Consider the following 286744-nt stretch of genomic DNA (forward strand, 5'->3'; position numbering starts at 1 on the left):
AGATAATTCTCTGTGGGTTCCTCATTACAATACATACATATATACACTGACATATATATATATAATTTGACCCATTGCACATACACTAATTGTAGCCACTTTTAAAGTAATAAACTCAGATGAGCATGAAAGACTGTAAAATGAAATATCATAATGATTTTTCAATACAAAAGTGATCATGGTGACCTTTTTTTTTTTATTAGACCGAGTGCTTAGGCAGGAGATACTGTATGCCCATACTACCTCCCCTCCACACACCATCGTATCATTGGGTCTGGATGAGATAGGTTTCTGGCTTTACCCACTATCATCAGATGAAGAAGTTATTATTTCACCAGCTGGTGCCTGTCTCACAGCCACAAAAAGCTCACCACAACTGATAACTGATACCATCACTTAATCATTACTGGACAAAGGCTATGACCATAGTCTATTAATTAATGGTATTTATAAAGCCCCACTAAGAGCTTTTAGAGATACCTTATCCTCACACGTCTGGGGAATTGACTAAGATAAAATACGCACTAAGTGAAGGAAAGAAGGTGTGAGAAAGACAACCAGAGATTGAGATTAGGGGAAGATGAGAGAATGAACCACCAGGAGGAAACTAAACTATGAAAGCTGTTCATTGTAGTGCTAGTTATATTCCCACTGGATGAGTGGTGCCAGATTTTCCCAGAGCAGATTCCAATCAGTTTTGACTTGAGCATGCCTGGACTTATGGCCCTCTAATGTCAGATTTCATCAAAAGTCTCCTGCAACATATGTGAACAGTATTAGAGAGAGAGGGGTAAATCACTTCTTCCTCATTAATAGAACTAACCTGATGTGTAATATCCGCTCAGGGACCCCGGACCTGGAGTTAGAGGACATCGTTCAGCTGCTGCTTTAAAATCGGCACTAGCATGAACGTGCCTGCCTGTACAGTATGAATCATTTACAGCTCTGTTCCAACAGCTTGCTAACATTGCTGCTGTGCTCTCGGACTCCCCCAAGCAACCCTGAACCAGCAGTTCAGGAATACACAGTGATTATGACCCCTGAGGTCCATGCAGAGAAGCAATGATATGTAGTTAAGGCTGCATTGTACACTATTCACCCCATAGGCTTTTGTTGGGTCAAGGCTCACTGCACTCTTCCTCTCCCTTTGGTGTTTGGGATCCGGTTTAGGCAAGTCTTGTATAAATGTGTGATCCCAGGAAATGGACAGAAATCTTGTTTGAAAGAGGACTAGCAGAAAATCTTAATGTTTTAAATTAAATGTACATACAGTATATATTAATTAAAAACAAACAGGCTACTTGTGTCATACAAAATCTAAAAAATAATTTTAAAATAAGCCCTCTGCTTGTCTTAGCGATATTTTCTTCCCTCATATTACTTATAATATTTTTGTGTTTGTGATGAACTGCATTCTGTGTGTGTACACAGCACCGACATGAAATATATAACACAGATGCAACATCTCTTTGTTAAAGTCATGGCTTCTTTTTCATTCAGACACAGGTGAATCCTACCTAAATAGTTCTTATGGTTTTATTCAGACAGTACAGGATCATTATGTGGTGCACTGCTTGTTTGACGTGCTGGAGTTTGTTGCTGCAAGATGTCAGTCAAGATGGTGGGAGGAATTTTAAATAGATGTTATTGCTATTTGAGAACTGCAGTGAAATACAGAAGGATATAACGTTATTATGATCCAACAACAGAAGTGCTATATATAGGTAAAGGCTACAATGGCTACCTATACTGTGCAGAGTAGAAAACTGGAAATTAGAGAAGCCACAGTGCCAAGTGTTCTACTTCAGAAAGTATTGTGGAAATGTAACCTGGTATGATCTGGTAACTTTAGCGACATGAGACAGACATGCTAAATTACTTTCACATTAAATATGTAATGGTCCACCCCACAAAAAATGAACTGTTTCAGTTTTCGAGTGACATTTATGGAAGTCGTGAACACAGAGAAGGTTTTTGGATCTGACAGGATGAAGAGGATTGCATTTAAAACATTAATGGCTTTCTGTAATACAGATGGAAGTACAATGTGAGTCTGAGGCAGCAGGGTCACTGATGATTTATGCAATCAGCTTCATTAATAGTGCAGTGGCTCTACACATGGAGATACAAACCTGAAATTAGTCCAGTATATCAGGTGAGCTCAAAACCACTCGCACCAATCCACAAACGCCCACATAGATCTGCTTCTATCCCAAGCCACCGCAGAGATACATATGTGTCTCACAAGTGAGGTTAAATTAAACACATGTGTACTTGCACTGTTGCACATTGCCCCCATGCTGTGGCTTTACACTGAATAAACTGGGTTAATCAAATGATTGTGAAGCCCTTCACAACAACCGTTTGAGGATCTTTTGCTGCAGCATGGCGCCCTCTGTTAAAACAATGTCACCCCACTGCTGGCTTTGTTTAAATAATGTTTCTTTGAAGTGAATGCATTGAATACATAGATAGAGAAGATGTGTGTGACATATAAGCACAAAGAAGTCCAAAAAGTATATTATATGTATATACAGTACCACTGAAATGTTTGCAGATACTTTCTCATTCAATTCAATGGTAAAGGGTGTCCAAACTTTTCACTGGTAGTGTATCTATCTATCTATCTATCTATCTATCTATCTATCTATCTATCTATCTATCTATCTATCTATCTATCTATCTATCTATCTATCTATCTATCTATCTATCTATCTATCTATATCTATCTATCTATATTGACAAATTAATGTGTTGAAATAATTTGTCTCATTTAGTCACAGCTCAGGGATAGCCATTGGAGTAGCACATCATTGTATAAACCTTTAGTGGGTCATCTACCCTTAGAAAGAGAGAGGGAGAGAGGGAGGGTTAAAGTCTTGTCCAAACCTTGCAGGGGATCAGATTTGCAAGCAGCAGTGTGGAGCACACAAAGGAAAAAGAGAACGTGAGGCTGTTGAAGAGCTGCTAAATGTGTTGGTGATTATCGAGTCAGTTGTCAAAACGTTGTCATTAATAAACAAACATGCTTAGAGGAATTGCTGTTATCTGCGAGTGTTATATTCCAGGATTTTATAGCTTAGGTTTTTTTTTTTTTTTTTTGCATACATCAAAGTCACTGGGTGAACCTACTGACTTTAAAGGGGCTCTAAAGTTCACAGGTTAAGCTACTTGATTTTTGCCCTCTTCTTTTTCCCTTCTCCTTTTTTCACCCTCCTCCAGTGTAACTTGGTAAGACAGCCGCGGATCATCTGTGAGCCTATTAATTAGTCCAATCACTGGCAAACAGGCCTGTGTTATCACTGCAGCATGACAGTCTTTCAGAGCTGAAATTAAACCATGCACACTACTGTTTCAGTGCCAAAGGGAGTAGAGATTTAGCTCCACTGGCACTGTGCATGGATAAATCACCACCACTAAGCAGCCTGTAGCAGTGCCATGGCAAAAAAAAAAAAGAAGAGGGCAAATAAAATGTGCTGCTGTTTATGACAAAAAGACCATTATATATGATGACAAACTAGATGATGAGCACTTTGGTTCAAAGAGAAACTGTTCTGCTGCTTCAAAAGAAAGGGATGTCTGTCAGAATGTGAGTGGAAAGACAAAAGAAAAAAAGAACAGACTGAATAATGTGAGTAACAGAGAAGACAGGAGATGCCAAAAAGAGCTTCGGCGAACCAAGGTCTGCTTTTATTGAAGGGGAAAGATGAATGGCAATAGATGTGAGAATTAAGTGACACAGAGAATGAAAGAGGCACTGATTGGAAGTGTGTGCGTTGATGGGTAGGTGTGCATGTGTGTGTGTGTGTGTGTGTGTGTCTGTGTGTAACAGGCATTTTAGTGTATATGTGTATATGTGTCTATGTGTAGGAGCACAAATGTTTCTGGCCCAGACTTTCATTTGTGGGAGTATCGTGAAACTGTGTTTCCCAGCTTCAGCCCTGTTTACTCCCCTTAAAATGCAGATGTTGGTAATAAATCCTGCTTTTGCTCATTTATTTGGGGGGACTGCACCTTGCTTTATTAAACCCATCTATCACTCTGGGCTCCTGAATCAATGGGATGCAGAGGAAAGCAGTGTCAGCACAGAGGCATGCAGGGAGAATACCAGCGGCCCATATAAGTGAGAGGAGAGAAGAGCATTGAAGCAGGGATAGATCAAAGCAAATCTGTCCCACATTGTGAATGCATAGCGACAAAGGTCAGTGTCATATTCACATCAATATAAAAAAACTTTATGCCATGCATTTTGGAGTAGAGTAGAAGAAAAGTGAAGTGCTGCACATTCCTAAGAGTAAACTCTTTGATGCAATGTTTAAATAAAGACCTAAATGCAGTCATGTCATTAATTACAAACAATCTGCACTCAGCATTTAGGTATGCAATGTTATCCCGAGTATGGCTCATAGAAGGGAACCACGGGTGAAATGCTTCAAACCAAGCCCATCTGGAGATGCCTCCCTGGGATTCACTCTCCTGTGGTACAGAGGGCCACATCAACCTCTTTTCCCCAGCTGCCACATCCTCCACCCAGCCTGCCAGGCGTTTGTTAAATAAGTCAGCCTCAGCCTGCGGACCTGAGTGAAAAGAATATGGAAGAGATCGGCTCAGCAGAGGGAGATGAAAGAATGAGGAGAGAAGAAAGTTGGAGAGCAGAGTGGGAGGAGATAATGGTTGAGAGGAAAAATACAAGTCTGCAGTAAAACGCAAGAGAGAGTTTCTATGCAAACGGACATCAAAGGCTCAAGATTGGTTTGTCATTTTTAGTGTTGCTGCTAATCGGTTAGCTCAGTGAACCAGCTTCCTTCTTCAGATGGAGCGAACACTACCTGAGAGTTTAAAGATTTTAGAAAGGCATCCCACCATCATTCATCCTGAAGTGGCTGTGAACTGTCAGACACTATAGTCTGTCAGTGACTTATGTGTCTGTCCACCTGAGTCTGCATGTTTATTCATCCGCAGCAAGTCGGCACACACAACAGAGCTGTACTGTAGGCTTGAACTCGAGTCACGCTTTACTTGCTGAAATCACGTGACCTCAGTGTTGTCAAAAGAACACCAAGACTCTACAGGCAGACAAGGAGCCCTGTCTCTGTGCAGCTGTAGGCACAATGGTGCCAGAGCTGGCATCAGCGTGGTCATGGTGACAGTGGTAAAATGCTGATGTTAAGCAGATGACTGTTTTACCATGTTCGCAATATTAGTTTAGCCGCTAGGCATGCTAACATTTGCTAATGTGCACTAAACACAACTGAGACAGATGGGGACGTAATTAGTTTGGCAGGTATTTGGTAATAAACCAAAGTGTCGGACAAATTAAAAATCTGGCCTGATGATGGCACTAGATGAAAATTCAAGGGATCACCAAAGTCATTAAAGTTCATCCTAAGGGAAGCATAAATGTCTTGAAATTTTCTGGCAATCACTTCAATAACTGAAATATTTCAGTATGGGTCAAAGTGTGGCCCAACAGACTGTCTAATGAACATTTCCACTGAGCTAAACACAGCTTGGTGCATTTATTCCACTACCGTATTTAATGGTCTATGCAGTTATGGCACAGAAATTACACAATGCCACTGAATGTCACAAATTGATCCATCAATATTGATAATAGTGAATTAGTGAAAGTGAACTTTTCCTATCCAGTCAAGTACAAGATAGCTATTAGGACTACCAGCAGCCGTTCACATCCATGTGCTCCGATTAGGACCAGTTTGGAAAAGTAAATAAAATCACCTGCCCGAACAAACTTGCAGTTTACGTGAAAATTCATTTTATCCCAATATATACAATACTTAGTCCAGTACATTTCAGATCTGACAGCTGCAGTCACAAAGTACTTTGCAAATAGAACCGAAATTTGACTGCTACATTTGCTTTTGATTTTGCTGATATAACATTGCTTTTGTTTAGGTAGCATATTGAATAAAGGACTTGCATATTTGTACTTGAGCAGTTTGTCATTGTGGTATTACTAATTTAAATAAAAGGTCTGAATGCTTCGTCTGTGGCTACACCCAAGTCTGTCTGTGGCTGTTAATAAAAGGCAGCAACTGTGGATAAACAGGCTAGTGTATCCTCATCTGTCAGAGCTAACAGGCAGACTCTGAGGCATGTTGCAACAGCCACGCACGCCGGGGTTGTCTCGGAGGGATTGTCTGTGTTTATTGAAGGGTCAACACCCACATGAGTTGAGCTCACTGGAAGGTCAATGCACACATCACTCCCGTGACTCTCATATAACCATCAATCACTGTCCTAATTCAAGTGTATTGCTGGCAAGTCAGGCAGTTACAACAGCCTAATTGCAGGTAATGTCAGTGAAAGCCCAAAGTCAAACAGAGGCATGCAACAAAACGAATACTGTGTGTGGGCTGAAAGGACACATAGCAGCTTACAACATGTTTCCTCATGACTTTGTACAAGCATTTGGTAAATATTCAAACAAACAACCTTCTGTTATCTTATACTTCCACATTAAACGCTTATTAAGTTGTGTTCTGACACATTCAAGAATGGCCCCATGAGTGATCTAGTCAAGTGCCTCAAACAAACATTTTGAGAACAGTGACAAAAACTCCAATTTCAGAATTTCAAGCACTTCTGTTGCGTGGGATAGTCTTAAAGGTGCCATGATGCTCATGCATAAATCATGCAATCATCATCAATGCATATTCAGAAAGGCTGTATTGCTCTGCTTCTCTATGGGAGATTACGGGGAGCCTGGACTGTGACAAAACCTAGCTGATTGTAATGAGCTTTTTTGTGGCTTCCTGCGCTGACAAAACAAGCCTAAATTAATCATGATACCACCCTCCTACTGCGGCAAGGAAGCCCAAAGCTTCCATCAGCACTCCCTGTTGTAAATTGGACCCTGAGACAGAAATTTCTATGATGCAAAGTGAATTAGGCAAAACGCTTTAATTTAAGTCATTCATAGCAAATGGGTGAAAGAATATGTTTTCAATAATTGGCTTGCCTTTATGAAATATGAATGAAATTGCTGAAGTTTGTTTTTTGCACCATCTGCAGTGAAAGGAGTAAGATAAGTGAGAGGGGCGAGGGATAAACAGCAGTAGAAACACACACTAAAAACTACAGCTGGCGTCACAGGAAGCAAAATGTGTGTGTGCATGCGCCGAAATATGCAGGCAGAGATATGTTATTTTTAGATTTTTGGCACATCTTTATTGGCCTGATTCAGCTTTTCATCTCTTTCTGACAGTTTAAGCTCCATCCATTACTTCCGAATAAATGTTGGATTTTAAGTTAATAACTCCGTAATTAATATTCTACCAAGTAAATCTCACTTCTCGAGTAGAACTTGTCATTAGTTTAACTTTGTACCTTTGAATACATAATGCTTTGGGTACTGTTTAAAATTTTGTGACCAAAATAAAAACAGTTTCTTGTAGAGATTATCAGCTCTGACTGGTAAGGCTATTTTAGATACCTGTAACATCTGATGGGCTGAAAACCCAGTCTCTAGCTCCCTTTCCAATGCTTCAAACCTGCTGTATTATTATACTGCAACTATGATAAGAAAAAGTGTAATCTCAGACACATTATTGTGTTAGGCATTGAATACTGACTCTCTGTATAATACACCGAAGGTACTTGACAGCTGTTTTTATGTAACCTGTCATACCATAAAATGTATCACTGGGTTAGGCTATTGCATAGACTATTTAGCAGCTAACATACAGCTTTATGTGGGATTAACATGGTTTAATTCTATTCTAAAGGAAAGAGGAAAGGCTGGGTTTTTCTGACCACTTCATGCGTGGAGACACCTAAAGCGGACCTGCTGTGCACAGAGTATGACTGGGCATAGGGTTTTACCTGATGTTCATTTCAACAGTAACTAACACAAGTTTTGTCCAGCTGTGTGACAGCAGAATGTCATTGTAAATAAGTACTGACGCTGCTAAGAAAAGAATTGACACGGAAACACAACCAAAAACCCTTGACAGCGTTTTAATTGCACTATTAAATCATTCCATAATTGTACTGCAGGCAGTGAGAACTGTCAATCCAAAACTCAAAGGCTGACAGCTGCTTTAAATTCGTAAAATGTGTTATTTCGGTCAGTATCATTATCAGATACGTAATGCTTAACCTTATCAACTTATCCCCTAGATGAAAGTGTTCTCCTGGTCAAGGATGGTGACACTGTGCGGGTTGTGATTTGATAGGAAGCCGAGGACACGTCTCGTCAGACTCTTTTAGTCACACTGAGAAGAGACGCTCACATCCTCTATGTCTAACTGATACTTGCCTCATGATTTCATTACCTGGAGTGCCAGAGGGCCCATGGGACAGGAGCCATCCACACAGGAAGCCAAGAAGCAAGTGAAGGCAAGGATGAGATGAAGTCAGGTGCTTGGTACATGGGTGGAACATGAATATATCAAAAAGACTTGAATGTCTCTTTCCCAGGCAAACAGATTGTCTGGGTTGGGTAGATTTCATTCCAGCCATATGCCTCAAGGACATGCTGGGTCTTCTCATTTTAAGACTTGTCTTCCCTTTTTTGCATGTTCAACATTTTATGATAATAGAGAAAGTGGGTCAAACTAGCACTCTCATATTCCAGTCACATAATTTCAATAGAGGGAGAACTTTTGAGCATTTGCATTGTACTCTAGGGTGCTGGAAAGAAGAGAGCAAGTTTTAATTCAGTGACTGAACTTGGTCACTGCTGTTTTCCAGCGGGATATGGAAGGAGTTAGTGTCTGACCACTTACACAACTGTGGTATGGGAATAGAAAAACAGAAAATAGTTCTAAGAATTACTTCTGCCCCAAGACCCCTTGCTTCAAAGACAAGTTATGAAAACCAGAATCTCACAATTGCAACAAAAATTTGTGCTATGCTCAAAATAGAGCAAAAATAAGAGAAATACACATCTGTAGGGTTCAATATGAGAACAGGGATGCCCAGAAGTAATTTGCCTAGAATGACCTAGCACATGAATAATGTACAAAGGCCATAAAATAGCAAAGAAAGAACTTTAATGGTTTTACCTCACTTTATGCAAACTATCCCAAGAGATGTGACATTACAAAAAATCATGGAAACAGCAGCTTCCAGAGCAATATCAGCCATAATAAACTTGCTGACTGCAGTAAATACGAGTTCCATCTCAGTGCAGTTTAACTGGTACTGAAAGGCACTGAATTGAAGACTATACAGGTTGAAGTGACTTTGTCAAGAAACTCTGTACTTATCTTTATCAATGTAGAATCAGCCTTTAAAGAAGGCTCTAACAAAGATTTCCCAGGTACAGGGGGAGGCAAAGGGGAGTGAGTGGGTTTGTGAAAGGTTTGAATATGAATGAGAATGAGAGGTGGGAGTGGGGGGTGAAGGAGGGAGTCAGTGAAAGCATGGGCACTAGGACCATTTTAAATAAATGAAGACTATAGGCAGCTATTTGGACACCACCCAGACACCTGGAGCTGTTATCAGGTGGCGGTGAGTGGGGCTTTCAGAGCACTGTGAATGGGACTGTGCAGCTCAGCGTTACCAGGCATTTCAAGGCTTTTTTCTTCTGATGATGGTGGCGTTTTAAAAGAGGTCAAGCTGACAGGGCAGCAGCAGAGACCCCCATGCCCCGCTCAACTTCACAGAAAATTGACTGGACTGACTAACTACCAGGGAAGCTCCTGAAGCCAGATTACACATAGCACAGAAAAGCATGATCAGCCAGTCATACATCTGCAAATATGCATACTAAGTATACAATTAACAATTGTGTAAATGCCTACAGTACATAGATGTGCACATTCTCATTCATTTCAATGGGAAATTGATTTGACAGGTTGTGTACAAAGACAGATAGTGACACACTTTCTCTGCTGTCTTTTTGAGTTGAGAAAAATGATTCTTTATGGACTAAGCAAATAACACATCAAAACATTTAATATGGGAATAAAAAATATTGCTATAGCGTAAAGGTAAAATAACACTTTTAAATGCGTAGAGTTGCACTGTTGCATTACCAGTGGTAAAAGAAACATTTAAGAAATATTTAAGTAGCATCACACTATGAAAAATACACAATTACAGCAGTGTTCATAGTAAAATGTCCCCTCTCAATGTTACATTGATAGATATTATAATGTATATAACTATTATGTAGGATTATTATCACTGATAAAATGTAAGCAGTATTTTAATGTTGCAGCAGGTCAAGTTCAAGGCTAATGTAAATTACTTATTTTTCTACTGATTGGTTATCTACTAATATTTAAAAAATTAAATATAAAATTTTCTGTGAAAGTACCTCCAAAGTAAATATTTCCCTTTGGAATGTAGTGGTGTGCAATAATAAAGTATCTTAAGGTGGAGTACTTTAAATTGAAGTTATTAAGTGCAGTACTGGAGTAAAGGCAGTCTATTCACTGCAGATAATTGGGCTTGACTTTTCCTGGCCACTAAGAACAGAAAAATTGCCATATATATGCATGGAAATATGAATTAGTAATTGCACCAACAATGATTCCAGCTTAAAAAAGGACAGAACACGATGAAAGCCTGACACTCAATTATCTTTAACTGTGTTTTAGCTGAGTAGAAGAAGGAGGGACTGAAGAAGAAGGAAGGATTTTTTCCTACAGCATCAGTCCTTGGTTGTGCCAGTCACTGCTGATCTAGCCTTTTTGTTTCCTAGCTGATTCCTGTGCTGTTCCCTCTGAAATGCTAATATAGCAACTTAGCGCGCCAGCGTCAGCCTTTCCCTGCCTCAAATCTTTATATCGCCTGGAAGAGATCACACTCTCTCTCTCCTTGTTCTGTCCCTCTGTCGCCTCTTCTAGCATAAAAGCTGAGTTTGGTTCCGGCATATTAAAAATATCTACAAACTTATGAGAAGGTCAGTTGTCATGTAAATTTTGCATCCTCTGAGACAAAAAACACATCAGCCACATTGTATTAAACACTATTCCTTGTCATAATTCGCCAATGCAGTGACCTTTCTTTGGACCATGCCGAAAAGAACCAGTTTCAGACACATTTATCCCCTTTGCATATGTATGAAAGCTATAATTTTAGCTGTTTCTCAAAACTTACACTAACAGGTCTTGTAGTGCACCTGAATCCCAGAGTGCTCGTGCTTTCAGTCTCAACACACGGTGCCAAAATCTTCCTGGTGCACATGCACACAGCTTTTTGAATTTTCTTGACATGCAAATCTAAATGCTCATTCATCCATGGAGAATAAATGTGATGACAATTAAAAAGGCCTCTGTGTATCAGTCAAAACCAATGAATGAGGAGTACAACGTGGATATAATCAAAGCACATGATGGTGCCACTGCTGTATCTTAACCTCAGATCTGACTTGCCGAGGAACTCTCAAAATTACACTTCACATTATGATTACAGTGTGCTATGTGTGCACTCTATTTGATCTGCTCTTTGGTTGACTGAGTCTTTTCCCAGTATCTATTCTAATAAGCAGCAGAGCTAATCGAGAGCACAGACCAACACAGCTTCCCCCTGGGAGCAGCCAGCCAGTACTGCTGACTGTGGCGCTGACAGCCAGAGAGCATTAAGCACAGGGGTAGTGCCGCCCAGTGCAGGCACGCAGTGAACCATGACGGTGTCATTTCTTTTAATAGGGTTTCTTTCTTTCTTTTTCTCACTTTTTATTTCTCTCATAGTCTGTTTCCTCTCTCTCTTTTTCTCCTTTTGCCATAGTTTAATTCTCCTATATTGTACTGCCAACTGTGAACCCTTCTCAGCCTCCTAAATGTCCTCATCCCTACCTTTCACTACTTTTCTTTGTTTAATCCCAGCCCATGTCTGCCTATTTAAAATGCAAGAAGTGTGGATGCAGTTGTTGCTGAGAACCCCAACGGCTTGTGGCTAACTCTAATTGGTTTGCTTAACCTTCAGAGCACAATGAGCAGACAGTAATGAAGGCTCATGATTCATGGCCAGGTAATAAAGCTGAAGAGGGCCGTTTACCCAACAGCACACACACACACACACACACACACACACACACTAACACATACCTTAAGACGCTCTCAATAACACACAGCTACACATGTGATTTAACATAACATTGGGAGTGTGTTGTCAGAAAGGCTTATGGTCCCTAATAAAGCCCTAAGCTATTCTGCTGAGAGACTATTGAAAAGCATTCCTTCTTGGCAAGCGATTTCCATCAAAAACGTGCAACCAACATGGCAGCCAGGTGTGGGTAATTTAACCGCTGGATGCCAGGAGGGAAAATTATCAAGGTATGTGACAGCTGATGACATAATGTAAAAGCTTTCAGGTCAGCAGCTCTGCTTGTGACAAACCAAAGCTGTGCAGGATGCTCACAGGTTGTGGAAAACACACTGTATTCAAACATACAGTAATTTTAACTTGCCACAGCCTAAAGCCAAGCTAGATTTTATTTAGGGTGTTCTGGTTAAGGCCCTTCGGAGGGGACAGCAACTAGAACTTGCATCCTGATAAAACACTATATATGAGAGCAAAGGGAAACTTGTTAGCACCACAGGGCAATGCTTCCCAGAAAGCTGAATTAGCTTGTGTGTGTATGTCAGGGTGTGTGTATGTGTGTCTACGTGTTTGTGTTGTGCATGTTTGATGAGGTTTTTTAATGAACTGGCGGACTCCTGGTGGATATTGCTGTGTCAGGGTATCGCCTGCCTTTTAAGTGCTTCTGAATAAGTTATGATATTTGGAGAGATAATGAGATGGAGTGAAGGAGATAGAGGGTGTGAATGAGCTGAGATCATCAGCAGAAAAGTATTAACATAAAGTGACAGTTTGGAGGCTTGAAACACTTTTCAAGGTCAAACTGAGATGGTGCAAATCTAAAACAAATAGGCATCTTCATTTAATGTGGAAATATCTTGATGACAGCATTAAAAAAAGAATAGCATATAACAAAAAAAGTGTTAATTCAAGCCTGGTTGTTGCAAGGGTTCTACAGAAAGTAAGCCACCTGCAAATGTGCTTTTTGAGCATTTTCTCCAGTACCTGCATTATGATGAAATGCAATGCAAATCAAATCATTCCCAACTAATGGCATTCCCATTAGTTAATTAGCCGTTAGCAAATGTTATCATATTTTCGTGCTAAACAAATATAGTGAACATCTTATACTTTATTTGCTAAACCATCAAATTATCTTTGTCATTGCTGAAGCTGCTGTGACAGAGATGTAAGTCCGGCTGTAGACTTTTAATATTGTACATGCAGTAAGGGAAGGAACAGAAGCAATCAAACATCTCAACAGATTTAAAACCAGTTCCCATTTCTTTTGTTCATTAATCAAATAAGTATCACTTAAGAGAATCCTTGCAAATATATCCTAGTCTATGGGTACACGCACTCACAGGAAATCTTCCCCACCAACAACAAGTAACAATAAACTTTGGAGATGAAAGAAAAACCCTCAACAGGAGCTTTGACCAGCTGGGCTTCTCCATGTTTGGATCGTTTCCATTATTTGCCCCTCTGGTATCCTTAGGTATAAACCGTCACAGGTGGGCCAGGTTTGTAGATCTGAACCCTACGTGTAGTTTACTGACACCACATGTCTGGGTATTAGAGTATCCATTTTTCATGCAGTTGTCTTTTGTTGCCTTTTAAAATCACCAAAGTGTGAAACTTTCTGGTGCAACAGCATTAATGTGTAGCAGGAAAGTAGCAGGAAATTCACGCTTTAACATGAATTAGTTCAGTTCGGGTGATTGAACCTGTGCCGCTTTTGCGTGGAAAATTCGATATGTTGCTCTCATGGTGTGCTGCAAACAACTTCTTAGTAGGCTAGGTTGTTTTCTTTCTCTTTGGTGAACACAGCAGCAATTACTTTTGGTGGTTGGCCTCTTCACACCTCCCATTCACAATTTTTCAGCTTGTCTATTCAGCTGTTGGAAGGAAGGGGAGGTTGTATTGTTTAACTGCAGCCATTTCCCAGTAAGAACTTTGGAGTCATTCATCTTGTAGAGTACAGGTGAACTCACCCCATGAGACGAAAAAATATGAACACTGACCTGAGCAAACATATTTTTCTTCACAGCATTGACTATGCCAGGAAGCACGGGTCTAACGTAAGCATAAGAGTAAGATTGAGGGAGACAAAGGAAAAAAGATGTCTGACAGAGTGCAAGGTTGGTGGTATATGAAATAGACTGAGGTCACTGGGTCCTGGGTAGGAAATGGAAAACCCTGGTACATGACAGTGTTAGATTACCATGACATGATATGACTTTGGATTGAAGTGAAGTTGAAACAAGAGGATGACTGTGCAAAATATCCTTCCTCTTCTAAACAAGGAGAAAATATAAGCAAGTAAGGCATAAAAGACAGAGTGAAATAAGCAGAGATAGTAGCACAGAGAAGGAGGCTGAAGGGTAGATTACCTCTGGGTTCACCTCAGGTGTGCCTCTTGATTATGCTGTTGGTCTGGCTTAGAGGTTTTGATATGGGTAGTGCCTGTTTATTGAAGCTGGCAGAGGTTGTGCTCTCAGAGGTGGCAGCCTCACATGAGCCTCAGCAACAAACAGTGTGGAAAACAACCAAGGAACACAGAGGCCGTAAACCATCATCCTGGCACATATAAAGCCTCATATAAGCATGCAGCTCTCTCATATTTCATCTCTTTATTGGAGTCAGCTTCATAGTACATGCAAGATATACAAGTGCCTACAAGAAGACAGTCTAAACTATCTCTCCATCACTGTACCTGCTGTGGGTTACCAAGCAATTTGATGCCTAAAAACCCTATAATGTAACATTCCTGCGATAGATGCTGCTGGCAACAAAGCATGAAAAATCTGATTGGGACAGGGACTCTGGTATTTTGATTCAGATCTTATGAATTCTTTCTGGTGACATACTTTTTACTACAATTTTATGAATTTAAACAGGCTAGAAGAAGCCAGTGGCAACTAGAGAAACTCTATTCTATAAATAACGTAATAATGAATATAGAGATTAATTTTATTTTTCTGTTTACATAGCTGTTAGCCAGAGTCTGTGTCTTACATACTAATATGGTCCATATACTGATTAATATTCATGTTTATAATGAATATTTTATATTAACAACGGATCACATGTTCATATGTGAAGGATTCCTCATAGTGATGAATCCAAACATAATTAACTCAATTGCTTCAGTAAGTTACTGCTTAGGACATAAATCTCTGTGCATACCAGTTGCAGTTGGGTGAGGTTTACCCCCTTTGGGTCCACTACTGGTAGTGACAGAAATTCCTCTCGGGTTTCTGTAGCTCTCTATTGTGTGTCATGTCAGGTTGCTGTGCGTCTAACAGGTCCTCTGCTTTTCATTAATAAATACAATTACGGAATCATGTCCCCACTGATTGTGCTGCAGTGTAACAGACAAGGTTACTCACAGAGGAGCACTGCTGAGCTTGAGGCAAGGCAAACACTGCAGCCTATAGAGCAAAACATCACTGTTTAATAAATTGCCTTAAACATTGAAAACTTGGCACAGGAAAACCTGCTTTTAAGGGCAGAAACTTAAATGAAATTGTGCACAAAGTTTAATAGGACAAATGTAAAACTTTTTGCAACTTCCCTTATGTTATATTTGGTGCCATGTAGCAGTAATTTTAAAATATAGTATTACTAATTTTATTTGAGTAAAAGATCTGTGTACTGTACTTCTCTCTCATCCCATTTTTCTGCCTGTATTATCACTATTCATTAACATGACCAAAAAAACTTCATAATAACAAAAACAGTTATTAAATTACTTTAATTTTTTAAATGGTTGTTTATGGATTCCCCTGACCATGACTGCCTGGAGAGAACACACAACTTTTGGCATGCAAAAGGCCAGTAAACTGCACCAGCTCTGTGTTGAATAAAGAAAAATCAATCAGGTTTGCCCAAAGTTTGTTTTCTACTGAGTTAGGAAATAAAAAGAAACAAAGTGAGGTGGAAAATAGCACAGTACAAAAGGACAGGCAGAGAGAGGAAGCGAGCTCTCCGATCTTGATAAGTAATCTAAAGACAGACACCCACAATGAAAGTGAATTAATCATTGTTCAGGGAAATGGGAGACATGGTCCAATTTACAGGAGATTTATAGGTGGGAAATCAAATGCCACAGCATATCAATTAGACAAGGTTACACCTCCGCAATCCAATGTGCAGAAACAATGACTCCTGAGAATGTAATGTATGGACTGAAGAGTTATAAAACAATTTACTGTAATATGTAATGGTATTTTTCTATTAGCCATGAATCACTTTAGCACATATGTAATTCCTTATAAAGGCAATTGAAAGTTGATTGATTGTACAAAGGAGAAATGTACAGATAGCACCTCTTTGGTTGAGACCAAGTAGTCATCATCTGCTGACAGGTTGTTGAAGCCAAAAGCCTCAGTCCTCCACGCAGCACCTATGGTAAAATATAAGAGTGCCTATTTCTCCTGCAAAACTCTATCATCTGGCAGCAAAAGCCTCTAAATCTTGTTATAAGCTCAGAGAGGATAGAGTGGCACACCATTTATAAATGCTGCATTGAAGCCCAGAGGATACTATAGGAATTATTTCTGCTCTTTTCTATGCAAAAAAAAACAGTTAAAAAAATGGCTTTAATTGTCAGTTGTCCTATATTGTCTATCAGTGTAATTCTGAGTTTGACCTTTACCTCAGGGCCGTCTAACCTTGTCTTCCCAGAAAAACAAACAATGACAAATTATTTAAAATGCAATTTGGTAGAGAAAGTAGCCTAAAGCATTTCTCATATATATGTTAACCATTTAAAATTGGTGGATACATATGCCTAACTATTCCATTCTTAAATTATCTGCCTCCCAAAGTCACTGCGTCTGCTGCTTGGATGAAAAGCATGGCAAACATGCTTAAGCTGAGCCCTCAGTCACAGGCCTTATGAGGGTTACTTTGAATGTCTTTCTCTCTTCAATTTCACTATCTCATACTCTTAACAATGGAGAACTGACTTCCTGAAAGACAATGAGGAAGGTTACTTTATTTGAGACCAGTAGTCCACAGGGAAGCAATGTAAAGCAGTACTTAGATCATTTAAAATGCAAGACGTGTTTAAAGATTGTTATTCAAACAATATAAAACAGTTTTATGTATTGCATTCAAGTTCATCAGGCAATGGTAGGCAGTGTTATTGATTTATGGCTTGCCAATACTGCCCTACAGTGGCAGCTGAGTAGAATCACTTTTTCCTACAGATGAATCAGAGGAATGAAACAAATTGTGCTGAGGAGAAATAGGTTGTAATGCAGTGACAGTAAGAAAAGAACCAACCCTAAGGAATACCGTGACTACAGTACAGTAATCCCCCCCATAACCTTCTGCTAAACACATTTTATAGTGTTTATATACCATCTCCAAGAGCTATTCTGTAATTTCCTTTCATAATACAAAGGGAAAATCAGCAAATACTCACTGTCCCAAAGAAATTATGATCGATGTTTTGAGGCACTTTCCTTGAAACAAATCTATGCTAGTGATACATCAAGACCCTAAGTTTCAGCCCTGTTCAGTGCACTGCTTTCATCATCTTAAGGCTCAAGGATGGACTGATCCAGAAGCTACCACTGGTTTCTTGCTTCAGAGATCAAAGTTGCTGCATCTGACAAGAACAAAACTAAGGTCCACTTTGAATGTTGAAAATGCAGAAACCACACTGCCAGATTCAGTCTCACTAAAGCATTGTTCTCAGCTGGCTTTTTCATAACATAAATGTCAAAGTATTCCCCAAGTACAGCTGAGTGACACGTGTTTAGAGTATTTGATGGTGTTGTACACAGAGTAGTTCTTAACTCATTGACATTGACTCTCTTCCAGGCCTGCTATCATACCATTCAGCCTGACAAGGTCCAGATGTAATTAAATATAATTGTATAATGTGAAGTCTGTATAAGAATCTAATTTGCAATATTTTTCCCCTCTTTGATGATATAATCAACCACTTGTTCTTCTTTACTAACAACACTGGGCGATATTTACCAGGGTTTTGGATCAAGTCTTCATACAGGACCACCACTCCATAGGCCATCGCCCATGTACCACCCACATTACAAAACAAAATGACAAACAAGTACCCAATGAAAAATAACATGTCCACAGCATAAAGCAGACAATACATGCATAAACAAAATACATCAGCGACCACCTCTTCCTATTCACATTCACGACAGAAATCAAAAGGTCATAAAATGTGTTTTTCTGCCTCAAAGTGCTGCGAAATAACCACTTAGCGACAAACAGAAATAAAGATAGGACTATTCTCTCACCATCCTCACAAGTAATCTCAGAAGTCTCCATCAGGTGTCACTATACCACAGCGTCTGGTACACCCCCTCCCCCCACCACCACCCCCCAATACACACACGACCTAATTTCCATCACTTCAGGGGACATTACATTGACTTACATTCATTGTGTGGAGGCTTACCCTAAACTTAATGCCACAACATACCTAACCCTAACAATTATCCCAAAATTACTATAACCTTGAATTAGTCATCACTCTAAAATTTGATGATTTCCTCTTGGGGACCAGTATATGGTGGTGCCATGTCCCCACAAGTAAGTGTGTGGTCATATTTGGGTCCCCACAATGTCAGTAATACCTTGTATACAGAGAGAGAGAGAGAGAGAGAGAGACATGTTCCTCTAACTCGACATTACATTCACTTACATTCATTTCCTGAAAACTAAACTTAACCTTAATCATAACCACTACTTGCCCTACTCTAACCCCAATCCTAACCCTCACCCTAATCCAGGTCGTCTATTTAAAATTCAGTGATTTACAAGGTGGGGACCTGGATTTGGTCCCTACGAGCAAGCCCAGTCCCCACATGTCACTGTGTAAACAGGTTTCAGTCCCCACAACGGAGGAAAAACATGTACACGCACACACACAGCCTGTGGCCCGGATTGTCTGGGGTCTAGTTGTCCCGGACCAATCAGAGAACAGGTAGGCGGGCCCCCGTTGTTACTACAGATACTCGGAGAAGTTTGCACCGACCTGCTGCTGCTGCACCTATGAGTCTCCACGTTAATGAATAGCCGCGGCCCGCGCGAGACAAACGAGCTGATTATGCGGAGATAAAGAGCGTCTGGCTCGCGCTCCGTCCGATAATGGCATGCGACGGTTCACACGCGGACGATTTCCCGGACAAAGTGATGCCCAGAGCGGCTCCCTGCACGTGTAACAAGAAGTGCAGGAGTCGGAGCAGCAGTGTTGTCTTCCTGGGATTATTCCTGCTGTCGCTGTCTCTGCACGCTGTCACCCTCGTCTGCTACTTGGACCTGAAGTCCGAAGTCAGAAGGGAGATTATCCACCAGAAGCGGGACTCCATGATGACACTTTCGGGGAGTGACCTGGCTGACCCGGCGGCGGTGGTCTCGCCCCAAGGACACCCGCGACTGGACTCCGGTAGCAGCCGCGGCGGAGAGGGTCCTGAGGTAAAAACATCCAGCTAAGAGAAACCGTAAAAACAAAACAAAACAAAAAAAAAACGTTTTGTAAAGGAGCCACAGCCGCTTCTTCAACACGGCATTGTTTTCATTCCTCTCACGGAGGCTGTTCGTGTTCATTCACCTCCGCTCAGTCCTCCTCACGGTGTCAGGTTTTGTGTATGTGCTCTGTTATGGCATGTTTCTGGGCAACTTATTTTACAGTAGCCTGTCACGAAGTTTGCCAGCTCAGTTTCCATACAAATATGTTTTGAATTAGCGCTCCCGTGTGCGTGATTCAGCCTCTTGGACAAAGATGCACAAGGGCATAAGTCTGTCACCTGGCCAAAGTCTCATGTTGAGGTAAACAGGTCCACCTAGGCTTATCAAGACAGTCTTGAAGTAATGGTTCAACTTTTGCCATCCAGATACAAGAAACTGACAAACTCCCAGTTAACTCATTCATCTCTGCTTCTTTGATCAAACCGCATTTTACCCAAATTGCCTTGTTTCCAGAGCTCTACCTAAACGGACTGACTGATGCTCCAAACTTAGGCAGCCTGCCCAGCTGAATTCACGGAGACGGGTCAGTCAGTGTGATGGAGCAGGTGGACTGAAAATTAACTGGATCACCAGCAGGTGCAAAGCCCAAGGGCTGATGTAAATTCATCAGGACTTAGATGGGGCAGTTGGTACTTGGAGCCGAGCCAGCCTCGTCTCACATGTGTTTTCTTTTCTGGCAGCAGGGGCTGATTGAATGTTCATTGTGTTGTCTGTGGCTTTGGCAACAGCACCCCACCACCACCACCACAGCACCCTCTAATTTTACTAGTACAAAAGGGACCAAGTCTAGGTCTCAGCTTTACATTTCTTCCTCACTTAGCTCATATGTAACTGGTTGTGTAACCTTTTTGCAGAGAAAATGATCCTCCATGTGGGGCATTGGCTGGACATGTAGTTGGGAAGAACCGTCAACTTGATAGTCACTCAGAGGAATTAGGTTATTCAGGATAGAGTCATTTATTTATCTGTAGGAAAGATTAGAGATACATAGCCTGTATTGTGGTTTACTGTGTAACATTTTCCTTTCACAAGTGGGAAACGCACCCTCTCCATTTAGTCCTCAGTGTGGCCTCTGCTAAGCTTATTTTAGAGAGTAGTGGTTTCCCTGGTTAGAGCCCAGTGAGATGGGCTCGGTATTCAAGCCAGATGGTGATGCTTCATGAGGTGAAAGACTGTTGCCCAGCTGTAAATATTTAACAGTGCTGTGATGCTGTCCTTGCCAGATGTCTGCATTAAACAACTCTGATTACACATCCCACAGTTTACATAGTTGGAGAAACAGGAGCATGTGGCATTGGACGCAGAGGCCGCACTTGTTAGTTTTTCGGGCATTGGCTTTGAAGAATTTCTTTTGGAGAGCTAAAAATTGTGTACTGGATTTTTCACACAACTGTCAGCAAATGCAGCATCAGTGAAATTTGACATGATGGGCAGGTATACAGACAAGTGTAACAGAACATGAAACGCCTACCTTGAAAGCTAAAGAAAAGCAAACACAATCAGGTACAGGAACAAACAAATATAGGACTTACATAGACACAACTGATGTAACAGACATAAGGCGTTTAGTTTCTGTCATATAATACCAGTCAGTATATCAATATTAAACTTTATTTATAGAGCACTTTATTTAAGACAGTCCTAGGTGCATTGCAGCAGAACATGAATCATGTACACAAACCACTGTAGCAGTTTGTAAGGCTTATTTGGCTTTGTGGTTCGACCTTATTTTGAAAAAAACAAGTGGTGTAGTTTCTCATTACGTAAAAACAGCTTTGCACATCAAAGTCGGTGCGTGTCAGCAAGCTGTTAACTGGCCTGGTCAGTGTCGATCATAAATCAACTTTGGTAAACAGTGTGCCCCATGGAAATTCAGACATTTTTGGCAAAATTATTGTTTAGTGGCTTCTCAGGCCAAACAGAATGGAAAGAGTGAGATCATGATGTTAAGGATGATGAAGTTCCTTTTAACTGTAAAAACACAGTAAAATTTCTTATGTTTTAAGTTGTGAATATATTCGTAGTGTTTGTGGAAAGGGGGAAATGTGAATTGTGGTGAATTGCGCTAAATTTCGGTTAAATTTATGCATCTGTTTATTATGGAAATAAAACACTGTTTTTATTCTGGAGGCCAAATTAGTTTTATTCTAGTGATATTTTAATATTTGATACAGTTTTAGGGTTTATTACAATTTAATAAATTTCTTCCCATTTTTGTCTTATACTACTTCAGCTGCATGTTATTTGTTTTATTACTTTCTACTGAAGTGGACCTATTTTGTACTGAAAATCTGCAGAATTTATAGTAACACACCTGATCTGAAGGGAGTTTTCTTATCAGTTTTCCAAATATCTCAACAGAGGAGGAACCCCTTGTAATTCTGCAAGGTAAAGGTAAAAGTAAAAACATTAAATTCTATTAAATCAGGTGTATCTGTCAGACGAATGTCAAAACTTCATCAGATACAAGTACAAAAATAGAAACAATATAATTTTACAGTTTCAATTGGTACTTGAAAGGGTAATCGACCCACTTCAATAGGCAAATAGACAATAAAACCATCAGGAAAAATTGAAACTCTTTTGGTGAGAACTTGATAACATTTCTGACATGTAGTTAAATGTTATGTACCACTTAAGATCTCACACTTCCATTTAGCTGCTTCTTAATGAGAGCAGAAGATCTGGTCATTTATGATGTGGGCCTGGGAAGTGAACAGCCTTCGCCTCAACAGTCACAGTTGTTATGCCCTTGAGCAAGGCAGTAAATCCCAGCTGCCCAGCAGATCTGCACAGTTCTCAACAGTAAAAAGCCCCTCCCAGCTGCATGTTGCTCTAGAGAGTGAGGTACGAGTGTGATGCAGGGCATTAGTGAATATGTGTCGCACAGTCAGCCCCACAATCATTCACATAATAAAATTCAATCCACAGAGTTGTGTTAGCTCAGATAGCGTTTTATTCTTCAGTCTAACATTTTCCTTATAACCATTATATGAAATAATTTTCTTCTCTGATGTATGCCTTTTAAGTTTCACAAAGAACAGATGCTGAAACATCTGGAGTCTAGTTAACGGCTATTAAAAAAGTCAGTTTGATGGGACACAAAGTGCTCAGCAGCATACATGCTTTGGGGCGCTGGGGTGGGCTGTCACCCACATCTACTTTAATTATGACCAGTGCATGATTAGTTAAAACACCAGTATCATATGTACAGATAGATGTGTATCAGGGTTTAATCACTATGGACACAACTGTCATAAAGGCACAAGGCAGAGGAGGTAAAACATCAGAAATATGAGGCTGCAAATTCTTCCATATAAGCTTAAATTGTCTTGACAGACAGATGGCGTAGACGCCCAGTAAAGATTAAGTCCAGAGTCACAAACATCTACCAAAATAATAAATTCTCATGGCATTCACAGCATTCAGCTTGACATCGCTTTGCCAGCAAGTGTTGCAACAATCTGAAATGTGATTGGCTGCTGACAGGCAACATTTCCCTTAAATTGAGCTCCACAGTTTTTTGTTTTTTTTTGTTTTGTTTTTTTTTTTTCGATTTCAGTCTATGGACACTGCTATTAAATTACCCATGTTTTAAAGCACATGGCCTTTCCAGAGAACAGTGTCTGATATTGGCGGAGGTAAGGACACTCCTTTTTAGTGCTTTTTATGAAGAAAACATGCTGTCATTGTTCTGTCCAGGAGTGTGAATCACAGGAGTATTATGAGCCTTCAGCTCTTAAACAGTATGCATGCCATTAAAGTCAGTAATCCCTGTTAACATTGATGGGCACCCAGTCTGTATCTGGCACGCTCAGCCACCAGCCCTCAGTTTCACCTCCTCAACTTTGTAACCTCATGTTCTCGACTGCAATTTAGTGACTAATTTTCACAGTTGGTCCAGGGTTTAGAGGCATTGCTGCAGACACCAATGTCTCTGTGGTAATCATGTGTTGAAAATCTGATCTAGAAACAGTACCAACAACATGATGGCTTAAAATTATTCAAGGTGTACCATTTTATTCTCATAATCAGAGAATTTTCGTAGTATAGATCTAGAAATGGGTATGAATGCAAGTTGTAATAATAAGTGTTAATAGAGCAAAAAGAATTTGTGCGATCAGAAAATAACACATCCCTGGGGTGATTGAATTTTAGTCATATCCTCACAGAGCAACAGGGAATCACGTCCTCTGAGTGCAACAGCACCCCCCACGCTTTGAAGATTTGAAAGCCCTCTAATTAATAGCATTTTTCCCTTGTGCTGAAAAAGAATGGTTTACTCAATAGTTGGCACTTGGCATACATACCAACACGTTGTCATCCTGATTTACTGTAACTCTGCATGCCTTTGAAGGGTATGAAGGCTGTAAATGTTGTAATGAAGTGCAATGAAGCAAACAAAGACACAAAACCATTTCTCACAGTCATATAATGAAATTACTAAAAATCACTTTGTTGCCTTCATCTAATAAAAGAGCAGCCACACCCGTTTGGTAGTAGCATATAAGATTGCTTGTTTGTTTTTTTGTGCTCTTCTGGAGCTTAAGCTTAGGCCAGAAATTGGCTATTGAATCGTGTTTGGCTGTCAGAACAGACGAAAGTGTAATGCCATATGTTTGAACATACACCCAGAATCCTTTGAGAAGTAAAAACCCCCTATATGCCAACAGCTGGAGAGGAGATGTGAAGGCACCTGTGCACCAAATGAACAGCAAACGTCGCTGCTTGCGGGAACATCTGGAGGTCTGTGTGTTGATAAACCATTCCAATGCATACTCCCTCCATCAGCCTGGAATTCCCGTGCTTATAAGGTCAGACATGGCTGGCAGCTGGTCAGGGGCATAGACTTTAACTACTTTAAACTTGCCCAACACAGCCAGCAGGGGTGTTTGACATGATCCAGCTCATCCCTCACCACGGGGGGTTTCCACATCTGAGATGAGGTATAGAAGAAATTCGAAACATAACTTTTCTCGTCTGTCTTCTTATGGTCTTTCAGTGGCTCTGTCTGAAAACCACATAGAGAGGCAATGGGAGTTCACGCCGCTTTCAGGAGGAGATTTCTCTCCTTTGGGATTTAACAACTATGTTTACTTGAGCATCACAGATGGAAACATGAAATATGTCATCTCATTCCCAACTGGGGTAGGCCCCCATGGAAAAAGAGAGGTCAAAGTGTCTGTCAGTAAGCTTGTCCGATTCATTCATAGCAGAAAGGCTAAATGATACATCATTATTTATTATCTTTTGATCCGTACTGAGGTGTTGCACACGTCACTGCTTCAGACATGTCAGTCATACAAACTCCAAGCAGATGTCCAGCACAGTACAAGTTGCCTGGTCGTCTGTCCTCAGCCATTTGCAGTCTTTTGTGTCTCGTACGCTTAATGTCATTTATGCTGACAATCCAGAGTGTGACCGATAGTTTGACAAAAGGCAGGCTTTGGGTGGTCTTATTGTCTTTCAAGTGCCGGGTTTCATTATCTATCGGGTTCTGGGAGTCCTCCAAAGATATGATCACAACCTGGCTGTTCTAACAGAAAGTGACTTTAAGCAATCAGCATTTTTAAACTTTGAATCCCAAGCACGAAATATTTTGCTAGTAGAGCCCGTAATGTCTTGAGCGTGTGACAGTCAGGTCAGTACATCCTGCAGAGTTCATGTGAATGTAGGTCGACCAGAACCAGTCACTGAAGAACACAGACATGCGGTTTGTCCCGCCACTCACTCGCCCATGGGAACACCCCACCGCTGTAGCATAGCTTTTCCTGTTTTTAGGGGTGAGCTCAGACCATCCTTTTCTTTAACTCTGTTTTTGGCTTATTCATGCTGCCTCTGAATAGGGCTGGGACCAGGTGCCATGTGAATGGGTATTGCTCTCATATTAACCGCAATTCATGTCCTCCTTTTGTATAAAAAGGTGAATTTTAGAGCAGTCGTGTCCAGGTGACTGTCTCAAACGGCAGAAACACAGACAAAAGTGAATTGAGTTACAGGATAGGTTACAGCCCCAATGGGACAGACAATGACTTGGCCACGAATGAATATGCTGGCTGACAGTGTCTCACATCTTTTCAAATGCCTGAAGTTGTCTCTGTGCAAACATTATACCCCAAGAACAGAAAGTCCACTTGTAACATGGGTTTCGCTCTCAAAATCTTATATCATTCATTCTTTTTGTTTGCTTCAAGGAATTAATATAAGGCGGTCTTGGCTGGTATTAATATTCTGAGGAGTCTCAGTGTTCAAAGTGCATATTCTGTCTTCAATTTTCTGCTATATGAATTTTCTATACTCATTAATAATTTCTATTGCTTTACCAGGAGAAGTTATTGCACAGAAATAGCGACTTCCATGCCACGGAGGATAGCAGGGGCATAACTCAGCGAGCGAAAAGGAGTCCAGGCAAGCAGCCAGAAACAGGTACAGGCCATTTCTTGGATTTATCATCATGTAACTCCTGTGTCTCTTATCCTCAAATCTCAACACTTTAGCTTTATTGTCTCCCCTTTCATATTTGTTTTAGATGCAAAGCCCACATTCAGTGTGTTTAGTTACAAGAAAAAAACACGTTTTGCTCTCTGGTGCACCTGCATCAGTCTATTTTTAGGATATGTCCTTGGCAATGGTCTGGTCAACTGTTGAGTAATGGTTTTTGTAATCCATGTTTATTTGGAGGGGCTTCAGTAATGGTGTGAATAACAGACCTATGGTGGACTCAAGACTCTTAAATTTTGCAAACAGTTTGTTAATGGTTTCTCACTTTTTTGTGGAATTGATTTTTTTTTTTTTTTATTGCTCTGTGCTTACTTAACAAAGCAACTCCACCACATAATGTTGCAGAGTTTATAGAGCAAGAGATTAAATGGAATGGGATTGATTATTACTTGGATAGCAAACAAGGACAACAAGGGGTTTGGGAGGGTTTCACCAATTTGAAACAGACAGCGAAGCCCGCATTGATTTCCCCCGTCTCAAAATAATATCAGGTCCCTGAAATATCTTTTGTATCTGTCAACTAAGCAGATCTAGACTTTGGAATCCAGCCGTGTTTTTGGTCAGCCCTGAACCTTCAGAAAATAAAACAAAAAGGAAAAAATTGCTTTGTAGAGTATGCAGTCATTTAAGAGAACCACGTGGGAATTTCTGAAAAGGTTATCATCTGAGACTTCAGTGGATTCATTAATTACACTGAATTGATTTATCATAATCAATAGCGCCACAGAAAACCATGTGGCCAATATGTCTGAATTTGCTTTTGTAGTTTTTGTTTAGAATGTGAGCTATGCAAATAAAAAAGCAAAGCCTTTGAAGTTTCATGTCTGAGTGCAACAAGTGCAGCATGATCACAAGGCATTCCAATGTCTGTGGCGTGACACTGAATACTTGGGGGGAAGTTTAGTGATTGTGTTTAAATTAGAAGAAAAAACTCACCTTTGAGACTTTCTACATAAATCAGTAAAGTCCCGAGCCTCTAAACACTAATCATTCCCAGCTCTCTCCTCTGCACTGAGTGCACAGACAAAGGCTTTTGTAATCTCAGCCTCAGATGTGTGTTTTTGTGCATTTGTGTGTGTCCTGTATTTTCACGTGCGCATGTGTGTGTTCTCAGCACTCCTAACGGGCACCAGATTTCAGATAGGGCTGCTCATTAAGAGAAATCTATGCGGATGCATCCAGTCATTTAGCCAGAGGAGAAACACTGGCCATATGTTTGAAGGGGACTCAAACTGTGAGGGTTTAAGGTTAAATGGCCTTTGTAGTTGTAATGACATGGTAAACACAAGGGTAGCGAGACGGCTTTTTGAAAAGGATTCTTCAACTGCGCACACATACACACACACACACACCCAGATGCGCACTAAGTGCATTTTGTCTTTTGAGCACCAATATAGATGCCCCACCAACATTCATGCACACATACTCATACTGTACACATGGTTGTAAAGGGGAGACACACGCACACACACACGCACACGTGCACCCACACTTTCATCTGCATTCTCCATCTGGGCTTAATTCAAAGAAAAGGATTTTGGCAGGATAAAGTATCTCTCTAATGATCTTCTCCAGTTCCACTGCCTGTGAATGCTTAAGGCACTTGTTCATACAGAGGAGGTGAAACCACACTTACAAATTACTACACTAGAAGATACCACAGACTGACATACCTCCAGTGTTCAGTGTGCAGCAACTGAATCTGTTATTTTAGCCTATTTATGATATCTGCATGGAATGAGCTGGATACATGTGATGTTATCTGAGATGATAATTGTTCAGAAGACCATTTCAAGCTTAATCACAATGTTTTTGTTTCTTGCAGAATTGTCTGGAAAGGAAAAAAGGAAAGAGAAGAAAAAAGGTAATTGAAAATCCAACCTAAATTTCAGTTGTCTTCAACTATTAGTCAGAGAAAACTGGTTAGACAATTGGTAAGATGGCTACCTACTGCCTGCTCTCTAAAGTTATAGTTGGCATGTCATCCAAATTTCAGTAACCGCATTGGCTTAAAATAAGGGACTTTTGATTCTGTCCATCAGGAACAAATTCTGACATCATTCGTGCCTCTTGCCTCTCTTCATATCAGATGAAAAATAAAACATTAGCCTTCTCAGTTTTTTTTTCCCTTGCCAATCATTTTGCTTTCTCTTATTACAGGGAAGAAAAGGTCTGTGCCAGGCCCCCCTGGTCCTCCTGGTCCCCCGGGCCCACAGGGGCCACCGGGCATCCCTGGAATCCCTGGCATTCCAGGAAGCAATGCTGTGGGGCCTGCTGGACCACCTGGCCCTCCTGGGCCACAGGGACCTCCGGGCATTCAAGGTCCAGCAGGTATTAAACCTAAAATAGAAATGACACAGAAACATGATGAGAAAGTCGAGACTCTAGCCAGAGAACTTGAAAAAGCCCAAGAGTCAAGAGATTTGTTTTTAGATTACAGTATTTTCCTGCATGTAGACACGTTCCCACACTAGAAGGGGGCTCAAGTTGTCAAAATCGATGAGCTCATTGCCTGCATGGTGAGAGAGTCTGATGTAGGATTTCAAACATTGTGTGCAATAGCAGTGATCTATCTTCAAACTATGTCACTTTGTTATGTTTTAATCATTATCTTCTCTTTGTTCCTTAGCCATGTTGAAGGCCAGAATTTTATCATGTCTCTCTTATTGTTGCAGGGGTTCTCGATAAGACGAAAACAAAGGAATTCCAGGTAGAGTATGTCACTTCTTGAAATTGAATTTGATGCCACACAAAACTCCTGACGAAACAGCTGTTCTCCTGTTTTATTGTGTATTCAGATCAGTCACCAGAGATCTTTGTTTTTCAGCCTGCTGTGGTTCATTTGCAAGGGCAGGAAACAACGATCCAAGTGAGAGAAGGTGGGTTTTCTGTCTGTGCTCACTACAGTGTTTGACACAAAACAGTAAACATGCTTAATCCTTGTCAATGTCCTTTGTCAAAGACTTGGGTTTGCACATGCCTGATGAACCTCAGAATTACAGCAGAATAAATATAAACAAAAACTGTTGACATTTGGTTGTTAAAATGTTTAGAGCAGCAGAGCGAGTGAGCATGCCAGAATTTGTCATATTTCCTAAAGATAGTGTTTCCTTTATGTGGTCAACTCATGGAAAGAAAAAAAAATCACCTACAGGACCTAAGATTTTATGGTTTAAAGGGCTGAGTGTTGTGAGTAATATTTACTGTTTGATTATACAAGATTATGGTAAACCTAGTCTAATCCTATAACTATTAAAGGATTAGTATACAGTTATAGGCTTATATTACAAATCATACCCACGTTAACAGGAGCAGAAGCCTTACATGCTAGCAGATTCAGGCTATCCTCATTCTGTGTAAGCAGGTTTATATTTTCTGTACCGAGCTGTGTTTGTAGTTAACCCCTGCTGAATTATAGCTGATTATGTTGACTGTTTGCCTCTTGTTTGTTTGTTGTGACATGTTTAGACCTGTCTGAAGGCATCCTTAGGAACTGGAAGATGGTGTCCATCCATCACCGTGTGTTTAAAATGCACTCTCGCTCTGGAGAGCTGGAGGTGCTGCTGGATGGTGTCTACTTCATATATAGTCAGGTAGAAGTGAGTACGGTCCTTGACGTAACTCTTAAAATTTACAGTTCACAGTGAAAAAACTGGCAGTTGTTCTGTGGTTAAGTTTAAAAACCTGCTTGCTTTGCTAATCCATATATTTTTGAGCTGTATTATCAGACGTATTCCTTTTTCGCTCTGCCTGTGGCTAAATGTGAAGATCTATAATTCAACCTTTTGTTGGCCACTCTGATATTCCAGCTGTTTCAACTTTAAATAAGCTCTTAAATACTTTGTGGACTTGTTTTGACTACCCCTCTCAGTCTTCTGTGAATTTTATGTCTCCCCTCTCCACCAGGTGTACTACCTCAACTTCACTGACATTGCCAGCTATGAGGTGATGGTGGACTCCAACCCGTTCCTACGCTGCACCTGCAGCATCGAGACGGGCCAGCGCAAATTCAACACCTGCTACACGGCTGGAGTGAGTCTACTGCGCGCCGGTCAGAGGATTTCCATACGCATAGTCTATGAGGACACACTCATCAGTATGACCAACCACACCACCTTCCTGGGAAGTGTCAGACTTGGAGAGGCTCCATCTGCTGGACAGAACTGATAACTACAAAACCACAGGCAATCTACAGAAATAAAAAAAAAGTTGTTCTTCGGTGGTCGAATCATTCCAGAGGCATACTGTCGACTCAACTCGTCCGATGTAGGATTTATGAATTCATTAGAACTGTGTTTAGATGCAAATTCTAACCTGAGTCCAGCCCAAGTTTAGAGGACACTAAAATCCTTTAGGTAAATAAAGTTGAAGAAGCCCCTGTGTGACTTTTGCTCACTTTCACATATCTGCATTAGAAAGGAAAATATGGACTGTTACACTTCCCCTCATATTGATTCTGTGCAGAGAGATGAGCCTTGATGATTCAAATGTCCTCACAAAACAAAACTTTCTATTTATAGTCACTACTTTGTCAACCCAGAGAGCATCTCGCTTTATAACAAGGAAGGATGCTGCGCTGACAAATACTTAATATTTACATACTTTTAAGTGCTGTTGGATGATAATCTTGTATCTCCAAAAACAAACCAGCTGTTTGAAATGTTTTATTTGCAGTTTGTATACTTGGCCTTTTTAATTAATTTAATTGTATTAACAGTTGTAAGTCAATGGATTACAAAGGGGTTTGAAGCTCCTTGTGCCCCTGAGTTATAAAAACGATTACAAGACCATATAAGTGCTCAAAGCAAGTGTAAAGGTATCTATGCAAAGCTGAAAAAATCTATTAAAACTGGAGTTATAAGGTATTCACAGAGCAACAGCACTATATATTTTGCACACATTTGCACTACAGCATCTTTGCAGAATATCAGTGATATGTTTTGTTACAGTGCTGTTGTTTAGTTATGGTATGAATGAATCCATGTGGGAAAATGATAGTTTATACATCTCTGTACATACTGTATATAAAATGGGATATACTTTTGTAAATAGAGTTGATTGATGGATTAAAATGTTTCATTTTCTGTCTAAACGCATTGTCTTTTCTCTTCGTGCACCTGGTGGTATTGATTTAAAAGGTTAAAATTTCTCCTTCATATTGAACTCCATTGGCAGGAGTACTGACGAGAACAAATGATGCTCTTTGAGTGAGGCCTTTGTCTTTATTAAAAAGAAGCAAGTTTCACAATACCACTGTAAATTTTACCATAATATTCATACAATCTAAATGAGTTCCATCTTGTGAGGCAGAAAGAAGAAAGTTCCTCATTCAGAAACTAATTTTGAAACTAAACGTTTAGGTTTCCGGGGTTAACTGATGTGTGACCTCACCCATTTGAGTAACTTGAGGACATTCAGTCTGTCAAGCCTCAGTATGCTTTACAGTGTTTTATCACTAACGGCATTTATGTTTTGTCTTAGTCTTTTCCTGGTGCACAGAGCCAGTGTTTTAGAAAATGATTTTCGCCAACTCAAAGGGGACATTATTCTTCAATTAAATCAACCACGTTCTGAGGGAGTCAATGGGAAAATGGCCAAGATGTCTAAGACAAGGGAGGTATGTCACTGATTATGTAGGATGGAGTAATCTTGGACATTGTACTACTTAGATTTATGCCATTAGTGAGTGTTCAGATAACACTACAATAATAAATTTTCTCTTGATGCTTTGTTTTCTCTTAGGACATAAAGCAAAGTACTTTCCAAAAAGCTCAGAGTTCACTGAAAATGTCTTCTAGGAAGGTAAAACGGGAACAAGGTAGCTGCAGAGGTGAGTTGGAGCCGAGAACTGACGATCTCTGCATTAGCTGAGGTCTAGTGTGTTAGTGAGACCATAAACAGTATATGCTAAGTAAATAAAATTAAAGTATTATGTTTATTTCCCCTCTGGCCAGCTCCAGCATCATTCCTCCAGTTAACTGCTAACACTAACAAACAGCCAGACATAAGAGGTAAAACTAAATTCAAGTCTTTGGCTTTAGCATTGCACCGTCTGCCATTATTTTGAATAAGTGTATCTTGCCTGTTCCCATAGGGGATATAACAGTGATCCCTTGGACTGTTTCTGCGCAGCAAGGAAATGCAATTTCACAAAAGGAAAACAGAATTGTTGTCCAAGAAGATGGTTATTACTTGGTGTTTGGACAAGTATTGTGTCATTGTAACTCAAGCATAACTAAGTTGATATTACATTTGATTTGTTCCAACATTTCAGCTAATGTTCTGCTTAATTCACAGGTTTTGTTCAAAAACTCAAGCATGGTTATGGGTCATGTTATTCGAAGCTGGGGCTCCACTAAGGCAGGAACAAGCTCAACAGAGCTCTTGCGCTGCCTGCAAGAGATGTCTGGTGCAACTCCTGCCAGTACATGCTACACTGCAGGTCAGTGAGGCACTACTGCTGGCCTGCATCGTGGCCTCTTAAAAGAACACTTTAAGATCTTGATACGCTAATTTGCTTTCTTGCCAAATGTTAGATGAGAAAATTGGTACCACTCCCTCTGGCTGCACAGAAAAAATTAAGCTACAGCCAGCAGTGACTTAGCTTTGCAAAGCACAAAGACTAGAAACAGGAAGCCAGCCTGGCTGTATTCAAAGCTAACAAAGACCACCTACCAGCACCTTTACAAACATGTTATTTGATTAATATCTACAAACAAGGACTAAAACAATATATAGTTGTTTGCGGGGTTATGTGCTATTTTTTTTTTTTTTTTTTTGGCCTGAAGCAGTGACTTGCATCGACAAGATGTGCAGATAACCCTACATGTAAATGAAACAGCAAATTCATTTTAACACTTACGACGCATCTGATTCTATACAAGAAAGTGAATAAGTATCATTTGCTAAATGTAAAAATGATTCTTCCTTTTTGTCCCTCCAGCTGACTTCCAGAGACTCATAAAGTCTGTGCCAAGAAGCACCAAAGCACTAAAAATAGAATTTATGTCAATTTTTTCTTCAGTTTGACACCCATCTTGTATCTTTTATGATGCCTGCTATTTGGACACCGTGCATTTTGTTACAGGCACATTGCAGCTGCATCAGGGCGATGAGCTTGAACTGGTGATCCCATACAGGCCCCAGGCCCGGATTTCTATGGATGAAGACTCAACCTTTTTTGGTGTCATACAGCTAAACTGAAACGAGGAAGTATGAAGACAATAACTGTGCAGCTAATTGTTGCAGGAAGTGGAAAACTGACACCTAGCTGTGTGAGCGGATGCTGATAAAATATCTAGTGACAGCAGCAGGAAACCTGTTATTAATCTCGGGAAAATACACAATACACACAACTACTTTTAAAATCTTATAGCTTTAATGCAGCAAAATGTAACTTTCAGGTAATCCACCTGGGCCTGCCCTATAACAATGTTTATGTGTGCTACCACCTCCTTTCATCAGTCTATTTTTACATGTCTCTTTACCCTGCTGGGGGCTTCCCTCCAGCTCCACTGCTGTTTATTTGTTCCTCTCATCTATTTTAGAATGGTTTCCGTTTTCCTAAGACTATGTCAGGAACAAACACAGGTATATATTTATATATCGCTCAGGAGGTGTTCTCCTCGTTGACATATTTGCTCAATACTGCATGTAACTGCTTGATGATAGCATGTTAACCTGAAAGTTGTAATAAATGGGTGCAAATAATAATAATAATAAATAAAGATAATGTATTTGTACTTCATTTTGAAGGGGGTTATCTAGGTAATGTGTTACATTAAATACAATAATAAAGTTTCAATCTTTATTTAAAACCCAATTTTTAAGCAAAGGTTTTTCTTTTTTTTTACAGCTTAATAGCAAGTGATACATCAGTCATGAAGTCATTAATGTATAAATATAGTGTCCACAGTGTCTATCTGGTGCCCACAACTGTTTTCCTGCTACCCCCACCTCCCTGACTTTTTTCTTTTTTTGAAGCATTGCTATAAGAGCATCTTTGTAAGTGTCTATATGAGCTCTAACAGCAGTACTGATGCTGGACACTTTATGAGAAGCAGAAGCCACAGCTGAGGCACAATGGTCAAAGATATGTTCTCTAAACTCCTGCTATTCTGTTTATTCAACCACAGCCTGTTTATAACTGGACTGATATATGATGCTGCACAGGTAGGAGAAAATGTTAATAAGTGTAACATTTACGTGTTCTGTTTTTTTTTCCCCGTATTGCTTTTTATTGCTAAGGTTATTTGACTTTGTTTTCTGTGCTTCTCTCTTTGACTATGATTAATGTTCCTTTCATTTAAAGAAACAGTCCTGGAATAACCAGAGCCTCTATTCTGTCCCTGTGGATTTGGATGTAAGACTTCGAAGACTAGACCTGTCCAATAACTTCATCAGACAGTTGCACACACTTGTTTTGCCATACTTGGAGCAGCTGGACCTGAGTGCCAACCAGCTGGATCTCATCTCTGAGGGGGCTTTTAAAAACCTGGCTCAACTTAAAGAGTTGAATTTATCCAGAAATGCGCTGAACAACAACCTTGACAGTAACAGCAAAGCCCTCCAATCTATCAGTAGACTGCAGAGTCTGGACATATCAGTGAACAGTTTGAATGGTGAGGCAGTGGAGCTATACCTTCGAAACAAATCTTCTCTTGATCAACTTAAGATGACTGGTAATGCTTTAACAAGACTTTCACACAGCTTGTTCAAGGAAAGTAAAGGTTTGAGGGACATTACTATTGAAGATAATACGATATCAGTGATAGAGGAGGGGACATTTGAACCACTGAGCCAACTAGAGATGCTTAACTTAGCAAAAAATAACCTTGTACAAATCTGTGATTTTAAATTACATCATCTTAAGTATTTGAACCTCAGTAGAAATTCACTAGAGTACTTTTTTACACATGAAGATGACCAGTTGTACAGGTTGGAAATTCTTGATTTGAGTTTCAACAAACTTCTGTATTTTCCAATTGTTCCAAAGATGAGCAGTCTGAGGTATCTTCACTTACAGAATAACATGATTGGTACCTTAAATTCAGAAGCTACAATGGTATCAGAGGCCAATTCACTTTATAATGAAATAATAAAGGAGAAAATAGCTAGAAAAAATAACCTACACTCAAACTGGAGGCTGATGCCACTGATTTATATTGACCTCAGTTATAACCATTTCACGTCTTTCCCACTGGAGACATTAAGCCTCCTCTCATCATTAGAAACACTGAATTTCAGTTACAACTGTCTGCAGAACATCGTCTGGAATATTAGAAATCATAGTGATTCAAGTTACAGTCGGCAGATTTTTTTCCCCTCTTTAAAGCACCTTGACCTGCAAAGCAATGGACTACTATATATTTCCCCACTCTTTCTCAATGCACTGACACAAATAGAAGCATTAAATCTACAAGACAATTCACTGCAACTTTGCGCGTCCATGGAGCATTTGAGAAGCTCTCAATCAACACAGCAAATAAGTCTTAATACATCCTGTATTGCCTTTGGGCGGTTAAGGACTCTTAAACACCTAAATCTTAAAGAAAACAAAATAAAAATGCTTAACCCAAACACATTTCAGGGAACCTCCTTGGTTTCCCTCAATCTTGCAAGAAATTCAGATATGGTAATGCATGAGGGCGCACTAGACAGCGTGCAAACCACTATTCAGTCCTTGATTATCAGTGAAATAAACATGACCAGCTCTGATCTGTCTTTACCCTGTATGCCAGTGTTAACTGAGCTGAAGGCAGCAAACAATCGTCTGGATATTATACCCAGCAGTTTAAGCTGCTCTCCCCTCAGAGAAATCGACATAAGAAATAATGTTTTAATGACTTTAAATCATTCTTTGATTCACGCCTTATCTGGAAACCTCGATCGTATATATATTAGTGGAAATCATTTTAACTGCTGTGACAGTAAATGGGTGACAGTCCTGAAGGAATTACAGATTGAAATGCCTGATATGAGTGACACTGAATGCTTTACAAGTATTAGCAACATGGTAATGACAGAGTATTTGAAAAACCCTTTGTTGTATTGTTCGTTACATAAAAAAGCACAGGAAGTTCACTTTGGACAAATGTTCATCATTGTTTTATTTGCATTTGTAATATTAACAGCTTTCATCCTATTTACCAGAAAGCTGTGTTGCACACAAAGATCCTTTATAGTGTGATATATAGAATCACTGGTTTGTCTAGTATATAGCTGTATATACACACGTGGGTGACATAAAGCAAACAAACCAAGCACAGTCAGTGAGGAGCAGGAGAGCAAGCTACAGCAACTCAAGCATAATTCCTGTGAGTTTCATTGTGCATGACCCATTTACAGAAGTAGGACTTAATGGTTGCTTAGGCTTTAAAAACCCTCAGACTTTTAATTAGTAAAAGGCAGCACAGACTTCACCATCTGACACATGAGTCTATTCTTAATTCAAGATTCAAGATAATTCAATATCTTAAAATCAAGAAGGAGCTCCTCAAAAATTCAGTACAATAAGAAACCTACGTGTTACTGTATTTATATGTATACATTTTAAACAAACATAGCTTGTTTGATAGTGTCTATATATAAGATCCATTTTAATATGTATCACTATCTGGATCTGATTGTGTTTTGTAATGTATAATTTATATGGTTCTGACCCTGGGAGATATTGTTGTATTGTGGTAAATGTGGCAAAAGTTTTTCTGTATACAATAAACATGCTATACCAAATAACCTGAATTATGTTGTTCATTGTAGAAAAGTTATTTCTAAACCTATAAATCAAACCACTGAGGTTTGGAAGGAGAGAATTTCTCTTCTGGTGAATTTCTCTTTTTAGATGAGCAATTTAAAATCATAAAACACTGACTGGAGAGACACTGTCTTTCAGTCTCACTTAATAAGTGTGACCAAATTTGTAGCACCTATTCATTAAAACGTGGGTAAAACAAACAAAACCTGAATAAGCTTTTAGATTTCATCCCACACTAATGACCCACAAACAGTGAAGTGAGGAGACTGTCTGGTGAAACATGCCTCATGACATGTTGCAGCATAAAACTGTATCTGAAATGAAACGATATCAAAAATCCTGAAGATTTTATTACAGTCTGAGCAAGTAGCTTTGGGTGCACCAGAGAGAAACTGCAGCTGCAGGATATCCTGTTGAGCAACTCTCTTATTGTCTGTGTGGTTATTGACTCATCTTTCTCTTTTAAACTGATGCAAAATACTATTTTGCAATTATTGTGCTCATTACTAGGTTGTCCAGTGTGTAGATCCAGGACTGTAATGCCAGCATTAGTGTCAAAAACAGCCAGGATGCCTATCAATCTGGCTCTTGAGCAATATAACTGTAGGAAATGTCTTTGTTGCCCCACCCACAACTACACTAGATCAAGTAGCAGCTTGACATGTTGAAGCAAAGAGCACTCGAAGAAAAGAACACTGTGTGTATAGTATTAGGTGTAAAACCATAGGAATGCAAGTAGCAAATTGTATTCATTCTTCTAGTTGGCAGTCAATGGTAGCTGACATTCAGACTTTAGCAGCAGCTTGTTCGTTAGCACACGAGGGCAGGACTGAAGTCTTGCAACAGTGTCAGGCTCCCTGTCTAGAGTAACTCTGTTTCCAGTAAAACCCATCCTTTCAGGATTGCTATCTTTGCCCAGTTAAACCACAGACTATGCAAATCTCTCTATGTCATTTTATCTCATAGCGGCGAATATGTTCTTCAAATGTTGTACATGTCACTGGCATTGCCATTAACGCTGCACACGTCTTGTTTACTATTACATCCTCTCTGTCATCTATTTTATCTTTTCTGCTTAGTATCCAGCTGTTTGTACGGCTCTAATTTTCTGTTTTCACTCCTTCTTATATTTTAAAATAGGCTGACCAGGAATTATACATTTCAGCAACAATCAATGGCAATGGTATAATATAGAAATCCTCCTAACTATATTATTTACAGCATGTTTATTAATATGTTTGGTTTTTTGTCTCTATTTTTTCTCCTTTCTCTCTTGATATTCTTAAGGGACACATGCAACTTCTTTGACTTATTTACTACACACTTGGCTACAGCTTCTGCAAAATATTACAAGAAACCAGAACCCTGCAGCAGGTTGGCATATTTTCTCAAAGCATAACTACTGAGGGGTCAAACAAATCAAAATGATGTTAGTAAAGTTGTTTTTAGTCCACTGTGCTGGAAGGTGAGCGGCGGTAAGGCTGCTGTGAAACCTTTTGAAATGTGGACTACTGTGGCAGAAAAGTGGGAAAAAAGAGCACAGAGACAGATTTAACAAAAACGCGCCACTTCAGCCATTAGTGATCCAACACGGCCGTGCTGTCTGTCGGCGGTCGGTGCCTGGAGAAAGAGCAGGGCGGTTTTTACTGACAACCCTCCTGGAAGGAGAAACCAGCGAGGCCGAGAGGAGGAAGAAAAACACCCACTGCACTGTGGTGGACTCCCCGGGCCTGGAAACGTGAAGCAGCGAGCGGACACCGAGCTCCCGGTACCGGCTGAGGTAGCTAACATTAGCCCGGACAGGCGCAGTCAGAGCCCGGGCTCCGTGTCAACATGAGCTCGCTGGTCCACCGCCAGCCGCACTCGTCCCCAATCACACAGAAAGTGCAGCTAACTTACAAACTGTTTTTGCTGGAAAATGCCCGGAATATACTTGAAGAGGAACTGCGAAGGTTCACCAACAAGGTAAAGTTTAACACTCACACCTTTAGATTTCAGGTTAGTATTGTATTTAAATTAGCTAGCATTAGCTCAGCTCACAGGCCACGTGGTCAAAATATGATAGTTGGCTGAAATAGCTAAATTTAATTGAAATAAATCCAATTTTGTTTAAAATTGGATGTAATTTTGGCGACCAGTCTGTATTTTTCTTATTGATTGATTGAATTCCAGCTAAGTGACAATTATTCAGTCCATAAAATCTGATGAAATAACATTTTAAGAAGCTGTTTCTGAGACCCCAAAAGGATATTTTAAATAGTTGAATTGAATTGATAGTTGAATAAATTTCAAAGTTGCAAACTTTAATGTACGTTTGGCACATTTGCAGGTAAAATATCAAATTTTTGATATTTGATAGCCCTATTTGTATTTTGTAACACAAATCCATTTGCTTTTCTTTTTCTCTAAGGCCCATGAAGAAGTCCAGGGTTTCTTGAATTCCTCTTTTCCCACCACTGTTTTCAGTGATCTTGCTATGGCTTTGGATATGAAATGTCAAGCTGTTCACAAGCTCACGGCTTTATTAAAGGATGTCACCACTGGTATGTCAAGAATTAATCATACAGTTAATTCTTCCATCATTCATACAGTTTTAGCTGCTAAGCTGACATTGCAGATATCCGAGTGTAATACAGTTTACTAATCTTATTGATGTAGTATAAATGCCTTACCCGGCAGCAACATCACACAGGTAGCTGAGTTTGTGATTTTGGAAAAGATTGTCATTGCAACTTCTTTAAACAAAACACTCTTCCTTGCTCGTTTACAGAGCCACAGGTTTGTGTGCAGTCTAGTGTCAGTAACGAAGAGCGGCGATACCAACTGCAGCCACTCAGAGACAAACAAACGCTGATGAGAGATGCTTTCAAGTTTGGGCCGATGTTACAGAACATGCTCATGGCGAGTTCCATAGGCAAAGCGGTCCAGGTGCTTGCAGGCACAATGTCCGTTCAGCAGTTAAAACATTTCCTCATCTCCCCGCCTGCAGTGGCCCAGGAGGATGATGCGATTTGCAGCATGTCATCCAGCTACAACTGTGCAGTTCAGACTAGGAGCTTGTCATGTCATTTAAAGGCTGAAGAAAAAGAACAACCTGTTATTTTTGAGAAGAAACGCCAGCCAGATGATGTGATTCTGGCACCTACCATTATTCAGTGTCCTGAGATTAATGCTTCGAGGCCACTACTACCTCCCATACAGGATATACTCCCAGAGATCAGTAATTCTAAACCCATGAAAATAACACCACTAATTAGCTGGGGATGGGAGGATGATATCCAAGTGCAACACCCAAAACAAACATCCTCTGAGCTGCTGCACTTCCTCAAAGTCAGTGCTAAAAAGATGAGTGCTCTGGAGGTCACGCCCATGGAGTGGAGTCCAAGTAAAGACAGACACACAGGTTCTCCACAGTCATCGTCACCTACAGTCAAAGCAGAAAGCTCTCATTTCAGTCACAATGTGAGAGATGATCTGATCAAGGAACTATCTCAGAAAACACTGTGTGCAGACGGGGAAAATGAAGGCCAAGTCTTCAGAGTAAAGCAAGTGGAACCAAGTGGCTCTGTGATATACACTTATGTGATTGCGACAAAGACTGAATTGTGGGATGTTGTAGACATCGTAACACAGGTAGGACAGGAGGATTCTGGTGATAGACCCTTGGAGGAAAAAGAGGATTGTAGAAACATAACAGCTCAGGTGGGCAATATCCCCTGCACAGAACCAGAAAAAGAGAACAATTCTACTGGCGTAAAAACACCAGCTATCAACAAGATAGCTATTCCTGATTTCCACATCCGGAGGTTTGAAGAGATTGAGGTTGTGGTGTCTCATGTTGTCAGCCCAAGCTACTTCTACATACAGCACACCGACTCCATCACAAAGCTGCAGGGCCTTGTCACAGAGTAAGTTGTTCGGCATAGAGCCTAATCTCTTGTCTGCTTTTTCTCAGCTCCTCTCAACTCTCACTGATTCCCTGATTACATTTACAGGACTTTAAGAGCCGTTTATTCCTTTTGTTCACTGCTCTCTTTGCAGAATTGTTTTTTTTTTTTAAACTTTTATACCAATGCACATGTTTCTGGTTGTAATTATTTTTTTCTCTCATTCGCAGCAGCTGGAAAGCCAGTAGTTCATATGCCTTGCAGAACTGCATTCCAGACATTGGAACCCAAGTAATGGGTTGGTTCCCGATGCAAAAACAATGGTGCAGGGCTCAAGTGACGAAAATATGTGGAGTAAGTAGAGGTGGGTGCAGTTTTGTGTAGTGGAATGGCTTTGCCAATGCATACCTCTAGATGGTAGCAGTGTCACTTTGCTTGCCTTGTAGCCACTTGGGAGATTCGTGCTGTATTTTTTGCCTAACTATTTTCTCTGTGTTTTGGATGTAAGATAATGATGTTGGGTGTGAGTCATCCATCAAGGTGGAGGTGAAGAGGTTGGATTACGGTGACACTGCCATCCTGTCACTGTTGAACACAAAGCAGCTGACCTCAGACATGGCTGCCCTGTCACTTCAAGCTCTCCAGGTCTCACTGGCAAATGTAAGTGATTACCTGCTGATATTGTGAAACTGAGCTGTAAACTAACACCTAAACCTGTCACTGATGAACGTGTTCAGATTTTCAGTGACAGGTGAACAGAATCTTTCTCAAGATTTGCATACATGGAAATGGTTAATATACTGGGCTCTGGTGAGTGTAGACCCAATTATTGGCATTTATCCACACGATTAGTCACAGCCTTATCTATAGCTCGGTGATAAAGGAAATGAGTTATCTCAGGTCATGCTATTTTGTGACTTGTTTCCTTCTCCCCAGGTGACGCCTGTGAACGGAAGTGATTGGTCTGAGGAGGCAATAGGCTGGTTCAAAGCAATGGTAGACAGCAGGACGTTTTATGCCCGACTTTACCCGCAGGGGCCCAAAGTTACAGTTGAGCTGTTCTTGGAAAAGGGAAAGCTTGGCGCTATGAGGTACTTAAGTGTGAATAACATTAATTGTGAATTGCACTGTTAGTATTAACAGACTCGTAAATGGCAAAATCAGATGAAGTCATCAAGATTTATTAACACATCTAATGTTGGTTCTTGCAACAACGTGCCCTTTTATTTTACTGGCAATCATAGTTTCAAGGGTGGGTGTGTTTGTGTGGTTTCGAGGCCAGTAACTGTACAATATGTCAACGGGACAGTTATAATGTTACATCCATTTCAGGAGGGGTCCATCACTGTCATTGCGACTGGCACAAAATGGACATGCAAAACATAAACTGATGAATGTCGGTCTCACAAAAGGAAGTAAGTAACGTTAGTTTGGACATCTATTGTAGATGGCAGTATAACTTGTGTGTTACTATAGTAGTACTCTTCATTGTCATTCACAATCTCGTGTTTTGCTTTTTAGGCACTGCTCAGCTTAAAATGAAAAAACACGACTGACTGGGAGAAATATCTCATCTCATATTATAGTCAAAGTAAGATGTAACTTTTTTTTGTTGAGATGACTTTGTTCCACAGCCCTCTAAGTGTTCTGGTCAAGCTTAAATACAAACTGAAGTCAGCAGACTATCTTAAGCATTAAGACATGTAATTGTTCCTATTTAGAGCTTGAAATTTATCATTTACAATATCTGTGAATATAGTAAGGGTTTTTTAGTAAAGGCGATGTTTTGACAAAGACAGTTTCAATACATTTAAATGTAAATAAAAGAAACTTAGCACACATGTAACAGCTCTTGTGTGTAGTTTTTACCTCTTGTATTAAAGTTTACACAGAAACATTGACAATACAAAGCTCTGTCAACTGAGTATGAGCGTACATTTGATTTCTACAAGTTATTGAAATTCAGGAGTCATTTGTGTTGTGGCATTTTCCATATGTAAGTTCCTAGTTTTAGAGCCCTGCAAATTGAACAGTCAACTTAAAAAGTGTTTTCCTTTCTTACCCCAATAGACATAGCTTTGTTGAAAGCAGGGAAGTGTGTTGTAGTTCCTGATTTTCTTTCCAGCCATTATTACTTATATTATTAGAACCTTGTTGACTTAATATTGAGTTCTTGTTCAAATGCAGATCTATTATATTTCTGTATCTGTATTTCTGTTTTTGTAATAAAGATGTTATCTACAACTACATGCCCCCCCCCCCCCCCCCCCCCATATGTCTTTATGTAATAGTGTAGCAAATCTTCTATAGAGAATGTAAATGAGGTTTAGTTCATTCAAAGACTTATTAGGCCACCCAAACACTCCCACTACATGTCATAGGTGACGCAGAAATGCTCATGGCACAGTGAACTGCTGTGGGTCATCAGATAGTATGTGACAAAAGACTACATTGTGTTTTCACTAGCATCCAGTTACTGTTACTGTAAATTGTTTCTACTGCTGTAGGAAGGAATTTGACCAGAACAAGCTTGAAATTTAATTTGATACTGCACCAAAGAAATGTTATTTCAAATCATCAAATTATCTGAATATATGGATCACAGAGGCACATAAAAAGAGTTTCCATCTATCGTTGTTCACCAGCAGATTTCCTAACATGCTGTATGAGCTCATGCCTCAGCATATAACTGATGTCCACAGCACAACAGTGAGGTGACCTTTAACCTAAATGTAGTTGTCATTGTTTGCATTTAATTAGATATGTAATGCAACAATATTTTTAAATTTTTGTTTCTTACGCAAAACTAATCATTGGTCAAAAGTAGTGTAGGTCAAGATAATTAGTTTTCCTGTAAGAACAGAATCAGATACAAAGCAGTGATTTATGACATTAACTCAGCTAAACTCATTTCAATGTCATGTTTATATTTACAGTCTACTGTCTATATTGGGAACATTGCTTGACGAAGTACTGTTGCATAGCTAATCTACAGTGTTGCAGTACTTGAATTTGTGATGTTATAAAAAATATAACGAACAAATGATGTCTGACAGCAAAATTTATAGTATCCGATCTTTTTATTTACACTCGTGTTCATTTTCCCCTTATATTGGTTTTTGCTCATGTATTTTCTGGGATTAATCTGAGAACCTGTGAGCAACTGTGCTGCCCATGACAGTGGCTCAGGTCAAAAGCTTCCTTCACTTCCCTGCCCTGCCAAGCACAATAAATAATGTGGCAGGCTGAGGTCTTTTGTGTCCACACAGATTCCTTCTTTTGCCCGGGGTAGGCGGAAGTCGAGGCGTTTGATCTGAATTCTAAAGAGTCTTGTTGCAACCCAATAAAGGCTGCTATTGTATGTAAATAGTTTATATAAGAGCATATGACTGCTACGGTGCAGGGCAGCGGCTAGTGGCGGAGGAATGATTAGCATTTTCCAAACGCATGGTGTTCTCAGTCCAGCCTTTTGGCTTGCCAAAAGCAATATTTTAATCAATTTCTTCCTGTTTTGTACACATTTCTGTGTACCACCACAGCTGAAGGTAAAATACATGTTCTATCCTTTCAGTTCTGTTTTCTACTAACATCCAGTGTGCAATGAAGTTAGATTTGATGTGACTGAGGGCTGACGCGCCCCAGTGCCTTGACTCATCAAATACTTGGCATTATGTTATTTATTATTGCCTTGTATTTAAATATATTTAAATGAATCAGTGTGATCACAAGTTTTTTTTAGGCAAATCCAGTCAAGTCTTGCATTTCTTCCAAACAATGAGTTCTGTCAAATGCCTTAAAAAATTCTCATAATGAGATGGATGACTTGCTGGTTCCATGGAGACATTTGCTGGCAGTCTGTCAGTCTGTCTGCAACTGGGCTGTAGGTCAATTTGGGAGTAGTGTTAATACAGGGTGAGCGCGTCACGTGGCTCTGCGAATGTTTCTCAATTGGTTTCGTTCTCTTGCGTCTTGTGACGGTCTATGGTGGTAGGCCATCGCCCTTGCTTTTATACGGCCAGCGGGCTACTTGGCAATTCTTGTCTGTTGTCCCTTACTCTGCCAAATCCAGCTTGATGTTCAGGCCACACCTCAAGATGGTCATCTTTGGACCCGGCACTGCTTACGCCGCTTGCCCTGCCGGCTGAGCCTGGTAAACCTCAGTTAGACTTTTTACTGTGTGTTTTCGGTGACAACAACAGTGATAACACTTAAGTTATTTAAATTCTAAGTAATTTTCTCAGATATGACTTTATGCCAAAAGGTTCATATTTTTTAGCTAATGTGGTTTCTAAGGGACATTTTAAAATTTGTTTTTTAAATAAACCACTTATTTTATATTCTATGTCATTATACATTAATAAATAAATGGTTGCCATCACGTTTGAGATGTAGCATTGTATATAATTATGCAACTTTGAGTATTTTCCTTGTTTTGCAGACCTGGAGTCGAAAATGAACTGGGGCACCTTTTATGCCGTGATTAGCGGCGTAAACAGGCACTCTACAGGCATTGGACGTATTTGGCTCTCAGTCATCTTCATTTTCCGTATCCTAGTCTTGGTGGTTGCTGCTGAGAGTGTTTGGGGGGATGAGAAATCTGGCTTCACCTGCAACACCCAGCAGCCTGGGTGTAATAGCGTTTGTTACGACCAGTTCTTCCCCATCTCGCACATCCGCCTGTGGGCGCTCCAGCTAATCCTGGTCTCCACCCCCGCCCTGCTAGTGGCCATGCATGTGGCCCACCGACGCCATATCGACAAGAAGATCATGAAGCGAACGGGTCGTGGCAGCCCCAAGGAGCTAGAACACATTAAAAACCAGAAGTTCCAGATCACCGGAGCTCTGTGGTGGACATACATGATCAGTGTCATCTTCAGAATCATCCTCGAGGTCGCTTTTCTCTACATCTTCTACCTAATCTATCCTGACTTTAAGATGGTGCGTTTGGTGAAGTGTGACTCATACCCTTGCCCCAACACAGTGGACTGTTTTGTCTCCAGACCAACAGAGAAGACCATATTCACTGTGTTTATGCTGGCAGTGTCCGGTGTGTGTGTGCTGCTCAACCTGGCTGAGGTGGTGTACCTCATAGGCAGGGCCTGCAAACGGTGTTTACGAGGATCCAAAGATGAATCCAAACTACCTTGGATAAGTCAAAGATTGTCTACTTACAGGCAAAATGAAATCAATCAGCTGATAGCAGACCATTCTCTCAAGTCTAAGTTCACTGTGACCAAAAAGAGTCCTGAGAAGGGTGACAGGTGTTCTGCTTTCTGAGACTCTGTCTTTACTTTTTTGTTTGCACTAATCAACATTTATCACACAAAGCTCTGGATTAATGTCACATATATTGTATATTTGATTATTGTCAGCACAGACAGTTAGACCTTTATTTATGTCATTCAGTCAATCCTTTATTGAACTTTGTTAATTTTTTTTTCTTTTCAGTTTTATTGACGCAAGTATTAGTTGTTGTTGGAACTTGTCTAATCTACTTGGAGCCAGTAGTTAAAGTTAAAGGACAACGCCAATGTTTTTGCATGTTTAGCTCGTTTATTACAAACAAAATCGACATCACTGTTGATCGTTTGCCAAAGCTCACCTTCATCTCTCTCTTTACCTACAAAGAATCTTTCATCCATTTCAGTACAGTATAAGAAGCAAGTTGCCAAAATGGGATGATTACTTGAGCTAAACAAACCGTAACAATGAACATCCTGCCTCCATTTGTTGTAGTTGCATATTATTGCGTGACACTGCACTTTAGTGTGTGGATTTGTTTGAAATCCTGCAGGTGTGGTAGGTTTGGTTACTGGTTAGAGAGTTGCTGCCAAACATTTATGAGCTATGACATGGGAAAATACAACTGAGAATGGAGACATTAAGCGTAAAGTAGACGTGAAAAGTTTCACATGAATATTTACATTTTTACATTATGAAGGTTGCTGCTTGGAGAACAGCACTAGTTTTGGATATTATTTTCTCGTCAGCACAAGAATACACCATCCAGCATTGTTTTTCACAGTCATCCATGTGTTTTGGCAGCTTTTCCAAAACATTTTTTGCTTTGACAACAAAAGATGATGGTTAAATTATTTAAGGCATGCTGCATTAAGTGTTAGTGAGTACCGTACTGAAAGGAGATGCCTGGAAAGCACAACACACTACACCACCCACCCCCACCGCCCAACAAAAAAAGGAAAAGAAAAAAGACCGAAAACCTCTGGAAATGCTTAGCAATAGCGCTAAATATAAACAATTTCTAGTAAAGCTCCCAAAAATGTGCAAAAACACAAGTTTGGTCTTTAAAAGAAGAAAACTGTAGGTTGAAATGCTGGATACGAAAGTTTTTTTTTGTTTGTTTGTTTTTTAATTTGCAATAAAAACAATGCTACTATATATTAGTCTAAGTCAAAGTTATTACAAGCTAATGGAGAAAAGATATTTATGAGTAAAATAACTAGGAAGAACTGTAACAATTCTTTATGCCACCAGTAGTATGCTTAGATTATATTGGACTGTTGCAGCCGTGGATTATCTTCCACTATTTACAGGCAGCTGTAACCATTATGTAACTTAGCATACTGCTGTGGAAATATAATGGTAGGTGCTAGAAAACCAATAAAAACATTGTTTGGTTATAGACAGTTGTCATTGGGTATTGTATTGCTAATGTAACAAGGAGAGAAAATATATTAAATACAATTTTCCCTCAAGCACATGTATCTGCTGAGTTAATAACTTTTTTTCTTATTCTGTACTCTGGGTTGTTTAAAGTCCTAAAGTATTTTAAAGCATTCACTTTGATGTGTCAGTAAAGCTTCAAATTGCAAAATTAGAATATTTGATTCATTGTTATTGCTTCCTCACTTCTATGTTGGGTCACTTTTAGAGTATTCCAATTCTCAGTACTGTACATGTTATTGGATTTGTATACCTTTATATTCAGTTGTAAATACGGCATACGGCCTTGAGTTATTTTCCACTTGGCTCTGATAAATGTTTGAGGGTTGACATATGTTTTAACAGACCTGTTACTGTCTGACAGCTGCACCTGCTTTCCTTAGTAATACCCTTCAGAGCATATAATCAATATCTCTCCAGTCCTAAACATGCAATGTCCCTGTTTTTCCCTGCTGGTATTCTATGAAATTAACCCATTTCTATATACTGCAATGCATAAGAAAGCCTTTGGTAAATGTATATCTATTATCCAGGTAAACACTCCCTAGAAAACATAGAATGGGTTGAAACTATATAGTGTGTGTACATTATGTAGTATATGGAAATAAACTGCCTGATAATTTGACAGATGTACTGGCAAACATACATGTTTCTTTCAGTGGGCTTCTTTCAGACGGGTTTTACTTAGTTGTTGAAATAGAGTTTGTCAAGGGACAGTGTTTTCAATTGGTACTTTTCTCATTAATGACTATAACCGAACCTTTTCACTGACTTCCTTCCTTTCTATCTGTGTGATTGGTAACTTGAGGATGCAAATGACCCCCTGGCCCCACCACCCCGTCCCATGATAGGAGAGACCCTTGTGCTATGTTTAGATCTGAGGAGCACTGGCGGCCAGACTTCTCACACGTTACCATTGGCCAGCTGCCCTGTCACTCACTGTAACAAGCAAGTAGAGAGGCTTTAATAGTTTACATTAGACAGTGTGCCCAGTGCCAAATTTAACCATGGGAGTAAGGGAGATTTGAGGGGGCGGCAGGCCAACAGGGTTGAGACTGTGTCCAGCAGGTTATGTGTGATTGTATGTGTTGTGGTCAGTGGAAGACCCCAGGGCCTGGATCCTGATTTCTGCTTGAGCTGTATTTGAAGACAGAAGACTGACTCAGTGAGATTGTCAGTGTGGAACAGAAGCGGCGGCTAGGAGAGAGCTACTTTCCTGTCCATTCAAGGGCATTTCTGGGGGCCCAAAGACCAGCTTTGCTGAGGCCTGTCCGTGAAGCAGGGTGGACTCATGGATCCTCAAAGAAGTTCAGGGCTTCACCACACGGGATATATAAGCTGACAAGGTGGGTTCATCCAGCAAATGTTACTTCCTGAGTGATCCTTTGTGGACTGAAGTAAGTTTAGTAGTAGTATTTTAGTAGTCAAAGTAGAACTGAACCTAAGATGACTTACTTTGGACATGGTATGGAAAAAGGCTGTAGTTTGCTTACAAGCTGTGTGGGAATATGATAGAGTTTGTTGCTTTCACACTTGGAAAAACAACTACTCTACTCATTACTTTTGTTATGCAGGATTACATCTGAGGTTGAATACTGGAAGGGTATCTTTGCTGAAAATTACAACCCAGTCTAGAGTTAAAACAGTAGATTTATTAGCTGCGACTGCCTAAACATTAATTCAATTGCCACACTCCAGCACTTATCAGGAATTAATTCTCCGTCACAGCAGTATACGCTGAATTTGCTGTCCTGTTATTGTACAGTACATCCATCAGAGGTAGAATATATTTATAACAATGTGTTATGAGAGATGACAGTAGCAACATTACTCAAGTGTTCCTAATGCATACCTCCACCACATACAGCCAGTGTTTGATTTCACCTCGTGTGAATCATGTCGCAGTAGCTCGAGTCATAAAGATGAGAAGCTAGAGAATCATGACTGGAACCTGCCTTCCCTCCTGTCCACACCTGCCAAATATATACCCTTCTAAAGTAAATATAATCCTCTCTGCATCTAAGTTAAAAAGGCCACTACCTGCTCAGCAGCACAATCCCCCAGTTGTACACTTGGCTGTCAGCTTGGCTCCGTACAGACTCATTTGATCTGGGCTCTGGGTAAGACATGTTAAAGAAAAAAAAAAACTGTAAACTTATGTGGAGCTATTTAGAATGTATTTACTGTATAGACCTGTCTATACATTAGTCTGTATATGTCAAATGAAGTGACAGCTTTTGTGTTTCAAATCTTTCAAAGCATCAATATTCGCTGAGCTCTGAGATCTGAGCACACACAGCAATGGGGGACTGGAACCTGCTGGGAAAGCTTCTAGAAAAAGCCCAGGAGCACTCCACGGTGGTGGGAAAAGTGTGGCTCACGGTCCTGTTCATCTTCCGCATCCTGATCCTGAGTGCAGCGACAGAGAAGGTGTGGGGCGATGAGCAGTCAGGCTTCACCTGTGACACCAAGCAGCCTGGTTGTGAGAACGTGTGCTATGATATCACCTTTCCCATCTCCCACGTGCGCTTTTGGGTGCTGCAGATCATCTTTGTGTCCACTCCTACTCTCATTTACCTGGGACACATCCTCCATCTGGTGCGGATGGAGGACAAGCAGAAAGATAAGGAAAAGCAAAGGGAACACGCACAACATTCAGACAAGCATGGCGTCATTGCGGATATTAAACACAAAAAAGTTCTGGTGAGGGATGAAAAGGGTAGAGTGCGCCTCCAGGGGGAGCTCCTGCGCACATATGTCTTCAATGTGATCTTCAAAACCCTGTTTGAGGTGGGCTTCATTGTTGCTCAATACCTCTTGTATGGCTTTGAACTGAAGCCTATGTACACATGTGACAGACCGCCCTGTCCCAATGTGGTAAACTGCTACATATCCCGTCCCACAGAGAAAACTATCTTCATCCTCTTCATGCTGGGAGTGGCCAGCGTGTCTCTGTTCCTCAACCTCATAGAGATCTACCATCTGGGCTTCACCAAGTGTCGGCAGGGCATCACCTTCAGTAGACATGATCAGTCTCTAGAGAGTATCTCTAAGGAGCCAAATGAGGTGGCTGTTCCCAGTTACGATGACTACTTCAGTGGGCACCACCAGGTCCAGCCTACCTATCCACCTGTACCTAACTACAACCTTTCCCCTCTTTCTGAAGACACAGACTCATCCTTCCACCCCTACCACAACAAGGCAGCCTACAAACAGAATAAGGACAACTTGGCGGTGGAAAGGAGCAGCACCAAACCAGAGGAATGTGACCTGAAAGCAAAGAAAGGAGCAGGATCAGCCCCTGGGTCACCTACACAGGCCAGGCCTGGCCGCAGCGCCAAACATAGCAACAGCAAGACTAGAATAGACGATCTGAAGATATGAGGAGGTTTATGTTTCTCTGAGGGGGTCTTAAATTGCTGTGAGGGTATCGTATGTTGTTTGGACACATTCATACATGCCAAACTGACTCCCCTCTTTAAAATGGCATAGGTTTGACTCATTCCAGCTCGGAGGGCAGTTACTTTTACAGGGCACAGGACCTGCAGTTGTACTGTACTGTGTAAGACTGATATAGTTCTGCTGTCCTACAATTACTTTACCAGGTACTGCTTCTGTTACATAACTGGATTTCACATTAGAGTGTCAAATTAATGGTTCACGGTGTACCATTTGGGGCAACAGAATATTTTCACTCGGTGTTGATTAGTCTTGTAGTGTTTTATGAACTGAACTAATATGGTATGAATATTTCCATTACTCACTATCATCAGTGATAACAAAATTAAATCAGCAAAAAAAAACAACTATCTGTTCTGCTCAGGTTTTTTTTTATTGAGCTTATTTTTTCCAAGTGTGATCTGAAATTGAGAAACAAACAAACAAAAAAAAAACATCACGTGTAAATTTGCCCAAACCTTGGGGACAGAATCCAAGACAGATAATTGTTCGGCATCAGCCTGATCATATTTGAAGAAATCAGATAGTGCAAATAGTTAAATTTAACTTCCTCTAACTGTTTTCAGGTTAGCCATCTAACATAGCTCACTTGCTTAGACTTGAAGTGTAAAGTTGTGCAATTCCTGACAACACTTTGGACACTGGAATAGCTGTAACTAATTCCAGGACGCGCCTCAAAAGAAACTGCACTGGTCTCAGGAGTTCTCATATTTTCACCATCTTTTTTTTTTTATTGCGACAGCCAGTAAGTACATAATTATAAGCACATTGTTTTGCTTTTCGTTGTTTATAAAACTGTTTGTGTCATTTGTTTTCTGTAAAGCACTTGGTGACAACCATATTTGTAAATTTACTTGAAATAAACCTGTCTTAAATTTGCAAAGCAGTGCAGTCTTTATCAGTAGAAAAACAGGAACCACTTCTCTGGAACACATGTCAAAACTGTTATTTTATATTCCTGAAACAAATAAATTAAAATCATTGCAGCAGTAGAAATGATAATATTGGAAGCATTTAGTATTGATGCACAGTAGCTACAATAAAGCTCTCTGACCATAATTTCTAGATAAAAATTCAAATGAACTGAAATGAGAGTCTGGCAGGTGTCGCTTGAATCATTGGTATATATATATATATACACACACACACACACACACAAAAACATTTCAACCTGTTAGAAACTGACGTGCCCGAGCGGGAATAAACATGTCATGGGTACAGTCTTTGCTGTCTGCATATTCCACACAGGCACATCTCATATTCTTCTCTGCCAAAAAAGCACTGCACAAAGGCACCCCTGGTATGGATGCCTCGAAATTAATCACATAGCGTGTTGATGACAAGGATGCTGTCTCATAGGTTTGGACTGGTGCGTTTATAATTTCCTGTCAGTGCATGGTGTGCCAAGGGAAGAGCAAATGTATTTTTTTACTTAAATAAACAAAGAGTTCAGTTTCTTTCAGCTGCATGTGTTGAGATGTGACGGAGTGTAGTCTGGATGATCTTTTACCTTAGTGTAGCGCCAAGCACAATATGGTTCAGATCTCCAATATGACAACTGAGAAAATAAATATTAGCATAACTTGACAAAACAGCCAGGAGCATTATTTGGAACTTCTATCTCCATAAATAAATAAGCAGATATATAAGCAATAACCAGAAATGCTTTTACATCTACTTTTACAAGTGAAAATATAAGCCATGGCTTTTTAGGTTTATAGAACATACATCATGTTAAAATACAATGAAATGATAATCTGTAAGAAAGGGATTATATTCTATGTGTTTTTGAAATGTTGACATGACTAGATGAGTATCAATGGCTATCCAGCCCTTTGAAATGAAATCCTTCTAGTCTAAGTCCAACATTTCAAGTTGTGGTTGCATCAGAGGGTCAAGCCACTATAGAAGACATATAGTATAGCAAGTTTTTTTTGACATACAGAGTATATTTCATTAAATTATATGTAGCTTCAACACTCCAAACTGATACAGGAGGATAAATGTCAGACTACCATACCATGCAGAGCCTTGTAACCTAAAGCAGATTTCAAGTTTGATTGAATTACACAATAAAAAAAACTGGGATCTGCTGTTTTTATACACAACTGCCATGACTCTGATCAATGGTAGCTTTTGTATTGTGTCTCTTTGTAAGTGAAATTACCAGGAGCATGATCGTCTCTGACACTCCAGTCTCCAGTCTACAAAAATCCATAGCCCATGTTCTTTGTGTAAACCGTTTACTGAAAAACTGGAAAATGAAACAGAGTCTATGAAACATCCACAGTGAATGAAGCCCACTCAAGGTGTTCTCTCCTGGCTCCACATCTTTAGCTAAATTAAACACCAAGCAGCCATTATTGGTCCAATATGCATTCTGTAATGAAACTGTAGTGCTGCTTATTGTTAGGTAATTGTGAATTAGCCTATGTACATTTACTGGGGAAGGTGGAAATTTGCTACAAGGTTGTTTGAATTTCCAAAAACAGTACATGGCTATAAAAAGTGCTCTGTGGCCATAATCCTTCCTCTTACTTTTGAGTTAAATTACAAACTGTCAAACTAAAAAAGATAAATGCAACAGCACTACTGTAGAGCACAGTTAAGATGCAGCACAACACAAATGAAACCAAGGGAAAATAATAAATGCAAGCAATGTGTTTATTATCTATGGACAAATAGAACATAGATTTTATTGTTCTATTAAAAAAAACATGAAATTTGAAAACAAGCAGACAGACAGACAGACAGACAGACAGACAGACAGACAGACAGACAGACAGACAGATAGATAGATAGATAGATAGATAGATAGATAGATAGATAGATAGATAGATAGATAGATAGATAGATAGATAGATAGATAGATAGAATTAAATATGTATGGTCAAAATGGATACTCTCTAGCAGTAGCTATTAAAAAACATTCAATATGCTTGGGGTAAATAATCCAGCAACTCTGGTAATTATCTTCTCAAAGGCACCTGAGCAGAGTTTCATGGGAAATAACAGCACAGACTAACACAATAAAGCACTGCTTTGGTTGTGTCTAATGGTGGATATAATTTTATGTGTCCAGATGAGTTATTCTATTACTTCATTCTGCTTGTTCTCCCTGGTGTGATGCTTCATGTTATTTTCCACCAGCTTGATGCACAGTACTCTACTGCCCTCTCCCTTTACTTTCACTTTAACACTGAAATGCTACTTGTCTCAGGGTTGAACATAATGCTCGCCATCTGCTGGGATAGGAAATAGGAAATCCAAGTCACAGACACCTAACAGATTGTAGTGCTGTTCTTATTTGAATTTTTGACTGACTGGGTAAAAAAAATCATAAAATAGTGAACAAATATTTAGATATAAGCCTACTGTACTGTTCAGTTAGGAGATGTGTATACAAGGAGTCATTGTGGACAGCGCTTGATGAAAATCATCAAGAAGTGCTACTGTGTTGTTTATTTAATCCCTGACTTAAGTGTTCAGCATTCCCTGTCTGTTTTCCTTCACACTGACACTGTGCGCCCGACCTGCTAATGTGTGATAAAAGACAACGAGCCAAAAGCAAAACCTGCCCTTGCACTAACTTTGTGTTGCTTATGAAATATCAGCCAAAAGGCAAATGGTGCTTCTGATGTTTGCTAACTGAATCAGTTTGATTGCTTGCAGGCCTGTCACCTCATCATCATCAGCCTCGTTAAACTCAACACAGACTCCGCAGCTCCAACACCAAACTCTGCAGAATTCAGTGTGGGAGTGCTGCTGAAAAGAACATCAACCAGCACAGAAGGAAACGGACAGAAATCAGCTGCTGACATGGTTTCTGATGCAGAAAACATCATTAAGGCCTGGCATCTGTCAGTTCTTGTCTTGCCTTTGATATTGTGCTGTCTGTGGGAACAGGGTGACTGTTTGCTGCCACCATGTGACAGCTGAGATTCTGTGCAGAAGTCAATAAGGTATCTCATGGGCTGTCTTCTCAGCAGACTTGGTAGATTCGTTTCACTATAATCTCTGTGATGCCTAGGGAAAAGGGCAGTTTTACCAAGAGAACTTTTTTCTGTGCACACAATATCAAATATTCATCAGTATGAAAATGCCTTTCTCTGCATTCTTAAGAAAGAATGAATTTGGTAATCGATTTTAATAGGTCCCTCTATAGCATTTTGTTATTGCATGCCAGGCTTGTTAATGTGATCACAGTAGGATTTGCTTCTGGCAAAAACACCATAACAAGTCTTTCTATCTACAACAAAGGAAACCACAGTGTTTCCCTCATAAAGACATAGTTTATTTTCAATGGAAGCTCTGAATTTGGCTCAGAACAAAAAAAACTGAAGCTGACATTCCTTAAAAAAAGTCCCAAAATAAATAAATGCACATACCCCACACCCACAAGTGCATTAGTGTGCATGTATTTTGGTTTGGTAGGGTTTAACATTCTAGTCAAAGCCATGGCCTCTTGTGTGATACCACTTGTTTACCACATGCACAAAACTTTATAATTTAAAAAAAAAAAAAAAATCAACCTAGATTTCATCATAGGATAATCTCAAACATAAAAGATTTCATTACTCCACGGACATATTTCACATAATGTGATGAGCTAAATAGAATTTATATAAGCCAGTTTTACTTCATATAAAATGTTACAAAATTATCAAAAAATAAATAAAAATCTCAGGTTATATTTAAACCTGTTGTTTTGGTGAAGCAAAAAATAGAAAATAAAAATAGGTGAAACAATTTTACAACTTTATTGGAGTCAACACTCATTTGAACCATATTGACTTCACTGTACATCTTCTACTCATCAAACATCTTCAAAGCATTCCTTTAAAGTTTGATCTTACAATAATTTGCCGATTCAGTGTTTCAAAGAATCAGTTCACTAGAGTACAAACACACATTTAAACAGAAAAAAAACACTTTGTTTACAACGCCAAACAGATGAATCTGGTTATGTTAAGGACAAGACATCACAAACATATTTTTTTCCAAAATACAGAAGGGAAGTTCAGCACATCATGTGTGTATATTATAGTTTGGGGTCATCTTTGAATGTATGCGAATAAGAACTTGAAACTGAGGACATAATGATCAATTCAGAAGTACAAACTCTCAAAAAGGATGAAGATGCATTTTTGAATCAAATCCTTCATACATACACATTACAGATACAGTGTGTGTCCACACATGCACTGTCCATAACCCAAGATGTTTCCTACACTTAAAATTCGTTACTGTGAAAGGCCTTGCAGCACTAATGTTAGCTTATAACAAAGCCTCCTAAAAAGCAGGGGTTGTCCTCTGTCAACAAAAGTAACATTTTCAGAGAACAAAAGTCAGAAAGCGGGCCTGCTGAGGCTGGTGAAAAAAGAAAAACACACCCAGCAGCCTCCACTCCCCCATACCAGGGAAACTATAGTTTCCTATGCTCAAACCAGATCCATTAACTGTCTGGTTGGTAGATGATGCCCTGTTCATTGCTGGAGCCCGTGGTGAGGGGGCCTGTGGATCCATGCCCACGCCTGTCCGTCTTTTTCGGTCTTGGGAGCTGATAAGGACGTGCCTTAATCGTGTTTGCCCTTCCCTTTAGGCGTGCCTTCGTTCCAGGCCACATAAACAAACAGAGCCAAAACCACATGCACAGTGAGCACTGCAACAATGGCGGCATAGAAGTAGCTGTCAGAGCTTGACATCTTCATGGAACCTGGGAAAAGGTGGAGAACACGTCAAGTAGCTGCAGTACAGTGCCAAGATCCCTTTTCATATGAAAATCAGGGAGGCTAAAACTGTCATTGGCTTACATTTAAAACTTCACTTTATAATGGGTACAGAGCAGGTGATATGATTGTTTTGAGAGCAGAGTTTTTGCAGGCTAATCTGTTAATACCTCTGGTTGTTTTAGGTCAATGTAGGCAATTTTATTTACCAATGGGCAGGACTGCTTAAACTTCAGACTTGGATTTCCATGATACTAATATCATTGTATTCAGTCAGTAACGGTCTTGCTGACTTCATGTTTGTTGCATCAACAGATGAAAGGAGGAACCCACTAAACCTGTCTGCATGACCGGGGCATGACTCTGATAAATGGTCTTTCTTACTGGCACATACGCTTATTATCGATTTATTGATTTCGGGACATTTAACGCCTGTGTTTTACACAGACAGTTCTGCAATTTAATCTGTTTAATTTAATCTGTTAGTCTACAATGAAAACGATTTCTATTCGCATTTTGTAATCCCGCAATAGCTGCGTCTTATCAGGGCTGACAGCGAAGAGGTTAGTGGGACCAGAGACCAGACCGGATGAAAGTGAATGAAGGGAGCCATTTGTGCCCGCGTCCTCCTTTCATCTGCATTAGCGACACAAAGCAGGCGCTGTCCAGCAAACACAAGCCACAGTGTCACCAGCTTTACCCTCAAAGATGTACGCCTTTGACGCGAAGTACAGCCCGATGGGCAGCGTGACCATCAGGATGGTGAAGAACAGCAGCGTCTTCAGGGCTGAAATCATGGAGCTCTCATTTCTGCAACACAGCACAGGTTCATGTGGTAAACAAGACAGAGGCCTTACTGTGAACCACCGAGGGGGACTCTGTTAGTGGCTACTTTGCTAATGCTAAAGCGACATTTCATCATTTTCTTACCCTCTAAAATACGGCGGCGGTCCGGCTGCGGTATCTGAAGATGCACTGACGGATCCGTCCATTGCAGGACAGACAAGAGGCGAGGTCACGATAAAAATAAAAATAAAAACTATTTAGCGTTGTCCCCTGTCTGTTTTACCTTCTCAATATGAATCCCCTCTTCCGCATGGAGTCACGCGACCGTCACATGACGAGGTTGAGTTCTCGCGAGGCTAGAAATGTCACAAAACGAATATTTTCACGGATGTATTATGTTCTCCTTTATACATGTATGGGTGTTTAACATTCAATTAGCTCTGGGTTTATGACAGTAAAGAACTGGACAAATGAAAAACTGACTCTGCTATAAGTGGCCTGCTGCCTGTAATTCCTAAGTTTCTAACCAGTGGTGCAAGAAGGGCTCAGGTCCTGTAACAATATGCTACAAAAATGTAAAAAATGCACTACTATCTGTCATATATTTAAACTTTAAGAACAGATTTATTTTTATTGCCATCCTCCAAAAGCCCCAACACTGTAACTCCAAAACTTAAACTTTTCTCATGTTGACAATAATCAGCTTTGGGACAATTCATTTTTCAGATAGGTCTGTATAGGTCTATATAGTCCAACTGTGTTTATTAAAAACTATGAGATTTCTTTAAGCCATAAGTTAACAATTACTCCTTGAGTTAATGTGAAAAAAAATCACTACATTTGAAGCTGTGTACTTTTATTGAACATTGGTGTGTTTTTTCAGGATCTCATGAAATGTTTCACTCAGGTTCAAGTGTCTTCTTTACCATAGGCAGTAGGTGGAGCTAGAGGTGGTAACTTATAAGAGAAAGAGTGGGAAGGTGTCAAACATTTAAAACTTTATAGCTAATCAGGATTTTAAAAGGAAGTTAAAGAAGTCTCTATGTGCAAACATAAAAAAAAAAAAAACATCATAGGCCTACATGCTCGATGGTAAATGACAGTCTTGTGACACTTACATTGCCTAAACCTGCTAGTCACAAAGTTGAAATCTGTACTCGAAGTTAATGGACTCTTTGTGTGCAAACACAGCCCTTGACATAAGGCCGTACATTCTTGATGGGAACTGGCAACATGTTGACCCTTACTGTGTCCACTTGTTAGTCACAAGGTTGGAGATTTCAGTAAATGAATGTTCTGTACAAACACAGCTCTGAGATGAGGCTATACATGACTGATCATAAATGATTCTTTCTTGACATTTTTAATTGGTAGTGAGTTTTCATTTAGGTGCTTTGTGGCCACAGCCTTTGTAAGGGGACAAGTGAGCCGGTGGTGAAATAAGAAAGGTAAGGAGAAGTAAGTAAGGAGAACTCTTGTGGATCAGGAGCTCACTGCCCTGACTGCTTGGCATTGCTTTTCAGACCTGCTTTGAGATTTTGCTGACCCGTGGTCTCCAGGTTAAGAACCACCTCTTTAAATAGATGCAGTTGCTTCTGTCACACAGTGTTTACTTTGTCAAAGTGTTGAAGGCATGTTTAAACCTTTGAATTCTGGGATTGTATTAAAAGGGGAAAAATAAAGGTTAAAGATGGCAAGTTGTGTCCCTTAATAATCTTCATCATTCAAAGAAGAACTGATGCCTTACTTATGTCACGCAAAGCACTCGTATGTTATCGAGCCTATAAAAATATAATGGTTGTGTATGATCACCATTGTGTAGCACAATCAGTTAGCACTCTACAGCAATGGCGGCACTTTATAGGTTGGGGCATGGGAACAGATAGTCAGCAGGACAGAAGAGCTTCCTGATGAGGTTAGTCATTCGGGGTGGTGAGCTTTGGCTGACGATGCTGGGGATGTGGAGAGGAGGCTGAGTAGATACAAAGCCGGCATGGGTGCTTTGTGTCATCCCAACAATCTTGGGAAAGTTGGCTGCTGAACTGAAATATCCCCTGAAATACGGCCTCCTGAGCCAAAAGAGGGGTCAAACAGCTGGGAAGAGGTCATTAAATGTTACATTTTGTTAACTACCTTGGATGTTACCTCCATAAATTTGTTGCAGCAGGCCCTACTCCAGCTTCTACCCATCTGTAGATCTGTTAACATTATCAGGGCCAATCATATTATCCTTCTTGTCTGGAATGAAATCCCATCACTGAACGTGGGACTTTGCGTGCAGTTTGCATCGGTTGCCCTGTAGGAGGAAAAGTATACAGTTCTGCAGATGGCGCACAGCATGAAATGTCACACATGTAACTGTCACACACTGTCACACTGTCTTCTCACACACCGTCCATCCTATGAACAGTCAATCACTCATGTAATATTATGAACAACCCCGGTGCAATAACCCTATAACAAACACAGTAGTTTTAAAGCTTACAGTGTGCAATAACATTGTAAGTATAAATTCAAACAGGCTGCAAATAGTGAATATAGACATGTTGACATGCACATAGCGTACATGACTTATTCAATCTTTTTTCAGTGTTCTTTTCAATCGTTCACATTTAGAACCTCTTGTATCAGTGTATACAAATGTTATAATTTATATGTATGTCTCTATAATAGTTGTGTATGTCTTCATAATAGTTGTACCATATGTTTATTTCTGTTCAGCTTGTCCTTTTTTGATGTATTTTCATTTGTATCTCCCGAACATGGGTCTGGTACTGGAATCATTCCTTGTATGTGAAACATATTTAGCAAATAAAGCAGGTTCTGATTTTGATAGAAATAAAGAAAAGACAAACACAGGGACAGAGCAAAAACAGGAAAAACCCCAGTGAGGTTGGAAGTGGCAGTGAGGAGGATATTATTAACCCTCGTTAATAAATCAGTAGTGTAACCAAGTTACCAGCTAAAGCATCCATCTAATGAATTCAGAGTAGAAGCATTTTTCAAATGTTTGACACCCTTAGACAATGCAGGTGTGACTCAAGCAGCTCTGAAATTGCATCAGCTTTTTCTTAATTCATATTCTACCATAAAGTGAAATGAACATCCAAAACACCTGAGAGTTTGATAGAACTCACATGCAAAGATCCCAGTTCAGCAGAAACAGAAATTCATTTGATGGTTCTTTCCAAAGACGTTCCCCCACATGGAGATGAACAAATAAAATCTTATATGTAATAACCTCAGTGCCTTGAGTTGCTGTACATGCACCATGGATATGTACAACATGTGTTAGTACAAACTACTTTTCTGAATAAAGTAAGACGATATTTCTTGTTTGGATGGAATAGAGAGACATTTAGTCCATAGCGTGCCAAATGTATACATTAAGTAATGCTGTGCACTCTGCTGTGTTTCTGGGCTGGAACCTGCCTGGCTGAGTGTCAAGGAGTGGCACTTTCTGCTCCAATTGGCTTTGTTCACTGGTCCCACGCTCAGCATGTTCTCCAAAACACATTTCATTTGAAAAGACTCTCAAAAGGGAACCAGTCAGAATCGCTAAGAACAATCCAGTGATGTGTGTTCAAAATAATCATTTTTCTTTCTGTGACAATTTCAGGCATAGACGCTGCTGACTCTGTGGACCTAGAGGATTGCCACAGTGAATAATTTAATTCTCAAGTCTGTTGCTGAATGAACCACCAAGAGCCAAGAGAGAAAAGTTATTTTTTGTTTGTTTTGCTGGCTGTTGCACTTTGGAGACAGGCAAGAAGCACTACGGAGAGGTTTCAACACCCTAAAGGCTCTTTCAATGACAGCAACCCACAAATCATGTGCCTACAAACCAATGTGTTGACTCAAAATGTGATTTCAAATATATTTAGGTTGTTTATGAGTGTAATTTTTGTTTAATTTAGTTTTTGGTCAAAGGCATCCAAAAAGATATTTTTAAGGAATCGCAGATGCATTTTACAGTGTCAGAACCGCTACTGTTGTTTCTCAGCTCAAATGAAAAAGTGTGATGATTTATGTAGAGATAAGATAAACCACAAGCAAAACAACTGACTTTTGACTAAGATCAAATATATTATACTGTTTGTAAAAGCTTTATACCCCTCAAATAACTTCAAGCCTTTTTCCTAACTGTACAGGAAGCCCATCATTGGAGACAGCAATAATTACAAAATAAACAATGACCTCCCAAAATAAACATGAGTAATTATTCCAGATCAAATTGACATCACCACAGGAATCTTATTTGCTTTGGCAACAGATGCAAAACTAAAAATTAATTAGTGGGTTTATTGCAGTGAGCTTTGGGAATAGACCATAAACTAGAGAGGATGCAGTCACTGGCCATTCATGTTCACTCCATTATGATTTGATTATAAATTTTAATTAAACAACCACTTCTAAAATAAAAGCTTGACAAGAGCTGTTCTCTGTGGAATAGCAACGTGTAGATCTGGTCAAGGGGTCCTGTGTTGCAAGTTCAATACTAAGTTGTCCTTCCTCAATGGATCTTGACTTCTGCCCTTCAAGAAGTATTTCCCAAGGTTCTCTCTGTCTCGACTCCCCTTGCTATGCCTTTTGCATTCCTTGTGTCACCAGCGCTCTGTGTCAAACATGAGGCACCCCACACACCACACCTGTTGTTTTGACCAAGCGACACAGTGTCCTTCAGAAAGTATTCAAAGCACTGTAACAGGAAACCTCTACTGTAAAGTGAAGTTTCCATTCAAAATGAAACACTTTAAAAATAGTTCCACAATATTTACTGTACAACTGGCACTAACAGGGAGAGATTTCTTAGTAGCATTTAGTCATGTCACCAGTGTTTGTGCTCGTATTTTCTGCTTGATACATGTACTGGTGGAAAGTAACATTTACCAAAGTTAAGTACAAGTTTTGATGTACTTGTATTTTACTTGAGTTTTGACTTCACTACATTTTTTGGTAGAGAAGAGTTACCATCATCCATCCATCCGTCATCTATATCCGCTTATTCCTAACCAGGGTCACAGGGATCTGCTGGAGCCTATCCCAGCTCTCTCTGGGTGAAAGGCAAGGGTCCACCCTGGACAGGTCACCAGTCCATCACAGGGCCACATAGAGACAAACAACCTCACACACTCACACTCACTCCTATGGGCAATTTAGAGTCACCAATCAACCTGACATACATGTTTTTGGACTGTGGGAGGAAACCGGAGTACCTGGAGAAAACCCACACAAGCACAGGGAGAACATGCAAACTCCACACAGAAAGGCCCCTGATGGGTTTCAAACCAGGAACCTTCTTACTGTGAGGCAACAGTGCTAACCATTCAGCCACCTCCCCTGGAAAGACTAGTTAATAGTTTAGAATAGAATAGTTTTAAAATACAGTAAATACAATTTCACTATAGCCCTGCAGAATGACAGGGAGTTGGTACTGGATTTTTTTTCAGACTGCACGTTGTAGTGTACATTTCATACTCATTAAAAACCCTGTATCTACTTTCCCCAATCAATTATTGATGTAATGTTTTTCATGAAGGTTATTTTTTTGCACTTTAAGGATTGAAAGTTAATTAAGAAAGTTAATGGACTCTGGCATTAGAAAAGTTTTACATTGTGTTATTAAATAATATGTGAAATGGATTTTTGACACAAACTTTTAGAAACAAAGTGACACATAATGCAAATGTTTTAATGCCCTTTGAAAAAAAATACAATTTTAAATCACATAATCTAAATCTGCCTTTTAGTCAATTTTAGCCATATGTTTAGTAAATCATTGTCGATTATAGATAGACTTTTGCATAAATGTACTTCATTTACTCAATACATTGTTTTCAAAGTTTTAGTACTTCAAACCTATTCCACAATATTACTGCTTTGTTTATGGTGTGTCTCCATATCAACCAGCTTCAAAACTATTAACTAACTGCCCTATTCAGTACCATGGCATACTAGAGGTTAGTGTCAACAAACAAGGAGCATGGGAACAGTTTATCAAGTAGAAATAATTGAAAACCACCCCCTCCGTTGTATATGATTCAGTCTAAAAATAAAATGTGATGAAAGAAATCTGATGCAAGTTATCACCATCATCCCCATTTCCTGCTGTGGTTGGCTTCCTTGGGCCAACAGCTCCTAAAACCTCCTGGTAGTATTGTGACCCACAGCCCGTCGGGCCGTGTAGGAACATATCATACGCATGAGAACACAGGCAGTGCTAAACCTGATGCACAAATCCATTAAGAGACTTGCTATTGTGGTAGCAGGCCCATAGTGAAACTCCACCACTGTAAAATGCAATGATGTGCGAGAGCTGTACAAATTCCTCTGTGCTCCGTTGAAGGGAGCAACGTCTGCCTTCATCCAGTGGCTCAAAAGCCATCGTGTAATGCTGGCGCTAGGCCATATAATGCCTCATTGCTCATCCATTCTGTATTAACCACATTTGTGGTTTTGCTGTTATGGAAATAATCTTTTTTCTGCCACAAATGAGACTTTGTTTCTTCAAGGCCTCTCATGCTCACATACCACTTCCACTTTATGCTTCGGTCCCATTGTGCTTAGTCTAGTTTTGACAATAAATACTCACATCAAGTGGATACTGCAAAGAGCAGTGCACATATTTTACGTATGTTTATAAAAGGGAGCCAAAGATACTTGCCTTGTATCTGATATATGAGAACAAAATAACATTAATTATCACATTAAAGACACATTCCATGTAACAGTGCATGGAGATTTATGGTGTGTACTGGATGTAGAAAGCTCACCTGAGACAAAAGTAGCAGCTAGAAGAATAAGAAAATGCATCTGCTGTTACAGATATACTCTAAAACACTTAGAATATAACTCGCAGCGATACAGAACCACATACATATGTGAAATTGTCTAAATACAATCATGAGTTATGCTGACTCTAATAGCGTAGGACAGAATGGCTGGATCCTTGAGTCGTCCTTGAACATGACCGTAAGAAAAATATCTCCACGAGCCATTGCCACTCATATTAAATCACAGGCAAAACGACAGACTGTGTATGTGGACAAACATTTTCAATTCAGTTCTTCATTCTGGGCTCTCAGTTGTATTTTGATTTATTTCCTGAGTAATATGAGTTGTGTCACATTCTTTTCTATTAGTATAGTTAGTGTAATATTTAGTGCCAGCTATAATTTCACAGAGATATGTTCCTTGGCCTGCATTGTCAAGAGGTATCCAACACTGGGAGAATTTTTATGATTTAATTTATAATTTCTATGCGACGTTATATTTGGCATTCTGCTGTAAAATATCAATCTGTTTATTTTCAAAAGAAATAGGAAATAATAGGAAATAGTTTGACATTGCTCAAGTGTTTTCTTCAGTTTTAATGCTAAACTAACTGTCTGTTGGTTTTATTTCTCACAGTTGTGAGACTGGTGTTAGTTTACTTCTCTTATGCTTGACAAGAAAACAAAAAACAGCATATTTTCCAAAATGTCAAACCATTCTTTAAATGCATTTGGCAAGTGTATACACAGAGAGTAGTACAGGAGATAATGAAGAGTGACGGGTGAGAAGAGGGAGAAGAAGTATGACCCTGCCGTTAGTCGGTGACTCTTTGGTGTGGTAAAGCCGACACTGTCATGTTCCCTCCAGTCCCTTTAGCCACTCATCTGTGGGTGACCTTGCACTGGCATGTGGGCTGTTTCTTTCTTCCATAAGGGACAGGGACACTGACTTGTAAGATTATAAGTGGAATTGAACAGTTTTGTCCCCATTTTGCCGCTCCGATGGCAGGAACTTCATGGCACCTGTCTCTGCAAGGCAGCTCATGTCTGCCTGTGCTGAGCTAAGATCATAGATCCTATTCCTGTATCTATACTCATCCATGGGTTTTAGTTATAGTCAGACATCAGGCAGCCTATCTGAGCATAGCTGCAAAAAAAGCTGAATGAAAAAAAAAATCAGAAAATGGATGTAAAAACAAATGTGAAACATGCTGAGAATGTTTATAACTTTGAATTAGACATTGTGAATGCGTAATCTCGTTAATACTCCAGCAACTGTGCATCATATCAAGAATGTGTCAGATTGACGTCTTGGAGCCTCCCTGTGAGGTGAACCACTCATAGTTTGTTTGCCTGGTGGAAGTTACACTGCGAGGCTGTCAGAGCTCATCTCGGTTGGGTGACATGTACTCTGGCACACTTGCACTATCACGAAATGACATCTCTGGCTCCTGATGCATATCATGTCCTCCAGGCATTTAATAAACAAGAAAGCTAACTTCGTTTATAATCTGTTTGTCCCCGATCCATAATTTCTCAAATTTCAAAATCATTCAGTGTGTTAGAGTTACACCTGGAACTTTGAAGCCTTTAGTCTGATAATTTAATACATGTGATAGTTGAAACAGTTAAAGACAACATTGTTTACCAGAACTATGAGAGAATTCAGTTTCACAAACAACAAGGCACTCATTTTTCCTTTAACACATAAAGCCACTACAGATATTAACCAGAGCAAAGGCTTCCACAATCTTCCCAGTGTATTTTTTTGAGGGCATCAATGCTCAGAAGATAAGCCTGAGGGTGAAACAGTATCATGGTGAATTGATACAGCCTACACTCTCAGCAAAAAGGAGCCTGAGAAATGCATGCATGGATGAAATATCAAATTAAAACTTCACCAAAGCTCAAACTGCAGGTAAAATACATTTCATTAATCATATTTATCAACTGCCAATGTCCAAATAATAGCACTTAATCTTTGGTAATTCAGCTGAGAATTAAATAAATTGGCTTCATCTTAAATTTAGATGAGATTTTCTTGAATAAAAAACAAATTTTTAGGCTTTTTCATTACCCATTGTTGTATTTAGAAGCACAAAGACATGGCGGCAATAGAAAATGCATTTATTGTAGTTTCACTGTGTTGCTGACGTACTAATAATTGAACTGTGCAAATAGACAGCTGTGCATTCATGCATGTGATGTACACATGCTGGGACGTGGCTTGAAAAATGAAGTCTACCATTCAGATTAGGCGGTTTGGATTCACTTACTGTAGCCTCACTCTGCCTACCCCCCATGCTCCAAAATATGATTCGGTGACTGCTGACTTTTCTTGTTATCCAGATAGTTGTCATCCTTAAACAAAATGCAGAAACACTGCCACAAAGGAGCTCAGTGTACCAGTGATATGATTATTTTTCTCAGTAGTGTCTGACATGGCTTAAAGGAATACAATGGCAGTGCCCTATCTAATCATGGTTGTGTCTTTACATGATACACATCTTGTGAAAAGGCACCGGGTAGATCATAGCACATGTTCACAATGAGGTTGCAGAGTAAACATAATCTATGCATCCCAGCAAAGCACAGTTTATACATTTATCTCTGCCACATTATTGTTCGTAACAGCTGGTGAGGGTTTACTCTTCAGTCCCTCTGTGGCACACCTAGAAGTCTCCATGAGGAACAAACGTGGGACACAAAGCGCAAACAGGATTGTCTTGTACTCTTTGCGGAAATTTTGGTTCAGTAGTCCATATATGATGGCGTTGAGGCAGCTGTTGAAATATGCCATAAAATAGCTTGTGACAAAGAGCCACTCAGGTATTTTGGGTGCAATTTTCACAGGGTTTATAGCTACAGCCAGGCCGATGAGGTTCAGTGGAGCCCAGCATACTGCAAACAACACAAACACCATAAACATAGTCAGAAAGTTCCTCACGTCACTTGGTTTCAGTTTGGTCCTCTGCTCTGGTTTAACTCGATGTTTCACTTGAATTACCAGCACCCATATCCTCATATAACAATATGACACCACCAGCAGCGGGATTAGAAAGTGAATTATCACCACTGAGATGGTGTAGTATGAGCTGACTGTCTGGGCGAAAGTGCAGGAGTAGATGCGAGGGTCATACTGCAGAGAGCCGACGAAGAAGTTGGGCACTGTGGCGAGCGCGGTGAGAAGCCAGGTGAGGCCCAGGTAACAGCAGGTGTTCCTCAGGCTGTACAGACGGTCGTAATGCAGGCTATGGCAGATGTAGCAGTAGCGGTTGATGGCGATGGCTGTGATGTTCAAGATCGAGCCAATGACGCTAAGGCCCATGATGAAGCCGCTCACCTGACAATGCAGGTCACCCATGGTCCAATCATTGTGGAAGATGGCGGTCAGGACCAGAGGGTAGGGGTACAATGCCACCACCAGGTCCGCCACTGACAGACTCACCACAAAGATGTTGCCTGGAGAAACACAAGAGGATTAGATATCAAACAGAACATGACTGGTGCGTAATTAGAGCCTACAGCACTCCTTTTTATTTTCGGGTTAAATTCCTTAAAATAAACTCAGTTGTGAATTCATATCACAAAAGAGCAGCGTCATTGTGGTCCTCTGTGGTATTTGTGATGCTTTTACCATGTACTCTCCATTGCACTAACATGGATTCAGGCAAATGCTTTTTATTTTCACAGATCTGTCAGTCTCCCAGTCCATGTTCCTCTCACTGTGCTGATTTAAAAACTAACAGCATTTCTAACCATGCTACTGGTGGGTCTGAATGGATGGAGATGGCCGCCTGTCAGTCCACTACTTTGTTTCAGACTAAAATCCGGTGTCGATGGTGCCCCACTGACTTTGGTGATCTCTGATTTTATCCTTATCGCCACCAAGACAATAATATTTTTGGAAATACATCAACAAGCACTGGATAGATCACCATGATGTATTGTACAAACAACAAACAACCCCCATCACAATAAATTGTGATAATTCTGGTGACCGTTTTATATCTATCACAATCATCAGATAAAAATTTTAACTCTCTTCTTCGGTTCATTTCTAATTAGCAAATGTTTACCATTTACCAAATATAATTAATAACACGAAACCTGCTGAACATCAAGTTGTAATATAGCATTATTAGCACATTGATATTATTTAGCTCAAAGCACCACAGTGCCTAATAACCCAATAGTACTTTTAATTTTGTTTATAAACTCAACACTAAAAATAGCATCTTTACATACAACACATAAATACATTTAGTCACAGAAACAACAGACTATTTGTAATTGTAATTGAATAAATGTGTTCTATTTGACAGCTAAAATGTTCAGATAAGGCAGTTATTGTTTTAAAGCTTCTTTGCCCCAGGGAACTGTTAGATCTAAGTACATTAAAACCAGGACATGGGTAATTTTAGCTTCCGATTACATCCAAACAAGTTCCTGTCCTCCTAAGGTCTACGCTGATGCTAGTGTGACCCTGGATCTCCTCAGAAGACATGATTCATAGAAAATGACAAATAGGAAATGATATTGTTTCAGTGCAGCTGCTTTTGGTAGGGGGAGAAAATAAAACAATAAATTATATTGTGTCAGATAAGAACACAGATAACAAGCACATACGGAGCAATAATGCAATTAAACCGAGTTTCAAAAAGGGAGCATCAGTTTCCCAGAAGTTGGTGCAGATGTTGTATGGTAAAGGGTGTATTTGGTCTGAGGTCAACAAATTCAGCGCCTGCTGCCATTAAATACAGCTAACCTGTTTTCGAGATAAGACTATATGGTGAGTTGAACTGGATAATAAAAATGAAATGAATACGCAGGTTCTCATGACAATCCCTGATGTTGAGATGTGAGAAGCTCAAGACTCTCTCACTCAGACAGCAGCTGAAACAACAGAGCCGATTGGCAGATATGATGAGAGTGGATTTAAAACACATGTTGGCCATCGACACTCAGCATTTAAAGCCTGCTATGATCCCTGCACCTCAGGGACAACACAGCCACAGCATGTTCTTAGCAACCAGTCTAATTTTAATTTCCTTGCATAACCTGTATAATTCAGTGCGATGATATAGAAATTAACAAAGAACATACAACATTACAAAATGTTACAATTTCCTGACTTTTAAATTCTCAAAAAAAAAAAAAAAAAATCTGAAGTTGGGTTCACAGTTTTCCACAGGCTTGGCACCGGCAATTCACAAACAGTTCAAATTGCTAAAACTGCATGAACCACATCTTTCAAGCCCGCAGAGATAAAAATAAAAGCATTTGCTCTTCATCCTCGAGTTAGCTCAGTGGGCAAATCTGTCAGATTGTATTTGTAAACCTCACAGTACTCGCTCTGTGCACTTGTCATTGTGCAGAGGTTTGATTTCTCGCTGACATCATGCGACTGTTATCATGGGTACTGAATGGACAGGGCATGCTCCACATTTAAAGCTCTCTCCCCCTTTATTGTCAAAAGATGAGGTAAGTGCTAAAAGAGTATTGCTGTGAAGTGGCCAGATGACTCTCTTTGTTTTGTTGGCATACATTATTAAGCCCTGGTCTTTAATTAACCAGCCTGGCTGGCCCAATGCTCATCACACCCAAACTCATAACACTCAAAACTATTATTATTTTAGTGTGAAACACACGACAGCAAAGTTATCTGCACGCCTGGACCCAGCGCGGAGTTCAGCCTGCTGAAATCTTGGGGAGCTATTATTATCAACGAATGCAAGTTGAAAAGAGCTTAACCTGAAAGCTGATTGGCTACTGGCAATCAGGGGCAGCTGCCTTCTAGGCTTTGACATGTCTGACACAGCACTGCCTCCATAATCATTTCATCTCACAGTATATTCCCACAAAACTGTCAACGAAGTGAAATGTTGCATCAAATCAACTGATTTTTTTGCTTTCAAGTGTCTCCTGAGAGTTCAGCAACCTCCCCATAAATTCCCCCAGAGTATCTCTCTCTCTCTCTTTGTCTGTCACATATAACATTTTTTTGGCAAATGAAACACAAATCAAACCCATACAGCAGAAAAATATTCAGCTCCGTGTAAGTGAAACAAGATACTCACAAGAAACAATCTGACTAACCTCCTCCCTTTCCATAATATAAACCTCCATACATATTGAAAAAGGCTCTGTATACAATGTAGGTGTATTTATGGCACACTGCTTCATCCCAGTAGCATAGATAAGAATAGTAAAAAAGAACAATGTTATGCTGGAGCAAGAATCTGTAGTACATAATGAAGATGTGAGTGCGAGAGGTAAACAAACCAAAAGACAAAAGTCTGCCAGATGAGTCGAATTTCAATGTGACACGTTGCACTGCTGTGTGCACGTGAATCTCAATGGCTTATTTTCCTCTCTCAAACCCACTATCTGTATCTCACCACTCATAGCAGCAACCTGATCATATTTTGATTCACCTAGCTATATATATATATATATATATATATATATATACACCTTCAAAGCACAGATGAATACATAAAAATGTGTAGGAGGGCAGGAGGTGCTTGAATCTGACTGAATGCCAACAACACAAGGTTTATTACTACCAGTGCATATCCCAAATGATATTACATTCGACTTAGTCAATCATGTTATTAAAAAATAAATAAAGATAACCACTTGGCAAGGGCATTAGCACTGATGAATTAGTAGTGACTACTTCATGAGCGTGTGTTCATGGTGCCAGAGATTTTTTTTCTAAGAGGTTTAACATTAAACTGACACAAGTTGCCTTTTGGTGATGCAGCTCAGTATGAGCCCGGCCGAAAACATCATCGTCATCATCAAAAGCCCTCTACCAATCAGGCTGCCTGTCTGAGAAAATAAGACTCACTGGTCCTGAGAGAAATCAGGCCATCAGAACACAAGCAGCATTTAGTGCAACAGTGCATCACCGTTAAGTGCAATCCCGGAAAAATGGGAGGATGAGAGTGAATTATGCAAATTATTAATAAAACTGCTTCCTTCATGAGAAGGAATGATTGAATATAATAGAAATATAAGATTACATTTAGCTTATCCAGGTGTGGTTTTGTCATATAATCCAAATCCACTAATGTCCTACCTCCACACTTAGCACGTTGGAAACCTGAATGCCATCCCCTATCTTGTTTGTCAAGAAAAGAAGCCATGTTTAATGCAGTGTGCTAATTGATATTCTCCATGGATCTGTGCTGTCATTTTAAACTGACTTCTGCTTTGACTCACACCACTGTCCACTGACTCAATTAACCCCCCTGAAGACACTCAAGTGTTTAGGTTCAGGTTTAGGTTTTTCATGACTGTAGAGTGACTGGATGCCATGCATGATTGAATAACATTCAAGTCCACCCTCACCCTTACACACCCCATTACCCATAGCACCTGACACGGACACAAACAGGCTCATCCTTTTCATTCTTTCCTCTGTCCACTCCCTAGACTATTTAGAAGTCTTACAGTGCCATGCTCTACCACTGGAAAATTTACTAGATCAGCCCTATTACATATGTGCACTTGAGAAAACTTTCAAATTTGTGAAAATACATTTAGATTTTGGAGACTTTGGAAAAAATGTACTGCAATATACTTGTATTTGTACTTGTATTTGAGAGTAAGGAGGGGTTGGGGGGGGTTAAGTGGTGGATAGCAGAGGGACATACTGCGTGAGGCAGCGTGCAAGGGAAGCAGAGCGGAAAGGTTCTGGCTGCTGTGTGTGAGGATGCAAACCAGGAGTCTGAAGAGTGTGTAATGGAGAGAGAAGAGCCAGTGTTTTAGCCATTTTCCTGACACACCGGAATTCAGAAAACTATAGGTCTGACGTTAGTCTTTACCAAATGTAATGTCATAAATTACGCCTTTTGTAGGCCCAGAAGATGTTGTTGTACTGTACAGCAACTATCTATCATTTTTCAGCTGTTCTGTGTATTTCAGCTGTGTCCATGAAATCCTTTGGGAAATTCTGTACAATTAAACATTCATACAAAGTGAGCCAAATCTATAAATAGCTTGTCAAGAACAGAGAGGAGATTGTTGATAGGCTAACAGTGCTAACAAATTCACCCACTTTAAGGACACACTTGAAAAAAAGCATGATAGCATGAGACTGAACAGTATTCTCTAAGCCTCTACTGGAGTTTCAGGTTTCTACTGACTGGAAAGACCCCACAACACTGGTAAGGACTCTCGTGTGACTGGACCTGTCATTCAGTCCAATTAGAGTGGAAGAGTGACATTGGGTTTGCAATCAGCAGTGTTCATATTCCACCAGCATGAGGGAAACTTTTAAACAGGCCATTTAGTCCTTTGTTAAGGACCAGGCAACTGCGTCAGTTTTGCAAACTGGATGATCAAATTATTGTTCTGGCTCCTAAACTCCTTGACACTCTCACAGGAGTACACTGGATGTGTTATGTAATGTATCTGAAGCTGTAATTAAAAGCTCATTGTTCCAAACACCCGCTGACCTACTCCAGCTACCTGATTTGCATCTTCTCATTAGCTGCATGTTGTGATCACTGAGTTCAGTCCTTTGTCTCAGCAGAGGACTTTCTTGACTTTTCTTTTAACCATAGAGCTGCTGGATTTAAGTGTGCATGGCACATGATCGCTCTGACCTTAAAGTTCAAAGCAGCACAACATCAAACATACAGTTTTCGGAACTGTTCTGTTTTTGACCTCTAAGAGACCTTTTCGGACAACACGTGTCAGTGTTCGGCCCTGCTTTTTTTTTTTTTTTTTGGAAAACAAAGTCATGAGGATTGATTGTGTAATTACAGGAAAATTCAGACAATGCTCTGAATGCTTTTTTATTTTGTCACTATAGATTTTCTACTTAACTGAAGGAAACGGACACCAAAACACATAATTTGCAACCAAAGATATGACAGACATCTGTCAACAACAACAGATTGTTTGACTGTGCAAGCAAACTTGTGTCAGTATTGACTCAAGGGTGAAATAAAGTACAATCTGGGGTGAAAAAAAAAAAAGACAAATCAGATTAGCTTTCCTTCAGCCAAGACAGAAACCACTGCCACTTCCTGCTTGTTTGACCCCCCCCCCCCCCCCCCCCCATAAAATATTTTCTTACTGTTACTTAGTTCATGAAAACAAAATTATGGACTAATTTCCAAAAACAGTACATCACCTACAGCTAATAATGTAGGTGCTGCTGGAAAGGGGGGCTATGATGGCAATGATGACGGCAAAAAGAAAAAAAGGCATTAAAGTGACCATAATAAATATCTTGCTCACCTTCACACTGCAGTCAGGACACACCAGATGTAATAAGCCAAAATATAATGTTGTGTTTGGCATAAAACTTGTACAGAAGGACGCAAAAGCTTTAACCTTGCTACTCAGGGGATACTATAGGCTCTGGTATAAGGAGAGATGTGATTTATCTGAGATGGACAAACCAAGGGTAAAGCAGGATGGAGGGAAGAGGGTGTTATTATTTATGAAGAGATATGAAGGCAGACAGGCAACGCTATGGAAACTCCATCACACTGTGACAGCAGGCTCCATTCAGATAGCAGTCTGATTGTCAAACACAGAGGTCACATGCTACCCTATATTGCATAATTTTAGCTCTCAATGAAGAGGGAAAAGCAGAGCACCCCACATGCAGGTCATTTAGATAAACATTTTTCCTTTTGGAGTCAGCTGTTGAGTACATTTTTCTGAATTAAAAAACAATTGTTTTTCATTAGCAAAACATCCCCAGCTATATTTAATATTTCTAACATTAAAGCTGTTTTCCCAGCATTTATTTATTTCTTCTAAAACAAATCTGTCTGCGTCTTAGTCAAAATCAATCCTTCACCTTTTCCTTGGGTCTCACCTGCATTCCTTAGCTTTTTGTTCCTGTACACGGACAGGATGACGAGGACATTGCCCAGGATGTCAACCACAATGGTGAAGATCAGCACGCTGGCCAGCGCAGTGGACACTCCACCGGAGGAAGCGCTCAGCCCGCTGTCGCCCTCATTCTGGGACAGACGGTCCGACCCGTTCTTCACCGCTAAATCCATCATCCCTCAGGGTGCAGCAGCCATGGTGGGAATACCACAGTGTTCAGTTGCAAAAAAAAAAAAAAAAAAATCAAAAGGACTTTAATGGAAAGAGTCTTGAACTTCTTCAGGGACGAAGCCATAGCCTGCTCCTCCGCCTGTGGAGCAATGGGAGGCCTCGAAGCATGGCATGATAATTATTAAAGTAGTGCGCTTTAAGCATGCAGGGAAACTTAAGAACTTGTTAATTTGTAAGTTGATAAAGATACCAGATGCTCGCCGACGTCTACGGTGTGGTCCTCATGAGTCACCAAGTCTCTCCCAGCGCGCTTCTCCATTCAGCTCGGAGAGCTCGTTCAGAAGGCATGTGAGCGCTGTGCTGTGCGTAATGGAAATGTGAAGACACAATGCCCATGCACAGGGCAACGGAGAGCCGGGCGCTGGCGACTGAAGGCATTAATAAAATCTTTTCTTATGTTTAATTCTATGTGCAGGCAGGTAGAATGAAGTGCACGCTGATGTCACTTGTCAGATATAAGACCTGTGATCTGTTTGAAAACCTCAAATAGGCTGCAGTCTTTGCCCACTGACCCTCTCCCCTGTGCCTTTTTCATTAAATATCTACCCTGAGATCTGTCTGAATGTGGAGTTGCGGCCAGTGTATGCTTAATGCAGTTTATTTTAATGTAAGGTTTAAACCAGCAGCCATCAACAACTTGCTTCCATTTGTTATTAAACTGAGCTGAGCTTCTGGTGCTCATGGAAATGGCGCCTTCATGTGTCCAAAAGTGGCTCTTGCGAATAGTGAAAATGACATAATGCTTAATATTTCATTGAGAAAATTAAATTGCGCATGGTGTTATATAAAGTTCAGAATTTTGATAAAAAGCACTGACATTATGAACTGCAGGCTTTTTATCTAAAATATGTGGTATGTGAACATGTTTTCATTTCATTGCTGGGGTCAGTGATGTGTATTGCAGTGTGTGTCTCTGCATTATGTCTTGATGTGAATTTCATATGCAATCATTTAGATTTGAATCTAGTAAGAGTTCAATATTTTCAGAATAGCTTTCATTTTGTTTAGCTTGCAGCAGTTGCATATACTGTATGTGTTAATTGTTCAACCAGAGGACTTCAAAGTACGTCTACCAAAATCCATTCATTAACAATTTCTCAATTTTTGTTCTCATCACTGTTCAGTCAAGTTAATCCAAGGTGCTGGTGTGAAAGAAGTAAAGTAATGTACGATAAAATGTGAGACAAAGTTTACTGCCTACTATATATGTCATCCTTTCCCTGGCCAGGGTGTTTAAATGTGTAATAAAAATGTTAAAAAAAAAAAAAAAAAAAGTATAAAAAAATGAATTTTGTAGATGTAGCTTGTGGACAGGGTCTGATTAAACAGTGGGTTTGAATGTTGTTGTTAAGTGTTGGTGCGGGATGCTGGAGCGAAGAAGGAGAGGTTGGACCCAAATGCAGAACAAAAACAGGAATTTATTTCTCCTGGGATCACCAGGACAAGGAAAAATGCCAAAAACAGAGAGCCGAGTGAAACAGGAAACTGAAAATTACCGAATGAGACAGGAAACTACAGAAGACTGAATGAAACGGTAACATAACACAAACGCTTGCAATAAGCAATCCTCAGGGCTTACGCTATCTAATGCTTCAGCAAAGAACAAAAGAAACAGGGAAGTATATATATAGGGAGACACAAACATAATTGTAAACAGGTGAAACTCATGAACTCAATTAATGAAGCTGCCGGGGAGCAGTGCAGGGGAAAAGGGAAGTCTTGACAAAGTAAATGTCCCCTGCAGGAAGTGACATGACAGGATGCTGTTGCGCCTCTGGAGACTCAGGCTTGGTCTGCTGTGACCGGAGACTGAGGCTCGGGTTGCTCGGGAGACTCCGGTGGAGGATTTAGGCTGAGCAGCTGTTACGGCCGTGAAGAGTTTTGTGTGTCGCCAGGTGTGTGTGTTTCAGTATGTGTTTGGTGTCTCCCAGATCTTATGTGTCTTCTACCTTGTGTGGTAACAATGTGATCTCCGGTCCTGTGTCCAGGTGTGATAATTCTGTTGGTTTTGTGTCCCTAGGTTTCGTTTGCAGTATGCTCCACTGGTTGAAGCCAGTGTGCCCAGTGTGGAAGCTGATTCCTGTTTGTGTTATTCCTCCCTTGCGTTGTTTTGACCCAAATAGATGGTCTTCGGCTCTCACTTTTGAGTAGTTCGCTTTTAGTTAGCCTTATTACCGTTTCTAAATAAACTTTTTGTTAAGCGTAATCACGCTGTGTCCTGGTTTTCTCTTACCATAACCCCTTCCCTGGTTCGCCACATGTTATGCCACCCCTAGGATGTAACAGCAGCGAAGAGGGACTCTGGCCGGGCAGCGAGGAGGGACTCTGGTGAGGGACTCTGGCGATAGGCTGGCCGTGGACTGAGGCAAAAAACTGGACTGAGGCTCAAGTGAGTGGCCAACTGGAAACTCAGGTAGGGGGCTTGCTGAAGGCTGGCCATAGACTGAAGTGAAGGGCTAGCCTGAGGATCATGCGAGGGACACACTCAGGTGAAGAGCTGGTCTGAGACTCAGGGGAGAGGCCTGCCGGAGACTGAGGTGATGAGCTGGCTGGACACTGAGGCGAAGGACTAGTCGGGAACTCTGGGGAGAAGCCTGCCGGAAACTCAGGTGAAGGACTGGCTGGAGACTGAGGTGAGGGACTAGCCAGAGACTCAGGTGAGTGGCCTGCTGGAGACTGAAGTGACAAGCTGGCCGGAAACTGAGGCGAAGGACTAGTCGGAAACTCACGGGAGAAGCCTGCTGGAAACTGAGGTGAGGGACCAGCTGGAAAATCAGGTGCCAGGCCTGCCGGAGACTGGGAGAGGCCTCAGTGGGGACACTGTCGTTGGCATGCCGAGGCCCTGGAAACTTCGGCCCTGGAGACTTCGGCCCTGGAGACTTGGGGACTGGAGACTTGGGCACTGGAGACTTGGGCGAGAGGCCAGCTGGAAAATCTAGTGCAAGGGCTGCAAGAGACGGAGGTGAGGAGCTGGCCAGGTACTGAGGCGAAGGGCTAGTCGGGAACTCAGGGGAGAAGCCCGCTGGAAACTCAGATGAAGGGCTGGCTGTTGACTGAGGCGAGGGACTAGACAAGAGACTCAGGAGAGAGGCCTACTGGAGACTTAGGGGAAGGGCTGGCCGGAGACGGGAAGGGGACCTCCACTGTTTTGGATGTGTTTCCACGCTTCCTCGACACCCCTGGCTTGGTAAGAAACACAGAGGTCTACACTTTTAGTTGCATAGCCACAACAAAATGGAATTTCAGTTTTCGACGTGCCCCTCAACATTTTGTGTACTTAGAAGAATCTGACAGTTTTAAATCGTATCTCAGGGATGATCTGGATTTATTGATGTAAATGTTTCTAATATTCTTTGTCTTTTTTTTCTCATTCAAATTTGGGACAGTGACCTTTCAAGCATTCTACTGTTGCTTCACCATGTTTTAGTATGCTTTTGATGCCTTTGTTGTGATACTGTCACTTGTGTTGGGGCACATTTGTTTTTAGTAGCTTAATGAGCCAGTTTTTTTACCGTTCCTCCCAATGCTTTTGTTGCAGATTGGAGCCAGTGTTGACATCTTCTTTGAAAGTTTGGAGCCTGGGCAGCCCTTCCTCCTGTGTGTTGGTGAACAGACGAACAAGATCCAAAGGTTCTATGCCGTCGTGGACCACAGGGCCATTCCTTGTAAGGCACAGACCTCCCTGGCAGCCTTTGATGAGATGTTCAAGACACACTTCATCTTCAGTCATCACTACCATGAATCCCTCAACTACTTCTTCACATTTTTACAAACAGCGGTGTTCTACATTGATGCAGGAAGTGCCAAAGAAAGTTCCAAGGAGTCAAGGAGCTCAGAACGAGGTTGCTGCATGCTGAAATGTGAGGTGATCTATATTCTTAGATACAAGAATATAGAACATATAAATATGTTCATTTGTTTTGCTTGTAAGGTACACTACAAACATTCGGCATTGCTTTGTCAGCATTTGAGATTTTACCATGGTTTATATCCTGGAAAGACATTACATCATAAATGTGGACGGTCAGGATGTTCTGCATTATTTTGCCCTTATTCAGGGTTCAAGAAACACCTTGTGCGTTCACACATGGTCACTGTTTCAGGAAATACTATTGACAATGTGGATACTCAAGAAGAATATGATAATACCAAAACGTTAGAAGTTCTTGAATTTTTTTCACACTTCTAATAATTACGCAGTTGACATTATGCACGATTTGCTTGAAGGTGTAGTGCAGTACAAACTGAAACTTGTCTTTCAACAGTTTATCAATAAGAAATATTTATCTGTAGAAACTCTGTCACAGAGGATCCAAAGTTTAAACTATGGTTATCTTGAGAAACAGACCAAGTGGGCTGAAAATGGATGAGGGTAGCAAAGATCTTGGATTAAATGCTATTCAGTCATGGTGTCTTGTGCGAAATATGCCACCTATTTTGGGTATAATAGCTAATAGCTATTTGACCCTGCTCCTCCTCTTAATTGATTGTGAATATTGTGTTTTCACCAATTATTACAAATGATATATTTGAAGCATTTGATAAATGACCACCACAAGCTGTTCAAATCTTTGTTTCCTGAGGGAAGAATTATTCCAAAGCATCAATTTATGATACATTATCCAAGGTGTATTCATAAAATAGGTCCCCTCCTTCATTTATAGTGTATGAGATTTGAAGTCAAACATAATTTTTTTTAAAAGATCTCTTAAGAATTTCAAGAATATTACAAAAGCATTGGTAAAACAACACCAGAGACAGCTTGCCTTTCAGTGAGAGAATTTTAATTTTTGAGTTTTTTTTTGAGGTTTGAGTTTGACCCACTCAGGAAAGAACGGATTGACAGCTTGGACAGTGGTGAGACTTTAAGTGCAGTTTTCACTATGATTTCATACTCTGATGTGTCAACAACTAATTGGGTGAAGAACTATGGTACTGAGTATCAAACTGGTATGTTTGTATCAAAACAAATATGGAACAGCTGGAACAGATGATGCCATTGCTCATCTCCTTCACACATCACTCACTCACCTGGACGCTAGAAAGGGGAATTATGTTAAAATGTTGTTTGTCGACTACGGTTCAGCATTTAATACTATAATTCCCTCCATACTCACCATCATGCTGGAGCACCTGGGACTCAGCCTGTCTCTGTGTCAGTGGATCTCCAATTTCCTAACTGGCAGACCACAGGCAGTATGGATGGGCAAACATGTCTCAGCCTCCCTCACCCTCAGCACCGGAGCCCCTCAGGGCTGTGTTCTGAGTCCCCTGCTGTACTCACTCTACACGTATGACTGCGTGGCCACTACCAGCTCCACAACCATCATAAAGTTTGCTGACGACACTGTTGTGGTGGGCCTGATCTCTGACAACAATGAGACGGCCCTCCATGGACGAGGTTAGACGTCTGGAAAACTGGTGCCAGAGGAACAACCTCCTCCTCAACCTCAGCAAGACAAAGGAGCTGATAGTGGATTTTAGTACAAAGCAGGAGAGAAACTACCGGACTCCATTCATCAACGAGAGCCCAGTAGAGAGAGTGGACAGTTTCAAGTACCTTGGTGTCAACATCACGCAGGACCTGTCTTGTGCCTGTCACACCAACACCGTGGTGAAGAAAGCCCGGCAGCGTCTCTACCACCTCAGGCGCCTGAGAGACTTTAGATTGCCCTCCAAGGTGCTCAGGAACTCCTGCACCATAGAGAGCATCCTGACGGGAAACATCACGACCTGGTTTGGGAACAGCACCATGCAGGACAGATGAGCTCTACAGAGGGTGGTGCGATCAGCTGAGCGCATCATCCGCACAGAGCTCCCTGACCTGCACTCCATCTACAGCAAGCGGTGCTGGACGAAGGCCAAGAAGATAGTGAAAGACCCCAGCCATCCCAACAATGGACTGTTCTCTCCTGCGGTCAGGGAAGCGTTTCCGCTGTCTGAAGACCAACACAGGGAGACTGAGGAGAAGCTTCTTCCCGCAGGCTATTTGGTCTCTGAACGAGAACACCACTTACACCTACCTGCTCTCTTGTACAACACTCTCCCCACTCACACACCACAACACCAGCACATTTGCACATGAGACTGGACATTGCACATTACACTTTTGCACACTCAAGCACATAATACTGGACTCATTGTACATTTGCACACTACAACATAGGAGCACTGGACATTGCACCCATCATTCCCATTCCTTCCACTACTGTACATACTGCACACTGTAAATTGTTTTTTTTTTATCCACATTGCAAATCTGTTTATTTTATTTATATTTTATTTTTTACCTTATCTCAGTGATTCTCAAACTGGGGCACGACGCCGTGACAGATGGGGCGCAGCGAACGGGAGTAAATTAGTCTAATTTTGTGTATATCCTAATTCATAATTTTCTTTACTGACAAACACCATACACGCAAAATAAAACAACCACATACAAAGAAACGTGTCATTAAGAAACACAAATAGAGGGAAACAAGGGGAACCATGGTGTGGGAAATAAATGTTTAACGTCGGCACTTAATTGTAGCGGAACAATAAGCAAACCTTCACGCAGCGACGCAATGATTAGTGGGCATAACAATGGATAAATTTGTTACACGGACCCCTAAAAGAACAGGCGACTCCACGCCAGCAAATTCATTGTTTATTTTATCTTATATATTTGGCACATTTGTTATTGTTATTTTTTTCTTTCTTATGCTTATTCTTGTGCTCTTATTTCTTTATGTGTACGTTAACTGAGGTCACGGGCAGTTGTGCAAGCATTTCACTGCATATCATACTGTGTATGACTGTGTATGTGACAAATAAAAATTTGAATTTGAATTTGGAAGTTCCTGTTTTTGGAAGGATCAAAAATATTATAAATGAAGATCAAGCTTTTATTTTGACTTGTGGAGTTGACACCCTTTATTTTGATGAACACTTTAATGCTTACTGTGTTGAGGAGAGAATTAATTTTTTTTTCTGTTATTTCTATTGATGACCTGATTTATTACAGACCCTATGACAAACAATTCTCTAATGAGATGGATGAAAAAGCATATGTAGTGCCATATTTCCATATTGTGACCTGTGCCATTTGAGGACTGTTTTGCTGTAAAGTAAATGCTTTGTTATGTGGTGTGCTATTGTTGAAAATATATTTGAACTTGGTTTACAGGCTTATTTCCACAGTCATTTTTTTCATTTTTATGGTATTTAATATAGTATTTGAGTAGAAATGGGATTTTTAGATTGACTACTTACAGTGTTATTTAAATACATGTAAACTCTACAAGAGTTGAATATTGAGTAAAATTATATACATTCTGTAGTGTTAATATGGCAGCAACTCTAAGTTTAGTGTTAAAGAAAAACACTGAGTGTGCTAACTAGAGTGCTAACTTTTGACACTATGCACTATTGTTGTTAAAATTCAACACCGAGCTGTGTTGATAAGTGTTAAATTGCAACTATTAACAGAGTAAATGCAACTCTGTCATAGTGTTAAATGCTTAACACTTTCAAAAGTGTAGTTTTGACACTGTGGTGTGGACCAATATAGACACTTTAATAGTGTTGAATTAACTCCCATTGTGTTGAATTAACACTGCTGATTTTGCTGTGTAACATTATGTTTTCATAAGGGGCAAACTGCACCTACCAGTGGACAGGAAGGTATATAATCAGGCAAGCTTTAGCAACCATAGAAATTATAACAGATGCAACAGTTGCCCTTGGCATAAATCACTACAAAGATCACGTGGAGGTGAGGAAACAGGAAGCATTTCCCATGTCAAACTGTTAGTACGTAATTATTTTTGTGCACAAAGCCAATTAGGTTTTGTTAAACCTGGGATGCTGCACATTTATAATTGTAACCACAATGACAAAGGACTGGTGATAAGAACCTTCTGAGTAGCAAGTAGAATAGGGTTGTGCTGACACCCATTTATGGTCAAATGACAAACTGACAAATGATTTTTAATTTAAATGCTAACATTTAAAGGCAATCACAAGGACCATCCTTTTAGTAATATTTAATAAAAACATTGAATGTAATATGAAATGTACTGAGACTTAGCTCATTGTCTCAGGTTTTCGGCTGATGTATGGTTGAGTCTGAGCTGCTCTCTTTAACTTCCGTTAAAATAAAACGTAAACTACAGACTCCTAAAATAGTGGAATATTGAATATTGGACCTCATTTGTAAGTTAACTAGAAATAAAGCAGTGAAAGATGACAGTTTGTTTTTGCAGGCACTGATCTTAAGTGAACTAACAATTGTTAGTGCTGAAATGCACACAGTCAGAATCATTGCCAATTTAGTGACTTACTGCATGTGATCATCAATGACGTTGCTTTCTCCTTATTAATGTGATATGTCAATAAAGGTCAATTTATTTTTCAGGTCTTTTTTTCTTCTAATTTTCTGAACTGTGTTTTCTGAACATGTGCCTTAGCAAACCCCTACCCTCCCCTCAGTACCAGAACCAACCCTTTAACTGCAGTTAGACCTAAATTAAATCCAAGACTGACCAACCCTTTAACTCCCATGACCCAGTGCATATGCACAATTGTAATTACACACAATCACTTTGAATCTCATCTAGATTTAATTAATGAAGAGCATGCATGATGGTTAGTTGTGCATAATGAAGTATCTCATTCAGATGTACAAAACACTTATCCAGTCAGCTCCCACTTGTTGCTTGTGTAATGCAAATATAATCAGTTTTGTGGTAATCATCTGTCCAAAGAACAAGAATGACTGCTTCATTACTCTCAGCTGCATTTTCACTTCTGCAATGACAATGAAGTGAGGTTATTTAACAGGCATTGACAATAAAAAAGAAAATAAAGGATGCTGATGAGACTTGATAAAATTACACTGGTCTAGATGTTTAAGAAACTGGACCTTTATTTTCAGTTGTGTAATATCCTCCAGCTTCTCATGTGTATGCCCTTGTCCATGAATTAATATAACCACATTTTTTTGCATATTTTGCACATAATTTGTTTCAGCTACCAGCCCAGTGCATTGAATCAGCAATGTGAGTCACAATTTCCTCCTTAAGCACAGGTGTGTAGCATCCAGAAACACATTAGTGGGCTGTAAGTTAGCCTGTGAGCTGTGAAACATTGTCACAGTGCAGAGATGTGACATCTGGTTCCTAGCTCTTCTAGTGAGCTTTTTCTAGCAGTTAAAGTCTACCACCTGTCTTTAATAGATTGAATAAACACTGTCTAGCTTACATTTCAAACAACTATAACATAAGGAGGTGCTCCCTCAGGAAAAGTATGAACTCAATAACCAATTTATTTATTTATTTATTTTAGTCTAAGACTCTTTGCACAAAAGTTGCACAGAGGTACAATATGGACTCAATTTGGACCCGGCCCTGATCTGCTGACTGATCTTTCATTACATTTATGGTGTTTGACATATTTTGCATGCTAAAACATAGCATTAAATAAAACAGTTCTTAGTTCTTTCACAATTTTGGGGAGTGGACTGAAGATTTTTACCGGCATGGAAGGGCGCTGTGAAATAACCAGGCATTTGTTTACATGTTTAAACCGTTAAAATGCCTAATTTCTTTATTTTCAATGGTAGGTCTTTGAAAAACTTGTGACAAGAATATTGTAACCTGCGTGTCAGACAGCTGAGCATATTTAATGCATGGTATTATATTTCTAAAAAGTAAAGGTTTGATTTTTATACATATAATACAAATACAATGTTGAAAGCTAAGATTGCAGACATCTGTAGCAAGTCTTGTCTAAGCTTGGATTATCTGAACGCATATTAAAAAATTAAACAAAAACTGAAGCTTTTATTTCTGGTCTGAAATGTGCTTCAGAAGCAAAAGACTGTACACATGTAATATATTGTAATCTCATTCGTTGTACAGAAATGGGATGGAAATCTCAAGAACAAATCTCTGGTGATGGAAGAGGAAATTGAATTTCCTGTAACACTGGCTCACTTTACGAAGCCTTGTGCCTCTTTGCTGTAAGCTCAGTCGTGTCTCTACAGGCAGAACATAAAGGCCTCTGTGTGGGCTAAATAAAACCTGACCGAGATGCAGATATCTTGTGTTGTCATTCACTTATTTCCTGCAAAAGATTTCTTCTAGGTAGAAGCTTATTAGATCATAAATTTTTTAAATCTGGTCTGTTTAAGGATTAAGTAGTTGTTGGATCATTGGAGCATTTAAGGGTATTTTTAATTTGAACTTTACTCTGACTATAAATTTTTAATTGTTAACCTAAAGCTGTGGCTGAGACACTTCGTCAGAGTGTGAAATTCAAATTACATTTCGGATACAACAAATCGCATTTGGGAAATGTAGTCATAAACAGGCTTATGATTCCAGCAGAAGCCCCACAATATATTTTGTAAAAGTCCAATAACACTGCTAGTAAAAATGACAACAGTGCATGAAGTGGACTTTTTGTGAGTGGTGACATACTAGACATACTAGGAGATGTAACCTCTCACTTTTCTGGCTCTCACATGCTCTCACACTGCCTGAAAAAATCTCATGCCAATTAAAATGGAGCCTCAAAGCCTCTCCATGAAAAGGCTGAACACTGGGCTCTTTTTTTATATTTCAGCACCAACAGCAGTTCATTAACAACTAAAGAGAAACTGTTTTGTGTGTGAACACAGAGACCCCTTCAAAATGACTAAACACATATTTTACATTGTTTTATACACGTTACTGTAAGATCCCAAGAGTCGGGAGTTTCCTCATGGATATGTATTTCCCCTAACCTCAATTTGACCCTTACCTCTAAGCCCAGCCTGTTAGCTCTGCCTATTCTCTCCTGTGGAACCAGCTCCCAGTCTGGATTCAGGAGGCAGACACTCTCTGTACTTTTAAGGCTGGACTTAAAAGCTTCCTTTTTGACAAAGTGTATAGTTAGGTCCGGCTTCAGGTAACCCTGAACCTCCCATAGTTATGCTTCTATAGGCCTAGACTGCCCGAGGACCATCAGTGCACTGGGTTTTTTTGTTTTTTGTGTTTTGAGATGATTGTATTGTAATTTGGAGCTATACAAATAAAACTGAATTGAATTGAATTGCGCATGTTTGGTGTAATGCATGTTTGTGTCGTGAGACTTACTCTTATGTTTTTTTCCCTCGCATTTTACAAAAAATCATGTTATTTTCAAATAAATGTGTGTACGAAACAAATGAGAGAAATCTGTTTTGTTTATGTAGGACCCTATTGAATGAAAGTAACAGCCATCAAAATAGTCTCCTCATGGTCCGTTTAACAGATGGTCTAGAGCTTTCTGTCACATCACATGATCTTTAGCAGGGGATGAAGCTGTCACTGATTTACAGATGTTCATATTTCCATCCATGATGGCTTGAAAGTTGGGTTTCAGGTTTGATCTTTGCATTGGAAACAGAAGTTGACAAAATAGTCTCATCTTAAGTTCAGTTTTGTTGGTTTTCTGTAGCATAATGTTCATTATTTTAAAAATAATAAGGAAAAGAGACTAGGGACAAAATGTTAGGTGTTATTTTATTGCTAAAATATGGCTTGAATTGTGAGAAAAAGAGATAAAAATGTTGGTTTATCTTTAAATGTATTACCTTTTTACTTACATTACAATTTATCAATTAAACCTGATTACCAGCTATTAGAAGATCAATGTCTATGGCAGACAGGGTTTTTTAGAGCCTGTAGGAAGGCATAGTGATGGAGCAAACTTGTTTCTAGACACATTTTAATCACCCCATTGACCACTTTTATTCATCTCTAATTGTGCAAAACCATTTTCTTCACTTTATTCTTTCCAAACATACTTTTCTTACAGCACAACACTGAACACACTTACATACATTAACATACATCATTCTGTGTACTGTTACGCCCTTTATTGCATAAATGCTGTATCTGGGTGCCTTTTCCATCACAAACCTTTAGTACTGTACATTGAAAATATGGCTAGGATTGTAAGCATAATTACAGGGACACACAAACTCTAAGGCACTAGAAGTCATAGACTACGGTCGGCATATTCTGCTGAAGCACACATAAATCTACGACAATGACGGTCAGAATAAAATATTCACAGCAGGTTTTTCTGCTCAGGAAATACATGAGACATAAGACACATTACATGGAAACTGCAAAGGAGGAGCATGTGATTCATATCAGCTTTCTTAGCCAAAATATAGGAGCTCACATATGCAGCCTGTATTTAGATAAGTTTAGTCAAAGTCCTGCAACCTGAAGAGTCTATGTCCAGAAAGTATTTACCCATACAAAATGGAAACATAGGCACAGCTATGTTCTGATGTGGCTAATCTCCGTTTAGGGCTAAGATCTGTGTCCAACAAAGCCTGAGAAGGACAAAAACAGGTGGCGTCCAGCATCAGAAGTCAGAGGACCTGCTAAAATATCAGGGCCGATATGTTTTGATTACATCTTTGATAGGCCTTCTGCATATCGGACAGCACGCGTTGATTTGGCGCTTCAGCTTCAGCCCACAGTCGTTGCACAGACACATGTGTCCGCAGGTGTAGATGACCGTGTCCACCTCCTGGTCGAAGCAAATGGTGCATTCTCCATTTTTCCCAGCAGAGGGCAGTTCTGAGGCAGTGAGAGTGGGAGAGACAGGGGGACTGAGAGGGGAGCTGGGAGCAGTCACTACAGGAAAAGGAAGAAAATGTGGGTGGTGAAATGCAGCAGACATGAGTGCATATACACAGAAAACCCTTGTTGTTATGGAAACATTGTGCCAGGCAATACTGATGCTTTACCGTGTCAGAATCTTAATGTTAAGATGAAGAAAAGAAACAATATTTGGATTTTTTCTTTAACAAATTACTAAAATGATTTATTGATTGGCCTAATAGTTGAAGCTTAGTTGCTCAAGCTCTAATATGCACTAAATCACAGAACAATATTTTTAACAACAAGACTTTAAAAAGAGAGAGTTGTGGTTGCCATATCACACAAAGATTAGACAAAACGTCTTTGTCAGTGTCACATAAGAATACTGTCCAACACAAATGTCACGACTCTACATCAGAAAAAACACTGTACACCCTGTACAATCTGCAGTCTATGATGAACCTACCAAGAGAGGATTCAGAGGCAGAAGAAGATCTGTTGACACTGAAAGCCAGGTCTGAGTCGCTGTCATCTGGACTGCTGCTCTGAGAAGTGCTGGGAGATGCGGAGGGTGGGCTGGACTGCAGTGTTCCTGTGTGTCACAATAATAAATAAAATAAATAAATATACATGAGCAAACCCCAGACAACTGCACTAACATCCATCCATCATCTATACCCACTTATTTCTTAACCAGGGTCACATGGATCTGCTGGAGCCTGTCCCAGCTCTCTTTGGGTGAAAGGCAGGGGTCCACCCTGGACAGGTCACCAGTCCATCACAGGGCCACATAGAGACAAACAACCTCACACACTCACACTCACTCCTATGGGCAATTCAGAGTCACCAATCAACCTGACATACATGTTTTTGGACTGTGGGAGGAAACCAGAGTACCTGGAGAAAACCCACACAAGCACAGGGAGAACATGCAAACTCCACACAGAAAGGCCCCTGATGGGTTTTGAACCAGGAACCTTGTTGCTGTGAAGGTGCTTAGTGCAAACCACCAAGCCACCGTGCTGTCCCTGGACTAACATACATACTTTAAAGACACAATTCAAACAAAGGGTATATTAAACTGCAACTAGTATAATTTCAAAATTGTGTGCTTGAATTCTTGAAATGTAATTCTGAGGCATTACGCTGGTTGGGCCAAACCGGTCAGATTAGATATGCATGTTCACATTACTGGAAGTTCCAAGGAGTGAATTTCTTTCAGACGTTTCTGTTTGAGGATAATATTGTTGGATCAGAAACCACAGAAAATGTGATCTGAGCTGCTGGGAGTTTATGTGGGAGTAGGACAGATAGGTCACTTCTCTAAACCAAACAGGCACATACAGATTTAAACTACTCCCCTGCATTCCTTTAGTCTGGGAAAACTAAATTGGTGGGGCTGTCTGGACTCCAGAATAGACTGATAATAACTCACTGTCATTTCAGGCATTTATTATTTAAGAATTAAAGAAAAAATTCAACATTTTAAAAAATGAATTTGCTTTCTGATAGAAAGCTGAGGACCCATTCTCACTATCTCTCACATATTATTTGGTTGTGTTTTTTATCGTACTCTTTTTTATCGTACTTCTTCCTTGTCAAAACCTGGTGCCTAAATCACCCACAATGCAACTCAAACACAAACAGTTTGATCTGGGTTAAGGATATGTTTAGGCAATTATCAGATTTTGTGCCGCTCCCCCTGAAGCCAGAAACAGCTTTATACAACTTTTTCACATATGCAGTAGTATTTAGCAAGACCAGTAAACAGACTTTGATGTGTAGTTTCCCTTTTGGTGTTTTGTGTTTTGCTAGATGGTCATAAACTGTCAAATAATAACAATAATTACAAAAATAAAATTGTAGGAATTGCAAATAAACTCAGCTTACCTAGTATCCTGAGTCTGTTGACAGCCCCATGGAGCATGAAAAAGGCCCACAGGACCTGAGAGGAGTCCACGCAGAGTAGTCTGCCACGTCCCACTCCATTCACCCCATGGTGCACCTCTCCGCTTGGTAGCAAACTGAAGCTCAGCACATCTCCAGAACAAGGCATCGGGAAACCCCTGTGCACAACCCAATACTCCTTACGGTCCAGCAGAACCTCGGGGTCTGCTGGGAGGTCTCCAGCATGCAGACTAGCTGGGTCACAGGATGTTAAACCAAACAACAGCGCCCCAAAGTAGGGCAGACCCAGGTGGCCGACCTCCACGTACAAAGTCTCACCCACACGCAGTGGCCGGTCACTGAACACCAGAGTCCGACTGCTGTCCAGAAAGTGGATGCAGGCAGCTGAGCGGTCTGCAGAGAGTATCACGTCAGAGCCACGAACGGGATGAAAGTGCAAGTCATTGTCCAGCGGGGAAGTAAGGCCCCGGACCACCCTCGGGGCACTAAATCCAGTGGAGGCAGATGAGGAAGGTGTGGTGGAGGAAGAGGTGGAGGAGCAGCAGGGGATGAGCTGAGTATAGTTATTGAGCTGGAGGGTGGCCATCTTGGCAGCAGCAGCCTGGTTGTTCTCCAGCTGATTGTTGCTGTAATTGGCTGAGTCGTGGCTACTCTGGGGCAGATAGGCACTCAGACGTGCTGCACTCAGGCAGCTGGACCCCACACTCTCAGCAAATGTGCTTTCTGTGGTGGAGAAAATGGACAAACATTATCAGGTAGTATTAGGAAGCTTAGGTCACTTCCCCTCTTTCTGATCTTTTTTCTAGAGTTTTCGTGTGTTGCTGTTGGGTAACTGAAGTAGGAGTCAATTAAGTTTTTGTTAAATGACTAAATAGTTGGTCTTTGCAGCTCGAACAAAGTTCAGAATTCAACATTTATTTATCTCTGTTTCACTTCCTTTCTTGACTAACTGAGCTGAATTTTCTATGTATTATGGGATGATCTAAACACGAGTGCCGCTAGTAGTCCCTCTTTGACTTATGATGCATTCCTTTATTACTATTTCTAGTGATGTTGGAGCAGTTGAGTGTACTGGCCCCTCACCAAAGCTCCTGGGATCTGCTGTCTTGACCAAACATGGCCATAACTCCTGTCAGACTGATGATAAACACACCTAGTGAGTACGAGGGGCAACCACAGGGGACAGGGTAATGGAAAAGAAGGAAGCACAGAGGGAGAAAGCGACAAAGCATGGGAAAGTGATAGTGAAATAGTGTTAAAGGAGAAGCAGGGATGAATTTACTGGATAGGATCTGTTGTCTGAAATCTGTTGACCTCTTGTCAGGTCAGACAGTCTAAGAGGGAGAGGTTCCAGTTTTCTAAACAAACACACACTAGTTTGTGTAACAGATCACTGAGTCACTGAGATGCCTCCATGATTCAGTACCCGCTCCTGCTACATTTGCCTCTGCTGCTGCAAAGTTTAGTGTCACAGCTGCTCTCTGAACTCCTGGGAAGCTGCTTAAAATAGCTGTGAATGTGTTGACACTATAAAAATAAGTTCCTGAGGTTTCAGGGTTCAAAATATGTGGCCTAGTAGCTGACTGATGAAGTTGATTCCAGTCAAAAAAAAAAAAAAAAACAGTACTTGGATTAATAAGATTTGTAATGATGAACTTTATATAGTATACAGTCAGTTTTGAACGTTTTTTTATATGAGCCAGCTGTCGGTTGCCTCGTGACAAAAATAATAACCACTCAACAACAAAATAAGACAATTACCGAGGAGTGTGACCTCCTGAGTGATGCCGTAGATATCTATGATGGCCCAGAGTGGACAGCCAATGCTGAGCCCACAGTGGAAGAGGATGGGCTCTCCTTCGTTGATACTGTAGAAAACTCTTCCATGGCGATCAGCCCAGAATGACAAGACGTTGTCCTTCAAGGCCAGCCTCTCAGGCAGAGCTTTGGCCCAGTAACCAGGCCGTGTCACCAGGTCTGGACAAGCATACTTAGGGATGTCTGTAGCAATCAGTTCGCTGGGGTCCAGACTGGTGAAACCGAAGCGCAGAGCTCCACTCCAGCCAGTGTGCACACCACTCAAGCGAAGACGCACCTGAACAAACAGCAATGACATAAATACACTCACAGTCTTTAAGGATCTGGCTCTTAAGAACAGAGTGAGTGAAAAAGACATAAAAACAAACCTTTTCATAGAGGTGGACGGGCCGATGGCTGAATGTGATACCATTACAGAAGCTGTTCTTGCGCGTGGCACGGCGAAGCTGCCCATCCAGCCTGATATTCTTTCCTTTGGCATGTGGGTGAAAACGGGGCGACTCCATGCTGATGTTGATGGGAGGAGGAGGAGACGTTCTTCTCTCCACACCTGCACCATTGTTAGGCAGGGTGTAGTACTGCCGGCTTGCCACTGGTCGGGGTTGCAGGGCTGCATCTGTGGATGTAAAAACATCAAGGCCATAGCTAGTGAAAAGAAAGTCATCTGTGATTCAACCTGTTCAACTAAGGACAATAGCAACAAGGTATGTGAGCATCATGTCTGTTTTTGTGAGGCTCTGATGAGGTCAGAACAGAAATGTCAGTGACACCAGCTGTTGGAAAACATATCAGCATACAATAACTCTTTTGCAAGTGGTCCATGGCAGTGGGTTTATAGGGTGGAGGGCAGTTATGGAAAGGCGCCCACAGTCTCGCACACTTCCTTTCCCACACTGACATTATGAAGCCCCTCTGCTCAAGCACATTAAATAGTCTTATTTAGCATGTAACCTACATTTACAGTATAAAAAGCCAAACTGTCCCAAATCAATCCTCTTACCACATCCATATAGGACACTTATATCACATACTGAGGTAAATTTAGAAAAAAAAAAAAAAAAAAAAAAACATGCGCATAAAGCTGGGAAACATTAAAAGGACATGAAAAAGACAGTCTCTAAACAGATTTAAGCAAATGCTAATATAGGTTTCATCACAAAAAATATCAACAGAGCGTCACCATCAGACACATTTTCCTCTTATTTATGACCTATACACACCCTTGGCCTAGAGCATAAACAAACCTTGAATAGCCCCTTTCATTCTCCCAGTTATCTTAAGTAGTGGAGAATGAATCACACAGTGCATAGACGATAAAGAAAAAAAAGCCCAAAAAATGTTTAATCTTTGATCTAGTCTTTACAGGACCCTGTGCCCTACTTGAGAAACAATTTTTTTATGTAAACAAAGAAAAACAAATTAACAAAGATCGTAAATTATAACAAGACCAACTCAACGTTTAGTTAAATGAGACATGGATTGTTTGGGTTATTAAATAAAATTAGAAAGCTTATGGTATAAACTGGCTGGACTCCAATATTCAAAGGGAGGAGGTGTTTCTACTCTCCTGCAGGCACAGAGTGATTACAATTCTGTTTAAAATTCACTGTGATCTGATGCAAAGACAATAACTCAGCGAAATGTTCCACAGTACATTTCCTAAATTAGACATTATCACTGATTATATTCTAAACTGTGAAGCAGCAGCAAGAACATCTGTAACATGTCAAATGATATGTGGGTGCCTCTTTCCTTCCTACTGCAGTGATTCAGCTTTTGAGGGAATAAAATGTACTTTGGTTAAAGTGTATGGAGGAAATTAGCCTATGGGCGTAAGACTTCACTTACAGAATGATGTACCAGGACTCCGCAGTTAAAGGAGCTACAGTGAAGACACTTGTTTGCCATTATAGGATGAAGGTTACAGCACACCAAGTCATTGAAAGGGGGACAGCATATAACACTGTCAGCATTAACACCAGTTTGTGGCCCTCAGCTATAAACATTATTGAGTTGAGCATCTGACTTGGTAAATAAAAAAATGAATAAATACCCATCTTTGAAAAAACAAACCAGACTCTTTTCACCATCTGGTTAAAAATATTCTGTGTGCTGCACATTGAAAACATATATAGCACATTGCCCTAATTGCAATTCTGTTTCCTAACAAAGGTATCAGCTGAAAATAATGTCTTTGCTTATATCTTGCATATGTTCTTACTGTAGTATAAACCAAACTGGACCAAAAGGGTTCCTGGGGAGTTTTTGACCTCTAGTAGCGCTATAGCGACCTATGTGTGTGTTTTTTTGTGTGTTTGTTTATTTTTCTTATATGTACATGTGTGCACATACACGCTGATATGGTCACGTTAAAGGGGCTATGGAGCACAGACATGTTTCAGAGGTAGTAGAGAAGAAGACACCTGGCAAATAAACATGGATGTAAACTTTGAAGATTTCAAAATAACAGTGTGACAGCTGAATAGCAGATGTTGAGCACGTCATCGGATTTAATATTTTTACTAGTCCCCAAGATTACAAGACTTATGGTGAACACTAAATGTAAATATAACCCTTATTTGTTTACAAGAACACTCTACAGGGTGCCTTCAAACAACTGTAGTATCAGCTATATTTCTGGGTGTTTTGATGACCACAGAGATATTGTTAGTACATAATAGGCACAAACTGGTGCCAGGTCGGTGTCAGCAATGGACAGCTAACCAGAATAAACTTTTTAATTACAAAGCACAAGCTGATGTTAGACTTTGAAGCAGGCCTGTTAGCATAAAACATTCATGATGTTGTTATTAAAAGCCCCCAGTCATGTGACCCTATTTTAGGAGTAGTAAACATAAACGCCAGTGATATTCGATGTTCCTACTAAAATCATAAAAACAGCAGAGAAACAGTCAGACTGGTCTGGGCAGCTGATCAGAAATGTGTTTAACAGGCAAAGCTGAGTGGAAGCTTAGAAGCTAATACTGTCAAAAATGTTCACATACAGTATGTCTATGCTGCCACGCATGTGAATCAGTTACATGTATAGAGAAACAGTAGGGAAATGGAAATGGTGTCTCCCAGTCTTGTCCCTATTGGAAGAAAAAGGTCAAATAAACGCAATCATAAGACTGCACAAGACACACTGCTGTGCTAAGAAAAGCTTTTTGTAATGTTAAACTGATTATGTGGATTTGTCAGTTATCTTTGACCGCAAGATGATCAGGCCCTTTATTATCTCATACCTCTAAGCTAGAGGTAGTAACTCCACAGTAACTCATTCACTGTGAAGGACAGAAGCTATTGAGGGTTTCAAGGGAATTTGATGGTCTGTTTTGTTACATGTGACATGTTGTGCACATCTGATATGTTGTATACATGTCCACTATAGACCCAGTAAACACAGATATTCTATTAATTCCATGTTAATTGAAACCATACAGTGCAAGCAATAGGACCCAAGCTGCTCCTGCTCCTCTGTGACTAACTGTTCACAGTCCAAACCCTACGTCAGCTGGCTCTGATGGCAGTAACCACATCATTTAACCAGAGAGTGGGTCTGTTGGGGGCGTGGGAGTGCGACAGACATGAAATCAAAGTGATATGGGAAACTGATTATCAAGTAATGTGCTCTAGATGGCATTGTAGAGTGGTACTGAGAGCTCGCAATGACAGCTTTATGCAAAAACATGGGACTGACAATCAAGTCACATCCAGGAATAAATCACTGGTAATCACTTCAGACTGTACTTTATATAAGACAGCTTTGATACTTGGGATAACTGCAGATAACCAGGCACCAGTGCATAGAGTATTGCAGTATTTTTCAGTGTTTATGATTTTAGTCCTATTTTTGCTATTCTTTTTTTGTTTTGTTTTGTTTTTTTTTGTTGTTGTTTTTTTAACATTTTCAGATTCATGTGTGATTTGGTTGCTGTAATTCCACAAATTCCCATTGGGATTGATAAACTATCCTATATATTAAACATTGTAGTATATAACACAAAAATATGAATTCCTGTCTGAAAATAAAAACCAGGTTCATGCATGGTAATAAAAACTACATTACTGCAGGTGGCACAAAACAGATTCAAATGTAGCAGCAAAATCAAAAAGCAGAAACTGAGGAGCCACATTAAACTGTGATTTCCAGCAATTTGTAAATTGTTATGTTGTCTGCAATGGGATCACCCACCTTTTTACTGCATATTAAAAGTTTCAATTAAATGACACTTAATGACAATTCTCACGGGTCAAACCAATCTGGTTTTTCTGACAATAGTCACCTTTTAAAAAAAAAGGAACAGACTTGCTGGTTTGATGCTGATAATCAGCCCTTTGTTAATCTGAGGCTTGCACCGCACCGATGGCTAAAAAGTCCATTTGCTGGCGCGCTCATCTGCTTGGACTCGCTCCCTGGGAATCACACTCAGCTCCCCCGTGATGGGAAGCGCGTCTCTGCACGGAGACGCTACACAAGTAGCCTAGATGATTTACGACAAACCATGTGGATCTCTTTTCTAGCGAGCTTTCCCCCCACCCAGACACCCGGTTTGATGTGTGATGTGTGATTAGAAATGAATTAATTGAGTCTCACCTATCAAAGGTTTAGGTGTCGTATTCCCCATTATATCCAGAAATCCCTCGCACCGGGTGACAAGTTAGGTCCGTCTGCAATATTTCTCTGTCCATCCATGTATCCACGGTCTGTCGAGTATCTGCATGAAAGCAGCTCGATCTGTGTATCGGTGCCTTCTAATTGCGCCGTATCTCCCCGCTGAAGCGTGGACACGCTCTTCTTAATGTCAACCCCAAGCGGCTGCGACAGGCAGACACCACCAACTGGCGCACAGCAGCCCCCTCCTTTCTTCAGTGTAGGCTCCCCTCTTTAAAGACACAGTGAGCAGAGATTCCCCTCAAAAGCATCCCAGAGCCTCTGAATAATTCATTTAATATTCCCCTCAAAGCCTGTGATGAAGCCTAATCAGTGTGTAGCCGATGGGATAAACATCATGCTGGAAGGGGCAGTCTGTCAGTACATTTGCGTATAGAGGGTTTGTGCGCACAGCGTGGTGCAAACTTTGATGAAATGATTACACCATCACTGTTCGTGGTTGTTTGACAGATCTTTTGATTCTGAATGGGTTAAACTGATGGGAACACAGTCTACATTTACAGGATTATTGATCCTTCCATGGAGTCAGATTTGGAGATTAAAGACACATCACGGGGAGGTGATCAGCCCTAAATTCATCACATATCCATACATTGGACATACAGATCAGGACTGCACACTTTAGATAAAAGCGCAAGCGCCATATGAGGAAATCCCCCTTTTTTTCCCACCCTATCCTCTGCACTCCCACAGCCTTGACTGCTGGGCTCCTCTCAAGCTGTTTCCTGTCTTCTGGACCAAACCGCTCTCTGAGGAGCAATGGCCTGCAGGGCTTGTAGGACTGAGACCCTCAGTGAAGGGAGTGCCGGGATGGCGTATCTCCCAGAAAGGCCTGAGGCATTGCAGCAGCTGTGTGTCAGACATTCTGAACAAAGCTTGCTGGTTAGGAAAAAGAATAAAACGATGATGTGGGCAAATTATTTTTCCTTCATGGCGATATGATGTTCAGAATGTGACTAATTGGGAAACATATGACAGAACTGGGGAGTATGGCTCAGGCATGCAGGTTAAGTACACTGATATGATCCATACCAAACATGGAAAAGTGGTTCTGGGACACTGCAGCTGCCAACATATATGATTTAATTCAGTATCAAGGCAAACACGACTGAAAAATGACTTTTCGGTGAAGGCCTGGACTAAATATAACTCAGAGACAAAAGCATTTGTTTCTACCTCCTCAATGCTGTTTGTTTTAGCAGGATATGGTGGCTTCTTATATGAGCCTTGAGTGAATGGTGTTTAGGGTGAAGTGAGGCAGAAGTGAAATTCCCCCCACGCCCTCGCCGTTGCCTCAGAAAGAAAGAGCTGCTATGGCAAAGGAAATTAACACAGGAAGTGAATATGAGGTTGTGGTGAAGTCTGCAATCAAGCCTTTGCTGTAAACACAGCAGAGCTGCAGTAACAAGTGCTGCTTCCCCTGATGCTTGCTTTACTGCCTGAGCGCGGCCTATGGAGTGTTAATGAAAGCATAATGATTACAGGCTTGATTTTATTCCCAAAGCAGGGAACTGTAGTTTCACGATCATTTTTAGCACATTCATTTAACACATTGTTGGATGTCTGCACAAATATTTCAAAATTACAGAAAAATGTTAAAGAGATCGTTTGACATTTTTGAAAATTTGCTTATTTTTTTCTATTAAGAAATTCAATATTACTCTCATTTCTGTCAATTAAATATGAAATTTGAATAAGCAGCCAGTTAGCTTAGCTTAGCTTAGCTAAAAGACCGGAAAAAGAGGGAAACAGTTGGCATGACTGTGTCCAATAGTAGCAAAATCTTCCTACCAGCACCTCTGCTGCTCACTAACTAACTTGCTATTTCATTCGTACAGACACTGAATTGTAAAACAGAGATTTGTGATTTTACTTTGGGTTATGACAAGACTCCAAAAAGTCATTGCCCCCAGCTAAGAAATGGTCAGGAACATAATCCCAGCAAATTTTTACACTTTATTGCTGTATTGGTGTAATAAGCAATTAAGTTAACTGTTTCCCCAGAAGCTAAGCTAACTGGTGGTTGGCGATGGCTTTATGTGTACTACAAACATGATATCGTTAACAGTCTTCTTTTCTAATGCTTGGCAAAACACACACACACACACACACACACATTATCACTTTATAATTAATGTCTTTTGGTGAGGATTTCAGATCTAAAAAAAATAATACAGTACTATAAGAACAACTACTAAAAGCATGCATCCTAGATACTCTTTATACAGTAAGCCTTCCTGTAGGCAAGAAGAACTCACTCAGTAGATTCAGACAGTGGTATGTTAAACAAAACATGTTCGTTTAGAGAGAGCGTGTCAGTGGTCTTCTTCATACTCAGCCAATACCTAAATTACAATCCAGCATCCCCCACAGCCCCGGCCCCTGGACACTGTCAGCACAGATATGTCAGTGTGATTGCTCTGACAGCATGACAGAAGCAAAGATGCCTCTGGAAGCTGGAGTGGAGGCCAACTGGGGAAGAGCCTACAGTGTTGGTTTGATTATTTATTTACAGAATTAAGGCATAATTCCAGCTTGGCATAACTTCATTCTGGACTCTTCACTTTCCTACTGCAGTGTACACTCATACACTCTGGCAAGCTCTGAGACTTTGGTGTGATTAGAAAGTATAATGTGTGAAAAAGACTCTTCCAGAGTTGTGATTTACACCAATAAAACTAGGTGAAGGACATACAGTACAACACACTGTATGAAAGCTGCATCTATTTTTATTTAATTGGATGCAGCGGGACCTATGTTCTTTTCTCTGAAATGAACCGTAAAGCATACTGTCCGCCTTTTGGGAATCGAGCGGCTGTGATCTCACAAGGGCCCCTACAGTGAATAAAGTTATTTCAAGAGAAAGAGGGCAGACATGCCTCGTTTGTTCAAGGAAACTTGGCCCACAGCGTTGTGACTGCTGCCATGCAGCACAGTGACTGCTCCTTGGACAACAAAGTGTTACATTTGCAGTATTTTAATTCTCTTTAAAGACTCAAAGGCAGTGAAGAAATGCTGAGCAGATGGCTGTTTGGGAAGGTTTGTATGTGGTGGTCTCAGTATCAGGGGAGGGCTGCTGTCCAAACCCCAGCCACTGATCTAATGGATGAAGTGAGTCATACCCACCTTCAATGTGAACATAACCATCTCCATCAAACACACATGGGCAGCACAATGAGCCACATTCAAACAACAATGTTCTTCTGGTCACCTCTTTTAATTTGAGGACTGTTTTCTACTACAGTGCATTCACAAAACATCTGGTTTGAATATTTGCTCCTGTCTTTTAATTAGGTCGACTCTTAAAAGGCCATTGGAGTCAAGCACCTGTTTTTAAAAAACCTACTAAGATTTCAAATATTGCCAAAGCCATTGTATCAGTAAAACGTCCTTCACATAGAGGAATAAAAATGTTTTTTATACAAGCAATATTGCACCATTTGCCTGTAATTGGAGCCATTTTAGGGGGAGTTCTGCCATGTGCTTGGTGCCCTCACAGATTGTTCTAATTTTCAGAATCCTCAGATCAAGAGGCTGGATGCTGTGGCAGTCTTGAGCAGACAAAATGCATGCATACTTGGTTTCACTTCTGCAATTTTGGATTTCAGTAAATTAAAAACACCCCAAGAAGTGGATCACTGGCAACTGGTGTAAATTGGGAAAAAACTGGTAATAGCACCGCTGGTGGTATGAACAATGTACAGAAATGCGGTAAATTGAATTAAATTCATGGTGTATAACTTTTTACTCATGGTCATGCTATATTTAATTGAAGTTTTTAGGAGATTTGTGTTGTTTCCAGTAAAAAAATTAAACAATAAAAATACTGATTCCTCGTTTGGTATCAAACAACACAGCGAGCATAGAAATGCCTTTCAGAAATAATACTGTCACAAAAATCTTTTCAAACTATCTCACCACTTGTAAACCAATGTCTAGTCTAACATCAAGCAGACATTATTTGGGTTCAGGCCCATGGAGATAATGATTTGATTCAGTGTACATCTAAACATATCATTACCATTTCGAAGAGCACACAATACACACAGTATTAGAAACAACTTTGCACAGTGAGTCTTTAACTTTCTATTTGGTTTTACTGAAAAAAAAAACAAAAAAACTAAAAATCATAACGTGAAGATCACAAATGTTGTTTGACCCACGATCTGGGATTGTTATGCTTTTCTGATCTGAAAAAAGAAAGTTGTGGTAGATCTCTAAACTACTACTGATTCTTGCTGACTTGATTTTAGGCCACATGGTTTATGAGAAACTGGTGACATTTGTTAAGTTACAAAATGTCGGACAATCAAATTTTTTTTGGTCTGAAGCAAAGAATGTAGGAATCAATGTTCATATAAAAACTGTAGTTATTAATTTTATTGAGGTTTTATACTAAATAAACTATTATGCTGGCACAAATTAATTTTTCGTGTGTGGGTTTATGTATTTTTTCTGCCTTTATGGGATATTTAAAAACAAATAATGACAGGAAACGTAGGGGTGCAGAGAGGCGGACAACACGCGACAAGGATCCCCAGCTAGAATTGAAGAGGGGACGTTGTGTCCACATGGCACACGTCCACAGTAATGTTACTAGCAGTAATGATAATGGACCGAGATATTGACTGCGATATGGGGAATTTCCTGATTCATTTTCCAGTCTAAATCATGACATTGTGTAACAAGTCAGCCCGTGACATTAAATGACCCCTGGTACTCTAACACAATGGAATCATTTAGGGGAGTGACAGTGAAAAAAATCTTGTATTCCAACATATTTGCTGTTATTGAGAAATTCAAAATATGCTTATCTCCATTTTGTACTTTTCCGTAAAGAACTAACTTTTTGGTTTACAGGAGCCGAAGATGAAACAGTGGCATGGATCCACTAAAATGTTGTTTTAGGCCTCTCTGTCAGTGGGAGACGTGCTAAAAATGGCCTCTCATGCATTAAACCAGATGCACGGACAGTGTTCTTCCTCCATCTGTTCCATTGTCTTAGTGTTCTCTGGGATGAGGAGCGGATGCACCGCCGAAGGAGATGCAGGAAATACTCTTGGCCCAGAACAACGTGGTCAGCTCCTTCTAGTCCTTTTGCTTCAGACACAAGTGCAACCTAAGGGGGTAAATGAGGGTATTCCCTAATGCATAATTCTTAGTGTCACAAAGATTTTTGTTTTGTTTAATGAGAAGGAGCAACAACTGTGGGCCAACAGGGCAAACATTGTTCCACACAATAATTTATTTGCTGTTTTCTTTTTAAACAGTGACTCAACAGTAGTGTGCTTGATGTATTGGAAAATTCATGGATATTGTGCAGTTGTCAGATAGACGCCTCTGATTGGTGGCCAGTCTCAAGGTCTTGGTCATGTTTAACATGACTCCACAAAAATAGCAGGAGGCTCGCTCTTCACTCCACACTCCTGTCTCTCTCCAGAAATAGACATTCTTGTCAAAATGTACAAGGTAAGGCTATAATTTAAATATTGATTATACATTTTAAAAGCAGATTCAATTAAATGAGAGCCTCATAAAGAAAAGAGGTATATAATGCTCAATAAAGAGATGTGACAGTGTATTTTGATTTGAAAGAACGTTTATGTTGGCATGTGTCGAACACTGTAAATATGTGTTTTTGTGGAATAATATTATGAAGGCAGAATGGATGTTGTTGTTGTTTCACTGTTGCACCACAGTTGTAAAAAGACTTGTGCCATATTCACATTAGTTCTGTCATGCATACAGGGGCAAAGCAGTGAATACTTGTGGTATGTACTAAACACGTAATCTATAGCTAAGAAGATTTAAGCCAGTTAAATTCATTAGATTTTATGAAACAGTTTAAAAGGAAATCACCTCCTAAACAGTTTAAGGCTTGTCAGAATTTGCCTTCAGGCTCCCAAATTCTAACCTCTAAATTGCTTCACTCTCAAATATTTGGGAGAGAAGAATCCAAAATCTCATAAGAGGAAGACGAATGGTTTTGGGAAACTGGGATCAGCCCAGACTGGGGCTTTTCAGCTACAACCATTTTACCATTTTAAGCGGTTTCTTTCTCTTTCTCCCCTTTGACGTGCTGCTCATGTAATAGAATTCATCACTGGAGCTAAGATAGCAGTTTATTAATGTTAATGTTCCCGAAAAACTGAACTGAGTTTTCACTCTTGTACTGTACTGGGAGATGTGTTATGGTGCACACATGGAAAGTGTTGGTTTTTTTTTTTTTTTTTTTTTATGTGCACACTGCTAGACACACAGAAACAATTATGAAGTACAGAGCATATACCGACATACACAGTCACTGTCACAAAACACACTTTTGCAATAAAAAGAAAACCAGAATAAACAAGACCTTGACCTCATACAGCTAATAACGATCTAATAAAAGCCCTGGGATTGTAAAGCAGAATGCTATTACCCATAGTCACTCAGTAAACTAAAACAACATTTAATCTTACTTTCAACAGCAATCTGGGAGAAACTCTGGGTTCAAGAAAAGATTTTAACATTTCTACTAAGGGAAAGAAGAACAGCAGCCAGCAGCTGTCATAATATATACTGACCATTGGTATGTTCTGTCTCTCAGTCCCAAAAGAAAGGGCATATAGGGATAGCAGAGAGCTCCATGTACTATATTATATAATCACATATTTCATTCTAACGCTCGTCTCTTTCCATTCCTCTTCAGTGGGTGACAGACCAGAGCTGTACGTAGGGTATCCCACTGCAACTCTAGCTGTCTTGTTTTTTTGTTGTTTTTTTTCTTCTCTGCCCCTCTCTGTCTCGATGTTATGACTGATATGCCCAGCACCCAATTTGCAAGAGAAGGCAGAAAAATCAGACTGGACAAACAGTTCTGATCTGTACCCCCATCAAAGATTATAGAAATAAATTTTCTGCTTCTCTCAGTATGGGATTTATATATGGATGATAAATGTTAGTAAAATAATGTAACTCCACTTGCCTTCACCTTAAGGTTGATGATAGATCCATAAACAGATCCCTGGATCAAAACCAAATGAGCAAACTGAAACAGACGCTGATGCGCTGAACTGTGTATCTCATGTAATTGGACATATAACTGACACTCTGGGGGGCGTAAGTCAAGCCATTCCCTCCAAGAGCTCTGGGTGAATGAATCACTCATGTCAGCTGTCACAAAAGACATTCATGCCACTAGTAGCAGTGTACCAGCAGGTCCAGTAATAACATGCTGTTCTTTTTTGTGTCAAGGGCGATTTTAAGGCCTGCAGCTTTCTTTGCTTAGGCTTTAATGAAGGCAAACAGTGTTGCCTCATGTAAATGTAGCACGCCAACAATCATGTTATTTGTATTGAAAAGGGAAGCCACACAGGAGACAAATTACCTGTCAGCTTAGTGCTACAGTCATGCCTGCATTGTATCCAGAGTGTCTGTGCTGTTTCCTTTCCAGTCCCCGTGTCCTCGTCTGTTGCCCTTTTGCCTTTACTCATCTTTCTCCCCTCAACTATTTCAGTAGCAACATGAAGTCAAAGAGATCGTCCTTATTTCTGTGCTAAAGGTCTTGTGCTGAGGCATGCTCCACGCCTTGCTGCTGGCTTGGGTGGGCGTACGTAATTAGAGAGTAGGTCCTGTTAGTCAAGGTCTCCAGGGAAACACCTGCCATCCATCTCCGGTTCCCATGGAGCAGCTTGAAGCTGTGTGTACTGACTTCTCTGTTAGCTACCACTCTGTTCTGGATGGATGCTCTTCACCGCACACGTCTAGGCTTCATTCTTTCCTGCTACCTGAGGTATTACTTCAACATCACTGATCACTGTCACAAACAGTATGACAGTGAGATGTTCAAAGTTTAACGTCTTTCAGTCATTTGCAAGCGAAACATGATATGCATATCCTCCATTCAGTCTTGGTTCATAAAGAGGCTTCCCCTATTTACTGTTACAGTCATTGACGTAAAGATGCTAATCAAATAGATGATGACAGAACCAGAGGAATCAGCTGTGTTTCAATTTTATCACTATATCTTCAGACAATGAGGAAAAATACATGATGTGAATGGAAAAACATGCCCTCTTCATGACTGACTTGCAGCAACAGAAACATATAAGCAGCAACTGCCCTTCTCTTTTTTTAATTTAGATCAGCTTATTTTGGCTGACCCAGTTAAAGTCCCCAACTAAAATAAACAGTTGTGTGTCTTATTTTTTCATTTTAATAGCAATAAGAGCCTGATGATTGAGAAGGCCGAGTGCTTATTTACACAGTGCCGATGGGATTCATTCACTTATGTGTTTGAATAAAAATATTCAGACAAGTAAGCTCCAAAAAAATATAACCCCACATAACATGTGATTTAGTGGCTTTCATCACAAGTTATGGATATTTGTACACAACATATTCCTGCTTTTTTAATAATCTATGAATCAAGTCCCTTGATGCCAGGTTTAAATGTAAATGTTAATCCTGGCACTACCAAAATCTAGTGACCAGGAATGTGTTGGATTGGATACTGTCCACTATCTGGAAACTCACTACTTAAACGTACCACATACCAGACATCAAAGGCAACTGTCATGGAAGGATTATGAGCCAGTGGGAACTGTAAGCTGATCCTGTGTCCAGGACACTTTGGGACATTACAATGTATAGTATGCAGCTCATATGTTCAAACAGGTAAACAACTCCGCCCCGGAACAGGTAGGGATTACAGCTCTGGAATCTGCGTGTCTCCTTCATCAATGAGATCAGACCTGTGGGTGTCATCAACACCACTTCACATAACCCTTGGGTTTCATATGAAAGGGGAAAACATCGAGGTCAATTTCACAGACTCTCGGGTCACCTCTTACACTTCTACACCACTGAGTGCTTCCGCCCATCTGTGACCCTTTTCCCATTCTCTAATTCCCACCACTGCCGTTAGGTTAGCCACTATCCAAACACTCTGTCCTAACCCCTGTCTCCTCCAAAAACGAGTCTGTAAGCTTTTATTTAGCTTACTCATTATTTACTTTCCCTGTCCCTGCAGCTGATCTTCCCTTTTTCCCATTCCCTGGCCCCGCTCTCTTGTCATGACATTGGCCTGTGACACATGTGGGAATTTTCTGTGGGGCCCCTGCTTTGGACAGGACACTGATATACTGAGAGTGCTGGGTGACGGGGCTATTTTGGGAACTTGTAAATATGAGCACTTCCTTTTCTAAAGTGTATCTAATCTCCTTGAGGATTATTAGCAACACGAAGTAATACAGATGCATATTGTGCATGCAGTATTTCTCTTATCATCTCTAGCACAGCTCCTCCCACTCACTGAGTCTAAATCAGTGATGTATAGTAAAGCTGAGCTGCAAAATAGCAACCACCACCCTGATCTCACCAATTCTAACTTTAAAAAACATAGATTTACAAGTTATAGGACAGTGAATCTGGATCTCTCTTACAAGCTGCCTTCATCAGCAATTGTACTTCTGTCTCTATAATAGCATTTTCAGGTGCTTCCACACATTTGGTCCAAGTTTTATGAAGAACATCTGGCTCACAGTTTTAAGGACGCCAAAATCCTCTCCCCTGTCTGGAAATGAGGAGGCAAGACAAGGAGCAAAACAGGGAGGAACCATTATTGAACTGGAACTGCAGAGGAGGAAGCTCAGATTGTGATAAGGGAGCTCTGGAGCCAGCTGCCAGCCTTTAAGCTTCAAACAGACCTGGTTGAATCAGATGAACTGGACTGGACTGTACTGGATTTCCTTACACTGTATTGTCAGCTATATTGAATACTAAGATGCATAAGCTAAATGACCAAAAATGATCATCAGGGCTGAAACTATTAGATAATTAATTGAAAATATTATAAAGAAAGTACTTATCAAGCAAAAACATTTGCTGAATTTATCTTCACAAAAAGTTAGGATCTGCAGCCTGTCTCTGTTTTATATGTTTTATATGTTATCATCAGAACAACTATAATAAAAACAACAATAATCTCAAGATCCCTAACAATAATTATTAAAATTAGCCTCAGTGGCAATAATAAGAAAGGCCGAACAACTGACTTGCCCTGTTCATAAAATTTAAATCAACATTAAAATTGTATGGCCACTGCTTTCATGATAACAGACCCATCAGTAAAGGAAATTAATAGGTGATATATATGTTCAGTGAATATTACTGATAGAATGATGATGTGTCTCATTTTCATTCTCTTTCCTCTACTCCTCTATTTCACTGTCGTGCAGAAACACACACTCACACAGTCAAGAAGTCTTAAATAATTAAGATGGTGCTGAATGTTTAACTGCCTCCCCTTATGCCACCCAAGAGCTTCATCACATGGAATAAAAGTGGCCAAGGTCATACTCACACACACAGGACACATCTTTATTTTGCTTTGAATTCATTCAGATATGTGTTTTAGATACTTTATGATATGACAAATTAAGGAAAGATGTAATCTGAAAACATCAGATGAAACAGTCATGATGACAGATCTTTGTGTAATAGATCAACTCTGACCTGAAATCCTATCCTCTGGTTTTCTCCACGACTGCTTTTCTTTCTGCGCTTTCATCCTCTAGTGAAAGTCTGATGGTATCAGGTCTTCTGCTGACATCATGGCTTAGCGAGAGAGTGCCAAATAACACTTAATACAGAGCCCAAACATAACACAGCACATAATGGGTACCATTACTCTTCATACAGAGGACCACCTGTACTGTCCAGCATTCAAATATAAGAACAGGCCTTAGCAGACGTACGACAACCACACCTGCTAATTTAGGCAACAAGCCGACAGCAGCCATTACAGTGTATGATGTGTAGGATGTTTAAATAGAAACAATATTCTAATACAAGAGGAAAAAATGATGAAAGATGTAACGCAGCATCAATGCCTATGAACCTCTTTGTTGAAAAAGTCAAATCAAGTGAAGTCCTGATTGTTTTTTGGCCCCCCTCCCAACTTTGCAATATACTGGCGCCACCTAGTGATCAATATTGAGATCAATATGAGAATAACAACATTAAAAAACTTTAGTGGTTATGTGTTTAAAGCATTCAGAGAGACTGATAAAAATGCAACACGAGAGTAAACTTTACAAAAAGACAGCATGACCTACTGAATAAGGACAATAATGTTGATGAACAGAGATAGGAATGGAAGCAAAAGACAGAGATAATGAAATCCTGTCCTACTGGGTTTCAAAATACTGTTTGTTTTATTTTCTTCTACATTACATTGTTGTCCAGTGACGTCCTTTTTCTGTTCTCACAAATATTAAGTCTTGTTTCCCATCACCCTGCAGGGGTCTGGGAAAACTATGACATCACCAGAGGCCTCTGTGAGCCACACAGGCCTCAGAGCTGCAGCAAATGAGCGACAGGCATTTCCTGTCTGTCTAAAGCAACAAATAACAAAGTTTAATTAATATCAGATGTGGCAAGACTGAACAAGATCAAATATGTGAATAATAAAGTAGTCCTCAGTGCACAGATAGTAAAATGCGATACATCTTTACTGTTCATTCACTGCACTTTGCCCTTAAACATCAGCTTCATTGCCTTTGTACTTGTTTTATATTGTATTTTTATTGTATTTGCTATTACTCTGTAAACCGTAAAACTGAAGAAATACAGTGTCATTACCCTGTATACTGTATAGCCTGATGGTGGCAACATTGTACCTTATGGTCTTGTCTTTTTAACAAACCAATGGTTAGGATTAGGGTTAGGGTTATAGGTTATCATTAGACCACAGTTCTTTTTATTACTATATTATTATTATTATTATTATTATTATTATTATTATTATTATTATTATTATTATTATTATTATTATTATTATTATTATTATTTGGCACTGGGAAGATTAAGATTATACAACAATAATAACAACAGCATTAAATTGTAACAGTAAGGCTTTACTCTGATGCACCCTGGAACTAGCCGTAATAATTTTCTGTTGTTTTTAAATAATAAACAGGTTTAAGTCAGATAATAGACACTCAATTGACAAAAAAGCTTGAGGTCTGGCTTACCTTGTGTGGTGCAGTTAATTTTCTTTTCTTTGCTGGAAAGAACCAAATTGCACAAGCCAGAATGACCATACAGGTGTGAAGTCTGGCTGTTTCCCATGCTGTTTAACTCCAATATAAACCTTTTCTATTTAAAGAAGCAATTTACCAACTAAAATAAGTTTTACTCTGGGAGTCTGGCAGGCTAGTAGGTGATCTCTTGGTAGTGTGAATCTGGTTTTCTGAAACTGCACTCTGTTAGTATCAAAGCCAAATCCCGCCTGAAATTTGAAGATGTGTATACAGGAGCACGTGTCTACTGTTATCTATTTATTCTGTCCAATAAAATCCAGTCAGGGAGGGGAATGTACGTTTAGTCTGTGGAGAAGTGTGTGTGTGCGTGTGTGTGTGTGTGTGTGTGTGTATACACTGCAGACCGTTAACTATACACATGGCATTGGAAGGAAAGACTGGTGACTTTAGCTGCAGCCCACACACAGTTTCTAAAAAAGGTGAAGTGGGCGTGCACTGTAACATTCCTGTCCTGAAGCGGAGGGCGCGAAGTGATGTTTGGGGAAGAAAATGTGCTTACCCCTTGTATTCCTAGCACACAGCTCTGTCAAAAGGCAATTGAAAGGAAAATGAACAGAAACAGCAGCCACTTATCATGATATAATGTAATGGACCATTGGTCACAGTAGGAAAAGTACAAATATAAATGAATGATGGCTGAAATCCACTTAGCTGCTTTAGTTTCAGAGTTCTTTGTGCAGCAGTGACTAATGAAGTATTCAGGTGCTTTACATGGCTAAATGCTGCAATACTCGTGCACAAATACAAGTTAAAGCATTCATTCTGAGTCACAAATATTACAACTACATTAGGATCAACAAATGTTCTTAAAATGAAAAAAGTACTTCTCATTATAAAGAATGGCCACTACCAGTATAGAAATTGTTATAACTCAATTTTTATAACTTATCACTGATCTGGTTCAGACAAAGTTTAAATGTTGTAGCTGGTAGTAATTGATGTTTATTTTAACAACTTAGGAAGTAGTGGAGTGAAAGTAAAGTAAATGTACATTGAAGTCATGCCTAGTAGTAAAACCTGTAGTATTCCTACTCTGACTATTCCAAATGTCTGCTGTGGGAAAAAGTGTGTTGCTTTAAATGAGTCAGACAATGATTTCCCCCAAATCATTATATATTTCAAAATTAACAAGGTTGTTTTCAGACATACAAGAATTAAATCTAGCATGAATCCACAAAGCAGGGCTCTTTACCTGACACTGAATTCTTCTAGTATTAAAGTCATTGGCATTTTTTTCTGCTTTAACGTGTCAAAATATGAAAATGATTGACTATATTATAACCTACAATGTGTTATTACAGTACATATTACCATTTATTTTGTAAGGGTAATGTTATCAGCATTTGAAGCTAGATTTTTGTTTACTGTACTTATTTCCTCCTATTGCAGTTGATCATTAACTTCATATCAATGTAATGAATACAGATGGCTCAAGTGAACATATTTCCCTCTAAAACATGGGTTACAGCCCCTCCATCAGCAGCGATACTCATTAGCAGTACTAGAAAAACGTCAATAGTTTGAGTCAGAATTGCTTGAATTTAAACAGTAAAAGTCCAGCTCAGAGCAGCATATTTCATCTATTGCACTTGTTGATCAGCAGCTATTCACTGCTGTGGAAACTATTAGCACAAGGAGTATAAGGTCAGTCAAACATTGACATGTTGGCATCAGAGCTGGAGCAGCCGCTGTTCCTCCTCAGGCAACTGATCTTTTTGTTAAAGTATTTTGACACTTATAATAATTTTGTAGTATTTCAGTATTTTAATTTACAACTTTTTGGATTACCTCAACATTTGCTTTAGGTACAGTTATCAACACAGCAGGTCATTATTACTCTCATATTACTCTCATATTAATACTGTCACATGAAAACTAGTTCCTGTCATGTCTGATCCTTGTTTTAGTCATGCTGAGGATTATAAAGAACATAGCATTCTCTATATAACATTAAATACTAAATACTGAAGTGTGTTTCTTGCCAAATTTGCAAAATAACAAACAAACTGTTATTAATGTTATGAACCCACAACACAGTCTTTCTGTAGTCTTCTCTTAAGAGTCAGGAGCTTTTGATTTGTAATGCATATTATTTTCCATAAGATGGCGCTCACACTGTGAACTTGGAAGACAACATTGCTCAGTATCAATTCTGTCCGTTGAGCTCATGTTCACACATTTGAACTGGTTGCGCCTGCTGAATTCTTCCAGTATTAAAGTCATTGGCATTTTTTCCTGCTTTAACGTGTCAAAATATGAAAATGACTGACTTATATTATAACCTACAACAAAACTGTGCGTTAATTCAAAAGAATCCAGTTTTCAAGTTTCGTTCCCAACACATCACTGCTAAATTGAAACACATGGAATTAGCCAGATTTATCATTTCATACATCATACATTTTTAAGACATGTTTTCTTTTTGTTCTTTTGTTGTTTTTTTTTTTTTTTTTTTGCTTGTGTTTTTGTAGCTTGATGCATGAAATACAGATAAGTGAAATTGACAGTGCAACAGTGTTGTTTTATGGTAATGGAGTTATGATATGATGACGAAAACATGACAAAAACTGAAAAAAGGGGACACATTTTGTCAAATAACAACCTTTCTCTTACTACATAAAAAACTCTTAACCTGTGCCAGCTCCATTTATTTAATTAGTCAATTAGCTTTTGCTTTCAATCAAAGAAATCTACACCAGTAAGGCCACATGGATTGCAGTCAGTTTTTCTTTGACCTGCTGCAGCTTCTAAGTCAGCCTTTGCATAAGCAGGATCAGGGCTAAGATCCAGGATATTTCATGCTTGCCTTTGCCCAGGGCACTCAAATCTCTAAAGCATGATTTATACAGCTAATGTTAGTGCATTACTTTGTCACCAATGGAGACCGACTCTTTCTTCAGTTTGTTTGTTATTGTCATCACTGTCAACAGCCTCTACTTGCATCAGACACATGCCGTTTCCACCTTTGGTTTGACCACAACAACACAGCGTGTTGGTTTTGTAATAGCTGTTTATGATGCTTTCAGGTCACAGTTTCCCCGTAGTGTTTTCCTGTAGTTTAGCAGCCAAGCACATCTGCATGCAGCTTGATGATTTATGAGTGCCCATATGCATATTCTTTAGGTCTGACCTCATCTGCCCAGAGTGCAGTCAGTGTAGAAGACAGGATGCCAGACATTCCTTGAATACTCCACACAGGATCTCACTGCAGCTTGTGAACGCCACCTTGTACCTCCAGTGAGTGGAAAAATACAGGCTCTGTCCAGAGTCAGCCGCAGGACTGAGGTTCTTGGTGGATTGAAAGGTGTCTTATTTCAAGTCATTCAAAAATCTAATATTTTTTATGATTATTAGAAATTAAACATTGTTATTTCTGCACATCAGCTTGTTAATTTGTTGTTTTTTTTTTCAACATTACAACATAGTGTTTGAGAATAATGAACCCCTATCTAGATGTGATCTGCACAGGTGGAACTATCGTGAACACAATAAGAAATATACATCTTAAAATGCCCTGGAAGTTAAAGCTACAAAAAATAAATTTTCCACCATTGTTTTACATTCCAGACAGGGCTGTTAAAGGAAGGGAAGCCCTGCTGGCAAGGAAAAGCCACTTCACTAAAGCTATATGTAATGGCCTGACATTCCTCGAGTTCTACAAATCTTTGGCTATCACGTCACAGGTCTGACCTTATCTCAGCTCCTGTCACGCAACACCAGCTTGTCTGGATTCTTTTGCAGAGTTTGCTGTGGAATTTAATGAAAAGATTTGGTGGATAGGTGGTTTCATTGTCGTTCTTTATCAACAGCTCTCTTTCTCAAGCCACCTTCATCATTTCCTGGTTGATTTATCCAAAGTTTTTCAAGCTTTACAGGTTTTAGTTAGGAGACACTGGTCAGGTTCCATGAAGGTTCCATGCTGACCCTGATTACAACAATAGCCACATGAGATTTGGCATCTGGTACAACAGACTGTGCGTATGTGTGTGCACTTGGTGTTTATGCAAAAGTTAGAGCAATGCTTCCGCCACAGCATGGTGCAGAGGCCTCTCTGTCACAGTCATAATCCTCTTAGAGACTTACTGCAGGTGAGTACTCTGCCATGACATCAATGTGTGGACTAAATCTTCTCACCCAGGATATTGTGTGTGCATGTGTGTGTGTGAGACTTAATCCAGTTTCAAGGTACAATGAAGTGTGAGAGGTGTAATTACTTAGCAGCCTGTAGTAATCATATTTCAAATCACATTCATGCAGGAATGTGTCAGGTTAATTATGTGTGGAAGGTTGTAGTCTTCAGTATGATGATCTGATGCTATGAAAAAAAAAATCCCATTTCAAACTAAATTGAGGTGTGAATTGAATACAGAAGCAGAAAGTGGATGTCAAATAAACTCACTCTTGATCAACTTATCAGCTTTCCACAGCTACTGAGTTGCAAACAATCAGTGAGAGCCTGAAGAACAGAGCCACATATCTGCAAACTAAAACAGTGAACCATCTTTAGCTTGGATTAGAGAAATGGGTATGTGGCATAATTGTGTGAAAAACACATGAAACTAACAGATTTGATCTAACCAGGATGATGTCAAAAGGGGGTGGGATTGTGTGTTCTTCTCACAGCAGCAATGTCTGACACGTTATATAACCATTGTTTCGTTAGGATTGTGTTAATTAAAATGACTTTGAAGTCAAGTCAGAGCTCAGTTGCTAAATGAAACAGCCAATTGACAACACAGTGAAACCAGCAAATGACGTTATGGTCAATTCTGCTGCTGGTACTGAGAATATGATTAGAAAGCACTAAAAGATGTCAGACTTGACTTTGTACTTTGCTGTTTTACATAACTCACTCAAGATTAACAGGCATGTTTCCTGATGCTCTCAAACACGTACACACCTAAAATCACTTTAATGTCCCTGACCTGGCAACTGACCAAAAGCTTTTTGTTTTTCTCTACAACACACCCTCTTCAGATCATAAAAGGTGCCCAACAACTTTCACACACATATAGACACAAACACACACTCCTGCCAGCCTCCACCCTTACAACAGGAAATGTAAAAACAAAAAGACGGATGGGCTGGTTGGTGTGGGGGGAATAGGGCTGGTGGTGGTGAGGAGTTACACATATGTCCCTAAAATCACAGCTTGTCTGAGGAAGCAAACTAATGAATGGGCCTTTAATCACAGACGCATCATCGCTGCTGAGGTCCCCTTTCAGTGACAAATGTTTGAATTGCTGTCAGATGAGTAGTGAAGGTCAGTGTTTAGAATAAAAATTGCCATTATTGTCAGAATCCATGTATTTATAGTGAAATTATTCTCAGAATTTGAGTTTTTTTCTCTTAATCTTGGCTTTATTAGATGCTGACAGTTGTTTTGTACTGTGAGCATTTGGGGTATAATCATCAGCAGCTCTAGAGGATGTTTTCTCCTGTTTCTCACACCCTACCAAGGGTCACAGCCAATGTTTTGGCTAATTTGCAACCCAAACATATTCCTTTCCTTTTCACGGTCGTCTGTGTCCCCACCTCCCCATTAATGTGTGAGGCAGGGGACACAAGGCGGGTGCTTGACTGAGCCCTGAAAGCTCTTTAGTTGTCACACTTTTCCCAAACGCCTTGCAGCTGCTCCTATTGTGGCCGCAGAGAGAGGGCTCCTTAGCTGATTCTTTAAGCCCCCTGCTGTTGGCCTGGCCTCAGATGGGCTCATAGAGAGGGAGTGTGGCCTGAACAACGGCCAACACCATGACATCATGCGTCTTATGTTGCTAATATCCTTGTGCAGATACATGATAGAATTCCATCACATAGGAAACTTAAGAAAGGACGGATTTTTTTTCTGACATGCCAATAGGTCATATGGTTTCCTCTTGCTGTTTTTAGAAATACATAAACTTGAAACTGTTAGTCAACTATAAGTGCATTTATCAGCAAGTAATTTTAAAGTTTTAAATTGTGATCAACATTTTTTTTTGTAAAACATTTATAAAACGTTATTGATCAATAAATTGATGAAAAGCATGATTACTTGATTGCTGGTGATTTGTGGATACAAAAATGTTTTTAGTTTTGTTAATAAAATTTTTCTTTCTAACGTAAATTAGTGTAATTTTTATCACCCTGGGATTTTGTGTTCATTCCAAAGATATATGAGATCAACTGGCTGGGGCTTATTGGCATATGCTTGGAGACCTACATGTGTATACTACAGATGTCAAGTAAATTAATCTGTGTTGTCTAAAATTATGATGGTGCTTGATTGTCACCGGACATTATGAGCCACTAGGAATGATAAGATGTAAAAAAAAAAATCTCCAACTGAGTACAAAAGTCAAATGAGATTTATTTAACAGTATAAAAACATTTAAAATAAACATGAAAAAATAGATATGATTAAGAAATATATTACTTTAGTTCAATAAATATGTCAGACTGCAGACAACCAGGACTAGGCAGCCCCATTTTAGTGGTTTCTGGGGCTCTGTGTGTCTCAGTGCTGCATCACACAGTACAGAAACATGAGGTATTTAATGGTTGGTTTCCCCAATGTGTCAGCATCCTCAAGGTTTCATGATGTCTTGAAAGGAAGGTATTTGCATTTACATTGGCAATCCCCATTCAACTCTCAAACTGAACATAAAGATTTCTGCCACATTTACACTGAAAAGAGGGGGATACATTCATTGTTCGTCAAATTTGGAGTTCTTTCAATGTTGTGTGAGACAATACGTTTATACAGCTCTTTTTAACAAGTACATCAAGCAAAATGAACATTTGAAAGGACAAGCCAACATTTCTGAGACCGCTGTTAGCCCTCTTCATTTTGTTTAGATCAGAAATGATTGTGATTATCAAAAGCCACTGTCTTCAAGAAAACAAATCTTTTGAATTATAAATATTCAGATACTTCTGACTTCCTTTAATAGGAATAACCTATCTGGTCTGCTATCTTTTCAGCCATTTCTCAAGCCATCTAGGATAAAAACTGTGGAGGACTTTCACATTTAGGAGTTTAAACAACAATACTGCCTGATGGTAGTAATCAAATCTCCCCTTGAAATTATGAGGCCAGCAAGTCACAAGAGTCAAACTTACTGACCCCGAGCAATAGTTTCCCCATTCTGTTTAGTGATACCTGTATCACCTTAAAACGGATCAGTATCAGGACTGTATTTTGTGCACAGCTCTCTGCAGAGTCACTTGTCAGTATCAGTTCAAGTCTGAACGACACTTTTCTCAGCAGCTGGGAGAGGTGGTGATGGGACTGTGGAGGAATGAGAGCTGACCAGCTGACGTGTGCACAGGGATGGAGACGGGGAAATTGAAGACAGTGCTGCTGTTGCTCATAGCTGGACTGCCTGCCTCTGATGAGCAGGTAGACGAGGCCAGAACCTGGGACTCAAACTGGAGCAACTGACCCATGAAGCTAAAGTTGGGGGAGATAATGCTGCGGCGCTGCTTGACAAACTCAAAGGCCTCGTCCAGCTTCACACGGTTGGTCCGCATGAGATATGCAAGGCAAATGGTGGCGGAGCGGGAGATGCCTGCTTGACAATGCACAAACACACGGCCTCCTTTATTTCTCACAGAGTCTGGGGGGAACAAGAGAGACAAAGCATGATTAGTGGACTGTAAACAGCTATGATGTGATGAAATATACAATGGGGGTTTAAACTCCGCTTGTCACAGGAAACCACAACCACAAAGGTCTCTGCAGCACTTTGAGCTACTATTTAAATTCAACCATGTTTATTAAGACACAGAAACACAGTTTGCAGCATTTGAGCTTGTGGGGGTTATTCCCAAAGGAGGCGGTCTGAATGGACAAAGGAGGGGAACAGGCCCCTGCTGGGGGTATTGATCTGGGAGGAAGGCAAATAGTGAGTGAGGAGAAATTATCTTTTGTTCTGCCAGAACAAAGAGTGGCGTGGAGGGAGCTATTCAAGCCCAGCCAGCCTACCGACTACAAAACTAGTTTGGGGCCACTGCCCTGCGATTCATTAAACTGGGACATCCCTCTTTCTAAGCCTGAGAGGTGGCGATGATGTAACCGCTATTGTGGTGAAGTGGGGAGCCTTTGCTGAGCCAGCTGGTCAGTTTTGGAGGGAACTTTTTGAAATTTAAATCCAGCAGTCAAGGAGTGATGTGAAGGAAGGTGGGGGTTGGGTGTTTGCGTTGCTTGCCATCAACGGGCTCAGGGGGCAACAGCTGTTATAAGCACTCACATTTGGCAGCAGAGGGAGTGTGAAGCGAGTAAAAATAGTGGATGCACTCACCAATAAACTCTATTGCCTCATTGAACCAAGAGCTGATATCAGCTTTGTGGTTGTCCTCGACAGGGATGCTCTTGTAGAGGAAGGAGTCCTCAAAGTGGTTGGGGCAGTTTGCAGAGACGTTGATTAGAGCAGTGATCCCCAGCATATCTAGCATGTCTTTTCTGGAGGCATGGTAAGCACTGCCGAGGTACAGGAAAGGCAAGATCTCTACAGGACCCCCCTTGATAGAGAAAACATAAACAAGACAACCTCATTCAGTCCAGTAGCTCCAAGAGTTCAACCGAAAGTAAGAAACAAAGCAAAAAGGCTCATGTTGGTCTATCTTTATAAAAATAAAAGTACAAACCTGATCATATAAAGGAGTGTTGCATGGACTACAGCTTGGGTCTGCACTCCCAGGGTGGCTGGAGCTCAGAGGGAGACTCAGTCCCTGAGGTGGGGAGGGTTTGGTGCACATCTCTGGATACTCTGTTGAAAACGTGTCAAATCCACCTGGAAAGGGTGAAAAGGGGATATGTGAGATCAGAGGACATGGGCATAGCATGTACATTTAAATATGGGTCTCCAGAAAGGTGACAGCTGCTCATCGGGCTATTTTGGAGCGCTGTTTACTCCCGCACCAGCTGGTATGGTGACAGCTGTAATCCGCATTTGTTGTTCCGTTGTTAGGATACAGCGAAACAAATGAGTGGGACTTTATTAACAGTAAAGCTCGTTTCTTGCTTACCTTTAAGAACAAAAACACTGGCTCCGCGGGGGTCGCGACACAGCGCCGTGACAGCAAGCATCAGTGTCCCGTCTTTCTTTGCGTGGCTCAGGTCCAAACTGTGATCGTCAAGCAGCACCACGGACTGGTACTCCCCGGAGAGCAGCCGGTTCCTGGTGTCCTCGTTGGGGACGATGTGCTCCAGTCCCAGACCCCCCCTGGCTCTCCTACGTACTATGGTGCTGAAGCGCACGTTGGTGGAGCCCGATATATGGGACGAGTTGAAGGACAGAAAGGAGCGGCAGTCCAGCAGCAGGCAGTCCGGGACGTCGCCGTCCAACAAACGACGGAGGGACGCACAGTCGATGGTGGGGACCTCCATTATGACCATAGTAGGACGGAAGGATAGAAACGATAAATCCAAATACATAAAGCTTGTACGGCAGAAAAACTGAAGATTGAGGTTTTGTTAAAAAAGGCTTTGTCCCCAAGAAACTAGTTTGAAGCGGCGAGTCCTTTGTTCCGCACACACGACACAAACAAGAGAAAAAGTTTTAAGACTCTGAAAGTTGGTCCTTTCCTCTTCTTGAGTGTTGAGGTGGTTTCGGTGCCTGTGCTTCTTCTTTAAAAGTTTAATAAAACCAACTTTACAGTAAGTAGCTTCTGCCTGTGAGCGCTTTCAGATGGGTTTATATATCGCCCGTGCTTGTGAATGAGAGGTCACTGACGTCAGACGGCCGCCCCTCGTGGCGCCGAGCCAGTTCTGCTGACGTCATCAAGCCCGCCCCGAGTGCAACAGGGCCCAATGGGGCTCGCGCACATGCGGGACATTTCTGTACAGGCGTACCGCACGTACACGAGCACGCGGTGTCAGACAAGTTTTCGCCGGCTTAGAGGACTGCTGTTGTTTTCTTTCCTTTTCTATCGTTTTCTTTCTTTCTTCCTTTCTTTTTTTTTCTTTCTTTCTTTCTTTCTTTCTTTCTTTCTTTCCTTTGGTGACGCATGATGTTGTGACAAAAACACAACAGTAGCTTACACCTTCGTCAACTGTCCACATTCACATTTCCCCTGAACACAAAATACAAAACATATGTTTACTGAGTTAGTTCTTAGAGCCTCAGTGATAGGAAATATGGGCTGCAAAAGATTATTAATTTAGTCATACCTTTGATGATCTCAGAACTTCATGCTGTCCAAATAAATCCTAAAAATACTCACTTCATGTTGATGACAGTTTAATAAAAACCATATATCTATCTGTGTGAGTCAGTCAGCAACAATTTGTGTACAAGTTTTTGGATATTTTCTACAGAGGGAAATTGGTCATAATGGGCAACGTCCAAATAAATTTGTTGGTTAAAGTCACTACAACTAATCCATTTGAATTGCCTGGTTGATTTTAATAACATCTTAAGAACTATTCTCTTTGTCATTTGCCGAATGTCATAATATTAATCCAGCTAATGAATGATTCATTATATTTCCGTATGACTGTTTGGATTGATTGTTTATCTATTTGATATTCAGATAAGTTATATTTAGTCATATCCTGGTCCAATAAAACTTCACAATCATCATCAATATAGTAGTTTTATCATACCTAATAATGATTAATCTTGTGTTTGAGTATTTGTGTCAAATATCTGTATGTCAGTAAATAAGGAATCTCCAAATTTTCCATGATGTTAGTGTTTAATTAGATTTCAATTTTGCCTCTTCACCTGACAGTTGACAAAATAACAAGATAATAAGTAAATATCTGCAAAGGGTGTCATAAAAGTTTATTGTTTGTTTTTATTAGTCAGAGGTACATAGTGTTCAATACCCCGAAAGCAAAGGCTAACCATAAAAGTTAATCACTGTATAGAAATCTGAAGTCCAGTGAATTTCCACATGCTGAGAAACAAAACACTGGTCTACCAGGAAGGCAACAGCAGATGGAGACTTTCTGACCTGTCAGTTTTGTTGTTGTGATCTAACTGAAACATATACATAAGGTGTTTTTCCCAAAATTGAAAAAGTATATATTAAAAAAACAAACGTGATTGCGATCACCCTGGGAAACCCTTTTCATCTAGCCGTGTGGTTTGCTGACTCAGTGTGGGTAACACTCCTGTCTCATAAAAAGGAACTGGGAGGATCATTACTGACAGACAGCAGCCATGGGTGCGTCAAAGTCTTCATCTCTTGAAACTGCACAGCAGAGACAGTTGTTTTGTTGTGAAACAAATGTTTTCCATGCAGACATAAAAACAGAGTATAGCTACATGCTCCCTATCTCATTTGATTTTCAGCTCAAACATGACACCTTTTATTTATTACGAACAAATGACATTATTACACTGTACAGAACAGTTAATTTATTTGTAATATGTAATAAAGTCTTTATAAATCAAATATCATGCTGTATTTAGGGGGATTAGCTGTGTCTTGCTTCAAAAGATCAGGCTGACACACACTATATAGGCCATGATGTCATTCTCGCTTTACTGTAACCCATACAGGTGAGGACTTTCTGCCCTGGTGAATCCACATTCATACTGTTTTGGCCATATGTTTCACGTCTAGCAAGGGGAAGGTAGATGTGTTATGCAAGGAAGGAAGAGAGGCCAGGTAGGGGAAGCTTAAACAACAAAAACTTAACCAATCACAGCAGAGTGCAAAAACTCTCTAGCTGGTTTAAACTCACACTCCTGTGTGATGAGTCAACTGTGAGGCACATGCCACAGAGCTGGAATGTTACACACTATGCACCGGAAGAGGGTCGAACAGGCTCTGAAAACAGTTTGTACCCAAACATTTTGTCCTAACTGTAAATGCGTCTTTTGTCAACTCATGAAGTGATGGGCTTAAGAGCTGGAGGTTAGGAAAGAAACAAGACACCCAGAGTAGGGGAGAACAGAAACAGCTACTGCAACATTGGCCCGATGAAGAAATTGTGTATTTACATGAAGTTGAGATGAAGTTGAAAATATTCATTCCCCCCCCTCATTCATTTATTGGTATAAGACACTATGGTTTCCAACATTTCTATGAACATACTACAGAAACTTCAAGCAGTCCAATGCATGTATCATATTTTCTTTTACCGGCAATTACCAGCAAATGTGACAACATTTATCAATGCAAATGTTACCGGACAGTTGTTATCAATGTTACCAGACAAAAAATGTCAATGTGTGTGTGCTGCTGTTGTGTAGTATATCCATCCATCCATTATTTATACCTGCCTATTCCTAACCAGGGTCCCAGGGATCAGCTGGAGCCTATCCCAGCTCTCTTTGGGTGAAAGGCAGGGGTACACCCTGGACAGGTCACCAGTCCATCACAGGGCCACATAGAGACAAACAACCTCACACACTCACACTCACTCCTATGGGCAATTTAGAGTCACCAATCAACCTGACATACATGTTTTTGGACTGTGGGAGGAAACCAGAGTACCTGGAGTAAACCCACGCAAGCACGGGGAGAACATGCAAACTCCAAACAGAAAGGCTGGGTTGAGAACCCAGGACATTCCTGCTGTGAGGCCACTCAGCCACCATGCTGCCCCTGTGTAGTATATGTGACATAATATTGAAATTGACGTCTGAAAATAGAGCCTGGTTTGTTGCTATGTTTTTAATTCCCATAATTATAGCTGTAACCAACTACTGCTCTCATCCAGAAAGGGAAGTGAAATAGAGGATGACAGAGAGGCATTTCCTTTGGTCTGGACTCACTGTCAGTTGCAATCATTGCTGCCTGTTTACTGTCATTGTCACTAGAGGCAACAACGGAGCCATCGGTGGGAAAACACAGGGCCTGTCCTGCTCAGTGTCTCAACAACGGACATGTTATGGGAGAAAAAACATTTGGTTTCATGTCGATATAAGTCTGGGAAGACCAAAAATAAATAAATACTTAAATAAAAGAAAAGAAAAAAGAAATCTTTTGATGATGATGTGGACTTTATGTGGATTTTCTTGAATGACAGATAGAAAGACATAAAGCTCTGTTTCTGGGTTGTGACATTAATGACACAGGTTTATACAGGTTAATTCTTTGAGACTATGAAATTAGTAATTACATGCAGACTTTTCTAACAACGTAGTATGACTTACCTTGTCAACCACACAGTGTAGTCCATGTGTTTGAGGAGAAGCATTTAATGTCACCACAAAAATACAATGTATTGATGATAACATTATACTGTTCCATTTTTATTGCAGGATATGTATTGCAAGTTACTATGTGTACATATTATGTTGTATATAAATTTTATAGGTATGGTGATTTATGGTAATATATGGTGACTTATTTTTCAACAGGTCAGGGACAACTGATGAATTTGTATGAGCATTTCAAGCTAACTCTGTCTCATTCACATTATTACAAAAAACATATATGTTAAAATGGCCTAAAATGTAGACCGCCAACTCTATATACACTATAATATATTAGTTGTCCAGGGATTAGATTAGATTAGCTAAACTTGGTGTAACTCATATATTGTATGTTATTGGTAACACTTCATTTTAAGTCGCCTTATTTTGCATTAATAATTGTTAGCAGATATGGCTCAGCACCTATAACTGCTCCTGTGGGTACCCATAAATGTATGCTGCTGCATAAACAGGTATCGAATGGCAATATAGTAAAACAATTGCTATAATAAAAGATGCCTTTATAGGAAGCGTTTTAGGCTATAATTGTTGGACAGACAGGATGCATATCCTCTTGAAATATCCTCACATTACATTCTGTAAAAAGAAAATACATATAGAATTACTATATACTAGTATTGTTATACAATATGTGTATGAATATACTATATTTGTAAATTTTAAGCATTTTCAAGTCATTTTTGTAATTTAAATTACTCATAAATTAAATATCCAAAATTAAAAGGATATATTTTTTCATGTATTTTTTCAATATATTGCCATATTTTTATTATGATACTCTAAAAACTCATCATCCAACTGTTTCTTCTTCACATAAATCACACAGACCCATAAAAACGACGCACGGCCTTCGGGGGAAGAAGAATCACAGCGAACCGGAAATAGCTCTCAGCCAATCAGCTTTTGCAAAGCGTCCTAAGCTGACGTCAGCCCGGTACCGATGAACAACCGGTAGCGTTGCAGAGAGCTGTATGGGTGCTCGTTGGTTGTAGCTTTGTCCGCTAATCTCCCCGGTCAAACGCTCAAACACCATGCCTTTCGATGTTAGGAGGTGAGTACGGGGCTTCGGTTCGTTTGGGTTCGGATATGAGGTGTCGGTGTCGATGTTTTGCAGTCCGTGATGAATTAACGGTTAACAAAGCATCGCCCACTAACGAGCGAGTCAAAAGTTGTGATAGAGGTGGTTCTCTTTGGGCACCAATGGGCCGGGTCTGTCTTATTTATCAGGGATTCTCCCAATGCACAAAAATGAGTCAGCGCATTCAGCAGCATTAGCCACCAATTAACACTTAAAGGCAGACAATGAACCGGCAGGAATACACACGACCAGGTCCATTCATCAGATCTGCTGATGCTTGGGCAACAGGAAGAGAGTTTTCAGGCACACCTAGCATATCAAGCTGTAGAAACTGTCAATAGAGCACACCCTGGTTACAATAAGGACCTGGGTGTTTGTGTAGTGGGGACTTGTTGGGCAGACATGGACTGTATTGTGTCAAAAATGTGCCTTCCTTAAAACTCAGTCCTTATGTTTATCAAAAGCAAAAACTCTGGAAAGGAGCAGGGCAGCAACATCTCAAACATCACATCTTCAAATGTCACGTTTTGTTTGACCCAAAGTCCAGGAGAGTAAATCATTTGAGAGGCTTGAACAGGACGGTTAATATTTTTCCACTGTTCAAATGGATTTTAACTTTTGCTACTAATACAGATGTTTTACATTACTTGTATTTCCTTCACTATCTGTGCATCTAATGTCTGCCTGCAAGCCAAACTGTGAATTGTTGCAGTTTATTTTGCTTACATAACTGTAAGTAAAATCAATTGACCAATTCTTTCAGCTTTTTCGAAAAACTAGGTATCTCAAATTTAAGACGAAAGTGAGAAATCAAACTAAAAGAAAATTGTGTAAATTGTTATTTATTTTTTTCATCACAGGACATTTATGTGCGATCACACTGGTGTTAAAACCATTCGTTGACTGACTGATTAGTTGATAAATATAATTAATGCCGAACAGTCTCTAACTACAGCTTCAAATTTCCTTTTTTGTGTTATATCATAAAAAAGTGAATATAGTTGATGTAAATTTGATAATAATGATGATAATCTCTCATCACAATTTCTCCCAACTTTCCCCTAGACCACATCTGCGTCACACGAGTTTACCAACGTACAGGATCTGACATAATTCTCACTTACACTGCTACAGTGCAATGGACGACATCTAACAAAAGCAGAAAATATATTTATTTATAAAGAAATTTAAATAAATTTCAAGCAAAAATTGTGGAAATATTTGAACACTGTCCTGTTCAAGCCTCTCAAATGATTTACTGTTTTTGAAACATTTTGGACTTTTGCTCAAACAAAGCACGACATTTGAAGTTGTGAAATGATTAACTAAAAAAAAAAATGTGCAGAAAATGCTGGTTGTCCTACTGTGTTACAGTGGTTGAGTGGTGAGAGAGTTTGTGTAATGGGGTTAAACGGTCATGCCCGGTTGGTGCCCTGATCATACACAATTTGCATTGCAACAGGTACCACTAACTCAATTGACAATTATGGGACCAGTTTTTTTTTTTTTTTTTTTTTTTTTTTTAAAAGATGTCACACAGTTACAAAGTTTTGATGGTTAGTCAACAGTGTGACAGTGTGTAAAAACATAGATTACTGTAGATTACGCCATGTGCTAGGGTAGCATATGTTCCCAGAATCCTGTGCTATGTTGGTTTATTGGATGCTTTTTTTTTATCTGAATGAATGAGTGAATAACTGAAAAGCTTTTATCCCCACGTTTAATTGACCTCAAGATTATGTCATTTATTGACACAAGTAGATTTGGTTTGACCTAACCAGATGATGTAGTGCGTTTACTCCTGTGATGATTAGATCATGGTGACTTTAGAGTTTTAATAAGGGTCCTCACATTGCTTTGTCAATACTTTGTATCTCGTGATCTCGACAGTAATAGGTAACTGCTGTTTGGTGCCTGGCACAGCCTACACTTCTAGCAAATGACTGAATAGAAACCTAGGTAGGGAAAGACTGAGGCAAATGTGTCTTGCAATGACAGAAGAAGCAAAACTGTCCTGTAATATTGGTTTCCTCAGGAACACATGAAATGGATGAACTACTGACTCACTATGAGTCAGTATACTCTTCACTAGGTTTGCAATATATGGTTTATTTAGCATAGTTTAGTTAGGAGCAGGAAATGGCAGAGAGAGATGTGTTGACTGTAATTCAGGAAATTACACGTCGACGAGTGAGCGGTGAAGTCCCAAGAGTCAGCATTAATATTCATGAATACAAAATGTTCTGTTCTGTGTGGAGGAAATTAAGTGACACAGTAGCCATGAAACTTAACATAGTAATACAGTTCACACCCAACCAAAAAAAAAAAGTAGTTCTAAGGTTTATTGGTAGTATTTAAGTAATAGACATCAGTACCACATTTAATTGAATATAATACTTATGTAATAATAATAATCATATAATGATAACAATAATGACAACGTATTGTACTTAATGAATACACAAGGTTTTGGATTTGAAGTTGACAATAACAAAGTCAGCCATCTATTCTACATGGATGATCTAGAACTGGTTGCGAGGGTTGAGACAGCTGAAACAAGGTCTTAAAGGGTTCAGTGGCAACATCAAAAGGGAGTTTGGCCTAGATAAATGTGCCACGGTTATCTTTAAACACGGTGAGCTAGTCAAAAGCCAAAATATCCAGCTGTGCAACCAAACAGTCATCAGAAACATGGAGACAGATGAGATGTAAAAGTACCTGGGTGTAGAAGAGAGCAATGGTATTGATAACATCCAGATGAAAGAGAAGATCATGAAAGAGTACTATCGTCGACTCCAATTTCTAAGACCGAACTGAGTTCAAAAAGCAAGGTCACACCTATCAACACCTTTGCTCTTTCAGCCCTGTCATCATAGAGAGATAGATAGAAAAACAAGAAAACTCCTGATCATTGGAGATGCCCATCATCCAGAGGCTGATGTCAAAAGACTTCAAATCAAGATATGACCATTTTGTTGGATGTTCCATTAGTAACTGATAGAACCATCCTAGCGATCATTCACGTAAACCTGATATATTTTGAACACATGTATCCACATTTAATCAAACAAAAGTGTCTGGCTCTAATTAAGTTTAAATCTTGCTTCAAAAGTAAATAATGGCTTATACCTGGAAATTTTTACAATCATTCCACATTTTATCCAGATTTATTACAATCATGTTTGTGAATTTATGTATTTCCTGATGTTTTTTCAATCTAATGTCATGATCCTGCAACTTTGTGTTAACAGGATATATGGCTGTGCTTGTTCATTTTAATGTAATACAACAGCACAGCAAGTCTCCATTATTTTAAAGCAGAATAACCTCTCTTTCAGTTAACATGAATTCTTTCATAGACTATTGGGCCAGGGTGCCCCTTTAGTATTTAGATATTCTGTCATATCAGTATCAAGCTATTGCTGTGACACCACAATATTAATTTTGTCCCTATGTCCAACCTTTAACCTCAATTGTATTTTAGGCCTTGAGTCCTGATTTGCCTACAGAACGTTTCACATGTAGCACTAGAATCTGTTTCTCATCTCAAGCGACAATTAAGACAGATTTTGTTTCCTACTCTCATTAAATTTTGGCAGTGGAAAATTACACTTGCTAAAATATGTATTCTGTATTTTTATAACTATACTGCTAAAAAAATTAAGGGAACACTTAAGTCACACGTCAGATCTTGAAATAATTACTCAAGTTGAAAATCTTTACTAATTTCCATGCATAATTTGTTTGGAATAAAATGACGTAGGAACTGTCAGTGGAAACCAAAATCCAAGTGAAAAATTAAAAATACAGGCCCATCCAAGTTGTGTCAGTTTCATCACAGAAACTCATAATGTGGCTCAGAAGTGTGTATGGCCCCCACATGCCTGTAGGTACCCCCAAAAACCATCTGGGCATTATCATCATGAGTTGGCATATCGTGTCCTGAGATCTCCTCTCAGACCTGGATCAGGGCATCAGTAAGCTCCTGGACAGTCTGTGCTGGTACTTGGGGGCACCGGATGCATCAAGACATAATGTCCCATAGGTGCTCAATGGGATTTAGCTCAGGGACCAGTCAGTGGCATCGATGACTTCATCATTCAGGAACTGCCTACAGTCTGGGCACATGAGGCCAGGCGCTGTCCTGCACCAGGAGGAACCCAGGGCCCACAGCACCACAATTGGGTCTAACAGTCGCTCTTAGGATATCATTCTAGTAACTTACAGTACTGTTGGCTCTGACATGGAGGTCTGTGTGGCCCTCCAAGGATATGCGTCTGCAGACCATCACTGACCCACCACCAAACTATGCTCAGTGATATTACAGACAGCATAACGTTCAGCATGGTGTCTCCAGACTCCTTGACACCTGTCACATGTGCTCAGTGAGAACCTGCTTTCATCTTTGAAGAGACCCGCCAATTCTGCTGGGTTCTTCTACAGCCCTGTCCAGCTCTCCAGGTGCTAGGAGACACAGCAAACCTTTTTGTGACTGCACATATGGATGTGCCATCTTGCATGAACTGAACTGCCTGTGCAACGTGATTGGCCTGCAGATATGGCCTCATGCCACTGGTAGTGACAAAGACACTGGAAAAACCCAAAACTTGAGAGGAATCAATCAGCCAGGATAAGTGGAGAACTGCCACATGCAAAACCATTCCCTTCTGAAGGCTTTCGCTTTCCTTTCCATTGCACCTTTTGTCACGTTATTATGCACCAAAGCAGTTAAAACTGATTCACAATCACTTGTGCTTCCTAAATGGGCAGAGTGATATCCCTGAAGGTTATACTGTGATGATTATATGTTCCCTTTAGTATTTTAAGCAGTTTATTTATAACCTGCTCTCATATAAAGATCTCAAAACTGTGTTTCAAAGGCAAATGAACTACATTCACCTGTTTGCAAGGTTTGTAAGTGTTATATACACACTGTAACGCTAATAGGCTGCCTTCAGTTGCTGTTTTGTAGAATTGTGTACTTTAATTTGGTTAAATGTGACATAAGTTATTTCAATTTGGTAAATTAGCATACTCAGGGTGAAGCAGGTACTGACAGAAGCACTGACTGGGCTGCTCCTCCACTTGCCCGCCTGTCACAAAACCAGTGATCCAGAGGAGGCAGAGGATCTGAGTGCTCCTTTTTTGAAGCCTGGTAATACCTATGTATTTGTATAATTAGCTCAGCGGCTTCTCTATGGGACTCCACATCAGCTAAACCTCTGACCCTGTGACCACAAATGTGATTTTATGTGTAAAGAATGGGCTATAAGCTTAAGTTCCTTTCTCTGAGTTGTGTGACATCTTCGCAGTGGATCCCATGGTGGAGATTGTAATCCTAGAGCTGAAGTCAGAGTGATAGGAATCAACAGAACATTTGATTTTTAGGTTTTCACACATGTATACATTGGCATGCTCCACCTGTCTGGATGTCTCAGCAGGTCAGTGCTGTGGCTGGACAGAGAGGGTGTGGTGTAGGAGACTCTGCTGCTGCTCATTAAAAGCTTAACATTCAGGAAGTGTGCTAGTCTAGATGTTATTCTTATCCCAATACAAAACGACCCCTTCCTGAGCTCCCCACCCAGCCCCTGTGTCTAAGCTGTCTGTCCTGTATATCCTGCCAGGATGGCTATTAACATACAGTGATCTAATACTAGGATGTTTGAGATGGAGAAAAAGGTGAACATAAGCTAGCTGAGGTGTTCAGGATCCGGGGTCCTTGTGCGGCAGGTAAAAACAAAAGAGCGAAAGCCGGAACTGAGGCAAAACCAGGAATTGAGCAGGGTCCAGGGTGGACAGGAAGGACCCTCCCTTCTACTTCCTCCCACCCGGCATTGCATCAGCTGTGTTTATTTCTCTGGCAGCTCTCGGTGGAAGCAATGTGAACAGATGTGAATGTTTTCGAAGGATCGAGTTAGTGAGAGGCGAGAAGAGAAGAGAGATTGGGTGGGGTTTGCGCAGTCACCGACGAAGTTTGGGGTCAAAAATCTTTCACTGCCCAAAAAGGACAAGCGCAAGAACTCCTCAACCTAAATAGTTTTGGTGTTGAGTAGCAAAATTTTTCCCCCCCTTCTCAGCTCCCCAAATAGGCAACAACAGTATTTCACAAGAAGAGAGCTGATTTTATTAAGTGGTAATGATCCTCCTCTGCTTCTGATTCACTGATTTACATGGTTATTTTGAAAATACTCAAGTTGATACAAAAATGTTAAGATCAAGTAAAGTGCTGCAAAGATAGGTACAGTTTGATTCTGTCAGACTTAATCCTTCACTGCTGGGGTTACTGTTTATAATTGTATGTTCTTCTCAAACCATATAATTTAAAGTTGTTACTGCAGTTGTGTTTATATTCCCGTGTGTTTCCTTTCATTAGTGTGTTTTCTTTGTGTTGGCTTTGTTTCTGTTTGTGTATGTGTCAGAGACCTTTGTTGGGGTCAGGTCAGAATTATATATGTGTGTGTGTGTGTGTTTGTGTATGGGTGAGTGAGGGTCATGGCTGGCTGTCTGGACCTGTTATATGCAATGGCGTCAGTCCAGAGTTAACATTCCACCTCACCTCTGTAATACCGTACAGCCTGATGGGTACAGAATGTGCTTCTTTTCTCAGCTCATAGTGTTTACATTTGCTATTTTTTCTCACCCCATTTTTCTCTCCTTTTTTTTTTTGTGTCTCCTTTTCTTCCTTCCTCTACTCAGATTCGATATCTACAGGAAAGTGCCAAAAGATCTCACACAGCCCACATACACAGGAGCTTTCAGTGAGTAGTACTTCACACACAACAGGCCAAAAATATGATACTCTATTTTTAGTCGTCTCTAGTTTGTTGTGTTGGTTAATCTAGTTTGAGTTGTCCAGATGTCAACATGTATATTGAATGACTCAAGAAAAGGTGCAAAATGATTATTTTTTTAATAAAGATATATTTTCACTAAAATCACAAATTTGAAGTATGCTTATTTGCCTTCTGTTAAAGAGATTGATGCTCTGATTTCAGTCCATAAAATGTGAAACTACTACTATTACATTTTACATTTCAGTGTTTTGTGTTGATTAATCAAGTAAAGTGCTGCATTTAACTGAAAGTCAGGTTTTCTTTGGATGGAGTCAGGCTAGTTTTGTCTTAAGCTTCATTGCTACTGGATGTAACTTGATATGAACACCATGAGTCATTTTTGTACATTTCTTTGTGTTCATTAAGCAAGCAAGGTATAACATGTTAAGTCGTGAGTCTTAGAGGGGCTGATAAGCTGACGTGGACAGTGTCACACTGCCTTTTTGATCTTAGCTGAGCTAAACCACTGCTAGCTCTCTCTTCATATACATACACACGTCTGTCATCAAACCTTTTACTGTTGGCAATCAAGTGAGATTATATGTTTTGCCTATTCATAATGAGCCTTTTTTCAGAGTAATAAAAAAACCAACCAGTAACAATGCAATCTTTCATATAATTATACTTAAAAATACCTTTTTAGGTTTAAATAACATTTGCTCAGTTCAAGCATGTTTTATTTTGGCATGATATGCCTGTTTGTGCAAAACGTGTAGCTCTTACATGTGAATGGAAAACTTCATAATGCTAGTGGAACATAAGTACCGGTATTAGTATTTAGCAGACTTACATAGATTCACATACACACTTTCCACACTTTAGAAGGTAAATAGAAAGTGGTACTAGGAAAGGCAGGAGGTGACAGCTATCCCAGTGCAGAGGTGATTCCTGATAGAGTGAGTCAGCATGTGGCAGTACCTGTTTTAGTAAAGATAATATGGTAAGAATGTCAGTGATCATGCTGTTTCATCGCCACACTACCTGATAAGTCATCACGGGAAGTCGGGAGTGCTTTTCCTGTTAGGTCATGTGTTTACCTACTTGTCATCAATAGTCACTGTGTAATCAAGGACTGTTTTGATTATTCACTTTATGATAGAATACAAAAGACATGAGGACACATGTTGATCTCCTGAGTCATTTTGTAGTATTGATTTTTCATTGTTTAGCACTGGGTAGAACAAAATCATCATCCCCAAACATAATGGCTAAACTACTTTACCATTGAATAGTGAATAATTTAAAGAGATTATAAACACCCATGTGAATTTTAAGGAAAATAATGTATTTTCTAAAGATATATGCTTAGTTTCCACCCATGAGTACATGGATGTAAGTTCTTCCTGTATACAGTCAACTCCCTTCCTGTCTCCATCCACTGTCTAGGGATGAGGACATTGGGTTGATTTGGATATTAGACAGCAGTTATTGCTTCATGTATGGCAGTTCAACTCACATTTTGGTTTGTATGGTTCAGAAACCAACAGAAACAGACTCCCCCTTTTCACAAAAGGTCAAATATTTCACCTTGCCTGCTTTTGTTATTGTGTTTTAGGGCCACATTCCTACATTTTTACAGCATTTACTGTGAACAATGAGTCTGTGTTTTTTTTTTGTTTTTGTTTTTTTGTTTTTTTTTCCTTCTGTAGTGATTTCTGGTACCCCTTTTTGCTTTGGGCATGTTTGTTTGACTTATTTTGTGTCATAATACTTTTTTTTCCTGACTATGCTGATACAAAGTTCTCATTTGTCTCTGCTTTGTGAGGAAATGAGCTTTGGGCAGTACAAAAATAAGCACTGATCATGAAAATGAAGTGCTGGTTTCACATGTCACAGACTGATTCATTGTGTTGTTACATCCAGTTCTTTGTGTCACAGCTCTTGTTATAATGAAGCAACTTTAAAGGCCATTTTGTATCGTGTATGAGCAATGTGAATGATGAGCTAGATTTTAAATAAAAGCCACTCATCATGTCATTCAGTAAGTCATGTAAGTCATTCAGCTCTTCAGTATTTTCCAATGCACAGCTCTTTATATAAATAGGAGCCCATTACTCTGATCTTTTTTTAATCCTCTTTGAGTATTGTGCCCTTTGAGGCCTGGGACGAATTACTCTAAGTTTTTTGATTAAGCTGAATTGGTCACTTGTGTGTCATAGCGACACTCCCTATTGTTTGTTGGTTAAACATTACCCTATATAAAACCTCTACCAACCACAGGTTTGGCTGTGACGCCCTGCCACCCACAAGGTCATGTGACTGTCATCCTAGGAGACGGTTGCCACGTAAACATGCCTCACCTGCTGAGTGAGAGCTTTCTGACTGAGGCTCTCACCATACCGGATAGACCACAGTTGCGCAGACACAGACAAGTTCCTTCCACATTTATCTTAGTAAACACAGCGTTTTAAATGACCCTTTGGACCGATTGGTTTGACACATAAAATTAAACACAGCCTGGCTACTTAACCTTTTACTATCAGACTATATTTAAGCTAAAATACTTTGTATTTATAACTAGTGTTTCTAATTTGGTTCTTGTTTAGTTTTTCTTTCAATCTTTGACTGTGAAGCTTCCATGTTGAAGCCATTGTTTAACTAAATGCTCAGACTATAGGTTAGTCTCAGGTGGGAGTGTCCAAATCCAGTCCTCGAAGGTAGCTGTTCTGCTTGTTTTTCAACTATTTCTGTCCTTCTCACTTCTGGTTACCTGGATCAGGTGTGTTCAGCCAATCAGTAGCTGAGGGGGCTGGGGATGGAGGCAAAATGAATCAGATCATTGAAAACAAACAGGACGGTGGGCCTCAAGGAAGATGGTTGGGACACTGCTGGTCCAAGCAAAGATGGGCTCTGTGTAGGACTTCAGCATGAAGTCACCTCTCAAAAAACTATTAAATGTGGAATTAGAGAAGGAGGATATTTAAAAACCTGCGTAATGGCAAGTTGAATACTGCCAGTAAAACAGCTATTTAGGGAAAATCTTCATCACTGCTGTGATTTCATTAATGTTAATAGCTTAGGTCAGCCATTTTCAAGGCTGGAAGGGTCTGGCTCATTTGGTTTACATCATTGCTTTAAAGGCTGGTGTAATTTGAGATTAATGTGAAAAAAGTGAAATATGTAAGCTCAACAGTAACTTAATATTGAACGAGCTATTCATTCTAGCTTTCTTTCTCATTGCCCACAGTTTCCATCCTCTGCTGTGTCTTCATACTCTTCCTGTTCCTGTCAGAGCTGACGGGATTCATAGCCACTGACATGTAGGTATCGCACCATCATAACGCCTAATAGCCGTGTATCATGTAATATCCTGTGGCTGAAACGCACTGGTCGTAAGAGAGTTCCTTTGTTGCCTCACTGGCAAAGGCTCTGCTGTCTGAAATACACAAGACAGGAACTTAATCGTGAATGTTGATGCCCTCATTTTGATGTATTCTGCTTGGCCCGTGTTGTAACCAATGAGTGGAGTCAATTTTCTCAAGACACTGGCTTTGTGTATGTGTCAGTGTGTTGGTGATGTGTAATACAGAAGGGTGTGACAGGAAGGAAATTACACTGACACAGACACACAAATGCTCTTTCCTTGACTGTGTGCAAAGGGCATGTTGTCAGTGAAGAAAATTGTCATTTTCTGACTCAAATTGACTTTTTTCCCCTTTTATTAAAAGCTTATCTGACCATTTTCTCTTTTCTGTCCATTGCAGTGTAAACGAACTGTATGTGGATGATCCTGATAAAGACAGTGGTGGGAAGATAGATGTGAGTTTAAACATCAGTTTGCCAAACTTACATTGTGATTGTGAGTATATACATATATATATATATATATACACATTTATATATAAAACTCTCAATTTCTCTGCATTACACTTTGTTTGTATGTTTTCCTTTTTACATTGTTTATGACCTTCCTTTGCAGTTTGTTTTTCCCCTTTTCAGACATTATCATACTCACCATGCCCTATCAGTTAGCATGCCATATTAGCAAAAGATAAATGATGCCCTAGATAAAGAATCACACTCAGCATTGCACAATGGTCTGTTTACTCGGCTGTGTTGTGGCATGCTTCTAGATAACGGTAGACTTTAGCCACCCTCCGGTCTTTCGCCCTTGTTTGATCTTGTGCTGCTGCACCACTGTGATCTGAGGCTGACATGAAGTCGCCTTGGTTGGTTCATCTGCTGTACTTTAGTGTTAGAGAAGTGGGCAGGCCAGTTGAAATGTGCCAAGACAGAGAGTAGTCACTGGTTATTTGCTCCTCATGACTCCCCTCAGAAACTATGCCCAGGGACACAAATCACACACACTGCATCTGTGCACATGTGAGGTTGGGGCAGCACAGAAAACACACATTCATTCAGTTCAAGCGATATCCAAAAATGGCAAAGCTAATAAATGCTTGTGTGAGCAGATTAGGTCCAGGTTTCTCTGAGAGAGGCTTTGGCATGCTGACACACAGCTGTTGGCCATGTGTTTAGACGAGCTCTTGGCATGCCTAAACAAAGGCCTTCCCCTGCCATTTCCAATTAAAGCCCTTGGTGGTTGTATGTATGGTAGTTTTGTTTATTTGCAGAATTTAAACTTTTTTTTTGCAGAAATGTGGGGCCCTCTTAAATACCAACTCAAACACATTGGGCTAGCCACAGTACAGCTGCATGTAATGAACAGAAATGTGCCTCAGCCCTTCTCCCTTTGAGTTAATATTGTATATCAGTATATTTTCCAGGTCTCCAAACAGGTTGTCATCCATTACAAATATACTCGGAGGGAGAAATCATTTTCATCATGGAAAAGCTGGCATTTCCATCTCTTTTTACTATTTATCTGGACTGCTCTGCCAGAGTCAGTCTCCCAGAGTCAGTCTCCCACAGTCTCCCTCCACTGACCTTTACAGGTTGCCAGGTCTTGATTTGTGACTTCATGGAAAAGCAGAACCACGTCTAATGCTCTTATAATAATTTCTTTCCCACCCACTTTACATTAATACACATCTAGTTCTACATTGCAGAAAAAAAAAAAGATGGCTCTCCCTCAGGTGGATTCACTTGTTTCTGTGCACTTTATTTTGAAATCTGTGTTGACGGTCAAAGGATAAAATTTGTTTTGAATGTCAGAGGTCAGATAGACAAAATGTACGTTTTAGCACAGATACAGCAGACATCCCTCTCTGCACTGCTGGCCAACATACAGCACAGGCAGCCTCTGAAAATAGGCTCTTACCAGTGTGCCAACACACAGCGGCCTGCAGGAGGGGAGTTGGTAAAGTCTAGATGGAAAAACACAGATGGGGAGAGGGCAGCAGTCCGGAGAGATGATCTCTTTGGACTTTGTGTGTTTGCTTTGTGGGTCACATTCTGCACTGTTACTCAGAATTTCTCTCTTTTAATTTTTTTTATTCTTCATTCAAAAAAACTGCCTTTTAATGCCTGTGACTGTTATTGAATGTGAAAAGAGCCGAAGCTAATCAATCGCATTATGAATCTGTTAGTCATTTCTTTAACTACAAGTTAATCATTTAATCTAAAAAGAATTTTTAAAAAAATCTGGAAAAATGCCCATCACAAATTGATGATGAATCTTGTCAGTCTGAAAACTGACAGATTTTCTGCTTTTAATGATATTTGTAAATAAGTTTGTATCTGTATAAGCACTCTTTTTTTTTTTTTTTTTTTTTTTTTTACCTCAAAGACACCAAAATAAAGATATCTATCATACAAAACTGATAAGAGCAGAAAATGTTTGGCACTGAGTTGAAACATGAAACTGAGTAGTCAAACAGCAGACAAATTAATTTGTGACAGTTCTGATAATCCGTAACTTATTTATTGAGGACAAAAATTAATTCCTGGTTCTTTCTTCTTTTCTGTGTTTTATTGGAAATAAATTATTTTTAAATTATAAATTATTTTTTTGATTTGAGCTGTTAGTTGGAAATAAGCAATTTCAGGACATCAGTTTCGGTTTTGAGAAATTGTCATGGGCATGTCTCAGTTTTCCCAGCTTTTTAAATCAAATTAATCACTAATGAATCAATTAAGTAAAAACATTATGCCACAACTGTAGTTTGGTATTTGTGCTTAAGAAATTATTTGATAATAATTATCAAAAGTGTTGTTGATTCATTTTTATTTTTTGATTGGTTGAATAAACAACTAATTCTTAGCACTGAAGGCTGTAAAAGGTCAGGACCAGCAGAGGAAACTAATATTTCTAGTTCCGTATATATTTCAATCATCCCCCATGTTTCTTTGTGTTTCAGTGGTGGGTTTGGACATCCAGGATGAGATGGGCCGCCATGAGGTCGGTCACATAGACAACTCGATGAAGATTCCTCTCAACCAGGGTTATGGTTGTAGATTTGAGGGAGAGTTCACTATCAACAAGGTAAGGTCATCAATATAAAAGAGTCATAACTCCTCATCACCATTTGATTTACCAGATTTTATGTTTGTAGCTGATCCCCTTTAAAAATGTGAAAACAATCACATTTTTTGTGATGGATCAGATACTTTGTGAGACTTAAGATGTTTGATTATATCTTGCTTCTTTGATTTGGGCTTGTGGCCAACCTGCTTCTTCTGCACTCCTCTAGTCTAAATCGTTTTAGACTAGATTAGACTAAATGGAGTTCAGTTACATCTGACACTATACTGTAGTCCGGGCTCTGTGAATCCCTGTTTGTCCCATCATCATCATCTTGTGCGTCAGTCTTTCCAGTGCATTTACAATGATTAACCCAGCAGTTATACATTTAACACTCTTACTCATGGAATAATTGCAAATATGTGAAACGTGTTTAAGTGGGTTGATTTTTCTTCCGGAGGGGACCATTTAGTTTCTAACGGAGTGTTTGTGTATTCTGACTTGGTCATTAGTTAACTAAATGGGTTGCAGGTGCTCATGCCATTAATTACACATACTTAGTGTGTGTACGTGTGTGTGTGTACGTGTGTGTGTACGTGTGTGTGTGTACGTATGTGTGTACGTATGTGTGTACGTGTGCGTGTGCGTGCGCGGGGGGGGGGTGTCTTTAGGTACCAGGAAACTTCCATGTGTCGACACACAGCGCTACAGCACAACCCCAAAATCCTGACATGACCCACACCATCCACAAGCTGTCATTTGGGGAAAAGCTGCAGGTCAGAACAGATACAAAAACACACACACAAAAACAGAGGAGGACAATGGCTACAACATCAGTGCTAAAACCACATCTACTCTGTGGCTTCTGTCACACAGGTGCAAAAAGTACAAGGAGCCTTCAATGCGTTAGGAGGGGCCGACAGACTCTCATCTAATCGTACGTATCCACACTGCACGTGCAGTCATCATAACTACTATGTGACATTTATGTAAGGCTGATGCTGACATATAAAATGACAATCAAATGAGACACCTAGTGGACAGCTATTGAATCCAGACAGTGGAAACTTGATTTACACAGCTGACACTGCATCTCTCATGGAAAAGCTTCAGTCGGTTGCATTATGATCAAAACTACATCCATTTTTGGACACTGAAGATGCATATTTTTTTAGTGAAATAACTTTCTGTTCCATGCAGCTTTGGCTTCACATGACTACATACTGAAGATTGTTCCAACTGTATATGAGGACCTTTCAGGCAGACAGAGGTTTTCCTATCAGTACACAGTGGCCAACAAGGTGATGTATCCTTGCTGTTATATTATCTTTACCTCTGCTACTTTCCCGTTAGATCATACCACCAAAGTCATGTTGTTTTTGCACTCTTTCTGAAAGCAGTGACCATCTCAACATATGGCCAGAGCATGTATTGCTGTGTTAACTTGTGCACTCACCGGGAAGTGAAAGCTCACCCCTAGTGACTGGAAACGCTCCCTAGATGTCAACAAACCATAAAGACGCTTCCTAGAACTGTGCTGACTGACAGCTGGGTTTGGAGTAATAACAATGCAGGTCAGCTGTGATGCAGGGAGGATGAGGGCCTGAGCAAGATATTCCGAAATCTCATTGCCAGAGCATGAACAAATTCCAGCTGTGGCATGAATCAGTGCTAGGAGAGAAGTAACAATCTTTTTCCTGCTGAATTTATTGAACAGGTGAACTGGGATGCTTTATGCAGAAGTTTTTATAAATTCACTGATAAACCTGTCATCACATAACAGTAACTGACAACACATTCTCCTCCGCCTCCTCCCGCTTACTTCATCTGAGTTTCATGCAGCCAAGAACATTCATTTTTCATGAATCATTTCTGATTTTTGAGCGACCTTATCCAAAGCCAATTCTCTGATGGGTCATAAACACCACGGCCACCACTAGAGATGAGGAGGGAATTACAGATGGCTCAGAAATGATTTCTTCTTATTGGGATTACCTCTCTTTGTATTGATCAAATCGATTTCTCATCAGATGCAACTCCAAAAGACACTGAAATCGGTAACATGTCCTCTTTTTCCGTTTCGCATACAGGAATACGTCGCTTACAGCCACACGGGTAGGATCATCCCAGCCATCTGGTTCAGATATGACCTTAGTCCAATCACAGTCAAATACACAGAGAGGAGACAGCCCTTCTACCGCTTCATCACAACAGTGAGTGAATTCTCATCTGGGATATGCCAGAAACCTGGGACCAGAAGTCTTACTTAAAGTTGATTTATTTGAATTCCAGACCTTTTGAGGTCATAAAACGCTGAATAGTGAAGCTTCTTGGTAATAACACTCCATTAACGCTGCATTAATCAATATTATGTTTTTAGGCTTGATAGTGGCATGGCTCCACTTAGGCCCAGACTGAAATATCTCAGCACCTATTGAATAGATGTCAAAGAAATTTGGTAGAAATCCATGGTTCTTAGAGATTGAATGCTATTTTGACAGTAGCCCCAACATCAGGCTTTGGTTTATAACTAGAAACAAATACCATTCTCATTATCCACAGCTATACTTTGCATTAACTGTGAATTAGTAAATGTTTGGCGCACGCCAGGCTATCGGTGTCCGTTTCTAGCTTTGTGCTAAGCTAAGCAAACCAGCTGTGTGCTGTAGTTTCATAATTAGCAGAGGGGTGTTTTCTCATCTAATTCTGAGCAAAAGAGCGAATAGCCCTACCTCCTAAAATTTCCAACTATTCCTTTAACTTGCTGAATTCCTTTTGTCTTTCTCTGCTGTCCACTCCCTGCAGTGTTGAGGAATTTTGGCTAAGAGGCTACCACCTCATCAGGAAGGTTTCCTGCTGACTGATCATGGCGTCAACGCTAAATTGGCTGCTTAGCTGATGAGCTATCCCGTTATTTGCCTTTGGTGTTATTTAGGTTTATCGTGAGTTAAGGCATGGGTAGGAGTTGATTGTGCTCATAGTGCAACTGTGAGTCATGGCTGAAGATTGTGAGTCAAGCTGCAGCAGGGCTCTTTGCTTTGCCAGCACAAACTGGGGTGTCGGTGTAATGCATTGTTACGATAGAATGTACCAGCTGATGTAGACAGTTTTAATACAGATACAAAACATCAAAATCTTGCAGGGTGAGACTAATTGGCAAAACTGACTTGGTTTTTTTTGTTGTTTTTTTTTTTTTTGTAGATCTGTGCCATCGTTGGAGGGACATTCACAGTTGCAGGAATCATTGACTCCTGTATATTCACTGCTTCAGAGGCTTGGAAGAAAATCCAGATAGGAAAAATGTCTTGAGGACACACACGCACATATGCACTCACACACACGCACACGCACACGCACACATGCACACACACACACAAACATCTTATTTATAAGTGCAAACTTACTAGCCTGTTAGCTAAATCCAGTCTTGCTCAAAGCAAATTCCTTGTGGAGATCGTATCACCGTGCCCCATGAAGTGACTCTGGCACCTGATCTAACTACCAGGCTACACAGTTGCTCTGTTACTGAATCTTCTCTTTGGCTCCATCTGCTCTGCTGACGTGTGGACACTGACTATCATATGTCCGTTTCCTGTGTCTTCAGTGTCAGAAGACTAGAAGCTGTTTTGTTTCTGTGGAGGTGAAATTTAGTACCAAGTACCATGTGAGAGTATACCATGAGATTTGTGCTGATATTCAGTATTTTAAATTTGATCAGGCATGATGTGACTTTAAAAAAACTACACCTTTTTATCATATGAAAATTGTCATTTTATAGTTGAATGATTTTACAAACTTCAGCCTGTTCAACCAGAATATTCTATACACTTTAACCATATTTTTCTATCCTTAATTCTGCAAAAAGTGACTGAATATTTGAAGGAAACGTTGACTGAATGCTCAAGTAACACTATCCGTAACACTACATTTAGTACTGTGTGACAAGAATTTTTTAATCCAATCTCCTGTTTTATCACCATTATTTGACTGTTCCACCATTTTTTAAAAAATACAGTTGTCATTGTTTACCTTTCCATCACTGACAATATTTTATCAGCAGTGTTAAAGGTCCGAGTTTTCACTTTTTCCATTTCAATTGTCAAACATACAGTGAATGGTTGTGTATCTGTTAGGATGTAAACTGTTTTTTACTCTATTATTTTTTTGAATTCGGTACATGAATTTGTGTAATGTTTGTTACTTCATGAAGTTACAAAGAAGGTTTGGATTTATAAGGGGAGAACTTGTAGATGTAGATTATCTTCGGTCAATATTTTATCTTTTATACACTTTGTGTTTGTTCTCTAAGTAAGGACGATGAAAATCACAAGGCCACAAGGTCTTTTTACTCTGAAGGTCATCCATTTCCTGTTGTCTCAAATTACTCTGTAATGCTATGGGCTCCTCAAGTAAAGGTACCATAGATACATACTGTTGTGTGCCTCATGTATCCAGATTTCTGTAACCTGAATATCTTTCATTGTCATTGCTTTACTAACTCAGCATTTGGTTTTTATTTTTTCCATTTCAGTCTGTTCTGACAGTATCTAACCTGAAAGTCTCCTTTTAAAAGTTTGACTAATCTATAGAGTGTGTGAATATGTGTGTATGCAGCGTGAGTCAACACCCTGCAGGTTGTCATTTGTGATGTGAGAGGGTGTAAAGCTGTCACAGGTGTTTACGTCCAGCTCTGATAAGAGGTGCCTTGTATGAGTCAGTCATTTATTCAACCTGCATCCCTCTATTTACCTCCGTCATTTATTCGTTGATCACAGTGTCGTGTATCCAAGCGGCTCCACCTCCACTAAAAGACACAGATACCACGTAAATCTGCTCATTTCTTTAATCGGTCCCTTACATGGATCACTGCAGAGCTTGTGGCTCTAACTCAGTGTGAACCTATAATTCATGACAAATGCATATTTGCACTTAGATGTGTATTTAACTAAAACAGTGTCAGTGCCAGCTCCAACTTTGTATGAATCATAATGAGAAGAGTGAGAAGATAAATTTCTTTATTTCCTGCCATAAAAGTCATAATTTGTACAAACAAAGGAAGAATACTCTATATCAAAGATAAAAATATAAATGTGTGTGTGAATGGAAAATACTTATGCTTTGTTTTTGTCATAATGCTGCCACCCAGTGGCTGGTTAGAAGAACTTCAGGCACATTTAGCTCAGTCTGTTTGAAGCAGCCCAGAAAGAAAAGATTTTGTGATGAACGGAGGTCAGCCCTGGTCTCATGTTTATTAACAAATTATTAATTACATGTCAATATAGAGACGTTACTAAATCCTACACACCTCCCTCAGACCTGTGCTGTCCCTCTTTTTTTAACTCCATTTCTTTTGGGCTACAAAGGATTACACATGGGAAGAGGCCAGGCTGGGGGTATCCGGTGAGGAGAAGAAGTCGCAAAACCCCTCCTCAGACAGGTGTCCATACTCATTGTTGTAGAAGGTCTGCCCGGACAGCTGGGTGAAGAAGTTGGAATGGTGCCTTGAGCTGCCAGTGCCGCTGCTTTGCCCAAGGGACCCATGGGAGGCTGTCAAAGGCTCTGTGCTGCTGCTACTGCCGATACGACTGAGGATTGCACAAAACAAAAATTAACAAAAAAAAAAAAAGTCTAATTCAAGATTGTGTAGTTTATATCTTTCCACTTCTTACTGCTGCTTTCTTGTAAGCTGTGATGTAACCACAGTTTGTTTCAAATATGTTACATCATGTGTTCTGCTGTCCTCAGGATCCCATAATGGCATTCTGAGCACTGGGTCCAAGGTTAGCATAATCATTACATCTGACTGGCTTTATCACATGTGAAAGGCTCTTCCTACACTTTGCTATAAGTCAGTGAGCTGCTATATAAATGTCTTTCTTCACTTCCAGCAATGAAAATTTTTTTTTTTTTTTTTTTTTTTGCTCGTTCTGTGAATTGGTTCTTTTAAGTGTAATTTTCAAAACTTTAATAAGTTAGGCTGTGGATTTTAAATGACTCAGCTACCAGGCAGAAATTGAAACTCAATTGATGCTCAATCAAACTCAGTTTCTCTCTACATGCGGCTGTGACTAAATTCTACGTTTCCAAGCAAGAGAGAAGGAGTGTTTTCTCATATTGACTCAGAAACATGGTCAACATGTTGAAAAGTATCATTTACTAATATAACTGAAAGGCAGCACTTTAAGCTGACAGCCACTGTGTGGTTTCACAGTGAGTAATACATCTATACCAGTCCAAATGTCAAACAGTATGAGTAAAATCTAGGCTGCATATGTACTGAGTGTCATTTTCAGTTTCACACAAGAATATGGATCACAGGTTTTGCATGATTAACCTTTTTGAGACGGCACCCCTGTGCTGGTGCTCAATCCTCTCAAATTCCTCTGACGCAAGAACCATCCCGCTGTCTGTCTGGCTATCCTGGGAAGAGATGCGGTTTAATCATGTGAATAAATGTCTTTTTGTTGTTGCTATGTCTGTCTCTGGCAGCAGCAACTTTTTTTTTTTTTTTTTTTAAATTATCTCAGGAGAAAATGTCGATGCCATTCAAAAAATGTCACCAGGAATTTCACATTATCATCAGTTGATAAGATAAAAAAAAAAACTCACTTGAGGAGTTTTCTGTGGGTGCATCTCCAGGGGCAACTCTTCAAATGTCTTCACCCTGGGCTGGCATATTTTGGAGGGACCCACAAACACACAGCCGGCAAAGGGCACGCAGTTATAATACCTGGTCAGAAGGAATAGGAAATATTTTCAGGTTACATATACAGCCACCTGATGACATCCAAATGCCAGGAGAAAGATAAGTTACCTGTAAAAAAAACAATAGCACAGTTTATATATTGATTTTTAAACAAATCTGGTTAGGAATAGGGACCATTTCAGGTATTCAGTTATCAGTGACTTACAACTGGAGATCCCCATGGCTCACATGTGGTGGTGAACATTTTATTAACAGAGTGAAAATCCTCCTTAAGGATCACTTTATTTATCACTGAGGATTCACAGGTTGAAATTGGATACCAGATAAAGCAATATTATAGTACATCTGGGTAATAGTTTTTCCAACTCATAAAACATTTTATGACTCTGAAGATTAACTTGAAACTCCCTGTGGAGGTGTTTTTTTTTTAAATGTCTTCTAGAGCAGTGAATATTTAATTTTCTTTTAATGTCTATAGATTTTTACAGATCTTTGCCTATAACACCTAGTTTATCTCTGAGTTATTCTGTAATGATTTGTAAAATAATATATTACTTTATGAAATCATGCTTTCAATAAAATATATAAATTCAGTAAAAAAAAAACAAAAAAAAAACTGTAGGGTATCTGGACCTTCTGCAGAGATTCTTTTCTTGCAACTAACCCAGCACCCATCATCACATAGATTTAAATGTTGCTGGTTCCTCATTTGTGTATGAAAGTATATGATGTGCCTTTTTTCCTGCCCACATCAAAGCAGTAAGAGGACAGAAACTGAAACATAGAAAAGTATCTGTTTAAGTAGGGCCCATTTTCCTGTAATGAGAAAACAGTGTGGTTTTTCAGCAACATATTTTATTACCTGGTGGGCAAAGTGTCACAGGCCAGTCTCAGTTCCTCTTCAGATGGAGGCCGTGACGAGGCCTGCGAGAAACCATCATCTTCTGAGCTCTGGGAGTGGTTTAGAGGGATGTAGTCCTTCCCATCCTGAAGGGAATGTGTTGAAGTTAAAACCCCTTACAAAAATAAAATGTATAACTTGTATAACCTGCTAGAATTAGTGGTGAACAGTGGTGAACCTACAGGTAGACTGTTGTCCTGCAGCATGTCTCCCAAGATTTGCACAAGGGCTGGGAAGGTTGGTCTCTCTTTGGGTTCACCCTGCCAGCAGGCGAGCATGATGCCATATCTACCAGCAGAGGGCAGGCCCATAACAAGAAGGACAACACACTTAATGATTTAACTACAAATTTAATCACATCTCCTCTCCCAAGTCTAACAACAGTTTTAGATCATGATGTTTTTGAGCAGGTTTGGGTTTACTCTCTGGATTGGCTTGATCAGTTAAGAGACTTAGGGGTATAAATGTTTGGCATGGAAAGATAAGTTTCCTCAAGAGGTGGATAGAAGAAAGAATGGATTAGTCATTCAGTCACTCACATTTCAGGCGAGGCAGTCTCTGGTGCTCTCATCCTGACACCGTCTTTTAAACGTTTGCAAAACTCTTCATCAATCTGCACCCCCGGGTATGGAGACGCACCTGAGAGTGGACAAAGGGAGGACAAGGCAGAAAATAACATACAATGGATAAGAAAAAACAATGCGATAATTGTATTTAGATAACAGTGATGAAGACGTAGTCTGTTTCAACAAGTTAAAGGATAAATTCCTCATCACTTCTGGCAGGAACAGAGACTTGTAGACATTTTTAAGCGGAGCTTCTTTAAACTTATCGACTTGATTGTACTGAAACTCTTTGTTTTATTTCTCTATAAATTACTGCCTTCATTAAAGAAAAAATGAGTGTGCTATGAATTTTTCTTTACCTAGTGAGAAGATTTCCCAGAGGAGAACTCCAAAAGACCATACATCACTTTGGCTGGTGTACACTTTGTCAAAGATACTCTCTGGAGCCATCCATTTTAGAGGCAGACGAGCCTGAGAAAACAAGTATTAGTCACATAAACAGGAAGGATTACTGTGTTGAGTGGGTTTGAAGGGCAAACAAAGTTTAATGTCAAATTGAGATGGCAAATAAACCTGGAAGCTTAACTCTAGAGCGTACATTGCCTTTTCTGACGTAGTCCGGGTCTTTGTATATGTCTCTGGCCAGGCCGAAGTCACAGATCTTCACGATGTTGTTCTCTGACAGGAGAATGTTCCGGGCTGCCAGGTCTCTGTGGATACACTGTGGATACACACATGACCACACATACATCATAACCTTGCAGAAAGGTGTGTGTGTGTGTGTGCGTGTGTGTGCGTGCGTACGTCTCCATGCCAGTTTATTGTGACTGGGGCTGGACTTTGTCTCAGCCAGGCTGAGTTCTGTGGAATCGCTGCAGGAGACCCAACATCATTCACTAAGCTGTCAGGTAAATGTGCCCATGGGGTCATGGCCCCCTTTCACACTTGTGTGTTATTTGACGTGTTGTTACTATAAAAATATACATTATTGCCACTTTAATTTTAATTTCATCTAGAATTTGACAGTATGTCTTTTTTTAAATCTACTCTAATTGAATATAATCTGTAGCTGTAGTTTATAACTGTTGATGTGGTTAATTAACAAGCACAAAGGACTGAAAAGCTGAATGATCCCACTTACTGTCAATTCACCACAGCTCATATGTTAATTGTCTTTGTGATGCTGATAACTAACCTTTCTGGAGGCAAGGAACTCCATTCCCCGAGCCACTTGGAAACTGTAGCAAATTAGATCTTCTATTGTCAGAGGAGTTTTCCACAAGTCCTCCACTGGAGAGAAAAAACGAGGTGGAAGGCCAGGGGGAGGAGGAAATGGAGAAATACAGTAAACTACAGTGGTACACTACAGTTACTATTGTAACTCAACCATGAGTTAAATAATTTGTGAACTACAATGGACTGACATTTCTCCACAGCAGGACTGTGGCTGGATGTGGTGGATGACGGGCTCTGAGGACTGGTGAGCGGGGCGAAGGATGGGGAAGGTGGGTGTCGAGCTCTTTGGTCCATTTGACCCGCCTCGATCATCCGTCTCACCTGGCTCTGGGTTTTTGGAGACCGATCCTGAGTGACGAAATCAATTTAACTCACAGCATCACTTCCATAAACAATGGAGTTTGGACTCATTATTGAGTTTGGGAGTATTGTACAATAAAAGAAACATCAGTATCAGCTCAATAAGAGCAGAACACACTCATGTGTCAGTTTTCTGCAGTATTTTCATACCCTGTATGGGAGGAAGAACTCTCTCTTGGCTCGTAGGAAGTTGGACAGATTCCCATATTTGCAGTATTCAACTATCACCATCAGTGGACCTGGTGATGAAGTGAACTTACATGTAAGCAGTTTGTTATAATCATGACTGTATTGTATGAAAAAAGTCTACAGATGGTGTATAGAAAACATTTGATCTCACCCCATACTCAAAAGAGTAAGGGACTGCTTTCCTTAAATATTTCCTGGTTACCTAACAGGCTGCAGGAGGTGGACAAAATAATGTAAACACTATAAAAGAGGAATTTCAAACTGGACCTAACCTGCTTATCTAACATCCCAAACAGTCCCTAAAAGCATGACATCACTTTCAAAGCAGAAAAACTCCAGAGATAAATAATAATTATCAGAAACTAACAGTGATATGGGAAGTTGATGCAAACAGTAGAGTACTCATTTTTCATTATACCTTTGTCTGCATAAGGTACACTGAAATTTTGCATTTGGATATAGTATATTGATACAAACAAACACATTGACATGGCACCTTACTAATTATTCCAAGTAGATGCTGAAATCTGACATTTTGAAAGCACACACATAAAATAGAATTATATAAAACCTAGATCCCTCACCGTTTGGTTTGGTGCAGGCACCTAACAGGTTCACTACATTTAGATGGTTACCAATGTGAATCAGTATCTTTAACTCTGACATCAAGGCCTTATGCTCACTGGCTGTGGCTCCATCTGAAACACACAGGCGAAGAGCCGAACATTAATGTGTATATTATAAATGTGCATATACAAAGTTATATATGTCACACATGCTGTATATCAGATATTAGAAAGCTTCCTACAATATGCGTAAACAGTGCACTGTACAAACACAGTACAGAGTGCACATGAAATCTCACCCTTCAGCATCTTCACAGCCACCGTATCCAAACTGTTGCTCTTGTTGATGCCGTAGATTGATGCCTCAATTACTTTTCCAAAGGCACCGTGGCCTAAAACCTTTCCTGTGTCAGGAAAAACAACAAAAGAAACACAACAGAGTATTTATACTCATCGATCTATGCAGGCTTAATTTTAGTATCTGAGATTACACAAATAGCTGTGGTCGGGAGCAGATGCAAAATGTAAATGCATCTGGCATTCGTACAGCCAAGGCTGGGGGAGGAGTGAGAATCTGAATTGCAGCGTTTGGAAAACAACGTGTTCCTATAAGTTGCATTCATAGAACAGATGCTATTCCTCAGGGCGTTTTTAAAATGCTCTGCTTTGAATGTGCATATATTTAACACCAGCACTTTACTTGGCAGCACTTTGCCTGCCCTGCTGGCTGTGATCCAAATTCATGCCATTATGGATTCTGGAAATGGAAAAGTAATTCAGTTTCATCAATCTATTCAGTCTGATCCCCAGCTGTATATTTCCTCTCATTTTTTCTTTCACATCTCTCACGCCTCCCTCCTACCCACCCATTCATATTTATCGCACCATCCATCAACCCATTTCTCCCCGCTCCACCCTGTGGCTCACCCAGCCGGAGTCTATCTCTGGAGATCTCCCACTGCGATGAGTCGTATGGCAGGTATTCACACTGTTCGTCCAGAGGCACCTCCACTGGGTCCATAATGATGGACAAATAGCCTGTTTTTATGTCTGCTGGGTTAACCTGGAGTGCAGAATGAGAGTGCTTCTAAAGTCAACCTCATATTACATTTAGTTTTACATTTTTGTATTTAAATAACCTCAGTGTTTTTAAATGTATTGTTAATCATTTTTATTACGAGAAGGAAGGAACTAGGTTTGATTTGAATGGCTATACGGAAACATTCTTGATTATTCCTGTTACATATGTAAATAATCAAACATAAAATAGGAAATTTTCTCCCTTTTTTACATGAGATCACATTGGAGATGATTTACAGACCATATATGTATCCAGTGTTTAATTTCTGTTGGACTTCAGCAGGTAACTTTGGCAACTGTAACTGTTATTCTTGCAGTAAAGAGATTAGATAAGTCAAAAATGAATTGTGGTGAAACTGGAAACATTTTAATTTCCTGAGAAGCTGAATTTGTCCAAACCTTTCTTCCTTTATTGCTAGTTTTCATTGACCATGTAGGCAGCTGGCAACCGCCTGCTTTTGCCTCTGAGCAAAAGAGTTGTGTTATAATCTACCTGCATGAAAACAGTCAGACCTGCACATTTAAAGGTGGCATTTATGAGGAAAAATAAAAATGCATTTTGAACCTCACTATGGTCATGCTTGTTGTTAGGGCTAATAGCAGCATGCAGTAAATTGCTCTCAAAGATCAAACAGGTTTTGATGAAAAATTGTGAGCCAGAGGTTAAAGTGTCAGCCTGTGAGGTTCTCCCACAAACACAGACACACAGGGAAATGCAGTGTAGTCTGACCCGCTTAACATTGCAGAAAATGAGGATGAGCAAGGCCCAGAAGAAAACCGCGATGACTCCGGTCCCGATGAGAATTACAATCTCTAGATTGGCCTTGTCGCTTGAACCTTGAGAAAAAGAAGGAAACAAAAGAAGATATCACTTTTAGATGCAGACATTTAGTTCACTCAGTATCAGAAACCTCTCTGTCCTTCACAAGTCTTATCTGAAATTACTCTCTACAGACTGTAAGAGGTGCTGTATTACAAACTATTGATGCAGGCTCTCTCACAAGCTCTGTGCCTTAAATCTTTAGGGTATATCATTGCGCTAAAAGACATTCAGCCAATTCAGCCATTCAACACGAGAGCACTTCCAAACAAACCCAAATTATTCACTGAAATGTCCCAGCAGTCAGCAGAAATATCAGTGTTTTCCATAAGAAAAGTACAAAAACTAGAGCTGAATAAGAGAGGAGAGAGGGGAATAATTAAAAATCAAGACCTGTACATACAGGCTGCAAAGATGTGAGCTTAGGGGCATCTGTGAATTCAGACATGAGTACTCTTGAAAAAGCACACAAGTGAGTGAATGGATTCAGGTGTGTGTGTGTGTGTGTGCGTGTGTGTGTGTGTGTGTGTGTGTGTGTGAGGGTGTGTGTGTGTGTGTGTGTGGCTGTCATACCAATGACCCTGACAGCGGCTGAGGAGTGGACACATCCGCGCTGGTTGCAGGCGGTGCAGGTGTAAAGTCCAGCGTCCTCCTCTCTCACCCGCTGGATACTCAGAGTGCGGTTTGAATTCTGCAGCTGGATCCCTGCAAGGAAGCGTGGGATGATTAGTGACCCACACACACTCACACACTCAACTACATACCTCAATGTCTGTGAAACAATGTTCTGTGACTTGGCGCTACTCCTTCACCTCTCACATCATAAATTCAGCAACATTTTCAACATATCCTGAATTCTTCTCACACCTCTGGACTTCAATCTGTAGCACTCAATGATAATCTCATCCTTCTGTGTGTTGAGCATATCCCAGCAGCCCCTCTGTGTGAACCCAGAGCATCGGCTGTCACTCACTGACCATGCCTTTTCCCCGCTCCCACCACCTCATCTCCTTCAGATAATAAGAAAAGACGCCTGCTGAGAAAGCTAATGAGCCACGTCTATCAGCCTGTGGCCTTTTCTGTGTGTGTGTTTGTGTGTGTGTGGCTGTGTGCATGTACAGCAATACATCCACACAAGAATTCTTGTCGCTGGTTCTGTTTGACACATTAGTTCAACGGTATGAGTGTGTGGGTGTGCAGGTGGGTGTGTGCTCTTTGGCTTGTAAGTCCTGGATTGCCACTTATTATAATTGAGACAGTTTAGTGACAAAAAGAACAGCAACATCTGCCTGAATTGGTAAGTACCATAAATATTAACACTGTTTCGCTACCCATCCACCCTTTTATCTAATGTGAAGCCAGAATATAGCAGATATTTATGGGAACTCACCCAACAAAATAACCTCATGGGAGGCCAGGAGTCTTGCTAAATTAGGAAGCGGATGGGGCAAGCATTCTGACTAACTCTTGGTGTATGAGAGTGCACATACGTGTGTGTGTGTGTGTGTGGCTGCCGGGTCAGCACGTGGGCGTCTGCAGTGTAGTTTAAATGTGTAGGTGTATTCGGGTACCTGACATTTGGTGAAGGGGCTGGTTGTCTTTGAACCAGGTAAGGCGGGGAAGAGGTCTGCCCTCAACATCACACTCCATCTGCAGCGACTCGGTCACATTCACTGTCTGGTTGGTGAGGCTGCGCTTGTAGCGAGGCGCCACCAGGGCTATGGGAGGTGGGGAGAGGCGAAAAGATCTCTACAGTTCTCTACACTGATGTGAACAATGCGATCTCAACCCAAAGACTGCAAATATACATGAAGGAAGGGCAAAAATACAAAAACAAAACAAAACTGAACCTAAAACTGTTCAACAGTCACTGATGCAAAGTTACCACACTTCACATGAAACGTGAATTTATTTGTGTGTTTTAGCCCTGCAGCGTCTCAGCTCTGTGTTCTGTCACTACATATTGATGCTGTGCAAACATCAGGTACTCTCTCCATTATGTGCGGTCGTGGGGATCGGGCTGCGTGGGCACTTCTTTGTGTGTATTTTAAAATCTGCAGCATCTAAGCTCCAGCTCCACTGCGACCTGTGTGTGCTTCCGCTGCCAGGGATTGAGCTGCTCTCTATAATTAGCTGTGGTTAGAGTGACTATTCTCTATACCAAGGCCATGTGGTTAGGTCTGAATCTGGAGCTTTCATCTCTTGTATCTCTCACCTTTGACAGAGATGTATCTGAACAGGCACTGTTTCTCCCCCCTGCGCCTGCTCTGAGCCTCACACACATAATGACCCTCATCCTGCAGCTGTATGGAGGGGATGGTGAAGTCCAATACCCAGCTGTTGGAGGGCTCCTGGAAGGAGAGCTGGCCGTTAAGCGTGTCAGCATAGCGGTGCACGCTCTTGCAGTCCAACTCGGGGGGTTTGCCCTGCTTGTCCTGCAGGGCCTGAGGGTCAATACGATACCACTGTAGCTGCTCATAGGTATAATTGTCAGCGCTGCAGCACAGGGACACTTTCTCCTGCTCCAGGGGATTCTCAGAGGGTTGGACGTCCACACTGAACCCCTCTGGGATAGCTTGGAAGACAGAGAGGGGCAGGGGGAGCAGTTAGGTACCCTTGAGAAACAGAGATTTGTGTACTAGACATTAAAGGACCAGTTCACAAAAACTACAAGGAATCAATTTTCATATGTTGATATCTAGACATACACTTAGTTTCTTCGTTCAGCTTGAGATTTCTAGAAGAAAGTGTCTTGGTCAAGTATGGTGACCCATACTCGGAATTTGTGCTCTGCATTTAACCCATCACAAAGTGCACACACACACACACACCCAGAGCAGCGGGCAGCCAATGCTGCGGCGCCCGGGGAGCAGTTGGAGGTCCGGTGCCTTGCTCAAGGGCCTCACCTCAGTCATGGTATTGAAGGTGGACAGGTGGACCTTACCAGAGCATCCTCCTCACACCTGTAGTGCAAGTTTTGCTGATATCTAAAATATTAGACTTAACTCTAATGTTCTCTTGTTCGTTAATATTGAATATCTGAATCTGAATTTATATCAGCTTTTATTGCACTTTTATTGTACTCTAAATAACAATAAACATTTTTGAAAAGTAAGTGAAACCACTGAATAGCCCAACCTCAAGAAAATGGGCCATGCATTGCAGACATGGATTTTAGTAATATGGCATAGGTTAGAGGAGGAATATGTCAGCCTCTTTTCATAAAGGAAATACTTTTAAAAGGTAAATGTAAAAAATTCATCAGGACTCTCATGGAGTCCTGTGACTAACCAATAAGAAATAATAACAGTCACCAGAAGCATATACTTTTGCTTAAGTTTCCCCTGACCTGTTGGGCATAAGTTAGTGGCTTAAGCCCGTTCAATAATCCATCCATGGTTTTCAGTAGAAAGTAATGCAGCTGCTGAATAGCTGCATAAATTCCCTTCAGCACCGCTGTAATGGGTAAGAGGCAAAAACCCCCACTAAAAGGGGATCTTTGGCAAGTGACCTATTCTGTGCTTTGTGTTCTTGATCAAATGCAGGTAGAAATCTAACCCCACAATACTTACTAGTTACATAGAAGTAGATCAGTCGCTCATCTTTGCCAGCTTTGTTTTCAGCAGAACACTTGTACATGACGGAAACACTGGCATTGCGAATCTGAAGCCTGGTCACTGTCTGTGAGGCGAGAGAAGGTATATTTTAAAAGTGCAGTCTACTCTATTGTAATTCTCTGTCAGCCGACATAAACTGGCTTTTGTGCTGACAGGTCAACTAGAAGCCACTCAGGTGTGACTTAAAAAAAAAAACATTCAAGCATTTGCTTGCATGCGTCTATTCGTATGTTAATTTCCTCTTGTGGCTGTTGTTTATAAATGTTGCAGACATGTGTATATGAAAGTGTGGCCCTTGTGTGAGTGTCTGGGTGTGTTTATAACCAGTCCCTACAGGAAGTCTGCAGAGGAAGACTGCTCTAAATATTTCTGCTGTGGAAATCGTTCTTCATTGACAAATTTTGTTATGGAGCTCAGAATTTGGGACATTTACATAAAAACATTATAGTTGATGGATAAGTCCACTTAAATAAATGTCTTTTATTTCTGGGTTACTTTATAATCATATTATGCCATATTCTTTTAAAGAAATTTAAATCTGACAATCATCGAATCATATGATAATATTCTTCATTTTTGAATTAATGAAAGGGTAGGCCTTTCCAGAGTGACAGTAACCAGCCCTGTTTATTAACCTTTTGTTGTCCATCCACCACTTCGACAGATGTTTCAACAGCCTCGATTTCATTTATAGGGTTTTCAGAGCTAATGTCCTGCCAGTTCTGACAGTCTGCGATCCTGTCGCTCCAGCCCTTTCTGTCTTGTTGGACCCTGGAGAAAAACACAGAAACATTTATATGACAGCTCCCCTTATTGACATGCAGAGAAGAGAGTGGGCAGTGGGAGATAATTCAGAACCATATCAAACCAGATATCCTGAGGTTTTATGAGAATTGTTTTGGATGTATGCATGTACTGGATTGCATTTCAGAAGTGAACATCAGCTTGCATCCCAAAAAGCCGAGGCAATTATTCTAAGTGTCTTGGCAACTAATGAAGGAACTGTGATATCTATTTCTGTTAGGAAGATCCATAGTGTGAATATCATGGTAGGACTAATGAAACATGAAATGGAATTTTGTTTTGTATTTTCTCCTAAATGCTGTACTATTATACATTAGCACATGGCAATAAGAATCATCATACTCTCCTAATAATCAATAAACATTATAAAAATTAATCAGAATTATTGTATATATACATACACCAATTAATTTACAGAACCTTGTATAGGAAAATAATCCATTAAGAGTAGTATGCTCTTGTTTTGGAAGGATAATGTTTCTACTCCACACAAATATAAAATAAATGAAATGACATGCAGTTAGATAAGTCCTTATATCTGTATGCTAAATATGAATCTGCAGCCAGTATCTTATTAGCTTATCTTAGAATAAAGGCAGGCAGTCTGGCTCTCCACTGGTTGCTAATTTTACCCAAAACAACTAAGTTAATTTCAGTGTCTTGCTCAGGCACACTTTATCAGGCAAGTTCTTATAACCTATATTGTGCTACCTCACTAAACAGGTTGTTGTAACACAAGATGGATTTCTATACGTCATACCCTATATATTTGACCATTGGATTAAAAAAAAGAAAATCCAATTCTTATACACCAGAAAAGGTCATCCCAGCCATGCCTCAGTCAGCACCCATAAAATGTCATTAGATGTGAGACAGAACCTGAACAGGACAGCTGGAGATAAAGTTGAGCTCAAACTGCCACTGTTGTGTGTCTCGGCGTGTACCGTCTATAAGAACACAGTTGGCGCCTTGTGTCTGCACTCATGTTGCATGCCCACACAAAAAGGTCAAGAGAACAGCAATGACTTGAAAAATTAACCCTTGGAAGAGGATGGTGAGGGTAGGTAGATGGAGAGATATTCCGAAGATGTGGTCGAAACGTCAGGCCATAGGAAATATTCAAAATGTCCATGAATGTCCATTAAATCATGTTGCAGCATTCAACAGGGGAGAAAGGGAGAAAAAACTCAGGGTTCTATATTCATGCATGCATATGTGTGCATGATACAGTATATACTGTAGTACCCTGAGGAGCTCAAACACATCTAGGTGTCCCATGTTCAATATGAAAGTGAGTCTATGTATGTCACAATGCAAGACTGCTGAGTGACAGGTGAACCAGACACAGAGTAACAGGAACATTATTACTGCATGGAGGAGCAAGAAAGCTGCACATCAGATGCTCTGCTTTCATCGTGTCTTTCCTCTATTTACTGTTTCCTCCTTATCTCCACTCTTTTCATCTACCTCCACTTCTCTTTTTTCACCACATCTCTTCATCATCTCCTCCCTCTCTTCTTCACTCAAAGCCAGCGGATAAATTTCACACTGACCTCTTCTTGTTATTTGGTAAAACTACATCCACTGCATCCCACTCTTCTCCTCTTTTCTGTCATGTTCAATCAAACCTTATCTACTACCATACTGGTTACACACTTTCCATCAGCCGAGCATGTGGTTGAAGTTTTTCTTACAGCCTGCTTTGGGTGCTGTTGATGACACATGGACCCCAGGGCCTCCACTGCCAGCTGATAGTGGGAGCAGGGACACCATAGGCGGTGCACGTTAGAGTCTGGCTGCTGCCGCTGGGGTAAGGACTGGACGGCTCTGCCACTTCTTTCTCGTGAATCTGTGGGAGGACTGGGGAAGTGAAGAGCAAATCAATCCAACTGTACAACAATATTTAGCATCAGAGACCTCTCCTAGTGTATGTTTACTAGGTAAATCATAAAAACACTCATGACAGTCTGTCATAGGGCTGTCACAAATGAGAAAATAACCCTCTTAATACCATTCATAATTATAAGAAATTTAAATTTTGGTTTAAAAATCTTTGATGTGTGGAAGGAATCTAGACTGTGACAAAAACGACAAGTATGTTAGAAAAGAGCAAATCCTGGTGGTGTGAACACAAGAAGATTCATGCAAACTTCATGCAAACTCAAAGAAATAAATAAATAAAATAAAAATGACCACAAATGCATTTAATTGTGACATCTGTCTCAAATTCCACTTCAGGAAGAACAATTGAATCTTATTAAATCATTCAAATCATAGAAAAACAAATTTAGCATGAATCACCATTTCTGGGAATATATCATTATGATACATGATAGTGATAGTGATAGTGATAGTGATACATGGTGGCATTTCATTGCAGTCCCCAGTTAAATTAGGATTTGTTATTCATATAAATACAGAGGATGCTTCTCATTCATTCCCTCATTTGTCTTGCTTGTGTCAACTCTATCACTTTTAATGATCAGTGGTGGGAATAAGATGATGCTGCATCTGCTCTACTAGAAATTTAACAAGAAAATAAAGTAGAAGCAGGTCCCACAGCTTAGCATCTTTGTGCGTCTTCACTTTATTTATATTACTTTACTATTATTTATTGCATTTAGTAACATTTAATCATTTTACTCCATGTACTTCATGGATCCAAGCCACATCTTTTATCTGTAAAGCAGAGTACTTAACATAATACAACTGTATGGGCATTTCTTATAAAACCTCTAGAGTTGTGAAGTTGAAACTGTTGCACAGTCACAGTTTGCACAAAACATCTGCCATCCTCTTTACTGACATACACAGACCAGGAGACTTTGTTACCATTGACAACCAGTGTGATGTTGAGCCTCCTCTCCAGCCCAGCAGCACTGTTTTTCAACACCACCGTGTACAGCCCAGAATCACCCTGACAAACATCCTTAATCTCCAATGCATGGTTAAGGTGCATCTCCAACCTTTTCATCTTGGCATCTGGGCGCTGGTTTATCAGCTTTCCATCTTTATACCTGGACACACACACACACACACACACACACACACACACACACACACACACACACACACACACACACACACAAAGCATAATTGCTATAAAATCCTGCTGAGGTACTCTGCCCCTATGCTAATCTGCAAATCTCAGCTGTGTCAGGCCTAATTATACTTTGGGAAATTGCCCACATTACAATTATCGAACACAACAGAGAATCTCATCTTACCATTGTGTTTCAGGTGTGGGGAAGGCAATCACATTTACTTGCAAAGTGAAGGACTTCTGGCCAGCAGTTACCTCTACCACTGGTCCCATTCTGTAGTTAACTTTGATAAATGGCTTTTCTGCAATAAGACATATTCAGTCATTTACAGAATGTAACTACTGCATCAGGTCTGCGTCTCAAAGCTTAAAGCAATACTCCACCAAACATTTGAGTATCGAACACTCGGGCCCTTTAGGCTTTAAAGGTGGCTCTGAAATGTTTGTTGATGCCGCCTTGGTAAAGAAGAGCAGCTGTGTGAATGTCAGCTTGGATTCACCGGCTTTACTGTGGATTTAAACAACATGAAAATGTGCCAAGATGGCAGTAGAAATATCCACAGAAGCCTTTTCATCCATACTGTATAGTATAGGCTGTGTGTATGGATATTTCAAAGCATTTTCATGCTGAAAGTCTTGGTCATCTGTTGAATCGTATCATTGTTAGACTGTTGATGTCAGCATTTAGTTAAAAGCACTGTGCCTAAGAATCACAGAGTTGCTATCGTGACAGTTCAGTTAGTCATGGTTAACGTAACATTTAGGTTTACAGACTGATCTACAGAAAAAGGGGAAGGCCAGGTATTAAATGTGAATAGGTCTGCCCTACTGCTTACCATGAACTATGACCTGAGTTTTCTGGGTTATAGTTTTCACCATGCCTATGACTTTGCAGAAGTATGGGCCAGTGTCTGTGACGTTGACGCTGTGGATGGTCAGGATGTTAACAGCCTCTGTGACATTATCCAGAGCTGCACGGTGGGACTTGGTCTCCACCAACCTTTTCATCTGTTAAGTAGAAACAAACTGTGAGTATCAGCATCACATCTAGTGTTTTGTGTGCCTTCACGTGCCTTACAACGTGCAACCAACCGCTCCTGTTGCAAACCTGTTTGCCAGGGTACAACCACTGAATGTCCACCCCGGTGTTGAACTCCACCATTGCTGTGCAGTTCAGGGTAAGAGCCTCCCCCACTATCAGCTCTACCGGGTCTGCAGGAAACAGCTTGACATCGTAAATCTGAATTCCTGTCCGGGAAAAAAGAAAAAGGTGGGGGGAGAAGCAGAGGGACAGATGGAGGGAGACAGTGTGAGAGGTCATGGTGACATGGTCAGTGGTTTTTCCTTCCTCACAGGGCCAGAGGAAATGACTGTCCTTTGGACCAGAGGAGCCATCATACTATAAAGACATTGTCTATCAAAGTATACACTATTTCCATTCATGTGTCAAGCCATTTATCAGTTAAGGAAATTAAAGTTGAATACAGTAAAGTCTCAATTCAAGATAAGAAATAAAAGGCAAGAAAGCTTTGGACACTGGCCAATATCTGAGATATTCAAGCCACCTCTTTCTGCCGTTACTGGAAATGACACGGAGTGTAAAAAACATGTATGCTGATGATGTATGTGCAGCAGACTGCGATTGCCTGATTGTTTAAACGCCCCATTAGTGTTCTGAGTGAAGACTTGCTCTCAGTTTCTTCTCTGACTGATGTGGCTGTTACTTTTGGCCATCAGCAGCGGGTATGAGTTTCCTTTTGCCATCTGAGGTGGGGAGTGAATGGCTCTCACACATTAGCAAAGAGCCTCTGGGTCTCTCAGACTTCACTTCCAATGAAAAGAAGAAATCTCACCTCTTATTTTATTTAAAATTTGATAATGCCTTGACTTCTCTTCCTTTACTTTCTTTCCCTTATATTCTGCTAACCTAATGGCACACATCCACACATGAAACAGGGAGTTGTCTTTAAGGAAACTCGATAATACAATAAAATTCTTCAAATTGACAGCATTAAGGCATAATTGGCTTATGGACTACTGTACAGAGTTATAGTGACAGTGCAGTCAGTCTACCATCAATTTTGATTTTCTATCTGATTACTTTTTCAACAATATTACTGCCTCAAATCTAATTAAAATATTTATTCTGGGTCAGTTGAGTTTTTGTAACTGCTGAAGTTTAAGTTTGTGTCATCTTCATCATTTTGGTTGGGATACCAGAGAAAACTGAAGCCTTTAAACTTCTGGAGCTAACATTTAGTTAAAGTTTTTTTACCTGTAGGATGGATCAGATAGGTGGCAGATCGGTACTGTTTGCCTCCCAGAGTGGCAACACAAAATAACCCAAAGACCATCTGACTGTCTACTATCTGTCTGGGAATGGTCCAGCCTCTCTTGTTGTCCCATGTCATCCTGGCCTCTATCGGATTCATGGGATACTGAGATGAAACATGTAAAAATAAGTCCTTCAGCTTAAATCATCACAAAATAGCCTCAGTGTAATATACTGTGAAATCTGTGAGGACAAACCGTATGGAGAGTGACGTTCAGATCAGGCACAGTGACGAGACAAGGCACAGTGACCTGTGTGGATAAGCGTGTAACTAAAATGGTCTCCATGTCACTTCCGTTGCGAGCGCTGTCGCTGGACCTCCTGAGGAAAGGCTGCTCAGGGTCTAGACGCAGATAGAAAGAGGGAACTGTTAAAAGGTATCCCTGATGCCAGCCAGGATCAACGCAGCTGTTACTGAGGTAACTTCATGAACGGACAGACACTGACAATGACCCCCAGAGACATGCAATATGTGGACTTTATCATGATTACCATGCAGTGCAAAGGCTCAGTCTGTCCCCACACAGTAAACGGCATAAAGAAATCCTACTAAACATCAGCTGAAAAACCGACAGCTGAAGGGTTTAATCCTCTGCTAAACAGTCTTACAGTTTCACCCGGAGCCGTCTGTTAGTGGAAAATACCTCTCCTGTGCTTCATTCTTAACACCATGATGTTTCCCTTTTCATTGTCAGTTACTCGTAACTACTATTGCACAGTGCTTTGGGAGACATCAAAGCAACTGTCACAAATTTACACTGCATCTGTTATCACCGCAAAACCTCATATTCTTACAGCATGAGTGCACCCTATAATGAAAACGCTTATCATTTAGTCTTTGCTGTCAATGGCAGCAACTTTTCTACAGCAAACACAAAGATTAAATTTTCTTATTTCTATTTTATTTTCCAAGGTAAGCCTTCTATTATTGCAATACTGTAGCACTTCAAGCGATTGCCAAAACAAAGAGTCCTATCAAGAAACTTAGATATCTCACCCACGGTGTTCTAAATACACAGAACTAACAGAAACAGTACACAACTCCTTGCAGTTTAAGTTCTTCACAACACATCACTGCAGGTATTAGACTGTGATCAGTTTTTGAATGGGAGATATTCCACCCAGGGCAAGAAGAGCTTGCTAAAACATCTAGCAAGCATGACTAAGTGTGTGACTAAGTGTGTATCTGGAAGTGTTTGTGTATTTCACATGCACTCATGAGTGTGCAAGTCTACCCACATACGCTACCTTCATGCTCTTGAGTGGTTCCGTACAGTTATCTGTGTTTAAGTGTTTAGAGGATAGTGTGCAGCACAGATAGGGTAAAGGGTCAGCGTCTGCCTGTCTAACTGAATCCACATGTGTCCCTTCTCATCTTGCCACTCGCTGGGTCTAATTTATGGCTGCAATTTCATCTGCTTCTGATCAGCCTTCTGGTTAGATCTGTGGAAACTGTTTTGGCACCTTGTCAGTGGGAATAAACAGGCATTTCACATGAGTGGGCTGGTCAGCAGGATTCCCCTACATGACAATCATCTGTCTCTCTGTCCACTTCTTCTCTCTTGCCCCACACAAACTGAGGTAACCCTTAAGGCCAGGCCAAAAATAGAGAAATTAAGAGTGATGGCTCTGAATCCCAATATATAACATGTAATGAAACCAAGGGGGAAAAAAACTGTGGTGTAATCAGTTTTACTTTGCAGCTGTTATTAGATCTGAGACTCTCAAAACCTTATGAAAAGCCTCATGAGAAAGTCATTTAAAAGAGAATTGATGCTATGTTTTAGCATTTATAAATCAATGATATGTCCTTTCTCTAATTAGAAAAGTGAATGAGCTGTTCATTCCTTTATCTAACACTTTGCATCTCTTATTTCCAAAACATTTAATCTGTCAGCTTCCAGGCTTCCAGTTCGGATAATGCAGGGGCCTCTTTGATATCGAAGTTTGATTCAAATAGGAGATCTGTTTCAGTAGGACAGCTCTGGTTTTCTTGTGAACCTCCCAAGCAAAAGAGAAACTAAAGACTAAAGGGTCCACATTGCCAAGCTGAAGACCTGCAGATCAGGTCAGGCAAGCAAAAGATGAAACACACTCAGTTTAAAAACAAAGTTTAGAGAGGAAAACATTCTCACAAACTACCCACCCAATACAAAACAATATGGTTGGGAATAGGACGTTCTGTTAAAATCAGCAATTTAATTTTCATATTTGATATGCCCAAGACTCTGAAAATTTTCTTTTAAATCAAGTTAGGGGAAGACTGAAAGTATTTAAAGGATATGAGCCAGTGAGGTGAACAAGTTATTTAAATGTTTTCAATTTTTATTTAAGGTCAAGTTGCGCCAGTGTTAGTGTATCTGTGCATGCATGTGTGCGTGTGTGTGAGACTCACCCCTAATGAAAACATAAACACTGATGGCCGTGGCACCGTCAATATTGGCCTTGACATGTTTGTAATAGCAGCGGTAGTAGCCTGTGTCTATGCCCTGAGCCTGGGTTAAGATCAGCCTCTTGCAGTATGCTTTCCCTGGCTGCCCTGGACACTCACTGACCAAGACAGCCCTCTGGCCTGAGGGCCTGCTGGTTGGCAGCTGGGCCTGACGTTCAGTTAGCTCCTGTTCCTCCAGATCCTTATCAGGCCAGGTCCAGGACAGAGTCTGTTGTCCCCTGATGAGGCGTGTGATCAAAAGACATGCAACAAAGTTGACATTAGCATAATCTTCAAGATAATAAAAGCAAACTAACAGGTACAAGTAGAAATTAGTAGAAATTATTTCATGGAACAAAAATAATCTGATATCCGGAGCTTGTGTGTGCATGTGTGTGTTTGTTTGTGTGTGTGTTCATCCACACATGCTTGTCTGCTTCGAGCTTTGTTACATAAATCCAGTTATGGGTAGACATGTTAAACCCAAGGCATTATGAGCGATACTGAGTGGAATCATAATGGCTTTCTGAAAACTGATAGCTGTGCTTTTACCACCTGCCTCCACCAAGTACAAGAATCCATGTTTGCAGACAGCACCAAAATCTGATCACTGGAAATACCCACAGAAATCACAGAAGGTGATGGAAGCATTATGTTTCTAGCCCTCATGAATATCTGGCTATAAAGATTCTAGAAAATTGCAAATACTAAACCAACGAAAATGAAACTCCCAGGAGATTCTCAGTGGTGCTTGCCATTTACTATTACTGTGTTGGCAAAAGCCCGAAAGGTATTACCAGCTTTCCAAAGACAGCATTTCTTGTACTGCAGAATCAGAATGACTGAGTGATGGCTTGGCAGCACACAGCATCAAAATTTCATAAGGGTCAATTATGGTAATAAAGCGTGAATTCAGATTTAGTTTAATGATATAGTGTTGGCTCTCTGTCTCTGCATGTCTTATAAGGACGTGTCCCTTTTTTGTATGGTTTAGAAATTGTATGGTTTCTTTATGTGTGTGCCTGATTTTCCTTATTGAAACAGAATGTCTAAAGATCGAGGTATGCTCTACAGATTTTAAAGCCCTCTGAGTAAGAACCTGCAATTTTAAGATTCATGAATAAATTTGACTAGGCTGGTTTCCATCAAAAACACATGGCATACATCGCAGTGAATACCGGACTGAAAATGCTTTAATAGTTGTCTTGTATCAATGAAAGAAGAACTAGTCAGATTCTTTATTTAGATAAAAGTAGCAATAGAAACCATTAAAAACACAACATTATAAGTAAATTGTTTCTGGAACCATGAAATGTTTGGCATTTTACATGAAAAAAATAACATCTTCAGAAGAAAAGACACAATTCTCAAGCAACTCTATAAATTCAGTAATGTACAGTATATACCCCACTGAAATGTACTGCATACTATTACTGCATACTATTTTGCACCTTTCCAATGGTATCCAATGACTATTATTTTTCCTTTCTACCAATTCACTTACTGAAATTGCAAAAAGCAAATCATGGACATTTACACTTCCATACCAGAGCTGCACACATACCTGCATGTAATAGTGAGTGTTTCGTGGACTGAAATCACTATGTCGTCTCTGGAGCTGTCAAGGATGGGTGGAGTCATAGAAAAGCCAATCACCAGACCTGAGGGAACAAATACAGCAACTGCATTAGATTCATGTTACACAAGTCATTCGGGGCCCAGTGCTTTTGACAGAGCTACTGGCAGGCTGTCAAATATCCGCAACACATCAGGAATCTGAAATCTGACACGACGGCAGCTCAGATAGCATTTAGTTCATTATATTTATGAGCTGTAAGCCAGTTTGCAGGTAAAGCACTCGGTCCCTGACGCTGAGAAACATCCAGACAGAGAAATCATGGCCCACTCATGAGGCAATGCTGCTCCGAACTCCTTGCCTCCTCCACTAAAACAGCCACAAAGACCATTTGCCCTTGATTCATTCAGTGTATTCTCTGGCTTGTGTGTTGGTTAATATAGCCAGTCTAAAATGTCATTACCATCCCGAAGTGCCCTCCGGGTGCTATTAGCACTTAGCCAGGCTCCAAACCCACATTCTATCATATATAAAAGTGTCACCATGACTTATAACCCACCTGGATATCATTAGACACAAAAACACACACACACAAATAGCAGAGGCTGAGGGGGTATAGGAAGGTGAAGGGACTTTCTTTGCATTTATGAAAACTAATGACCATTTTTCACATAAGACTGCATGTTTGCTCGAAAACAATTGTGATACGTGTTCGGTATTTATTGGGTTATATATTTCCCAACTGGGTGCACAAAGTGGAGAAAACTACTCAAGGACAAAAGAGCAAAAAGCCTACATTTAACACACCTTCAGCCAATATTCTGTCTTCCTTAGACAGACCAAGGCCTCAGTTAAGGTCACCATGTACAACAGAACAGCAAATGTACATTTTGTTCTTTACTGAATCTCCAAGCCTGAGTAATCCAGACAATGAGCTAGATAGCAGACTTCAGCACTAGCAGCAGAAAAGCAGCTAGAAAGATTTTGCAACAGTCAGTTATGATCTTTTGCCAATCAAAACCCAGAAACTCTGGACAGCTGCGATTTTTGTACACAATCCTCCTTCCTGCAACACATCCTTCTGCCCAGGGAGCACAATCGAGAAAGGTTAGTCCTGTGTAAATATTTTGTTGATTGTGTTTGCAGTAAAGGCACAGGCTCTTTCCATTGCTGCAAACACAGATAACGCAAAAGTACTTTTAATTCTTAATTCCTAAATATAGTAAAGTTAAAGTTTACACACTGTAGAATCTTCTGAAAAAAATACAAATGACTCTGGTCTTTATTGTAAATATAAGTGGACCACTAACAGTCAGGTAGCTTAGCACAGACTGGCAACAAGGGGGAAACAGCAGACATGGCTCCAGCTGAACCTAATAAAAACCCTGTAGTAGAAACTCTACAGTTCACAAATTAACACTTTATATAGCGTTTGATTACATAGTGTTCAATTACTCAAAAACAGTTTAAGTGTAAAGAGTAGTGTGTACGTGTAAAAATGACACATAGCGTGGGTTAGGCACTAAAGTAGCCTATTGCCTGGCCTGGTGCAAAGCCATTTCAGTTTTGCCAGAGCCAGCCTTGCTGTTTTCCTGCTTCCTGTCTTTATGATAAGTTATGCTAACTAGTGGCTGCAGCTTTTTATATACACAGAAATGAAAGTGGTATCAATAACCTAAATTAACAAGAGTGTCATTAGGTCCCAAAATGTTGAACTGTTCCTATGTGTTTTACTATTTCTGATGCTCACCCTCTTGTTTTCTTTTATACTGAAAAAATATGGATTCGTGTTTCAAATATCCTTGTTCAGCTCTGCTGGGGATCACTGTTGAGACAACAAAACCATCAAGCAACATCTGTTTCTGTCTTTGCACGGATATTGAAAGACATATAATGCTAATTTAAAACCACACACAGCCCACAAAAAAAAAAATTGAATGAATGTGCACTAGTAGAGCTAATATTGCCATACTGACACAAAACAAACATGTCGGGAACTTGAAGTGGGAAGTGATGGCAGTCCATGAATCATTCCCAGCTTGGCTCCCAGCAGGGTATTCCTTCCCTGTTCTTTCACAAAGCTTTAAGTCTGCCACAGAGGAGAAGTAGAGTTTCTCCAACGTATTGTCTCAGCTCAGATGTGACCCTGCCACCAGCTTCGGTCCCATCTACGCCCCACCACAACACAACACAAAGCAACGCAACTCTACACAACACAGCACAATACAAGAAAACACAACTTTGTCTGCTCTTCCTCCTATAGATGAGTGCTGTCTCATACCTTTTCATTAAGCTTCATTAAGTTAAGTTATTACCCTCATTAGTCCCACAATGGGGAAATTGCATTACCACCCAAAGTGCACACACACAGCAGCAACGCACACCGTGAACAGTGGGCAACCATTGCTGCAGCTCCCGGGGAGCAGTTGGGGGTTCGATGCCTTACTCAAGGGTCTCACCTCAGTCATGGTATTGAAGGTGAGAGAGCGCTGGCAATTCACTCCGTCCCACCAACAATTCCTGCCGGTCCTGAGACTCGAACCCGCAACTTTCGGGTCCATCCATTAGGCCACAACTGCCCCCAAGCAGACAGGGATCTTTCCCTCTGGCTATATACACAGTGTGTATATGGTAAATCTGTGATCTTGTGTCCTAACTAAGTATGAGACAGATGTGGCCTGGAGATGTATTGCAATACTGACAACTTTAAAGCTGCACTAACTGATATTTTTAGTGATATTTTAGGTGATTACCCCACAGATCTGTTGCTTGACTTTACAGCTCATTGTTTTGGTTCAGTCTCACAGCTCTCATTACTGCTAAAAGCTCCAATAAATCTACTGAATGCTACCTTCCCAGCACTAGATAGCAGACAGCCAAATTCGGCGACAAGCTTGCGACCACAGTGGAGCATTTAAAAAGAGCCAGATGTTTCCCTTTGGGGTTGGTGAAGACCAAACCAGAGCTAAAAGTTGAACGTTGGCCTTACTGCACATTTGTTGGGCAGACAGAAACACATTTTTAAATAAATATTCATATCACTACCTATTTGCTAAATATAGCAAATATGTAATGGTTTGCTTAAAAAGTAATTATAGCAAATTGGCATAACTTTTTCTTCTGAGCGATGTACAGATTGGATAATGAGCTCCGAGCTAAAGATAGCTCAGTCTCCATAATAGATGCTTCCCTCACAGTCTGTTGAGAGATCACACACTGACTGACAGAATGCAAATTGTAAATCTTTTTTGAAATGTCACGCCTGACTGGCATGTCCTGAGAGGCAATACAGAAAGATATTTGGAGGTGTACTTAAGGAGGACACCAGGAAAAGAAGCATTTATCCTAAAGAGGAGACTTTAGCTTTGGCTATTTGAAATGCTCCAACACAGAGTAGAATAAACCGATATGTCAATCACAGTGCGGCAAGTGTCAAATAACTGAGGGAAAAGAAGGCATTACACCCACACTGAGTCAAACTAGGAGCTCTTTGAAGTCAAGCAAAACATTTCACAGATCATTCAAACTGATACAATCCATGACAAATATGCCGGTGTACTCTGAGCTCAGCACTCCTGACATGGGCTATTTCCAGGGTGAGTTTGAGGCTAATGTGAGCCAGATTATTTGTCAAGACTTTGGACCTCTTATATATCACTTGGTACCCTAAGTGGCTCTTTCATGACTGCTGAAGGAGGTGCAGCAAAGTCATAATGTAACGTGTACCACGGGCTTCTCTGCTGTTTGGACACATCAGATGGATGAGAGGCAGGCAGAGGGCATTTGTGCAGCTTACATACAGTAGGGTAGGTGACTTTGGCCAGCAATGCCTCAGTAACTGGTAGTTCATTCTCCATGTTTCACAACAAAAAAACTGTTATTTGAATATCTTCCATGTGGACTGCTGCATAATGTATAGACCATGTTTCCAAACTGTGAGACATCAGATATGGAGGCCTGTCAGCCTGTCAGCAATGTAAATGATTTAAGAAAATATATAATCCCATTAGCGATTGTTTAAAATCTGTCAAATATAATTAAAAGCACACGTTGCAGCAATGTACAGCTATGTGAAGCGAATACCAAAGAAAAGCAAACACATCAATTTATGCTGGTTCATGGCCGATAACATATCATGTCATGATAATAAACACATTTTCCTGCCATGACCTTTAATGCTGCATTGCATGACAGATAGTTATGACTGTTATCATTCAGTTAGCTCATTTATCTTTAAATGCATTAAACAGTGAAGTAAAAAAAAAAGTTAACAGTCTCCATATATTTTACAAGCTTCGTTCCTCAACAGCACTTTCAGCTGGAGGACAGTCAGCACACAGCAACAGTTGAAGAGGTGGACGGTGAATAAGCAGAGCTGCAGCTGTGAAATCTGGTTTAAGGAGACTGTGAGGCTCTTCTGTACACAAGCCTGCAGCTTCAACAAGAAAATGACTGTCTCATCAAAGCTCTAGCTCAGTCCTAGCTCAGAGCTTAATGTCGATTTTATTTTCTTTTATTTATTATGCAGATGATTAGATTTTACCCCCTTAACTACAGTTTATATTATCTTGATTGTTATTGTTAAACTATTTCAGAAAGGATAACCTTGTTATGTGCAATTAGTTTTCCAATAACACTTACAGCCACTGATTTCCATTCATTTCTGTGACCCATAAACATTTTTGTAACTTTTCTTGAGTTTGATTCTCAAAGGTCTATTACTGATGTGGTAACACAGTAATAAGTGGAGACTGATAATAAGAAAAATTCACACTACATTCAAGCACAATCATAGACTATGGCAAAACCGAATGCAGAGTTAATGTTCATAGATTACACATCAAAAAAGAGTACTAATTTTCATGCTTAGTACAAACAAATGGAAGATGCCTGGAAGATCAGGAAAAAAAAGCCTTTAAAAGTTTAAATCACAACAGTATTGAATGAGAGATGGTTAGTAGTCAGGTAAATTACATGGGATTTGTTGAAAATGCAAAAGAACATCCTTAATTACTAGTATGGCCCATTGTTCCAGCCACATTCACAGATAATTTTCTGTATCCAGAAGCCACGGCCAGATGAATATCTATCTGTTCAGAGTGATTGCCCAGCCTAAAAAATGGTGATTGGCTTGTTGACAACCACCTTACAAATGTGAACACGGGGCAGTGAGCCAAAATAATATTTGAGCTTGGTTCCCTTCTTTTCCCATGCATTCCAGCTGGTGGTGCAGAGATAAGCACCAGCTTTGGGTGATTAGCTTCTACCAACACAAGGCTACATCACATTTTAACATACTCAGATAAAATAAAGTTGATTTACCCTTCTATTATCATTTGATTACACAAGGCGTAAACACATGAGTTTAAATACATAAAAGCCTTCAGAGATATAAACACTGCATTAAACGTGCCAGTGGAGTTTTAGGTTAGAGCAACTTATCAACAATTTGAAATGACAAGGACTACAGTACATTTACAAATCTTGTGAGTCAGCACATTGCATGTTTGACACTGATCACTGTGCATTGTCAAAAATAATGAAGCTATGACTTCCACAATTACTGGAGATTTAAACAAGGGCTTTTCATTGGCAGTCACTTGACATAGTTTTGTCTCAGGGAAACAGCTCACTGAACATGTCCTTGTAAACATTTGACATTGCTCTTGAAAAATGCAGTTTTTCTGTTGTGAAAACCCATTCTCACTGTGGGTGTAATGTGAATATACCCTGCACCAACTCCAGCTGGCTGCACCAAGCAAACACGAACATCTGAGTGACCTAAAACAACTTTTCAGGATGATATTTGTTTAAATTTTAAAAAATGAGGGAATGATAAGCGCTTTGGTAGCTAAAACGTAGTTCAGATAAGAATGGGGTGGTGGAAAAAGTTTGGTTAGTTTTGCTCTCAGACATGCCAACCATGTCATTATATAGAGATGGCTACTTAAGACATATGGGTTCACACAGCTGGTCTTTCTGCCTTTTCTGTGCTGCATGCCTCTGTCATGATGGAAGTGTCAGATGTACATATAATATGTCAGCTAACTTCCAGAAGTCTGAATTTTTCAAGGACAATTGTGCCTGTTCACTCAACATGTGCGTCAGGCTGCACTTTGAAGTGTCAGCTCCACATACTTGCTTGACAGGGAGAAAATATGCGTGACTAACCACTTGTCAATTGAAATGTATAAAGAGCAAGTCAGACAAACCGCTTCAGAAGCGCTTTATTTAGGTTTGAAGTGTCAGGATACCAGGAGGTGCAGGGTATGGCTGCAGCCAAGAGTTTTGCAACATTTAAGTGATGGGAAATATGCTAAAAATGTGAAATTTTGAAAAATGCATTTTATTTTGGAAAGTTAAAAGCTTCTGCAAGTGAGATGCAGGAAGTTAACAGTCAGGTTTTTAAGTTTTATATTAAAAGTGCAAAATAAAATTGCTTTACTCTCCTGCTGCCCCTGCTGATACCTAGATGTTTGTATGAACAGAAAGCATACAAATGTTTTAAAAACCATAGCCATGTAACTTTCTTTTTCCATGCTGTAAACAGGAAATAATAAAGTGCTAGTGAGGAAGAAAATATTAGTTTTTATTAGAATGCATTATGCGCTTGTTTTGTGAGGAATTAGGGAAAATTAATTGTAAAACCGCTCAAGTAAGTAGGAGTAGAGTGGTATATATAGTACTTGTTCTCCTCATTTAAATGCCTCTGCATATCTGTGTTTACCTTATCCTTTGCCCTCTTCCTGGCTCTGTACCAGAACTGGACTATAGGGGACACCTGCTGACTAAAGATAAATCATACACACACCAGGGAAAAAGTACGGTTGCCGTAACCTGCTCTAAGCCAGGTAAAAATGTAAAGCTTCTCTGACAAGCAGACAGATATAAGCAAGTATCAAAGGTACACAAGGATGAGAGCTCCTCTCGCTGTAGGTCTGACACGGGACATATTAAATCTTGTGTGAAAAGGCAGTGAAATGTTTTTCGCTCCGAGCAAATTTCCTGTTTTCTTTAACATGTTCATGTTTCTCCCACTTCCCTTTTTCATGGACAGTGAAGGAGATGTTGCCGTTAGTGTTTCCTTGCTTCTCTGTAGTTTTGTCAGCCACATGACAGGAACAGGAAAAGAGGAACCTTGTGTGAAGAAATAAAATTTTTCTCAGTCTCTCAGTTTGCTCTTAGCATAGGAGCTGTTAAAATAAAACCAGACACAGCAAATGTAATTACGTGCTTGGTCTGTTGTGTAGTTATATAAAATGTCTTGCTACTACGCAGTTGTGACTTCTCTTCAACTGACATCAAGGGTTAAACAGTTGAATGAGACAGTAAATGTATTAAGTGGGACTGAAATACAGGTTTTCCTGTAGAGTAACATGTGAGTGACAGCACAGCTACACAGTTATTTCAGTGACAAAGTGTCTGGCAAAGGGCCAAGGCAGGGGCACTCTGAAATAGCCCTGTATGTCCGGCAGAGGACAGGAGGCCAAGCAGGCCACAGTGCAGACCTGCTCTCTGGATGTAGAGTTACCCGCCTCAGTCTATGACATGCTCCCCCCTCCCCTCTCTCGCTCTCTTTCTCTCTCTCTCTCTCTCTCTCTCTCTCTTTGTAAAAGAAATGAAGTCCACTTCCTCTGTCATCTGGACACAAGGCCAGTCCAAAGCCAGGCGACAAACTGACTGTCAGCCCGGCTTTGATTTCATTGTTACTACAGGGGAGGATGACAGCCAATGTGTCCCTGTCCTCTCCACTATTGGAGGAGTTAGGCATTTGCAGCATCCTGCCAAAGGAGGGGAGCAAAATTAAGGATGCGGCGACAAGCCATCTGGGCCTGTTTCCTATGTTTAAAACCCCTGTCCCTGACTAAATGTTCCTGTACCTGCCTCACAGGCACACCGGACAACTCAAGGTCCTTCCTCTGTGGACGACCATTTTTTTGGCCACTCATCATTTTTATCTCTGAGAAATGATTTCCGTTGCTGAGAAATGAACGAAGCATATTTTTGTAAATGCTTTGTTCTTGCTCTTGGTAATGACATTTCTGTAGGGAAACTTCTAAAACATGCAGAGTTGACCACAGACCAGATGCCAAACTTTCAGGAGCCCATTACTGTGCTTGTTACCTAAGTCCTGGCGATTAGGGCCATAAACAAGTCTCTGCTGATGTGTCAGATGTTCCCAGTGAGCTAAATCAGTCTACAGCAGCTTAAGTTGCTGAAGAAAACAAGAGCAAAAGGCAGGATTGCCAGGTCAAAAATCTTGGGGCTGAATGCCTAAAGGGAAGGAAGCTGGCAATTTCCTCAGGCTTTGCCAATTGACTCTTTCCCATGGAACTTAAGCATCCTCCAATGACAAGGCAAAAGGTATGAGTGACCAATGAACACAGCTGCCTGAGACTCAGCAGCAATGTGAACATCTTAGCAGTAATGGGACCTCTTAATTGGATAAGTGCTCTAAACGACGCTTGCTTCTAAGCAACACTATAACAGCCACCATGTCCCATGATGCTTATGCCTTCAGAAGGCAATAGATGCTGAAATACACTTTTACTCCAGAGCCTCACAATAAAAGTTTTAATTACAGCTCCTGAATCTCTACTGTTATCAGCCTTGCATTAGTATTAGCACAAGTTATCAGCAATGTAGATGTTTGTAGCTGTGAATTTAAAGCCCTTTTATTTTGGACTTGCTAATTAGTCAATAAAATCATCTCCCTATCAAATGAAATGAACTAGCTCTGCCAAAATTCAAACTAAACAGAAAAATGTCAAGTACACTTATGTTTGTCTCAGTGACAGGCACATATAAGTCATATAACACTCACTCACAGATAGACATTTTCACCTCTTAATGCTGGGGTTAATACACTTGGGGAGTCATACTGTACCTCAAGAACTTTGAACTGTTTCTATGCTTTGCTGACTACATGAAACTCCTGTGTGATCATGATGACAGAAGAAGAGAAAAAGAAAATTAATGGGCTGAACCGCATCTGCATGGTAACTATTTCAAGACTGTACAAAAACGTTAAGAAAAATGAACAGTGCCAGAGCCTGCTGTGGCTAACCTTTCATTTGCACAGTAGGGACACTGAAAATGACTGTGAATGGGCACCTTCAAGAAGTGTTAATCACTTTCTTTGTATATTTCACAGGCAAGGAAGACACTGACAGTGAAAAGACAATAATCCTGTAGAATCTGAATGGACTGCTACTGGACATAATGTGGACGCAATAACATAGTAAGTATTGAGCCAGTAGCCCAAAATCTCAACTGTATAATGCCACTGCAGGAAAAATCCTGGGATCACTAAAAGTTGCAAGTTCAAACGCTGTGGATGCATGATTACTGTATCTGTTCAAAATTTAAGGGCAACACCTCCAATATTTATTTTTTTAAAGTCTGGATTGACTGACTAACCTTCCCATACATAGAGCTCTAGTCTGGCTAGAAATTAGGCAAAGTTAAAGATGGATGGAAATATAAAAAAATACCACAGGTGGTTTCCATCCAGTATATAACATCATCTTAGACACATATTTGGCTTTTGCTGGTGTGTAAAGCTTAACTCTCAGCTCTAGTGATATCTGTGGTGTTGGTGCTTTAGCGTGATGAGAAAGTGACCAGACATCTGAATGCCCAAGGGGCCTCGCTACTCCATGCCAATGATGAGTGAACCACTGGACTCCCCTATTTATTTGGACTTTACTGCACAGAGCTTCCCACACGGAGCAGCAGCAGCAGCAGCATTCCTCTCTCATCCAAGCTGCTCTCCAGCTGATAGAACAAGATACTAAAGTACAGACACTATGGGTCCCAAGGTTGATCCACACTGAGAATAGGAGGCTATTGCTGGCTAAAACAACTCAACCCCTAGAAGTGGATGACTAGAATAATACCTCAAGTTGGGAGTCAGATTTCTGAGATGGTCTGATCAAGTGGAGGTATGCGTACAGAAAACACGGCTAAAAGCAAGATCAACAGTATACACACAAGCCAGAGAAAGCCAAAGACCATGTGGCTCTAGAGCTTAGATTAAGAGAGAGAGAGAAAAAAAAGATTCACTAGACTTTTTCAAGTTGAAGTAGCCAATTATGCTGCAACAAATACAAGGAAATTATGAGGGAGTTGAATAAATCAGTGACTCCCAATTTACTTCAACAGTAGCTACCAGAAAGGTTCCACCAGGATGTCTTTTTTAAGTAAGAAGATTTCTGTAGCTGAATGATAAATGATTTGGAACCACCATAACTCAAAGCAGAGACAGAGCGTGACAGGAAGATGGTAGAAAATGGCTTGGGGTGAAAACTTGAAGCTCCATAAATGCAGCTGCTGTGTAAATTATATCCTCCCCCCATAAAATGACAATGATTTCTGGGCTGGCAGGTCTACAATCTACTCTGCTTCAATCTTCCCTGCTGATCATAATAATGGGAAGCCAGTGTTCTCATCACGCTTGCATCAGACTCACAAGTGTCTATTTTAGTCACACATTTATTTTTGTTGAAGGAAATTTAGGTTGTTAAGAGGGTTTAACAAAACCTCCAGACAAATCACAAAATTTGACATGTTATTTGAGCGACTACAAATATAATCTTGATTTAATGTTTTAAAGGCAGATAGTGCTGCATTCAGGGTTCATCCTTTCTATCTTGGAACTGTGTCATTATCCAAATTCATGGGGGAATATACTTAAAATTCTTTTTTTTTTTTTTTTTGCATGAATTGTACTTTCAATACCACATTATCCTTCATGTGATTATATAAGTATTTAACAAAACAGACTGGTGACCTGTCCAGGGTGTACCCCTGCCTTTCACCCAAAGAGAGCTGGGATAGGCTCCAGCACCCCTGTGACCCTGGTTAGGAATAAGTGAGTATAGATAATGGATGGATGGATAACAAAACAGTTAATCATAACACATAATTCAAGTTCATTTCAATCAGACGTGATGGGGACAAGGCTGCAATACAGAGCCCGAATATGGCTTCTTTCTCTCACCTCCAGGCTTTAATGTGACACTCTGTCTCTCAGGTACATACGGTGAGGCTGAAATTGAAAAATGTGTTTCTCTGATATGAAGCTAGGGGTTTTCTCTGCCTCCAGGATATTGTATTTCTTCTTTTTAATGTTTTCAGCATCTACTGAGAAATACTGTGGGCCTGTAGCCTACGGTTGAACTAACAGGGCTGCACAGAGGTCTTTCATTAGATAACACCACGCATACACTGAAATGTTTGTGTGAAGCTTTACAATTTTTTTGCTTTTGCTTCTGCTAAGGTTCAGGTAGAACTTTAAAAGAACATATCTGGTTAAAAAAGAGGAGAGACTTAATTTTCACAAAAAAGCCATTTGTCAAATATTATATAAATCTATCACCACTGAAGGACGATAATATTTACTGTGACTCTCCTGAAATTAATTTTGTGATGCTATTAGTCCTCATTCCTCTCTGAAAAAGCGGAGCCACTGGTTATCTGTTTGTCCGGATGTGTGTGACCCACCCAGCACAGCGCGATGATATTTATGAAAGGAGGGAGAGCCATCCCTTCACACTGGGCTTATGATTTGGATAACCATATGGCGTCTGCCCCTCACAAAACTATCCCCAGTTCCTTATGAACAGCTGTTCAGCACCCATCAGTGATGAACAACTCAAAGATACTTACACACACACTAGGCAGAATTTCAAACAACCTCGGCCACTCTTCCAAATAACATATGTATTGTGTTATACATGTATAAAACAATGTGCCAACTTGTTTCCAAAAAATTCCTGAAATTCTTTTTCATGCTTTACAAAAATAAAATTGCATGAAGAGACCACTTCCATTTGGAGAGCTCTGATCCTCCACCTCCACATGAGCCAGCTCTCCTCTCCCTCTGTGACCTACATAAGTCTATAAAACTGTGATGTAAACTCACTCAAACACAACATACAAATATCTGCTTCTTTCAGCATCATCAATCCACACCTCTGTCTTCATCAAGCTGCATGCAAACCTTCAGGGAGACTCCCACAGAGTCCCACACTGAAAGGCAAAGAGGGAAACTTTCAGTCATTAATGAGTGATGCATGCTGTTTCCTTCCATACAAGAACATTCATATGGAGTGTGACTGAAAACAAGGCATTTGAAGTAGGTTGAAATCTAAACATTTCATTTTATTTTTATATGACGTGTTAGTTTTAAAATATGTTCGAAATATCCCACTTATTTTACAAATTTTAAAAAAAAGGTCTAGATCTACTTGGCTGCCCGGTGAGACCGCAGCTTAACACCAATAAAACTTTGAACCTCTAAAAATAAAACTTCAACAAACATCGGACCAATTGTTTACTCAGAGTCAAGGTAAACATTCAGCTTAAAAAAAAAAAAAAAAAAAAGTGCGCTCAAAACTTTTGAGTGTCCTCACCTGACGCATACGCTATTCCAATCCAAATCCGACAGAAAAACGTAAAATCTGTCTTCATCTCCAGATCTCCGGTCCAGAAGCGCAAAAAGCTTGATCGATGTTTTTGAGTTTAAAAAAAACAAAAACAAGTTTTAATGCCGGTGGAGACGCTGGAGGGTGCTTGAAAAGAATGTTCGTGGATGGGAAACACTCAGGTGAACCTCGGTCAATCGATGCCTGTCTGTACTCTGCTCACAGGGAGCACACAGCCCGAAAACTGAGGAGAAGGACAAAAAAAAGTATGTTTCCGTTTTGTCAAAAGGATGCATAAGGCATTGAATGGGATTTACAATGATTTCCCTTTCCTTTGCTCGTGACTGGGAAGCATGCAAAGCCATCCATCCAGTTCATAAAACAAGCTGAATTGGAGGGTGTGTATGTATGTTGGTGGGTGTGGGTGTGGGGTGTTTGGGGTGGGTGGGGGCGGGGGGAGGGGGTGGATTGGGGAGGTCTCCCTAACATCCATGACAAATTTCCTTCCTCCAAGATCCCATTCGTTTCATCCTCTGTGTTAAAAATCTGCACTGGGCTCATCATATAATACATTTACAGGATAATAAAGGATTATACATGGAGGACAATGTCAGCTCAATGACCAGGGGATTTCTGCTGCTGCACAGGAGCTGTGCATTTCCATATGTCGCCTCAGTGCAGATGGAAATTGATTTTCATTTCATGCATTTTCCTAAGCAGTGAAATGCCTCCTGACACCCAAAGAGCTCAGCAGGTAATCCTAATAGCATGAGAAATTCTTCTAAAGCCAAACCAGGAGCACAGCAGTGTCACCACAGGAAGCAAGCACAGCAAATAAGACAGGGCAAAGACACGCAGCCTCTGGGGGCATATTACAACATTACATGCTATTTTCTCCTGTGGTCTGCTGTCTTTAGGTCATCAAATAATAAATGCACCTTATCTCTTATTGTTGATGTAATTTCATCTGTTCAGGTCAGATGTCTGCTGTTAATTTGAGGTTTAAAAGCTACTTTTTATGCAGGGGGACAAATTCTTTTAGACGTTCACCAAGCCGAGCAGAGGTGCCTGGGGACTAGCTCTTTGTTAAGAGTTTGTAATTATTCTCACAAAGGGTCAGATGTAATGATGCCTCCAGCAGAACCAAACAGTGCAGAGTTCTTCCAGCCTTGTTTAAGCCCTGTTAACTCCCCGCCACCCCCACATTCCTCCTCCTCAGGGAGTCCTCAGAGTGTGAATGAAAATCATGCAATAAGAACACAACATGGCCACAGCGAGCTCCTATCAACCCTCTTTTATTTTACAGGGAAAGGGTTTTAAAAAATTGAAAACCCATGCCTCATATACAGTTGGAAATGAAAAGTCGAACGTGGTATGAGGGGTGTGCACTTGGGTGATTAAACATGCACAAATGCACAAACACACACTCAAGGAGGGCACTCACAGAGATATTGCATTCCTGAGCCCTTTACCTCAACCACCACAACTACATGTCTAATCCTGACCCTAACCTAACCTTAACACAACCAAGTCTTTACCCTCAAAAAGGGGTGTGACAGAAAGTAAGGACCAGCCAAAATATCCTTATTTTCCCAAAATGTCTTCACTTATATGGTATAAATTTCACAATAGCCATACAAGTACACATGGGGTTTTGGCCATAGGGTTGTGTTTCACTCATTAACTGTCTAATGTAGCTGCAGCTTCAAGCTTCCTCTTGTGGATCCACAGAAGAACCAGCATGTCCATTCATGCCAGAATAATCAATCCCAGATAGAGCTGCTTTCCAGCACCAGGGATGTGCTGTCAACTCAAATCAAATCTATAGCACACTCTATCTCCACTAAAGCTGACTGACTCCAGACTCCTTCCTATTTTTTCTCAGTATGGTTATGTTGTTATTCGCACAGATTTCTGGGCTATGGAGAATTTAACATAAGGAGTGTGAGGAATAACAGAGAGTCACAGGATCATTTCATGTTTTTGTGAGCCCTAGTTTTTTTTCCCCCAGATCCCTTATGGCAATCCACCTCTCTGACCTTAAAACACAATGTTGTGATTGAATGGTTGTAATTAAAATGTTCCCCTGGTCTCAGCCCCGCAGCTCCCTCGACTTCAGAGAAAAATAAACACACTAAATCGCGTTGACATTCTAACAAAGCGTTGTCCAGGGAGTTACCAAATCTCATTCCGAATATAAAACAGATAATATCATAAACGCATGAAAACACTTGAGTGGCCAATATAATAATAAACTCCACACATAAGCATTCAGACAAGCCATTCAGACAACAGTGAAAACAAACAATAGGCCTTATGCAGGATAACATTATCACCCCTGCTGTGTTAGATAAAAAGGTTTGAGTTTATAATCCCACTGGTTCCTGAGAGACAACTGAGGACTCAAGGACCTGTCCTTGAAGTGCCAGCACTCCATCCGGCCCATCCTCAGGTCAGGAAACACATTATAGAACCACAGCTACTATTATAGGAAGGATGTAGAGCAGGCATGCAGCCCGCTCTTGCTCTCACTGAAGTCTTGCCCATGAGCCCATGAACTACACTGCACTCTGACAAGCTACTTTGAAGTAGCTGTTGCTGCTCAAGAAGGCTTTTTTTGTTTTGTTTTGTTTTGATTTTGGCAGCCAAAATTTCTCATCAGTTGTAGGTCATGTTCTCCATCAGTCAGCAGTTATGATAGCCCGCCTGAATAAGCAGCGAGAAGGATCCACACTACAGCAAGTTTGCATGCAAATCATTTGCCGACTAATTGACCATGAAGCTAATACACCTAGTGGTATGCAGCAGCTGTCCGTAAATTCCTTTATGATGGAGAATGATCAGAGCAAATAGCACCAGGAGTTGAAGTCCTCTCATTTAACTAGAACAATTCCCAATGTTATACTACTTTAAACTTTCTTAATGCAGCAAAACAAGCAGTAAACATGGTATTGATATATTAACAGCTTATGTAGTTGAACAGTTAACTACAATTCCCCATCCTTTTATCTCAGTTTTGTTGTGTTGAAGACCAAATTAATAAAGAAAACAACACACTTGTTCAAATTTCTGTATACTTAGTAACCAATAAATGACAAAATAAAAACATGTTTTAAGGCTTTTTAGCTAATTAAATAAAATCCAAAACTGAATATCTCATGTTCACCAAAGTATTCAGATCCTTTCCTGTGGCACTTCTAACTGAGGTCAGGTGCATCCTGTTTGCTTTAATTTTCCTTGAGATGTGTTAAGAACTTGAGTCCACCACTGGCAAATTGAATATGGAAAGGCACACTTCTGTGGACTGTCCCACAATACATACTGAAAAAAAGCAGCTGTGAAGCCCAAGGAACTTTCTGTAGACCTTTGCAATAAAATTTTCAGGTGAGGCACAGATCAGGGCAAGCCTAGTATAAAACCATTTCCAAAGCTTTGAGTGCTTCCAGGAACACAGTGACCTCAATAATTGTGAAATGAAAGACAACCACCAGGACACTTTGTAGAGCGAGTAACCAGGCAAGAAGGCCCTTGGTCAGGGAGGTACCAAGAATCCATCAGTCACTCTGACAGAGGAAGCAGTCCTCTGCAGAGATGGAGAACCTGCTGGAAGGATGACCATCTCAGTGGCTCTCCATCAATCATACAACATGGACAGGAAGAGTGATCAGAACTGATACGTACGAGGGTTTCACTGCTGCCAAAGAGGATTCTGCAGTATTGTATAATATTCAAATTATAGGTGCTCTCCTCATAATCTCTTGACATTCAGTACTGAGGTTCTATTGTTCTTAATTTGCATTTGTAGGTCAAAGTGAGTGACTAGTGTGTGATCATTTTGTTGTTAATGCACCGATTCCCATGTAGCCACAGTGCAGGAAAAGCAAGGGTCCATTTCAGGTGCAGCTCATTGTGCCACTTTACCAATCAGCAGAGGAGGCAGAAGCATCCGGCTTCAGCATGCCCCAGACACCAGTGAGCGGCCCACATGCATCCCCACTGTCACTCTGTTTATCTGACCTTTCACCTGGCAGGAGGAAACAGGACGTCGGTGCTCTTGTGTGTTTGTGAAGATAACCAAGAGCCCGCCTATTCTTGCTATGGCTTGCATTAAATCACTGGATTCTCATCAACCACGGCGTTGACGACTGTATATTGCACTTTGATGATCCTTAATAACATCCTTAATTATTTCACACGGAGTGCGCAGGAGTAGGAGTGGCAGTGTGCAGTGTCACAGATCAATGTGAAACAACAGTGTTTAGCAAAGTCAACATTTGGTTTATTATTTGCATCAGCATTTTACAGTAATTAAGATTTTAAGCAGGAAACGATCAAAGTGTAACTGAAATAAAAGCCAGAAATGTGACATATACTGCATAGAAATTAACAATCAAGTGCAAGTACATGCATGTTCAAGTTCAGGTACATCCAATGTATATAAATCAATGTACAAATTATGAAAACTCAGCCGGAGTTGCTCCAAAAGTCAGCTAGAAATCTCACAAGGTGCTGTGGTGTTACATCTGTGCAATCAAAAAGAATGTGAATCTAAAAAAATGAACAGGAAAAACCGTTTCCTTTGCGACTAATGTTTAAAACATGAAGACTTATTTAATAAAATATAAAATCTCACAGTAAAGTGAACGATTTCTTCGTACTGATTACATTCAATGGTAATAAAACAACCCTTTTACACACGAGCCTACAGAAAGTCTGACTTGATGACAGATAATTATCCGAATTATCATTTGAAAGGTCAACTATCTACATCTATTATAGATATCTGGTTGTACAGTGTAGAACCAGTGTATCTTAAAATGTAATTTGATGCTTCTGTGCTGAACATTATTCAAGCTAAAATGGTTGAATAGTGTTTTTAATGTGTTTTCTGCTGATTGCTGCAGCAAACTGAATGAGCCTCCTTAGAATGAATATGGCACAATGGATTTTTTTTACTGCAAGCATGGCAATTTCTGTAACATTTTGAGGCTTCTAAGGTTCATTTCTGCTAGAAAATAGAAGCATCTGGTGATATCCATTCAGTAAATGGAGAACAGAAATTTTTAAATCTTATATGATATTGAAATATAAACAAGTGATAATAGTAGTCTTTGGTTATTGAGGGAATGTACAGATTTTACAGTACATATGTAAAGCTTGTATTGACTGCAGTTATGTTAGCCAGACAGAGTGACAGGAGGATAGTGGAGAAGTTTAAAGGGCTGAGGTTTCTGACTGCTGCCACTAATGCACGGGCTGAAAAACGGGTACACCTTGCCCCTCGGCCCATTGGTGAACGAGTAGAGCAAACTCATATCATCTGCGTCATAGAAGGACACCCTCCTCCCCTCGCAGTCTAAGAAAACCCCCAGCCTCCGAGGGGAGGAGCGGAGCTGCAGCCTCGTCCAGGGCTGGGTGCCGGCCGAGTACTCATTCCTGTTGCGTAGCCGTAACGTCCAGTAGCCGTTTTCGGGGCTCAGCTTGATCCGTGAGCACCGATCTACAGCCTTGGAGGCTACACCCAGATCCCACTTGGGTTTGGAGCCCACTTCTACCTCCCAGTAGTGTTGGCCTGACTGGAAGCCCTGCTCAGCCAGAACGTTAACACATTGGAGAAAACGCTTGTTGTTTTCTGTATATGGTATCGCATGTTCACTTTCAACCGCCATGGTTTTGTCTCTGGAGATGCTAATGCTCGGGTGTGCTGAGTCGACATCAAACGTTAATGGAGAAGGACCTTTGGGATGACATGATTGATTATATGATAATAATGATCATTTTTTCTCCCAATAACTGAATTCAATTGGCACTTTTAAAATCTATCAGTGCTCATTACTGTCACTTCAACAGTTTTATACAATATGCTAATAACTTCTCAGTAGTTACTCCCATTGTTCAGGCAGCACCAGCTTCCAACCTGAATATATTTGTGTCTAATGAAGTCCATCAAAATGTAAATTACCTGGTTTCAAAGACTTAAACATCTTTCTCCATGTGATATACTGCAATGGGGCCATGTATTTGCTGCTGAAAGCATTTACATCAAACTCTGGGGCAACATCCACCAGCATAAGTGGTCTATTGGAAAAAAAAACAAACACATAATAAAAAGAAAGAGCAATCAAATCACGGGTGCAAAATTGCCAAAAGCAATCAATCAGTCATAACACTGAAAAAAAAAAAAAAAAAAAAAAACACTTACCTTAGCTGTGGGAACTAGAGAGGACACACAAAAAAAAAAAAAATCACATTATTTACTGATGTAAAAGTCATGAGTAAAATTAGATGTTCAGATGTGATCTATAAAATGACCTAATTTGACATATTAAAATTTCAGATAAAACTTGATCGTCAGTGAAGCTTATTGTCCTAGCTGAGACCTCACCTCTGTCAGCACTCTGTTCTCAGTGGCAACACTGGCCTGCTGGAGCACACTCATATTCTCCTCAAGCTCCCTCACGGCTGCCTTCACAGACTCCAGGTGGCGCAGGACTTTCTCCAACTCCTCCTCCTGCTCTCTCCTTATATGATCCAGCATATAGGTCTCCTCATCAAGCAGGATCTGATGGAGAGCTCTGAATTCTCCTCTGATATGAGCCTGGAGATCTGCTCCAGCTCTCTAAAGCAGGGATTGATTGATGACACAAGGCACAGGACATAATGTGATACTTTCTACCAGACTAGTCAGAAATTATAAATAGTCAACTAACATGTTAAGTGGCTCGTTCCATTAAAGTTCTAAATAACTTTTACACAAGCACTTAACTCTAGAGAGAAATAAACAAGGGGTAATAAAGCTACACTTAGCACGACAGAACAACTACAGACTGTTCAAACAAGAAAGGATTTCCTGTTCATCATCTCATCACAGCATGCATAATTCAAACTCCTATCTTCCATCTCCCTCAAACACAGCGGAGTGTCTTTTCTGTCACTTTTGCAACTGCACATGAGTGTGTGTGTGTGTGTGTGTACGTTGGTAACATGATGTAACGCAACTTAAACAATTTGTGCTTGGTTTGATTCCCCCTAATGCAACAATGACACTGTTGTCATGTAAAAGGACACTTTATGGGAAGAAGGATTTCAACTGCATAGTTGACACAGAACTAAGTCATAGGTTAGAAAAGCATTTATTCGCCCAAGCGGAAGACCATTATGTTTTACATATCAAAGCAAAAACTGTCCCCTATCACATCTGCAAACACCACAAAGTATGAGCAGCAAACAGCCATTAAGGAATTACACATGCATTCTTATCTGTTAAGTGCTGTCATCCCTTGAGTTACCTAGAGGCATATACCTTTATGGTATCCATCTTGTCTTCATCTCTGTGAATATTGTTCATGTGGTCCTCCCTCCTCAGGCGATGGTTCTCCAAAGTCTCCTCCAGTTGTTTCTGTAGAGTCATATGCAAAACAAATCGGGGGGGGGGGGGTTTGCAGTCTAGTACAAAAGCAGCACAAATCACAGTCTTAAAGGAACAGCTCAATATTTTTGTAAGTATGCTTTTTCACTTTTGTAAAGTCATGCTGTCACCACGAGGTTGCGAGGCAACCAGCAGATAGTCCAGGAAGTCACCGCACCCAGCAAAGAAATAGTCTGGCACAGAAGTGTTTCAGTGATGTTGATAGGTGGACTTTATTATGTTTGGTCAGTGCCAGACCAGCTGTTAGACTTAAAAGAAAGAATGGCATCGATCTTTTCACCTAACTTTTGGCAAGGAAAAGGTTCAAACTAATCCTTGAAAAACAACCATAAAGTTGCATAAACACCTTTGTGACACATGATGAGAAACATTTCAACACAGCACAAGTAACAAAGGTGGGATTTACTGCAGGAAATTTGTGTTAAATTGCACTAAATTGCACATGTGTTTTTTATTTTTCTGCCCTCTCGGTGTGTTCGCCTCCTTGCTGTGGTTAAGTCATATATCCTGTTATACAAAGTAATATAAAAGGGAGTGGGGTGTGAACCTTGTCCTGAGCAATTCAAGCAGGATATGTTCAGGGTGGAACTACAATGACATAAACACAGACGCGTACTGCAACACAGGCGAGCAGCGAACTCACCTCCAGGTTCTGGATGTAAGCGTCTGACGTAGTGACCCTGACCTTCTCCACCATCGCTGAGACCAGGTAGTTGGTTTGAAACTGCCTGCACCTGAACTCCTTTCGGCACTGCGGGCACGTCACAGGCCCCTGTGTTCCTCTCCAGTACCTGGAGATACATGTTTTGCAAAAGTGGTGCATGCAGGCCAACATGACAGGCTCCCGGAACAAGTCGCAGCAGATGGCACATGTCAGGTCCTCTCTCAGGCTGCCTTTGGTGGATGTAGCCGTGGGAGCAGTGGCCATTGTGTCTGTCCACACTGAGGAAGTGAAAGCAAAATCCTGGAGAAATATAGAAACAGAAAGAGATGAGTCCCTTTCTGAAGACAGTTGACAGAAGGACAACATTTTTTTCCAATCAGCTGAAATAAAATGCAAAAAGTGCACATCCCCGCTGTTCATCACATGACATCATCGTATTCATGATCTCAATCTGCATCCAGCTGAGGTCGCACACACAAACACAATAGTACAAATACAGTACAAATAACTCCCCATTTCCTCTTTAGAATATACTAACTAACTATACTAACTATACTACTTCAAGTGTGAGCTGCAGGAGCAGAGATCAGTTGATATGTCAGGATATATCACGACATATGTCGTGTTGGGAAAGCAGCGTTTGGTCAGATGTTTGGTTGGTTTTAGCGTTTTACTGTCTGAAGCCTGCTACATACGACGAACAGCACACAGCCGCTCGACCAACGCAGAACAAAACCGATTTAAAACTCTGGTCTTGTGACTCTATTCAGCATGTAGGTGATATTTTCATCAACTTACGGTCTCTGTTGATCAGTGAAACGTGTTGACAAACACTTCAGTCCTGCGCGCTAAGCCCACAACAGCCGATAAGGGAGACACACGTGTACTGCGCATGTGCTTACTGCAAACTCACTTGTGATTGGTCCATACGACAGGACGTGACACTGCCACGTCCTGAGCCAAGGTCTGTGGATTCATGTAGTTTTTCATGTCTGCTGAAATAATTTTCTCTTTCACTTTGCCAAGGCGCTGCATTGAAAAACTACATTTCTACAAAGTTGCTCTTCCCTCATTGCATCTTACTCCAAGTTGTGAAGCAACCAGTGTTTCAGAAACACTGAGTCCAAATCTCCCCAAACTATAACCCCAATAAAAAAAGAAAAAACATAACTCTGTGATATGTTTTTGATATTTTACTTATTCAACTGTTACTCCTCAGAGGAAATATAGATGTTGCTTCATTGATGTCTCCGCAATCATATGTTTAATGGATATAATTAATGGATATAATTCAGGTGAAGAAAGAAGAATAAATACATTCATAATAATGTAGTTTGAATGGCTATTCCTGCAATTTAGTAGTGCACTTCTTATGGGCAGGTGACCTTACAATAGGAATATATAAGTTTTAATGATCAAAAATTAAAGCAGCAGGCCATTTACATTTCCACATTTACATTTCCATTCATGCAACTCAGCAATTTCTTTCATAGACCCTCAGAGCCATCCACTATCTATACCTGCTTATTCCTATTTAGGGTCACGGGGGCCTGCTGGAACCTATCCCAGCTCTCTTTGGGTGAAAGGCAGGGGTACACCCTGGACAGGTCACCAGTCCATCACATGGACCCCCAGAGCCAAGCGGTCTAAATGTTCATTTACCTTATGAACACCCCTATTTTGTAACACAGAACCTCTGTTGTGTGAATCTAAGCAAAAGCTGAGAGAAAGAAGCAAATTGACTCTGATGTCGTCTTCAAAGTAATATTTTCACTCTGATGCTCTCTGATAACCAAACTGAATTTGATGTGTAAAAGCAGTAGTAACCCTGTAGTTAAATAACATCTACTTAATTTCAACTATCAATAAAATCCTAGAAATTTCTAACCTCTGTGTTTTGTTGTTATATATCAGACCCAGATCAGTTTTTTTCCCCCTTGACATATCACCGTGTCCTGGTATTAAAGACAGATGATATAATTGGAGCAACTCACTGCTGTAAAGATGTATGGTATAAGAAGTGGTTAAATTGGAACTAAAGAAAACAAGGACTTTCATTGAAAAATGTCTCTTCCACTTTGAGATAAACAAGTAGCAGGACAAAACTCTCTTATCAGGGTTTCATGCAAGGAAGGCTGAGAGAACTGCCAACCTTGACTGCCAAGTGACCCACTGCCTGAAGAGGCTGGGGAATGGATCTAATAATTGAAAGGATGAATTGAGACAGAATTGCAGCCTGCCTCAATCAGTAAAAGTAATCTCTGTTGCTGAGTCAATCAGTGCATACATTATTACATCATCAAATAAAATCCCACCAAGGACCTCCTATAAACCTTGTGATAAATAATAAACAAATCAGGGCTGGGAAAGTGAAAGCAGCTCTAGGGAAACCCAGAAACAAGGCTCTCCTGTGCAATTCAAAAATTCACAAAACATTTTTGGAGATGGTGGAAATTGTTTCTAAAGCTCCTTTGTTCGTTGTTGTTGAGGGTTTTTTTGTTGCTTGTTTGTTTGTTTTCTAATTTAATGTGACAGTGTGTTTTAAGTTCTTCTCCAGATTATGTCATGAGATTACCCTCTCTATGGTGATTTCATGTCAACATAGTCACAGTGGCTGCAAGTCTAAATTCATCTTGTTTCAATATTTAACAAGATTCAAAATTCAATTTATTTCTATGTATTTTTTGTTTACACTTTTTCAATGTGTTTTATGTAGTAACCTCAGAGTTTGATCTTATTTTACCTTCATCTTTCTGTGGAGCTAAAATAAAAAACCCTAGGAGCCTTAAGAAAAGTCCTAATGACTATCAGCCTGTCATTTCTCATAGGCTCCTGCTCCCAGCTTTTTCAACTTTAGGCTATAATAAAGGAAATGGCTCCAGGCAAACTACAATGTAACCTCATTTTTTCCAACCCCATAATAACTGAAATAATTTCAGTAAATTGCATACACAGAATACTATATTCCCAATCTTTATCCCTCTATTCAAATGCATTACAATAACTGTTGTCTTCTAATCATTTGACACCCCAAAATACTCTTGCGTGTGTGTGTGTCTGACACTAAGAATAACGATGCATATATCAAGAACTTTGATCTATTTTAGGAAGCCTTGGGAGTTCACGGAAATAAGCTTGTGAGAGATTTGTGTCTTCAGTGTCTTCACAGGCAATCAGCTAAATCTGACAGTCTATCAATGGTTTGCAGAACAATATGAAATTGTGTCACACGCAGTGCAGTTTTAATGCTTTTTATCTGATTGCAGAAAGTAGATCAGTTGTTACAGTGACGTGGAGCCTCAAATAAAGCAATATATGAGGATCAGGTTTACAGCCCATGTTTGTTCAGTCAGGATTGTAGGAATGAAAAGAGGGAGAAATGTAATGGGCTTTAAGTAATGGACGTGGAAAGCCAAGTGCTGGAAATCAAGTGAATAATAAATGGAGATAATATTGAAAATGTAATAAACTCGGTGCAGCTTGGTCACATTAAAGGACAATATGTGATATTAAATTCAATTTCATTACAAAGCAATACAGTCAAAATGAAATTACATTGTTAGCTCACTTGTCATCTACAAAACGCAAACCCTGCCCAGATTTCCCAGCGACAGTCCCTGGCGCTGATGTGGACGCTCACACTGACTAGACCTGCCTCAGGAACGCACAGACGAACCAAGATGCGCACTAGGAGCTACAGTTTGGGAGGAGCTTTGTTATTATCACTCGTGTTTCAAGCCAATCTCGAGTGAAGACTCGTTTGCAAACGGAGATATAAGGTAAAGGTGAGTCCGTTAATCTATGGAAAGCGTTCATTTAGACTTTAAATGAATACTGCGACGCTAGTTTAGTGGCAGAAATGTATCCATGAGGTGGAAGGCATGAATTTCTCTGTTCTTTTGTGCCACCATAACCTGTAGTTGCTAAAACTGTATGTGCGTAATTTTGGATATGTGGAGCACCTTTGAAAAGGAGGATTAACAAGTGTCTAAATTAGGAGACAGTTTGTGTTGGAGACAAACGATTTACACCTGTCTGGTCGGTTGAATAAGCTTTTATTGAATGGACTCTATTTAGCCAGATAGACAAATGCCGACAAATTACGCATGAACGAAGCACCACTGCCAATTTGATGGCAGTGAATAGAGTGAAGCTGAAGCTTACTGCACCAGCAGGTGTGTGACAACATTGTTCTGCGGTGGCACATTAAGCTCGCCTAAGATCAAAGAGTACCATGGTTGACCAGGGAAGGGGCGCTTTGACAAATTACTGATGCTTTGCAAAGTGTAGGCTACATGTCGCCTGCAGACAGAGGATACATTCAATTGGTTTATTGTCATTACCACGTTGTCAGGGGTCCCTATAGATTCAGAGTTATGCTGCAAGTAGTTATATGGCTCCTGGTAAGTGTGTATGTGTGCGTTCTGTGTCCTTGTTAATTTCCTCTCTTTAAGCATTTTAGAGATAGTTTCAATTTGAGCAAAATGCGCAGAAGCTTAGAGACACATAACACATATGCACATATACACACAGCTGTTGTATAGCTCTGTTTAGTCAGTTGCAGAGAGGACAACACAATTTATGTAGCATAAAGGTAAATACTGTATGACAATAAAGCAACACAACAGAGCCGCAAAATAACACACAGTAACAATGTTTGTCAGTAAAATAATGAAAAAATATTTATAACAGTGAACTATAGTCTGTTCAATGGTCTGTCAAGAAATAAACTACAGGACCAACCAGGGTCTGTCACCAAGGAGATGACCACTTACTAATGTTTGTGTCATTAAATTTATTATAAAAAGCTCCAGGAATGAGAAGTTAATGGTAAACCGTAGGCACATAAATAATTAGCCTACAAGTGTCCAGTTTTTAAAACTTTAAAAATAAAAACCTATAGAAATCACAGTATTGTGGATTTGCTGAAAGTTTAATGTCAGTTAATGGAATTAGCATTTCTCTGAGAATGCACAGATTTAGTTGTTATTCATGAGTCAACACTCACAGTAATTTTTATAAATGCCCAGACGAGTTCAGCAACAGCCATCAGCATCTTAAATGGACAGAAATGAACCACAGGCACTAAGCTGAAAAGAATATGTATTTACTACCAGACTCTCTGTCAGACATTAGGCATGTCACACAATGTTCTTTTTATGAGATACTGACTGTGGCTGAGAGCAGTCTGTGGCTCTAATGATGTAGCTTTGAACTAGCTGCCTCCTCTAGATCACATTGCTTCCTCCGTCATGTTCCTTTAGCCTCTGCAATAACACAGGTGTTTGTGTTCCTTGGAAACACTGCATGCCAGAACCTAACTCATACTTGTACAAAACCACGAGCACTGCAATTTTCTACGTAAGAGCTCAAGGTATGAATAGGATCAGCTTTTTTTTGAGGAAGTTTTGAACAAGGATTGATTTTCTATTGGCTCTTATCTGTTACTGAAATGCACATTTAATTTTTATCACTTTTCAGACCATCCCCTTCCTCATTTGCAATCTTGGGCAATTGTTCCAATAATTGGTATGCATGCATTAGAGAACTCTTTTATCTTCTAAATTACACAATTTAATTACTTTGAAGTTAAATATTAGATGGCATATTAACAGTATGACCTTTACAATGCAAACTGTCCTTTGGAGGCGATATGATGAGAATAATGTTGTGTAGCTCTGTACTTCATTTAAGGTGGATCTGATCATAGCATTTGCAGTTCATTCAGTGGTAATGATGTAAAAAGTTTGAAGTACAATGCTAATCATGCCAGTTTGTCAACCATGTTGATAGGATTGTCTACATTTCTTTCTGTGTAATAGAGGATATTCTACCATATAAATGACAGGAAGCACATGGGACAGAAGGCTCCTGCAAAATAAAAAGAGTAGGGGTCAAAACATTAGCAGACCACCTGGCTGTGGCTCAGGAGGTAGAGCAGGTCAACCATGAGCTTGAGTGTTGGTGATTCGATCCTTGGCTTCCCTGGTCCACAGGCTGAAGTGCCCTTGGGCAAGACACTGAACCCCAAGTTGCCCCCGGTGGCTGTTCCACCAAGTGTGCGATTGTGTGAGCAAGTGGGTAAATGGACAAATAGTTTAAAGTGCGTTTACTACACTTGAGTGTAGAAAAGCGTTACACCAGTATAAGACCATTTACCCAGGGTTCAAATTCCCAGCAATGGTATCAGTAGGTGAGTCATGCAAACACAATAGGCAGACTCTGATGATAGGAAGACAGTGTGGGATCATGCCTTCCTAATGGCAGCTTTTAATAACTTCTTTTGGCAGGTTTGGACAATGCTTAGAGAGGACAGGTACATAAGCACATGTCTGACAAGTGACTGGTGACACCTTGCATCCCACTGGTAGCAGTGACAAGAATTTCAGATCAGAGGTAGTTGGATTTCCAGGTTTGACAGAAAGGTGAAATTAAATAAACACCTTTTACAAGTATGACATCTGCCATGTCTGTCTCAAACAATGATTTTATTTTTTGTGTTCCCTCTCCTTAGGTGTCGGCTGAGGCTTTTGATCTGGCATCTTCAGATAAAATGAGCCCACCTGACAAATTCAACAGCACAGGAGAAGGGGAGGTTGGTGAAACAGATTCCTGGATTCTACCTAATGACAGCATCGGTTTACACCCACCTGGCTTCCACACGGATATCACCAAACATCTTGGCGTCCAGATCACCCTGATAACAGCTTACTCCCTAATCATTCTGCTGGGGTTTTCGGGGAACGCTCTCGTGATCTACATGATTATTCGCTACAGAAACATGCGAACAGTGACCAACTTCTTCATTGCTAATCTGGCCTTGGCAGACCTCCTTATGAACACTCTCTGCTTGCCCTTCACTCTGATCTACACTCTGCTAGATGAGTGGAAGTTTGGGTCTGTGTTGTGCCACATGGTGCCTTTTGCCCAGGCCCTGAGTGTACATGTATCTATCCTTTCCCTTACTGTTATTGCTCTGGAGCGTTACCGCTGCATCGTCTTCCACCTTGGTCGGCGCCTCTCATGGCACTCCAGCTTCCTCATCATGGCATTCACCTGGACTATGTCTGCTGTCTTGGCAGCACCCCTGGCCATCTTCAGAGAGTACCGCCATGAGGAGATCCCATCCATAAACCTGCGCATTGCTGTCTGTTCTGAGAAATGGCCCCATGGGACCAGCAGAGATGGAGTCATCTACAGCCTCTCAATGCTCGTCCTGCAGTACATTATTCCTTTAGCCATCATCAGTTATGCATATATCTGTATCTGGGTCAAACTGAAGAATCATATAAGCCCATCCAGCCGCAGTGACAGCGTCAATCGCAGAAAAAAGACCACCAAGATGTTGGCTCTAGTAGTAGTAGTGTTTGCTATCTGCTGGCTGCCATTCCATGTGTTTCAGCTAGCCAGTGATCTGGACCTGGTGCTCAGGTTTAAGGAGTACAAACTGTTTTACACAGTGTTCCATATCGTGGCTATGTGTTCGACTTTTGCCAACCCTCTCCTGTATGGCTGGATGAACAAAAACTACAGGAATGGCTTCCTCATGGTCTTCCGTTGTGAGGATAAACCAGATTCTTTTCACCCTGAGGGTTCGTTTAGGACACGCTCCATAAGAGGACTGACTCTGAATGGTCGTAATGGTGGGCACCCTCCCACTGCTGTATGAGACGAGAGAGAACAGAATTGAAAAAGCCTGCAGCATATGATTGGACGTTTCATGCACCTCTGGTTTGTGGTGCTTGTGGTTCAAAAGTAGCTTTTTGACTTGAATGGTCTGATCACGAGTATCTGTCACTGGAGAAGACTCAAAGCTTTGCATGCCAATTGCTTTATGTAAGACTCTTCTTTCCTTTGCAAACGGTACTAGTGAAAATACATTTATCAATATCTATTAAAAATATGTGTTTAAGGTGTTTGCTAGGGCTTTAATCAACTTGTAGAACTTGCAATGTATAACGTGTTTCTTGTAAATGCAGAGCTATTGTTCACTTCATTATGCAATTAATTATGCATTGCATACATTGCCTGTCTGAGGCTATAATGTTCATAGTTACTGAAGGGAAAACGATAAATATTGTGAGAACAAGATTCATTTTTCACTCTTGTTGGCTGTAGAAATATTTTTATGACTTTGACTTTGTAAATCCAAATGCTGTGTTTGGATTAATTACAATGTACTAGCAGAGTAATATTCAATCCACATTCAAGGAATCCAGCGGAGGCTACCACTGATTTTCTGTCTAACCAGGAAATTAATTGTCTGTCAGCTTGCCATTCCTTATTAGATGGACCAGCAGGACCCTGGGTCCAAAGGAGTGGGATTGAAAGCCACTGAACTGAAAGCAACAAGTTGTTTATATCTTTATTACAGAACATGGGCAGCTGCTTTGATCATATGTAAAAAAGGGATTTAGAAGAAGAAAAAGAACGAGTGATTGTATATTCATTACACTCAACTACTGTGTCTTTTGTTGGTGGTCTTTAAAAAATGAACACAGGAACATTAATCAACCACATGGCCTCTGGGCACAAATATAGAGGCCCACTGTGCACACAACTCCAAGAGTTCATTTGTCATTCTGGAGAAATTATGGTTTGTGTGTTTTTGTCAAATAAAAAGACATTTGCTTCAATAAGTGAGCAGACGTAAGGTACACTGTATGAGTAAAGTAAATGTCTGTCAAATCCTGGCTGACAGCTCCTGCTGTGGTCCTTTCCATACTAAGTCTAAAAACAGGGAAGAAAAACTTAAACTCTGAACTTGACTGTGGGTAATTCATATCTAGATTTTTACACTGTCCACGCATAAAGTACATGGAAGAAAGTCATTTTTAATAGAAAATATTCACCAAACATAGTGAACAATAAAAGTATGAAGGTTCAAATATCATCCATAAAACAGATTGAATTAACAAGGACAGAAATGAAGCCTTTTCAGTCTGATTCATTTTGCAGCTAGGAAGATACTGACTGCATTTGTCCTGCTGGTTCTTTACACCCACATTACTGATTTCATGGATTAGCCTGTATTTCTCTGTGTGCTGTTGATTATTGTAGAAGCTAAGCCTTTATCTGGACTACCAGCAGATAGGCATTAGCCTTTAAGTAAAGACCCATGACAGCTGACGTGTGAAGATTTTTCTGTAGACTACAGATGTTTAGGGTGGATTTTAGCTATGCAGAATACATTATCTCTCTCCTCCAGAATACTGTGCTAAAGGGGATGCATCTCTAAGAATAGCAAGGTCGGATTAATCATAACAGTATAGTTATGAGGTGAAGAGAAACAGTTGGTTTTCTGTGCGCTCTTTAGGCGCTTTACCTATGCCACTTTCAGTTATTTTGTCAACATTTGACCTAATAAAATCTTCACACTAGTAACAAATGCTAAAGGTGTGCTGTATAGTCACCTAAAAGATAATGAAGCATATGAAAACACAGATTACACCAGTTAAAGTAGTGGCCCACAGTCACAATCACCTCCATTCCTCCGTGGTTCTTTTCTGTGCCACATGTTGAACTACCAGTCAAAGTGACACCCAGTGTGGCTCCATACTAGTCCAGAGAGAAACTGATAGGAAATCCTCACTCAGATTAGACAGATGGTTCAGTACCATCTCTATCAGTCATTAAAGAATGTTAAACATTGTCTCTATATGAAATAAATCAGGTATAATATATATGGTTAAAAACGTAGGGGATTTACAGATTTTTTTTTTTTTTTACACACTCCAGTCCAGTAGGTGGCGGTACTGCACTGATAAGGTCTGCCACTAAACAACACAGAAGACGAAGAAGAGGTGGAAGAAGAAAGTCGCCTGCTGCTCTCTAGTGGTGACTTGACAGCTGCGTCTGTCAAGTCACCGGATATGACGTCACCGTTTGACCTTCCCTCTGCTCGTAGTCACGTTTGTCATGGTCCGCGTGGAGGTGGTCGTGTCTCGCGGCGCAGCTCATCCCGATAGGACTATAACATGCAAACTCTTCTGTCGTGACAGGTGTCTCCTCAGGTGTTTGGTCGCACAGCCACTCGGTGAGACTCGATTTAGGAAAGTTCTGGATCAAACTTTCCATTCATTCATCACGGTTAGCTTGGTGCCGAGCTAGCTCATGCTAACCAGGAAACAGTGCGGACGTGACAAATGTGACAGTTACGTTATCTGAGTGTGGCAGGTCATTGTTGAAATATTTATTAGGCACGTAGCCTGTTCTCCCTCTCACTAGGTAGAGTCGGTGAAGTATGTTAAGTTAATATTCTGTTAAATTATGTCTTTATTTGACCGTTATCTGTCTTTTTGATTGAAGGGATCGACTGAAGTGTTTCTCTGTTAAGGATCGTGACTTGAATCAGATGCATAAACATATCTAAACAAACAAACCCAAACCAATTCAGTGTGTTGACTGTCAGCACTCATTGTTGTGGTTTGGAAGCTGGCTGCTGAAACATAACACACCGACATGTCTTGCTTTGGCTTTGTCTCTGCAGGGTATTGGCAGAACACACAGGAGGAACAATGGTGAAATATTTCTGCTGCGCAGGTTTGCTCAAAAGCACCTGGGACCAAGTTTGTGTTGCTTTTTGGCAACGCTACCCCAACCCTTACAGGTGAGGGCGAGGAAAGTAGTGGCTGGGCAGATCCTTACCACTGATCCTGCTAAAAGTTATTTATCCAAGCTTCACTGTATAAATAATTTATGCCCTAGCATTCACATACATACATTTATTTAACATACATTGAGAAGGCTGATCAGCTGCTATTAAGTTACTCCAGCAGTCTACTTAGGAACTTGTACTTTAACTCTTTTTATTACTGTATACTTCAGCTGCACTATTTTATTATTTTTATTCCATTGCATAACAGCTAGTTAGTAGTTAAGTAGTTACATTTCAGCTGTTTTACATCTAGTTTCCAAGTTTACATAAATGTGATTATCATTGAAAACATGGCAGTAATAATAACCCAATAATATGCAACAACAGTGCAGCCTCTCTCACTAAACACTGCAGATACCTTGGAGTTACACTGACAACATTTAATTTAGTTTAAATTGCCTGTGCTGTTTTTGTCTAATAGTTTTGCGCAATTGTAAATTTACCATCTTTGTGTCACTTTGACCTATATTTTTAGACTGCATCTAAAAAAATCATATTATTAAATAAAAGAAAATAATTGTCAGGAGAATATATAATGAAAAATAACAAATTGCAAACCAAACAGTAGTTTTCGTAATCACTTGATTAGTAATATTTTTTTCTTTCCCACAGTAACCATGTGTTGACTGAGGACATCATTTTCCGAGAGGTTACTCCAAACAACTGCCTCATTTCCAGACGTCTGTTAACCAAAACTAGCCGAGCGCCTCACTGGATGGAGCGGTACCTTCCAAAGCACATGGCGAGCTCGGCATATGTCATTGAGGACTCTATTGTGGACCCTCAGAAAAGGACCATAACCACACTAACATGGAACATCAGCCACGCTCGTCTCATGGTACATTGAGGTTTGCCTCCATTAACATTCAGTCCTGCACAAAGCAGTAATGTGACTTCATGTTGGTTCTGCTTATTTTTTGCCTTCTGCTCCAGTCGGTGGAAGAGCGGTGCGAGTACCGAATTAATTCCGAGAACTGCAACTGGACTGAGATAAACAGAGAAGCTTGGATTTCTTCCACTGTGTATGGGCTTTCTAGAGCTATTCAGGTCAGTACAGTAAAGTGGTGTGTCACATTACATAACAGCACATGGAAGGTGACATGGGGCATCAAAAAGGGAAACACACCCGTGTGTCTTTTTTCATTCTGTAATCTGTAACATAATACACAGTGTTTAGATGCAACAGCTGAGCAGCTAAAGCCATCTGCCAAGACCTCAGTTGCTGAATGATTTATGGCATAGAATCACAGTCATTTATTTACTGTTGTCAAGCTCTGAGTGTGTGTTAGTAAATATGTGAAGATGTGAATTACAAGTTGTTGACACAATCCTTAAGAGGGATGTCTGTCTTTGTTCTGTCTTTTCTTTCCAGGAATTTGGCCTTGCAAGATTCAAGACCAGTGTTGCAAAGACCATGAAAGGCTTTGAGTATGTGCTGGCCAAAGTGCAAGGTAAATTGTCACTGAATTACTCATTTCTTATTTGCCTGTACTGAAATGTAATTTTATAGCTGATGTGGTTAAAACACATTTACGGTATGTTCCAAAAAATGGGTGTGTAACTGATAGAATCAGTAATTATTAATTGCATTGCATTTTTAATTGATGGAACGAAGGTTGTTAAGATTCAGGGTTGCAGGTATAAAGTGTAGGGGGGACAAATGTTTGATGGGAAATAAAAGGAAAATGGATGACGCTCAATGAGCAAACACACCAGTTAGATCTAAACTGTGAAAAAGCCTCTTTTGCACTTGTTAATGTATTGGCGCAGCCTCCTGTTCTATGAGCGTTAGTGACAAGGTGATTTTTTTTAAACCTGTTTAACTTCAGTGGTATGTTCACATTTTCACTTTGTATTGCAAGTAGAACAATAATTTAAATCATTATTGAAAAGTTATTATATAGTAATATAAGAAAATGTAAATAAGAATTTTTACATTTTCAAGCACTATCTTCAGTAGAAACAAATGGAAAGACTAGCAAAATACATATTATATTGAGGGAATCTATAGACCACCATCTGTGTACTGTTGAAATACTGGTGACTAAGTTGTTTGCTGGGTTTGCTTGGAAACGGATCACAAATATTAAGGGATAGCCCTTGTTTTCCTGGGCTACATAAATAACATAGACCGATCAAATTAAGATCAATATTTAATTTAATTTCTAGGAGAAACTCCATCGAGAACCTTAGCAGAAACAGCTACAGAGCGGGCAAGAGAGACAGCACTGGCCGCTAAGGAGAAAGCCAAAGACCTCGCCTCACACGCCCAGAAGAAACAATATGTGTGATAAGTTACATGCATCACTGGTTCTTCAGCCACTGACACTGGGACAGATTTATCTTTACCTCGTCTCGCTGATCAGTCAGATCGGGCTGACAAACTGATCCCACTCAGAAGTAGACACCTCTGTGAGGGAGCGTGCAGCTGAAATGGTGGGTGGACCATAAAAGGCCTGAGCTGGGTTCAAGAGCCTGTTCCCACCTCTCTGCTCTTACCATGCAGAACTTGTTGTACCTTTGATACCAAAACACCTCCATGTTTAACAGAGATGGAGATCTTAGAAAGCAATGGGTCAATGTGGCTCTTGGTGCCATAAAATGATCACAGCACTTTGCCAACCTTGATACTGTTCCTCAGACCTTTGCTCAAACTCTGTGCTCAACATTGACTTTTTACTCTGTTCCTTAGAGTATGTGTTATTTTACAATCAGTTCTTGTTAATAACAGCTTCTTGGCCAGAAACTGTAATTGGCTTACCATGGAATATCTGATTAAAACAAATTCAAATCTTAGGATTGATTTAATTTATTGTTGATCAGTTGCAGTAATGTTATCCTATAATTCACCTAAGCACATTTTTGCAGCCATTGCTTGGTACGAAATTTACATTCTTGATTCTGTGGTAAAATTGGGTTATAATTAATATCAGTGTCTTCACCCCAATTTAAAGTGTGTCTAGAGGCAAAAATGATACCTTGTATTATAAATTCAGCTTAAGACTGATGAATCAACCAATGAAACAATGTGAACTTACTGTATCAAATGAAATATCTTGTCATTAAATAGACACTTCCTTTGTAAATACATGCTGTGTGTGACGTGATGCCTGTGTACTTGCAGTATGGGATATGTATAGAGGGTTTTAGGACAGTTCTGAGGGGTTGCTGAGTTATTAAAAGTGTAGGAAAGCACGAAGAATTGAATTTCATCGTTTTAAATCGATAGATCCTGTAAATTAACCACAAACACCACATAAATATAGAAAATATTTATTCATAAAAAAAAAAAAAAAAGCTTACACCAGTACAAAAATGCTACATAATATTACTGGGCAGAGAGATGAATGCATACATACAATTAAAAGGTAATAAGGCATTTTGCATATACAAAAGTGAAGGGGAAAAGCACCTTTCAGCTATAAAATATATAGCAATGAATATACTTGTAAAATAGCATAATTTGCATCATCATTACAAGTAGACATTACCTGCCTGACTGTGGTAAATTCATTGCATCCATAATTAACATTTTGACTGATAAATGCAGAAACAAGTGTACAGCTGTGATACTGAACACTTGTAAAAACAGATCGGTTAATATTAGCAATATTAGTGCTCTTGCAATTTATCTTTCACACAGGCACCAAAAATTCTTGCACTTTATCACAGGCTGAATTGTGTAGAAATATATGGGATTAATATTTGGCAGAGATAATTTTTTAATTATCTTTGGCAAAGATAATTAATTGCCATATATTAATGTGCAAATATGACCAGTTAATTCCTGATTCCTTTTGATATACCCACACTCTTTCAGACAAAACAAGTGCAATGTGTTGACAGTTTGTGCAAAAGAAAAGGAACAAAATACATGACTGAACTTATAACAGGACAATATTACAAAACACAGCACAGATTAATGTGTAAGTGCATGCTACACGTGACATTGCATAAACTTAGTGCTTAATGCTAAAGAGAAGCTGTATAGAACCCTAGACCAAATCTGATTTAAGGCAGAATTCAGTATCAACATACTGTAGTAAAGAATAAGTTAAGAGTTTTGAAAAAGAAAGCCCTTATTTGGATTTTAAAACCCCTTTAAAGATGAATGAATACACCTGTTTTGATTTAAATACATTTCATGGCTATGGAAAAAAAAATGCCAGAAAATATATATGTGTAATGATACATCCATCCCAGCCCAGTGATTTTAACTGCTATTCAGTGCAAATGGACAGACTCATTCATACCCACCATTATTGTTTAGCTTGACATGTTTTGAAGAGTATGTCAAAAGTGACTCCTTCTGTGTTCAGTTGTACAGTAACATCTTTCTCCATTTTCCGTCATCCTCTGTTTTTGGAATGCGTTCTCTTTCTGTCCTCCAGATGACATTAAATGAGTTACCGTACCATAGGTTTACTGCTGTCATAGCCAGGCTTTGTCCGCGCTGGAGTAACAGTGGTCTGCACCAGTGTGCGTAATGCTCAGCGCGTCAGAGTCCACACAGTCAAACATGATGCTCTCCACATCAACCTCCACGTCCTCTGCAATGTGACCAAAGATCAAATCCATTAACAGAAGCAAATGTGAAAGAATCACTGTCAGATGGTAGAATAAACGGGCTAAAACCAAGACCATATTCTAATTTCAGTATTTACAATTACATACAAAATAATCCTGTTTAATCCGTTACGATCCACTATTGTGAATTATTGAGCAGAACTCAGGTATAAACAGTGTTTTCGATTCAGGACACTTTCCATTTAAAGAAATAATCCAACAGTCTGACAAATAAGCTTTGCCATTCCTTTAAATACTTCAGATTTTTCAGATACTGTCTGATCAGCTCTACATCCCTCTAAAGCTCACTAATTAACATCGTTTTACGATGAGTATTACCATATGATGGACTCTTTCTTGGTCCAGTGACCTTCTATAGTCAGAGCAGTGAAAAGACACAACTAAAGCATGTAAGTGATTCCCAAAATGTTGAACTATACTTTAAAATGCATCGTAAGAATATTTTAAAATGTGACAAAGAAAATACTAAACTTCCTACTTCCTTGAGTTGTGTTAGTTATGACTGAAGGAGCTGCAGCTATTGCTTTCACTTCATTTCATTTTTGCCACAGCTTAGTATCATAATGACTGAAGTGAGTGACGATGAGTGTGGCGTTCAGGCGACGCACCTCTGTCCGAATCTGACCTCTCGGAGGACATGGTCGACCCTTGACTGTCATTCCTCATCCTCTCCGTGCCTCTCTCTAGCTGCTCCAGCCGAACCCGCAGCTCCCTCTGCTGCCAGCGCAGGCGGCCCTTCAGCTGCTCTGCACGCTCATCCTGCTCCTGCAGCTTCTGAAATTAGAAGGCAGAGAGAGGACCAAGTTAGCAGCAGACCAAAACAGCACAGACATGATAATCGCTGTTGGCAAAAGCACAATAACAAGACACTAACTTTTTCAAAAGCCAGACGCTGTGCTCTCAACGAGGGCTTCTATTATACAGTGGAGGGGTGTTGTGTGTACCTTTATGTGAAGCTGGGCTCGTCTTAGCAGGTTGAGGGTGGTGTTCCTCATGGAGTCAGATGAGAAGGGGACTTGTTTCTTGAGCTGCTCCAGGCAATGTCTCAGCTGAGCTCGTCTACAAAACACAGGACTGATGCTGTTAACCCATGCGTGTGCAAACAGGAAATTTAAGATTTTCATTGCCACCATAAAAAGTATGTTTTGCCATGATATATACGCAGCTGTGTTATTTATTATTACCTGTTTTTTTCCAGCTCGTTGTGTACTGACCTGTAGTTAAAGAAACAGGCTGTTTTAGTTGGGGAAATACATTGATGCCAATAAATGCTGCTCACACTACTGATGTTTGAAAATGGTGTGTTATCAAAACTGAAACTTCACAACCACACCCTCTCATCAGTTTTCTGTTATGGAAGGTATTCACCTATTGCTCCCAGCAGATATCTTCTTGCTGGCCTGCTTGCTCCTCTTGTAAGAGTGACCTGAATTGAGAGGCAAGGCTGAAGCATATCCGTGCTCTGCCTCTGTGGAGGGAACAAACATAGCAGCTTCTTTAGAAAACAGTCGTGGGATAAGTCACTTTGAAAAATCGATGCCAAACAGAGGGTCTTCCCGTCAATCGCACCGGTGATGGTAACTATTGTGCATTTATTACCACTGCGCGGAAACGAGCAGGACAAAGACAGTCTGCTGCTGTCATCGGATTCATCAGCTGGACGTTTTGGTTTTGGTTTTGGCGCCATCACACACTAATTATGTATTATTATAAAATCGGTCTGATAGTCCCACTGAGTGATAAAGCATAAACTGTGTCTACACAGCGGGAACAATGAATGAAACAATATAATTTTTTTTTCTTCTCTGCCGGTTTCATCCACCGCAGTGGGAGCTCAGCGCCGCTCGCATTCATTTTCAAAATTGGACCAGATTGGCGCCTTCGAGTACAATGATGCGCCCGATATGTAGGTCACTGAGTCAAATGGGGAAGATCGTCTAAAAATGACCTTCTTCACAAAATCTCGATGAAATCTCGAGAAATTGCGGCGCAGTGTGTCTCTGCGTTAGTTTTTGCACGAATAATTGCTTTGGTTTCGCTGCGCATTTCGTTGAATTTACAATAATAAACTTCCTCCTCTGAAGCCTGGCAGCTGTCAGAAAAACACTCACCTCGCTCTCTTCTCTCCAGAAACTCGGCAGCCCGAAGAAGCACCTGGATGTTGCAGACGTTTCCTTCCATTATTATTACTGTTGAAAAACAATAAACGCGAGTAAACAACCTCCGGAGGTACAAGCTTCGGCAGTCTGAAGTAAATGAAGCCGTGTCTGTGCTACGTCCTCAGTCCAACTCATGCTGCATTCACGTGCCCGCGTAAGATCCGAGATTTAATACTGCCGTCATATATAAGATCAGGAGGTACTAGATTTTGTCGGAAATAATAATAATACTGATAAAACCGACCATGTGAAATACCACCCTGGTAGTTTATTTTATTAAAAATACTACTTATATGGGGGATTTATTACAATTATTTTTTAAACTTGAAAATGTATTTTAACACTCACAAAGCTCAGTTCTTATTGCAGTAGTTTCTTATTTGTGAAAATCAGCAAACCATAATAATGGAAAGATAGGACACTGTACTCTTTTCTAAATTTGATGTCATAACACTAACAACGTAGACATTATTTAAAGGATATATCCATTTTACCTGTGTTACAATATATCCCAAAGCACCTGAAGGCATCGAGATACAACGTAAGGGCCACTGTCACCCCCAAACCAGTCTCCACCCCTCTGATCACCTTCATTTTTCAAACATTTATTATATTGGTTAACAGACATGTCACAGTGTGTATTTGCTCCTGTTATATCAAGACCTAAAACTGCACATTGAACAGTCTGGTCATCGGACTGTACAAAGTTGCATTGTTACTGTATATGTTATTGTTACAGATATATTTAACCCTGATTTACTCCAGAGCGATGTCCGAAAAAACAAACCATAACCCCAAACATAGCCTACAACCATAGCATTTTTTTTCTATAACACTATATTCTATCTACAGCGAGCATCATGTGACTATATCACTGAATTTAGATAGCATCCATGCGGGTACAAACTTCGGCATGAAAGCTCAATAAATATGTTCTAAATTATAACAGTTTGAATATCTAGTGTGAGCAGGAGAAACGATTTTAATTGTCTTTTCATAGACAGGAGAAAGTGGGAGGAGAGCAACGCCCTTACTAAATATGGCGACGCCTGGCTTCATTGACTGCGTCAGGTTTCCGTTGTATTCCCTGTACGGGAGTGAAGCCTCTTTGCCAGCAGTATCTTTAACCTATGAACTCCTGAGTGTGCCATTCCTCCGCCATATTGACTGTTGTCTTGACTGGAGGAGATAGAGAACATTTGAGGTCCGCGAAGAAACGAAAGTGTGGTCTTAAAACCATCGAAACTGGTGCAAACTTGGCCAAAGCGCATTATAAACACCGCTGTGATGGCAAGGAAGAAAAGCAAGCAGCAAGGGGTCGCCCAGAAGGAGCTTGTGCCTGGACAGCAAACCGTACCGAAGAGCTCAGTCTCTCCCTGCGATGCAGCTGGCGGTGGCGGCGGAGATGCTGGGCTGGATAGGCTGCCCACTACCAGGGCGAACCAGGTAGCTAGCAGAAAACAAGAGGCTGTTTTTAAATCAGGCTAGCTAACCTCTGTGTTAGCGCCCCTCCATTGTCTTTTCATTTTCTGTAGCTCGCTAGATCCTGCAGAGACGAAGTTAGTTGTTTCCAGCCGCTGGTCGGCGGAAAGCTATTTTAGTCTTGACTGAGTAGTCGTGGATGTAAAGCTTTACGTCGTTTGGTGTGTAATTAAATAAATAATAGGCTTAACTTAGGGAGCAGAATCGTCCCCCGCAGTCGGCTTTGGGATGGTTCGGCTAGCGTTGCAGCCCATCTCCTCTGCCGGACAGGTGACATTGCGTCTGGGACAGGTCGTCCCATTTCCAGCGTTTACAACTCTTCATCCGCCCAGCTAACGTTAGCCAGGAGGCTAACCGGGCTATGATCTCCGGCTAACGTGCTGCAAGCGTGCATGCTGCCTACACTTGAACCCATCAGCCAGCGGTGGCTAATCAGCTAGTTAGCTCACTAAAAGACATAACAGGATTTTTGGGGTAGCTTACTCCCAGAGGTGGCTGCAGTTCATTATTGCACTCTGTTATATAGTTTATGTTTTTTTTGCTGCACGCTGCTTTACTGTCGGAGTGTGGAATCTCAAAAGTTTCAGTGCATGTAGTTATCAGCTAATAATGCCGAGCTAAGTCGGACTTGGGGAGGTTAGCTAATCTTAATAACGGAAGATGGAAGTGTGTTTTGGAGGCTGGATGTCGCCTCAGCAGCCAGATAAGCTTTTCTCTCACCTGTGAGCCTTAACTAACAAACTGACTGACAGCTGCTTGGACTAAGTCCGTTTAATGCCACAAATGTCTAGACAGGTCATATAACAGCTCCTATTTATTAGAATTGCGTTGCCATTCAGTAATTTAAAAAAAAAAATCGAGCATCAGAGCTACTTTATGCAAAAAACAACTATGTATATCTATATCTATGCATGCTATTTTCTTTAGTTCATTAATGTATAATTACTACTATTCAACTTCCCCTGCTGTCTGTTTAATGTTAGACTGCATTTGAATGAACTAGGAATAGCTAGTAAACTGGTGTGTTTGCCTATTATTATTAAAAATAACCTGCTTGACTGCTTACATTGGAAAGATTACACAAAGAAATCAGGTCTTGACGATCATATTTTTTTTCTAGTGCTAATTACCCAACCAAATTATTTTTCGCAGATCATGAGTTGAGTGGTAATCACAGGATAATACTCGATCCCTTTATCTCTCTTTCTCTGCCTAGCCTATGCACACCTGCTGCCTGCTGTGCCACCGTGAATTTAAGGACTGGGGAGCAGGCTCCGCCAACGGACTCCCCGGGGGCCATGGGACCAAGCTGGCTGATGCCGTGCCTTCACTCTCCCAGGCCTTAATGCGGGAGGCGCCAGGGCGCAAGCTTGCTGATGCAGTGCCGTCGCTGTCTCAGTCCCTGCTGGGAGAGGTGCCTCTGTGGATCTGTCAGAGCTGCTGCAAGAGTGTGGAAGAGGAGGAGAGGAGGAGCACCCAGGAGCAGCCGTTGTCGGTAAATAAAAGTGGACTGATTTGGGTCATATGTCTGCGTCCTTTTCACAACTTCTTTTTACTAGTTTTTAGTTCACAAGTTTTGTTTGTCATCGAAGATGATCTCAACTTTAATCATCATGGAAGGCTTTGCATTTGCATGTACTTAATAAGTAAATCAGTTAGTCAAAATGCTGCCTTGGATTCGGAAAGGTTTAGACACAGTCTCTTTCTTGTCTGTTTGGAAGAGACTTGTCTGTATTTGTGTCTCTGTGACATATGTGAGGCAGCCACAACAATTCATTTCGATTTTTATTTTCCCAAAAATACTGTGGATGAATGACAGAACACTTACTGTGTCATCATTGACTGCAGGAGAACATGCATTCATGCTTTGCTGACATCAAACAATAGAGGGAAAGATTGCTGAACCGTTGCTCTACCGTTTATATAGACAGCCAGCTGATTAAGTGATTTGGTTGTGTGTGTGTTTTTTGTTTTTTGTTATTTAGGTACCATTGTCACACTCTTCCTCCTGTAAGTCCCAGACATGTGGGAACGGTTACCCAGAGCAAAGTACTGTAGATTGGGACCCCAGTTCCTTCCTGTCAGCCCACAAACTGTCAGGTCTCTGGAACTCTGCCCACACCAACGGAGGGGAACACTGCAACCACAACACTTCACACTCACAACAAGGTATGTCATCAAAAGGTGGAAGACAGAACTAGAAAACATTTCATCCCTACTTTGTGACATGGACACAAATTTGGTTAGCAAGAAATGGATCTTTGTTCAGGTGTTTGAAAAGGCATCTTGCACAATCTGACAGAGCTGAGGTCCTCTGGGCATTACAAAAGGATGAGTAGTTTTAATATTGGCTTGCAGTTGAAGCTGTACTTGATGGGTGAGGATAAATTTTAACCTTGGAATACAGTTGTCTTCAGCATTTATAAAATACCAAAAAGAAAATGTACAGATTATACTACACCCAGAGGATAAATGGGTAGGTTTTAAACCAGAGAATTGAATGTGAAAGTGAGATGTGCTTAGAAAGAGCAGGTGTCTGTAAAATGGGATGTATGGCATTTCACACAGCTGCTTAGGTTTTGCTTTCTCTCTGTTTCTAGCCTCTCATCAAATCACTTTATAGAGGTTACCTGGTGTGTGGTGTTTTTATTTCTAGTTTATCAAACGCTGAAATGGGTCAAGTTACAAACTATATTATAACTAGGTTCAGTGTGAATAGAGAAAACTATGGCTTGTTTGTAGCTGTGCCGTTCCTGAATGGTTACATTTGAAATGTTACATTATACTCAAGTTTGCTAGTGAAAAAAATAAATAATTTATTTAAAGTTGGATATTAACTTAACTATTTATTGTACTTACATAAGTGTTAGTGTGATTAACAGTGACTGGTGTCAACTTTGGCTGGCAGGCATGGATAATTGCCAGAAAGAGGTGCAGTCATGTTTTTACAAAACATAAACTACAGGCCAAAAACTTCATGCTAAGTTGCCAAAATCTCAGCACATGGATATGAGAACTGATCGAAGCTGCCACAGTCTATTATGTGTTATGGAAAGTAAAAAAGTCATGTCTGGCTCCTGTGTCCAAACAGTTTTAGTGTCAATTTGTGAAAATTTTGGCTCTAATAAAAAAAAAAAAAAAATGTCACATTGCCTTAAATAAATAGTTGACGCCTTTCATAGATTTGTTAGAATTTCACTATCTCTGGGTGTTACAGTGGGATCGGCCTGTCATGAGAAAAGAGGACTTCATGAAGCGCATGGGAAATCTGCAAAAACATCAGGGACCAAAGTCTGTCCCTACAGTCACCCAGCATCCCAGAATTCCAGTGGAACTTCTGCTGGGAACAGCCTGCCTACCTCAGCAGACCTGTGTAAAACCACTCCCAAGCACTTCAAGACCGTGTGCCGTCGACCAACGCCACCAGGTAATTTTCCTTTGACTCTTAGGATTAACAATATTTTACTAAACCAAAGCCCACTTTAGAATCTGCCAATAAAACACCATGTTTGAATATCTTATTGAATCAACATGTACTGTGTTTAGGTTTAAGAATATATATGGAGCATGAAATTGAAGATGTTGAATTAAATGTGTCTGACGCAATTCAGTAACAAGTGCAGACCACATTCATTTTTTATAAATTCATCATTTGCCTTAAGATATAAGAATATAAGAGGGTTTAGTAAAATTTATAATGTTGCACTAATATTGTTTTTCTTACTAAAGAAAATTGGCAAGCCAGTGTTTGCACAACTTCAGTCTCACTCAGTGGTAGTTACATCAGTGGGAATTGGCCTGTATATTTAGAGTACTAGTCACTGTAGATTTATTCAAGTAATAAGAAGTCCCATAAAATAAACTGTGCAACACAGTATAGTAAAGGATGCACTGTGAAAAGATAATGTTGGGTATTAGTGATTTATAAGAGATTTTTATTCATGATTTCCATTGTCCAGGTGAAGCCTTCCACTCCAATGACCACCATCAACACACAGACTTGTCGGTACCACCCAACAGTCCTACTGGCCTGTCATCCCAGCATTCCTCCCTCCTGCCTCCAAAACCGAGCTCTGGGCAGCATGGCCATGTAACCTCATCATCTGGTACCGGTGTGGCAGCCCATGGTCCCTTCTCCCCGTTGGTACCAAACCTTCACGGCCCAACAGCCAAACTCAGTTCTCCCAGTCCAGACAGCCCAACGTCTGTTCATAAGCCCAGCTCGTGCAAAAACTCCCACATTCCTGCCTCAAACACACAGCACAGCAAACTGGGCACGTCTCTCATAGGCTGTAATCACCCTTGTAATGGACACAGTCAAGGAACAGTGGCCACCTCCAATGTAGGTCATCTGACAGCTGGGGCCTGCAGGTTAGTGTTGATATGTGTACGATTCTGTTTTTTGAGAATGCGAAATTGAGAAATTGCATTTGCTGCTTTTTTTGATGCAGGATATAAATTCATCTTTGGGTAAATCTCATTAAGTTGATTCTTTTTGTATTTATAGGGACCAGGCATGTAAGGGACACAAAATGACTAATGGGACGTTGTGCCACCCTTCATCTGAGCTGGAGGAGGGGGAGGATGAAGACAGCAGCTCTGAGAGGAGCTCATGTGCCTCATCTTCCACAAACCAGAAGGACGGGAAGTACTGTGACTGCTGCTATTGCGAGTTCTTTGGACACAATGCGGTACTTTGAAAGTTTTGATTGTCACCCCATGTAGTAATTAAGAATTCCTTTTGGTATTGAGCAATGATAAAAGCTTAAATACCTCACTGTTCCAGTGGGGTATTTGTAATGAAAATATATCAATATTGTTTTATATGGTCACAGCCTCCAGCTGCACCAACAAGCCGAAACTACGCTGAGATCCGTGAGAAACTCCGTTCACGTTTGACCCGACGTAAAGAGGAGCTCCCTCAGCGTCAAGATTCAGAACTGACAGCAACTGGTGCCATTGATAACCGAGATGTAGATGAGCTGCTAGACTTCATAAACAGTTCTGAACCCAAACCCGTCAACAGTGCCAAGGCTGCAAAAAGGGCGCGACACAAACAAAAGAAGAAGGTATGATGACTTTAAAGTGGGTTTGAACTCTGTTTCCCATTGTTCCAGTGGGGTGTTTATAAATCAGTGTATATGGCTGGGCTATTATTTTATTATATGCTAATGCTTGTACACTACAAGAATTACTTTTTTATAATGAGGTTCTTAGAGTAATATTATGTATTACACAAAACACTATATTTCAAACAGCAAGCCAGCATTCTGTGATGGTAAATGTTGTCTAAACAAAAATCCTAAACCATAATTATTAAAACTGAGTGTATATACATAGCCCTACTACTGTATTACCTTAAGAATACAGGATGCCTGTGCCTGTTCACACTCTCATACTTGGACCATGTGTGTTTCAGGAAAAAGCTCAGCAGGGCAACATGGGTGCTGCAGGCAGTGACCCTCACTCCAATCCATCTGAGCCTGTTGACGAGCCCCTCCCCGACGGTTCAGAAGCCAGTCGGTTGCTGGACTGGCCTCAGCTGGAGCTTGAGCGCGTCAATAGTTTCCTCACCAGTCGGCTCGAAGAGATTAAAAACACCATCAAAGACTCAATCCGGGCCTCATTTAGCATGTACGATCTCAATCTGGATGTTAATGATTTCCCAAAGAAGGCAGCCACATTGGAGGGCAACCATTTACTGTCCCATCTCAATGGTTCCTCTGACTTGCAGCAGATAGACCTCGACCTTGCCCCTCTTTCACTGGGATCCTTTAAGAGCCACCTGGACCTGGTTAATGGATGGGAGGACACGACCACTGTTTCATCTCCCAATACCACCACAGCATCAGGGGTCACTGCTGGGTCAAAGGACATCCAGCGGTTGCACACCACCCCCAGTCTCTCAAAACTCATAAGGGTTCGCTCTCCAGAGAGATGCACCTCTGCTGGATCTGACAGTTTGCCACATGTGCCAACCCAAGTAACAGCTAAATCGAAGGATGATGCCCCTGACCCTAAGAACACAACAGCTGGGAGCAGTGGTGCAAAGTCAAAGAAGAATAAAAAGCAGCAGCAAAAACAGGAGCAATCTGTGTCAGAGCAAAATTCCAACAAACCAACCAAAGCTGCCTCTGGGAATGAAACACAGAAAACCATTGAGTCTAGAGAAACTGCTTCTAACTGCTCAAAAGTTGGAAACAAACAGCCACAGCATGCTGCAGACTACCAGAGAAATGGGCCTAAGAAAGCCGAGGAAGGCCGATCATTGAAACATGCAGCAAATGGCAGTCTCTCAAATGCACAAAGGGGGAAAGGTGACACAGACACACGGGGAGGTCGATCTGAGCAGGATTCAGAAAACAAAGTTCATCCCCCAATTCCAGCCAATGGGTCACAACAGCAGCAATCCAAGGGCAAAAATAAAAAGAACAAGAACAAGGGTGAAAAATCCAGCAGTGCTATCGGTATAGGAGAATATCTGGATTTACAACACTGTATGTATGTTTATGTTTGTATATTTTAAAATCTTTTTAATCTAATTTTAATCTTTATTTTTTTTTCTTTAGATGATGTATTTCTCCCTAAAGATGTGGATCCAACAGAAATGGATGAGATTGATCGTGAAGTGGAATACTTCAAAAGGTAAGCACCATAGAGTAGTGTATCAGAATGCTTTCTTAAAAAAAACTGACCTTAACTGACGATTGGCATTATTGTTAAATGCATTACTAACACCAAGTATTACATCTTCATTTTCCTGTCTTGTTTTTTCTTATTTATTGTAGGTTTTGCCTTGATTCTGCAAAACAGACTCGCCAGAAGGTAGCAGTGAATTGGTCCAACTTCAGCCTCAAAAAGGTTCCTTCCAACGCAGCTCAATAACTTGGATGAGTGCCAGGGAAAAAAAAAACTTCACACCACAAACTCATTCAGTACAGCCCTGTTTGGCCTGAGGCCTTCTCTTATTCCCTGTTTTCTTCTCCTTACTAAGCCAAGGGACCCTGGTTCAAAATCTCCATTCAGAAGACTGAAATATAACTTTTGGCTAACGAGCCAGGGATCATACTGAAGGCCAACTCTGCCCTTTGCTGTTATTGCAATGTTCACTAAATGAGATGCAAAAATGGAAAAAAAGTCTATGGAATCCACTGCATCCATGTGCTTAAGTATGTAGTATGTAAACAAATACCTTTCATGAAATAAATGTTTTTATCACAAATCTGAGACATTTTAACGTTGTTAAACTTATGTATTTCAGTCAGATCAATTTAATGCTCATCCATTACTTTCTGCAATGCTAGTTTCTGACCCACTACACCAGTCTTTAGACACTAGAGAGCATTTGTCTTATACTGTACAACTGTCAGAAAGGAGCACAAGACAACATTTCCACCTAATTCTAGAGTAAGCACTTCTCTTCTGCAAGGAGCAATGGTAGAAACAATTGCACTTTTACTCACAGTCCGCAGTGCATTTGGTGGTTGTTAAATTTTTCATTGTAATCACGTTATTGAGGATTTGGTGAAAATCAGAAGAGTGAGCTGACAAAACACTCAATGTCCCATCTGCTACACCATTATTTTTTTATTTTAATTCATAAAATTATTTAAAAAATAAAACAATATTTGATGGTTGTTAGTACACCAACAACACTAAAATAACTGTGGAAAAACATCAACTTACTGTGTGTAACACCTTGCTCACAGGATGCATCTTAAAAATAGAAATCCCTATCAAGTACCCCTGCAAGTGCTTTCCCATGCATGACGTTTAGAACAGAAAAATCTAAAAATTTGCATATTCTCTTCTAGTACTGTATTGGGCAAAGTTCAATGTGTCTGTTGCTCCAAAGTCAACCCTTCCTTACTGTTAAACTTGAATAATTATCCATTTTATAAGTATATCCAATATACACACTGCCATCTGTAGAGAAAAGTCCTTTACCACTCTTCTCCCTGTGTTCTCTGTCATTTGAACCCCTATATCCTGGTAGTGACAGGGACACCAGTGTGCTATGTTCATTTTAACATTGGAACCACCACATTTTGTTTTGATGTTGATTTCATTGCTTGTACATACTGACTGTTTAATTTGGGCTTTTTTGAGCCTTAGTCATGCGTTTCTAGCGGTTGTGTGTGTGTGACATCCCCGTACTGTTTTGGCAGCTAGCCTATCTAAAATCCAAGTCTTGATTATCTTTTGATAATAAATATCACTGATGAGTCAATACCTTTTAGAACAAGGGCCTTGGGATTTACCCCAGTAAGCATGGCTTCTATGAGATGGATTATTTCTTTCTTGAATATGTGCTGAGATCGTGTTTTCGTATAACATCTCTGATGCTTTCCAGGTTATATTCAATTAGAGAAGACTATCTAAATGTTTTGAATGTAGATTTATACTATACCAATAATAGCCAAGTGTATGTTGGCTTGTTTTTTTTTTCACTTTTGATACTGTGAAAAATCTTTCGTCCAGAAAGATTAAAAACAATACAGTTTTGACAAAAATAAAGTGTGGTCTTTTTATCTGTGGCTTTAATAGAATTTCAACTGAATCGCCTTTTCGTCCTCGCACCGAAATGTTTGGGAGCGACGTTTTGACTAAGTTTGACCCTCGTAGCCTTCCGTACATCCTTAAAGTTTCCTGTGTTGTGTAAACATGTGGGTTGTGTATATTTATTGATCTGTGGACCGAATATTAGACCAATAACTTTGTGGCTTGAGTTAAAAGAGAACGTCGCCGTATTCATAAATAAGATGGAGACTGAAAATCGAACCAAAAAGGTAAGTTCAACTCACGCTATCGTTTGCATCATGAAAGGCTTACATTACGCTAGCTAACTTTTGCTAGCTAGCCAAGCCTTTGCGTCTTTTATCTGTCTTAGAGTTAACGCCATACATGATCTGAAACAATGTTTAAAGCACTAAGAGCCAATGAATTACGTTAAACATTTTAAATAATGTTGGTTTTGAATGTGTCAAACCGTGTTTGGTAAAGCGCCACGATCAACTAACGTTAGCCACACTGTGCTAACGTTATAACAGGGTCAATGCGTGACGGTGACGTTCATAGGATTCTAAAAACTCAAACGACTGGCAAGACAAGGGATGCATGTTATACAAACCCATATGATGATAAGAGTTGGGATGAACTAAAAACTGGCTTTGATTGAACATCTGAAATATCTGAAAGTTCATATCCACGTAGCACAAGCTAGCATGTTCCTCGAGTATAACATTACTGCATTAGTGCCTATAAATCTCACTTTTTCAAATGATCCTGTGGTCATTTCCAAAACCATTTTCGTCTATAATATACATTGAAGCCATTGCGTTAGAATCTGTTTCGTACCAGCTTCTTTTTATATGGTGTTAAACTGTATGGTCACGTTTTACTCAAATGTTTAATTATGGTTGAAGGTCAGTGTGAATGCTGAGCTGAGATCTGTTCAGGCTGACTTATGTTATTACTGTTGATGGTGATAATGTGTTTGTACAGAGATCTCATGGGGAGGATGAGAGGTCTGGCTCAGAAGGATCGGAGGAGGATGATTATGTTCCATATGTGCCAGTCAAAATAAGGAAACAGCAAATGGTAGGTTTGTGTTTTGACACTTTCGAAATGAGTAATCAGATTTGCCCGACATTAGCCAGACACAAATTATCCATGTTAAATGCATCTTCTCTGCCATTATAAAATTCAGATTCATTCATTCAAAAGTTTTAAGAGTTTTCAAATGCAGTCATATTTTAATTTTCTAAATGTATATTAACATCACATGCAATGAACACATATTCAAACGTAATGCTTTTTTAAATCTGTGCCTCACAGCTGCAGAAGATGTTACGTCTGCGGGGAAAGGCAGTGGATGAGGAGCAGAAGGACAGCGGAGAGGAGCAGAGGGACGAGGATGAGGGCCTTGGTCCACGCTCCAATGTCAGTCTTCTTGACCAGCATCAGCACCTCAAGGAAAAAGCAGAAGGTATCCAATTAAAACAAGGCCCCATCTGGATAATAACAGTTACCTTAAGCCTTGACATGACTATATTTCACCTACAGCTCGTAAGGAGTCAGCCAAGGAGAAACAGCTGAAAGAGGAGGAGAAGATTCTGGAGAGCGTTGCAGAGAGCAGAGGTAAAATTATGATGTTGTCAAGCTCCTGTGACACCATATGGAGTCATTAAATGGAAGTACTTGATTAAGTACAACATTTTTTAAACTTACAACTATTTGTTGGGACTTTCTTTCCCCATCTATCAGCTCTGATTTCTGTGAAGGAAATGGCTAAAGGTATCACATATGATGATCCTATAAAAACGAGGTAAGTGAGCAGTCATTTTTATGAAGTAATATTTTTTGAGTGGATTTTCTGTGCTGTTTATTTTACACAAATATTCTTGTTAGCTGGAAGGCACCACGCTACATCCTGAATATGCCAAACACCCGACACGAGCGCGTCAGGAAGAAATTTCACATCCTGGTTGATGGAGACACCATCCCTGCTCCAATCAAAAGCTTCAGGGAGATGAAGCTTCCACCAGGTTGCAATGCTGAACATACATAAAAAAACAAACTTTGTTTTTCTGTATGAGGCCTTTAATCATGGCACATGCTAAAAGGTTGACAACACGTCTGTTATGTTTGCAGCTATTTTGAAAGGTTTGAAAAAGAAGGGTATTGTGCATCCCACACCAATTCAAATTCAAGGAATCCCTACAGTGTAAGTACAGAATATGAAACTACACAACTAAGCACTGTAAAATATGTGATTTACATTAAGAAGGTGTTCATGAACTGACAGTGTTTGTCTATAGTCTGTCAGGTAGAGACATGATTGGCATTGCCTTCACTGGTTCTGGAAAGACTTTAGTCTTCACCCTGCCGATCATCATGTTTGCCCTGGAACAGGAGAAAAGGCTGCCATTCTTCAAGAGAGAGGGGCCATATGGACTCATCATCTGTCCTTCGGTGACAGTTACTGTTTTATTTACAACACAGAGTGAAATATCGGTCTAATTTTAATGTTTGACTTTAATGTCTGGTATTTGTACTCCTATACTTTAGATATACATGTGTTTGTTTATAGACCACAGATGGCTGCTTCTAATATAATCAAAGGGTTACCTAAATCACAAAAGATTTTTTCTCTTGCGTGTAACTCTACTTGGTCATGTCGTCAGGGTCATTCCAGTGAAAATGATCAGTGTGTAGGTTATCCAGTGTAATGAAGGACAGTAAAGATGTTTTTGAAATCTATGCAGCTGGGTGGGAGGAGAAAGCTCTCCAAAAAGTGGATGACTAAAAACAAAACTGCATGATACCATGAAAGGTGAAATCATTTTTATTTGTTGTAAATTAGGGAGAAATGACCTTTTAGGTTTTGACTGCATATATACACTGCAGAATCTTCCATTTAATTTTAAAGGTTGGGGGAATCATTAGGGACAAAAGAATGCTTCCCTCATATTTTGGCCGTTTGTAAATGATGACATTAGCTGTGAGCAAACCCTCTTTACTAAAACTAATGACTCTGTAAGACTATCTGATTTTAATAACCTTCCGTGTTACTCCAGAGGGAGTTGGCCAGGCAAACACACGGCATCATAGATTATTACTGCAAACTGCTGGAGGAGGAGGGAGCTCCTCAGCTGCGCACCGCCCTCTGCATCGGAGGAATGTCCGTCAAGGAGCAGATGGAGGTCGTAAAACAGTAAGTAAGAGTGAAAGTCTGTGAAATGTATGGTGTTTGTATTTTATTTGAATTGGCATCAAGCAAAAACTGCATTAATCATATACAGTGGTGTGAAAAAGTGTTGGCCCCCTTCCTGATTTCTGTAGTTTTGGATTTTGTTTTCCCTTAATAATAAAAGCCTTCATTTAAAAACTGCATGATGTGTTTACTTGTGTTATCTTTGACTAATATTTAAATTTGTTTGATGATCTGAAACAAAGTGTGACAAACATGCAAAAATAATAAGAAATCAGGAAGTGGGCCAACACTTTTTCACACCACTGTACATTAAATCAGACAGTACAATATTTATCATGGTCACTTCAAGAACGAGGCACTAATAACATTGTATTTTAAAAAACCCAAGCAACAATCAGTACTTGGTGCATTTTCCCACTAAAGTTGTGTATGCTCTTGGTTACAGTGGAGTCCACATGATGGTCGCCACTCCTGGCAGACTGATGGACTTGCTGCAAAAGAAGATGGTGAGTCTGGACATCTGCCGCTACTTAGCTCTGGATGAAGCTGATAGGATGATTGACATGGGCTTTGAGGAAGACATCAGGACCATCTTCTCATATTTCAAGGTGAGTTCTTCCACTGTGGCATTAACTCCCAGTGACAGCATGGTTAATGCCCCTGGCAGACAAGTAGCTTTGCAAAGCCAGTAGCAGTGTGTTACTCAGTGCATTTAGAGGCATTGATTTTCATGTCCTCGTGCTTTCAGAGGCAGCAGGTTTTGCCATCATCTAAGCACTCCCCATTGTTACCCAATTAGTACATTTTCCAGCTGCTGAGCTTAATCACTTGATCTGTTAGTGAATTTGGGAGATGTAGCCTGGCAACAACAGTCTTAAAAAAATTCAGATTTCTTTGTCTAGGGACAAAGGCAAACCCTACTTTTCAGTGCCACTATGCCCAAGAAGATTCAGAACTTTGCCAAGAGCGCACTGGTCAAACCCATCACTATCAACGTGGGCAGGGCAGGTGCTGCCAGTTTGGATGTCATCCAGGTATGTTCATCTTTCTGTGTAAGAGGTTTGTGCTGTCTGAGTTGGGGATATTTATTACATAAAATTTTTATAGACCCACTGATGTGAAAATTGTATGAACTGAATTGAAATGTTTTTGTGTATGAGCAGGAAGTGGAATATGTCAAAGAGGAGGCCAAGATGGTGTACCTGTTAGAGTGTCTTCAGAAGACGCCGCCTCCTGTCAGTACTTTGACAAACTATGATACTGGCATACTTAAAAATTACACAACTGCGAAATATCAAAAAGTTACAAAATGTTCATTGTTCACATTGACAGGTGCTGCTATTTGCTGAAAAGAAGGCTGATGTAGATGCCATTCATGAGTATCTGCTGCTTAAAGGAGTAGAAGCAGTGGCCATTCATGGAGGAAAAGGTATAGAACTCTGTTATAGGCATAACAACACATAGAGGTCAATACATAGTAATAGTGCCAGCATACGATTAGACTAGAACACACTTTTTTTTTTTTTTTTTTTATTGTAGTTGCTCATCATTACCACCAGATGCTATCCTGCCTCTTAGTTAGTTCAACACAAAGCTCTGCTGGAATTTCTCTCATGCTTTCAATTGTCTTCCAAAATATTTTTTGTTTACATGAGCTTTGGTGATTTTTTTTTTTTTTCAGACCAGGAGGAAAGAACCAAAGCCATAGAAGCATTTAAAGAAGGAAAGAAAGATGTCTTAGTTGCCACGGACGTTGCCTCCAAAGGCCTGGATTTTCCAGCTATACAGCATGTAGTGAACTATGACATGCCAGAAGAGATAGAAAACTATGGTAAGAGGATATTCCGCATGTCTCCTTAAAACTGATACCTTTTGTAATCTCCAGTTCTCCTTAACCTGGTGAAGCTGGTTTGTTGAAATTGTCCTGTTTCAGTCCACAGAATTGGAAGAACTGGACGGTCAGGCAAGACTGGTATCGCCACTACATTTATCAACAAAGGCTGTGGTAAGGAACAAAAATGTAATAATTTTATAGTGAATTTGGTTACCTTAATGCAGCATTAAGTGAATGTGTATGTGTGTATGTGTTCCCTTGCACAGATGAGTCAGTATTAATGGACCTCAAAGCCCTGCTAGTTGAAGCCAAGCAGAAGGTTCCTCCAGTCCTCCAGGTGCTCCAAACAGGAGACGAGACCATGCTGGACATCGGAGGTGAGCGTTTAAAAATTTATCTAGTTCAATTCGTTTTTTTCTAGGTTGCCCCTGCTCTTTGCTCCTATATCCATGTCTTGTGTTTTTACAGGGGAGAGGGGCTGTACGTTCTGTGGTGGTCTGGGTCATCGTATTACCGATTGTCCTAAGTTGGAGGCCATGCAGACAAAGCAGGTCACCAACATCGGGCGCAAGGACTATCTGGCTCACAGCTCTATGGACTTCTAAGAGTTTTACTGATTGTTCTCCAGAATTAAATGGAAATGAGAAACGCTTGTGAAAACAGTCATGTCATGTCACTGAACTAAGGAAGTACATCTTTTTTTTAATAACACTTTGCAGATGTGTTAAATAAAATGTTTAGTTCCTTCTTGTTCTGTATGTGTAGTTTTGTAACATATGTTTTTGATATTTGTAAATAAATCCACTATATATCTCTTATTGTTTTTTTCTGTTTAAATCTGAAGAATTAGGTGTGGTACCAGTATTGTGTGGTGAGGAAGTTGCTAAGACAAATAGCATAATGGAAAAGGAAGTTTGAGTCAAGAAAGTAGCAACCAACTATTTGTCCTCTATTTTGCAACAGTTGAGTTGCCAATCAGAGATAACCTCAACTTACCCATATGATGTACATAACCAGACAACAGAATGAAAGCTGCTCATGACGTAATGGAAACGAGCTCTGCTGCAAAGAGAACCTAATTTTAACTTTGGTAGTTTGACCACAGAAAAACGGTGTGCAGTGTGTGTGTTCCTCGTGTGCAGTCCAAAACATTTATAGGCAAAGCTTACAAGCATGGATGTTGTCTTCAAAGAAGGGATGCTGTACCTTCAAGGAGTCAAGTTTGGAAAAGTAAGTTTTATGGACATGTAGAGCATGCTTGTACATGGGCAGAAGGTTGTAAAGTTTTTTTTTTTGTTTGATTGTGGGGGGGGGGATTTTACAGCAACTGAACAGCTAGTTTGTTGTGCTCAGCTACAGTATAGCAGGTGAAGATTATGTTTCAGAAGGGTTTGCAGAATTTTAGAAACTGCTGAAGAACTTGAATGAAGTGGTGAAGTGTTTGACTTGTCACCATCGTCATGTCGCATTGGACTTTTAATGAAAACATAAGACTTTATTTGTCCAAAAGAAAACTGCAATCTAATGATTTATACAGCAAATGATCCTGTACAGAATAGCATGTTAGATTCTGTCACTTGCATGCAGTTGATTTTGCAATTGTAAGTGAATGATTGCAATACATTTTATTAATCAAGATACGCATACACTGAAGCAGATTTTATTCATGAATATTCTAGAAGATGGAAGAGTTCTTCAAATGTTAAAATCCCATTTGAAAATGTAACCACTTTCTTTCCTGGAAATGTAATGCTTATTACCATAGTTGCTACTGGGCTATTACTGGGCTCAGAGCCTGATCCACTCTCTAAATAAAACTCCAACAGGAAACCCAAGCAGCCTCTGCTCATTATGTCAGATGTAAAAGTCAAGACTTGTGCCGGACAGTGACTGTAATCCTCACCTTTTCTTTCCTCTCCCTGTCATCAACAGAGAACATGGCGGAAGATAAGGATGATACTTTTTAAACCCAGCTCTACAGGGGTTGGTCGGTTGGAGCTCCACACTGTAATCGACACCAACACTGACCAGAAAAAGATTAATAGGCTGAAAACACCAGACAGAAAAGTGGTGCGTCTAAGTGACTGCCTCAGTGTCACCACTGCTTCACAGGAATCTTGCCCCCAAGGCTGCACAGCCTTCTACCTAAGCACCACACAGTGCACCTACACCCTGGCCTCCACGACAAGCCAGGAATGGTTAAGTGCCCTGTGTCTTCTAGCTTTCCAGGTGCTGTATATCTCTCCTCTTAGCCAATGTACATTTCCCCCTTTCTTTTTATATCACGGGTAGTGTTCTAATTTGGGAACGATGTAAATAAACCTTATCCTCAATCAGAGGTAGATAACACAATGAGGAAGTGACTTGTGCCACTTCACTTCTCTAATTCTTGTGCTTGCACAAGCTGTGTTCTTTCTTGCATCTTACCATTTTGTAGTCATAAAACAGTGATAAGAGGTTGGTGTATGCTCCATGTAATGTTTACCAAACCATTGTGTTTACAGAAGTATCCTGGAGAATCAGACAAAGGGGGTTTGGAGAGAGGAAATGACTTGACCATGGCGGACAATGACATTTACTCATCTTGGAAAACTGGTACTTGGCATTCTAGACATGACAGATAATCAGTCAACAAGAAATCAAAAAGAAATAATAAGCTGATGTGGTTCTGTTGGTTGTTAACTGGAACTATTGTTCTACTTTTTTTTAAATTTTTTTTAGAACTTCTGCCTTTTGAACTTTATTCAGCCTTCATAGACATTTACTTCAAAACAATACATCTTCATTTGGTATTATCTAGTAGAATTTCAATTAATATTTAAAACTGAGTACACAATGTGTGAAGTTGTTCCAATTCAGTCTGAGATGTGGTAAATAATACTCTGCCGCTCTCACTACCCAAATAATTTCTGTACAGTTCCTTAAATACAGTCAGGCAAAGTCAGATATTTCTAAAGAAACACTGAGGTTAGACAAGCTTATTTGGAACAGTAAAATCTTACATCAACTATCTGTTGTAAACATTGATAGAGTTCCACTTCCTGTTCGACTTGTCTTAGGCCTACTTAATGAAACTGAGTGCACACAAATGTTTTGTGTAAAGGCACATTATTACCTCCACTTGGTCACAGTGTGTGCTGCTTTTTTAAAGTTTAGAGTGTCTAACCAGTACTGTATCGAGCCCTGGCAATCTACATTATAGAGACGCCAGTGTGCGTCCAGACCTCAGCTATTAATCCAATGAGCATATTTTCATATGTGATAGAAAAAATAGCCCAAAGTACAAGCTTAAGACAAGTGGTATAAAAAAATCCTTTAGTAAAAGTAAATTGGTTGATGTATTAAAAGAGAGAGAAAAGACCAGAGAAAAGTTCCCTGTGAGATTTAGATAAATTCAAGTCCACAGCAAAAACCTTGAATATATGTGATCTGTAGCTATACCCACTAATTTATTCAAACATGAACATCAAAATGTATTAGCGTCAGCATGCTCTGGCTTAAACAAATTTATTTCTTTTTATTTCCTAAAGGATTGCACTTCTGAAAAAGCCAGACAGGATTAGTAGAATCTAGGCAATTTTAAATCAGCATTTTTTCTATATTAGAATATATTTGCTGTGCATTTACCCTTTGCTGATGTATTGCTGCTCAGACATCATATGGGAAATCCAATACTTTCACATGTAGGAATATGACATTAAATTAATTGTGGGGTGTTTAAGTTGCAAACATTCGAAATGTCTTCCTATGTTTAGATTTGACCATTCCTCCGAACCATTACGAAGTGACTGTCCAGACCACAGAGGCATCCAAGAGGTGCAGGTTGGCTGGGGAATACCTGGTCTCCCCAAGAACAAAGGCTCTGTTACTGCTGGCCACCGGCACTCGTCACGTCATCTATCGCTGGCCATACAGCCTTTTACGCAAATTTGGACAGGTTCAGGTAAGGTACCTCTAAGCTAACCGGCCACTTCTAGGTTTATGTTGATGTTGTACACATGAGAGTAGTATAATTCTTCTCATCTGACTCTAAGGAGGTGAATGAGTGTGTCTCTCAAAGTAGTAGGCTAAACTAGTCTTTTAAGGTGGATATTATTCAATGTAATTGCAGGGAGGATTCAGCATTGAAGCGGGCCGTCGCTGTGAGTCAGGAGAAGGAGTGTTCACCTTCCTGACCACGCATGGTGCCCTGATCTTCCAGGCTATATCAGAGCAGTGCTCTGTGGAGAGGAGGTCCTCTGTCCAGCTGCCCAGTGTCAACATAAGATCATTATGTGACCAGTCTCCTGTTACTCTCCCAGACACACCCTATCAACTCACTGGGCCTCCTGTCTACAGTCCTGCAGATGTTCCTGCTGACACAGAGGATGTGTATACCAGGGACAGCTCTATTATTGATGATGCCTCTGGACTGGACTTAAAGCAGCTATCTTCAGTTAAACCTCATCTTTTTAACAGTAGGGAGGCTGTAGGAGAGGAAGATGAGGATGAGGATAAAGATGATATTTATCATTCCTTGGAGGCTCTAAAACTAGAAAATGACAATGAGCAAAGCATTTATTGCAACCTTGGGAGAGCCATTCTTCCTCTAAGTGAAAAAGATCAGTTCAAATCTGAGACAGACGATTATGAATTATTCTCTTCAGATGTGAAGTCCGTTCATCCTCCCTTAAATCTCCAGCTGCAGCCCTACTCCACACCCCTCCCTCAGCCCACGTCCTGGACTCCTCCATGCACCCTTCCCCTGTCTGTTTCCAACGCAATACCAAAGCCCAGATACCAACATCAGACCCCTGTGAATAACTACATCCTTTCAGGGTCTAACGCTGAGACAGAGGCAGTGGATGACATGGATGAGATGGAGGAGGCCATCAACTCCTCCACGAATGTTACCCCTACAGAGCTCCCTGGCAGTTTTAAACACAGGCTGGCAGAAATCATTTCTAAGGACCTGGCAAAGTTCCAGCAACCTCTTCCCTATGGAGCGGGCAGCCCCACATTTTCTCAGTAGGCTGTTAGTTAGCAGACAGACTAGAGGAGCTATTAGACTGTAATGAAATATAATTAGTTTCTCTTTTTATTTATTTGAATTCCCCTCGCCATGAACATTAGGAATGAGATTTTGTCTTGTTGAAGTCCTTATGTAAATCCATGTAGTCTGTTGTATGCAAAACATTTTCTGTGGATTATTATTGCAACATGAGGATTCATGTGGTGGTGTGCATGGCTGATTCATGTGGCTTGATAGAAACGCTTTGTGCAGTGCAGACAGTAATTTTAACATGACATTAGTTGATAAGCTGAATGAACACCTGACTGTTGGAATTTCCTCCTGAATAATAATGAATTAGAATTGTTTTTTCTTCAATATTATTTCTCTTAAAGTGAGCAAAACTGGTTTAGTCACATACAAGAACCAAGTTGTGTTTTGGTGTGAAAAACCTATTGCATTTTGTACATGGACACATCAGTCTGTTTTACATGGTAGAAATATTGATAGAAATATTGCGACTTGTTGTGCAACAATGGATTGCTTCCTAAAACATATGAAAACAACTTAAATGCACATCAATGCCTTAAATGTGTATTTATTGTAGCAAAAACAATCCTCATAAAATATCCCATAGCTTTACATAAATAAAATAATCATTTTTAATTTAGACAAATCTCACTAATGACACTGGGAATGTAAAGTGCATAAAAGGCATATGGGAGTTCAACATGACCTTAGAGTGTAAAAAGTTCACAATCTTGAGTTTTACCTAAACCTTTTCATCTGGCAGTGTAAAATCTAAGCCATTAATCATTACAGGAGAATACACTGGGGCCATCTCTTATCATCAGCATTTCTACAGGCTGGAGGGTTTGGTTCTCCTGGTACTTCCTATAAGAGACGCTGCAACATAAACAGCACAGGTCCGTGTTAGTTGTTCTCTTTTACTGTTTCCCATTCTGACTTTCCTCTATGTCACTGAAATGCGAAGACTCGCCATCACTGCTGTGGGAAGAACATGTTGAATTTTTTGAGCCCAGGTCAGATGTAGGTCCAAGTATTATAAGGTGGCCGACAGAGGCTGATGGTTCCCGCTGCTCTCCGGTCAGCTGGTTTGAAGGTTGTGCGGCGGCTGCTGGGCGGAGTGAGTGAATCAGGCTTATCCTGGAGGACTTGTCCGCTGAGCTTGGACGGGGACCCATGCACTCTGACTGAACCACGCCGGCCAGGAGCTCTGACAGCTCAGTGATGTAAATCTGCGCCATTTGTAGGGTGTCATATTTGGACAACTTTTTTTCATTTTCCAGAGAGGGGATGACGCTCCTCAGCTCGTCAAACGCTTTGTTCAAGCCGTGCATCCTTCTCCTCTCCCTGGCGTTGGCTGCCACACGCCTGTGTCTCTGTGGGCCGAAGTGGCTCGTCTTCCCTCCCTCTGCTGCCTTCTCACAGGCTGTCTCTGTGACGCCTGCAGCGGACACGCACTCGGACACTTTACCCATTGGCACGAGCTTCTCCAATGAGATGCCCGCGTCTGCAGCTCCGTGCGCATCCCTCCTCGAGAACGCACGGACTGAATTTGGAGAAATCCAACTTTTGGAGTTGATGTGGGCCAGATTACGCTGCTGCAGTAGAGTGAAATCCTCTGGATGCTCTGGCCAGTTTGAAAGATCTGGTTTTGCTGTCATTACTGTAATGGCCTGTGGTCGTGCACGGCAGGGAAAGGTCAGACAGTAGACTCCGGCTGATGTCCTTGTCTCTGGAGTGTTTTTGCACTGCGCCAGCAATTTATACAGCGTCCCCTCATTCACCTTGGTGTCACTCCCAGCCTTCCAACAGCTCTGACAGCCCTGCAGCTTCAAGAGGCAGCAGCCAATCGGACAGTCCCCTCTGACCCTGTCAAAGAACAATTAAACAAAGCTCGACTTTTTTTTTTCTCCTTTGTGCATTGTAACTCAATCACAACCTTGTTGTATCCTCACACAGAAGGGGGCGAGTATTAATCATTTAAGAGCGTGGCTTATATGTTTTAAAATCAAAAGGGTGATCTAATGAACTGGTTCGGGAAATAATTAAGTGCGCAGGTCAAAAAATGCTCTACATTTCATTTTATTATAAAAGAAGAGTTTTCTAATTAATTTTCTTCTACATGCCGAAATGAATGTATTTACGTGTATTTTTAGTCGGGGTTTTTAGAAGGCAGACTATTTGAAAGGCTAAGGTTTTAGGTGTTTGGTGTCATGCAGTTAAGAACAAACATCCAAAGCTGGGTCCTCATTATCATCCTATGGACCTCCGCCACTGCTCCTAGGCCATGGAAAATGAATTTGGACATGTTTCTCATGAGCAAAGGAACTGACTCTTTCATTGGGTGTGATCCTTGCGGGAGCTGGCATCGTTGAGGGCTGTTCTCAAACAACAGTAAAAGGTGGACAGTCTTTCTCAGATTATTTGCAGAAGAATAATAAAACGAACAGGTGGGAGGCAAGACTTGAGACACACCTGTCTATAGCAGAGCCATGATAACTGATAAGTTGTCTGAAAGCGATTTGTAAATGATTTAGAGAGAAAAGGGGCTGAAAACATGCACACTTCGTTATTATTACTATTATTATGATGAAGATTTTGTTTCTTAATTGAGACCAAGTAATTAAGCTACAAATTTTGGTTTGGTTTGGCCCCTGTGCCTATCAGCTGGTGTCCCCTGGCACCCCACACAAGCTGCGCACCTCTGTCACAACCAGTGACACCCACGTCTCCCATATGCCGTGTACAGCCACAACTCAGCTTGCACCCTGACACTCACTGCTCTGACGCAAGAGCTAATCACTCATTAGGTCATCAGCTACAAGAGAGCAAGAACCTCAGCATCGGCGCAGACCCGTCCGCTGGGAGAGCTGAGGTGTTGTACTGATGGAGACTTGAACAAATTTTGCATTCAGCGACCCTTTCTCTTAGTTCCTGACAGTCGGGGACGAGCAATGGTAAAGAAAATCACCGTGACCTGCCTCGCCGACAGCAGTTTAATGAGGCCTGGTCTTAGTTGAATAAATCGGCACGCTCTCCGTCCCAGGGTGTCCATTCTTTTTTTTTTTTTTCTGGACTACATGAATATTTCATTCCTTCAGCCCCACTGCCAGTGCAACAGCCTGTAACCCTGCGTGCAAGCTTTAAAAATGCAGCTACACTTCCCATCTGGTGCGGGGCGTGAACGGTGGGGGCGTGGCATCGGAGGCCGAGGAGGTGTGAGGAACATTTCTAAGGTCAACTTCTAGTGACCTCCTGCAAGAGAGAGACTGATGTGTCCCACCAGCCCTGCAGGAGGGAGACAACATGACTGTCAACTGTCGAATCATGGCAACTTTCAGTGCTGCTCCAAGCCTTGTTGGAGGCCGTACGCAAAATTGGCCCTCCCTTTTCGAGTGAAAGAAATAACTGTTAGTGAGTGTCACAGGCTATTAAAGGACATTGATGGGTGGTTTACTTAAAGTCGCCCTACGAAAATAAACCCTTACAAATAAAAGTCTGTATTTAAAAACATGCTTAAGTAAAAATATCATCAGCAAATCACATTTTTAAAATATAGAAAGTGAAATCAAAATGTGAAAACAAAACAAAAAAAAAAAACGAACAAACTTGTAACTAGGCAGCACAGTGGTTTAGTGGTTACCACTGTTTCCTCACAAAAAGAAGGTTCCTGGTTCGAAACCCATCAGGGGCCTTTCTGTGTGGAGTTTGCATGTTCTCCCTGTGCTTGTGTGGGTTTTCTCCAGGTACTCTGGTTTCCTCCCACAGTCCAAAAACATGTATGTCAGGTTGATTGGTGACTCTAAATTGCCCATAGGAGTGAGTGTGAGTGTGTGAGGTTGTTTGTCTCTATGTGGCCCTGTGATGGACTGGGGACCTGTCCAGAGTGTACCCCTGCCTTTCACCCAAAGAGAGCTGGGATAGGCTCCAGCTGATCCCTGTGACCCTGGTTAAGGAATAAGTGGGTATAGATAATGGATAGATGGATGGATGGATGGATGGATGGATGGAACTTGTAACTTAACATGTCAGCAGTATTTTAATGTTGAAGTTGGTGAAGGTGAATTTTAACAGCTTTAAATACTGTTGAGTCCTTTAAATGGTAACAATGCTTCATACTTAACAAGAGTGTTATTTGTTTTGTATGTTAAATATGGGTGAAATATTCTTCTCTGAAAAGTAGTGGAATAGGAGTGGCCCATATAAAGTTGCTCCAGTAACAAACTGCTATAAATTGTGCTTAATACTTGAGTAAACATATGTATAGTAACTTCCCATCACTTTGATAAGTGACAATAAAAAAACCCTGAGAAGTAGCAACACAGAATCTAAGGCATCTACTGCTGCTTCCAAAAACTTGGCATTGTGAAAATATTCCCGTTTGTTATTTGACCTCAGTAACTTCACACGTTTAAACCACATGTGTCGAGCTGAATACTAGCTGTTAACCAAATATAGGTTCTCAGATTTACTTCCCCAAAATCGTGGGCAGTGCTACTGTCACTTCATTAGTTCTTGTTTACGAAGAAAGGAGAGAATAATTTGGACAAAACTGCAAAAATGAAATTAGGTTCAACTAAATTAACATAGGTTTTTGGACTTGGCTTGTGGAACAACAGAGTAAAGACTGATGACTGCAGATTAGTGTAAACAATTTGGTCCGGTTTATTATCAGCTGGGACCTGAACCATCCTTTGGGTATATTTACATTCCCCGACTCATATTTCAGAATTGTTCAAATTCCTTAAATCGGGAATAAACAAGATAAATGCAGGAGCTTGTTTGTCAAACAGACAAAAATATTCAGCACGACTAATGGATTAAAGAGACTTCAGTTTAGTAGGTAAACTGTGCCCTATTGTTAAGGTCTAATCATACACCAGTGGCCCGATTTTGGTACATTACCAATGTAGGATTATGTATTCCAATACAAACCAGTTTGATTGCAGTTTGCACAAAACACTGAGGCGGTTTCACAGCTCAGTTTATAAATGCTTTCACAATGTACAGAATTTCCCTGAGAACTGTCGACCACAGCAGCGACACATGATGACAGTGATGGAACCTGGCGATAGTCACATCTGCTTATCTTGACTCCTAACCAGTCAAACCCTAAACCCAACCAGCAAAACAAGGCAGCACCCACTTGTGTCAATACAATTTCCATGACTGCTATTTAGCTGTTAATAACAATTTTAGTTGTTGCACCACACTCTGTAGGTGGCTATAGCTGGGAAGTGCAAACACTTCTCAAATAATCACATTGTTTGGTTGCAGCTATATAATATATAATATAATAAAATATGCTGCTGCTGGTGGGGATTTTCCGCACAGTTTTTCTCATCACTGGTGGGCAGATAATAGAAAGTAGTTCCAATAATAATACATTGTGTCATTGTTCTAATTTAGCAAGCGAAGCAAGTCCAATAGTGAAATTAAACCAGTCCTCATTTCACTGGGGACACATTAAAACCTTTTCATTCATCTCTGGGGGACTATGGCCCCAAGCAAACTATAATTAATTCAGTGCTATTTTTGAGGCCACACTTTGAAGTATAGCGTTGTTGTTTCACTGTCCACCTGCTCAAGACATTATAACTCCTTATAGAAACTGCAATACATCAATGCAGACCACATATGACTTCAAAAATGAAAGTAAGTCTTTATTTAATGGGTGTAATTTTGTAGCAATTCCCCAGGTTGTTTTCTGTAGTAAGAATGCCTCTATTTAAACCCAAATAGCTAATCATTTATTCTTCACATATGAGCTGTGTGGTTGCCTGTGGACAAATTTCACTTGTTTTATGACTCTCTGTATACCGAGTAATAAACTTTTTTTTTTCGTTAATAATTGAATGGAAATTGAGCAAAGTCTATATTCTATTAGAAATTATTTGGATATTATGGAACCAAAAAGCGTTAAAACAGTAAGTTTCACAAAAGCTTTGGAAATACATGAATTTGAATATTAGGTCCATGTTTTCATCGCAGGGAGGACATTATAATTTCAAATATATTTCCTATGTGTCTGATTTATTGTCAATCCAGTGTAGCATAGATTCATCTCGCTCTGAACACGTTTGAATATGTTTCCAGATCTGCGTCATATGTAAATAGATGTTTTTAACTTTATAGTGAGGAGGCCGGTTCGCTTCCTCTCCATGTTGCCCCTCTCTCTTGTGTTTTAATTAAAGACTTCTTCATTTCGCAACAATGGAGCGTTTCCATGTTTTTGTCACACACTCGCGCACCGAGAACAGTGAACCTCTTGATGTTGGGAGCAGACTGCTCTGTAATTATCCTCACACCGCCGGAGCTGCGGAGGTGCTTTAGTGAGCAAAGAGAGAAATCTTAATGTCGGGGTTTCAGACGCAAATTAGAACAATTAAAGGCCTCATTAATTTGCGAAAAGGGAAGTAATATTCTAGTTAAAGGAACGGTTCATTAAACCAATGTTATCTGTGGTAGCAGGCTAATTGATGAACTCTGAGCGAAGGACCGTGTGAGGAAACGACTTTTTTTTTCACAGTGTCACTGAGTGGACTTTGTGTTGAGTTTTCAGACCTAAAAAGTCTGGACTTCACTTCGGGACGTGTACATTTATAACACATACCGTCCCCGTTCATCGCGAGAGTATCTGCGAAGCGCTCCAGTGAAGCGGAAACAAATGTCGCGATGCCTGAAATCAAGCCTCGGCGGGGTGCCGTTTGTAGCCTCCACGTGATGCAGTGAGATAGACGCCCCCCAGGGCCAGCAGCTTACTCAGCATGAAGAGTAAAACAAAGCAGGTCTTAGAGTCAGACCTGCACCACTGAGCCCAGGTGTTACCTTCTGTAAGACACGTGTCTTATAAAATACAAAAAAGCGCGATGTAACATGAAAAATGGGCTTTGATTACAATCATAATTACACAGGCTACTTTGAAATAGACTACTATAAAAATGCCTTTGCATTACTAGAAATAAACTTTAACAATTCAATTTTGTGTGTAAGGAAACTTTATACTTCTCACACCAACACACACAGACTAGCTGACAAGTTAGTGGAATAAAATTTTATTTACAAATTATATGAACAGCCTCTAAAATATAATGATTTGTTACAGACAAAACTGCTCTCTGGTGTGAGGACATACCAATGCAGCAAAAAGTAAAACTGTCACTGTTAATGTATCTGCAGCAATAATCCAATAATGTAGGCTAATAAATATGTAATATTATAGCAATTTGAATAAGGTCATTCTGTGGCCTAGTTACTACTTTTGCATTTGATCTCTTAACTAAATTAGGCTAATTATACTTTCTGTACTTACATTTTGAATGCAGGGCTTTTACTAACAAAGTACATTTTCACTGGTATTGATTCTTTTATCTTTATAACTAAAAGATGGGAAACTTTTTCCAGCACTGCACATGGGTTATAGTTACCCTTTGCACAAATATATTTTTTGGTTTACGGGTCATCAGTGGTGTAGGTATAACTTTCAGTGTGGTGTAATCAGTCTTAAAAGAGAAGATATTTGTTTTAAAGGGCTATGCCTTCATACATGCACAGAAATTCAGTTTTCCATTCATTCTTTTCTTGTACCAGGACACCATATGGCAGACGTGGAGCAGTCTGCAAAGACCCAGTCCATCAACAGGAGAAGAAAGGTTTCCAGACACTTGAGCATCAGGCTCTGTGAGAGCTGTCAGCAGTTGATAAATGCGTACAATGTGGCTGTTCAGGACATTGTGCTTGTAGTCATATCTTTACATAATGTTTTGATGCTCAGAAAAGTACATACAAGTGAACTAAGTATATGCACAGTCCCAGCTCATGCTTACCATGTATGTAGTTTCTCTCTGGTCCGTACAAAAATGATTTGTAAAACAACAAACAAAACTGAAACTAGTCATTTATGAACCAGAATTTATCATCATACAATTCCTATATATATCTATATATCTTATTTAATGTTGCAGTCTAATTGAGGATATTAGTGATGTTTTATTTATTTTATGTATGGACTCATTTACTGACCAAGCCTACCGGACACAGGGCCAGGGGTCCGAAGGGTTAGGGGGCCCTTAGACCCTGGACTGACAGGGTCACATATATGACTACAATATGAAAAGAAAAGAAAAGCTATACAAAATAACTAATAAGAAACCGAAAACAACACAGAAGACAGACAAACAACTACAGAAATCAGCAAAACACAAAAAAGTAAAATTAAACAATGGCTACAAAAGATGTAAGATCAGAAATAACTGGCATAAAAAAGACACGCGAAAACACCCTACAAGTTATGTGGTTGCTCATTCTGTGTGTCTTGTTGGAGAGATGGGGATTTACAAGTCTTTGCCCAGAGGCCCTGTGTCTCCTAATTCATCCATGATTTTATAGGACTTAAACATTTTTTCTTTTCTTAATTTGATTGACTGGGCACAAAAGACATAAAAAGATGACGATGATCTTCTGACAGTTAAAAACTAAACTTTTGAGTTAAGGGGCAGCATGGTGGATGAGTGGTTAGCATTGCTGCCTCACAGCAGGAAAGTTGTGGGTTTGCAACCCAGCCTTTCTGCATGTTCTCCCTATGCTTGTGTGGGTTTTCTCCAGGTACTCTGGTTTCCTCCCACAGTCCAAAAACATGTATGTCAGGTTGATTGGTGACTCTAAATTGCCCATAGGAGTGAGTGTGAGTGTGTGAGGTTGTTTGTCTCTATGTGGCCCTGAGATGGACTGGTGACCTGTCCAGGGTGGACCCCTGCCTTTCACCCAAAGAGAGCTGGGATAGGCTCCAGCTGATCCCTGTGACCCTGGTTAAGGAATAAGTGGGTATAGAAAATGGATAGATGGATGGACTTTTGAGTTAAGTATTAGCAAATATTATATGATGAGTATGACAAATGACCTATAACTATAACATCAAATAGTGTCATATCACCAGACACCACCAGATGGAGACAGTGCAGCATACTTGCCACACTCAGGCGTGGTGTTAATTTAAACATTTAGGCTGGTATTTTTCCTCAGTCAAAGAACCAAAACAAACACAACGATTATATAAATCCCAAACCACACACCACAAACTGAATGATCCTTGAAGAGCTGTATTTTTTTAACCAACCGTCTTCCAGACATAAATCCTGAAGAAAATAGACAGTTGTCTGAGAAAAGGATCAGGCCTATATCTGAAAGCTTCAGCAATGGTCAAAAATCTGAAGGCTATTTACTGTGAGGATAAAGATGTGTATCTTATCATAATAAGACCCTGCTCACTTCACTGAGGATTACACCCCTCATGATATACGCCATGATAGGATGTGCTCATATCCTCAGCACAGCAACTGCTAACCTAACGCTTCTCCCATTACAATAAGAAGATTTTCCAAAAACTTTCTACAATGTGACATATTTGAAGGAATCATGATCTCCCTGCAAGTAACCCTCGATATGAGAGCACCGTCTCAGCTGGCAAGTGTCATGCAATTGTCAGTAGAGAGCAGTAGCGCTCTGTCTTTGGAGGCAAACTGCATGTAGAGCAGCATGTGGCTGTTAGTCAGATAAGAAGACACTTTGTCCAGTGACCTTGTTGACCTTGCGGACTGAATTAAATGTGTTGCACAAAGTTAAGAGCTGTTATGAACTCATGTGGACGAATCACGCAAGGCTGTTTTCAATAAGTGATCCTTTGAAAAGTGCATGACTTTCAACGCCTTTGACCACTCATATCTTCCTCTTGTCATCCTCTCTGACTTGCTCTCAGCCCCTGTCTATTATATGCAGAAATGTTTTGAAAGTGAGTGAGCTCCTCACGTAAAACTGTCAATCGCTGATAAAAGAGTCAGATGATCTAGGGAATAATGTGCAATATTTAGAAAAAAACTATTGATAATTATGTCAGTCATGATCGCGGTCAGAGGGTTAGTTCAACAAGATTATTTCATTAGGCAGATAGTGACAGCCACAACCAACTTCAATTATAATTGTGCCATCCCTGTAATTTGGCAGTAAAGATTGTTCATCAACCTTCAGTATGGATTTGCCATGGCTGATTACTGTAATTGGATTGAGAATCACTGATGTCTCAGTCTGAACTGACATCTTTACAGATTTTGCAGCAACAGGCTTTATCTTTACATTTGTAGGATGGCTATGAGTGTTTATTTGTGTGTGTGTGTGTGTGTGTGTGTGTGAGAGAGAGAGAGAGAGAGAGAGAGAGAGAAAAAGAAAGCAGAAAATGTCTTGAGCATTTAGTAGGTGACAATGAAGCAGCATGTCCAGCTCTATGAGGGGGCATGTATAAATAACATTCATTCTGAAAAGAGCAATTTTCTGCACCTGCCTGCTAATTGTTCCCATGCTGACACTCTGGATTGGTGTGATCTCTCCTTTTAAAGCACTAACTTCAGATAGAGGGGGGTGTGATGAAAGGGTGGTAAGGAGAGCGAAATGAAGACTGGTAGAGAAGGCGTGAGAGTGCTTATGGTGAAATGCATCTTAAATCAAGCAGAGCTTATTTGCTGTTATAATCCATCAGCGATTTCCATCTGTAATTTTAGCTGGTAGGGGTTTCAACAGATTAGTAAAGGTAGTTACAGCCCATGCATAGCGCTCCCTGTCCTTGTAGTCCTCTTTTCCATCGTCCCACATTTAGATAAAGATGTAATGTTGATGTCATATAGCTTAGGATTTAGCCAGGAAGTGTATATTCCTGAGACCCGGGGCTAAGCTGAAGGGAAATCATTAGCACCTTGTCGTTCATTGTGATCCTAAAGTGCAAGTGAGGGTGCCATAGGTGAGTTTCCTGACTATGAGAAGTGGTGAACGGAGATAGATGAGACCAGTGAGGCATACATGAGGGGCGAAAAAGAAAGAAAGAAAAGAAAGTGGAGGATACTGGTAGGAGCTCGAATGTATAGTCAGGGGGAGGTGGAAGAATTTGTAGAGGATGAGAGGTGTAAAGGATGTGTTATATGTGTGATGTATTGTAGTTGTGAATCACATCATTTTCCTGTGCAGTAAATTGACTTTTTACTTGGTTGTCAGAGACCACAAAGTAGTTTTTTATGTGCCAGTATCATCCACATTCATGGTAAATAACAAACCAAATTATATTTGTATGATATATTCAGTTGAAGATGATAAACACTGGTGCTAACATGTGCCTGTGTGGACTGCATGTGCTGATAGAAATCAAAGGTGACTTAGGAAACTCAGTGAATGTACCAGCTTTACCTTTTGTGCGATAACTTGTGTTTGATTTGTTCTCCCACTCATGTTTTAAGAAAAAAGATAACACTGACTTACCCAGTTAACTATTTAAGCTTTGTTCTTTGAAGAAACTGTTTGACATTTTTGTAAAATATCTTTTTCCAAGACTTAGATGATTAAGATCTTGTCTTTAACTATGCAGCACAAGGCACAGCACAAAGACTGGGAACAGGAGGAAACAGCAACTTGACATTGTCAGAAGCTAAACATAAATTGTTTGGCTTAAGAGGATTTGTTACTTATGCACTAAGTGAAGTTTGCTGTTCTCTCCTGTTTTCAGTTTTTATGCTAAGCTACACAGCTGCTGGGTATATCTTCATATTAAGTGTTTCAACATGAGAGTGGTATCAATCATCTCATCTCACACTTGACGAGAAAAAGAAGTAGTTCCCAAAATGTCAGAGAATTTCTTTGAATCATTTTCACAGAATCTTTCCCAGCGTATTAGAAATGAAATTGAAATTAAATAAAGTATTAAATATAAATAATAGTAATATAATGAATATAATAAATGCAATGTCAATTTTCAGGTTCTTTTTGAGCCCACAATGCCAACTGTTAGGGCTTTTATTATTTTATAGCCTAAGCACATCATGTTACGGCCTTTTATTGTAACCACAGTGGAACATTGATTTTGCATCCTATTGTAAAATGTCCACCACAAAGAAATGACCAGGCCTGCAACCCACATGAACGATCACCATCTAGATAGCAAGCCAAACACAGTACAGAACATGACAAAAAACCTCACTCAAGATAGAATACTCTAGATATAAAAAGTGGTCGAGGACATCTGCAGGGCATCAGTAAACCAGGAAGGTGGAAAAACACAGATTGGAATCATGGCTCTTGTTTTCTTGCTTTGGGCAAGACTTGTTTTCCCTCACACTTACTCTCTCAATCACTCATTTTCACACACATGCTTGAACACAAGTCTACAATAAAGTGTCCACGATCAAAAACATAAGTGAATTCTGTTCTGACAGTGAATTTTCTCTTCACTTTGACAACCATTGTTGGGCTGTAAGCTCATCCAGGGTGAGTGGCATCCCTGTAAAGAATAAAGGATAGTTATTAAAGAAAAATACCAGGGAGGTGTTGCTGAAAGGATGTGGGATGCCCAACATGCCTGGCATCCCAAGGTCAGAAGCAATGCCCTCTGGCAGGAAGCGGTGTGAGGAATGGTAATGTCAGTCAGAAACTTCCCTCACCTCCTTGGACTTGTCATTTTGTTGGCAATAATTAATCTCTCTCTGTTTAAATATAAAGATTATAAATCACAGCATGATCCTGCACCGTTAGGGGGCCTTCATCTGTCAGCTACAGACCTTGGCTAATGGCCCTGTGTAAGAAGAGCACTGGCTGAGGCAGCACACCAGCCACCTACTGGTCCTCCTCATCATTTGTTTCTCATGGAGACATCCTGCCTCCAACCTGCAGAATAGTGGATTGTCAAGCTGCAGGCATGAAGACCACTGTTTTAAACCACCAAAGTTATTATTGCTATACTTTGTACACACTAAATCTTTGGACAACCTTTTAGTCAGATATACATTAAAAAAGCTTTGAATGTGGGCTTTATTAATGGTTTAATAGTGGTTTCACTGTTGATAATTAGATAGACAACAATATGCATAACGCTTGGGATGCCAGGTCGTGAAATACCACTTTGACAGGCGTATATCCTCTTTCAGGATAACCTGTCTTTTTTAGATGTATAGGGCAGACCTCAAAATGACAGAGGCACCACTCACCTTCAGTAAAAGTGCAAGGGACCTGGACCACAATCAGTTTGTTAGCAATTTTTTTGAGGTTGATATATAAATGGTATACCTAATACCATTTATTACTGCAAACCTGATGGCTTATTATATTATCTATGTGTGAGTTATTACTTAAATAGTAATTGATTTATTCCTTTCTGATACACTATCAAGCTTGTTCATTTTGAATATTGCAAAAGTAAATGCTGTAAAATTTGTTAAAATAGATTTTCTAAAGTAGAGGACCTCCTGATGAATGAAAGCACTATTTAATAAGACACTGGAAGTTGTGTAGGAGGATAATGAACCAAATTGATATTTTTTTCCAAACTGGGAACACCAAGGTTGTCCTTATACAGGGCTTATTACATGAAATAAAAATGATTAGTCTTATAAATTATACTTATAATCAAATCATGGACATTAATTGCACATCACAACATAAATTAGTAAGGTAAAAGTAAAGATTAAAGTAAATCGTGATGTAATGTACACACTTATTCAGGTTGCAAATTTTGTTACGCAATTTTAAATGTTGCAGCTTAACCTAGCCTCTAGCTCATATTCTATTACAATAACATGTACATTAGCCTAACAATGTCTCTCCTAATACCAAGTATTTCAACAATGTTATACAATATCTATAAGCAGACACAGCAAATTGTATATGTATGGTATTGCATTTATTTTGTGCAACCATGCATCTGCAGAAATGCTTTATATGTGGATGACAGGAAACACAGCTAAGCATCAATACTCTCACTCTTGACTTTTGAACAAAGTTTAGCAACAATCACACTGAGGTTTGCAAAACTGACTGAAAGGCCTGTATAGAACCTGTGATCTGTTGTGTCATTAAAACAGAACATTTCAAGCTGTTACACAGGCTGTTCCTGATCAGCATTGATGGCTAATGAGTGTAAATTCTATTCACTGAGCAGAGTAGTGTGTGTCTGTGTGTGTAGTGCAAATTCCTCCCTGAGTGTCCTGCTATTGTGCTTAGTCTAACTGTGGTCAGATTCAGTAATAGCAACCATACAGCTGAGGCTTTAATTACTTCTCTATGACCTACTTCATACTGATCAATATATCCCTGCAATATTGCATTCCGCAGGGCACCTCCTTTTTAAAATCTTAGCTCACATCTCTTTGGACTCAGCATTACATCAACCATAATAAAGTTGTTTGTTTGTGTGCTTGTAGGGGGTAAAGTCTGTGTTAGTCTTTGAACGAGCTGTTAGCACTGTGCACCGTTGTGCTTGTTAAATGCTTTGTTGGAAGTTTGACACTCAGCTTCTCAGGCTGCACTCGATGCTGCTGATGGTATCCTTAAGTCATGAGGCTGTTTCATGCTGGGCCCCCATGGGTGAGGGAGGGATGACAGAATAGCAGTAGAGGCAAATAACAAATGTGGGCACACACACACACACACACACACACACACACACACACACACACACACACACACACACACACACACACACACACACACACACACACACACAAACAGAGTCACCTTTAAAGTGTATGAGAGCTCCCTGATGCCAATGCTGCCATACTGCATGACTAATGCAGCCTGCGAGTCACTGTTTCTCTTCGCCGTGTCCCCAAGAGCTGAATTAATTGGCTGTCATCATGGTAGCTCTCACTCACACACACACATGCATGGAATGATAAAGATATAAATAAACCAAGTCAACATGGCATTTAAGTGACAAGAAACCATAAACACAACATTCAGTGGTGAGTTCTTATTTTTGGATCCACCACCAAACATATGGACCGCTACCCTGAAGTGCACATTACTGGAACTATCAAGCCGTAGTCTAACTATAGGTCATGTTTAAAGGAAGAGTGAGATATTTTGGGAAAAACTTATATTTGCTTTTTGGATGATGAACATTGCAAAAGGTTTACACAGTTCATAGATCACCTTTTTGTTTTACATTAATGTTCAAAGAGCAGTATTATTTAGACATATGTATGTGACAGGGTGATGTGCTAGGTTTCTGGGGGAGTACGAGTTACACTTTACGCACCAAACAACCTGAACTACTATGTAGGTGGAGAGCTGCCCCACAGACAGAAATAACAGTAATCTATACCATATCCAAATAGTTCCCACTATCACAGCTGAAAAATAAACATAGGACAACTTTGATTCCTGCTGTTGGAAATTGAGATGTTCTTTCCCCTAGGTTAATACATAAGCACATTTAGCACAGCAGAACTACAGTTGTATATTACACACTTATTCAAAATAATGTTAGTCAGCCAAAGTTGCTACAAAAACAATGTCAAACAGCTTATCCTGCACTGACTGAGTGAGCAGTAGGCGTCTGCAAGACAGTCTGCTGGCTCTATCCCTCCTCACCTGCTCCTCCACCACCTCTCCTCCTCCTTCAGCTTCCACTTGTTGATGTACTAAAGATATCTCCCAGTATTATTGCACATTTTGAAGCACTTTCCTCTAAAGTTTTAGTTCTAATACAACTTCTTTTCACCCTCCTTATGTTGTTTTACTCATTTGATGCTTTGTCCTTCCACAGATTTTTGCCTTTGAGCTGCAGCACCACCAGAAGAGAGGGCACAAGAGGAGTAGTGGTACATAGAAAGAGATGTGATTGGGCTAGCCCAGTGTCAGTAGAAAAAGACCACCCTCCCTGCTTTATGGGCCAGATGCTTGCTGTTTTTTAAACTGACCTTCTAAAAACCCTTTTTGTTTGGCTTGGATTTTAGATTTCTTCTAGCTATTTGGGGTTAGGTGGAACCAATAAATGTCATAACCAGATATTGTCTTTGAACATGAAGCACTTTTTGAAAAAAAAAAATGATGTCCACATATGGGGACACTTGGTCTGAGTTTCCTCAGAACACAATCAAGACACCATTGTGTAACAAAGTGCAAATCTGTTTTATTTTCTGCCTGAACACTGTCAACATTTTTCATTATCACTGTTGCATATGTGACATGGATATGGAAAAACAAAACATGCAACATATCTGAAAACCTTGACAATGTGCTTATGTTTTGTTACTGCTTTTGTTCTTGCCTTTTTGTAATGTTCTTTTTTGTCTGTGGGACCAGTTGATCCACATTTGTGTACAACAGATTTCAGGTACAAAGAATTGAGTATTTTGGTGCCACAAAAATGTGATGTCCACATATGTGGACCCAATTAAAAATTAGCCATAAAAACGCCTGGTACACCAGATTACCAGTCTAGACCTGCTTTCACATATGATGATCAACATGATGACCAAAGGATTAGGCTTACTCATTTTACATTTTAAAATGAATATGCATGAATGTATCAGAAACCTCTAATTTCAACAGTGAACCACATTTTGGAAGCATAGTCATATTTTTGTACATCAGGAAATATTTCACCTTAAACCAGTGTTTACTGATTATATATAGATTTTTATTCCACGGTAACCACAACCAGAAAACTTTCTGGTTAATAATTTGCAAAACACATGCATGAATAAAACCTCCATGAACCAGCAGCGGCAGAAATGGAATCAGTGGCATCTCCCGGCACTTAATTCCCTAACAGAAATGCAGGTAATTAATTTTATTCACTTCATATTAAACATGACTACAAAATAAAAAGCATCCTGTCACATCAAGGACACCAATGATCTCATTAGGCCTACCTCTTAGTCATGGCCACAACATAGTATCTTGTGGCCATGCATTAAGAGCTCGTTCCCCCCGGTTATTATTTAATTCCCACTGCATACTATTGTGTTTCCATGCATTGCATAGGCCTATCTCATTCCTATGCAGCGCAGCCCAATGATACAAACACAGACTGACTTCTCTGTGTTCAAACCAGCCACATAATTGCCTCACATTGTCTGCAATGTATCTTTATACATAGTCTATGCTGCCAACAAACAGATTTGGGACAGAAGGGCCAAAGTGGGAGCAATGTATCGATTGACTGATTGATCTGCCTGCACAACAAAACATGACTCGGAGCTTGAACAGATGAATTAAAGCATAACTAAAAGGGGTCAATCAGCATCTGTTATACAAGACAAACTTACAGAGCACTCCTGAAGTTGTAACCTGCAGGAGGGCATATATGAGGTGTAGGTGGTTCACAGTGAGTGGATTTAGGAGGATTTCACTGATATTTTACTCATCCAAAAAATGATAGAACAGATTATTGATGATATGATGGAAGTTGAAGAGTCGGCCTACTGCTGGTGCAGGCCTGGGTCTCTGTCCGTGGTGCTGAAAGTTTCCTACAGGCTTTCACTGTTGCCTGGATCAATGCAAACATTTAGAGTAGCTGACCCAAAAAATAACTTCTGAAAGCTGTAGATGGCTAATTAACTCAAACCAAGAACATACATTAAATCATTCTCTACCAGTAGCCCTCTATTGCTAAAACTGTGGACACTAAGGTTATTACTTGGATTATTTCTGGGAATTTTGGGTATAGTGATTCGATTTGTGGAGTTTCACAATTACAAATTGTGTCACTTTAAGTTTGCTATTTCATTATTTATTTGTTCTTTGCCTCTAAATCTGACATTTTTGGAAACAATTATTTAAAAATAATTTTTTGATTAGTGTAACTAGAATTTGAGTCCCAAGATGTGTTGGCCCACCAGGAAAATGCCCAGTATGCCTGATAACCAGTCTGTCTTTGCTGCTGTAGTCACAAGGCTGAGGCAACATAAAGAGAAAATCTTGGTTCTGATTAATTGAAATCAACATATCCTGTTCTTTATTGGCAAATATTATTAATTTGAAATTTCAGTTTAAATATTGATTAATCAACAAGGATACAACACAATAATTTGAAACAGAGCAAGGCTTTTCCATGTTTGTGGCAAATCACAGCTGAATTCATGTAAAAACAAACTTTTAAAATAGTTCAATCCTTTTTTTTTAGTGTCAAAACTGAAGTTTTCCAGCAGTTTGGCATCTGTTTCTTTTCACCAAGTGGGAGATTTTGTAGCTGTGTGAAATCCCTGGTGTCTTCAGCTCCTAAAATCTTAAACTATTCCTTCAACTTTTCTGAAGGTGTGTTCTGATATTATTTACTGATTTTACTCACAGGGGACGTGCAAGCTGTGATACATAAGACAGAAACATTTTCTGTATTGCCTTTTTATATACTACGCAATGAACAGATCAACCTTTAAATACCATTTCATGTGAACAGCTTTGAATTCAAATTGTAATGAACCTAAAAGACAAAGAGCTCTGTCTCTCTTTCTATTTGCCTGTGCTTTGAACCATGAACAACATTTATGTTTCTCAGTGGTTTCCTCAGACTGGAAGAATAATGGAGTGCCATACAGACTCCTCTATTCCGTCTGTCTGAAAGTGATGCTTTAGGATTTCACATTTGTTCTCGACACTGATCATCACTGTATTACGAAAGCAGAAGAAGACATTCTCATGGGACAATAGCAATGGTGTGTTCTGCACTTTATTTCAGATAGAGAGGGCTTTACCTTCGATCGGTCGCAGATGTGTTTTACTCATTAATGTGTCTGTGTAGAGGAGGGTGTGTTATACATTATTCTTTGTCCTCAGAGCTTTTCCTTTTCGTAAGAATCCAGATGTTGTTGTCTTGTCATTTGGGATTAGACTGAGCTGTCAGGTGTGAGTGAGACCGTCAGTGGTAGGATATGAAGAAAAATAAAGCTCTGCCATGTGGTGTCAGATGCTTATGAGTTTAAAGCTACAGAGGCAACAATTATCAGCAGCGTTGTGACTGGACTTGTGTATTTATTAGACTGCTACTCCTTTGCTGCCTGTCTAGGTTGCAGTGAGACTTAAAGAGTATATTTTGGTGTTCAATAGATTTGAATAGAGCTAGATTTATGAATCTAGTTTACTGGCATCCATAATAATCTCACTAACTGCATCTGTATACAAACTTTGATTTCAGGTAATTAAAAAAAAAAAAAAATCACAGTGACAGCCTCTCAGCAAACAGTTGCTGTTTATGAAATCAGAAAATCATTAAATCTAACTTGAAGGATGACCTTTTAATTTACAGCCATAAATCAATTCTTGGCCAAGCCACAAGAGAAGAATTTAGATTCAATATTAATATCAGGTTTAGTATCAGGTGTATGTACTAAAGTAAACCATCTGATAATGCAGAAAAATTGTCTTCACACTGCCAACCAAGATCAAGGCTCTACAGCCATGCTAGACACACTGTGAGGCTTTGTTTAGGGCACAGTGAGGCTCTGAACTAAATGATAATGTCAGCCTGTCATCGTGCTCACAATTACAATGTTAACGTGCTGATGTTAATAAGGTAGAATGTTACCCATGATCACTGTCTTAGTTCAGCATGGTAGCATGCTAACCATTGCTAATTAGCACTAAACACAAAGTAAGGCTGGGGCTGAATGTCACCATTCATCAAAGTGATAACAATACAGCCTTAGGGGAACATAACTGTCTGTACAAAATTTTATGACAATCCAAACAAAAGTTGTCAAGATATTTCACCACAAATGTGAACCTCGTGGTGAGGCTAGAGGGGAAAAATGAGATCAACAAAGACATTACGATTCCTCTGACCATGAATGTCTGTACAAAATGTCATGGAAACCCATTAAGATGATAAGAGATACTTGTAAATACTTCAGTGTGGACATACTAGCCAGCTTTGCCCTTTCCTAGAGCCATGCTGCTAGCAAGACTACAAACAGGGGAATCAAAACAGAATCACCCATTTGGTTCACAACTCTAAATTATATTTACATAAGTGACTGGTTTTAAGTTTTCATGGTAGCTCAGTAGGCAAATGTCAGAGACAGTTGGCCTTGGCATGGTTATTCTTAGGGAAAGAGTTTAGCTGCTGTGTTTTTGTCTCTAGTTATTCAGAGTAGTTTCACTGAAAGGCAACTTCTCATTTACAGGAACACTATGATCACAGTGGCACAGTTGTATACACTGATGAGCTCTGGTACAACCACACTTTGACCTACTGGTCAATGAGCAGCTGTAATGGAGGAGCTGGGGTTCAGGCCCTTGCCCAGGAGCAAGGGACAAGCATTATTGTTTTTTTCACTTGTCCCTCCCAGTTTTAACCCCACCAGAAAACTTTGATCATAAACTTGCTTCTCCAAACTTTAGACCACATGTTGTCCATAGGTCTCTTTGGTTCTGGTTTTGTTTTACTCTCATAGCTCCCAGGAAACATTTAAATTGCACTGAGGAGTCTGGTGCCTTGTTCAACAAACTTTCAGTAATGATGACATGCTGAGTATACTGTTGTTACAGAGACTCCAGCTAACCTCCAATAACTAGCTGGCCACTGGAGCACACCCAGCTCTGAGCGGCAGGGATCAAACTGACAAAACTGGTAATTGGGTGGCCTATTTACCTCTCGGCCCACTTCCCACCTCCCTCAGAATTCCAATATACTAATTCACTTATTTCTCATCATGATCATGAAAACAGTTGACGCAGTTTATCATAAAACATAATCATGTTTTCCAGGAAGGTGACAAATGCAAATCTTTCTTTTTCTGCCTGGCAAACAGGGAACACTCTCATCTCTTTTTCTGACCTGAAGATTCAGGTGCTGTGCAGATGAGGATGATGTATCACTATGGCTTTTAGTTGTGAGAGGCAGAGAAATATGATCACATTAACAGTTGATTTCCATTTCCATGGATAATTTCTTTTGTGTTCTATTTTCAGGAACATGTTTCTTTCTTCAGCACAACTGAAGAGAAAGTGATGCTGCTTATCACTAAACTATGATTTACTGTTGAAATGATACATGAAACGTGTCTCAGATATGACCTCTGCAAATGTTTTTACCAACTGTCCATTGCAATCACACCTCGAGCAGCTATTTCTATTCTATTGTCAGCCAGATCACAAACAATGACAATGGTCCACAGTGTCTGCGACAGCTCTGAGACGTGAAAATCACAGTTGTTAGTAACAGCGTATTATGATATTTGACCACAGATTCTGAAGAATAAATTCCAGGAAAGCAGACTATGGCTGGGTGATAATAGCACCTTTCTATTGACAGAACTTTCATACGGATCAAAACTTAATAGGCTTCATAATGAACAGTGATGATTCCTCTCCCCTCTGTTTAGCCTTTGTTGAGGCAAAACAAAATAGATGGTTGACATTTCTCGGATTACTTCTCATTGATCTTGCCCGTCCTACTGTGAATGGCAGATGAGAAAGGCTAACTAGCTTTGCCTTTGAACCTGCAGACATCCACTGGGTTTTCCATTCAGTAAATGTTCTAACGAGAAATCATCTCATTAAATGTTGAATGTGTGTGTTTTGCTATAGCATACCAGCCATAAAGATTGTTGAGCTTGTTAACAGTAAAAAAAAAATAAATATGATGCAACAGTTATTGCTTGTTTCAGTTTAATGTATTGCTCCCTGTCTGCAGTAATACTTCTGTTACCTTAGCAAAATTGGCAATGAAGGGGTACTCCAGTGATTTTGTATTGCACTTCTATAATATTGAGGAACTTGTGGGATTAAAATCAATGCAACAAAGGCCAATGAAATCAAACCTCACTTTTGAGTCTTGCCTGCAGTGGCCACTCAGTGTATGCACTTTCTGTGATTACCCCTCGATATAATCATTATCACTGAGTCCAGCATTCCCTTGCAGGTTTCAAATTACCTGCAAACACACAAAGGATTCACAGGAAACAATCCATGTATAAGTCAGCATTACTGCTTTTAATTTCATCTAATTGATATCAGCCTTTCTGGTTATGGTTCACTTTTCTAATGCTGTATTAAGCTGTTGTTAATACAAACTGAATCTGTGTTACTGCTGCATTAAGTGCTTAAGTGGTAAAATATTGGGCTATAGCACTTCTACAATTTCTTAAAGGACATATTTGGCCTTTCTACCTGCATAACTGGAATGTAATAACTTTGTAAATATATAAATCAGTGAAATGCTCATTTAAATCTCTATGAATAGCTGGAAAACTCAAGTGGCCTTAAAGAGAAGCTCCTCTGACTCTAGACATCTGCTTATAGGTCTACTGTATATAGACTTATGTAAATAAAAATAAAAGCTCAATAAAACCGTTAGTGGCTCTAGAGGGTGCTTGCAAAAACAACAGTTTTATCTCCTGAGATTCTCTATCTTTTCTTGAAGCCACATTAGCTGTTACCGGCATAGCACCCCTAAATGTCTGAGGAAACTCTCTGGTTGCATTTTGGGCAATGCAGACAACAGGTTTTGATATGGAAGAACAAATGTGTGGATTAAAAAAAAAATACAGCTGGTTTTGGTGTATTCATTGTGATTTTTATTTCTAAGAACTTGTAAATCATGTGTTTGATAATGTTATAGGTGTGCAATGATAAGTCAGTTGGTTACTCTTTTAATATGTTGCTCATCCTTTCACTTCATGAACTCAAAATATAGAAATATTTCTCTCAACAGCATAGACAGCAAACTTTTCTTACATTTTTCATACCTGTATCTTCCTTTTCGAGCATCTGCATGTGTGAAAAATGAGGCAGACAGGTGTGAAATACAGTTTTTAAATAATTAAAACATATGTGGCAAGCATCACCGTGTGTAATCACACAAGTGCTCTTTGGCGAGGCGATGGAACGTTCATTAACTCATAGAGGCGAGCCAAGAAAAGGTCTTGGGAAGACATGAAAACAAGAAGAAAAAGATCGAAAAGAACATTTATACTTAGTGTACTATCACTGAGGCCCCTCAGTCACTGCTAATTTTCTACCAATCCTTTAAATACACAACCAAAACCTTTAGTAATTCTAATCTAGTAATTGTAAGAATTCAATAAAAACATGTAACAACACTGTATGTGATAGATTTGTAAAGTAGTTATTTCTGAATAAACCAACCACATTGCCACTTACCACAATTAGTACTTTACAATACATGAAATATAGTATATCCTGTAGCATGTCAGGAGTTCAGATAGAATTAATAATCTTATACAGGGATTTGTGTATGAATTTTAAAAAATGCTGAGTCACCAAAGAGCAGGTCAGTATTTCATAGAATAATCAGTTTTAAAAAGCACATTGTTTCTGATGGGAAACAAAATGTCAGTCACTGTTGGCATGAGTGGCATCTAATTCCTCTGTTAACTATAAAACATAATCAACATATTGATCATCATGCTAAAATAAAATATATTAAGTTTCCATGATAAATAAGATGCTCCAGTCTGGAGTTGAATCATCTCATTACTGTTCCACAAGCCACCATCACAACCACTAATCTCTCAGGTCATGCTGGACTAGTTGTGATAGAATCTCATAGGAATAACTGGCTGCACTGCATCTTGTGTGCTGAAAGTGGTGACCGTGAGGGTGCCACAAGGTCTTGATTTTCTCAAAAACTACTCGTCCCAGAGCTGAACTTATTTCACTGCTACATTCCTTTAGTCTGGTGGAACAAAGCCTGTGCAGTTTATCCAGATATAAGGGAAAGTGACACTGTTAGAGCAGGTCAGGCTGACAGGCAGAAACAGGATCCAAGAAGAGCAGATTCACATTAAAGGGCATGGAGGCAGCATGCTATTTCATTAATTTTCAGCTAAAAAAGAAAAACAACTTCAGCTCCTGTGGATTATATGATTTATGCACGTGGAAAACATCTGACATAAGTTTTGTTCTTGTAGAATAAAAACTAAAATTATGACAGCAGTTTGAGACTACTTTTGGTGTGAAAAAACAACTGTCTCACCTCTAGCTGATAAGGTCACATGCTGTTAAACACCGAAAAACTCGGTAACAACCCTCAGTTGACTTAAAATGATCAAAAACTATAAAAGATATCACAACACAGAGAACAGCGATGACAGTTTAAATATTTTTAAACATGTAACAGTTAGATTGGTGTCTCCAGCTGCATGTATGCCACCTCTGGAAGCTCGTGAATACTGAGTGGGTTGAGCAGAGTCAGATCACTTGTATTAATGTCATGCAGCAATTAAATTCTTTCAATTTTCAGTTCAATTTATTTGTATAGCGCCAAATCGCAATAAAATCGTCTCAAGGCACTTTACATAGAAACCCAACATATCCCTTATGAGCACCACCAGCTGACAGTGGAGAGGAAAAACTCCTTTTAACGGAGGTAACCTCCAGCAGAACCGGGCTCAGTTTGGGCAGCGATCTGGGGTGAGTGGATGGAGGAGAGAGAAACAACAGCAAAGAACAGCAACATCAATAAACAACAATTAAACAATGTGCAGGTTGATGGGGCCAGTAACTGTGCATCAGCTCCAGGACCAGGGACCCCTGCAGAAGGTATAGAAAAAGAGAGGAGAGAGACAATGTGGCTTCACTAAAATTATGGAGCGGATTTTTGTCAAATTGTGAATGAAGTTTTTGAATGACTCATTGTTCTACAGAGCAGAGTGATATTGTAATTTGTACCAAAGCACTTGTACACAACAAAGACAAACTCAGCATCAACATGCTTTAATATCGCAGGAAAGATGACATTAACATGTCACTAACAAAAACTGAAATATCTTGACTATTTGGAGCTTACATTTTTCTTAAAAGGCTTAAACTAGGCATATATAATAAATCACTGCTACAATATTACTGACATGAACATAGTAATTTATAACAGCTTGTTACTGGACATAGAAACAGGCAACCCTTCATGTGCTTTTTTTTCTGCTCACTTGTTTAAAAGCTTCATCTTCTGTGTGTCTGTCCAGCTTTTAACAACATGAATTTGCCCAATAGCTTTCCAAACTGCAGCAGACTATCTTATTATTTATCCCTACAGTGCATTAAAATGCCAAGCAAAGAAATCATGATGAGTTTTTGAATCACAGTTGCTGACCAAAAGTGGGAGGCTGCAATTTTCACTTTCATTTGCAGAGAAATGCCTTCTCTGCTGTGTGCTAATAAACAGTGTGTCTGTTTTGTGTATGCATCTAAGATATTGTTTCACAGTAATTAGACTCTATGCTTGAGTGAATCCTTGTTTTAATTATATGAAACTAAAACTGAGGAAGTGTGCCAAAAATGTATTTTCAAGTGAAGAGAGCTACTACAGAAATGGGTATTGATTTGCCTGTTAGTGTTGGATACAACTCTCCTAGCTATTCATCTGAGGTGGCTTTTGACCCAAACAATGACAGGGTGAGAACCTGCACTGTAAAAACGAGCAAAGAGTGAGCTGCATGTCTGCTGTCTTTATGTACCACACACGCACACACACACACACACACACACACGCACGCGCGCGCGCACACTCCTGCTTTCCTCTTGTCCTTTCAGATTCTACTCTTAAGAAAATTGCTCTCATATGAAAATAGCACACCGTTCTTTTGTTCCGCCAATAAAAGATGTAACAGCTGCTTCTCAGGGAGTGAATTCTAAATGAGGCTTGGCATTGCCCTCTGCTGTCAGATCCCACAATGACCTGAACTTCTCCTGCTTCCTGCCTCTTCCTCCTCTCTGTCATCCTCCACCTCTCTCCTTTGTCTCCCTCTACTCTTTAAGACGAGCCCCTTGAGTTGGACTTGTTGACAGGGTTTTTTCAGTTGAATGCAACCAGAGGGAAGCTGATGTGTCCTGGGCCATGGAGAAGCATCACAGCATGTGATGGCACCTCAGCCTCTGCTGTTAACAGAAACCACAGGAGTGCCTGATGTGGAAAGAAAATAGCAAGGAAGAATATCTGAGCAATTATTTCTGCAGTCTTGGTAAGTTGGGATGTGTTTGCTGCACGCTTGGGGTTAAGTCTAAGGTCCTTAGTGTGTAGGTCATCCCACTTTGGATTGCTGTCAGTCCTGAATACGACAGATCAACACATCACTGAATCCTAACTATGCAACTGCCTGACTTTTGCAGCCAGGCCAGTTCAGTGACCATTCCCATGCTGAAAAAAATGATTTGTTCTCTGCAAACCCATGATTCTCAGAAGAAGATGGAAAATTGTGTTTGCTTGATTTATCAGCATATGGGTAACAGGAGGGTATGATAGCTGAATGACTGCATCATACAGTTCTGTATGTACAATGTGAAACAGGGAGATATGAAGCAACAGAGGGGAGGCAGTGGAGTAGAACAGTGAAGAAGTGACAGAATCAGGGGATGTGTGAAAAGGGAGGAAACCAGGCTGTGGGAACATATTTAGGCCACACTGGGTTTTTTTAATCACTTGCACAATATGTAGCATGTGTCCAGCAGCTGCTGTTCTTCTACACAACCGCAAATGCAATTTTGCTGTGACTCCTTGTGCATAACATGCTATTATTCTCCCAAAGCAACAATCTGATCATTTAGCGTTCCTAACAAGCAGGCTCACAAATCCCCCAGTCTTTGTAATGTTTGCCTGGATTTTGTAGCAAATTGGGCTGAGGAGCTGAATCAGCTTAACCTTTCACCAGTAATCATAGGTGATCATAAGCATTTGGACATGTTTGGATTGTTATCAGAATTATAGAGAGCAGTGGCCAGTTAGGTGGTAATTATACTGTAGAGGGTTACCTGATTTGTAGATTTTTGTACTACACAATTTACAGCTCATGTAAAAGATTCAGCTGGATTGCAATAAAAAAAACTCACTGTACTTATTTACAACAACCATGCTCCATTTTTATATTAATAACACTGTAACAAAATCAATAAAACCCCTTTCCCTTTGGAAGATATATTTTATTGGAAGCACTCAACCAACTCAGCTCCAGCATTACTTTTTCCTTGTTCCAAACTAGCAGATGGGTTTTCTAAAAATTTCAGCGTACAGTGTTTTTTTCCATCTTTGTTTCCTTGACAACACACCTAAACAAGGAATGGTCTCCCAGACAACAGGTCTAAAAGTACTGCAAATATCTCAGTGTGTATGCGTTTGTGAGGGTGGTGCATGTGTGTGTGTGTATCTGTGTGGTGGATGAGATTTGACTGTTTTTCTGCCGCATTTCCTCCTGCATGATCACGGTCACATGAGTTGATTGATCTGTTTACTGCACTGTATGCATACTACACACACTCACATTCTGCAGCAATGGAGATGTAATAAATTAGCAGGATTATCTGTTTAGTCAAGGTTCTGCTTTAAACCGTTCACTGCAATCCTTTCCAAGAAGAAGAACATGCCAAAGCATGCTGGATCCTTTTCATCACCAAAACATAACTGTATGTCTAATCTTTTTTTTGCTAGATATGGACTAGAATATGTCACCAAAGTGGAGCAGGCTCGTCCCTATCTCACATCCACTCATGGCTAACAGAGCCAATTCATCCCTCTGTCTGTTATTGACCCGTACTCACTCCCACGTCAGCTGACAGGGTGTCTTTGTTTTGCTGAAAATTTCTTCATCTCCCCCTGCTCACTCTACTGCATCAGTAGTTATTACAAAGGATTGTTACTATGGCTGACTCAGTGAGGGGAAAAAAAAGCTATTAACAAGCTGATTGTGTTGTTTGCATTGAGGTATCATGTCTCCTCTGAGCACACTGTGTGTGAGGCTATGAAGCCATCTGCCAGACAGAGAGGTCAATATACAGGGTGAATGCCTTTGCACTTTCATTAAGTGAACAGAAGACACAGACAGATCAAGCCCTTAGAGGCCTATGAGCATTAACACTACATTTCCAACAGCATAAAAGAATAAAAGAAATGGATAGAGATAATCAAATTGGGGCCTTTACATCATTGAGGAAAGTGTTTCTTTTGTCAACAGAATTAATTTAATTGATTTATTCATTCAGGAAGAAGTAACGGTATTCTGTGCTGGGGCATAATAAATACATCCCACATACAGAGGAAGAGCCTTGCTCTCCCAGCAGACTACAGACTAGTGGAAGCTCAGTCTCTGTTGTACTGCCATCCTGTAGAGCTTCCTCTGTCAGTATGGATTAGAGAGTAGTGAGCTGGAAAACTTTAGAAAATAGAACAACACCTCCCTGTGCTGCTCCAACCTCATGAAATATCTGTGCACGCCACAGATTATTTTCATATACATATTTAATGACGGCTGAGGTGTATATTGATATGTGAATTCAGAGGCACACTTTATTTTAGCCTGATTTTAGGGTAGTGAGGTACTGAAAGGTAGAACCAGAAAGTGAAGAAGCAATTGCAGTAAAACCTGAAGATGTGTCAACTGTGTTCAGCAATCAGGAATGATGTTAAATTTCAGACTGATGAGCTGTGAATGTGTTGTTGATGGGTTGTTACTGATGTGTTATGTTTAACTGGTATTTTAATGTTATCTTTGTACAGATTGAACAAGGTGTACTGTTAAATAGTTGAAAGCAAAACCTCTTACATTTTATGGTCATATTGTACACACACACACACACACACACACACACACACACACACACACACACACATATACTTGGCTTAAGTGCCAAACTTTCACTAAAGTTTAGGGCCTTTTTATCATATTACTTTTATTTTTATATGCAAATCTTTTTATTTTCATAAAGAACAAATTATAGGAACTTTACTCAAATTTCAGATGAATTCCACATTACCACTTACCATACAGTACATTTTTGCTTCACATTCCTTTTAATGTGAAATAAAAAATAATGGGTGACATGGCAAAAGGTGGTTAGCACTGTTGCCTCACAGCAAGAAGGGTCTAAATTTGAATCCCATCTGAAACTGGGGCCTTTCTCTGTGGAGTTTGTATGTTCTCACTGTGCCTGTGTGGGTTTTCCCACAGGTACTCTAGCAGCCTCCCACAGTACAAAGTCATGCAGTTTGGTTTTGGGCTAATTGGTGACTTTTAATTGTCTGTAGGCGTGAATGTGAGTGTTTGTTTGTGTCAGTGTCTGCGTCCTGTGATAGACTCGATGTACTCTGTCTCACACCCAATGGCCCAATGGCAGCTGGAATTGACTCCAGCCCACTGTGACCCTGGACTGGGCTAAGCAACATAGAAACTGAATCAGTGGATTAAAAAATAAAGCTATATAAATAGTAATTTATATAATCTATCACAATCATGTAATGTAATTTTACCCTTCCTTCTCAGAACTGTCATTGGTAATCTGCCTCCTATATGCATACAGTAACAACATACAGTACTACAACATCTGTGATTAGTGACTGAGCAGCTGAACAGCACCCTCTTCAGTGGCAACAGCCAATTTACACAGTGTTATTTACCAATGTCCACATTTACTTGTTTGCTTGTCGGGATTTTTGCTGACAAAGCTCAGTAGCTTATCAGCTCTGTAGTTTGGCAGCCAAACACTGATTCAAGTTCTTGCTTGAACACCTCACCAAGGAGAGTTGTCACAAATGGTTCCACCTCACAACTTCAGCACCACATGAAGTGGTTTCGGGTCAATCTCTCATTGAGCATAATGAATTATCAATGTTGTACTTTCAAACACTAGCCAGCGTTCCCATATACACAATATGGTATAAATCAGTTGATAGTGGAATCTTCATTACAGCTGACACGCCAGTGCTCAGTAAATATTCATATGGCCTTATAGGTGGTACTGTGAGCAGAGAAATATCTGCGACCACTACATCTGTCAATTCAGTTTGCTGTGCATCTGGGCTGTGTTGTATTGACGCCAGTTTTTTTTCTTAATAAAGACAGACTTTTAGCATCCACAACTCCCACCCTATGTTCTACACACAACAATTCCCTTAACCAGTGCCAAGCAGCCCAAATTAAATCAGGCTTAAATAAGATATATCTCCATCTTTGTATGTGAGGATAGACTGATCCTTGCAGCAGCGCTCTGACATTTCTCTGAGGCTGCGGGACGCCTCTGAAGGATTACCTCAGTGGGAGTGGGCTGCAATAGCTAGCCCATGAAGACTCACTCTATTGATAGCCATGGCAGGCACACCTCGGCAAGGAGCCCTTGTGTGGCCTGTGGAGAGAAGTGAAATGAGTATAAATTGTGGGTGTCAATTCCAAAGGGGAAAGCTGGTCATCTGTAAAAGAAAAGATGTATGTATGTAATCCCACTTTTCTGCCAATAGAGGACGTGGAGCAAATGACATTCTCTGGCTTGTCATGGGACTTCTAGTCTTCTTCTGGGTTTTCTTTCTCTTATTTGTGCTTTGGCTTTCAGTCATACTCACAAATATCCAGACTTATGCCCAAACAATCAGACAGTCACTCAGACACAGACACACACCTTTCTATTGATTTAGCTTCTGATTTGTGCACCCCTGAGCCAATGTTTCTCCATGTTAGAAAGTGAAGAGAGTGATGATCCAACTATCAATCAAGAGTAAAACAAAAGCAATGCCTTCCTCCTCAACAGGCATGCATGCTATTTGTCAGGCAATGCATCGACTTCTCAAGGTCACATCGAGCTGACAGCAGTGCCAAAGCAAATGTTGAACACCTTTTGATGCAGCCTTTACAAATTTGCTTAATGAGAAATTGATTTTCACTCCTCCTCTTTATTTTATCTTATTTTATTTTTTTAACGAGGCAGGCTGTCCCTCAGGCCTGGTAACAGCAGGCTGTTCAACTCCACAGGAGCAACAATCAGACAGAGGAGAGCTGCTCACCCTGAGAACAGACAGTAAGGAGCAGCTCAGTGGGCAGAATGACTCACAGACAGGACTATTCAGATTCACATGACGATGGCTGCAGCCTGCTTCTTTCACAACCACACCACTCTGTTGGTCTCGAACGGATAGACCCCTCCAATGCAAATGTGTTGTAGGTTAATGTTGTGGAAACAGATGGAGCTTCAGTCATCAGGGTTGAATGAAACAGTAGACAGAGAGGTGGAAAACATGCTTCAGAGTGTGAGTGATTTCATCAAAACATCAGAGGGATCAAATACATCAGGTCTGCTGCTTTTAAATTCGGCCGCCTGGACGGAAGACATATGAATAAAACATGGAAGAGGTCTGAAGTAACATGGCTGCCAACCAAATGGGAGGTTTGGAATTTCTAAGCAAAACATTTATTCATAACCAGCACGGTGAATACAAAATATTGTTTAAAGGAGGAGAGCGGGCTTGGCAGGAACAGTGAAGTGCAATTGATGGATCGCAGTGTTATTGATTGGTTAAACACAGGGATTTATCTGCCATTGACTGAAATGCATATGAATCATTATCATCATTTCTATCCTGTGGGCTACCAGCCAATTACAGAAAAAGCCTGAAGGCACGTCATCCTGAGTAAAGAATGTGTTTGGCTTTCTTACCCTTTTATAATAACTCAAAAAAGATAGTCAAGTGTTTCTAAATGGGTTAATGAAATCTCAGACTTTACCCAGCTGAGGAAAAAGCTATTGATCTCTCTGTGGGGAGGAAATCCTATATCACTGTGCCTGGTCAGATTAATCACTGGACACACCGTATGAAATTGCTTTGCATAATGGCAGTGAGCACACCCTCTCTGAAAGAAGTTTGGAATTTTGATCAGGCAATGATTACTCAATGTCCAAAAAACAAGCTCAACAAATATAAAAGTGTTAAGCGGTCACGATCAAGCACAGAAATCTAATCAAATGATTTCAAAAGTTTCTCATCTCTATTAAATCTCTCTATTTGTCTGGTGAATAATGGGCAATCTGTGTCAGCGGTGGCTGGAATAATGTGTAATGTGTTCCTACGAATGCAGTGAGTGGCTTTATTACTTTCATTCTGAGAAAATAACCCTTTTTCTGTGTGACAAACATCTTTGATTGACCTGCCGGCTCTGCTGGGTCATCCAGCAAATCAATGGCTTGCAACATTCATGCTAGAAAATGTGTTGGATATTGCTTCTACTAAAGGAAGAAGGAAAAAAAAGTTTGTTTTTTTTTTGTTTCATGAGGAAGTGTCCCTGAACAGTCATGATTGGCAAGTCTTCAGACGTGAACAACTCGAGGTGCAGATCTGTCAGCAGTGATCCACGCTAAGCCCTGGCAGAATAAGCTGGGGATTGGAGCAACTAGAAGTCCAGCTGGGGTGGATGTCTTCGCTGTGACATTGTAGACTATGACAGGCTCCTGTTCTCCCACAGACAGGGAGAATTTATGGAAATGGAAGCGGAGTGTTGAGACGGATGGGAGCTGATCATTGTCTGTCCCATGCAGCAATCAGGTGAAACCCTGCAGGGCTGAATTTAAACCAAATGTGCCCTATAAATCTCCAGGTTTCCCTGGGCCGCCTAATGAAAACTAATAGACAGGCTGTGAAAGGGACCATCCATCCTACTAGTTTCCCAGCCTAATAACAGGTTCGTCTGCTGTTGGTGCTGAAGTGAAGCTGTACATGCAAGATTCTCTGCTGGAAGTCATGTACAAGTAAACAAGCTCAAAACAAGGCTTATTTAACTATTAATGGCACCTAAATATAGACATAGATCACAGTCTGTGTTAGACATGGGATTTACTATCTGTTTAACATAAGACAGCCTGAGGGGAAGGAAATGCTACACTTTGTTTGTGGCCTTTTTAAATACAGAATCCATTGTTTATCAAGCATTTTCAACAATAGAACCAGGAAAACAATTTCACCCGGAATTTGGAAAACTGTTGTATTTCTGCATAAGGGCTGGGTGTTTTGTGTGCTCCTTTGCACTCAATAATAACATTTTATTTCAGAGAGCAGTGACTGGGTCCCATCCTGTGTGGAACCACAGGGAAAGGGGTGGAGAGACCAGGGAGGAGGAGGGGGGGGGGGCAGGGAGGCAGTCGGTGATCTCAGCCTGCAGATAGGCACCACGGAGACGTTCCCAAATAGAATGTGACTTTGATTTCTCACCTCATTTCACTCTCAGCTGTCAGATAGGTTTCTGCTCAGATGACATCTCCTTCACAACGATGCGCAAAAATGTGGAACGGCTCAGAAATGAGGCAGCTGCTGCCCTACATGCCAGGCAGTCTCCGTGACATCATCACCTCCACCGCTCTCATGTGACTCAACAACACTGACAACAACAAAACTTAAGCCGCAGCCATGCAAATGATGCACTGCACCTTTCTCCCCACTCTTCCCCACCTCTGTATCTTTGTCTGCTTCTCTGTCTCTCTGTGAGTGGCCGTGACCCATTTGTCCCTGATGCATCAGTGTCTTGGTTTTACCTGTGCAGACATGTTGATGCATAGACATCTAGTCCTCACACTCACACAGTAGTTCCTTTAGCACTGCAGTAATGTCTTTGTACCACAAAGGGAATTTTAAACTGTTTTTACATTATGATGCCACTTTCTGATAGGGCACTTGTTTATCATAGACTTGTAACTAATGGCTAATAATAATTCTTATTGAATACATAATTTACTAATACTTTATGACAAATTTTTGTTTGTCAGGCTGCGAAATTGATCTTATATAAGAAATAAAGCATTAATATTTTATTAACTGTTAACAATTTATAGACACACTATTTCACTTTGTGCCACAAAAACTGTGTTTTCATGTATCAAATATACCACTGTATAAAGAGCGCAGGATGTTCAGACATCCCTCTATGTGTTATAGGTGTATAATTCACATCAAATTGTGTTTACGTTGTCTCAGATGGTGTCATGTAGAGGTGTTCCTGGAGGAAAATGATGAAAAACAACAGCAACAAATGACAATTTCAGCTAAGCCCAAAGCTTCCATGCTGTCTGACCACATACAATAAATAAGATATGTGTCTTGTGTGGAATCGTCATCCTGTCTCTGATCTTGACAGTGTTCTCGTCTTAAATCCCAGAGGGGTTGATCAGGGTTGGGGAGTATATCCCAAAGTCACCAGTTGGCTGACCGATGCAGCTGATACACTAGCTCAAACCACAGTAGTTAGCTATAGATTTTTTTAGCCATCAGGGACAGCTCTGCAACAGTATCTACTAGAGCTGGCTAGTGAGAAGATATTTGTCTCATATCTGTGATTGGCTGGCTCAGTCTGTGTAAGAGACACCAGCAAACTGCCTCTGCCCTTGTGAGGGATTAATAGAGAAATGGAGACATTGATACAATCTGCCTGTGATTGGCCAGACCAGGTCATTTTCAAACCTGTTCGCAGTCACCCCCTTGGTGTCATGAGGCTTACATACCACCTGCTTGGCTTGTATTCTGACCAGATCTGCTCCACTTGGAGATAAATACTATCTCAAAGAGACAGCTGGGTACTGGTAACCACTCTCCAATGTTTCATCACCAGGGATTCATGTGTTATTCATTTGACTGGGCTGCTGGCCGGCAGCCATGTAATGACTGTTGATCACTGCAGTTGTATACTGGATTGAGATTTTCGCCCTGGTAAATTCTGCTGTTCATTATTCCTCAGACATCCCTAAGCGAGGCACAGAGCTGCGGTTTAAACCATATGAATAACCTAATCAAGTCAACATCCTCAGGAACTATAGCTGGCTTATAATCAAATTATAATCAAATTCTCATGGAGTTTAAAAAGCATCATAAAATTCTGTTCAATAATTCACACAGCAAATATGATATTACCAGACCTTATTTATAAATTCGCCAGCCTGCCACCCATCAGTGCGCACTTTTTGCCCCAGAGCATCTCTGGCTGGTCCTTCAGCAGCAGAAGTCAGAGAGGGCTGGCAGCCACAATATTAAAAAGGGAAAGCCACTTGCTGGTTCTGCAATATAAGTGTAAATATGGGCACCTTAGAACAGCTGGGATATGAATAATGGAAGTAGGTTGCCCTTGGTATTCATGGGAGAGGGAACATTCTGCCACTCAAAAACAGAGAGAGAAAGTTCACAACCTCGCTCTGTACTTCTCTTTTACTCTCTGCCTATTTGCACACACGGCCATCACACGCCGGTCAGAAGTGAAGACAGCAGCAGTAACACTGCCGGATGCTGCAGGCCTTTGGTTGAATTCGCTTGTCTCTTTTATTCTTTATTTCTTGAAAGAGGCATCTAAAATGCTGCTAGAGAAGGATGCGTTGGTGTTTGTGACAATAAATAAATAGATGACGTGCTGCCTTTGCATTGAGAATAGAAAGAGGTCAGGCGCTTCAGGGGGTGAGACAAAGCAGTGGGGGGAGAGGGTGGGGGTTAATTTTGCAACGACACCACTGATCATTTCAAGTGAAAAAACAAAACATCCCCCATGGCAAACTGCAATCTGAGTAGTATCTCAAGAAGAAAAATGTTTTCTTTCTTTATGCTCTTTTTTCTTAACGCTTTCTAAATTGTACACATTGATTTTTTTTTTTTTTTTGCCCATTAACCAATTACTGTCTCAGTTCTGAATTACTGTTTGTGCACTGCTGAATGGGCTGCCTCAAGCCAGAGAGGTCAACTGTCTCATTAGACAGTAGTTAGAGAGACAGGGCTGAAGTGTAAAGACAGAATGTGTCTAGGTGATATCTGACAAATTGCCGTTGACAGTGGTCATTCAGAGCTGACTGCTGAATGTTTTAACTAAGACATTCACACACACACACACACACACACACACACACACACACACACACACACACACACACACACACACACATGCATGTAAAACGGGTAACTTCTGCCCAAAACATAGTGCATTAGTGCAAAAATGTGCAAGATGTAAAATGCACAAGGTTTACACTACTAAAAATGTTACTGACATAGTAAGTAAAGCCAGTACATTAAAGGAAAAATCCACCTCAGATACTCTCATTGCTACATATCCAAAGTGTTGTAGTTTACTTTTCTGGAGTATCCACTTCCATTCCTCCTTACTCATTCGTTGCTGTTCCTACAATAACTTCTGACAGAGGAAAAGGCATTGACTTGCTGGTGTCAGTAACAAAAGTGAAGGTGCAGGTAAATAAGTATCATTTTCAAAATTATATGTAACAAACATACATACATATTGTGTGTGTGTGTGTGTGTATAGATGCTGCAATATAAGTGTAAATATGGGAACCTTAGAACAGCTAATTGTGTGCACCAACAGAACAGAGAAATGCAAATTGAGCATCAAAGACAATCTTAGGTTACTTTAGATAGAGTTCCTTTGTATTAGACGGTGCGTGCAAATGCTAAGTATCAGGTTTCCACTGATGAATGTGATTATAGAGTTAGTGCATTAATAACGCAGTAATTTACACAGGATTAAAAACCACTATTATAAAAACTGAGGAAAAACACTATGCAGACTGTGAAAACAACTGGGAAGTTGCACAATCTAAAGATCATTGTTTATGCAAACAGTTTTCCTCTGGATAAGAACAAGAGCTTGTCTGATCCTAATCAAGAGGGTTTTACAAATCAAAGACATCAAGGCTTCTGCTTTCTAAGGTATTTTTGTATAAATCACCTATAATATGAAATATTTAGAATATATAATTGTAATACAGGGTTTTCTTTTTCTGAGCGGTTGTGTTGTGAAGATTCATTTAGGATACTGAATGTCACATTCTATTATTCTTATATGTTCCTATTTTAATAAGTCTTTTCTATATATCAAGGTATTTTGCAAAATTTACTTTATCATTTTTGGTACTGCAGATAAAATTTTCACATGTTTTCTACAATGGAACTTAAACCTTGGACAGAATCCTTGTATTTTAAAACCAGTATTTTTGAACTCTTTTTTTTTTTTTGATGAACCTCTGAATTTGTTGTGTTCCCCTCATCACTGAAATCATACATTCACTCCTGCTCTGATATATTTATAATCTTCAGTTTTACTGGCTGTTTGTGTGAGTTTGTGTTCGAATCCAGTGAGGTCAAAGGGAACACACAAACAATTCTCATTTCTCTCGGGGCACAAAACTAAAAATGATGTTCAAATAAGCTTCTGCAATCTGAATGTTCATTGATCTCTTAAAAACGTTTGTCTCATCAAATAATCATCAACAAACTGAGGCATCATTTTAGTCCAATTATTTCTTAAACTTCACAGTTCTTATTAGGTGCTTTGCTTCCACCACAGGTAGATAAAAATGTTCTGCCTTTCACTTTAGCTCTTGACTTTAATATTGGGCTACGAGGGGGGAAACATGTTCATATGTATTTTGCAGTGACAGCATTTGCTTGTTCTGTAAGCTGTGGCTGCTAATATGATTTGTAAGAAGAGCCTAAGATGTAACATCCCATTGCGGCTGACACATTTGAATGCAGAGTCAAGCGATTAACTGAGAAATCATGCATGAGTGAGCTTGCTTACCAATCTGCTCTGTGTATTAGCCAAAACATCCATATATTAAAGCTTGCTGAGCCTAATGAGCATCCCTCTCTTATTGATGATCCCATTGTTGTGTTGAGGAATTTACATAATCGCTACTTTGCTCAGATTAAATTTGCCTCCATTAAAACATACCTCTCTTGCTCCTCTTTACTTCAGTTGAGATGGTAATGTTGTCTCACATACAGTACGTGTTTCTATTTTGAGAACGGTTTAAAACCACTTCCTTCGAAATCGCATTTTTAAACAAATTGCATAAAGTGAAGTACTGTACAAAGTGTATTTTGTTTTTCAGCTCCCTGTGTCACATCATCATTATATTTCACAATATGTTCTGCTGAGAAGGGGACTTGTGGAGAGTGTTTTTATGTTTTGGGGAGTGGAAAAGGCGGAGGGGGATGAGGAGGAAGGAAGCAGAGAGATAATAGTTTGAAGGCTATGTCAGTGGTAAGCAGCTTCAGAAAACATCAGGGCAGCATTCAGGGAGATAAAAACAGGTATACTACCCTATCATGTCCTCAGAGCAACTGTGCTTTGATATGTTCTAAAAAAAATTCCATTGATGTCTCCGACAGCACTTTTCCCCCTTTTTTTTTCCTATTCCCTGTAATGACAGCATGCGATGCTTTGTGAATGTTAAGCCAGGGTTGGTTTAGTTCACAACTGGAATACTATTAAATACAAGCTTGAATTTACACTGAGATTTAATCATTAAGGAAAATCTTTCATTTAAAGTGAAGCTACCAAAAAAAAAAAAAAAAAAACAGTTAAGTGGAATATCTCAGTTTAGTTTCAGTTCTTGAAAGACAAAAACACCTGATTTATTGAACTTTATTTTTCATAGAAAATTGATTGAAGTGTTTCCTTTATTTGGTTTTTTTGTCTGTATTTATTTGTGTCTTAATTTGCTTGTGTTTTCAACATTCAGCCATGTTTTCTATATTTGCAGCGTTTTGTTAGTCTGCATTTGTTGTCAAATTAGTGAAGATATTTGATTAATTGTATTTTGTGTATGTACATGTTTATTTCAGCTGCAATGCGTTGGGCTTTCATGGCAACCAGCCCTAAAGAAAATATATTCAGTATGGTAAATGATTTATTTCTACATGCATCAAGATGGATGAATTCAATAACAATGATTACAGAGTATTATAGGAAGAAAATGAGAAATTATATAAAGCACATCAAGTACTGTTGTTCACAGTTAACAGAGAGTATGTGCTGATAGAGAGCTGATAGAAAGCTTCTGAAAAGATTTTACGTGTGAAACAAAACAGTGGCATTTTTGCTGTGTAATTATCTCTCAGATGTCACTGTCAGTGTCTGTGAACTTATTTTAGTTCTTCAAGAGTTCATACAGCATGATGCACCCAAGCACATCTTTGTAAAACCATACATGTTGTGACCGCCCACAGCACACACACAAGCTTACACACACAAGCAGACACACTGGATGCATTATGCACACACATAAACACACACAATGGCAAAATTCCTAGCACAGCTGAACGAAGACCCATTTGCCAATTCTTGATTAATTCGTTTGTCCGTTTATCCAAACGCATGAGGAATTCAATTAATTTCATAAAGTGGAACAATACTGGGCCTAATCAAAATAAATGAATCCACAAAACCACATCATTGCTATTTATTACAAAAACACATTTCTCCAATTTGGCATGATGCTTTCCAATATCCACGGGATGACCTGTTATTCCCGGTTAATTAAAAGACATACCCAGTTATGCTCAACTTAGCCCCCCAATTGGCTCAGACAAATCACAGCCTAAGCTGCTTTTACACCAAGTTTAATGGCCATGAACAAATTCTGGCTGCACTTGCCCCTCACCTAGATGCAATAAAATGAAAAGTCATGCTGCCCACATTATGTTAACATTCATTTACTTAGGATATATAGACTTGTATCCACAAGGACTTTCCACATTGACTATGCACTTACAAAAAAAAACAAACTTTCTGAGGACATAGAAGGGCTTTGTGTGATGCCACATGGTGATTACAGTGACTTTCTATAGATGTTGGAACTATAGTAACATGGTGGATCACTATTATTGAAATTACACCATTTACCCTTATATACTTTAGCTTCACCAGTATATAGTAATTTCTATTTTGTTACCATAAAGCAGCATTTTAAGGTAATAGGTAGTTGGTAGTGGATTCATAATGAGATTTGTAATAATCTACTGTTCAGGTTGTTAAGGTACTAATAGGAAAATACTCTGTCAGATTAAAAGTACATTCTGAGCATCAGTTCAATTTCAATTTGCATATAGTGGAAATGCTGGAGATTGGAAAAACCTTAAAATATTGCAAAACACTACTATCTATATTATTGGCTACACTGATATATCAATAAAAGCAAAATATGTCAGTGTAATAGAAACAGACACAAATTAATCATGATGTTCATAAAGGATGTGGAGCAATGGCAAGATTGTAATGTTTTTCAAACTAGTACATGAAACGAGCAAAAATGCCATATTTCCATCAAGTTGTCTACATTTTTTTTAATTTGCAGTACAAATATCAAACATGGGATTTGACTGTTGATCTTTTAATGATGGCATCTGCTTGCACCTTCCTTTTCTGCAATGGTTTACCGACTCACATTTTCTTTGGTGATATCTTTCAAAATGAAGTTAAAATTGGTGCTACTCCTGGGTGTAAACCCTCTTTATGTTGCATTCATGAACAAAGAGCAATATAATGTTGCTGGTCAAGGGGAAGCTAATTTAAACAACTGTATAAATTATTGGGTACTTTATAACATATTGAATAGATAATATCTAAATCTAGAAAGGGACTTTACAAACATTATAATATGTCCCTTCGTGTTAAAAAAGGGGGGGATTAAAATAATCAAATCCTCAATAATAGAGCTGGATGGAGAGCTTAAAGTAATATACTTAATTAATTTAGATAAGCTAAAGGAAGCTTTAAATAGTTACTTATGAGTTAGTCATTACAGTTAATAATTGGGTACATAAAATAGATAAAGAGGTATAATAAATTATTCCTATTCTTATTCTTACCTTTTTTGAAACTAATGGCTGTGACTGGCTATTTATGTTTTTTTACTAATTAGGAAATGTTAGTGTTTTTTGTTGTTTTTCTACATTTTTAACTGTTTACATTTAATATAAATTTTTCATTCATTTTTAATTTTAATATAAATGCTAAGTATTATTTTTCCTTAAAGTCTAGGGTCTGTTATTTTGGGTGATTTAGTACATAGGTATCTGCTGTGAACAGGTAACAATTTTATCAGTCGATACATGCCCCTGTATAGTAGCTACTGTACCTTGAGATACCAACACAACTTTTTATTCTAGTCTTTTCACATTTGAAGTATTGTTTTGGCCGTGTAGGTGCTATTTAAGTCTTTTTTGTTTTTTTGTGCTACAGCATCATCATAGGTGTAATGTTTAGGGCTGCAACGAATCCTCGAGGAAATCGAGGAATTTGATTAAAAAAATGCTCGAAGCAAATTCTTTGCCTCCAGGATTTGTTACTATCACTTTTATATTCGACTCCAAAAATAATCGATAGCTGCAGCCCTAATAATGTTTGAACTTGAGGACATAATTTTACTGTTTTACGTATTTCTTATGTTACCGTATTTTCTGGAATATAAGTCGCACCAGAAAGTAGTCACTTTTAGCAAAAATGGCCATGTTGAAGACAAAAAAACATATATAAGTCACTTTGGTGTGCAAGTTGCATTTCTAATTATAGTAATAAATTACCTAAATTAGCCTATGAATAACATAGGTTAGGCATAACAAGTAACGTTAAACTTCACCAATATCAGGGAGAAGGTTGAAGCAGCGTTTCCTTCTCCTCTCAGGTTGCCTGAATGCCAACACTCCAAACTTTGCTTCAGCTGCAGACTTTATTACTTGCACTTTGAAATCTGCAGTATAGCTCTTTATTTTGGGTGGCATTTTCACTTGTGTTACACTGAGAGTTAGAGTTTACTGTGAACATAAAAATTGTACAGTATTATTTTCAGTTGTGCCAATAGTGCCATCTAACGCTAGTGACTACTTGACAAAATGACAGTAGATTAACACATATAATTTGGACAAGCCAGAAAACCAGCCAGAAAATATGGTATTAACAATTTATGGTGAAAGGAATTACTGTTACATTATTTTGAGGTATTTGATAGAAAATTTTACAGCTTTTGTTGACGTGAAAAGAAAATATTATTGATGCTGGTGATACTCAACTCAATAATTTACCATACTTGGTAACTACGAAACACACTGTTTGCCCTACACACATGAGAAAGTGCCGTGTAATGGCCGTTTTTCTTAGTGGGACCATATGCTCCGGCAGAACAAATGCCATCAGACATTGCAAAACCTGCCCCTAGGCATAAAATAAAAATTATTATTAAAATACACATATACCTCAGGAACGTTCTTGAGTAAATGCACTTAGTTAAATTCAAACAGTGGGAGAAATATGTCAGCCATATAGGTATCCATTAGTTGATTAGATTTTATTATGTTATGAGTCCTGCAGTAAACATTTATAGTATAATTTTAATCATAGAACTATGGCCTGTGTCATCAATAGACAGATGAATATTATTATTATTTTGTTACTTATTATCTTGTATGATATCCAGACAGCTGCTGCTCCTGCAGCTTTGCTCCACAGTTACAGCCTGAGATCGAATTATTTTGCCTTCATCTTTCCTGTGCTATAGACCCGCTGAGACTTGCTGTGCTGTGCCATCAGTAACCTATACAGGACCACATGTCAACTCACAAGTGACTGCCACAAATATCAGACAACCCGGATGAGACACTTTATCACATTTCATTGCTTTTCAAACATATTCCAAGACAAGGACAATGTGATTTATTATTTATACTGCCAAAGCCACCTTATACTTCTCTGTCAATGGTCAGGCTAAAAATAAACAATTCATTTTTGACTTCTAAGTACAGATAATGGATTCCTTGTGTTTTACTCATTCTAACATTGTCATCATAGACATAATGTGCTTTGAAGTGCTGTGCATATATATTATTATATAATAAACTAAACCGAATCTCCCACTTTAACATTCATTGGGAGCTGTTGATCCATTTCATGCTTGAGGAAAAATACATATTTTTGCATAAAACTTTAATTTTGTCAAAGTTTGATAGAGCGATATAAAATCAAAAATAGGTTTAGTCACATGATTTCTGGATCAAATGCAACCTCGAACTGTGTATATTTTCTCTGCCTAATTTTAAAGCAATTACAGGTCTCAGAAGGCAATGGTAGTCTGGGTTACAGGACAAGGTTACCTTGCTGGGCTGCTTATCATGGGGAAAGTGGCCTACAAGAACAAAGCAATTCAGATTTTTATTATCATTCAAATTAGAACATATAGAGGGGCTTCTATCCGATTGGTGAAATAATGGGAGTCATTTATCTAGGTCTCACCGACCTTTCATTTCCCATTCATGTCTTATTAGCAGAGCATACATCATCATTCTGCCATAATTAAAAAGAGAAAATCAAATTGATTGTGGGAAAAAAGGCTGCATGCAGGTAGAGATTGAATAGAGCTGTGTGTTCTTTGCAGCCCCATTTATGTAATGGGCTTTAACTGGCCTTTTCTGTGTTGATTTCTTTTGTTATTTGGCTTCTTGGTCACACAGAAGCCCAGGAGGGACACGAAGCAGATGTCATAGGTGTTTATCAGCTCTGGGCTAGCCACCGCTATAATCAGAACAAAAGCATATTAGAGCTCCAGTGATTAATGCACCATGAGACAAGGAAAGGTTTCTTACACATATTAGTCTTCATAATGGATTTATGAAAAACAAAATGAAAGTAGCATGAAGTAATGATGGAGATAAGACAGGATTTAAATGTTAAAACTGGTATTTTTGGAGTTTTTGCATCCAAAGCCAAGCAGCACTGTGACAAAAATCTTATTAAACAGCAGATGATAGACAGTAGCCTAAATTGAAACTGATGGTCTCAAATGTCACAGAGTGTCAGTGGAGACTAAGAGACACAAGACACCAGTTAGATTATTCATCAAAACCTAAACGAATTGAATATACTGCAGAAGGATGTTATCACTGTAACTATGTTTACAGACGTTTACAATGGATTCAGCAAATCCAGATAGGAACTGAAAGGAAAGTAGTTAACTACTCAGCACAGTGGAGTTCAATGAGCATAACTCAATAGTGTGTCTCCTCTCTTCTCCATCTAAAGCTTTAAATTCACCAGGGGTCCACACTGGAGAAGATAAATGGGGTGAGAGTTACCCTCAAAGTGGCCCTAATGAGAAATCTGTGGGAGATGCTCATATTTTATCTGCAAAATAGAACAAAACAGTTCTCCCCAAAGCCCTCTTAAATGCTAATTGAATAGTAATGCAATGCCTCAGGCATCTTGTTGTCAGCTCATTTGGGCAGTGATTTGTCTCAATCCGTCATAGGATTCTCACTTTTGGCACGCTCTCAATGAACTGCTCAATGTGCCATTGAAATTCAATTTCATAAATCCCTGTGCTGTATAACAGCCTCTTTTCCAGGCATGCTCTACACTTCAAATTATCCCAATTTTTCGTTTACAGGAAAATTTCTTACTTGAAAACCTAAAGTTTGTGAAATCAGCGTTATCTTTTGTTCTGTTAAGCATTCATCATTGTATGCTTTAGAAAGCCCAACCTGGACAGCAGTTCAGCAGCTTTGTGATTCAAGTAACCTCACAGTTAAAACATCTTTAATCGCCATTCTTTGTCATGTGAAAATGGATTCCCAGAGAAACATAACAAAGTCTTATCTCACTGCTGCACTAATAAAAGTGATGGATAACATGGGAGCCTGAGATGATTGGAGACAATTGGATTTCAGCTACATTATGTAATTCAACGCTGCTTGGAGAACAAGCTGGAGTCTAAGGTTTCTCCTTGACTGCTCTCCACCTGGCAGGATTATGAAGAGGCCACAACAAAACCCTGCTGTGACAGAGACAGAAGCCGAAACACATGCAGTAGATGAAGACAAAGGTTTACCTGCTGTGGAAACGCAAAACCAATCTGCAGAGATAAAAACAATACTTGCAAAATATAATTTTTTTTAAGCTGATTGTGCTAATGTTTTACTATTAACAGTAACTTTAGGTGATGAACCCATAACTCTGCAACTTTCCTTAGTTCTACAGGAAGAGTGTTTTTAGTTCATTGTTAGTCTAACTGGCTACAAGTTTTGGTTTAGTCTCACTATACTGTGATAAACCAACTGTAAACTCCAAATGGCACACAGACATACATAACATATAGGTAGTGTATATATTGCAGATATTTTCCTTAGGAGTTACTGGACACCAAAACAAAGAGAAAATACTGGACTTGTCACTGCTCTTCAATTACTGAACTACTGTAATCAGGTGGAGGGAAGCTCAACTCCAAATAAATGATGAATGGCAGCAGTATCACAACTCTTAGATGGACACACAAAGACTGGTGCATTTGTCTTTAGCTATAAATTCAATATACAGGAGGTATTTTGCATAAGAAATAAATGTGAGTTATAACCCCTGCCCCTGGGTGGCAGGCTACCCCTGGGTTAGACAATCAGAACCCCAGCTGACTGACTGAACACACCTGATCCAGGTAATCAGCAGTGGGTAGGGTAGGGATAGTTGGAAAACAAGCAGGGCAGTGGCTCTCAAGGACTGGAATAGCCCACCCCTGGTCTAACGGCATCTTTGAATTATCCTTTACTTCCTGGCAAAATATGTACTGTTTCTGTTGAGCACAGCATGCCAGCTTTCATTTGCAAGCTTGCCCGCTGTCCCTTTTAAATTCATTTGCCACCTCTGAAGTTCACTTTCAGTCCACCAGTCCCTCTGCGTGTGGGGTGACAGAGCAGGTTAATTGCTGAATTTTGATTGTCATACTACAACAGATGAATGTGGGGTAGAAAGAATGATGTTAATAGATAACAGATTGCGATCTTTTACTTGCGGCAGTCTCGTGTGGCATAATGGTGTCAGAGTGAAGAACTTTTAATCACAGAGCTATGTAATGACATAAATCTACATATCATGGATGAGTAAAAATAATACACGAACTCCTTCTAGCTGAACAAATACTCTGCATGTATTGTATATGTCAATGAACTGCATCATCCTCATCTCATGATGTTAAATTTAAACCAGTTCCCATTTCCCAGAGCTTGTGGGATTTAAAGCACCCACACTGAAATATGACTCAGAGATTTAGAAAACACAGTCATACCTGTATGTTGAAATACATCAAAGAGTTTGACCTTTAGGACAAATATTGATAACATGCTTGTGAATTTGAACTATTTCTGTTGCAGCTTAAAGCACAAGATAAACTTGATTTCTCACTGTAGTTCTGGCAATCACGACGGTAGCTCATGGTTAAGGCTGTCTGGTTTCCAAAGACTGTCACATCTAATAGGCCAACAAATTATCTGTCTTTTAAAGCTAAAAGCTGTTTTTATTGTTGCCCTTGTGTTTGTGATAATTTTCCACTTATTTCAAGAAAAATGGCATCACATGGTGATAGAGCAATGCAGATCACTTAAGATAATAGTATTTGTTTTCAGTACAAATAGGCTTAATTGGCCTTGTAAGATGGATTTTCCTTGCAGGGGTACCTGTCGCTGGATGTCACAGCCATCTTATGGGTTTGTCTGGAGTTGTTGCTGGTTGACAATACCAAGGAAAGGAGTATTATTCCACATCATCACAGGATTAGACATTATTTTTCATTGTTGCTGATGCCTAAGCCCTGTCTAAGCCCTCGTTATGGTTAATGGTGTGAGTTATTGCCTGCCCTGAGCATTGTAACTCATGGGACGCAGAGCATAGAACATTTATAGACCCTTCAGTCACCATAGAGGCATAGGGGCCAGCTCCTGCATTAAATGGGGGTGAGGTGGGGGGGGAGAGAATGGAAGTATTCTTCATTGTTGTGCTGCACTGTTATACCTGAATTTTAAAATCCTCACCTAAGGAGAAGATTTAAATAATTAACATACTTTACTGCATTATTTTTGCAAACAATCTTAGCTTCTTAAGCCTGCAGTGTTTATAGAGAGCAGTCTAGAAGGATCCACAGAAGTGAAGTGGATGGAGCATATTAGGGGTCAACCCATTATCCCTACTAATATGCTGTGAGATTGGTAGCTAATTGATATTGCATGCTAATTGATATTAGCGCTGGGCACATTACTGGACTTAGGCTTTACATACTGTGCACACAGATACAATTAAGAGAAGCTGTGGGCTAAAACTCATTCACTTCAATCTTCCTTTTCTCCATGGATATGTCTGATTTACATTTGATAGTCTGCTCCTGTGCTGCACATTGAACCACAAAATCTTTACCTGCAGAGAGGTGAGCAGAGAAAAGAGCAAAACTAGTCAGCAGGGCAGAGGTGAGTGAAAGTATCCTTTGAAGTACACATTAAAGTTATCACATAAACTATCAAGGGAGAATATTTTTAAGTGCAAAGCAATATTGCCGAGTTGGTTTGCATCTGAAGAAATGTCCAGTTAATAAAAGGTGAGCAGAAGAAAATGTGTTCGCTACAACAGAAATGATTAGAGAACAAAGGCATTAAGGCCAACAGGTTTTTAGATCAGAAGATGAAGTGAAGTGAAACTTTTCCTCATCTACAGGGGACAAGAGGTTATCTCTATATCTCCAAGAGCAAAAGCTCATACAATCTACAGAAGGCATTTCTGGCATGTTACACAAGGGAAAACACACATATAAATAATAAAATTATAGTTGAATTACATTTAGCTGCTTCAGTTTCAGATCCCTGGTATTGCTTCTTTATATGCTGCCTTACCATAGCACTGTAAACAATCAAGGCTCAGCAGGCAGCAATGGGGTATAATACATGTCTCCACATGTCCCCTATACCGTGTATGGACATTTTCAATATGTAGAAATAAAAACAGCTTATTGGAAACCTTTTTTTAAACACATGTCATTAAAAATAGACAACTGGCAGCAAATGATAATGCCGTATGAGGTTACATACAAAGTTAGCCCCACAAGGAGAGTGCAAATCGTGTGCATTCAAAAGCATCAACTTACAGCAGCAAGGTAAAAGCACAGAAAATCCTCCAAACATAAAAAATAAACATTGCGCTGTTTTATGCACAACTTTACAAGCTACGAGTTATGAGTTAAAAGCCCTAGTGCATGCATTTTGGATATTACATTCATAACATTAGCGTGTTTGGTATATTTTGAGGAAAGAGCAGGATTTTCAAATGCTGGATATCTGCCAGGTATCTAACATTAATGCAAAGATATATGCTAGAGATGATCACAGGGTAAACAGGCAGACTTCTGACAAATTCTGTCAGTACAGGATTTAATCAGTTTTATTGATCAGCCACATAGGCTCATGAAAAGATACTGTGTATGCCAGTTTCTCTGGAAAATCATAAGCATAGCAATGACACATTTTCTATCCTAAGCCATGTGTCTGCTGCTCTGTCAGCTGTCACCAATTACCAAAAACTCTAAATGCATGTCAAACACAGAACCTTAGCAATAGTCATTATTAAACACATAGTAACACTGTGGACTGCCTTACCTTATAACTGCCATTTATCCCCTGCAGTTTCAGTATAACATCAACCTTCATAAAATCAAGAACTCTGACCACAATGCTGGAACTAACAGCTAATTCTGCACTTTGAGCTACCAGGCAGGTTTTCTTCCTGAGATTATGAACATTTTCAACTCATTACTTTTGCAATTTGTGCAGTTTTTATGCAGAAAAACAGCTTTTAATGCTGATCTCCTTATAAGTTCTCAGTCATTTTGGGGGCATTTTCAAACTAATGTGGATGCACACATCTCACTGATGATGTTGCTTTGAATTGTGCAGTGTTGTCTAAACCTCTAAATATTTCTGTTTATGTATTTTGTTTTTCATATTCTTTCTCTTTAATTGACATTTAAGTCACATGATTTGTGTACATCATGATTAATTCTATTTCCATTGCACTGCCATTGCACCCACCTTATGGTTTACTTATTCATGCTTTTGTCAGTTTCACCTTATCAGCATCAGAACTCCTGTGAGTTTAACTTGCAAGATGAAAGTACATCTTAATTATGCTCACTGGCATACTTCCCAGCATGCAGTGCATTTGAATTAACTCTACAGAATCTTTCTCTTTTTATCATCCAGGCAAAGTCACAGGAATGAGACTTCTCTAGGTTTGCTAAGTAAATCATAGATCAATTTCTGACAAAAATTAAAATGATAGCAACTGTGGTGAAAATTAGTATTCTCTTCAATCCTTACCACTTTGTGACATAAAAATCTTGATTACATTTTCTTAGCTTCAGACTTATTTCCCTTGATTTGTGATTTTTTTTTTAAGTTGTGTTTCTGAAGTGAAGTTTTTCAGTTTTTGTTGTACAAATCAACAAAATAAAATAGGTATTCCCTTAATTACAAATTTAGTTTCAGCCATTTTCTCTGTTAGCATGCAGTGTTGTTAAAATGGTAGTTTGTTAGCAGTCGCTGGAGGAACTGTGGAGTGTTTGTGTGCGTGTGTGTGTGTGTGTGTATGTGTGAGTGAGTTTAGATTGAATTAGTTTGTTTGCGGAAGAAACCCTGCAGTGGTTTCCTCCTTAGTTTGGCTCATTTGTGCACATAAGACCAATCAGAAAGCAATTGTACTTGGTTGTGGAGTGAGACAATTTGTCCTTGCTGAGAGTGAATTTGTTGTGGGTATTGTTCATGTTCAGATTTGAGCTACTCCACCACAGTAGTATCCTACCTCTCGTAGTATGTGTTTTTTGTTTTTTTTTTTTTTAAGTGGCCATTTTCTCATTTTGTGTTTTCCAAGTAAAAATATGAAAAAAACAAACAAACCTATGAATCCATGGATTTAATTTTATTGTCAGCTATGAACACTTGTGGTTTACAGTAGAATTGTTAAAGAAAAATAAGCCTACAGCCTTTTAAACTGTTTAGTCCTTACCAAACCAAAACACTGATTTGCAGTTTGAAGCATGAACAGCCGTGAAAAGTTATTTCATCAATAATCCATTTCATTCATAAGATTTACCATTTCATAACTTGTGCTTGGTTCATCTGGGAAGATAATGATTTATCTCTGGATCCTTTCCACACAGAACAATTCTTTGTTAACAGTGAGTAGGGCAGTAGCCAGAATTCCAGAAATACTGAGTTCCCCAAGCTCACCCTTTATCCCCCTCATAAAATTATGTCAACATACTAGCAGCATGGCTCTAGGGATGGCATTGTCAGTCTGTCATGGTCCACCACTTTGGCCCAGACTAAAATATCTCAGCAAACACAGAATAGATTGCCATGAAATTTGTTACAGACATTCATGTTCCCTACTGACTTTGGCAATCCCATGACTCTTTGAAATATACCAATGTTTTAAAGTTTTTATTTATTATGTGAAATATCCTAGCATCTCTTGGGTGGGCTGTGATGGGATATGTTGTTCTGAACATAGCTAACATGCTCGGTGTGGGTGACGAGCCCCGCAGCCTTGCTGTTTGCCAAGTGTTATGAGACGAGAGACTGTACATGACATTCTGGTACCTCAGTTTCCATGGATACCACACCTGATTAGACATGAAGTCATGCACGTGTCCCCTGGATTGTGACAGCAAGACGAGCTGGATGACATGTCTCCAAGAACCTGTACTAAAACAGGAGAACAGCAAGAAAACCAACGACAACGACAGTGGTTCTGTTTGTCAGACTGCAAATATGGAGGTGCCAATTCTCTCATCCACTAGTGATGTACGCAGATGTTGACTTTTCTCTCTGTCCCATTTGGTTCATAATCAAATGTTTGACAATCTAAAGGTGTAATCAACTTTTTTCCCCTCTGTCTTTATTCTATATTTAAATCCCTTATTCGCTTTTCACATTCACTGACTCCATTCTCTATTCCCTGTGCTCAGCATGCATAAAGCAGACAGCACAGGGAGCCCAGAGATCCATAATCCCCCTACAGGAGAGAAGTGGATGGCTTTAATGATTTAAATCATGTCAATGAGCACCTTCTTTGATTTGAAATGAGAAATTTGAAGGCCTCCTGGAATTAGCCCAAAACGGGGCTGCACTCACCACATCAGCATTCTTCTCAATCAATGGGCATTGACGGCAGAAAGTAGGTGCTTAATCATTTTTAATTAGAGATAATCAGACATCTTGTCCATTCTGGTTACAAGAGGGCAAAATCAAGGTCTGCTAGGATCAGAGTTCTCAATTTGACATTCTGACTCCAATGTTTTTAATTTGACAACATTGTTAATCCAAGATTTGTTCCCTGTACAGAGCAAGTAAATGAGCATCAACAACCCAATACATGATTGCCCCTCTAAAAGGAAAAAGTGGGATATGTGCATATGTGTCAGTGTTTGTATGCAGATTTGTTGTTTGACAGCAGGGTGACAAAAGTGAGCAGACTGAGAGTGAAGTGTTGGAAAACGCTCAGTTGTCGATGCAGTCTCTCGCATTGGTGCTATCTCTTAGTAATGAGGCCCTGTGAAGCCGCGGCTCTCGCCCCTCACCGGCCCCTCATACATCATTAATGTTCCCACATCATAGTCCTGATAATTACTGGGGACGTGAATGTCACCTCAGCCGCGCCTCCTCAAAAGAGGATGACAGTACAAGGTCTGTGGTCTGCCAGACGTGCCATGAGTGCATCACATCTCATATGCATCTCATATTCACACACACTTGTAAACATACTGATTTTACCCAAATTGAACCATATTTGTCCTCTTATTGTACCCATTACACACAGGATCCGTAACTCCTTTGGCTGTGTTTCAGCATAGCTTTTTTTTTAATACACTGAGAGGTATATATATTGCTAAGTAAAAACAGTTTATTAAAGAGTCAGTACATCCAAATGAAATAACAAATGGTAGCAAGTATATAGTGGTTTGGTTTTATTTCTTCAGGTTTTAAATGATCATCCCTAAGATTTCTGCTGTCACCCTGATGCAAGTAGGTAAAAGTACAAATTATTGGTTTGGGATTTTTTTAAAGTTGTTTTTTAGGTCTATATGTATGTGAGAACAGGTTGCAGTAACTTTTCCTATTCTCCACAGTGGCCCTGAGTAAGAACTGAGGGATAAAATACACAGCCCTTGTTCTGAACAAACTGCAATCAAGATACAGATTTAGAGCAGTTTAACTAGTGTTCCACAACTACAAACTGCAAAAAGACACCAGCTATCAAATCTGCAAAATACAAACAGGCTTCGAGGTTAACCCCTAGCACAAGTTGAGAAGTTCAAAGTGTCATGAACTGAATCTTAGTTATGGCTTTTCCTGTTTTATTTTTAAATCTATGTAGCAGTTATATTGATGTCAAGTTACTTCCTACTAGCCAATTTTCCACGTGCAGTTTGTTAACTCTGTCTAATCACGCTCAGCCGAGGAGGTATATATATGGAAGCTCAGAGCCTTACCATTTGCCAGTTTGACTGCGCTATAGCGATCTGTTCAGTCAGCTTACCCGCCATTATAGCCAAGTCATTGTTTTGTGTGTATGACCCTTGCAACGTTTTGGATTACTCTTTTGCCTTCTGCCTGGAGACCTTATCTCATATGGACTGATTACATAGTTTGATCTATTTGCCTGTTTTTGATTCTGATTTATGTGACTTCTGGACATTTAATTTTATTTCAACCAAGTTTATCTGGCAGCAGGCTTAAAAGGGTTTGGGTTTGCCTGTCAGTGAGTCTTAACACAGAGTGGTTGCCAACAACAAACCTATACCTTATATGATAACTACATTCACTCTGCCACAGCTCGGCAAAGACCTAGTATCCTGGTCTGTAAAGGTATTGACCTGAATTACTTTTGTGGAACAGCTGAAGCTTCATTTGATCATCAGTAAAACTTTGCATGATATTTCTTATAGTGTAGTCACAACAAGTTTCCTGGCTGCTGTGCAAGATCTATTGTCTCTCTCTCTCTCTCTCACACACACACACACACACAGACACACACACACACATACATATATATATATATATATATATATATATATATATTTATACTGTTATAGAAAGCTAGACTTTTTGAGAATGTTGCCAGTGGATGCAATCTAGTATATGTAGAACTGTCCAGCAACATCTGCGTGAGGCAATATGGTCTCTTTCCAGAAACATTTCTATTACATTGGACGATACACAGAACAGAGTATCAGCAGGCTTAAAAGGAATTTCTTCATCGGACAAATGACCTTGGTAGGTAGATTATTTAGAAGAATGGGCACATTTTTTTGAAGGAGGTAGTATTTTTCGAAAGTATTAATAATAGATTCCATCCACCGCTATTGTAATGGGGTGCTGGAAGAAATAATGCTGCATGGCTAGACACCAATTTGCAAAAAAATGATGTTCATCTATAATTGATCTGACTTTTTAAGAAGCATTTTAGGTTCCTGCCAATTCAAGTCATGTTGGAAAGCTATGATAAAAACATTTCGGAAGGCTGATCATTGCAGAGCTTTGCTGATACAGCTGCACGTTATCAGTGTGGTACTATACAATAGACTAGACTCTAGAGCATTATACACAAGAACAGGTGTTCTTTGTTAGCAAAAACACACACATTAAGAAAATAATTCTGGGCAAAACATTAAAGTCTGCTCATTAAATGGCTGATTCATGTCGAAACATTTAAAAGCCCCCAACATATTTTGGCATTAGGGAGTGAGACTTATCATTCTTGCTGTCAAATTACCCATGTGACTGAACAGATGTTTGTACCTACTTCATGTCTTCAGTGCTTTTCCTTCCCTGCCTCTCCGCCTTCACTTTCTCCTCTGATACAGACACACATGCACACACAGATGCAGACACACTCTGGCTTTAGAATGAGCCCTCATTTGGCCAATTACTCTGACCTTCCAAATTGCAGACCATCCAAAAGCCTCTTACAGTGAATATAACATCCTCTCCTTGCCTGCTCTCTGGAGAGATATTCAGCATGCTCCTCCAACCCCACTGATAGGATAGTTTAGCTTCAAATGAGCCTGTTTTGCCTCAACACATTTCTTCCCGCATATCTTCCAGGACTGTGGGTTTTATTGATTGCGGTCCTCCCAGGGGTGTTGGTGCCAGGACTGGGGCACTCAGCAGCAGCTGGTTGGGCTGCTGATGGTTGTTAGCCCCGCTGGCTGCTCTGTTCTGGGCTTTGAGTGGTGCCAGGCTCAGCAGTTACCCTGCTCCCCTACAGCCCTGTCTAAGGACGCTTGTTAGGAAGCTGCCTAAAATAGAGGAGAAATATCTCCAGTCTCACTGCACCACTTCCCACTCTACATGCCTGGCTGATTTAGTTGGCTGGCTGTCATAGGGTTACCTTGTACCTAGAGCGCAGGGTTTACTTAGCTTCTTGTGCTTGGGTGTGCATGTATTTATGAGTATGGAATTAGGGCTGCTAAGCCTCGTCTTAGAACAAGGCTTGGTTATGTTGTTTACCTACACATGTTTTGATCTGAGGTAGCGTTCTGGGATTTCCCTCAGGAAGGGCAACCACAGGGGAGCTGAACGGGAAGTCAGGTCACACACTCTGCCTTGCTGCCACAACAAATCCTGGCTGGGTAGAAACACTGCACTGATGAATTTGCTATCAGGTTAGCTGGATAATAGCCACCATAATCTGTATAGTCATCCAGCTCTCTAGGTTTCCTATTTTAGGCACCAAAACTAGTGCCTCTACTAGTTGTGCTAGAAGTGTTCTTTTTCATCAGTGACAGAGTATTTAATTCTTGTTTTTGAAGTTTTGCTTTTTGTCTTTGTCTACATACCTTGGCTCATCACAACTTTGTATTTAAAGACATTACAGTTTAAAACTAATTTAAATTAGTAAACTAATTGAATTAGTAAATGTAATTGTATCATGGGTCCCTTCCAGCCATTTGCCTCATTAAATTACAGCTATCATTATGTTGGCCAGAACAATAATTGTTTCCCAGTACAGTAGTTACATTGGAGTTTCAGAGTCCTACAGACAGTCTTCCACTAATATCTAGAAACTGTTGGGGGATAATGCTCTTGGCATCACTAAGGCCAGATGGTGCACATCGGTGCACACAAACAGCCATCCAATCGATGTTCATAAACCACCTGGATACACATACTGACATTCCGGCTATCTGACAGCAAGCAGTCAATATATTTTCAATTCAGATCAGTCAGTTAAGTGTCAAATACTTCATGTTACCTCTGCATTTCATCTTGCTTTATTGCACTCCTGAGAGGATAATTTTCTGCAAATCATGGCTGATTCATATTGAGTGACTGCTTTATAAAAGCAAGCAAAAGTGTTGTTATTGTTTGCTTTTCTTGTTTGCAAAATATACCCTTGTTGAATGCTCATCTAGCTTTTCAAACTACAGCTGCCACATCATCCATCACCTCAGCCGTGTTCTGACAAGTGTTGGCAGGCAGTGATCATATAAATAACATGAAAATAAAGATAAATAACAATACAGAAAATGGAATACAAAATAATGACACTTGGTCATTTGATAATTTAATGCTTTTACCAACCTCCAGGAGTCATTTATAGATGGAAATTGAACATGACAAAAAAAAAAATCTCTGTTTTAATTTTTAATGTAGGAACAGGCACCTAATTCACAATTTTCTGTTGATTTAGAGCCTGTTCCAACATTGAATGCATTTGCATACATTCCAAATATGAACTCATGGGTTTTTATTCAGGGTCTAATCTTAGGTGGAAGATGTTGTCTGTATGCCTCCTTATATCCCTCAAATACATATAATACCCAAACATTGCCATGGAAACTGTGCTTGCTACAACAGCAAAAGATGTGTTAAAGTGCATTTACAGTATCCAAACTGGCTGTAGTATCAGCATATCGCTATTCTCACATGGGGGTTGTTCTGCTAAATAGACCTTTTATTGCCTGTAGGATATAACATTTAATTATGTTCATACATACATTACAACTTGACTAAATAATCTCAACTATTTACTACAAAGAAGCACTAACTATGAATTCAGTGGAACTGGGACCCCAGTGACACTGCACAAACTGAGTTCTTGCAATATTTGCAATTATTGGATAAAGTATTTGGCACCTCAACCAAAGATGTATTCATACTGTCACAGTCATGACTTTTGAAGTCTCTGTTTGATGACCTTAATATCAATATGTGTGGAAAAAACCTTTCACTTTGAAATGTGTCATATTGCAGCTAATAATTCACTGTGAGAATACATCACAGATGATGTGCCTGGACTTGAACTCGGAGCTTGTACACAGCTATAGGGGAGGTAAAGACAGTAACACTGTAGAATTTATTTTGTGTAGGTTTATAAATTTTCTTGGCTTCAGAGTTTGAAGTGTTGTGTTTAAATTCAATTGTCTTTAACCTTATGTTGATACAGGACCATGGTGTGATCATCCCAAAGCACTGTTTAGAGCCATGTGGGATACACAGTTAGAAAACCTGCTGGTAATCATCCAGAATACCGGAGGCATCTGATTTCAAAAGCTGCTGCCAAGATATCTGAAAGAGAAAATTAAATAATCAGATAGGTATCTTTAACTTTTTCTCCAGGGTTTGGCAGTAATTTAGGACTTGCCTAGCGAGCACATGTATTTATGCATTCATGCATTCACAGTAAGCGCTATATCGGGTAATTGGATGTATAGTAGTAGTGGGATCTTGAACGAAGGTGAACAATACAGGGTGTGAAAAATTAAAGGATCAGTTCAACCAAAAAAAAAAAACAAAAAAAACATACATTATCTTCCAGTTCCAAACTATATAGTAATTGCATACAGTATATTCCATTATAGAAATCGTTAATGAAACAGGGATTTTGAGACTTCGCTATACCAGGCTACAAAGTTTTGTTTGTTTTTTTTTAAAATTGAGCTGCCCCAGGCTTTTATATAACTATAATATAATATTTTTTATTACCAGCTTGGTATGTTTGCTGCATGAATGATGGACAACACAAAACAAAATCCTAGTTTGTATGTTAACTTTTTTATAGTTAATGTTGTTACTTTCCCAGTGTGATGACATTTATTTAATCCAAACCTCTTTAAAGTGTGGAAATTGGACATAGCCAAAATGTCATATGTATAAGAGTGATGAAGCTTAATAACTGTAACGCAGACAAGTTCAGCCATACACAGTGAAAGTGAATTCTTACAGTGTGATCTATGAAAGTTAAAAAGAGTGACAGCTGTGCATTTGGATACTGGTCTAAGGATCACTGGATACAGAGACATGAAAAGACATCACAGTTCATCTGAATCATTAACTGTTATAACAGTAGCACTTACAGCAAAAGCTGCTGCTCGCCCACAATTCCCAATTTCTCTGGTCACGAAATGGTGATCAAACAGTCATTACTGATGAAATCACACCACTTTCCCAGGGGCTGGACTGTAATGTGTTTGAATGTAATATTCATAGACAGCTCAGCAACTAATTCAATGTACAGGATATCATCTAATGTACAGCACATCATCCTCAACTTAATACTTCTGGATGGAAAGCCAATACATCAGCCATAGTTGTATAAAGCATGAGGGTAGAGTTTAAGTTCACTAGACATTAATAACAGTGGTTCTTAGTGGTCAACAAGTTCAGTTCTGGTTCTTCCTATACTTTATATTATCTATTGTTTTACATATTACCGTTTGTTTCAGTTTCTTCACATACCATGTTGCATAATCTGTGCTGCCACTTCATATATGTTTTCTATTCTCTAGTTCTAAAACTGTTGTCGTATTGTATATATATATATATATATATATACAATATATACATATATTGTATTGTCAAAATGAGTTTTCCTTGGTTTTTGGATAAAAAATATAATCTGCCAACAAAATGTATCGATCATGGAAATGCTTACTGTCCTGTAGGGATGCACAATTAAATGCCTCTCGAGCTAGATTCAGGCCCCTCTGTGACCTCATTCTCATGAGACGATGATTCTGCTGTGTTTGGATTAGCAGGGAGGTCTGTTGCATCAAACCCAGCACTCCCTTTTCCTCTCTATGCTGCGTTACCCAATAACAGGAATGTGTTACATGATCTGCACACAGGATGACTGATTAACAAACAAATCCAACATTTTTGACATGGTTAAAGGAAAGGCTGCAATAACAATGATAAAATGAGTCAGGCCTGAGAAGTGCCTTCCGATGAAGGTGGGAAAGAGGAAAGATGTTTCCAACACTGATAAGGAAAATAACAGCAACATTGTAAAGATCATGATATTACTTCTGACATAAAGTGCGTCATGCATTTCATTGGTCAGGAATCATGAGCGAAAATCTTGATTCAATTTGAATTGAAAAAAAAAAGACATATTTTACCCAGAAATGTGCAGCTACAATAAATCATTTATTTACAATAAATAAATACTGTAAATCTGCCCTTGATCCTGTTGTTGTTAACTGGACACAAATCACTGCTTTATAAATGTAACACATATTATTAGTTTTAAATATTGACGGTCCAAATCTGTTTGTACATTGGCAGCAATAAGCTTGTGCAAATCCATTTTAGGGTTAAATTGTCCTTTATTCACTCCAGTATGTGCTAAAAACTAAATGAGGATCATCATATTGGCATACTGATTAGTGACCTTCATTAAAAATAAACAAAGTCAGCTAATGTGAAACATCATTTCAGGTAAAAATAAAAACTATAAATGAGCAGACCTTAATATCTGGAGGAACATTTTCCTGCTTACTCCCTCAGCTCATGTTAGAAGAGGAAAAAAAACAGAATCAAAAGTCGTTAGCACTTTTATACTTTGTCTTCTCAGTTAAAAAGAAAATAAAAATGATTTTGTCCTAATGGGATGAGCTATTTTCAAAATAACTCCATCACATCTGACATGTCCACTTTTTATGAAGGCCAGCTTGAGCTGGTTTATAAACTGCAATGAAGCAGCAGCATGAGAGGAGCCTGATGCAGTTCTCCATCACCACTCCACCCGCGCCCAAAAATGAGTGAAATTAATTAAATTCTGGATGAGACAAAGGCTTAGGACATAAAAGTCTGCTGTTAGCATTTTTCTAGCCCATTGATTCCTTGTTACTACTGCACATTATGGCCCCCTGAACCCTCATAAATCAATTCATCCCCTATTGTCCTTTTCAGAAGGCTCTCTTCACTGTTGGCTCTAACATGGCCGAGGTGACAATAATCTATTGTTTCAGTTTAACGCTCAGTGCTGCACCTCAGACCCATGGCCACAGAGTCCAGCAGGATGTATGTGCTGCCTGCAGGGAGCAGGGGGAATACTGAGCAGTGGCTGACACCCAAGGGTCGAACTCTGTAACATAGGAAATCCATCTTTGTCTTTGCGAGGGATAAACATACTGCACCAAAAACTTAGAACACAATGCTGAACTTGAGCTACTTAAAATACTTTCATTTCAGACATCCAAATTCATTCGAACAAGGCAGAAGGGCAAATTCAATCATTAAATTCTCAGATAAATGTATTAAGTGTTAAATGAAATGAGGTTCTCTTCATGCTTTCTGTTTGGAAATTGAAATTGCAAACAGTTTTAACGGTTTGTTTTTCATGAATCTTTCCTGAGGTTTGGTTGGATTATAATTTACTTCCCTAAGTCTGGTAAATGAAAGTTCTTCAGGACTGGAAATGAAACTCATGTGCCAAACATGCAAAACTGCTAATAAAAATATCATAGCCTTAAAAACTGGACAGAGCCTGACAACTGACCAGGTACAAACTGAGCAGTTTCAGAAAATATCCAGTAAGCTACACCACCTCTTGAATTAACTCTTGTACCCCTGTACCCCTGCCTTTCACCCAAAGAGAGCTGCGATAAGCTCCAGCAGATCCCTGTGACCCTAAATAGGAATAAGCGGGTATAGATGATGGAAGGATGAGTTTCTGACACTGGTGTTTTATGGAAACACATATAAATATGGTGTACTGGTTCATGCACATGAACCAAAAAGCAGAATAAAAGGACAAATGGATTTATAAAGCACTTTAAATACAGTGGGCTGTTCAAAAACAAGCTTGTCAAATCAGTAACAGACATGTTGTGCACTGAATGTTGAAGGCTGCACCAAATTTCAGCCCACCAACCCACAGTAATTGTGCTCTGGAAGCAGTTGGGAGCCTATTTGGACTGATTTTCATGCTGGTCCTTCATCTGTTTGGCAAATCTGAACATAATAACAGCCTTTGATCAATCAGTCTGTACAATTCTAATTTTGTTTGCAGTGTATTATGTGTCCTCTTACATTAAAAAAACATTTCTGCAGCCTTTTCACTTTAAAACAGGCACACTTCCCATCTATCAGTTCAGTCATTGGCACTTTTTAAGTGATGATTTGAAATTCAGAGCCAGTGATGCTGATGACAGACCACATCAGTCACATTAACTCCTTAGAAAAAAAGAAGCTTTTTTTCCCTTGTTTTTAACTTGGAAATGACCACTTCATTGGATTCTTGTTAAAAAAGCACAGCTTATTATTCAAAGTAATAATACAGTGCCTAGAAGAACACTAGCCATTTTACTTCCCTCACATGGCTTCATGCATGTGCAGTTCGATCTCCTGACCACAGTAATATCTAGTTGGCAATTTTACTTGCAAAGGTGTGACAGCCTTGGGACATTGTGCTGCTGAGCACTGCTAGGTCAGTGGGGGCCAACAGTAGCCTGACAAGAGCCTGTGGGCACAGCTGTAGGCGTTCTTCTAAAGGTCACCCTGGTCGGACTACGCACCCATCAAACTCCACTACAGGACACTTTGCCCACTGACAGGTGAGGACTTTTTTTATTCAAATAACCAATAAATGCATATTCTCCATTTGTCCAAAGTTTTACTTAAAAACACATCTGTGAAAAAAAAATGCTTGTTTTTGTTGCTGTATAAATCGTTATTTTCATCAATACCTCACCAAACCCGGACACACTGAGGTCGAATATTTCCAGTGTACCTGCAGTGGGCTTTCAAATGTTGCTTTTATTTTATATTGATTTATTTATTTCGTTTCTGGACTTTATATGTTTCTAGTTTTATAGCGACTGTCTTAAGCAAAGGCTTTTGTCCACATTCACATTTCAATCATACAGAGAGAAAGCCTTAATGGAAGAGTAGGACATACCAATTTTCTCCCATCAGTGGCCATACAGGTCAGAAAACACTGCAGCCACCGCTTCTATCTATGGCTCTTACTTATGCTATTTGCACAACAGGGCACAGCATCACAGCTTTATTCTTCCTACAGACACTCTTCTTGAGTGGACAAATTACTGCTACTATATATGCTAAGCTATTTCTAGACCTCTCTCAGCTGCACATACAATACACAGCAAAGACAATCCCATCCACTGGGGCTTGTCAAAATGCTATCTGGAAATATACTGAGGTTAGAAGTACCTGTAGATGATGCACATGGCATATTGAGGGAAAAGAGGTCAACAAAGAAGTAAATTACACCACTAAATAACTAATGGAGAGCAATGAACATGACAGATTAATAATGTCCATTGCTGGACAAGGAACACAGGGTCCTCTACAGATGAGTTTGCCACCTATAGGACATAGCTCTAACCATGACATACTGTAGAGTACGACCTGCATGACATTTCTAATGGAGCGCAGGGTATGCAGACCTTCTGAGGAAATGATGCTTCACTCTGTGTCTATGTGGTTGATTTAATGCTGATGTTGCACAATAAAGCAAATAGTCATAAATCATTTCCTGCAGCAGCAATGAACACCTGTTGTAGCAATAGCAGTTCATTCCACAGAGCAGACATTGTCTCAAGATCACTGTCTCAATACAACAAAGTCAACAAACAGCAAAATGAGCACTTTGTGCATATATTACATGCAGATACAAGAGGGAATTTTAAAAACTTAGTAAAAAAGGAATGATTTATTTGGCATTTCATTTTCTTCTCGGTTCTTTGGTATCTAATAGCAAGACTAAAAGTCTACAGATTTATTAGTCCCTCCTTGAGGCTGCGGTTTTGGCAGAGTATGAATATGTTTCATCTAGTATCTAGATGACAGGGCCCAGAGTCCTGCTGCTTGAATGTAGACAAGATGGCACTGGAACAGTCACGTAAAACAGTCTGACCTCTGGGTACCATTTCCATAAAGTCACTGCTATGGCAATCCCACTGCTGACACAACTGAATAGGATTGATAAGACAGAATTGACAGTATGACCTCTGGAGAGCAGGAATGTTCCCAGTACATTTTATTACTGCTAGCTCATTGCAGTTCGATACTTTTTTGTGAAAAAGCTGAATTTTGGCCAGATGACAACATTAGAGAAAAGTTGGCGGTGACTATAACATTAGCATTCATAATCTGGCAACCATGAATATGAATTCAATATGAATATGGCGTTTAATGGAATTTCTTTCTCTTTGTCTTTTCAAAGACAAAAGTGTTCATAGAGGCAGAGTTTTGATTTGGTGATGGTCTTAGATGAAACATCAGATTCAAATCAACCAACTAACATCACAATGCTAACACTTCACAATAAAGGTACAGCATACATAAGTAATGTTTAACTAACACATGACTCAGTGATTTGATGCATGAATTAATTTGGGATATATCATGAATTCCTGTAAGTCACTATGGTTTTCTAGTTCATATTTAATAAAGTATTGATTAAGGAATGTTCATTCACATTTAATTCATACATTTATTGATTTACCACCAGATTAGCTGCATTCCAATTTTCTAAGGGTTCATTTCAGACCTATGCACTGGATCAGCCTCTCTATAAGCACAACTGAACCTGCTCTCATAGAAACATGAAGCTTATATTAAACTTTTCATCTGATGCAAACATTTGCACGTGTCTGTGTGTTATTATGCCACATTTATGAGGTAGTTGGTAGATGTTTTGGGTTTATTGCTAAAAAAAAAAGTATTGTGTAGTACAGTAGGAAATCATTTAGCAGGTGCAATTTCACAATTTAGAACAAAAGAGGTAACCAAATAAACTGATTGTTAAAAAGGACACGTGAGGGCTGATTAAATGCATAGATGAGACTTTGTGATATTGTAATACAGCTAATGGGATAGCATAAATGTATGAATTAAATTAATTGATAACTATTACAATAAGAATGAAAAAAATCTGAGATGATTTGATAATTTGTTAATAGTGGCCAGCAGGAATTCATCATCATTCTTGCATCAAGTGATGCATTAAATCATTAGGCATCAGTTAAACATTAGTTAAGTCTGTGAGTTGTAGTCTTATCATAACCCCTTAGCCCTGTTGCAGAAGTGTCATTAACATATTTATAAATGCTAGGCACGTTTACCTGCACTGAGACTAGTGTGTGATGGTGTACTATAATTCAGAATTCATCTGAAGTGCAGCGGCTAAATTTTTGTTTAATCATTCACTCCTGATCTTTCAGTACGCTGAGAGAACTGCGCTCCTATTGTTAACAGCAGTGGGTGTAATATTTTTAATAATTAAGAGAGCTGCCTTCTGGCGTAGGATTATTACTGCCATTACACCTGCGTGAGTTTCATTTGTGTGTTAAAGGTCAAACAAACATCCTTTTGGCACAAAAGCCAGATTTTCTTTTTCTCTTTTTTTTAAGTAAAAGAAAGAGAAGAGGAAATTAAAGTTTGTATTACTTAAAATGTAAGTTATTTTGCTTCTATCTCTTCTAGTCTTTATATAACACAAAATGTGATGAACGTGGGTGCATTTTTTAATTTATCCTGTTGTATAAAATATAAATCATTGTGGATAAAATGTGGCTGGCATATTGGATTTGAAATTACACACCACTGCTAGAGTTCCTATTTTAGCAATGCCCTCTTCCCATTTCCTTGATATTGATTTCACAGTGATGTCTACCATAAAGATGATAATGTGTTTTGTCATTAGCATTATTTCTTGAAAAAAAAAAAAGGGGGCAAAAAGACAGTTTCCTAAGCTGCATGTCCATCTAAATGCGTGTGTTCCCTGCTGTTGTCACCATCCTGAAAATGTTTCATGCAAAAGCAATTTCTATTTCAGGCATCCTAGGAGTCAACTAATTTAACCAGCTGGAGAGAAGAAACCAGCATGAATAAAGGACATAAGGTTAAGTAGATAATGTGCTTGCAATACCGAGCTGTCATTTGTTATGGCTCCACTGTTGTACTTTTGTTTATTTCTTTTAAGTTTTCTAATGGGCGTTTCATTCCCAGGCATTTTCTGCGCCCGTGCCATCGCTGATGGTCACTGTTTCGGGGCGAGGCTAAGATCACCATGGCCAAGGACATGTCTGCCTGCCTGTGACTCCACTGTCAGCACTAACGCATTCAGGGCAGAGCTACATGCTTTTTCAGGTGTGTTGCAGGCTGCGACGTCAGCAGATTGTAATCAAATCCAATCTGGTATTAAAAGACGATCTTGACACTTGACTCCATCAAACCAGAACAGGGAAAGTTAGTGTGTATAATGTGATTGTAGACATGTCCTCGGTGATCTTCCTGCCTCTGGCCACCTTTTAAAACGTAAATATGGGCTGCACACTAAATTCTGCCTTTTTGAAGAGTGTAAATTATATTCTGTACTACATTCCACTGAGCATGCTCTATTGGCTATATTTGAATAAAACAAAACCACACATACTAACACCTTCATTACATATTGAACAATACAAATGCAGCAGTCAACAACATATATCTTCATGGAAGGCTTCACTCTGGATTTGGTAACCTGTTCTCATACATATTCCTGCTGCCACGTCGACTTCTCACTTAAAAAGCACTTTGAGAAGATTCAGTCATGCAGGCATATGTGAAGCGGGCTTTAAATCTCAGTCACTACTCAGCAAGGAAGTGTTAAGCATTCATCTGTACTTTTGCTCATGTATTCATTCAGATGCACAGTGTCACCTTAAAGGGAGAAACTGAATTCAGAAGAAAATCAATATGATAAACTGCTACTTGTTTTGTCCCTAAATTGTTTCAGTTTGGAAATCAATACAAGAGCCAGAGTCATTCATCACCGTTTGAGAGAAGTGGGTGCCCTGCAGGAAAATATTAGGGCCTCCATGTGGAGCAGGGGAAAAAAAAAATGCAATGGGTGTTAGTGTGTGGTGGTTGAAAAGGGAGGTAAGCTGATGAAGAGAAATCTGGAATAAAGACAGAGACCAAAAGAGACTAAATACAGGCAGAAAACAGAGTGGGAGGAGGAGAATTGTAAGATGCCTCTGTCTCCTCATCCTCCTCTGCTCTTTCTCTCAGAAGGATGGATGATGTTCAGCTGTTATCAGGCTCTGACAGACACAATAAAAAATAACCTTCTCAGTGTGGGGCCTGCTCAAATTAATACAGTGCAGCAGGCGTCGTCAAAGTCGGGTCATTAGGGGCTGCTGACAGAGTCAATAAGACAATAGGCAGATTATAACAGTTACATGTGACAAACTGTCTATGTGGACTCCCATGTTCCTCACTTGACCTTTGGAGAGTATCATCATGACTCTGTAAACAAGGAGAGAAGCTAAAAAAAAAGTCAGACAATAGTGCAAGTGGTTATTGTAACAATGTGTGACTATTGGATTCTAAGGTTCTGTCTGTCATTTTTATCTAAAAACCCTATTTTTTAACAGATTCTAGCTATTTTTTGTAAGTTTATTTATTTTGTTTAATTTGTTGGTCCCGTGCATTGTTCTGTGAAGTTCAACTGGTGAAGCTCTAATCAGTGTTCGGAATATTCACAGGAGTAAAGAGCAGCGTCTTTTCTGTGTCACATAATGGCTCTTCGGCGGAGGTCAAAGGACATGAAAAATTTTAAGAAATCATTTAGAAAGCAGTTTATTACAGACACTCTTGCCTTTAAATGTGTCTTGTTGGAACTTGTTGAAAAGCTAGAATAAATATAAGCAGCTAAAAATAAATAAATACCCTAAAAACACATGGAGGATTTTGCTCTGGCAGCATGGTGGTGGTTAGCACTGTTGCCTCACAACAAGAAGGTCCTGGGTTCTCAACCCAGCCTTTCTGTGTGGAGTTTGCATGTTCTCCCTGTGCTTGTGTGGGTTTTCTCCAGGTACTCTGGTTTCCTCCCACAGTCCAAAAACATGTATGTCAGGTTGATTGGTGACTCTAAATTGCCCATAGGAGTGAGTGTGAGTGTGTGAGGTTGTTTGTCTCTATGTGGCCCTGTGATGGACTGGTGACCTGTCCAGGGTGTACCCCTGCCTTTCACCCAAAGAGAGCTGGGATAGGCTCCAGCTGATCCCTGGGACCCTGGTTAGGAATAAGTGGGTATAGATAATGGATGGATGGATGGATGGATTTTGCTATTGTATATTCAGAGTGCCAATACAGTGTGTGGTATTTTGACAAATAAACAGCTTTGCTGTATTGCAGTTTTGGATACGACAGTTCTGAACCTTAACATTTCAAAACCACTGAGAATGCGGCTCAAACCTTATACAGTCATCAATGGTACAGCATTGTCTTTTATTATCAGTGTGTTTAGTTAGTTAGTTTTTACGGCTTATTGCTATTCTCCAAAGATACAGAGAATAATCTAGGGTGACAGAATCCACTTAAACTGTGTATTTTTGATTAATAGATGAATCAAATAAGAGAATGGCTTTTAAAACCTATAAACCCGCTCACAGCTTCATCAAAAACATTCAGACGGCATATTGCATTTGAATCTGCAGATGATGTAAGATTTGGTTTCACTGCCTCACTGATTGTTTTTACAGTAACAAATTTAATTCTCAGATGGTTAAGTAAAAGAAAGTTGATTTACAGTAGGGGAACGAATTTGAATTTAAATCAACTGTTAGTAAATTACTACAACTGTTGCGCTGTGAAAGAAAAGGATGACCTTTTGTTTGGGTGTTAATTAGAGAAACTTTCTGACAACTAATGCCCAGTGGTATTGCATAGATTGCAAAAATGGTTTACTTGTGTTCTGCTCATCATCTAATTCTAATTTGGTGTGCTATTATTATACATTTGACATGTGTTAGAAACACACAGCAGCAAACTTTTAAGTTCAAGAAAGTGCAATGCATTGCAGTAAAACACGGCATTTCATTCTATTTTATTTTATTCTTGGCAGTGATATTTCTGCTCAGAGAAACAAGATCCTAACTAATTAGATGATGTGCTGTTTACAATCTTACTGTGTAATGGACATTCTGAGGTCAAACTCAAACTCTGCTTTTGGTATAAATTACAATAAATTGCTATAAAAAGCATCAGAAATAGATCTATACGCTCCCACAAGTACTTTGCTGTGTGTTTGAAATAAACAAGTTTCAATTCAGGGGAAAGTGAAGGTCTCTGTTGGTTTTACCTATTAAATCTACCTCAGTCATGACTGGGAGATTTAGATGAAGACAGGTCCTGTCAGTGAAGCCTATATAGTGTACAACTAATCCAATCTCATGTCTGCCAAGCCAGGTGACATCTGGACAATAAAAGTATCAGTCATTCAATGCATCGCACCTTTTGTACACAGCATAACAGGTGAACAGATAGAGGAGAGGGAAAAGAGATGTGCAATCGTATAATTGTCATTAAATTAACTTAGACTTCTACTACACAATTGCTTTTAAAATGTCAGCTCCAACATAGGGAGGATTCAGTACTTATTTCCAGTAAAAATTAATGTTCACATCATTTATCTGTGTGATTAATATGTTTGCGTAGATTTTCTAGAGATTTTGTTCATATTTCTTTTGCATCAAGGTCATGATATTAGAGGTGCTGGGTGTGCACTGACAGCGCATTACAAAACACTGCAAAGGGAAGAACCGTCTTGTCTTTCTGCCCTAGTGTCACTGTGTCGGATTCTGTCTGATTCAGGCATTCAGCATTTTGTTCTGTGCATCTGTCACTGCTGCTTCGCCTGGCAGGTGAGACAGCAGCAATAAATAAAACACTGAGGTGGAGTGTTCACCCTGTTTTAAAGTACTGATCGTGGAGTTCATTGTATCACTGTGGAGTAAGAGCAAACATGATTTCTCATCACCTTCAGTTTGTTGTGTGTTGAGTTCTAAAAAAAAAAAAAACACCTTATATAGAGGGTGTTCAGAAGCATCTAAGAGCTCTGGATGACACCTATTCAAAAAATATCAATCAAAAAAGTCAGATATTTTATGATGACATGTTTTAGAAATCCAGTGCTCCTTTATGAAATATTGAAAGCAGAGGTATGTTGGTGTTGACTTTGATCACTGTTGGCCTTGCCTGTCCTCTGCAGTTCTCCTCCTCTGTCAGTCTAGATCAAAGCACAGAGCAACATGTGTTTCAGGCCAGAATCTTCCCCAGAACCTGCATTTGCCTTGTTCTGCTTATCTGCAACAGTGGTGACTTAAAATGCAGGGTACTGCATGGACTTCATTAATTTATTATTAGCCGGCCTGATGCTGCGTGTCACTCTGAAGAGGAACCACTGGTGCACTCATGTTGACACTGGGACACGAGCTCCGATTTGCGACGCCAGCCAATGGACCAACAGACACGAAGGATTCCACGCAGGCAAATTAAGCCATGCATTGTAAGGCAAGCTGTTCTCACAGAGCTGTTTTGTGTCAGACTGAGAGTCAGACAGGAGGATTTAAATGACACCAAGGCTGCAAAAATA

General features: G+C 39.9%; 20 protein-coding genes across 29 annotated transcripts; 12 read left to right on the top strand and 8 right to left on the bottom strand.

Annotated features, from left to right (window-relative positions):
- Positions 1 to 19012: 19012 nt before the first annotated feature.
- On the top strand, positions 19013 to 31036 carry eda (ectodysplasin A). Of its 2 annotated transcripts, none has more exons than XM_026329669.1 (8): positions 19013 to 19461; positions 25842 to 25941; positions 27842 to 27880; positions 28177 to 28347; positions 28692 to 28726; positions 28844 to 28895; positions 29485 to 29609; positions 29923 to 31036. In XM_026329669.1, exons 1-8 carry the CDS (start codon positions 19135 to 19137, stop codon positions 30181 to 30183), a joined length of 1110 nt encoding a protein of 369 aa, XP_026185454.1. In that variant the 5' UTR covers positions 19013 to 19134; the 3' UTR covers positions 30184 to 31036. The 2 variants fall into 2 exon arrangements, with proteins under 2 accessions (XP_026185454.1, XP_026185453.1); XM_026329668.1 differs by having other exon boundaries at positions 29485 to 29615; positions 29923 to 31035.
- Positions 31037 to 31393: 357 nt separating this feature from the next.
- On the top strand, positions 31394 to 33816 carry LOC113144432 (tumor necrosis factor ligand superfamily member 13B-like). Of its 3 annotated transcripts, none has more exons than XM_026330496.1 (6): positions 31394 to 31633; positions 31759 to 31846; positions 31971 to 32027; positions 32111 to 32223; positions 32314 to 32458; positions 33104 to 33816. In XM_026330496.1, exons 1-6 carry the CDS (start codon positions 31394 to 31396, stop codon positions 33217 to 33219), a joined length of 759 nt encoding a protein of 252 aa, XP_026186281.1. In that variant the 3' UTR covers positions 33220 to 33816. The 3 variants fall into 3 exon arrangements, with proteins under 3 accessions (XP_026186281.1, XP_026186282.1, XP_026186280.1); XM_026330497.1 differs by having other exon boundaries at positions 31397 to 31633; positions 32111 to 32211; XM_026330495.1 differs by having other exon boundaries at positions 31397 to 31633; positions 32111 to 32458.
- Positions 33817 to 33989: 173 nt separating this feature from the next.
- LOC113144431 (transforming growth factor beta activator LRRC32-like) lies at positions 33990 to 36759 on the top strand. The gene is made up of 2 exons (XM_026330494.2): positions 33990 to 34188; positions 34328 to 36759. Exons 1-2 carry the CDS (start codon positions 34099 to 34101, stop codon positions 36203 to 36205), a joined length of 1968 nt encoding a protein of 655 aa, XP_026186279.1. The 5' UTR covers positions 33990 to 34098; the 3' UTR covers positions 36206 to 36759.
- Positions 36760 to 38605: 1846 nt separating this feature from the next.
- Positions 38606 to 42196, top strand: LOC113144782 (uncharacterized). Its single transcript, XM_026331007.1, has 7 exons — positions 38606 to 38737; positions 39183 to 39315; positions 39543 to 40680; positions 40890 to 41023; positions 41168 to 41319; positions 41596 to 41750; positions 42181 to 42196. The coding sequence occupies exons 1-7, from the start codon at positions 38606 to 38608 to the stop codon at positions 42194 to 42196; spliced, it is 1860 nt and encodes a 619-aa protein (XP_026186792.1).
- A 1943-nt stretch (positions 42197 to 44139) lies between these two features.
- LOC113144348 (gap junction beta-1 protein-like) lies at positions 44140 to 46834 on the top strand. 2 transcript variants are annotated; one of them, XM_026330342.1, is made up of 2 exons: positions 44140 to 44204; positions 45098 to 46834. In XM_026330342.1, exon 2 carries the CDS (start codon positions 45112 to 45114, stop codon positions 45934 to 45936), a length of 825 nt encoding a protein of 274 aa, XP_026186127.1. In that variant the 5' UTR covers positions 44140 to 44204; positions 45098 to 45111; the 3' UTR covers positions 45937 to 46834. The 2 variants fall into 2 exon arrangements, with proteins under 2 accessions (XP_026186127.1, XP_026186126.1); XM_026330341.1 differs by lacking the exon at positions 44140 to 44204 and adding an exon at positions 44685 to 44809.
- Positions 46835 to 48348: 1514 nt separating this feature from the next.
- LOC113144849 (gap junction alpha-3 protein-like) lies at positions 48349 to 51273 on the top strand. Its single transcript, XM_026331104.1, has 2 exons — positions 48349 to 48689; positions 49603 to 51273. The coding sequence occupies exon 2, from the start codon at positions 49645 to 49647 to the stop codon at positions 50725 to 50727; it is 1083 nt and encodes a 360-aa protein (XP_026186889.1). The 5' UTR covers positions 48349 to 48689; positions 49603 to 49644; the 3' UTR covers positions 50728 to 51273.
- Positions 51274 to 55533: 4260 nt separating this feature from the next.
- Positions 55534 to 57636, bottom strand: vma21 (vacuolar ATPase assembly factor VMA21). Its single transcript, XM_026329621.1, has 3 exons — positions 57462 to 57636; positions 57232 to 57341; positions 55534 to 56518 (listed from the first exon to the last, which is right to left on the bottom strand). The coding sequence occupies exons 1-3, from the start codon at positions 57521 to 57523 to the stop codon at positions 56379 to 56381; spliced, it is 312 nt and encodes a 103-aa protein (XP_026185406.1). The 5' UTR covers positions 57524 to 57636; the 3' UTR covers positions 55534 to 56378.
- Positions 57637 to 66397: 8761 nt separating this feature from the next.
- Positions 66398 to 74175, bottom strand: mtnr1c (melatonin receptor 1C). Its single transcript, XM_026330403.2, has 2 exons — positions 73938 to 74175; positions 66398 to 67552 (listed from the first exon to the last, which is right to left on the bottom strand). Exons 1-2 carry the CDS (start codon positions 74128 to 74130, stop codon positions 66687 to 66689), a joined length of 1059 nt encoding a protein of 352 aa, XP_026186188.1. The 5' UTR covers positions 74131 to 74175; the 3' UTR covers positions 66398 to 66686.
- An 11776-nt stretch (positions 74176 to 85951) lies between these two features.
- Positions 85952 to 95575, bottom strand: neurl1b (neuralized E3 ubiquitin protein ligase 1B). Its single transcript, XM_026330798.2, has 6 exons — positions 95135 to 95575; positions 90906 to 91153; positions 90481 to 90814; positions 88702 to 89442; positions 87278 to 87403; positions 85952 to 86844 (listed from the first exon to the last, which is right to left on the bottom strand). Exons 1-6 carry the CDS (start codon positions 95163 to 95165, stop codon positions 86597 to 86599), a joined length of 1728 nt encoding a protein of 575 aa, XP_026186583.1. The 5' UTR covers positions 95166 to 95575; the 3' UTR covers positions 85952 to 86596.
- Positions 95576 to 113623: 18048 nt separating this feature from the next.
- dusp1 (dual specificity phosphatase 1) lies at positions 113624 to 116985 on the bottom strand. The gene is made up of 4 exons (XM_026330997.1): positions 116308 to 116985; positions 115927 to 116072; positions 115581 to 115800; positions 113624 to 114896 (listed from the first exon to the last, which is right to left on the bottom strand). Exons 1-4 carry the CDS (start codon positions 116714 to 116716, stop codon positions 114541 to 114543), a joined length of 1131 nt encoding a protein of 376 aa, XP_026186782.1. The 5' UTR covers positions 116717 to 116985; the 3' UTR covers positions 113624 to 114540.
- A 4388-nt stretch (positions 116986 to 121373) lies between these two features.
- Positions 121374 to 138738, top strand: ergic1 (endoplasmic reticulum-golgi intermediate compartment 1). Of its 2 annotated transcripts, XM_026329880.1 has the most exons (10): positions 121374 to 121506; positions 128230 to 128291; positions 131554 to 131626; positions 132071 to 132165; positions 134627 to 134751; positions 135402 to 135506; positions 135607 to 135667; positions 135931 to 136031; positions 136821 to 136943; positions 137932 to 138738. In XM_026329880.1, the coding sequence occupies exons 1-10, from the start codon at positions 121487 to 121489 to the stop codon at positions 138037 to 138039; spliced, it is 873 nt and encodes a 290-aa protein (XP_026185665.1). In that variant the 5' UTR covers positions 121374 to 121486; the 3' UTR covers positions 138040 to 138738. The 2 variants fall into 2 exon arrangements, with proteins under 2 accessions (XP_026185665.1, XP_026185666.1); XM_026329881.1 differs by lacking the exons at positions 131554 to 131626; positions 132071 to 132165.
- Positions 138739 to 139728: 990 nt separating this feature from the next.
- Positions 139729 to 173766, bottom strand: flt4 (fms related receptor tyrosine kinase 4). Its single transcript, XM_026329879.1, has 30 exons — positions 173374 to 173766; positions 160946 to 161042; positions 159346 to 159620; positions 157148 to 157293; positions 156894 to 157056; positions 155727 to 155866; positions 155455 to 155626; positions 154803 to 154920; positions 154408 to 154592; positions 153270 to 153435; positions 151407 to 151542; positions 150727 to 150835; positions 149370 to 149729; positions 148726 to 148872; positions 147728 to 147859; positions 147065 to 147171; positions 146182 to 146317; positions 145554 to 145658; positions 145273 to 145386; positions 144650 to 144738; positions 144328 to 144487; positions 144099 to 144193; positions 143502 to 143624; positions 143263 to 143374; positions 142877 to 142976; positions 142520 to 142625; positions 142299 to 142423; positions 141340 to 141460; positions 141065 to 141150; positions 139729 to 140315 (listed from the first exon to the last, which is right to left on the bottom strand). The coding sequence occupies exons 1-30, from the start codon at positions 173429 to 173431 to the stop codon at positions 140096 to 140098; spliced, it is 4203 nt and encodes a 1400-aa protein (XP_026185664.1). The 5' UTR covers positions 173432 to 173766; the 3' UTR covers positions 139729 to 140095.
- A 3873-nt stretch (positions 173767 to 177639) lies between these two features.
- On the bottom strand, positions 177640 to 182381 carry trim105 (tripartite motif containing 105). The gene is made up of 7 exons (XM_026331205.2): positions 182277 to 182381; positions 181458 to 181778; positions 180689 to 180784; positions 179771 to 180004; positions 179588 to 179601; positions 179348 to 179463; positions 177640 to 179122 (listed from the first exon to the last, which is right to left on the bottom strand). The coding sequence occupies exons 2-7, from the start codon at positions 181740 to 181742 to the stop codon at positions 178563 to 178565; spliced, it is 1305 nt and encodes a 434-aa protein (XP_026186990.1). The 5' UTR covers positions 181743 to 181778; positions 182277 to 182381; the 3' UTR covers positions 177640 to 178562.
- Positions 182382 to 185128: 2747 nt separating this feature from the next.
- npy7r (neuropeptide Y receptor Y7) lies at positions 185129 to 190023 on the top strand. 2 transcript variants are annotated; one of them, XM_026330519.1, is made up of 2 exons: positions 185129 to 185263; positions 187993 to 190023. In XM_026330519.1, the coding sequence occupies exon 2, from the start codon at positions 188032 to 188034 to the stop codon at positions 189145 to 189147; it is 1116 nt and encodes a 371-aa protein (XP_026186304.1). In that variant the 5' UTR covers positions 185129 to 185263; positions 187993 to 188031; the 3' UTR covers positions 189148 to 190023. The 2 variants fall into 2 exon arrangements, with proteins under 2 accessions (XP_026186304.1, XP_026186305.1); XM_026330520.1 differs by having other exon boundaries at positions 185136 to 185257.
- A 1350-nt stretch (positions 190024 to 191373) lies between these two features.
- prelid1a (PRELI domain containing 1a) lies at positions 191374 to 195225 on the top strand. Of its 2 annotated transcripts, none has more exons than XM_026331282.1 (6): positions 191374 to 191514; positions 191968 to 192087; positions 192748 to 192973; positions 193069 to 193182; positions 193508 to 193586; positions 194305 to 195225. In XM_026331282.1, the coding sequence occupies exons 2-6, from the start codon at positions 191996 to 191998 to the stop codon at positions 194424 to 194426; spliced, it is 633 nt and encodes a 210-aa protein (XP_026187067.1). In that variant the 5' UTR covers positions 191374 to 191514; positions 191968 to 191995; the 3' UTR covers positions 194427 to 195225. The 2 variants fall into 2 exon arrangements, with proteins under 2 accessions (XP_026187067.1, XP_026187068.1); XM_026331283.2 differs by lacking the exon at positions 191374 to 191514 and adding an exon at positions 191526 to 191719.
- Positions 195226 to 195391: 166 nt separating this feature from the next.
- Positions 195392 to 199006, bottom strand: mxd3 (MAX dimerization protein 3). 2 transcript variants are annotated; one of them, XM_026329607.2, is made up of 6 exons: positions 198834 to 199006; positions 198091 to 198190; positions 197907 to 197936; positions 197667 to 197781; positions 197331 to 197496; positions 195392 to 196685 (listed from the first exon to the last, which is right to left on the bottom strand). In XM_026329607.2, exons 1-6 carry the CDS (start codon positions 198901 to 198903, stop codon positions 196567 to 196569), a joined length of 600 nt encoding a protein of 199 aa, XP_026185392.1. In that variant the 5' UTR covers positions 198904 to 199006; the 3' UTR covers positions 195392 to 196566. The 2 variants fall into 2 exon arrangements, with proteins under 2 accessions (XP_026185392.1, XP_026185391.1); XM_026329606.2 differs by having other exon boundaries at positions 197907 to 197942.
- Positions 199007 to 200059: 1053 nt separating this feature from the next.
- Positions 200060 to 207286, top strand: fam193b (family with sequence similarity 193 member B). Of its 2 annotated transcripts, none has more exons than XM_026330770.2 (10): positions 200060 to 200327; positions 201580 to 201858; positions 202349 to 202532; positions 203581 to 203790; positions 204323 to 204734; positions 204871 to 205054; positions 205199 to 205432; positions 205783 to 206860; positions 206933 to 207008; positions 207152 to 207286. In XM_026330770.2, exons 1-10 carry the CDS (start codon positions 200169 to 200171, stop codon positions 207246 to 207248), a joined length of 2913 nt encoding a protein of 970 aa, XP_026186555.1. In that variant the 5' UTR covers positions 200060 to 200168; the 3' UTR covers positions 207249 to 207286. The 2 variants fall into 2 exon arrangements, with proteins under 2 accessions (XP_026186555.1, XP_026186556.1); XM_026330771.2 differs by having other exon boundaries at positions 205783 to 206830.
- A 1703-nt stretch (positions 207287 to 208989) lies between these two features.
- On the top strand, positions 208990 to 214731 carry ddx41 (DEAD (Asp-Glu-Ala-Asp) box polypeptide 41). Its single transcript, XM_026330647.1, has 17 exons — positions 208990 to 209152; positions 209868 to 209963; positions 210201 to 210351; positions 210429 to 210503; positions 210630 to 210690; positions 210774 to 210910; positions 211017 to 211089; positions 211184 to 211337; positions 211943 to 212079; positions 212525 to 212687; positions 212982 to 213113; positions 213243 to 213314; positions 213412 to 213508; positions 213761 to 213910; positions 214013 to 214084; positions 214180 to 214290; positions 214382 to 214731. Exons 1-17 carry the CDS (start codon positions 209126 to 209128, stop codon positions 214516 to 214518), a joined length of 1845 nt encoding a protein of 614 aa, XP_026186432.1. The 5' UTR covers positions 208990 to 209125; the 3' UTR covers positions 214519 to 214731.
- Positions 214732 to 214883: 152 nt separating this feature from the next.
- On the top strand, positions 214884 to 219573 carry dok3 (docking protein 3). The gene is made up of 5 exons (XM_026330649.1): positions 214884 to 215143; positions 215846 to 216142; positions 216418 to 216508; positions 217669 to 217856; positions 218025 to 219573. Exons 1-5 carry the CDS (start codon positions 215087 to 215089, stop codon positions 218922 to 218924), a joined length of 1533 nt encoding a protein of 510 aa, XP_026186434.1. The 5' UTR covers positions 214884 to 215086; the 3' UTR covers positions 218925 to 219573.
- Positions 219574 to 219850: 277 nt separating this feature from the next.
- atoh1b (atonal bHLH transcription factor 1b) lies at positions 219851 to 220591 on the bottom strand. Its single transcript, XM_033325417.1, has one exon. The coding sequence runs from the start codon at positions 220589 to 220591 to the stop codon at positions 219851 to 219853; it is 741 nt and encodes a 246-aa protein (XP_033181308.1).
- Positions 220592 to 286744: the final 66153 nt, after the last annotated feature.

This window comes from Mastacembelus armatus, chromosome 10 (assembly GCF_900324485.2).
Source record: "Mastacembelus armatus chromosome 10, fMasArm1.2, whole genome shotgun sequence".
NCBI lineage: Eukaryota > Metazoa > Chordata > Actinopteri > Synbranchiformes > Mastacembelidae > Mastacembelus > Mastacembelus armatus.

What these genes read in the sequence shown, in the direction of transcription:
- eda (XM_026329668.1), top strand. Translation starts at nt 19,135, where the DNA reads ATGGCATGCGACGGTTCACACGCGGACGATTTCCCGGACAAAGTGATG. An exon ending in GCGGCGGAGAGGGTCCTGAG is followed by an intron (nt 19,462 to 25,841) that starts GTAAAAACATCC and finishes TTGCTTTACCAG; the next exon opens with GAGAAGTTATTGCACAGAAA. An exon ending in GGGCATTCAAGGTCCAGCAG is followed by an intron (nt 28,348 to 28,691) that starts GTATTAAACCTA and finishes TTATTGTTGCAG; the next exon opens with GGGTTCTCGATAAGACGAAA.
- LOC113144432 (XM_026330495.1), top strand. Translation starts at nt 31,451, where the DNA reads ATGCTTTACAGTGTTTTATCACTAACGGCATTTATGTTTTGTCTTAGT. An exon ending in GGAACAAGGTAGCTGCAGAG is followed by an intron (nt 31,847 to 31,970) that starts GTGAGTTGGAGC and finishes CCCTCTGGCCAG; the next exon opens with CTCCAGCATCATTCCTCCAG. An exon ending in CAGTACATGCTACACTGCAG is followed by an intron (nt 32,459 to 33,103) that starts GTCAGTGAGGCA and finishes ATTTTGTTACAG; the next exon opens with GCACATTGCAGCTGCATCAG.
- LOC113144431 (XM_026330494.2), top strand. Translation starts at nt 34,099, where the DNA reads ATGGTCAAAGATATGTTCTCTAAACTCCTGCTATTCTGTTTATTCAAC. An exon ending in TGATATATGATGCTGCACAG is followed by an intron (nt 34,189 to 34,327) that starts GTAGGAGAAAAT and finishes TTTCATTTAAAG; the next exon opens with AAACAGTCCTGGAATAACCA.
- LOC113144782 (XM_026331007.1), top strand. Translation starts at nt 38,606, where the DNA reads ATGAGCTCGCTGGTCCACCGCCAGCCGCACTCGTCCCCAATCACACAG. An exon ending in ATTAAAGGATGTCACCACTG is followed by an intron (nt 39,316 to 39,542) that starts GTATGTCAAGAA and finishes GCTCGTTTACAG; the next exon opens with AGCCACAGGTTTGTGTGCAG. An exon ending in CTGCAGGGCCTTGTCACAGA is followed by an intron (nt 40,681 to 40,889) that starts GTAAGTTGTTCG and finishes TCTCATTCGCAG; the next exon opens with CAGCTGGAAAGCCAGTAGTT.
- LOC113144348 (XM_026330342.1), top strand. Translation starts at nt 45,112, where the DNA reads ATGAACTGGGGCACCTTTTATGCCGTGATTAGCGGCGTAAACAGGCAC.
- LOC113144849 (XM_026331104.1), top strand. Translation starts at nt 49,645, where the DNA reads ATGGGGGACTGGAACCTGCTGGGAAAGCTTCTAGAAAAAGCCCAGGAG.
- vma21 (XM_026329621.1), bottom strand. Translation starts at nt 57,523, where the DNA reads ATGGACGGATCCGTCAGTGCATCTTCAGATACCGCAGCCGGACCGCCG. An exon ending in CCGCCGCCGTATTTTAGAGG is followed by an intron (nt 57,342 to 57,461) that starts GTAAGAAAATGA and finishes GCTGTGTTGCAG; the next exon opens with AAATGAGAGCTCCATGATTT. An exon ending in AAAGGCGTACATCTTTGAGG is followed by an intron (nt 56,519 to 57,231) that starts GTAAAGCTGGTG and finishes ACCTTTTCCCAG; the next exon opens with GTTCCATGAAGATGTCAAGC.
- mtnr1c (XM_026330403.2), bottom strand. Translation starts at nt 74,130, where the DNA reads ATGATGGATTTAGCGGTGAAGAACGGGTCGGACCGTCTGTCCCAGAAT. An exon ending in CAAAAAGCTAAGGAATGCAG is followed by an intron (nt 67,553 to 73,937) that starts GTGAGACCCAAG and finishes GTGTTTCTCCAG; the next exon opens with GCAACATCTTTGTGGTGAGT.
- neurl1b (XM_026330798.2), bottom strand. Translation starts at nt 95,165, where the DNA reads ATGGGGAATACGACACCTAAACCTTTGATAG. An exon ending in CCGTCCACCTCTATGAAAAG is followed by an intron (nt 90,815 to 90,905) that starts GTTTGTTTTTAT and finishes CTGTTTGTTCAG; the next exon opens with GTGCGTCTTCGCTTGAGTGG. An exon ending in TGCCTCTGAATCCTCTCTTG is followed by an intron (nt 86,845 to 87,277) that starts GTAGGTTCATCA and finishes CTTTTCCTGTAG; the next exon opens with TGACTGCTCCCAGCTCCCCT.
- dusp1 (XM_026330997.1), bottom strand. Translation starts at nt 116,716, where the DNA reads ATGTATTTGGATTTATCGTTTCTATCCTTCCGTCCTACTATGGTCATA. An exon ending in CAGTGTTTTTGTTCTTAAAG is followed by an intron (nt 116,073 to 116,307) that starts GTAAGCAAGAAA and finishes CACCCTTTCCAG; the next exon opens with GTGGATTTGACACGTTTTCA. An exon ending in TGAGGCAATAGAGTTTATTG is followed by an intron (nt 114,897 to 115,580) that starts GTGAGTGCATCC and finishes TGTTCCCCCCAG; the next exon opens with ACTCTGTGAGAAATAAAGGA.
- ergic1 (XM_026329880.1), top strand. Translation starts at nt 121,487, where the DNA reads ATGCCTTTCGATGTTAGGAG. An exon ending in CATTTGGGGAAAAGCTGCAG is followed by an intron (nt 135,507 to 135,606) that starts GTCAGAACAGAT and finishes TCTGTCACACAG; the next exon opens with GTGCAAAAAGTACAAGGAGC. An exon ending in CGACAGACTCTCATCTAATC is followed by an intron (nt 135,668 to 135,930) that starts GTACGTATCCAC and finishes TGTTCCATGCAG; the next exon opens with CTTTGGCTTCACATGACTAC.
- flt4 (XM_026329879.1), bottom strand. Translation starts at nt 173,431, where the DNA reads ATGAAGACAGATTTTACGTTTTTCTGTCGGATTTGGATTGGAATAGCG. An exon ending in CATCACACTGGTTGTCAATG is followed by an intron (nt 153,436 to 154,407) that starts GTAACAAAGTCT and finishes TCACTTCCCCAG; the next exon opens with TCCTCCCACAGATTCACGAG. An exon ending in GAGACTGCCTCGCCTGAAAT is followed by an intron (nt 142,626 to 142,876) that starts GTGAGTGACTGA and finishes CTCTGCTGGTAG; the next exon opens with ATATGGCATCATGCTCGCCT.
- trim105 (XM_026331205.2), bottom strand. Translation starts at nt 181,742, where the DNA reads ATGGCCACTGCTCCCACGGCTACATCCACCAAAGGCAGCCTGAGAGAG. An exon ending in CTTACATCCAGAACCTGGAG is followed by an intron (nt 180,785 to 181,457) that starts GTGAGTTCGCTG and finishes ATGACTCTACAG; the next exon opens with AAACAACTGGAGGAGACTTT. An exon ending in GTTTAAGTCTTTGAAACCAG is followed by an intron (nt 179,123 to 179,347) that starts GTAATTTACATT and finishes GTCATCCCAAAG; the next exon opens with GTCCTTCTCCATTAACGTTT.
- npy7r (XM_026330519.1), top strand. Translation starts at nt 188,032, where the DNA reads ATGAGCCCACCTGACAAATTCAACAGCACAGGAGAAGGGGAGGTTGGT.
- prelid1a (XM_026331282.1), top strand. Translation starts at nt 191,996, where the DNA reads ATGGTGAAATATTTCTGCTGCGCAGGTTTGCTCAAAAGCACCTGGGAC. An exon ending in GGCTTTCTAGAGCTATTCAG is followed by an intron (nt 193,183 to 193,507) that starts GTCAGTACAGTA and finishes TTTTCTTTCCAG; the next exon opens with GAATTTGGCCTTGCAAGATT. An exon ending in TGTGCTGGCCAAAGTGCAAG is followed by an intron (nt 193,587 to 194,304) that starts GTAAATTGTCAC and finishes TTTAATTTCTAG; the next exon opens with GAGAAACTCCATCGAGAACC.
- mxd3 (XM_026329606.2), bottom strand. Translation starts at nt 198,903, where the DNA reads ATGGAAGGAAACGTCTGCAACATCCAGGTGCTTCTTCGGGCTGCCGAG. An exon ending in ATATCTGCTGGGAGCAATAG is followed by an intron (nt 197,943 to 198,090) that starts GTGAATACCTTC and finishes CTGTTTCTTTAA; the next exon opens with CTACAGGTCAGTACACAACG. An exon ending in AACGAGCTGGAAAAAAACAG is followed by an intron (nt 197,782 to 197,906) that starts GTAATAATAAAT and finishes TGTGTTTTGTAG; the next exon opens with ACGAGCTCAGCTGAGACATT.
- fam193b (XM_026330770.2), top strand. Translation starts at nt 200,169, where the DNA reads ATGGCAAGGAAGAAAAGCAAGCAGCAAGGGGTCGCCCAGAAGGAGCTT. An exon ending in CTGACAGCTGGGGCCTGCAG is followed by an intron (nt 204,735 to 204,870) that starts GTTAGTGTTGAT and finishes TTGTATTTATAG; the next exon opens with GGACCAGGCATGTAAGGGAC. An exon ending in AGTTCTTTGGACACAATGCG is followed by an intron (nt 205,055 to 205,198) that starts GTACTTTGAAAG and finishes ATATGGTCACAG; the next exon opens with CCTCCAGCTGCACCAACAAG.
- ddx41 (XM_026330647.1), top strand. Translation starts at nt 209,126, where the DNA reads ATGGAGACTGAAAATCGAACCAAAAAG. An exon ending in CCAGTTTGGATGTCATCCAG is followed by an intron (nt 213,114 to 213,242) that starts GTATGTTCATCT and finishes GTGTATGAGCAG; the next exon opens with GAAGTGGAATATGTCAAAGA. An exon ending in GGCCATTCATGGAGGAAAAG is followed by an intron (nt 213,509 to 213,760) that starts GTATAGAACTCT and finishes TTTTTTTTTCAG; the next exon opens with ACCAGGAGGAAAGAACCAAA.
- dok3 (XM_026330649.1), top strand. Translation starts at nt 215,087, where the DNA reads ATGGATGTTGTCTTCAAAGAAGGGATGCTGTACCTTCAAGGAGTCAAG. An exon ending in TGTGTCTTCTAGCTTTCCAG is followed by an intron (nt 216,143 to 216,417) that starts GTGCTGTATATC and finishes TTGTGTTTACAG; the next exon opens with AAGTATCCTGGAGAATCAGA. An exon ending in GCAAATTTGGACAGGTTCAG is followed by an intron (nt 217,857 to 218,024) that starts GTAAGGTACCTC and finishes ATGTAATTGCAG; the next exon opens with GGAGGATTCAGCATTGAAGC.
- atoh1b (XM_033325417.1), bottom strand. Translation starts at nt 220,591, where the DNA reads ATGACAGCAAAACCAGATCTTTCAAACTGGCCAGAGCATCCAGAGGAT.